General features: G+C 31.5%; 5 protein-coding genes across 9 annotated transcripts; 3 read left to right on the forward strand and 2 right to left on the reverse strand.

Annotated features, from left to right (window-relative positions):
- Positions 1-10,218: 10,218 nt before the first annotated feature.
- LOC118195644 (uncharacterized) lies at positions 10,219-11,044 on the forward strand. The gene is made up of 2 exons (XM_035366973.2): positions 10,219-10,381; positions 10,574-11,044. The coding sequence occupies exons 1-2, from the start codon at positions 10,322-10,324 to the stop codon at positions 10,982-10,984; spliced, it is 471 nt and encodes a 156-aa protein (XP_035222864.2). The 5' UTR covers positions 10,219-10,321; the 3' UTR covers positions 10,985-11,044.
- Positions 11,045-26,758: 15,714 nt separating this feature from the next.
- On the reverse strand, positions 26,759-94,301 carry LOC118198816 (zinc finger Ran-binding domain-containing protein 2-like). 2 transcript variants are annotated; one of them, XM_035370588.2, is made up of 9 exons: positions 94,093-94,301; positions 82,701-82,753; positions 73,727-73,832; positions 60,104-60,186; positions 54,418-54,494; positions 42,477-42,590; positions 38,337-38,605; positions 34,479-34,574; positions 26,759-27,137 (listed from the first exon to the last, which is right to left on the reverse strand). In XM_035370588.2, exons 1-9 carry the CDS (start codon positions 94,149-94,151, stop codon positions 27,101-27,103), a joined length of 894 nt encoding a protein of 297 aa, XP_035226479.2. In that variant the 5' UTR covers positions 94,152-94,301; the 3' UTR covers positions 26,759-27,100. The 2 variants fall into 2 exon arrangements, 1 of the variants encoding a protein (XP_035226479.2); XR_004759854.2 differs by having other exon boundaries at positions 27,116-27,137; positions 38,308-38,605.
- Positions 94,302-97,808: 3,507 nt separating this feature from the next.
- LOC118198817 (40S small subunit processome assembly factor 1) lies at positions 97,809-143,390 on the reverse strand. The gene is made up of 5 exons (XM_085810392.1): positions 143,253-143,390; positions 143,015-143,131; positions 117,784-117,966; positions 110,520-110,591; positions 97,809-97,996 (listed from the first exon to the last, which is right to left on the reverse strand). Exons 2-5 carry the CDS (start codon positions 143,078-143,080, stop codon positions 97,862-97,864), a joined length of 456 nt encoding a protein of 151 aa, XP_085666518.1. The 5' UTR covers positions 143,081-143,131; positions 143,253-143,390; the 3' UTR covers positions 97,809-97,861.
- A 66-nt stretch (positions 143,391-143,456) lies between these two features.
- LOC118183654 (putative phospholipase B-like 2) lies at positions 143,457-177,048 on the forward strand. Of its 4 annotated transcripts, none has more exons than XM_035353248.2 (12): positions 143,459-143,607; positions 144,004-144,183; positions 147,004-147,250; positions 151,304-151,398; positions 155,260-155,477; positions 162,615-162,709; positions 163,891-164,051; positions 170,045-170,137; positions 170,319-170,390; positions 170,537-170,689; positions 172,486-172,645; positions 175,794-177,048. In XM_035353248.2, the coding sequence occupies exons 1-12, from the start codon at positions 143,552-143,554 to the stop codon at positions 175,965-175,967; spliced, it is 1,704 nt and encodes a 567-aa protein (XP_035209139.1). In that variant the 5' UTR covers positions 143,459-143,551; the 3' UTR covers positions 175,968-177,048. The 4 variants fall into 4 exon arrangements, with proteins under 4 accessions (XP_035209142.1, XP_035209139.1, XP_035209141.1 ...); XM_035353250.2 differs by lacking the exon at positions 143,459-143,607 and adding an exon at positions 143,681-143,857; XM_035353249.2 differs by lacking the exon at positions 143,459-143,607 and adding an exon at positions 143,682-143,903.
- A 12,974-nt stretch (positions 177,049-190,022) lies between these two features.
- Positions 190,023-247,940, forward strand: LOC118183655 (putative phospholipase B-like 2). Its single transcript, XM_035353252.2, has 12 exons — positions 190,023-190,176; positions 190,296-190,475; positions 195,542-195,788; positions 205,998-206,092; positions 214,887-215,104; positions 217,604-217,698; positions 227,165-227,325; positions 229,626-229,718; positions 235,181-235,252; positions 237,567-237,719; positions 241,527-241,686; positions 247,156-247,940. The coding sequence occupies exons 2-12, from the start codon at positions 190,303-190,305 to the stop codon at positions 247,327-247,329; spliced, it is 1,641 nt and encodes a 546-aa protein (XP_035209143.1). The 5' UTR covers positions 190,023-190,176; positions 190,296-190,302; the 3' UTR covers positions 247,330-247,940.
- Positions 247,941-248,287: the final 347 nt, after the last annotated feature.

Raw genomic sequence — 248,287 nt, forward strand, 5'->3', positions numbered from 1 at the left:
TATCTAGAACAGCGGTCATTTCGTATGACCACAGTGCTTTCTACTTAAATTATATGCATTTTTCTATCATTTCATTTAAACGTATTGGATTGAATTAAATTACTTCGTCGATAGCGCATAAACCACAATAGAATAAATGCACTCTTTAAAATCCACTTTATTTGTTGTTAATGCCACTTTACTCTGGCGCTAGGTTCACTTAACAGCGTTACATTTTATTTATTTTATAACTAATCCTAATAGTTTCTGGTTATACTAGTACACAATCACATTAGGATTTTAACCAGTTCGTTTTGCATATGCCTTAGGCCAATTGAGCATGTAAATAAATCAAGGTGCGAACGCACCCACCCGAAGGCGAAGATACTGCGGCCGTGGAAGGGAAGTCAAGGTTTCGTGAAAACAATTAAGTTGCATGACTCATTTTATAACTATGGTCTCATCACTTAGTAAGAGGCAGTCGGCCATTAACGGTTTTTACTGATATATAATATTTAACTTTTAAATGCGTGAAGAATCGAATAAGTTGTATCCAGTGATATGGAAGTACTTGTGCACATGCTGTGCTAGAACTCAGCGATTGCTAGCAACGGAGGCTCCTGTGCCGCCGTCCGTAGAATAAGTGAACTTTGAAGAAATGAGGCGCTCGTATGTCGCTATCTGTCAGTAGAGATGAAAAGCATTTTAGTTGACTGGCGCCATCTCTTGCAGGATGTATTGTAAGGCATTTTTAAAATTTCATAAAAATTATTCTTCTGATAACCAATAGTTGGCATGAAGTAAAATGATGAAAAACACAATTTGAAGTACATTGAAACACGGTTCACAAGAGAAAAAACTATTTACACACAAAGTAATTTGATAAGCAAAACTATAAGTAAAGAAAATGAAGTAAAATCTTGTCTAAATAAGAAGAAATCGAAAATATATACATAACCACCGACTATTATGCTGAGTAGTGCGCGGCCTCTTGTGGCGTTGTTAACTCGTAACTCTTTTTGTACCGAGACTAAGTTTAGAATTTCTCCTTATGAGTGCATACACACTGCCTATTGCTTGGTTGCATTTTTCGATATGGTTTTTGAAGGTTAGTTTTTGATCGAGATAAACGCCTAAATATTTAACACATTTTTCATTTGGGATGGAGTTATTATTAATTGCGATATTGTTGAGATGTCTTCTGGAAGGGTTCTTTTGGAAATATAGTGTAGTGGATTTGCTTTCATTGATTTTAATTTTCCAAGCGTTAAATTATGGGAAGATATAGTCTATTGTATTTTGGAGGTTTTGGATGGATTTGCTGGGAATTGCAGTATCGTCTGCACAGCAGGCGATAATGGCATCTGCGAAGATCATTTATGTAGATTGTAAGAAGAAAAAGCGAAAAATTCGAGCCCTGAGGGACACCTGCTTTCATTACACTGATATTAGATAGCTCGTTCTTAATACGAACTTGAAAAGACCTGTTTTCCAAAAAACTTGAAATTAGGAGGATTAATCAGGTGGAAATTTGTTTTGGATAAGTTTGATAAGGAGGCCTGGGTGCCAAACCTTATCAAACGCTTTTTCAGTATGAATGAAGATGCCAGCAACCGTTTCTTTTTCATTAAAGGCTTCACCGATGATTTCAGTAATTCTTGTAACTTGTTGAGTGATGCTAAATCCATGACTAAATCCAAATTGATGTTCCTTAATAACATTATTGTCTTTAGCGAATTTAGTGAGCCTATTGATGACTAATCTTTCAAACAGCTGAAAGTAAACTAATGGGTGAATGGGTCTGTAATCTAAAGTTGAAGATCTATTTTCCCCAGGTTTCTTCAAGACAAGTTGAAGATCCATTTCTCTCAGATTTCTTCAAGACAAGTTAAAAATCCATTTTTCCCAGGTTTCTTCAAGACAATGATTGTTGCATGCTTCCATTGTTTAGGAACAAATCCTATACGCAGGCAAGCATTGAAGATGTAATATAGCAGGATGGCTTTTCGAGTTAAATTTTCCAGAGTTTTATTAGTAATTTGGTCATAACCGGGTGCTTTTCTTGGTTTTAATTTTCAAATTAATTCTGTAATCTCTCTAGGTGTGGTAGGCAGGTTGGTTTGATTTTTGAGACTTTCTAACTGCTGAGTCACGTGATCAATCACTGCCGAATCATTAGTGTTAACAAAATGATTGACAGTAAACTGATTTTCATATGATTTGGCAAAACATTTGCAATATCTTTTGGATTAATTAGAACTTAATTATTGTAATTAATAGGTTTTATTTCTTCTAATGGCTTTAGCAATTTTCCACACGGAGTATTTGATATGTGATAGACTGTTAACGAAGTTGTTCAACCTGTCGTCTTTATATCCTTTGATGAGTTTTTTAACTGTTCTATTAGCTTGATTGAAATTTCGTTTATCGATGGGTTCTATGATAAATTTTTCGAAGCCTGCTCTTTTCTTTAATCTTGTTAAGGGTGTACGCAGGGAGAGTAAATTTTTCTGGATGAATGACCGATTTAGATTTATTGAGTGCTTCGTGCATACTATGGGTCAATTTGTCAATTGTATCTGCGATATCTTGGGGGGAGTTTAGATTTCTATTAATAACTGCTCTTGCATAATATAATTAAAGTCTTCCCAGTTGATCTTGCTATTTACAGGTGGTAGTCCGTAGCTTAACCCGTAAAGGGTAAAACGTAGAGGAAAAGGAATCAGAGGATAAAACATTATTGGTGAAAAGAAATACGGTTGCTGGTTAATATCGGCGGTAATAAGAAAATCCAGTGTGTCTTTGCAGCCATAAGCTGAAGAGATAAAAATAGGATTATCAGGTGCATGAATGTTCATATCCTTAAATTGGCAGTAATTATAGAAGGTAATGCCGTCCGGGTAATTAGTTCTGGAGTTCCAGATGGTACTTTTGCAGTTGAAGTCTCCAGCTATTAGTGTGTTTAATTCTAAGTTAACTATTGCATCCAGGTCTTGGGTATTGAGATGTGATTGCGGAGGTTTGTATACAGAAACTATTAAAATAATTGCAGTTGTTGCAGGGTAAGATACAAGCACAAGCCTCTATGACATTAAAAGCAGGGAGAGGGTATGTGTAACTTTTGAGAGAGCCTTTCTATGACAATTTCGGTTCCACCGCCTCTGTTGTGAAGTCTGTCAGCTCTATAAATATCGTAATTAGTAATTTTTAGTTTATGTGTTACTAAAAATTCCTAATGTACGTAGGAACGTAGATGCGTTCATTAAGCATAACTACATACATAATTATTCTGCGATATAATTATTTTGCAATATTGCTCTTGAACTGAATTTTATGGTTTAAGTGCAAAGAACGCGATATTTAATAAATAAAGGTAACAGACAAAATGTTAAAAAAGCGTCCCTTTGGACGTAATTTAAAATCTGAAACCTTTCGGTTTTTTTTAAGTATTCTTAGTACATATTATGAATTTTATTACAACGAAGGATAATGAATGTTTTTTCGTTCGAATATTTTCGACAATGATTTAATTAAACTTGGTCTTTCTGCTTTAACACCATTAAAAGGAGAATATCCCTTAGCCATGTGGTGGAACGCCTCGAGGTTTCTCACTTAAGTCTAAATGAATACTCAAAATTTGTCCTTGAGAATGTCCATTCAATGGCTGGCTTTTTGGAGAAAGGTCAACAGTTCACAGAGGAACTTTTAGACCTTGTAGACATAACCTGTTGTATTCTTGTTTAAAAATTGTTGATATATCTAATAAGAAATGTCAGTTTCGTCACAGCGTAATGATTAATTCTTGAATACTTTACAACAGAACCATCTAGAATAGAGTTCCCAGCAATTATATTTTGTTTCAGAGCTTAATTTCTAAAATTAGAAGTGCCGAAGCCTTAAGGAACACCGTCAGGAAAGAGGAACAAGAATAAATAAATAGGTAAATAAAATGACTAAAATAACATTAATAATTTAAAAAAAAATTTATTTGAAATTTAAAAAAAAATATTTTTAAATGTTTTTAAAAGATTTCATATTACGCCAAAGGGGCCTTTTCTTTATTGACATACATATACACGTTTCGAGAGCACTTGGACTGATGCTCCTTTAGGCTAAAAATATTTAAAAACAGCATATCTTTAGAATTTCCAATAGACGGTCTCGCCGCTGGAGATAAAAATGTTTCTTTGCGTACAATGTTGCCATTGCTCGCTTTCAAATCATTGAGTTTGTTATTTAAAAATTCATTAAAGTTTTATAAACTATGAAATACACAATAACGCTGTTTTCTCACAATGCGAAAAACATGCATACATTCATGCAAATTCTTCATTATTTAATTTCTTTAAATATAATATAGGCGATAATATTTGGTTGCAACAATTTGAAAAGTGATTCAGACTTTTATAGTGATTCAACGCAAAATACCATTTTGAGAGAAATAGCTTTTCTGGGATAACGCTCTTTTGGGCTACTATTAATTACTAAAGTAATTAAAATTTAATAAAATACAAAGAGATAAATTAAAATTTAATTAACGATCTTTAAAATAATTTTATTATTAAAAATAAAATTTTCGAGTTCAAAATTTCTACTGAAATTGTTGTTCAGTTACACAAAAGAAGTGCCGGAGCCTTCTTTTTTAAGGCTCTGGTACATTCCGAATTGAATTATGATTTATCCCCAAAACAAAAAAGTACCGGAGCTGGTCTCCGGCGCAATTTAAGCTCTGTTTCATTTCAAGTAACTCCTTATCACCAAAAATGATTCAGAATGTGCAATAGTTCTTAATAATCACTCAGTTTCAATGGAGGTTTGACCTTGAGTCCCAACCCTCAGGTGCTAACACCCCTTCTATTTCTAAGCAAATAACGTGAAGAAATGGCAACTTTCTAATTTACATTCTTTGGATCTATGTGCATTCAATGAAACAAGTGAGTAAGCGCTTGCAACATTTAAGTGTAAACAAAATTATATTCTCTAAAAGGCCACTTTGTTGATGATTCTCGAAACTATCCCAATAATTCTGAGCATAGATAACTTATTTCTAATAAATCTAACGATTCATGCCACGATATATTAATATTTCGTTAGACCACGTATTTCAACTGTCTCCCTGTCGAACGTTTCAGCCGTGGCTCTTGAATTTTGAGCTAATTTCAAATACGAGGAAAATCAAAACTAATGGTACAAAAAGAAAACGTACCTGTAACTATTATAATGAATTTGCTTCACAAATGCAGATATGACATGATAGTTTAATTCTCGAAATTTCTATGGACATGCATACGCATGGTAGACGTCTACACGATAGTTTAATTCATGAGTTCTTGCTACGCATATGTACGGATCCATCATATTCAAACGCTTTAACTGTTGGACCCATAAAGATTATTAATTGACTTATCGTTTTGTCTTAAATTTCGAAGTAAAATAACTCCAATTCAGAGGAAAGAATAAAATAAAACGCTTTTTTTACTTAATCTTCACTCTAATAGTTATACAAGATGAGTATAGGGGGAAAACAATCCGAAATGGAGTTTGAAATGAATTTTTTAAACGGAATCTGTACGTTTATGAGGATGCTATGACAGTAGAAAATGAAAGATGAGACTTACAAATGTAAATCCAGCAAAATTTCACATTACTTTGCTTGCAATTTATAGTGACAGGCCAGTGGATCGTATTACTACAGCATTCATTTGGTCTACACATCTTTCGTGAAAGACGTGTCAAAAGTACATGATGATAGACGATTAAGAAGATGAAAAATATCAGCATATTAAAAAGTATAATGCCGGTACCAGAGCAGGAGTAACCGGTGCAACGTCACTGAGCGACAGAACTAAGTGATGGAACGTACTTTTTGCACCTTTTGCAGAGTCTCTAGAAGAGAAGTAAACGTGGCTCCACGATATGAGGATCTGCAGCTTGAGGATTTCTGCCGCTCGGCTATGCTTGTCTTGAAAGAAACTGCGAATTAATCTTGATCTGCAAAGTTCAAAATAATCCCGATGGCTTGAAAAGCTAGACAATGTTTCTTCATATTTGATTTTTGACTGAAATTATATCTGTAAACATCCGTTTATATATAAAACAAGCGGAAGTACACGATGGCAGTTAAGTGAGCTTGGAGTAATGTAACAAGTTGTCAAACAAGTGTCAATTTTAGTTGATTAAATGTGGCAAAACATTTATCGTAATTGATAAGTAATCAATAAAACAATTAAACAAAATAATTGATGATCTGTGGTCACGTTTCATCCATAATAATCGAAATTAATTGAAACAGTGGATACAAATTCAGCTTTGTATATTGTTGTTTCAAAGCAAATTAGAAATCGATGAAAATCTGTGGTTTTATTTTTATTTCCTACATAACTTTTGATATTAGAATCTTGAGTTGTTCGTTTCAGATTGAGCCCAGATTCCTTCAAAATTTTCCTGCTATTATACTGTTCTTTTCTTTTTGTATTTGCGCATGCGTATATATTATATTGATAGTGACAAGCAAAAATTTCACAAATCAAAATCAAAGAAACAGAAGATTATATTAAATTATTAGATTATTATAGATTATATTATTAGATTATTATTAAAAAATGTTGAATATTGGCAAAAGTGCAGTTTGAAGAAGTGTGTATTCACTCAGGCAGAGAAAATATAGATGCAATATAGATAAAATATGTGAATGCTAGTGCATGTGCACTCAGATGGCCTTCGCTACCGATTAATTTGGTCAGTTCCATAGACTGCCCGTAGCAAGCGATTGAACTTTTTTGGAAAAAAAAGTGGACGTCGACCTTTCCCAGCATCCAGAAAAGAATTATAGAAAGTTTGGTGACGATAGCTATAGTAGTGACTGAGTGTATCATGAACAAACAAACAGACATTCTTCTTTATATATATATATATATAGATGTATGAAAGGGTATTGCTAATCTTTCAGTAGAGCCTTGAATACTCCAATATAGCCTTGAAATTAGCTTGCTTATAGTTTCTCAAGGCTATTAGAGTTAAATCTCTTGCTCTAGCAGTTATAAATTTTGATCGCATGACTAGCAAAATACGTAGTATTTTATGTTAATAACAAATGCCAGCAGTTGTATTAAGATTTATTGTCACATTGAAATAGTTAATGAATGCAGTTTTTTAAACTTTGGAACAAATCTTATTTCACACTTTTCTTGTACAGACTGTGCAATTATGTGAGTTTAGGAGTGGTAATTTTTTTTCAATCTATATTACAGACTGATGCCATGAATATGACAGTAAAAGAATTGAAAAGACTGTCCAGAAAAGGAATGACTGAGGAAACTGATACTGAGGTAAGAAATTTATATTGTGCTATTCCGTAACATGAACAAAAAAATATGATATGACCAGCAAATGACCAATTCCATGTTAAGACGTAGAATTGGTGGAATAGCAACGAGCTTTAAGTAAACTATCAACTTCTGATTGATGGTTTTTAAGTAAAATCTAATTGGTTTATAAACCCTATGGTTCAATGTTAATTATAAACATCACTAATTTTTTAGTATTCCATTCTGTATGGGAATTTTACATTATTTAATTATTTGTAACTGTACGGGCTCATGTACACATCAGTTCCCACACTTAAAATATCCTGTCGATCGTAGTATATTCTCTGGTCATCGAATTCACAAATCAATCACCTAACAAACACAAAATTTTTGAACGCAGCATATCTATAGAATTTAACGAGCTCACAATTTATTGGTCCGTCTTATCTTTCAAGTTAAATAATACCGGTTCAAGAAAAGGTCTGGGGAAGAAAAAAAAAAAAAAAAAGAAGTTTTTATTTTAGTCAGCCACATAGATACACAGAATCCGTTATAAGTTATCAAACATGTTGTGGTTTACGACATATGTTTATTATACGATTCAAGTTCGATGAGTCACGTTGCACACACCACCCTTGTTCACATTCTTCGAGACACTACTACAGTCTGTCTACCACTAGAACTGTTTCATCGAATAGTATATGCAATTAGGGTGAACCAAATCATTTTTTTTTGACGAATGCTGGCAGCGAGAAAATGTTTATTATTCAGCTAATAGCTCTTGCAAACCTCATAACTATTTAGTAGTAAGTTCGAATGAATAACTAGAAATTTGAAAACAATTATTTGAAGAAATATTATTCAACCACGCAACTCCAATAATTAATATTAAATGCTAATAAAAATATCTAAAAGTGAAAAATTTTTAAGTAAAAATTAAAGTTTGATTTATGTGATAAAGTAAAAATATCTCCAAGAAAGAAAAAACGGTGTGCTTTTTCCGTCTATGCAAAATAGATGGGCAAATGAAAAGGTTAACATAAAATGAAAGGTTACGTTGGCAAGTGAAAAACTCTTAGGAGAAAGTAAAATATCTGATGTGGGCACCACATGACTTCATTGTAAGACCTAGGAAAGTACACACACATACATATATAATTTTTTTCTTTTTTTTTTCTGCACTTCATTTAAACTTATTTTCTGGAATTCCATTCAATCAATTCGTGTCTACGCAAAAAATAAATAATAACTCAAAACATCTTCATTAAAAATTGTAAAATACAGGAAAAAAAAAAATTAATATACCAAATACAGTAGTTAAAAACAGCTAAAAAAATAGTTTTTGCAAAATACGTATGTTAAAACCATATATGTAAATCTAAAATATACTATAAGTTGCGCGTTCAAAACATAGTTCAGTTTTGTCATTCGACCGAGTAGAACGAGAAATATAGACCCCGCCCCCCTTTTCATTTGGTGTACTTATCAAGTTTTATTTTCTGCTCTGTGTCTTCTCAAAATTATCCCGTTCAGCACAAAAAATGTCGTTGTTTTAGAAAAAAAATTTTGATTTACCTAGTTTCAGCAGAGAAAGCAGTTACTGTATCTTATGGGAAAAACAGAAACAAATGTTCAAGTAAATTTAACCTATGAGAATTCTAAAGTAAAGCCCACTTAAAGCTCTCAAATGTAAACTGTCTTTTACTACCGATAATAGGGAGAGAGCCAACAATAGCTGCCGAAAGTTTTCTCTTGAACTCAAAAAATCTAGTTGTACTTAAATGTATTAATAAATTTCCATTTTAGTGGGAGCTGATGAAAGTAGAAGTCACAGTAAATACAAAATAATAGGATAATTGTTTAGCAAAAATAAAACACTACAATCGCTATCATACAACTTAAATAATTCGAAAATGAAGTTCTTAAGTACTTAACTACAGAATTTTTATAACTATAAAATTCAGATTGAGCCAAAATTTTCACAAAGCTTTTACATCTATGATAAAAAAAGAAGAAATTTTACATCATAATGTTTAGGAATTAACTTAGGTGAAAGCTTTGTTTCTCGAGACTGCCTTCCAGCTTTCCTACAAAAAAATGTTCTTTAATAGAGTAAATAATGACTTTCTCGCAAATAGATACTACGCATAATGTCCAAAATAGTAGATCATTTGTTTTCCGATCTAGATACTATCAAGCATAAACAAGATAAAAATCTTACCTAGTCAGAAGATTTTCTTTCTTTAATCCAAGCAATCACGAGATATTTTTTATTTACTGAAGAAAATCTACTCAGAAGCCTCATTATAAAATAAAAAAATTATATTTTAATTTCATACTGCACATTACTACCTACAGTGGATCTCAAAAGTTTTCTACACTTTAAGAGTTTGCAGAAAAAGTGCTGTAGCCCGGAACTGAATTCGAATACAGAGCCCAAATAATTTTTCATACCATCTTCATGCCGCTTTTGAATAAAACCAAATTTTTTTGGTTTTAAATACTGACAAATTTTCTTTTTCTAAAACTGAAAATAAAAGGAGGCATAAATAAAACACAGCAGAAAAGTGATCTTACACCGAAACATTTTCGTAAAATAAAGGTCGCTAATACAGTAAATAAAGTAATTTCGTAAAATAAAGGTCCAATAAGGTCGTAACATTGTCAGCGTTTCATTAAAATTCTGAATACTTACGAAAATAGTCTGCTTTCATAGCTTGACCTTTTTTTTATGCTATGAGAAATATATGTTTTGTTCTACCATTTGTAAATTTTTTAATGCATGCATAATAAAACAGTTGTTTTAATACAGATGTAGCCAATTTTAACTGTCATTTTTAGCAGCATTCTATTATTTAGATAAACAACAAATACTGGCCTTGCAGTAATATTTATTATCATACTAAAATATTCAATGAATTGCAATGCTAGAACTTGAGGACAAATTCTACATCAGATTTCTCTTGTACAGCTTGTGTCATTGTGTAAGCTTAGCACTGACAAAATTGTTTCCATTTTTATTACAGACTGAGGCTATGAAAATAAAAGTTAAAAACGTGAACAAACAGTGCAGAAAATTGAATGCTGGTATTGAGGTAAGAAAATTATATTGTGCTATTCCGAAATGTCATGAAAGAGAAAGATCTTTTTATGTTGTTGTATAATTGTAAATATTGAACCAAAATATATGGAAGAAGTATAATACTCATGACTTAGATGACTTACTGTATGATTACAAAACAGTCTTGAATGCATTCCAGATGATTAATAATCGGTATTATTCTTAGGATTTGTTTAAACTGGGAAGTGAAAGGATGGCAGTGAAACAACGGTCTGCTGTCAAAAGGAAGAAGATGGAACCCTCTTCTGATTCTGAAGAGGAAGAATCTTCATCATCAGAAGATGATACGAAAGTCAAAAGGAAGAAGATAGAACCCTCTTCTGATTCTGAAGAGGAAGAATCTTCATCATCAGAAGATGATACCAAAGTCAAAAGGAAGAAGATGGAAACCTCTTCTGATTCTGAAGAGGAAGAATCTTCATCATCAAAAGATGATACCAAAGTCAAAAGGGATCGAACAAATAGTGTCAATTACATTACATTAGAATATGCCATCAATGAAAGAACTGATGCAGATGTTATTCGTTCTCATGAAGAAACTGCTGATGCCTCTGAGCAAGATTTTACAAATTCGTAGTATCTGAATTGTTAATTTTATTTATTTCTGTTTTAGACTTACCATAAAATATTCTTACTTGTCATCTAAAATGAACAGTCATAAATAAATGATTGTTTTTAAATAACTGTTGAGCACAAAAAATTTATCATTACATACGGTTATATGCGCTATGGGCTTGTGGAAATCTATTCAGATAATTACTCCAGACACTTTATTGAAATAGCAAAAATAACACCTGCATATCACTCAAGCCCGGAATTTGAGCAAATCGTCCCTAAAGCTGCGTTCAGACGGCGACGTAAATGTCAGAAGGCATAAAATGTGGGAATTCCATTCTCACCTGCGACACAGGGTCTAAGCAACACCCACTTAGAGAAGCTAAATTTGCGCATGCGTGGATTTGTGTCTACAGCTTTCCCATTCAGGTTTCGTGCATTCGCTCTGACTGGTCGACACTTATTATATTGGTGGACAGCATAAAGTTGAAAATTTCGAACTTTATGCCAAGAGCCCTAAACCAGATTTTGTGACGTAGCCCAGACTGGTTGTCTGGCAGCGCAGCTTGGCTTAAATCACTTATGCCCTTTATACCGTCGTCTGAACGTAGCTTTACACACCAGAAATATTATTGATTACGGATGTTACTCACAGTGTAAGGAACCGAAGTCTCATAAAACCACCCAGGACTGATTAACAGAAAACTCGCTGTCGAAAGCGTATTTATGTGGTATTGCCAGGACTTAAAAAGCTTCGGTGAACTGTTAAGAAAGGCAACTTTTCAACAAACTAAGTAAGCAAACAGCTTAATTATAGAACCTAGAGCTTCAACAATGCGTTTTCTTGAAATTTCTAGAAAATCACCAAGTTGATACGAATTCACAAAATGCTGCTATTTTGGCAACACAAATTATTGACAGGGACAGTTAGAAACATTTCTGCCTATATTTTGCTTTTTAATTGAGATATTTCCCCAGTTTAATCTGTGTTTGATTTAGAATCCCAAAGTTTACCCTCTTCTGTATTAGACATAAACAAGTGTACAAAATATGTAAGAAAAAATTTAATTATACAAAACTAAACTATAAAACTGCAACCTAAAATGCAAGAATTAAACAAAACAAAAAAAAAAACAAAAAAAAAAAAAAATAACAATCAATGGTATTACAGCTATGCAAATGAACAGACTCAAATACTTAAAAATTTTACAATTTCTTCCTCGTCCATAATGCCTGCACGGTACAGGTGCAAGGTGTGTCATAATGCTCTTATCAGATTTTCAGAAGAAGGAATTTTTCGGATAAACACCACTGCATTTTTTAGTTTCTTGATCACACAGAATGGCTTCTCCCAGGATATCTGTAGCTAAGGTGAGATCCCTCGACCTTTGAGGGTCTCGAACTAAACTTAGTTCTATGAGCTAGGGTGCTTCTGATAAATATTCTGCTGAATAAATTTCGTCTCGTCAAATATAATACAGATGATAATAATATTACGCTTCCCTGCTTAAACATTGAATCACTCAGTGGTAAATATGACAACTGGCCATTATTTAAGGACTTTTGTATTTCATTACTAGCCCCTATGTGGCCCTCGTCTGGCTTTTAAATGTATCGGAAAAATGCCTAAAGGGAACATCAAACATCAAATTTCAAAACTGCACAGAATTTTACTCTGCAGAACAACTTTATTAAAAAAATTCAATAAAAATGTAATTATAAGGTATTTCTCCCGCCTTCTTCACGAGCTTTCATGGTGTAGTCGTCTGCACGTAATTGAGAGGTCCGCGGTTCGATTCCCAGCGAAGGCGTTGCTAATTTTTCATCTTGCCTGCTTCCAAAAAATAACTTATGTCTTTACATTATATAAAAAAATTGCAAAGAAATAAGCAATATCCCTTAATACAAATATTAAATATGCTAATAAATAAATTAACCAAATTTCCGTTGCCTTCCCTCGACGTTCAGTATCCAAGAGAAACATTAAATTTAAAAACTGCACAGAATTATCGCCCTCATTTTTCCGAGTGGCAACAGTGATATATTAGCAACAATAGCTGTGTGCCATTGTTGCTGATATAATGAGAAAGAATTATCGATATGACGTGATTTCATCAAAAAATAATAAATAAAAATAAATCTAATTCGAATCGAGGTGCACTGGCTCTTGTCGAGATGCAACCTATGTACCAAATTTCGTAGCCCTGGGTCTATTAGTTTATGCGCAGCACGAATGAAAGACACAAACAGACAGACTCTTCCTTTTATATATAAAGATTACAAGAATTTCGTCATCTGTATAGATTAATAACTGATGAGCCAGCTTTGATAATCAAACATATCCCGGTTTCCGAATGGAGTTATTTAGAAGCTTTGGGAAAACTATTAGTTTAGCAATAAAAAAGAACTGCCTCCTCATTAATTTAAACATTCACGGAAAAAGCTAATATGAATAGCACCCATGAATGACTAGTGTTCAGGGAATTTACAGATCGCCCACTGGTGGGCTAATATCTTTGAAATTGCCAATTGTTGGAAGCTTCAGTAACTCTAATAATAATAATAATAATAAAGATAATGAAAGATTTTTCATTTGAAAAAAAAAAAATTCTTTATTTTTTTAATGTGAATTCATTAATCGAGTAGATTTTGAAAACAATTATGCCTGATACAGATTAACTGTAAGCAAGAAAGCTTGCTAAAAATACCTAAAAATGAATCACTGCTTTTTATACTTATTACGCTGACAGTCACACTATTTTATTATAATTTTTTATTTTGAATAAATTATCAAAATATGTGTTTTTAACATTTTTCATTTTACATTTATACGGACTATGTTTCCAAACAGAAAATACTATAGTTAAAAATTACTGCAAGAGACTTGGTATTAATTAAAAGTGTCATTTGATGATTATACAGGTATATCGTTAATAAAAATCGCTAATATTTCATTGTATACAAAGAGACACATTTCACATTTAGCCTCAACGACGAAATATCCAAACACGACTCTGCTCCAAAGACTTGTGGTCGCCAGGAAAGGCTTGCCAACCATTTATTTACTTCTGAGTAGTAATGAACTGTTTAAAAACTAAATTAAGTGCCGTCTAATTGATGTTTATTTAACACCCGTTTGAATTGCAACTTAAATGGACAGAAAGAAGGTGATCATTTATTATAGTATGCTACAGTTTTGACCAGCTACACGAAAAGTGATTCGACCTGGAAATGGTGTATACTTAGCCTTACTGAAAGTAAAAAAAGTCCATTGTTAGAATGCTCTTTCAAGCCTTCTTTACTTTTCCCAATATTTCTGAAATCTTCTCAACACTGGGATCATTAAGAAAAAAATATCACATTAGGAACAAGACGTCAGCAGGTATCAAACATTGACGTTTGGGAATATTTATATTTGCTTTGCCGAAAACCCCTTGAATACAGTAGCATAATAATAAAAAATTATCTTGGAATAAACCTAGTTATTTTATTTTCACAACTGAAATATGTTTTTAATCTCTATAATAACCTTAAATCTAAAACTCCATGCGTTTTGAGCTACAAGATTTGGGAGTCAATTACAGACGTAGACGCGAAAGAAAGTAACTACAGATAGGAAGCACTACCAGTTTGAGATTCATTTCTTCGCAGGAAAAAAATGCCATAAACGACTTCGCGATATTCCCGAATGTAACGGGATACAAACTGTCTTTTCTTAGAATGGCCTTTATGAAGTTAGATTGTAGTTAAACCCATTGCATTAATTTATTTCCTAAAAATCCTATGACATTTGTTTAAAGTTAGGTCGTGCCTTTCAACTCTGTGGTTTCACGGCGAGGCAAAGCTGTGTTTTGGTGAAAAATGATCTATTTTAATGAAAATACCAGCAGTTTTTGCCAAATCAGCAATTTTTCATCAAAACACAGCGGTGCCTTGGCATAAAACTCCAAAGGCGCACAACAGTTCATTTTATATTATACAGAATGCAACTTTAATCAAGATGCCGGGATGAGTATGTGAAGGTTTTTATCACGGAGGACAGTCGCCAATTTGCATTAAGGTGCCATTTGCCTTATGATGAAGCATTGTTATGAAACTGTTGGTGTGGCAAGACATGAAAACACCCCCACTTTTACGCTATGGAATAAATATAGTACCTGCTGCTTATTAAAATGACTTTGGTTCCAAACGTTTTTGAGCTTATTAAGAGGCTATAGACCTGAAGTCTGTATTCCAAGCAGTGATATCAGTCTTAAACTATTCAAGTAAAATGATGACTAACAATTGATTAATTATTCCTACTAATTAAAAGTAATACACCAATTAAACTAGTTTTAAACTTTTTATGAATTTTAGTGAAATTATATGTAAAAGTGTAGAACTTTTTCGTATAATTTAACATGAAAATCTAAAGAGGTGACGCTTTGTCGAAAAAGTAAGAGTACATGGACAAGTCCATTTAAAATTGAGTAAATAGCTACCTCGCTAAATTGGCGAGATGTCTTTAAAAGTCACTAAACTTGTCGAGCATTCGGCGACGTTTTGGTTTCCCTCTATAACTGTAATGGGTATTGCAAGCTAATAACCGTAACTAATGCTTTGTGGAACTGGAACCTTATCCAGCTCTTATATGCCTTTGAGTAATTTTGGGAAGTATTACAGATTTCTCGGCCGCCGCAAGAAAACTATATATAAGACTAGAGAGGGTTGTTTAGTTCAGCGTGAGTGTGGAGTACTGAGATATCTGTTAATGAGCTTCGCGCTTCAGATGCAATTTGCATTACTTTGTGTTTAACGTTTTTAGTAGTTTGAAGCATAATTATTGACTGTACTCTGTGCAGAGTTGTACGAGTATTTTTATGGAAAGTTCCGGAACCACTAAGTGTTCCTTTTGGCAAAATAAACTTTATCAAGCTATCAGTTCTGTGTGCATTCAATCTATTATGAAGCTGTAGGCACTCAACAATGTTTTTATCGTTACATTCTCGATGAAATTTTATCTCTTACAAACAATTATTCTATCATATTGTGCTTGTTTCATTTTGTTCAGCAACAGTTTTTCAATTGCATTCTCAATTTCGTAAAACTGCTGGTAGCTTTTCTGATCAGCACCTTTCATCTAAGAATTTTTCTTGGAATTTGCAGTGCTTTTCTAGATTCTATTATTGTTAGCATGTCATCATTTTTGTTGTCAGTTTCTGCAGTTCTTTTAATGCTTTCATAGCAAGTTTATATGCACCTTCTCTCAATACTGTTGTGAACTAACACATATTCTAAAAATGAATCATAATAACTTTCCTCACTCAATATCTGAAACATCAGCTGTTATTTGCAATTCCTCTGAGGCTGCTTTTATGTAAAAGCCACATTTCCGAAACATTTTTTAAAGAGATTCAGCTCTGCATTGACTATAATATGCATAGTCTCTAGCAGAGATATAGATTTATTTATCTCCTTTGAAGTTCTTGTGCATTTCCACAAAATTCAGTTCTCTTCATCATTTACTGAACGCCTTCAATTGTAGCTTTGAATTATTTGCATTCTGTTGTAGGATCTGATTTTTATGCTATCTTAATCAAATCTTTAATCTCCAGACCCTATCACTTTCCTTTGCACCTGCGATGTCACATGCCCTTTTTACATCCTTCTGCTATCTCACAAACAGTTCAAGTTATTTCCTGCATAGGCTTGTTTTCATGGTAATGACTGTTTTCATTGTTTTATGTTTAGCTTACGACAGGCTAATACTAGAACCAAATAAGCATTTCCACTAATATATCAGCTGAAAACTAGTTTAGCATGCTTGCTGAAAGGTAATAAGTTTACAGGCTATAAATCTGTCAAGCAGAGATCTTAGGATTTACTCTGTGAGCAATTTTGCCAGCTTTAAACTCCAGAGCTGCGAATTTACAACTACACTTGATCCTCAGCGTTTAAGAAATCAATGTCATTCACCTGATTTTAAGAAGAATAAAACATCTATTTACCATGTTTAAGGTGTTTCTCATTGTTTAAAAAAATATTATTTTGCACTGCAAGTAAAGTTCAGGAATTCTCTTCATTAATTAGGAAATGCTTATGAAATGTGAACATGCAAAAATATTGCTCATGCCACAAGATTCCTTACAAAAACAGCATTTAGAGCAGGTTTTAGTAACCTATGAACCGCAAGTCACCAAGAAGTGATCCTTTTGAGTTCCAAAAATAAAGTATAATGCATAAAAATAAATTATAAAACATAACCATGGAACAAGCACTTGAAGTATACATAAAGAATAAACCGAAAATAAATAATAACCATTTTTGTCTGATTACAAAATTGGCGTAATAAACAAGCATGTAACATAATTTCAAAAGAAAGAGTTTGAGACGCCAATCCATAATTCCAAAAACTTAACCCATTCCATTTTGTCAGCATTTGGTTCGACTTATTAAATGCGAGCATATATTTTGATACATGAAATTCATTTTTATAAAGAACAAGAGCAGCTTAACTACCGAAAATTCAGATGCTTGAATTCATCTTAAGATCATTCAGACTTAAGAATTTTGATGACTCTGGAGATGAGAACGTCAGGATATACTTTAAGTTGCTATGGATTTTAATTCGGCGAGCCCCACACACGTTTTGTTCAGCAAATTCCTTTGAAAGTTCTTTCTCAAAGACTGATATAGACAGGTCTGACATGATACCTCTGTATGTGTTCAAAGAATTATGTGGGCAAGAGTTATACACTAATATAACATAACAAAAATGCAAATAACAAAAATAAAATAATAACAAAAATGCCCATATTTGACATTTTTAGGACAGAAGAGGCCTGTGCATCAGACATTGTCTCGATGAAGAGATCCTTTTTAGTCTTTTTGCCTTGGTAACAGAGCCCACGTTTCAAGTGTAGAAAATATACTTATAGACTTATAGACGAGGAATGGTGACAGATTTTCTAGCTAACCAATGATGACAAAGAACTGAGGACATTTAACTCTATCTCGCTAACACTCGCATGGCAGAAGTGCATAATCTGTTCCAGAATGTTTCATTTCCATGTGACTGGAAGAAGAATTTAAAGTCGCCATATTATAAATAGGAAAGATTCAGCCAGACCCGCCCACCACCATGGAGTCCAACGAGGGAAAACAGATCCCCGTGTTAGAGCTAGCTGGGCCTATATGCAAACTGAAGTTCTACAACCAGCTTTCAAGAAAGCACACTGACACGGAGGTTTAGTGACCGGTCGAATGACTCCTACTGAGGCCAGCTAAATGCCTCCTTTTTGGGCTAAAGCAGCGTTTTGACTACAGTACTTCAACCCTCAACTAGCAGGATCTTCTTTTCCAATCGTACAGGTTTGCACGCACGGTAAATGCATACGGAGTTTTCTTACAACTGTTAAATAGAAACAAAAAGTTGTAACTGCACCTCTCAGTCAACTCCATAACAGGAAACCACAAAGGAGAAACATAACTGCTGGAAGTTAAGAGGAAAGGAAAAGGAAAACAGAAGAGGTCACTGGGGCTCTGCGATTGCGACACTTGATCACCAAGAAGGTAATTTCCTGAAGGGTTTTCACCCACTATGCTTGGGAATATCGGAATGGACTTCACGCATAACGTGGCCCTACCAGAAGCTAGACTCCTGACTTCTTTTGCCCATTCCACCCAGCGACACCACACCAGGACTTGGTGTGGGGGAGAGCTAGCCAAAGAAGTGTCTAGAAAGCATAAAGACAATCACACAAAATGTATACTATAGCCAAGCATTTTCTTGTTGAAAATCAGGCAATTTCTTTTCCTTTCAATTGTTGAATTTTAAAAGAATCGACGATAACTATGAATTTAATATGAAAAGACACTTTAATTGCAGATATTTTACAAAATTTAGAAACAGTACATTTATAAAATGAAAGAGCTTAGTTTCAAAACATAAAACAGAGTTCAGTTGTAGCTGGTATTACTCAAACAAGCTCCCACCTTGCAATTTGTAGGATACCTATAAATTGCAACAAAATTTATAAATCAAGTCTATTGGAAATTTTAACGTGTCGACCAGCTCTAGTGACAAAATCTGGGACTTTGGGTGATGAATCGTCATCTTCACTGGAATCTGAATCATTAGCCACAGGGCGTAGAGGCACTTCATCCCTTCGAGTATCTTGAGCAATGAATGGTAACCTTTCCGAACTTTTGATTTCTAACGGATAAAGTCTCTTGGAATGGTCTCAACTTCTCTCCATCAGCTGTTCTCACTCTGGCAACTCTTGAGTGCCCATTTCCCCAAGAAAAGACTTCAATGACGATTCCTAAAGGCCTGTTGATACGCTTGCCGTCAGTTTCTAGGAGAACGATCTCCCCAACTCTTAAAGATTCTTTTCGGTTATCTTTATGAATCAACATTGCTAAATACTCATTCCTAAATCTCATTCTTAAATCCTGCCTGAATTTTTGTACAAAACGCAATCTTATATTTTGGCTTTTACTATCGATTTCGTCTAAACCAGTTGTTTCACTGCTGGGAATACTTTGTAAGAACAAGCGGGAGTTAATGGCTTCAGACCTTCCGAATTGTCTTCAATATATGTAAGTGGCTTAGAGTTTACTGTAGCTTCGCAGTCACATAGAATAGTTTCTAACTCTTCATAGTCAAGACTTTTTCTGCCCAAAATTCTTCTTAGCATTTCTTTCAACATTCTAATCATGCGCTCCCACCATCCTCCTATTGGAAGGTTAAAATTCCATTTGAATTTCTTGTTAGTGGAAAACGACATGATCTTCTCCCAATCTAAATTTCTTAGAGCATTGCTTGAACCAATGAAGTTTGTACCGTTGCCAGTGTAGATTATATTTACTCTACCTCTTCGAGCAAAGAATCTTCTTAAAGCCATAATAAAGACTTCTGTAGACAGGACATTGACTAATTCAAGATAGACAGCCCTATAAACGGCACAGGTAAAAAGTACAACCTATGTCTTTTCGCGAGAACATAAATACAAAGGGCCTGCGAGATCAATCCCTGAGAACTGCAACAGCTTTTATTCTGTTTCTAGGAAGAGGTGCAAAAAGTGGTTCTGTAGGTTTGGCATTGAATCTTTACGTGAAACAGACATCTCCAAAGACCAGATTTCAAACTTCAATGCCCTCTCGAATGTGCTGGAAATGAGATTCGGGGAAAAGTGTGCAAAGACAGTAGCTGTCTGCAGTTGAAATCGCGCCAGCAGAAAATCACGGAAAGCCTTCAAGAACTTGCATCCGACATCGATAGGTTGGCGCATCAAGCATATCCGGACTGTCCACCTGATGTCCGAAAAAATCTGGCCTTGATGCCTTTCGTCGATGCCGTTAAGGATGCGGGTATTTAGAAAGCTCTCAAATTTGCAGATCTGAAAGACCTGAAATCTGCCTTGGTCTACGCTACGAAGTTCGAGTCGGCTCAACAAGTGACTCGAAGAGATCACCATCCTATTAGAGTGGCTCAAATAGAAGATCCAAATTTTGATATCTCGAAATTAAAAAAGGAAATAAGAGAGATTCGGGAGGCATTAAGAAGGCCTAATAAAAACAATACTGGGAAGAAAATCGTCAAGTGCTGGAACTGTGGATTGGTTGGACATCTCAGCAGGAACTGTCATGTGAATCAAGACTGGAAGACAGCTCCCGCAAAACAAAACCAGGGAAACTAAAATGTGGCAATCTCACGGGGTGGAGGTTGTCAGGCAAAGATGCAGCTCCTCTGAAAGTTCTTCAAATCTCTTCAATGAGCGGTGGAGATAACGGACTGTTCATCGAAGGATATGTGAATAAGCATTCTTGTAAAATGTAACCATCGCAAGAACAGATGTAGCTCGAGAATTAAGCGAAATGTTGCGCTGGACTCCGCCCTGTGTGACTTTGCAAACAGTGACAGGTGATAAGATTCCCATTGAAGGTAAAATTAACATCATCATTACCTTCGGGAATGAGACCTATCAGCACTTAGCTTTCGTCGCTAACATCACGGACAAATTAATACTCGGATTAGACTTTTTTCGAAAGTACGACTTTACGTTGGACTTTAAACGTAATGAAGTGCGCTCTGCAAAAGACGATATAACTGTGTTTGAAATGAAGAGTGGCCTTCCCTCAGCTCATCAAGTAACAGCAAAACAGATGTCACCATCCCTCCGATTACAGAATTATTTAGCGGGATCCATAGAAAAGAATAGCTTCAGATTTAGACTAATTGAATACCCTGAAAATAGCTTAAGAGAGGTATTAGTGGCCTCCTCATTAGTAGACTTTTCGAAAGATTTCATCCCTGTGAGAGTGGCAAATGTTAGCCACAGACCAAGAAACATCCAAAGGGGTGAAGTGCTAGCAGCATGCACTCCAGTTACTTGTGTTTATTAAGACCCACTTGAAATTCCGACTGAGAAAACTAGGAAATTAATGGAAGAACTTCTGCAGAGTGCAAATTTAACCCATGAACAAAGATGTGCGGCAGAAAAAACAAAGAATTTGAAGATCTATTTTCTAGATCATCCAGAGATGTTGGCCGCACAAAACTGACGTAATATCGAATTGATATGGAGGATCACTCTCTGATAAAGCAGCATCCCAGACGTTTACCATTCGCAAAACAGGAAGAGGTTGGAAATCTTCTGAAGGAGATGCAAGAAAATGATATCATCGAACCATCGACAAGTCCATGGGCATCTCCTATAGTTCTTATCCTGAAAAAGAGGGCTCGACAAGATTTTGTGTTGAACTACCGGAGATTAAATAATGTCACTACGAAAAACAGTTACCCTCTTCCCAGGATTGACGATACTCTAGACACCCTATCAGGACACAAGTGGTTTTCCACCCTGCACCTCAAGAGTGGATACTGGCAAGAGGAAATCATCCCGATGATAGAGAGAAAACTGCGTTCACATGACCTGTCAAGGACTCTGGCAGTTTAAAGTTATGCCTCTTAGACTCTGTAACACCTCTGCAACATTCAAATGCCTGATGGAGACAGTCTTTTGTGATCTATTTTACGAATCCTGTCTGGTCTACCTAGACGACATCATTATAGTGGGCCGTACTTTCGAGGAACATCTAGAAAATATGAGGAAGGTGTTCCAGAAATTGAGAAATGCCAACCTTAAACTGATTCCTTCGAAATCCAAGTTGTTTCGCAGTGAAGTTACCTATCTTGGGCATATCATCTCTGCCGAAGGTGTCTGCACAGATCCAGAAATGGTGTCGGCAGTTAAGGACTGGGAACGTTCTGTGGATACTCATCGATACTTCATCAAGTGTCGTCGTTATTCACTCCAAATCCACACGAACCCCGTAACGAATGTGAAGAAAGAAAATAATGCAACAATACATATACAGATTTCATCTTCCATAGAAAAAAGACAATTTCTAGCCTTACTCTTAATACTTATTAAACACGAAAAACTTATTCACAGATGTATGATGCTGAAAACTGCAGCAATACAATAATTTCTTTTCTACGAATCATTGGTTACACATTTTCAGCAAAAATTCAGAATTTGTCTAACATGTTGTCAACACTGCAATTATGTCTCATTTTTAATGGATTATATTTATTAAATTTAATCAGATTATAAGTAACGACATTGTTATTCTTTTAAAATTAGGTTCTGAGGATGAACGGAAGTGCAAGAGAATGGATTTCTCACCAAATCATATAGTACTGTTGACAGGGATGGAATAATTAATAATCAACTTCCTTCGATAGCTCCTCTGGGTTGGATACAATAAAACTTCCCTTTTAGTTCTGCCAATAATCCATACATATTATGATTCCCTTTTACCATACATAGGTTTCCATATATTTAATTTTCTTTTACAGCATGGAATCTCGTAACTTGTTCAGTTGATTCAAGTGACACACACACACACACCAAAAAAAAAAAAAAAAAAAAAAAAATGCTAATAAGTCAGCATCTGCACCCATATTAAACTCTTAAAGCATTTAGTAAAATCTCATTTTTCGTTTTGTTGAAAATGTACATGCATTTTTTCTTTTAGCTTAAAAAGCGTATCAAAATCACTAGATTTCAGTGTATAACAACGGATTAATGTGCTGTTTGTCCACATTTCCACTAAGCTTTTTAAAAATTTTAAAGTGGAGTGGTTTTTGTTTAACAAAGTAATAGAGCTTTAAATTATATCAATGCAGGAATGCGAAAAATGTGCAATTCTTCCACTGGGATTTTAAGTGCAGATCTCTTGAATATGTATAAGATTCTAAATCTTATACAGAATTCTTCTGTCGCTCTGCCCAATTATCTGGATTGTTTGCCTGTAAGTGGACAAAGGCATGCGAAAAGAAGAGAGAAAATACCTAATATAGTTTACCACTTTTGTAATATCATCAAATACTTTTTGTAGTTCATTTTGACATTAATACTTTTTTGTGAATAAAACAGTGTGTGAAAATAACAATAGTATTCCCTCCCTTAGACAAGAGTAACAGAGCCTTTTACTGAGCTAACTATGGAAGTAGCACCATCCATACAACTGCCAATACAATTCTTCCAACAAAAATTTTCTCTTCCGTTATGCAAAAGAATATTTTTGAATTTCTCCATAATTAACAAATCTTACAAATGCTAGAACATAAAGTTGGTTGGTTGAATTTGTTGACTTGTTCACTTGAATTGAAAAACTACCATTTTCCAGTTTATTACACTCAACCTCTTCAACACCACGACATATCATTAATTCATTCAATTGTTCAAAAGTGGAATATTTTCAATTTTCCTTACTGCATCTTCTCCCAATATTTTACCCATAATAATTTTATGTGCAGAGATTATCAGATTCTCACCAACTGTGTGACTTTTCCTTTTCTGTGCTATAATCTTTTGCTGCCAAGTAAGTTGCTTCCTGAGCCCTTTTACTAACTGTGGATATGTTTACAAAAGATGTATTCTGTTTATTTTGAGATTTTAACAGAGTTTTAAAATAATCAACAGTGTTCAATCTCGTTGGAGCCATAGCTATATTGAAAAGTTCCCCCCCCCCACACACAAATAAGACACAGTGAAAGAGGATATTCTGGACTACCAGTACATGTCAAGCCCACTGAAAAATAACTTTTATAGTAATGATGAAGGTCGTGACTATTTTTATAGTAATCATTCTTTTGAAATTTTGTAGAAGATTCTAAATCTCATACAGAATTTTTCTGCTCTGCAGAATTACCTGGATTGTTTGTCTTTAAGTATCGCAACATTTTACCATTCAAATCAACAGAACTAGTCGATTTCATTGACCATTCAAATCTACAGAAGCGTTAAAAAATGAGGAAAAAACCAGACAAAATACTAATAAAGCGATAAAATAAAAAATATGCACTAGTACTATGTTTAAACAACCACATGATCTTACACTTCTTTCATCCCCAATGCATACATAGTCACACTAGATTCTAGTTCGTGAAAACTGAAAAGCTGACTTTTGACTGTTTAACTGTGCTCGATTAGACTCGTGTTGTATACATAGCCTTAAAATGCCAATGTCAAGCTTAACGAAAATTTCTACAGAATAAATTTATCTCCTTTAAAATCCATTAAAAAAAATCCCCCCCCAAATGATTTGGTTATGCATGTAACAAAGAAATTCATACAACTGTTGACAACATCTGACAGCTGAGCATAACCGAAGAACAAAAGGCTTGGTCTTTTTCAAGCAACAGAACTTTCAACAAACAGATTTCTGAATTAAAAATACTTTATTAATTTAATTTGAAATTTTAAATAACCATGTCATTGAAATTGTGTTTTGCACTGAATCTCTGTTAATTCCATTTTGTAAATGGGAGAGCACATTCTCAACGTCGATTGTGAAAATACTTTTGTAAAGACTGTATCAAGGGTCTTTTTAACACCAGAAGTTTTATGGATACCTCTATATTGAGTAGAATTCTAATTTTTATTAATATATTATGATTATACATTTTTCTATTTGGTGTTGAAGAGGTTGAGTGTAATAAACTGGAAAATGGTAATTTTGATTCCAAAGACAGCACGTCAAACTTAACACTTCAAGTGAGGCAAATAGTCATCAGTGTGTAATACTTAAATCACAAGGCCCAGGGGGTATTGAATCATTTCCATCTTTAATGATGTATTTAAAAAGTGAACAACTACATAAAGTCTTATCTAATAGTTTCCCCAAAACAGAAGGAACATAAGGAAATCCCGACAGTAGTTCAATACCTATTGTTCCTTTCTTTTTTTTCCCTGAAACCAACTTCCAAAGTCTGGAAAAAGGCATTAGTGATTTTGAGAAAAGAGGTCAGATTCATTTCTGTTAACCTGTATCTCTTTGGAACTTGTTCCTCTGCACACTGTTTCGTGAGAAAGTTGTTCCCAATGATATGTACTATCAAACATGGAAATCACAAGTAATTCCAAATCTGTGCTGTCTTGGAACCACACAAGAAAATATTTGTAAAATTTGGGAAAACCCATGTCATTGAAATTGTGTTTTGCACTGAATCTCTGTTAATTCCATTTTGTAAATGGGAGAGCACATTCTCAACGTCGATTGTGAAAATACTTTTGTAAAGACTGTATCAAGGGTCTTTTTAACACCAGAAGTTTTATGGATACCTCTATATTGAGTAGAATTCTAATTTTTATTAATATATTATGATTATACATTTTTCTATTTCTTCAGGCTGTTGAAAATTAATCAAAGGCAGCATGTGGCCTACAAATTTGCCATGGATGTTGTAAACTAACAAAACTATATGAGAATAGCAATAACATATTTCTAACATTTGAAAACTCATAAATTAATTGGATAAAAATTCTTTCAGCACAGCATTTTTAGCAAAATTATAAATTAAAGAACTTTACTAAATGCCAGAAGAATATCAATAAATGACATTTACAGGGAAAAAAAATCAACATCGAATTACTCTAATTTATTTAATTTTGAATAAGGTACTTACGCCAAGTTTTGTCATACAGAAGTCAAACTTCTTGAATCTTATTTTTTATAATGAGTATAAAATTTTCTTAAATGTATGTATAGAGATCAAAGGGGTGCAAAAAATGTTAGACTTCAAAATTTATTTAATTTGTTTTTAATTTGAAAATATCAAAACATTAATATTAGTATCATTTAAAACATTTTTGTTACTGGAAGTAACTGTCTAAGTATGCAAAGGATTGAAAATAAAGGCTAGGTTAGGACTTTAGTAGACACAGAGTTATGTCATTTTTTGTTGCATTACAAAATCGAACTCCTACAATTTGCAAATGGTTACTCCATTCTTGAATTTCAAATTTTCAGATTAAAAGTCAATAAGCCCACACAATCCCAGGTGAAGCACACTCTGCAGTAATTAGCAGCAGTCCTGAAAATGTCAGATGTCCAAATTTTAAAGCAGAGGAAAAGGAGACTTATTAGGCTCATATCACATGTCTTTTGTTTCACATGAACAACTGTTTCAAACAATTTTTATGCCTGGTTTACTATTGAAAGAAAGACATGCAACTTTTTCCTTCCTTTCAAAAAAAAAAAAAAAAAAAAAAAAAACTGCAAGTTGTTTGTCAGCTATCAGCTTGTTTGTAATGAGGGAACCAGTTAACCCCAAAGCGATCTATGGTGATTGGCTGTTGTGACAAAGCAGAAAAATTGTTCCAAACAGTTGTTCTTCCAAAACAAACCAACATGTGATAGCAGCCTTATTGTGCTATACAACCTAACTATACAACCATACCTTACTGTGCTTCCACACTGTGCATACAATTATTTCAAATAACATAGACATAATAAAAACATATACTTTAAAACAATAATTTATTTTTTTTCTATTACATATGTAATCAAAGCTTCCTATCATGCAAGAAAATGGAAAATGAGTTTAAAGCATTAAAAAGAGAGAGTACTGACATCACTCACACTTAGTCTTAACAACTAATATTTATCTATTTTTCATAATTTCTGAATATGTGCTTTGACTTATAATGCTGAAAAGAAAAGGAATAAAAGGGAAGGAAAGAGGAATAATGATTAAAGGGAACGCACATGCATTTTCAGTAATGAAGAGCACTTGTCAATGCATTCATCCAGATAACTGGAACTCCATAAAACGCGGATTATTTGGCAAAGATTTACAATACTCTCATCTCTTGCGACTAACAGGAGAATATGAACTTGACCTGAATGAGAAAAAAAAAAAGGATAACTGTTAAAATATATATATGGTAAAAAAATATCTGTAAACAAAACAAAAAAAATAACACATAAGTGAACATTTTGCATTATACACGTATTGTGATTTTGAAGGGATTTATATATTTCATAATACCAAGAAAACAATTTTTAGTCCCCTTCAGAGGAAAAAATATACAGCATTTTAAAAAATCTAATATAGCCAAATAATGAAAATAGGCATCCATGTTGTGAAAATCTCCGAAAAAATGTTTCTGAGATTCCCTCCCACTTAGAAATGCAGATATTTCTTTTAACTGCACAAAGTTCTTTAATTTAAATTTTAATAGATTCATTAACATTCTTTGCAAATACACTTACATGACACGAAAAGACAGGCACAATTATATTCATATGACAAATTTTTTACAATTGGCGATATAAAACTTATTTTTTTCTTCAGGAGAAAATTATCACGCCTAAAGAATAGAGATCAGATTATCACTCAAAATACATTTAACCTGTTATTTGAAATATAAAAACCAAATTTTACAATTATTAAAAATATCACAAATTCCTTTAACCACTTGGAGATTTCCAATAGCATATTAAGTTAAGTACTTATATATTAACCCAACCAGGCCAAAATTCGCATAAATCGCCAAATTTGGCGACCCTTCTTACGGCAACCCTACGTGTTATACGTAGTTTTTCGTAAATACGAGGAGTTTGAAAATGCTGGATTTCTGCATGGAACTATTAATCACAAATATAACTTTGTGGATCCCAACACGGGTATTCACACACAACATGTAGAGCGCATGTGGGGCTCAGCCAAATGGCGCAATAAAAAACAGAGAGGAACAGCCCGTCATCATCTTGACTCATACCTTATCGAATTTATATGGCGCCAAGCTCAAGCTGTTAATGGCGAAGACGGTTTTCAATCAGTGCTAAAAGCAATAGCCAAAAGATTTCCGCCGAAAAAATAATTCTGCAACTTATTCAAATTCGAAACCGGAAAGGTTTAATTGCTATTTTATATTTTAAAACAAATAATATAAAAAACTGTATTAAAAATTATCTGTAATTAATAAATGTACATTTTCCTTCTATTCATACTTTTTTACTCAAACTTACAAATCGCGCCAACCTGGTTGCGATAATACGTAAGTACCATAAGTTATCATACAGTTGATTTAAATTTTGATAAATCATGATAATTTAATAAAAATTTAAGCCAATCATTAAAACACTTTAATGGAAAAAACTCCAGAGTAACAGAACTCCAATTACTCACCCTTTTTCAAACTATGTAAAATTAAGCTTGTTAATTTATTTATGCATTTTAAATTTTTTGTTGACTTCAATAACTAGAAAGATAATGTTACTTATTTTTAATAATTAAATTAATTTAAACGAATATGCAGGCTAGACTTCTTCAGAAAACAGTAGCCTCTAAATATTACTTGGAAAAGAAGGTATGCAGAAAAAATTAATATTATGTAATTTAAGTACTGTAAAAATGAAAAAAAAAATGTTTAGTTTTACTGTTTCTACGAAAAGAGAAATTAAATTTATTATTTTGTTCTAAATGAACATATCGGGATATCCAAAAACAATTAGAATGAAAAAAATGAAAACACAGTATGCCTCTAATCTATGTTAGCTTAAGATTTCATACGCTAATTTGTGAAGAGGCATTAATAGGAGAGGATTGGTTTCTCCTTGGCGAAGATATGCATATTTTTTAAAGGACAACTTCTGCTAAAACTGCTGCTGCTAGATAAGGCTTTAAATACAATGTTTTGAGTAAATCACAAATATACAAGTTTTTTTTTTTTTTTTTTTTTTGGGATTTCAAAATTATGACATGTCATACAAAGACTGCTGGAATATGGTATCCATAACCAAGCATAAATGAGGGAAACAATGAAGATCATTGAAAGACCATTAATCAGATTTCTAGAGGAAAAAATCTGAAAGGTTTTAGAATTTAACAGGCTTTCAAAAGGGTTTGCTAAGGTTTTTACACTCTCGTTCAGCATGCAGTCTACCAGTCTGCTGTTACACTCACTCCATTTCTTTATTTTTGGGGAGGGGGGGGGTTTAAACTTTATTATTATGTATCAATTTTTTCACACTTATACCATATACAACAGCAAAATTATACAAATATTTAAAAGCAGCATAGCAGTATATGTTTAGAATTCCTGATGCAGCGCTAAGTGTTGATATATAATTTTCTGTTTTTTTCCAGTCTTCCCTCAGTTCATCATATCAGTGTTCAGTTTTCTTAGGCTTTACAAAACTTTTGTCTGTTTATTATTATTGTTTTGTGAGTTTGCTTTAGTTATTAAATATCACATTCTTAGTGCTTATGCCATATAAAATTTGATTCAACAGCAAAATCACAAAATATTTAAAAATAGTATATTTTTAGACAGGGTTCGTACACATTTCTGCACATTAAAATTAAGTACTTTTAAGGGCTTTTAAGGACCATTAATGAAAAAAATTAAGGACCTATCAGCCAATAGAAGCTAAAAAAATTCAATTCAATCAGGTTGTATCTGAATTTCACTTTTGTAATAACATTCTAAGAATAAAATAGATCCGTAAGCAGGATGCATTCTTATTAAACATAACTTTAAAACTAATTTGAGAATGAAATCCACATTATAAAATTTATCAAATAGTATTAAATATTTTACACGTATAATAGTTGGACATATTTGAAAGAAGATTGGGGAGATTTCATTTACATTTTATTAACAGCTTTATGCTGATTTTTTCTTTTATGTCTCATTTTGCCATATACTTATTCAGTCTAGAGGTTTAGTAATTAGCAGGTAAATTTTATGTCAAATGGCAAAGGTTAAAATGAGAAATAAAATCATAATCAGTATGATCTGTAACAGAAGATTAGCTGTTGCTAGCCAAGAGAGAGACCTGTTGATCAGAAAAAAACCTGAAAGCCTGTTGTAGGTAAGGTATTTCTCCCGCATTTCTTGGCATGTCTTCGTGATGTGGTGTTCTGCACACTCGGCTCGTATTTGACAGTTCCGTGGTTTGATTCCTGGGGAAGGCTTTGCATATTTTTCATCTTCAAAAAATACCTAATGTCTCTGCAGAGACGCCCAAACTAAAAGGATGGTGGATAATGATTCTCCTCACCCAGGATTTGGCGACTGGGTTCCCTAAAACCCCAGTCGCCTTTTAAAAGGGGGTGTATATAAGGAATTTCTCCCGCCTTCTTGGTGTGGTGGTCTGCAGACTGGGCATGTATTTCAGAGGTCCGCAGTTCAATTCTCGGTGAAGGCGCTTGTTCATTTTTCATTTGTTCCTGTTTAAAAAAAAAATTCTAATGTCTCTACAAGTGTTGTACCTTCATATACAGTTTCTGGGATTCCAACTTGGTTAATCTATTTTAAGGTTCCAATAAGCCACTAATATAGCAGAGGTGATAAGTTGTTTTGTATTATTTTAAGTCTCCCTAGATGCAAAGAATAAGTTTATAATAGTTTTTACATTTTCGTACGTTATCTTGTGGCCACAGTAATGATTAATGAAAAGCAATAACTTGCTTTAATACGCATAGATAACTTTTAAAGATGAGCAGTTAGTTATAAATAATTAAATTAGGTAATTAAATACCCTCAGTCGTTATAGATTTACATGGCCATTATTAAAATCACAATCTAATAACATTTTACAGTTTAAAATACATGCAATTTATGACACTGATTCTTAAACAGTATTAGGATAATTACACATTAAAAGTTACAAAACAAAATAGTTATGTGTCGTTTTAATTCGAAGTGTTCCTAGACATTTTGGCTAATTTATATAAATTTTCTTCTCTTTAAACATATTTTCTAACAATTAGAAATCTGTTTCAGTACACAAACTAGTGTTCCCACTAGTTTCTGCATGCTTTATCTCCTAACTTGTAGTCTCTCAACAGTGTACCTAACGAGGTTTTACGTGATCTGGTAAAAGTTAAATAATCCGAAACCTCTGATAGACATGAAGCAAATTATCATTATGTCTATAGGAAACTACAGCGTCACATAAAGATTCAAATATACCTCTTATTTAAAAAGACTATGGAACATACAGGCACGTTCTTATGTTATGTTGACAAAATAAACTACAGCTTTTGGTGATGCAAGTAAACAGGAACAGCCAAATTCAAACAAAAAATGTGGACTAGTATTCAAAGACTACGCAATTTAAATTTAATCTAAGGTGACTCAGTAACTTTATTGTAGTAACAAATTCAAATATTAGCAATGATTCAAATATTAGCAAAGATGAATAATTACAAATTATCAGATGTAGCAGGAACTAAGGCAACATCCAAGTGGAGAGCAAAAACTTTCTGTCTTACAATCCAAAAATCTCAGAAAACTATCTGATTTGCATTATGGTGTGGAAACGGAAAGCTATAGTAAACGCTAAAATTCTAAACAACTGATTAATTTGCATATGTATTCAGTTTCTTTCGATATGTTTCCTCTGCACTTCAGAATTTTTGGAATTAAAGATTTCTGTTATTCTAAAAAACAAATTCATTTAGAATATAAAGGAAAAGCTGCTAATTTTATTTCTTTAGTAATATGAACATTCAGAATAAATATGAAATTCTATGTGGTAAGGATTGGTTTGAGTCGATGAGGCAGAATTTTTAGATTTTAGTGACACGCCGAGCAACAAAATCTAGAAATGGCAAAACATTTTAGAATTTAGGACAGGGAGTGGAAGCAGAATTTAGGAGAGCATTAAGCAGCAGAATTTAAGAACCACAGAGATTTCATCAGGTGGGAAAAAGCCCAGCGCCAGCCCTGTGTATGATTGATTGAGATGTATAATGTGAATCTTTTAAATTGTCAGTTTTCAATTTCTTTATTAATAAAAAAATTATTTTTTTTATAAATGACTGTCCAGGCGAAAAGATTAGAAACATTTTTGGTATTTTCAATGCCTGTGTCTAGTGAAAAGTTGAGAGGCGAAAAGATTAGAAACATTTTTGGTATTTTCGATGGCTGTGTCTAGTGAAAAGTTAAGAAAATAAAGAGAAGATAAAAAGAAAAAGACTTCTAGCATCAGAAGTACAACATTCAAACATTATATTTTCAGTGTCCTTCCAAAAATTCTTCACAATGTATGAAATTCATCATAAAATTTCTGTAAAATACATCCATTATGCGTTAATACAATGAAGATATTATTTATTTTGTCACATTTTAATGGAGCCTTCTAGAATTGTGGGTCTGTAAATCTTGCCTTCAAATCCTTCTAAACTTTCCAAGTTGCAATGTCTAAAATCCTAAAGTAAAATTAGCCCTACCAATTCTGTAATAGAAAAAAGGCCAGAAATAGTTTGAAAAAAAAATCAGTGGAAAAAAGTGTGAAATTAATTTTATAGAGAAAACTGATGCATATTCTAATAATTCTGAAACAATTACATGGGAAAACTTTTTACCATGAAAAAATTGAAAGGAAGAAATTTTTAATTATTTACATAGCTATTTTGCTTTTGCTATGAATTGTTTTGTAAACTGTGCTTAATAACATTTATTATCTTGTTTATTTTTCATATTCCAAATACAGTATAATAAACAGCCAAAACGGAAAGTAATGTCTCTTCATTATACGAGAGAAAAAAAAAAATAAATAAATGTTGTATTTTAACGTTATTTCCTAAATATAATTTCAATATACTACCATTAATTTAGTTAAATTTATCAAAGTTATAATGTTTTTTAAAAAAATCGATGAACAATTCCCAGATCTCCGAATTAAAAATTTTCTATAGAAAGTAATATTAAAATCGCCGAAATGCTGATAAGTCACTAAATTTTGAGCCGTTTTATAAAAGAATTCACATCCACAAAAGTGGAAAGTTGTTTAAGAGCTTTTCATTAGAAAAAAGTGAAAAAATTTTGAAATCCTTATGTTTCACTTCTTGCTCAGAAACTCCAAGTACCCAACCCTTTCTATTAGAAATAGGAACAAATTATAACCCATGAACTCATTCAAAAGATAATCATATTTGTCAGTGAATCGCCAAAAATATTCCTCCAAAATGGTAATTCACACTCAAAATAGCAGTTGTAAAAACAAGAGCGAAATTTCAGATGATTAAAATTAAGGACCTTCTGACGATTCTGGCCGAAATTAAGGACTTTTAAGCACCAAAAATTGATTTAAAAAAAATTAAGGCCTTTTAAGGACTCTTAAGGACCGTACGAACCCTGTTAGAATTTGCGGTAGACGGTCTTGTGCACTGGAGATAAAAATGTTTTATTTCATACATTACTGACACTGCTCACTTTGAAATTGCTGAGTTTGTTAATCAAAAATTCATTAAAGTTTTACAAAATATGAAATAGCTAATAAAATTAATTCAAAATTCGAGCTTGCAGGTGCCTATGTTCGTGTGGAGGGCTACATTATTCAAAATTAAATGGTTCTAAGTACCTTCGTTTTTTCACAATATGAGAAACATGCATACCTTCCTTCATACAGATTTCTTTAAATATAATACACAGTGATAATATCTGGTGGCAACAATTTCAAAAGTTATACGTCATTTATTGTGATTCAACACAAAATACCATTTCGAGACTAACATCCCATTCGGGGCAAATGTCACTTTTGGGCTGTGCATCTAACGAATATCAAGTGAACAACATCATGACTGTATGACACCCACACTATCCACTGCTTTCATTCAGAGTGACTTTTTCCGTTTCCACAGACAACGAAAACTCTCAAATGGATGCAATTCAACAATATGATTAAGGTGCAAGAAAATATGTCACATACTTTGAATATTTCAAGCGAAGAGTTCCAAAAACTGCTTTATGTTATAAGCAAAAAGCAAAATATTGAATAAGTACATTAGTGCTAGAGCAGAAAATTGCTTAAAAATAACTGTGTTAATTTTTGCATACCTTCTTGTATATCATACTTAGACAAATAAAAAAAAATATTTTTTAATTAGTTTGTAAAAATTATTTTATATTTTATTTTATGGGAGAAAAATATTTTACTTTTTACCTATATACACTTCAACACTTTACTGAAACAAAATGGTAAGCAAAAAAATTTTCTCTATTACTAACATGGTAAATAAGTATTTACCTATAGTAAAATGACAAGTCAATTATTAAGGTTTCTGAAGATCCTGGCAAGCACTTAAGAACAGATATTTAAAGTTTTATTGTATACAGATCCCTTAAAAAATAAGCAAGAAGACATATCTGAATTCATATATTTTATATACGAATTGTCCTCTAATGTTTTCATGAAACGGAAAAAGAACAATTAGTTGAACAAACCTCTCCCTAGATCTTGACCTTGAAGATGGACTGCGAGACCTACTACTACTGGATGATTCTTTTTTAACTCGTTTCTTAATTTCAGGAGAACCAGATCTGAAAGCAAGTATCCATTCAAAATAGTTAATGGAATAGCAATTTATTACTTTTATACTAAAATTTTATTACATCAGTAAAACACTTACTCAAAGTAATATTTTTATGTAAATTTTAAAATAAAATTATCCATTAATTGCATATAATGCAAACGACTGATACAAATTAAAATCTAATACACAATTTTCAAAACATAAAGCCAAAATAAAATAAACAAGATTAAAAAAGAGGGGGTGCCTTTAATTCCAAATTACAAAGTGTGTACTACTGAGAAAACTAGTTTTTTCTCTTTTAAATTTAAAATTTTAAAATATATGCTTATGTGAAACTAGGTTAAAAAAATAGAGAGACAGAGTAAAATATCTACTTTAATCTTCTGCATTGAAAAGAGGAAAGGTTATTGAAAACTAGCACATTATGCATGTGCTAATTTTCAATTAATAATTAGTCACCAAATTTACAACCATTTAATAAAAGAATTCACATCTCCAAAAGCAGAAAGTTGTTTGAGAGCTTTTCATTACAAAAAAAATGAAATAATTTCAAAATACGTATGTTTCATTTCTCGCTCAACTCGAGTATCCCACCATTTATACTACAAATAGGAACAAACTACAATCCGTGAATCCATTAAAAAAAAAAAAAAAAAAAAAAAAAAAAAAAAACCATATTTGTCGGTGAATCGCCAAAACTATTCCTGTAAAATGCTAATTCACATTCAAAATGGGAATAGTAAAAAAGGACAGAAATTTCAGATGATTAAAATTAAGGACCTTCTGCCGGTTTTGGCCGAAATTAAGAACCAAAAATAGATTCCAAAAAACTTAAGGACTTTTAAGGACCGTACAAACCCTGTTTAATGATGAAATTTTAGTTCAAAATAGAGAAAATAAATAATAATAAGCCATATTTATTATATCTGCTTGGCACCTAAAAATAAATATAATTTAATTAATTTAATTTAAATCAAAATTCTGAACATTTTCTAAATTTTTATTGTATAACAGTTTTCTCTTAACAGATATTGCAAGCAAAGTAATTTAAGTAAAAAAAGCAACTTTTCTGAAATCAGAAGATGGGAAATTGCTTCATGCAGTCATACTTTGACAGTAAAAGTTTAACTAACTGGCATACTCGGAAATTGCCGAATATCTGAAAATTCCAGATAGTCGAGCATAACTGGTAAAAGAGGGAGTAGATTGTAATCATTCTTTAGATTTTTCAGCTAAATAATGCTTTTCATATTTCGATATGTGCATGATATAAAAAACAGCCCAATGGAACTGAAAAATAATCTGCTTAGCAAGCACAGTGAAGCTCTTTTATCTTTGTGAAATATCGCAAACTTTATTGTGCAATACATGCGCCTTAATTCTTCCGCATGTGACATTACGCAATCAGAATCAACAGCTGCCGGTATTCAGAGAATAAATAACTAAATAAAGGAAAATGCCCCTTTGCTTCGTTCGGTTTTCACCGTGATACGGCAATATCATTAAGCAGGATGCATCACGCTCCGCGCGATATCCCTACCATACTCATATTGATTAATAAAGATTTACTAATCTGAGGTGTTTTTCATTCTAATTTTGAACAGACTGCGTTAAATTTCTGGAATAGAATCATTCTTCGCTTGGATTGGTAGACCGCAGAACTTTTAGTTCAATCCAGGTTGGAAAGTGACAAAGAAAAAAAAAAAGTCTGTTGCTTGCTTTGCTGCAAATTGTAACGATATCAATATTCGAGATTTTATGGTGAAAGGGGAGAACCCAAAAACTTCCGTACTGTATTAATGCATTCGGAAAAAAAAAACTTTTTTTTTGACTATTTGATTACTTTTACTTTATTTATGCCATTCCGAGTATTATTCCTTAGAAAACTAATCTGTGTTAAAACACACTCATTTCTGAAGTTTATCTATACTTCAGCAATTACTGCAAATATATTATCATAAATATCCATACATATGCTCATAATATAAGCATACCAATCATAATAAACTAACCACGTGGAATGAGAATGTAAATTATTAAAATCTTGACAGAAATTTAAACATGTGTAATATTGTGTTGGAGCAAAAGAATACGGAATGCGCTGGAATTTTCTACTGATTTCGCAATTCTTTGACCAATACAACGACATGCACCTGTCTGTACTCGCATGCACCAAAGGTTATGTTAATGCAGAGAAAGGGACAAAAAGCTATTTCTGGGAGTATGATTCACCATCTGATGTTCCATATAAGGAAGAAAAGTTGTTTATTTAATTTCGGCTTTGGTACAAGAAAAAAATGTGCGTTCATTAAAAAGCACTTAAAACAGAAAATAAGCACTTAAAAAAAAAGTGCTTTAGAGAAAAAGGAAACACCTATAATGGCTTTTATATTTTATTTTCAAATATAAGGATTTATAAGCCCTTATAAGCACTACGAACCCTGACGTACAGCTTGTCTCCTCTACACAGCTCATTTTCAAGTAGTATGTTTTTTGGTTTCTTTGAAGCCTTAATATTTCTTAACAGTAGAGAATTGGGAAGTAACAGACTTAATGACAAAGTTCAAGCAGCTCATGCATTAGACCAAAGCTCAGTTTTATTCCTTATGAAAATATTCCACTCAAGTGATAAAATTCAAAAGAACATGCAGAGGTACTAATCAACTAAACTAAAAAATTAAGAGTTTAAGAAAAGAATGTTTCAATCTCATTTTTTTTTAAATGGTAAAAATAAACTGACAAAAGCAATTAATTTAAAACAGCTTTTAATTAACATTTAAAAACATAATTAATTCTTAAATTCAAACAGTTAAAGAATACTTACATATAAAAAAGTATATTTTAAAACTTGCCTATTTAAAAAAAAAAAATAAGACTTCAATTAACTTTTCTACAATTGCTAACAACAAATTTTGCTAAGTAACCTTGGGGATTTTGTCCACAACAGTTGCCATGTAAGACCACTTTTGCAGAGAAAATTTGCTATATGCTTTTGTAAACATTAGCTCATTTACTATGCAAAATCAAACAGGTACAAACATTACACAATGAAAATGCATTACATTTCCTTGAAAAATAATACAAAAAAGTAATTCATATTCATGTTTGATTTTTGAAAAGTAAATAAGTATTTTTCTCTTTTCACAAACACAGTTGGCAAAAAAAGGCCGGGGGGGGGGGCAAATTCTTAAGCCATTTCTGAAAAATTACACCAGTTAGTAAAAAAGGCTTAAAAAAGGGACACAAAGACCTAAATCTTTCACTCAGTGGCACTGCTTGAATATGATTTTTAAGACATCATAACTCCTACAAACAGAGCAGTAGTGTGCTATATAATCTTACTATCCAAATGGCCTTCCTTCTCTTTTACAGACAATCTAAAAAGCTAAGTAATTTCAGACCCTACTTTTTTTTTTTCCGGAGGGGGTAGAGATAATAAACCAAGGCTGCATAAAATTCATGAAGAATTTAAGAAACAACAACAACAACAAAAAAAAAAAAAAAAAGTAAGGGCAAATAAGCTTTAAATCAAACTGGAAGGAGTGTGGTTAAATATCATGCGTTTACAACCTAAAAAAAGCTGCCATCTCTGTGTATGGTAACACTTTAAATTCAAAATTTAAGCACATTTTCTTACAAGTTATTTTTCAGCAATATCAAAATACGCTGAGAAATGTAATACAAAGAGCAAATAAACTTTATGCTTATATATAGGAAAGCAGAAGAATAATGATATTGACCTTTCAACCATTACCACCCGCCCTTTTACCTGGACCTGGAGTAATGTCTTTTATTTTTGGACTTTGGCTTTTCAGAATCGGAACTAGAATGTGAAGATTTTGAAGATCGTGATGAACTGCTAGAAGATCTTGACCTAGACTGAGATGATTCAGATCTCGAAGATGCAGAAGAATGAGATCTGGAAGGTGATTTTTTATCCTTTTTGAGAGATTCTTCATTCTCATCATCACTCCAACCAGTTAAATCATACTTTGACAGGTCACCATCATCATCATCATCTTCCTCCTCCTCTTCTTCCTGAGATAGAAATATTTCAGAAACCATTAAACAATACTCTACTTTGTATGACAGAAATAAGTAAAAAAAATAATTTTCAAGACTAGTAAGGAAAAAAAAATCTGATGTGGACACCACACAACTTCCTTGTATGGCCTATTAAATTATACGCATTTCATGTAAACTTATTTCATTGGAGCTATATTTCTCATTCAGTTAATTCAGTTCTCACTTCCCAGCAAAGCAAAAATACGTAAAAATCAAAAAATCTTCATTAAAGATTTAAAAATATAGAGAAACAGAAAACACCAAATACAGTTATAACAATTAAAAAAAATTTTTACAATTAAAATTAGAGTTTCTATGTGAAAGCAATTGATTCAGGCAGTGGGCAAGAAGACAGATTTTTCAGTGCAGAAAACTGAAAGTTTACTTTTGGTCCCACTCTGTAAAAAGACACTGAAGATGCACAAACTGACTTAATTTACTATTCTGCTATGTTTCAAATGTAAACGAATACGGCTGCTTAGCCACATTTGAACAACATTTAAATTATTCATAACTCTACAACTATTGCATAAAGATTAATTAAAGCATAAAAAGCTTAACCAGAATACAAGAACAACATAAAACCATTTTTAAAGCAAAAAATGCACAATTTACCAACATATAAGATTTAAAAAAAAAAAAAAAAAAAAACTAAGGTCACCTAACTGAGTAACAGGGTGGGTATAATATATATATATATATATATTTATTTAGTGTGGTCGATTGCAACCAAAAAGGGAGGTACACAACTACATGTTATAGGAGTCCTATAAACAAAATTTCAACGTTCTGAAGCCACTTATTTTTGAGTTATGCAGGTATATATATACATAAAACATCACGAAAAAATGTCTTCTAAATACATTTTGCAATCTGTTCTGTTTGGGGAAAAAGAGTCTTTTATTCCTTTCTTACGTACGGATGTCATGCAAAAACACTGTGAAATTACATTTGATATTGGTCAAAATGGCTTATTATCGTTGAAATATGATTTCTTTTACTTTGCACAAGGAAGTAAAAATGAAATAAATTATTATTTACTCTCTTAAAAATTTTCAGAACCTTTTACACTTTGAAAATTCAAAAGGTATAATTAGCTAAACTTTACTTTTAGAAACTATATTCAACCAATTACATATTTTTTACCTAAACTTAATTTTAATCAGCTTTCTGACACAGGAAATTAAGCATAAAGCAAAATGCGTGGATAATGAGACTTTCGATAAATTTTACTTTAGTTTTATAAAATAATTATATTTGCTACGCTTTATAACGATAGAAAATTATTATTTTACTGGTAAAGAAATTGCATAAGTAGAGACAATTTCAACGAATTTTACAACAGCCTAAACAGAGGCTCTCGAACATTTTTCAGATTGTACTCACTGGTCAACACCTAAGCTGTAATTACTTCCATTAAGTTTTTGCAGTTCGGTTTCACCCATGGGAAAAAATACACACACGAATTTGTCAAGCAACACATATGCCATTGATAATTTGTTGCTCGGATAATAACTTTCCACCACAGCTTTCAACTACATGCAACAGTAAAAATGTAAGTTTCGTTACTTTGAAGTTCAAAGGAGCAATTTGCCCTGAAGGACTATTATTTTCGTTTTGGCATTTTGCGTTGGTTCACTATAAATGTCCGATTCACTTTTCAAATTATAACCACTAAATATTATCGCCCTGTATTACAGTTAAAGAAATTAAATAATGAAGAATCTGCATAAATGTTTCTCACATTGTGATAAAACAATGGTATATAGTGTTATCAAATTTTGAATAATGTACATTTCCACCCGAATATGGGCATCTGGAAGCCCAAATTTAGAATTTGTTTTATTATCTATTTCATATTTTGTAAAACTTAAATGAATTTTCACTTAACAAACTCAAAGATTTAAAAGCGAGCAATGGCAACACTCTACGGGAAGAAAGGGGGGAGCTTTTTTTTTACCTCCTGTGCACGGAACTGATACGCTCATTTTAAAATTATTTGTGATATTGCGGTTGAACTGAATTTTATGGTTTAAGTCCGAAGAACATGATATTTAATAAATAAATAAAGCTAACACACAAAACATTACAAAAAATCATCCGTTTGGATGTTATTTAAAATCTGAAACCTTTCAGATTTAAATTTTTATTATTTATTTTTAAATCAACTTATGTAATATGCAGATCTTTTGCAATTCAAGTTTTCTGAATTACTTTGTTGTTTGTTTTCAGTTTTGATATTTACTTTAAAAATTTTACTTTTTTACTTCTTCCTCCCCAAAAAATTATTGGCAAGATTATGTTACAAAGGGAAAAAGGTTGCGAGTTTGAACTTTACCCGTAATTTCTATATATCTCTCATTTAGGATCCTGACTACGGATCAAGGAGATTTCAGGTTTCCCCACGTTATAAAGGAAGGACACACCTATTCCACTGCAGCCATATAATTGCTTTACCTAAAACTGCTTAAGCCTGTTCCTGAATACCTGAAAAGTGGCCTCTATAGCATTGCTATCAATCTGTTTGTTTAAAAATAACATTATGCCCACAGAACTCACTTCTGCCTTGGATATTTCCACATGTTTCCATAACTTTACTGCACTCTGATTTAGCGCCTTATGCCAATGAACCTCTTAATCTGTAAAATGTTTCCTATCCGCTTTTTGCTTGTGTTTTATTTATGTTTAAAAATACAAAATACCCCCAAAAATTAAAAAAATTAAAAATCAAAACTTTGTTTTCCCTTTATCCCTAAGCGGACTACTGTGCATCATGATCCTACTGTGCATCATGATAACTAGTTATGCATTTTTCCTATTTCTGCTCACTAATTAGCTATTTCTCTGATGTGAAGGTACACGGTTTTTAACCATAGGCACTCCGTAAATATAAATAACTGGCATTGGCCAGTCAGTATGTCCAGAATGCCCCCTAAGACTAGATTTTAAATTTATTGACAATTAATTTTACAAATTACTGAAGCCCATTTTAATGTACTGAAAAAACTTATACATGTATTAAATCATTTCATGTGCAACAAACTTCTGATGAATTTTACTTTCTATCCTAAACTTATCTCATTAAAAATCATTACAACCAGTTCAAATAGAAACATAATAAAACTATACAGAAAATTATCAATTTTTTTGGAGAAGAATTTATTAAAACCTAACAGAAAATTAAAATTTTTAATCCTCATTCCAGGATCATCTACATGGTTTGATGTAAATTCTCTGTAGCCTGTAATAATACAATAAAGGATAAAAAAAAAAAAAAAAAAAAAAAAAAAAAAAGGTAGTCTTTAACTGGAAATAAAAACTTGATAACAATGATGAATTCTGATGAATCATCAATCCTCTTAACATTTATTGAATCTTTTTAAACTTTTTTGTGTACTGGAAGTCTGCTATGTACCTCAGGAGGTAAGTACACCAGATTTTGAAAATCATTGATTTAAAACAGAATAGGAACTTAAATAAACATTTGTACTTGCTCTGTTATAGAGAATTCCTATAACTAAATGAAAATTCTGAATTTACTAACAAAGAATTTTCTACAGAATATACTTTGACGAATTTTAACATAGTCTAATGATAATTTATAGGGTAAAAATTATGTAAACATTTATATTTGCTTTATATAATAATTACTTCTAAAGAGAATTTTTATTACTGTTACTTAATGATGGAAAATTATAATTTAACTAGTGTTACTATAAAATTCTTACCAAATAACAATAAGCCAGTATTGTTATTTGGTAAGCAAACAAATAGTTTAGCAATAAGGTCCGATAGCATTATACAAATAAACTCACTAATAAAGTCATTTATAAATTTATTTTACCTCATCATCAATTTTGTATTTAGATACATCTTTCTCTTTTAATTTTTCTTCCTTTTCTACTTTTTTTGCAGGCTTTTCATCATTACCTCGATATTTTTTCTTCTTTCTTCCAAACTAAAAGAATAATCAAAAATAAAAGAAAAATAATAATACTACAGAATTCTTATCATATATACAGCTTTTTACCTTTACAAAATACAAAAATTACTAGGTAACACATTTACTAAGAACTAACTATAATAGTCTAGGCACAAAAATATACATATACACATAAAAAAATTATTCTATTGTGATGAAACTTTAAAAGAACTGCAAAAAGGCAAATATGAAAAGTAATTAAAATTTGATATCAATTAAACCAATTATTAAGCAAATGCAAGTCCAGAATTATTACATGCACGTACAATATACCTGCCGATATTTAACCAGGTATGGCTTGATACAAATATCAAACAGAGTGGAATTCACTGGCCAGTACTCTGTAATTATGTAATGGGCCATCAACATTAGATCGTGCTGAGAAGTATTTCCTACGAAGCCTATTAGATCGTGCTGAGAAGCCTATCTGACGTACCTGGATATCATCCTCGTCATTGGTAAAAGTTTTGAAGAGCATTTAGAAAATATTAAGAAAGTACTTCAGAAACTGAAATAAGCCAATTTAAAGTTAAGTTGTGCCAAATGTAAACTGTGATATCTGCTGAATGTGTGTTTAATATCAAGAAAAAGTGTTGGCAATTACAGACTCAGAAAATGTTCATCAGCTGAGAACTTTCCTGAGGCTTCGCACCTACTACAGGATATTTGTGAAGGACTTTTCTTTCATCAGGAGACCCTTCCAAACTGACAGAGAGCAAGCAAAGGTTCTTGTGTACAAAAGAATGTGAGGATGCATTTAATAAAGCCAAGGAGATTTTAATGTCAGTGACAATTCTCAGCTTGACAAAACATTTATTCTTGAAATGGACACAAAAAATGAGAGTATCGGTGCTGTTTTGTGTCAAATAAACAGTCAAAAACATGATATAGCAATATTGAAGCAAATGTTTATCTAAATCAAACATAATGACTGTGTCACCAGAAAAGAGCTGCTAGCCACAGTTAAAGCCGTAAAATATTTCCACCATTACCTATATTGCAGAAAATTCCTGTAAAGCACAGATCATGCATTGTTGACTTGGCTCTCAATTTAAAAAATCCTGAAGGCCAAAATAGCCAGATGAATACAGAGACCACTATCCATCATCAGAAAGGATCATCACATGGAAATGTCTATGCCCTGTCTTAGAAGACCATGCACAGAAAGCCACCAATATTGTTAAAGGATCAAAAAGAAATATGAGCTGGTTAATCTAGTTGCACACCAAGTTACAGCTTCAACATCATCTGCCCCAGACCCATGAATCAATAAAGAAGTCAGGAAAGACCAGTTGTAAGATGGCGATACTAAACCCATAACTGACCTAATGGTATCTTCCGATAAGAAACCTAATTGGCAGGATATTTCGATCTATAGTCCTATGACAAAATAATAGTGAGCTATCTGGGACTCACTCCATATTCAAAACAGTGTCATGTAATGTAAGTTCAGACTGGATGATGGAAAGGCATTCCGATTTAAGCTGATACTTTCAAGATTCCGCATGTCGTTAAAGAACCTAACAGCAGTCCAGTAGGAATTTACTTCGGAATTATGAAGTCTCTGCATAGAGTTTGAGAGCACTTCTATTGGAGTAAAGTTGATGATGTGCAAAAGTGGTGCCAATGCTTCTGCAGGTCGGAAAGGACTGAAGAAACAAGCTGACAGAAGCTGCAACTTTACAATGTAGGAATGCCTTTTGAACACATGATCTTTGACATTCTGGGATCTTCGCAATGAACTGCTGATGGCAACAAACACATCTTCATTGTCATCAACTACTTTACAAAGTGAAGTGAAGTCTGTCTTATGTCTGATCAAGAAGCTGTCATGGTAGCAGCGGTAATGATACAGTATGGGATTTCTAGGTTTAGAGTGAATCTACAGTTATACTCCAATCAAGGAAGGAAGTTTATCATGGCTGTAATTAAAGAATTCTGTGTACTCAGCACAGACAAAACCGAAACCATATCTTTTCATCCATAGTCAGACGGCATATTAGAGATGTTTAATTGAACCATCCTTAATAACTTGTCACTGATGGTTTCTAGAAACCAACATGACTGGGAATGGAAATTACCTCTGTTCTTAATGACCTACCACAGCAAGTCCACGAGACTGCGAATTATTCCACATCCCAGATACTCTTCAGTCATAACCTTTGTCTGCCTTGTGATCAGATGTATCTTCCTTGGTTGCTCTCCAGAAAGGCCTTCATCGCCTGCAGAGTACTTTCTAGATTTCCATGAACGGTTTGAAATGATGCACAGTTTTGCATGAGAGCAAGTCAACTTGACAATGGAGAAGATGGAGATGCAAAACCCGATTCAAAAGAAAGGACTTGCTTCTAAACTATAGTCACTCTGAGACTGTCCTTACATAGTCTTAAACAGGTTGAATGATGTCGTAATTCGAGTCCATATGTCATCAAATTCTAAGCCTAAAGTTGTTCATTACAACAGGCTAGTTCCTTATCATGGCCATAGTACGTAGTTCCCACAGTGTATATATTGTTAATTGTACACCAAGATTATGGTTGTATATGTGTATAAATCTGTAAATTTGTGCATTTATTTATTAATCTAGAATTTAATTTGTTGTATATTATTTATTGAAGTTATTATTTAAATACTGCACTGATTTTCGTTAGTTATAAATATGGTTTCCTAACCATGGATTAGACTGTCCAGGACGTGCAGTTCTTGGGAAGGCAGATTGTTACAAATTTTGTGTATATGTAAGTAATTTTAGTGACATTATATGCAAATTATAGTATCTCTTGTATAAGGTAATGTGAAATGCCACAAGAATGTTAAGCTCCACCGGAATAATAAGATTACAGGGGCATGTCTATTACAGGAGCCTGCTATGAGGTACTTTTCATTTTGCCATTTTAATTTAACTATTTGCTTTTTCTGTTCTAAATTGTTTATAATAATTTTTCTGGTCTGCATTTTTCCATTTAATATTTTCTTCCTTAATCATCCTGCATTGCAACAGCTCGTATCCAATCGCAGATCCAGAATTTAAACAAAGAAGTCAACTTCATACATACCACTGCTATTATCAAACAGCCCCTTTTTTCCCCCACTTCCTTTGCTGGTGCTAAGATGCATTGCTTTGCTGCTCCATTTTATAATCTGCATGAAAATATGTTATATGCTACAAAAAATGGTGGGTTGTTTATTGCACCCATTATGTGTGCACACAATCACAGTGATGTGTAAACAAGAATACGTCTGGTCAGAATTATTCATCAAGAAATAAAACTATGTCTTGCTATTTCCACCAACATCTGCAAGTGTCTTCATCTTTTATGCATTACATCTGTATGCCAGCCACATCTATAACCATTTCAACCCCAACTAAAAAATAACTGGTTTCTGCTCTCCCAGGCATCCTAAATTTATCACAATTAATATAGGTCATCTACTGAATTTTTATATGTGTATGTGTACTTAACGGTAATAGGAAAAAATATAGTACTGGGCTATTAAGGGATTAGAAGTGATTGAATATCACAGAAAACAGTTCTTAAAATATTTTTTTCTAAATCCTATGCCATACTTTGGTTTTTAGTCATTTGCTCCTGTTGAACAGACCCCTGAAATAAGTCATGTCTACCAAGCCATGACGGTGAGTTTACCACATTAATATAATGCAGATGTTTTCTCAAGTAGAAGTTCTGAGATGAAAATTCACTACTCATCCAGTAATGCTAAAGGGCTGGGAATCTATTTTAAAGCCATCTGTTTTTCAAGGAAAATCTGACAGGCATAAAGTGATTTTTTCTACCACACGATGCAGAAGTAAATGTGTTAATGTTAATCTGCGAGTCAACAAAGTTAGTAACATTTTACTTCATTTCTCCAGACAATTTTCTCAAAAGCTGAAAAAAATAAAAAAAAGCGCTTCACCATCAAAGTTACTGTAGAATTTAACAATAGCTCTGCTGTGATTAAAATATTCTGATAGTAACTCAGGTCCAGTGCCTTTAACAATATCCACATTAGGACTATCTTTATAAGCATGCAGACAATTTGCAGACAGGTATTTGTTATCAGTTGTAACAAGGTTAGCCATTTTAAGATCTACCACAGGAAATGATTCTCTTGATGATAATATGAATGTATCGGGTATATCAGGTCATGTCAGGTATGAATATAGCATGCTAATTCATAACATGGAATCAGCAGTACTGACCATACTTACTCTTATCACAGAAAAAAGCGAAAACTGTTCATTATTGTTTGAATTCACACAATCCAATATATTTCAAGCACTACAGCTGCAATACCAAAGTAAGCATCAGCACTGATGTCCAGAGTTAGTGGAGATACTGGCTATGAAGCCTCAGCCAGTCTTCTTCCAATAATGTTGTCTGACAGCGCATATTCTAGAGATGTGCGTAGGTAATTCTGAATGGCATACAGCAGGGGTTGGCAAACTATGGATCATGGGCTTGAATCTGGCACACTACTTATTCTTAATCTGGTACCAGAGATTGATACTTTTTGCATGAAAAATAAATCAAATTTATGTGCTATTATATGCCATGGCCGAGAGTTGAGTTGAAAGTTTGTGAATTACGACAGTGAGTGGTGTTACTGTTGTATTCTCTCATTTGTTGCTGTTTTTAAAAGCAGTTCCAATACATAAATGTTGTACATTGTGTGCCACACAAGCATGTGGAGTTTTGCTGTAGTGGTGCACATGGCATCATCTGTCAAGGTAATCTGCAATATTTTGTTCTTTCCATTCTATTTTATTCATTGTCTATGGGCACCATGTCACTCTCAAAATCAAATAAGAGGAGAAAAATACACCTCGAATGCCGTGCTTTTACAGCAGAATGGAGTGCCAATTATTTTGACATAGAATTAATTGCCAAAGTTTTATGTTTAATATGGAATGACATAATAGCTGCAAAAAGAGTACAAAATAAGTTGCGATTCCTAAACTAACCACTTGACATGGTATTCAAACCTCACAGAAAATGAATGATGATTAAAATTGGAAAGCTTAAACAGAACACATCAATACAACACAATTTACTCGTAAAAATAATAAATGCTAATGAAGCAGTAACTGTAGCCAGCTTACAAACAGCTCATTTATTAGCCACGAAAAAACTATTTACCAATGATGGAATTAATTACATCATGTCTGTTTGTGGCAATCGAAGAAATGTGACAAAAAAAAAAAAAAAAATAGATATGTTTCAATATGTTAGTCTTGTCGAGGATAATTGTTAGAACACTTGAGGGTATAGGAAGCCACTCAAGAGTCAATTTAGAGGCAAGGGGGGGGGGAAATTCAAATGGTTTTCATTGGCTCTTGATGAGTGAACAGGTGTTACTATTATTGACCAATTGATGGTTATTTAAGGGGTCAGTGTTGAATTTGAGGTGACTGAAGAATTAGCTTCTACGAATATTATGCTTGGAACAATTACATCTGAAGATATATTCAAGGAAGTCGAGAAAACACTAACACAATACAATTTACAATGGAATCAGTTAATATGTGTCACAACTGGTGGTGGAATCTATGTGTGGAACAGCGAAAGGATTAATTGGACAAATTTTTAAGGCTTGTAAAGATGTTAAATGTTAGAACCTTCTTGTAATTCATTGTATTATTCACCAGCAAGCTCCTTTTTAGAAACACCTCAATCTATCATGTGTTAATTAACCAGTTGCAGCAGTAGTAAACTTCACTTACTCTTGAGGACTTAACCATCAACCAGTTTCATGAATTTTTATTAAAGATTGAAGCTGAATATTCTGAGTTATGTTATACAGCCTTTGATGGCTCAACAATGGGAAAGTTTTGTTTAGATTCTTTGAATTGAGTCAGAAAACTGAAGTCAAAGGTATTTTTTAAATGAGAAAAAATTTCCACAACTTTTATTATTGTGCAGCGAATAGCTACAGAAATTAGGATTTGCGACAGTCATGGGATATCTCAACAAATTCAATTTAATATTATAGGGAAAACAAAACTCGTATATGAAATGTATTCTATCGTAAAGGCACATCATTGAAATTTGCATTGTTTATGCAAATAACATTAAACAAATTTGACCATTGTAAAAAATTTCCAATATTAGCAAAATCCCCATTCCCCCCAAAATTTGTACAGGATGTATTTTCCGAACTCAATCACAGTTACAACAGCGTTTTGTGGATCTTGATGAAAGTGCAAAAGATATTTACATGTTTCAAAATTCATTTGACTGTATAATTGAGAAGCCTGAAAGTGACTGATTTGCTAAATGAGATGATGTTAAAAATGATGTCCTTGAATAATTTTCAATTGCTAATGCAAACAGTATTGCCTGACTGGCAGGGCCGGATTAAGGGTGTCGTAGGCCCTAGGCACTCCAGCAGCGTAGGCCCCGAAATAATAAACATTTTTTAACTGAAATTGAACACTAATATTAAGTAATAATTTTGTTGTAGATATAAATCCGAAAATGTGATGATGCGGTAAAATAACATTATTTTATTTTGGGATTTTAATGTTTTTATTTTTCATAGAGCCATTTTCAATAGCCATAATTCCAGAATTGAGTTTATCTGCAACAATGCAACTTTTATATCTACCAAATTCCATGCAGAATTCCAGGGTTTTAGTACATGAACATGACAAGACATTAGCCGCCGGGAAAACCTCTCGGATGGGCACATGCGTTTGACACAGTTGGCCACGTTTCCATGCCCACTACCAAACGCTTGCGCGCGATCGAGAGGTTTTCCCTGCTGCTAAGGTCTTTTGTTTTAGTAGCTCAGTTGTGTAATAAGTTAATATGTAAACACTACGATAGAGCGTGTATGCCTGTGCTTGTATTTAATCACGCTCAACCCCAAGTCAATCTTTAGTTTAAAAACTGGAAGTTAAATTTATTATAAGTAAGGTAAGTAAAGGAAAGTTGTTTTTATACTCTACTTATTTCAACCTAGTTTTTGATTCTGGAATATTGCTTCATTCCATTATAAATAATAGAATTTTCATTTTATCACTTCTTATTAGTATCATAGTCCGCCGTAGAATGCAGCACAATGCAAGGAACTTTGAGTAGGCCTACTATGGGGTGGTTTGGCCATACTATTGTAAAAAATCTCCAGTAGCAGTCGTAGAAATAGTACAGTCCAAATCACCTTTGGAATAGCTTAATTTTAATCCATACTCGTAAATCCGGGTTTCGTTTTTACAAGTTTAAAATGCATTACTTAACAAATTTAAAATAACTTTTTAGCTTTCTGATAGCATAATAAAAGCGACGGGCGCAAACTAAAATGTATATTTAAAGGTGACGAGAAGAAGGAGAAAACAAGTTTAAATTTTAGTTTGTGCGTGCCCATCGCTTTTATTATGGTATATCAGAAAGTTAAAAAATTATTTTAAACTTTTAAGTGCAATTTATAAAAGCTTTTTTTAAATATTTTTTTTTTTAGCGAAAAATGTCTGGTGGATATAAAAGAAAACACCAAAGTGGACATGAAAAACGCAAAAAGAAAGAGAAAGTGAGTGAGTCGCTTAGTAAAATTAAAGGTTCTTTATTGAAATATGTTAACATTTCTAAGGAGACAGAAGATAATGCAGATGCGGTAGATATTTCCTCGATCGAGGTTAGACCTAAAGAAGCTGAGGCTTGTTGGGACTCGCAAGAATGTTCAACCAATAAAACTGAGAATGTCACAGAAGAGACGAGGCTGACGGGGGTTTACGAAATTTTAACGACGCTTCCAAGCAGGTGGTGCTTGAATCACTACCAACAACATCAGCCTCAAGTATTTTCAGTTCTGATCCAGCACGGTGGACAACCATAAGCGCAGATCTTATCAATTACTTCTCTCGTAATCAACCTGTGCAGAAATTGGATATAAATTTTAAGTTATACGACACTAAATTTGGCGAAATAATGAGATGTCCATCACAAGATTATTTTTTCAGAAAACTGAACAACAATGATATTATAAAAAGGGACTGGTTGATATTTTCCGAATCTACTGGCAAGTTTTTTTGTTATAAATGTATTTTGTTCAAATCGGACCTACCTGGAAATCCAAACCTGTGTAACCAATTCCTTACAGGCTTTAATGACTGGAAAAACGCACATTCGAGAATTTCAAGTCATGAAGTGTCAAAAGAACATTTTGCATCTATTTCTGCTTTAGTGAACTACCAACAAACTAGAAAAATTGATGAGACGTTTGATATTGTCAAGGAAAAAGAAAGCACATATTGGACAATGGTTTTAAGAAGAGTAGTGGAAGTAATTAAGTTTTTGGCCGAAAGGGGACTAGCGTTTAGAGGCGATAATGAAATACATGGTGATCCTAGTAATGGCAATTTTCTTGGGTGTATCGATCTCTTAGCCAAATTTGATCCGTTTCTAGAAGAACATGTAAGAAGATACGGTAATCCAGGCCGCGGAAAAGTATATCATATTTATCCTCCACAACGTATGAAGAACTAATAATTTTACTGGGGTCAAAAGTATTGGAAAAAATAGTTACAGAAATCAAAGAAGCCAAGTATTATGGAATCACTGTGGATTCTACACCTGACGTTAGCCATACGGATCAACTCTCCATAGTTATTAGATATGTCTCAAAAACTGGAGATATATATGAAAGATTTTTGATGTTTGTTAAAATAGAAAAACATGATGCCAAGTATCTTTTTGACACTCTAATTTCAGTTTTAGAAAATCAGGGAATAGACCCAAAATTTTGCAGATGTCAGTCTTATGACAATGCGGCTAATATGAGCGGAGTGTATTCGGGAGTACAAACTAGATTTAGGGAAATCAACAGCGCAGCCACTTGGGTACCATGTGGAGCTCATAGTCTTAATCTAGTTGGCACAGCGGCGGCAGAAAGCTGCTTAGAAGCAGTAAAATTTTTTGAAATTTTGCAATCGCTCTACAATTTCTTTGCAGCGTCCCCTCAAAGATGGTCTAAACTAAGGTCTTTGGGAAGTAAAATTTCTGTAAAAAGACTTTCAGAGACCAGATGGTCAGCACGTTATGAGGCTGTAAAAACATTATGTGCCCATTATGATGATATACGTGGTATTCTTAACAAATATTTCAACTAGTGAAGGTATGAAACCTACAACAGTGATTGAGGCACAAACCTTAATCCATCAAATGAATACTTTGGAGATGGTATTACTCACAGTTATTTGGGAAGATCTACTAAAACACGTCGATATTGTAAATAAATCTCTTCAAGAACCTGGCATCGAGTTTAACACGATGGTGCGACTTTACGACAGTTTAATTCAATATTTATCTCACTGCAGAACTGAGGACATGTATAATAGCTATTATCTTAAGGCAAAAGCCCTTGCACCAGATTCAGAATTTAAAGAATCCGAAACTAGAGTTCGTAAGAGAAAACGACAGTTCGATGAAGGGCCAGATGAGACTCCCTCTCGCAGTGCCAAAGATTCCTTTAAGATTAATGTTTTTTTATTGTTCTGGATGTGCTTTGTGCTGAAATGACAAAGAGACGCACTGCGTATACCAGCCTTTATGACACATTTAGTTTTCTTATGGATAATACACTGACCGAGGACATTATCAAGGTTAAGGCTCAAGCTCTGGTAAAAATGTATCTGTCTGACTTAGAAGAAAACTTTGTTGATGAGTATTTGATTTTTTCAAATTTGTACCCCAAAACCACCTCTATAACAGATCTCATCAAATTACAAATAAAGGATAAACTTGTGTCAAGTTTCCCAAATGTTAATATTGCATTGCGCATATACCTTTCGATATTGGGTTCGAATGCAGAAGGAGAAAGATCATTCTCCAAGTTGAAGCTTATAAAAAATTTTATGCGTTCAACTATGGGTCAAGAGAGAACTTCGTCACTGGGCCTTCTGTGTATTGAAAGTGATGTCGCTTGCGGCATTAATTTTGAAGATATAATACACGAATTCGCTGTGTCAAAATCCCACAAAAAGGAGTTATTTTAGGATCTACTTAGTAAACCAAACGTTTTGTATTCGTATTTTTTGTGTATTTGTATTTACATATATTATTTTGACCTTCACTATATAATAATATAAAAATGTTTATAAGTTTTTGGGGTATTTTTATTTCAATATATTTTTTTTCAAAGCCCTAAGACCTTTGGCCTTCGTAGGCCCTAGGCACGTGCCTACTGTGCCTAATTGGTAATCTGGCCCTGCTGACTGGTAGTCCAAATTGACACAGGCAGCTGAGCAATATACTTTATACATATTTTAGGGTCCACATTTTGGGTATATTTTAGACCTGTTCTGTGCATTTCACCATTTATATGTTTGTCTTCCCCAAAATAATCAAGATGATTTTTCTAGTTGTGGTGCATTTTTTTCCTTTACTTTCACAAAATGCATACATACACACACGTATAACTGTTTTTGTGGAAGTTCAAATAATACATCTAACAATTTTAAGTAAGGACCAAATTTAAAAAAAAAAAAATATTTTTTGTGCCTGCACTTTGCCAACTATTTTAATTTTTAGAGAAGAGACATTTTAGAAACTCGTTTTCATTTGTTATTAGAACTAAACATTAACAGCTCAAAAGAGAAAAAAATTAAAAAATGTAAGAATAGCTATTAAATTCATTCTCTTTAGCAAAAGACAAAGTTTGATAGTAAATAAGTCCAAACTAACACAAAGAATTGCTGTTGTAGTCAGAAGCTCCCCCAAAACTTCTTTTGCCATAATGCAACACAAAAATGTATAATTTGGAAATAAGATTATATGAAAACTATTATTTGGAGAAAAAATATTTTAAAAGTGCAGTTCTTTTAAGCACAAATAAATAAAAACAACTATAACATCCACAACACACTAAATCTCACATTAATAAAAGTAACCATAACATTAGAGGAAATATTGAAACTCACAACATGATATCCAGGAAAGTAAATTCAACTATTTTTTATATTTCTATAAAGAATACAACTGAACAAAGAAATGCCCTTATGTATTTTTAAATTATTGAACATTACAAGCCCTTAAAATTCCATTAACTAGTTTAACACCAGAAGCAAATGAAAAATCTTCACATCATTTTTATAATGCACAAAATTTCTTTTATATAATGCAAAATTAAAATAACAAAAAAAAAAAAAAAAAAAAAAAGTCACTTATTTGATGAATATTTTATCAGGTTGTCCAACCAATAAAGTGATTAGCATCGCTAACTGCTGTGCCGAAGCGCCCGGGTTCGAATCCCAGAGAAGGCATAGATGTTTATAAATGTATAGCGTTGGTGCGGCATGACGGCGAGCCGAAAGTCCTCTTGTGTGGCTTGGTGGAAGGGGAGAAGGGTAGGAGACCCTCAGATGTTCTCAATAAAAATTGGGGGTGAAAATGAGCAAAATCTCACTATCACCTGAATGGAGCTCAAGGCTGTCCAACGGCAGGTGTATTCTAGTGCTCCTCCTTGCCAGGAGGTATTTAGTGGGCTTGGGTTGACTATGTCAGACAAGTGAGCATTAGCAACAACAACAATATCAAAATATTTTATCAGACTTTCAAAACATTAGGAACAAAAAATAGTTTAACTTCTCTCAGTTTGAACAATGACTAGATAATGGAAAATATTCAAAATCCAATTTTTATTCCAAATAAATTTTTTCTATTTTTCAAAGTAACAAAAACTAACAATTTATAATAAAGCAGTATAAATTTCAACTTTTAGAGTTGTCATATGAACAAGTACAAGCTTGCCTAGTAGTGAATTAAAAATATTTCAAAAATACTTTTTTACCGGTTTAACTTAATACCTCATCATACTCTCCGTCAGATTCTACTCTTTCAATATATTCAACATTTTCTCTTTCATTGTAGCCACCACCAAGTCCTAAAATTAAAAAAAAAAAAAAAAAAAAAAGAGAGAGAGAGTATTTATAAAAAGAACTGAATTTTTAAATTATGCATATTAATTCTCAGCTTTTTGTTAACTCTTTTCTACCTTTTCAACTTAAGCATGGAAGTTAAAAGATCAAAGAGTGGAAAAGGAATTTAAACTATAAACTATGAATTTTAAAATCACGCTTTTATTCATGTTTCTCTCACCAACTCAAAATCAAATTAAAAAAGTAAAAATGGATTTTATACATAAAACAAAATACAAAAATTGTTTTTAACCCATAGCGGCAATTAATTTCGTTTTGGCATTGTGCATTGATTCACTATAAAAGGTGAATCACTATTTAAATATTTGCCACCAAATATTAGAACCTTGTATTATATTTAAAGAAATTAAACAATGAAGAATCTGCATAAATGTGTGTATGTTTTTCACTTTGTGATAAAACAATGGTACTTAGAGCCATCAAATTTTGAATAACATACACGTCTTCACCTGAATATGGGCATCTGGAAGCACAAATTTGGAATTTGTTTTATTATCTATTTCATATTTCGTAAAGCATTTATGAATATTTGATTAAGAAACTCAATGATTTCAAAACATATTTTTACCACCAGTTTTTTTTTTTTTTTTTAACCAGAAATTCTAAAGATATGCTTTTCTAAATATTTCGTGATACTGCTGTTGAATTGAATTTTATGGTTTAAGTGCAGAGGACATGATATTTAATAAATAAGGTGTAATATAAGATCTGAAGGCTTTTAGATTTTTTTTAACAGCATAATTTTTCTGTAGTCATTTTATATTATAATGTCAATTCAGTGTTCTATTATTTTATTAATTAAAATCTAGACCTGAATCTGAATTAAACAATATTTGAATACCATGGTATTTTCATTTTACTCTAAATACTGAAAATTAGTGATGGAAGATAAATATGTATAGCAAAAAAGAAATTCAATATTCAAATCAAGAAATACAACAGAAATAGAAATTCAAATTAATTAACAGTTGGTAAGTCATTTAAACTACAAATGCTTAAAATGAACACTTTTTCAGGCTCCCACTTTATAAAAAACATTAAAATGTTGTTGATACACACAAGAAGGTTTGGAGGGGAAATTATTATTAAAAATTTTAGGACAAAAATTCAAAAGAAAGCAGCTAATGTCTGAATGTTCAGGTCAGAAACAGAATTTGGGAAATTTAATTTCCATTACTGGTCTTTATTATTATTTAAAAGATTATAACTTTTTTTTTTAAATACTATCTTCTGAATAAGTTATAAAAAATACCAGGCTTTCATGTCAGTAAGTTCTTAAAATGTTTGAACAATATGTCACAGAACCATATATAGTATCTTACATACATATACACTTCTACATTTGCAGTTCTAATCAGCAGAACTCAACTATAAATACTTTTTCTTTCCATGTCTTAATGAGATGCTAGTATATACCTCATATGTACCTTCAACTATATATATTAAGAAGAATGGCTGTGTGTTTATTTGCTAATAACTCAGTCACTACTATAGCTATCTCGTCACCAAACTTTCTACAATTCTTTTCTGGGTTCTGGAAAAGGTTGACATCAACTTTTTCAAAATGAAAAAATAAACAAATAAAATAAAACAAAACAAAAAATAGAGATATTAATTAAAAATGCTTAAAACGCTAATTTTCATTTTCGTCTTCATTTTTCTGAGCGGCAACATTGCTGATATAAGCAATGTCGAGGAACATTAATTATTAGTTTATTTTTGGCAACCCAAATGGGCAAGTCCATATATCATATGGGTATATATACCATATGAGTCTATGATTATATAGTGAGTTGTGGTACATGCATTGAATATTACTTTGTTTCTTTGTCATTTTTTATACACTACAATGACACATTATATTCCATATGACCTGCAATATGCTATTATACAAATTTTCAAATGATGTCATGAGTAAAATAATACATTACTCTCAATCTAACTTAACTGGCATTGGGTACTTCAGAGATGCCAGTATACACCTTCTCTCCCTTGTGTATTTTCATTCAAGCCTTTTCAGAACATGATTTATAAATTTCTTAGTTACAGTAACAATGTAAAATATATGCTAGGGAATAGAACTAACATCACAAAGACAAGGGTTAAAGGTTTCCTCCACAAACTTTATTCTTTGTTGCATTGATATTATTATTTGAAATTTATTAATTATGAATTTCAATTTATGGTTTTTGTGAAATATTAGTTCTAAATTTCTTACTTTATGTCTTTAATGATAATTTTTCTGCAGCTTTATGCACAAAAATCTAAATTTTCACAAAGACCAAAAATTGAAATTCATAAGTAATAAATTTCAAATAATCCTATAAATGCAATAAACAATTTAAAAAATGTTAAAACCAAAACTTTTTAAAAAAGCAATACCCCAGTTAAAAAAATCAATGAAATTTAAAGAAAAACAAACATAATAGAAAAATTCAATCAACTTCAATGCCACTTCGTCAGGAGGAGGAACATTGAAATTTCTCTTCCATAAAAATTCTTGCTTTTCTGTATTCAAAATTAACCAATGAACCATTTCAATGTATTTTAATTATAATAGTTTACCCAAAAAATTCTGGCCCCTTCCCCAAAGCAAGGAAAAAAAAAAAAAGTAAATTCTAATTAGCATCTTGTACCTTAAACAGAGAGAATTCTATTAAAAGAATTTAAAACATAAGTGAAATAATAAAACACTTCAGTGATAAATTCAAATGAAATTTTACCTTTAAACAAATAGCACATAATCAAAAGAATTTGTGTTAAATACAGGGTGACACATCAGATGGCTAGATAAGATAACGAAAAAGCAATATCTGATATGTTGATCTGATAATTCTAAACATCTGTTGCAAAATTAGAACTTAATGAAGTATACCTTCAATATGGCTGTAATGAAAGTCACGTATTTGAACTCCACTAACTCGCACACTCCCTAATATAATCGCTGTTGGTGTCAAAATCGTCAGTTCTTAGATTTGAGATCATTCATAGACCAATAATATCATGACAAATGACAGACTATCACGCTTGGTAATTGTTCAGTATGATGGCAGGTAAAACATTATATTAAGATGGCATTCAATTTTATAGCATCTAATATACACTGGTGTGCAAAAATTAAGGACGAGACGGTTTTTTCAATATAACTTTGTACAAAAGCTTTCCAAATCAACGCACTTAATACCGTAAGATCCCCAATACGTAAGGACATGAGTAATGTAAGCAACACTTACTAAAAGAGAAATCAGAGGGATAAAAAGAAGCTTTATTGAAAAAGTAGCACGGAGCGCAATGCGACTGAAGGCCGAAACATCCCTGTGATGGGTGTCCAGCAAGAAACATCCGGTCTTTAATAGGGGATATGATCTCCCCTGACTGCTAGGCAGGTTTCACAGCGTCTGCCCATGCTGAGAATGAGGGTGTCAATGAGTTGTTGAGACATTGCTGCCCATTCGTCTTGCAGCGCCAATCGAAGCTCCGGAATTGTTACTGGTGGTACGGTACAAGCTTGCCAAGCGTCTGCCTAGAAAATCCCCTACATGCTCGATGGGATTGAGATCCGGAGATCGTGCCGGCCAATCCATACGTTCAATATCCTCACTCTCTAAGAGCTGTTCGGCAGCTACTGTGCGATGACATGGTGCATTGTCGTCCATGAAAAGGAATTGCGGACCCATAGAGCCTCTAAAAAGACGCACATATGGAAGAAGAATCTCGTTACATTAACGGTTCCCGTTGACTGAACCTGCGTCGAAGATGTGAAGGTCTGTACGACTACCAAGCATGATGCCTCCCCAAACGAGAACACCGCCACCTCCATACCTGTCCCGTTCAATGATGTTTGAGGGATGATTGCGGCTTCCCCACTCTCTCCAGATGAGTATGCGATGAGAATCGCTACTCAGACTGAATCTGCTCTCATCTGCAAAGAGTACTCATCCCCATTCATTGTCTCTCCAATTTCGGTGTTCCCGGCACCACAGAGAACGCTTTTTCCGATGGGCAGGTGTTAGAGGTACACACCATACAGGGCGTCGTGCAAACAGACCATCACCGTGCAGTCTTCTGGCCACGGTAAAACGCGATATCGGTCGTCCAGTCGCCTGTGTCGTGTGTCTAGCGATTTCTCCCGCCTGTTTTTTCTGGTCTGTAAGGCAATATACCGGTCATCTGCGGGTGTGGTTCCTCATAGATGACAACTACTAAACCCCCGGATAGCTGTTCCTGTAGTTTGAAATTGTCTCCAAAGTCATGAAACGATGCTGTGAGCAATTCCGAACTTTGCAGCCACACTTGTCACACTGCGGCCTTCCTCCAACTTCCCAATGATTCAACCTTGGGTAAAAGCATCCAGATGTCGTCTAACAGATTGATTATTCGCCTTTCTCGCTGAGGCAGCAACTCGGTATGATTTTAACTGCTATACGGCGTGCAATCTCTTTGCCAGAAATACTGATCTTACACCGACAACATGCTTTATACTACTCAGACACTCCCCCATTACGTCTACCTGCATATCTGCGCATGTGCTACCGTACATCACCTTACTTAATCCCCTAACTGGTTTTTCAGTCCGCTCTGCCTCTTCGTTCAGCTGATATGCTAATTTTTCGACTTCGTCCTTAATTTTTGCACATCAGTGTATATTTGATGACTGTTAAGTTCCAAATTAAAGCACAATTAATTGGAAAAGACAGTCTATTGCAAACTGGCATGCAAGTGGTCCTGTTGGTGAGCCTCTGTAGCCACAGGCTTCAATAGTTTTATGTTAGGGAAATCCTGAACAAGGGAAGGCAGGCATGCTATCCATGGCACAGCAGAAACTAGTGAACAACTGAAGCTGACAAAATCGAATTTGTAAAAGAGTTCCAAAAGTGCATCAACTGTCAAGATGAAGCTGCACAGTTTATTACTATCACATGGTTGGTGTCTCCCATCCCAGTAATATTCCATAGTCTGTCATCACCAGGTTTGTGACTTGTCATGTTCTCTGGAGCCTACTGCTTTCATACCCACACCAGTGACAAGGTATTATGTCACATAGACGCTGCAATTTCATTATACGAATATTTTCTAACAGGTTAATAGTTTCATCATATGCCATATAAATGGTTTATATTAAACTCTTTATCATGAAGAAGCATGTTGATTCCTCATGAAGTATTTACCACATCTAGATAACAAAAACTTTACTTTTTAACATTCCACTACAACCCTCTGCTAACATGACAGTTCAGAGAAAGCTGCTCAACTTAGGCATGCATTATCATTCTGAAATTCTTTCTCATCAACTGTATATTACACTCTGCTTTCCCTTTTCTATACATTTCAGTGTATTCACCCGATTCCTTCATGGTGTTGCAATTTTTACAAATTCCTTCATGGTGTTGCAATTTTTACAAACAGGAATGTGTAACATTATTGTAAAAATGCATAATGTTGTTTAATTGATGTAGACTTCATTACACTAAATCCAATGAACACATATAAACTAAAAATATTCTAAATGGAAGAATGATTTTAAAATTCTGAACATTATTTTATAAATGCTAACCTGTTCTTTCTTCCACTTCACCAAATTTTGGAGCATTGCACATGTTGCATTGTTGTCTCCTGGCCCAGTTTACATTACCACACCTGAATAGGACAGATTTGGAATTTATTTACCAAAAATTTTATAACTATCAAATTTCACAAATAATTTATACCACAGAATTTCATAATAGCAAAACTAAATAAAAAAAGAAAAATGAGAATCAACATGTTAAATTAGAAATTATTAAGAAAATTAAAAAATGAAGTGAATATTTTAATAGAAAATTTAAAGCTACAGTTTCTTCTAAATTGTTATAAAAAGAGGTGTTAGAATGTTCTTGTGAAGAAAACGGGCCTATCTCAATTTACCCTAAAAATCAATGACTTGCAATCTATGGTAATATAAAGGGACACCCCCCCCCAAAAAAAAACTCTGAAGTATTTGTATTTTTACTTAACAAATTAGCAAAACATAAAGTATATCCATTTGTAGAAAATATTTGGTAGTAAGCAATCCAGTGATGCAAAACTATGTCTTGAATAATTCAGTCTTTTATTTATTTATCATATTGTTATAAAATGCCCAGCCGCAGTAAGACAGGTTCCCATAAAGTGGGTTTAGGATTAAAATAGCAAGGGAAGGCAGAGTTGCCATGTTTGGCAACAAAATTGGTGATATGCCATAAAGCTACATAAAGCCTGCCTGTACCAACGACTTCATATAACAGGTAGATGGCTCCCCCACAGAGAATTCGTCTGCTAGGCTGTCTCCAACATATACCACGCGACTTATGGTCTTGGCGCTCTTGGGGCGTAATAGCTTAGGCTGTTCATTGCCAATTTGGCACGCTTTTGATATGGCAGGTAGTGTTTTTTATTTCCGTTTGATGGCAGTTGGCAAACATAGACCTCGAATTAGGTTATTTGATTTTTTACAATTATTTTTACATATAACTTAAGCCCTTTTTTCCTGAATATTTTATCTATATTTTTAATAATCGCTTTAAATTATTTGCGCCATTATTTAAGATGTTTAGGTTAAATAGTTTTAGGAAGAAAATCTAAAATAAATAATAAAAAATTGAGATGGAAACTTTAATTTTGAATAACATTTAAAAATTAATTGCACTACTGCTATAATATTTGAGAAGGTAAAAAAATCTCGTTTATTTTTAATGCATTGCATTCTAAAGAGAAAAAGAAAATCACATTGTAATATGTGTATTTAAGCAATTGATAAAATATATACTTACAGACTGTTGACTTTCAGCTGGAACTATAAACTATTACTGTCCAAACTTATAATATAGTTTATGATACAAAAAGATAAATTATACTGAAAATCACCTACTCAAACTGGTAGTCAAGTATATTCCAAATTTCCCATTTTTGATTTGTGAATAAGTAATGAACTTTTTAAAACAAAAACACACAATTTGACCGAAATATAGAAACTAAAAATTTTTATATACTACATGAATAACGTTATGAAATACAATATATATGGCTCTGATATGGAAAATTTGACTTATGAAACTTTTTTTTTTGGAGATGGTATAAATTTAAAAAAAAAAAATTAGCTTGTAAAACCATGGAAATCTTTATAGATATATAAAGAATATATGTGATATTTACTTTAAAAAAATTAATACATAAAACAGAGTAAATAAAATACAAACTACAAATTAAAAATACATGCTTTTATTTTAACAAATAAAGTGCTTAAATAAAACTGACTGTTTCACAGAAAAGAAAAAAAAAAACTTTTCTGAATAGAAAGTGAAAACTAATAAAGATATAATGATGAAAGCCTCATTCAAACCTGCAGAAGTTCACTCAGATATAGTTTTGATGATTTTTTTGACAAACTATACATATATATATATACTGTTTGTATGCAACAAAAAGTGAAGGCTTATTTTTTAATTTAACTCCTACTGCAAATCTTAATACACACTTAATTCTCATTATAAATTAAAGAAAATTCTGTAGTTATGATACATTTATGTTGCTAAAAATAGTTTTAAATGAAAAGGTTTTTAAAAATATCTTAAATTAAACAAATATTACTATGAAAGCAAAAACTCTGCAATCAAATATTGAGGTGATTAAGTTATAAATAGGTGGCACTTTTAAGTATAGGCAATTTGTTGACATTACGAGTTAATACCATTTTATTCCTTTTACTTATAATGCTTGGTAAGTTTGAATTCTCTGCCACTTTATTCCTGCTTTACCAGATCATTCTTATACATATTAGCTTAAATTTAAAAAAATGAGGATTTATTCATGCATTATTAGCTAAGATACACTAGTATACAAATTTTCAGTTCATTTATAGATTTTGAATTAGCTTTTTTTTTTTTTTTTTTTTTTTTAACAAAGTAAACATATCGCACAATCTTATCTCAATAATTTAATAATAATAGCTTTTTTTCTTTTTTCTTTTTTTATCGCAGGCAGTACTTGTTCACAAAACCAAAACACGTGCGACTTGGTGAAAAAAGGCTAGCGCCAATTGGTGCAGCTTTCTATTTCAATGGAATACACGGAAAATAAACATAAAATTCAATTATTTGTAAAAGGCGATTCCAGTAAATAATGTCACAGTATTTAATACATTTTGATGCTATTAAAACATGCTGAAAATGTCATATACAGCAGCAATTTTCTTATACAATATATCGTGGAGAGTCTCAAGAGTACGTTGCGTTCCGAGAACGATTGAACTGAGTTGGGAGCTGTACTCTAGTGCTTTGCCTTGAAGCTGTCTTCACCGTTATAGCCTAACTGGCTACAGTGCTGATTCTTTCAGGGTGTTTGCTGTAGTTTTTTGTGACTGTAAACATGCTTTCGGAGCTGTCCTGAGTAACACTTGCTACGACATTGTGTTTTCATTCTTCATCAAATGTTGTAAGTCACTCTAAATCCACAAACCCATAGAAATGCAATAATACCATACTAGTTTTGATGTAGTGTTTGTTAATTTACAATGAATTAAGAGATATTTTCCTTACTATTTGGCTTTCCTAATTTAAATATAAAATTTCATGTTCTGAATTGTTCATTTTTGGGGAAAAAAAACAACTCTTAATACTATTGCAACTGCTTACTTTAAAACTGTCTCAGACATTAAACTTAAATCCACACAGCAAAATCAGGGTAAAATTTTAATCTTAAATTTTTTTAAATATTTCCCCCTTTTTTTTAATTTATTTATTTTTTATCTTTAACATTAACATTCACTTAGGCTGTAATTTTTGGAGGGGCTAATTTTACATAACAAATGTTACAGTAAAATGTTAGGATAGTCTATATTTTAGGGTACTCCTTGGATTATTGCCAAGTTGTTTCATTTATAGTAACCTGAATATTTTACGGTGTATGTTTTGTAAACTCTATCATGACGTGATTGGTTGTACTGTATGACTGCACGGAGTTTGACTGTTGCCATAATATTTCTGAGGGCTTATTTCTGTGTTGAATGTTGGTTAGGAAGTACATTGCTTATTTTGTGCTTTACACCATAAAATGTTTGCAGATGGTAAGACTAAGTTGATGTTTTTGTACGATTTGGAATGAATGGGAAAGAAAGCATTGTTGACTGGACAGAAAAAAATAAACTTTGCTGGATTTAATTCAACGGAATAGCTTACCTGGAACAACAATTATATCCAACCGCTGGAAGTCATACAACTGTCTTTCTGATAATGGCTTCGTTCAACTCTCAGTAAATCATGCAGTGACATTTAAGGATCTGGAAACCGGAGCTCATATCAACACTATCGAAGGTACGTAGAGTGTAATAAAAAGGGGTTTTCGAAAGAAATGCCACCGACAGATATTTTTGATTCTCACTTTTTTGTAAATTTATGTGACGATGGCATTATACAAATTCTAGTTATGATAATTTTCAACAGTTTTTGAATGTTGTTAAAGAATTCCATGTGATATACACCGAAATTTCTAAATAAGGTAAGTCGATATTTCCTTTTTGTATTGCACAGAGCAGATAACATATATTTTTATGTTAGTTCCTTTTTTTTATTTATTTAAAATGCAATGCAAGATTATAATTATTTTTATGTTTTATTGTACTATGTTTTGGACACTATTTTACTTGGAAGGGAGTTGCACGTAAACAGAAATGGCGCCAAAAAAAATTTCCAATTTTCGTCAAGGGGGAACTTAATACACTTTTCCCAAATATCAATAAGAAATATATATTATTTTTAAATGATTCATTTTGTTACAATGATCACTAACACATATTTAAAATACATAAAATTAAAGTTCTTGCGTGGGCTTAATTTTTCAAGAATTTTTAACTTCCAAATAATAAAAACAAAAACTTCTCAAGTGATAAAAAAGTCTACACTCATCAACAGGGTTCGTACACATTTCTGCACACGGAAATTAAGTACTTTTAAGGACTTTTAAGGACCATTAATGAAAAAAATTAAGGACCTATGAGCATATGGGAACTGATTAAATTCAATTAAAAATATTATTCTATGCCTGAATTTCACTTTTTTAATACCACCCTAAAAATAAAAAAAGATCCCTAAGTAATATGCATTATTACCAAACGTAAATTAATTAACATAATTATTAATTTGAGAATAAAATAAACATCATGCAGTTTATCAAGTAGCATTAAATATTTTACACTTATAATATGTTGGACATATTTGAAAGAAAACAAGTGACATTTATGTTTTACTAATAGCTTTATGTTGATTTTTTTATGTCTCATTTTGTCACATACCAGGGTTGCCACTCAAACAGGAGAATGAAATTCCCTGACTTTTCCAGGTTTTCCAGGTGTGTTTCAAGAAAATTCCAGTCTATCCGCGTAATGTACGTTGGCTGTGCTAAGAGGTAAATTAATTATGGTATTACTTGTATTGTGTAGCAAATTCACTTAATTATTCAATAAATCCCAGAGGACATTTATTCTTAATTATTCTTGGTATACTTTGTTTGATAATTTTGTTTAGTTTTCCACTTAAGAAACTTAATAAAATTTAAGATATATATATTGGATAACAAATGTATGTTTTATTTAATTATTACTCATGATCATCACCAGTTCATCACGAGGCTAATCCGGTCCTTACAAATCACAATGCAATGCTAAATAGTTAGGTTAGATTTTAAGTAAATTTAATTTGCGTGAGGTATGTTCTTAAAAGGCACCTTAACACTTGAAAACACAAATATAATTAAAATAGTTGTTGTTTTCTTCACTGAAGATTGAGATTAGAATCTTCCCAATCTGGAATAAAATAGGGCTTTTTTTGCAGACATTCTGCAGCTAAACGAAAGAAAGAAATCTATATTAATAAATTGAGCTATTTTATATTCATTTCGCAGCATACATAAGGAAAAAATATGTGCATTAAATTTCGTGATGGTATGTCATCATACTGCTATAATTAATTTCAGGATTATGCCAGAGAAAATTTCCCGAAATTTGGAAATATTATTTACTAATAATAAATAAATTTAGAGGGAAGAAGCAACATTAAATGATATGAATAACATAAAAATAATTACTTAAAAATTGAATTAGAATAATCAACGATATTTTAGCGAATATAGTTATATTACATGGCTAGCCTAGATGACTGACTGATACTATTTTTTTATTTTACTGCAAAATGGCAAGGTATTTATTAAAAAGAAAAAAAAAAAAAGGTTTAAAAAGATTTTGCGGTAAAATTCTAGTATACGGTAAGGCTTTAGCACGATTTTGAAAATTGTCGCCAAGACCAAAATGACCCATTTACTGCGCATCAAGATGTTGCCAAATCCCATTATTATTCTAACCAAAGAACGTCTATGTAAAGAAGAAAAGGTTCTTTACAAGTAAAATGCTATTACGCCGCTAGAATGCGGAGGGAAAATTTGCCAAGGGATTTGGCGACGGAACCTGGCGGCCAGAATTTCCCTCTCCGCGATGTGTACAGGAAATTGAGAAACACGTGTTAAGAAGAAACGCTCTTTGACAAAAAGAAAACTACGAAAATCCGTTTTTAAATTATTGCGAAAAATCCAAGAAGAAACGTTTTATGAAAGGACGTTTCTTCTTGGATTTTTCGCAATAATTTTAAAAACGGATTTTCGTAGTTTTTTTTTTTCCCCCTGAAAATAACTAATCCATGAATTAATTTACTTGCGCCAAAAATTATTTTCTTTTCCTTTAGAGTTTAACCACTTGCGCTAAGACTAAACTTCACGGTTGCGGTGCCGTGCGCTACAATATAACAAGCCGTAAAGTGTCTCATTTACGCCGCTCCGCATCTGCGAGTGCAATCCAGAGCTGTAACTCGAGAAATAAACAATCTCGTTGTTAGGCGACGTGTGCACCACGTTATTTTCATTTTTGCGATAAATGCTTATCGACGTGGTGTTCACGTCGCTCGAGGTTTGAGACAAAAGCATCTTGATGTGTGTGGCACGTCTTTTTAGCGCAAGCGGTTAAAGAAATTTTAAACGATATTCATTTTATGAACTCTTGATAACGTGACCTTCGAACTTCGACACCGGTTTCGAGCTTTGGCGACAGATATATCAGACATGCACAGCTGTTTTCCCTCTATGATGGAACGGAGCCACAGCCACGTCTGTTGCAGAGAGGTTTTCCTTCTTTACAATACATATTCTTTGATTCTAACCTCCATGGTACCGTATACTAGGATTAAACCCATTTTGTTTTATACGAGAACAGGTACTTTTAGTTCATGCACTGCACATGCGATTCTCGAAAATATTGGAAACCAAAAGTTGCGGGAAAGTTGCTTTGCCTTTCTAAAAGACAATCAAATTGGAATTGCGAAAATTGGCTCTATGCCAGCTACCCGAATGACACTCACGTGATACATAATTCGCCAAAAAAGTTACCTCTTCCGACGTCGGCGCAAAAATCGCTTTTTTTGGCGGGATCGTTGTATGAACTTCCCTGACTTTTCCCTGAATATTTTGGTCAATTTTCGAATTCCCTGACTTTTCCCGGTTCTCCCGGTTTTCCAGGTAGCGTGGCAACCCTGACATACTTGGTCAGTCTAGAGCAGAGGTTCTCAACCGGTGGTACGCAAGAAAAAATAGGTGGTACACAAAGAAGCAAAGTATTTTTAACTATTTATTTCAAAAATTAAAACCCCAACATCCTGATTGAGTTTTTTCTCTAACACTCGTAAATTTATGCGATCTGAGCGTTGTTCAAAAATGGTGGTGGTAGTAGTACTTTGGTGGTACCACAGGTTTTCAATTTTTATTCAGATGGTACATGTGAGTTAAAAGTCACGTGAGTTTACTACTTGTCTAGAGGTTTAGTAAATAGCAGGTAGATTTTATGTCAAACGGCATAGGATAAAATGAGAAGTATAATAATCAGCATCATTCATAACAAAAGACTGAATGCTATCACCGCTGTTGCTTGTCTAGAGAGAGACCTGCTGATTAGAACAAACCTGAAAGGCATGATGTAGGCATGGTTGGCAAGTGTTGAAAGTTAGTCAAGCTCTGATGCAGTTAGTGTCGTAGCTTCATGTAGATTTCTAGGTTTTGTAACCCAGTTAATATACTTTCAGATTCCAATAAGCCATTAATGCACCAGAGGTGATAAGTTGTTTTGTATTAACTCTCACTAGATGCAAAGAATAAGCTTTACTTGAATTTCTACATTTTTGTGTTTTATCTTCTGACCACAGTGAGTATTAATGATAGGCAATAACTTGCTTTAGTATGTAGAGATAATTTTTAAGGGTAAGCAGTTACATATAAATAAATAAATTAGGTAAATAGGTAACCATAGTCATTATGGATTTACATGGCTACTATTAATTTTTTTTAACAATATTTATTAAAAAAGCTCTATTAAAATCAAAATCTAATAAAATTTCACATTTGAAAATACATGTTATTTATAACACTGATTCTTAAACAATATTAGAATAATTAAGACATAATAACACGCCGAATAAATACTAATTCAGAAGTCAAACAACAAAAATCAGCGTTATACCTACAAAATTTTCACAGGACTAGTTTCGATGGTTTTACCGAACCATCATCTTCAGCTGCAAAACCGCAAATGAACAAGATAGGAAATAATGATTAGATAAGATAAGAAAGCCTGGACAAGAATAAGCAAGTGGTGCCATCTGTTGGCGAAACCAGAACTAAAACATAATTTCTCTAAAAGCCGAAGGCAAATTTGGATTGGAATTAGGATCGTTAACTAGAACAGAAAGATTTTTATGAATGTGAAATGCCTCTAGAAAATCCAGTTCTCCAATGGAAGATGTTTTTTGAATAATTTTGGCAGCAGAAAAATTGAAAGTGCGATTTTCGGACCAACAATGTTCAGCAACAGAAGACCTCTGTGTTTCCTTTTTTCTAACATATGCCTCATGTTCTTTGATGCGAAATTTTAAGGCTCTCTTAGTTTGGCCAATGTAAATTAAACCACACTGGCAAGGAATCCTATAAGTACCACAGGAATTCATATCCGGAATGGGGTCCTTGAGTATAGAAGTTTGAATTTTATTGATGGGAGAAAAAACAACCCGAAAGTTAAATTTCTGCAAAATATGTGCAACTTTATAGCTAACTCTCCCATCAATAAAATTCCAACTTCTATACTCAAGGACCCCATTCCGGATATGAATTCCTGTGGTACTTATAGGATTCCTTGCCAGTGTGGTTTAATTTACATTGGCCAAACTAAGAGAGCCTTAAAATTTCGCATCAAAGAACATGAGGCATATGTTAGAAAAAAGGAAACACAGAGGTCTTCTGTTGCTCAACATTGTTGGTCCGAAAATCGCACTTTCAATTTTTCTGCTGCCAAAATTATTCAAAAAACATCTTCCATTGGAGAACTGGATTTTCTAGAGGCATTTCACATTCATAAAAATCTTTCTGTTCTAGTTAACGATCCTAATTCCAATCCAAATTTGCCTTCGGCTTTTAGAGAAATTATGTTTTAGTTCTGGTTTTGCCAACAGATGGCGCCACTTGCTTATTCTTGTCCAGGCTTTCTTATCTTATCTAATCATTATTTCCTATCTTGTTCATTTGCGGTTTTGCAACTGAAGATGATGGTTCGGTAAAACCATCGAAACTAGTCCTGTGAAATAGGTATAACGCTGATTTTTGTTGTTTGACTTCTGAATTAGTATTTATTCGGCGTGTTATTGTGTCTTAATTATAGAAGCCCCAAACAGGCTTACATTTTGCTTTCTTTTTTGCACGTGGTGTGGCCGCCATTTTGTGATTGTAGGAGTTTCGGTGAGTACATTTTTGCAATTTTCAAGTTATGTTTATGTTTTGTACATTTGGATATTGTGCTTTGCTTGTCTGATTTCATGCATTTTGCTTACAAACGTTTTGTTTTCTATTCATTTCAGTGAGGGATTTTTCTGCTGTTTTGTGTGTACTTTATTATTGCTCAGTTAATTTAGTTTGATTTTCTGCATTGTTTATCATGCCTTCATCCGTTAATCGTTTCACTAAACTACGCCTGAAACGGCAAAAATTCCTGAATCATTTTGACTTTTTACTTAAATGTAAATGTAAAAAATTGATCCCCAATTTTATTCAAATCAAATCTAATCAAAAACTTTCGAGTCGTGTTTCAAGAATTCTGTTAAATTGCAAGCTTGCCTTACTTCGGTCCGTGATAAGGGATACACACGTCAACAATTGTCCAAAGTTGAACATGAACTCTATAAGCTTCATCTGGAACTCGCTAAATCATATCCAAAATTCACTGGCCTTGAGCAAAAGTCTTGGTCTAGAACGGAGAATGCAGTTAACCGTCATAAAAACACCCTTGCAGTTAAATTCGAAAAACTTCTTTTACAGTCTTCCAGTTGTAGTAGTTCAAAAAATCTTCCCATTGTAAACATCAAGCCAATAGTTAATATTTCTAATGTTAGTCTTTCAGAAGAACAAGAGAGAATTCTAAAATATAATTTTAACTTCTCACAAACCTGTAAACACTCGATTCCAAAGATTTTGGCTCCTATCGAAAAAGCTTTCAAGTTCAGTAAAGTTTCAGATTCACAGAAAGAAATGATTAGGTATCTTATCGCTCATAATGTGAAATTCAATAATAAACCTTTGAAACCAAATCTAACTGCGAGAGAAAGAGCTACAATGTGCGAAATTCATTCTAACCCGGATATTATCATTTCAAAGGGCCGACAAAGGTGGCCAGATAGTCGTCATGGATAAGAACACTTACATCGATGGTGTCACTAAACTCTTAAACGAAGGACCATATAATCCGATCCCTAAAGATCCTTCACCTTCGGACTTATCCAAAATAAAAACTGCGGTCAAATCTTCGCAAATCATTTCAAGCAACTTAAAACATTCGCTTATCCCATCTGTTGCGAATTGTGCCAGATTATATGCTCTTCCCAAAATTCATAACAGTGGTATTCCTTTCCGCCCTATTGTATCAAATTTAGGTACTGGCTCGTATCCTTTAGCTAAATATTTAGTTTCTAGATTTTCCACTCTATTAGACAATAACATTTACACCATAAAAAATTCAATAGAGTTTGTAAAAAAGGTTAAAAACATTTCTCCTAGTAATTTACTCATGGTTTCTTTTGATGTAAAATCATTATTCACCAATGTCCCAGTGGAGGGTGCATTAAGATGTCTAGAAACCAGACTTCGCGAATTTCATTTCTCTTGCATCGAAATTGATGAGCTAATTTCTCTCACTCAACTCTGTTTGAAACAAACACATTTTGTTTTCCAAAATAAATATTACAAGCAAACTGAGGGATAGGCCATGGAAAGTCCCCTCAGTCCCATCCTGGCTGATATCTACATGCATTATTATGAATCAAAATTGTTTGAAACTTTAAACTTCCCGGCATGGTTCCGCTACGTAGACGATACTTTTACCCTGTTTGAAGGTAATAAAGATGATTTAAATAAAGTTCTTTCAACAATGAATTCTATTGACCCTGCTATTCAGTTCACTTTTGAACTTGAGACTTGCAATTCTCTTCCGTTTCTCGACATTCTGGTCACACGTAACACATCCAACTTCAGTACTACAGTTTACCGTAAACCTTCATCGGTTTGCCTTCCACCACACTTTAAATCATGTCATCCGACTAAACAAAAGTTAGCTTCATTTTATTCCTATGTTTTCCGTGCTCTTCAAGTTTGCTCCTCCAAACTAGCCCTTGATGAAGAACTAAATTATTTAAAAGCAATAGCTATTGACAGGGGCTTTTCACCCAACATTATTAATCAAGCAGTTAAAAAATTCTCATCTCAACACACTAAAAGCCACACTCTTATTTTAGGAGATTATAAAAATTCTGTTGTCATTCCTTTCTTTCCATCAATTAGCTATAAAGTTGCACATATTTTGCAGAAATTTAACTTTCGGGTTGTTTTTTCTCCCATCAATAAAATTCAAACTTCTATACTCAAGGACCCCATTCCGGATATGAATTCCTGGGGTATTTATAGGATTCCTTGCCAGTGTGGTTTAATTTACATTGGCCAAACTAAGAGAGCCTTAAAATTTCGCGTCAAAGAACATGAGGCATATGTTAGAAAAAAGGAAACACAGAGGTCTTCTGTTGCTCAACGTTGTTGGTCCGAAAATCACACTTTCAATTTTTCTGCTGCCAAAATTATTCAAAAAATATCTTCCATTGGAGAACTGGATTTTCTAGAGGCATTTCACATTCATAAAAATATTTCTGTTCTAGTTAATGATCCTAATTCCAATCCAAATTTGCCTTCGGCTTTTAGAGAAATTATGTTTTAGTTCTGATTTCGCCAACAGATGGCGCCACTTGCTTATTCTTGCCCAGGCTTTCTTATCTTATCTAATCATTATTTCCTATCTTGTTCATTTGCGGTTTTGCAGCTGAAGATGATGGTTCGGTAAAACCATCGAAACTAGTCCTGTGAAAATTTTGTAGGTATAACGCTGATTTTTGTTGTTTGACTTCTGAATTAATATTAGAATAATTACACATTAAAGGCTACAAAACATTTATGTTTTGTAACAACAACACTCAACAAAATATTTATCCATCATTTTAATTTGAAGCCTTCCCAAACATTTTGACTAGTTTATACCGATTTCCTTCTCTTTAAGCATCTTTTCTAACAATAATTAGAGATTTGTCTCAATATGCAAACCAATGCTATTGCTAGTTTCTGCGTGCTTTATCTCCTAATTTGTCAACCTTTCATAAATTGTATGATGCATTAAAACATAATAGATGGAGCTTTTAAATTGTAAGTTTTCAATTTCTTTATTAATAAAAAAATCCCTTTCTATAATGTCTGCCCAAGTAATACGATTAGAAGCAGTTTTGATATTTTCCATGCTTGTGTCTAGTGAAAAGTAGAGAAAATAAAGAGAAGATAAACATGTTAAGAAAAAGATTCTAGTATCAGGAGTAAAACACTCAAATATTATGTTTTCATTGTTCTTCCTGACGTTCTCCAAAAAGTAAGAAATTCATCGCAAACATTCTGTAAAATACATCCATTATGCGTTGATACCATGAAGACATTTTTCACTTTGTCACATATTTCTCGAATCTTCTAGAACCGTGGGTCTATAAATCTTGCCTTCAAATCCTTCTAAATTTTCCAAGCTGCAATGTCAAAAATACTAAAGAAAAATTATCCAAACCAATTCTGTAACAGCAAAAAGCCAGTAATATTTTGGAAAAAAAGGGAGGCGAAAAGCGTAAAATTACTTTTATAGATAAAACTGATGCATATTCTGAGAATTTTAAATATTCTGAAACAATTAATTACATGGGAAAAATGCTTACTATGAAAAAATTAAAAAGAAGATATTTTTAATTAATTACATAGCTAATTTTGCTTTTGCTAAGAGTTGTTTCGTAAATTGTGCTTTATAGCATTATACCTTGTTTATTTTTCAGATTCAAAACATTGTATAATAAGTTGCCAAAATGAAACTTTATAATATGACAGCGGAAAATAAAAATGTTCTATTTTAATGTTATTTTTTAAATATAATTCCAATATATTACCATTATTTTAATGAAATTTATCAAAATTATGATGTTTTTAAAAAAAATCATCGAAAAATTCTGATTTTGGAATTAAAAATTTTCTACAGAAACTGGTCTTAAAATCGCCAAAATGTTGACAAGTCACCAAATTCAGAACCGTTTAATAAAAGAATTCACATTCCCAAAAGCGAAAATTGTTTAAGAGCTCTTTATTACAAAAAATGAATTTCGAAATGCTTATGCTTCACTTCTTGCTTAGAAACTCGAGTATCCCGTCATTTATACTAAAAATAAAAACAAATTAAAACCCATAAACCTATTCAAAAGATAACAAATAAATGTCAGTGAATCGCCAAAAATATTCCTCCAAAATGCTAATTCACACTCAAAATGGCAGTCGTAAAAACAGACAGAAATTTCAGATGATTAAAATTAAGGACCTTCTACTGATTTTGGACAAAATGAAGGACTTTTAAGGACCAAAAATCGATTCCAAAAAATTTAAGGACTTTTAAGGACTCTTAAGGATGGTACGAACCCTGATCAAATATCACTTTTAAATACAGTAATTAATTTAAAAAAATCATACATACCTTCCGCACTGCCAGTCATCAGCACTAAACAAGCCTCTGCTTTTCTCAGCTGCTGCTTTTCCAATTTCGTGCCCAAGTTTCTTCCTTTGTGGTATTGCAGTTTTTTCTAGGAAAGATAAAATACAAGTACACTTAATAATACAAAGTCTGAGACTTGGAACTGTCAGAACTTCGGTGATTCTGTCAATTCCTAGATTTTAGAGCATCAGTTTAAATACAGTAAGAGGAGGTGTAGAAATTATAAAATTAAGAATATTCTATAGTAATAAACATATTCTTTAAAATTAAGAATATGTTTATTACTATTTCTTTAAGAAAGAGTTATTTTGCATAAACAAAGTTTTTATACTGAAACACCACCGCATTAAATTAAACTGTACAAAGATGGCAACATTTTTTGAATTTATAAATATACTATATATATTAGCTGGTCCTTTAATTAAATGATGGGTGAAGCATAGCTAAATAAAATCAGTTATATCATTTTCATTAACCCTTTCTTCTCATATATCATTAATCAGAAAATTTTGCTTTTAACTCATAATATCTGAAAACCTTCTGATTCGCAACTTTCATCAGAATCATGAAACTTGGAAACTGGATATAAATTGTGCTAAATACTTGCGAACTTGTCCTCTTAACCCTTTGTGGTGCACTACTCTTTAAAGTCGGTATTTCAACAAGAAAAGTTGTATGCAGTCTATCTAGGCCTGAAGGAGTATACAAATAAAATTTTGTAAAAATTGCACTTACTGTTTCAATTCTGTGGGTGTTCCATGAGGTGGAAAACTGTGCCACCAGAGTTCTTAAAAGTGCGACTAAGCGAGCATTGCAGTAAAGCATGGAAATGAGTAGAAGCTTTTGTATAGTAATGAAAAAACTCTGTATTATAGCTGTATACATGGTTTTCTGGATATACACAACTTTCTTGAATATATATGGATAAATGAGATAAATATATGTATATAGACAAGTCCTATATGCAAAAATATTTACAAATTTTTTGATTTCATAGCTTCGTGAAATTTTCAAAGCATGTCACATCTTTTTGATAGAAGCATAAACCAACTTTGCAGGGTTTGAACAAAAAACTTGTTTTGTGCGGCTTCTGTTCCGTGCAACAATATGTTTAGAATTCCAAGTAAAAAGAAAGAAAAAGAAACTCTTTCCGGAGAGGAAAGAGTTTGTTTTCCTGCCATTTATGGAAAATTAATAATAAAAAAATAACTGCAATTAATATTAACAATAAAAAAATAAGCTATAAGATATACATACACAAAAAATATCTACACAATTATTGTAAATAAACGGGAATGAGACTAAAAAGCGATAGCAAAATAATTCGCGCAGCTTCCCTAAGTAAAGATGACTCAAGCTACTGATAAAATTCCCGCCTGAAAACTACTCAAAAAAAAAAATGTCAAGATGCCCATATTTAGGACTTTCATAGCACAAACCACACCTCACACCTCAAGACTGCTTTGTTTGAATTCATTCCCCCAACAACATAAATAGAAAACATATACAACAGATGTTTTTTCCTAAGACAGATGTTCTGATGCGTAATAGCATGAGGTCACTAAAGGCGCAGTGTTCTCGCTAATGGAACACCCCATTTTATTCAATGATTCTGCGCATGCTTTTTGTACGAAAAATGTAAAAAAATATATAACAAATAATATACACAACCACAAAATTATATGGAATTTTTTTTTCAAACAAATTTTTTTTTGTGTCACAAAAAAATATAGAAAATTACTAGAAAAAACGTGGATTTTAATAACACATCATAAATGAAAATTCTGGGTCTCCTTGTGACATGCTGTCATCGAATATTTAAAAAGAGACGTTTGAAGTATATTATAAAGGCATTTTTATCCATTTATGATTGAATTTAACTGTTTCAGAAGAAATTCAATTTGGGTGTTCCATGTAATGGAACACTAAGCAACAAAGTTTTAAGACAATACAGATCACACATCTAATTTTATATTAAAATATTTCTAGAATTATTGGATCATCTTACTGTGCTGTATTGGTTTTTAAAAAGCTAATTTATATCTGCATTTCAGTTACCACTAAATTCCGATATCCATTGGCTGATTTACACATGTAGAGTTTCAATGCAAAAGTAAAATGGAGAAGTTATTTACTAAAACTGTCAGTTAGATAAGATATATAATAATAGATAGATTAAAATAATGAACTGCTTCAAATTAAAAAGTCAAAGAAGAGCACAATTTCCTACGTTAACTGAAATTAAGTTTCTCTCTTCTTCACTGCTACGCATTAAAAAAAAACAAAAAAAAAACACTGAAATGTTTCAGATTTTAAATTACGTCCAAAGGGGCGTTTTTTAACATTTTGTGTGTTACCTTTCTTTATTAAATATCATGTTCCTCGCACTTAAACCATAAGATCCAGTGCAACAGCAATATCGCAAAATAGTTTTAAAACGAGCATATCTTTAGAATTTCCGATACAGAGACTCACGCGCTGGAGATAAAAATGTTTTTTCTGCACAACGTTGCCATTGCTCGCTTTGAAATCCTTGAGTTTGTTAATCAAAAATTCGTCAAAGTTTTAAAAAATAGGAAATCGATCATAAAATAAATTTCAAATTTCAAATTTGGTCTTCCACATGCTCATATTCGTTGGAGGATTACGTTATTCAAAATTCGATGACTCTATGTACCGTTGTTTTATCACAATACGAGAAATATACATACATTTATGCAGATTTTTCATTATTTAATTTCTTCAAATATAATGCAGGACTCTAACATTTTGTGGCAACAGTTTGAAAAGTGAACCGACATTTATGAGTCCGACGCAAAATGCCAAAACGAAACTAATAGTCCTTTCCTTCGGGTCGGGATTCAAATCCCTTTGGACTAAAAAAAAAAAAAAAAGTAGCATGTCTTGGTTCTTCACTTATTATTTAGGTTCAATGGAAAAAATGCTAACCCTACCAACAACCACTAAAAGGCTAAAAGTGTGGTCGAGGCTAACATCAATCAATGTACTGTGATGCGCCACGGTATGATAGCCTAGGCAGTAAGTGTTCGAAAGAGACATACAGGTATCTCAGTTAGTCAGAAGAAAAGTCGCTCTTATCTCTCTTCCTTTTTCTGAGAAACGCGCAAAAATTTTTAAAGGAAATTTTTTTGCTTGCAGTATGGATATTGATTGGGGAATATAAATTTTGGACTTTGTACTGTATACGAACGTATACCACAAATGAAAATTTAAAAAAGTTTTTATGGTTTAAAGGCTCGTGCTGAAAAAATATATAGCAAAACTTGTTTTCGTATGTGGTAGGGACAATGGAAACTTTACAGATCTTGGCAAACACTTTGCAGCGGCAGCGCCAAACAGACGACACAGACTCAAAAACTCTAGAGAAAACCTCTAATTGGTGAAAGAGGAAACAAACACAGTAAACCTGTTTGGCAACCCAATGGGCTGACAGGATGAGACGAGTTTTCTCCGACAGTTCAGAGTAATGACATCAGTCTGTGTAATTATTTTCAGTCTCGTGCCTTCAACGTGATATGTAAACTTCGGCACCCATGTCTGTGTTGGGACTGTACTCTTTCTTAAGCCTTTATTATGTGTCTATGTTACTTCTCGTTATTAAATCTCATTCTTAATGATATATGACTATCTCAATTACAATTGCTGCTTTTCTAAGTACTGTTATCTATACTTTTGTAGGCACGTGTTACTCGCGCTTACCTCAACTTCTACAGAGTCTCCAAATTTTGACAGATTATAAAGGTGTCATGGAATGCGAACGAAATAAGAATTAAGCATGGATTTTTTTTTAAAAATCTAACTGTAATCAGCTAATATATGTTAATTACATATTAGAACAAGGCATACGTTCAATTTTATTATGGGATAGCAATTTCTCTTTCGAGTTTAAACACTGAACAGCTAAAATCTATTCTCATAGCCATGTATGTCTGTAGAATAGCAAATCAATGAGATAAAATTTGAAATTTGATGATTTGGTTAAACGTTTTAAAGATTATTGCCATGACAAAGTGCATTAAATCATTAGAATTCAGTTATATAATGTGATAAAATTATACAGTACTAAGTCCGTAATCCGGACTCATCAGGACTTCAGCGATTCCAGATTAGGGGTTTTTCAGGATTATACATCATCAATTTAAATCTGGTAAGATGGCATGCAGAAATTATACAACTAAAAATATGAAACCGTAACTTAAAAAATAAACAGCAATTATGATTTAAAGGGTATCAAAATTTACAAAAGGAAAAGCTTAATATTTGTTTACTTTATTAAACATTTCTTTCAATGCAAGTTGTTTAAGTTGCTTCGTTTTTTGTGCTGATACTTTCTCTTTAATTCTATAAACAGACATAATTTCTTGTTCAGTTACAAAGTTCCACTGTTCAAGTCCTGTGATTGCTGTGTCGAGAATACCGACTAACTTGTCAATCGAAATTGTTCGTTTTTAATAACCTCTCTGTCACTTTCTTCACTATCGGAAAAGCGCATAGGTAAATGCTTTACGCTCGCATTAAACGTGCATGCGTAAATGCATTGCGCGCATGCATAAATTTGTGGCTTTGAGGTCCGGATTATAGATCATTCCGGATAATGGACGTCCGGATTACAGACTTTGTACTGTATAATACCAAAATCAACAATTATATAATATTAAACAAGAAATCTGCTTGTTTACAGATTTTCACATGAAGATGTAAAATAAACTAAGAAACTTGTATGAAAATTATTTAAGAATGGCTGAACGAATTCATTAAATATACTTTTCCTAACGAATGCATGATATATATGTAGTGGATTTAAACAATAAAGGTAGTATAATAATAGTCACTGCAATTTCATTTACAAGTGAAGGTACATATATATCAAACATGAATTTTTACTGAAATTCAACAGCTGTGGTGGGCAATTATATTTTAGCTTATTTGTATTGGTGTGCAAGTATTTAATATTGTAAAAATATTTTTATATACATGTTAATAATTTGTATTTTAATGATATATATTATATACTTAAAATATGTATCTAATCACTCTTTCAAAACTGAATCATAATTTTATGCAGATACACTAGATTGCTACGGTAGCCAAACTCAATAATTACTACTATAGGTATGCTTATTTATACAAGCGGTTTGCAAATTGCAGTAAATGAATAACAAAATACCAGAAGGAGCAGCAAATGGCTAAATAATAAATTTAATTTTGGCTCATAATAGTTATAGTCAATGGTAAACATACGTATATAATTAAGATATTTCCAATCCATGGTGTAACATAGTCTCAATTCATATTTAACATATTCTCAATTCATAGTTCAATGTATCCATAATTTATGGTTAAACATATTCTTGATTCATGGTTCAACGTATTGTCAATTCATAGTTCAACATATTACCAAATAACAGATCAATGTTTCACCATCTTTTGGTTGCTACTTTTTCAATACCATGATTTGGCGAAACCTTTGACCAATTCAATTTTTAATAGTATACAAACCTGTATATAATCAGAAATATAAAACACCAAGACTATAATTTTTATTGCCTAAACCACTTTTCCAGATAAAAAGATCATTAATCAATTAAAACTAGAATATTAGTTAAATAAACATTTAACTGCATTACAATATAATAGCACACTGAGCAGCATGACTTTTTGGATCTGCTCATGAAGATCAATATTTAAACTGCTTTTATTAGCTAAATTTTTACAATTACTTTAATCTCTATTTTCATAAACTTTCATTTATTAAGATGATATTTATATTATTAAAGGAAGTACGAAAACAGAATATTTTGAATTATTATCTAATACATATCAAGTTAAAAAACATTTCATGGGGATTCTCAGATAATAGGCAGTTGGCGAGGTTCCTGAAATCACGTTCGCCAACTTGGGTAATAGGTGCCAAACAGTAGGGATTGCCATATCCTCTGAAGGAATTTTTTTAAGCCAAAAGGGAAATGGCATCGAAAGAAGCTTTCCAAAAATTCCCTTGTCAGCCCAATATCAGGGAAAAATTGCATAAAGCAAAGTGTAGCGTAATGCATTGAGAAGGTAAACTATACACATAGAACAAATTGTAAACCATTAATTATTGTTGTGAATAAGTAAATCTACATAATTTTTTTTCAGCTTAATATTTCAGATTATGATATATCTAACTCCAGCATTATTAACTTTCATACTTCTCTTTTTTAATTCTTACCATTAATTTGAACAATTATCCGTAATAATGCTTATATATGTTTGAAAACATGTTCTTTATATAAATGCAGTAATGATCACGAAAATGCAATATATATCACATAGTTAAAGATGAAAGTTTAAAAAAATAAAATATGCATGTATTTCCACTGCACTATTACATCCTTGAAATGCATTCCAGGTTATTCAGTCATCATCTAGTTCGGTTTATATTGGACATACCAGATTCTTTTATGCACATAATTTTGCTTAACAATAACCTTATTAAATTAAGAGGATTAATTTAATTTTTTTTCCCTTGTTCAAGTGTGAAAACAGTTTTCATGTGGGTAAACAAAGAAACGTAATCCTGAATGTCATAACCGCAGGGAAACGAGATTTGTAACAAGCGTTTCTATGGCTTTTCACAATGTTATGCAATTGCTTAAATTTCAGAAAGAGACCAATCAAATACAACAGTGTAATGTTAATTGAATTTGTTTGTATTTATTCCATGAAAAGTTAAATCATAAAATAATTTTGTGCAATTTGAACTCTGCCTATAACCAGTGGTTTCAAACTGGTGGCCCCCGAATCAATTTTATATGATCAGCGAATGAATTTCAGATTTCTATGTTATACTTATTTGAAGTTTGAGTTCACCTTACATTCATTACTATTAAACATGAACATGACTAACGTGTCAGAAAAATCTATAAATATAAACATTACTCAAAGATTTGAAGATACACATTAATTAACTTTTATTCTTTTTTCGTGGAAAAATAAATAAACTTCTGCTCATGTTTTGGCTAATCGTTCAGATTTTTTACTGATATACCCAACTTTTAATACACAAAATCCTCTATATAAAGAAATCATTGAAATATGCTTGACGTAGAAAAATAGCAGAATAATGTTTGTTTAATATTTTATACTAACTTATTAGTATTTCAAAGTCTGATTATCATTTTATTGCATTTTTAATAATTATTTTTAAATATAAATTTGATTATGAGGGGTTAAAAAACTGCTTTTAAGATACATGGTGTCTTTCAGTGGCCTAAGGTCGTTTTGGAGTCAAGCCCCAGCTGATGGGTTTCCCTCTCTTTAAGCAAATATACAAGATGCAACACACACACACACACACACACACACACAAAAAAAAAAAAAAAGAGAGAGATACAGGTCTAATAAATCATTGCACTTACAGAATCAGTTCTCCGTGATATTATCACCTTCAAAGTAGTTCCCTTCAGCATTCACATATTTCTGCATTCAGTATTGCCATTGCTGGTAACAGATGTGGAACGAGGTTTTTAGAAGGCTTTCAGGAGATTTTCTGTTTTTTCCTGAACCTCTTCAGCTGATGTAAAATGAGTTCTCTTTATGTAAGATTTAATTTTAGGAAATTAAAAAAAAAAAAAAAAAATTGCATGGAGCCACATTAAGTGAATAAGGAGGATGCTCCATCACAGTAATATTTTTGCTGGTCAGAAACTGCTTGACAGATATGGCTGTGTGTGCGGGAGCACTGTTTTGGTACAACAGCATTCATCACTCCACAATTATGGCCTTTTTTTTTTCTAATTTTTTCACAAAGTCTTTTTAGTACTTCAATGTAGTAGTATTGATTAACAGTCTGACCACTAGGAACTCATTCAATCATGATGAACGTGCTGGATGCCTCTCTGGGTGCCCAGCATGTTCATCATCTTCCACACTCTCCCTTCCCCCTGAAACCGCTTATGCGATTCAAACACACATGCATGAGACAAAGTTTCATCTCCATAAGCCTCGGTTAACATTTTTAATTTGTCAATGGCTGATTTCACAAGTTTCACAAGTAACTTGATGTTGATTCGCTGTTCGGTTTTTACAATAGACATTTTCCCAGCAGAATGCAGTTCCACATGTTCACTCAATGATGCAGTACTCCCCACTGGCATGGTCAAGTCAAAACTGGCTGCATGGATAGAGGAGGTATGTGGCATGACATCACCAAAACAGTTGTTGCCAACTCCGCTCTGTTTTCAAAGCTACACACTTAGTCTTTTTTTTTTTTTTTTTGTGTGTGTGTGTATCACACCTCGTATATATTCGGTATTAGGAGTAGAATTAAATCATTTAGAAATTAATTACTATTTGTTATGGCCAGACTCCCATATATTTAACTATTAAGTAGATAATTAAAAAAATTCATTCTAATTAGAAATTATCTGGAAATATGGAGCGATAAGTTAAAAAAAGAGCATATTTTATTCTATAAAAATATGCTCTTATATGCTTATTCTAAAAAAATAAAATTATTTTATTCTGATTAGAAGTGTAGTTAATTTATTTAAGTCTATAATTAAAAATTTTAAACACTTTTTAATTAATTTATTTAGAAATGTAAGTCATAAGTATGGAAAAGGAGCATATTTTGTAATTTTCTTGTATAAAAATAAAATTATCTTATTCTAATTACAGGTGTAATTAATTTATTTAGAAAATAATTAAACAGCAAATTCAAAACATCTACTAACAAAGTCATGTGATCAGCACAAAGATTTATCTGCAAAGTCACGACACCCAACGCAATGTAACTACATATAAAAAGAAAATATCCTTTTCCCTTAGTTAACATCTGAGCTAGCAACCTAAACATTCTTCCCACTGTTTGGCGCCATTTCAGGAACCTTGCCAAGTGCCTGTTATCTGAGTATCCCAGTTTTCACATCATGCATAAAAAGATTTAACTTACCTTTGCCACATCGATTGCATGTAGTTCTACGTGCAAAATTCACATTGCTACACCTATTAAAAAAAAAAAAAAAAAAAAAAAAAAGGAAACAAACTTAAAAAACAATCTAATGAAATGAACAATTTACATCCTCATGCATATTTATATTTTCCATCTGAAGACAGGGATAAAGGACATTTCATAACTTAGTGTTTAGTTTGTAACATGTTATGACACAGTACAAATGAATTTTATTTTTTAATGGTTAGAAATCAAATGCACAGCATTAGTTAAAAAATGTCAACACTGATAATGAATTTTGACTTTCATGAAGTTCAGATGACAGAATATATATCACTAACCACACATAGAGTATACACGACAATCCAAAAGTAAACACTCATTTACTCAAAAAATATCACAGCAGCAGGATGTGGTTTTCGTAGAAACACATGGGATTTGAAATACTTTTTCATTATGCATCAGTCAAATATTCTGGCATGTTTGTGCGCATGTGTACACACACACAGTACCTTTCCATCAATAAGGTTCATACATGTACATACCCATACAAGAAAATGCACAGCATAGGCACAATGGAAAAGTACCTAAATAAAGAAGATTTTATCGCAAGTTAGAATTCTAGTACTTATGCATTAGCACAACCACCTTGATTATTTTTTACAGATGCAAAGTTACTTACTGGGTGCAAGTTGATGCTTTTTACAACTTCTTTAAGAAAAAAATTCCGAAACTAAAATATATTTATTATAAACTGGCAAATATTATCAACTATAAAAAGAAAACACACTTTAGGAATTTCATATACAAATTTGAATTATTAAATAAGGATTATACGATGCATTAAATAAATAATACACTGCTCAACATTGAAAATACAACACCAAAAAGGAATGATCAGAAAGTGATGAAATTTGGACAAAAGACAGAGGCAGCAATAAGTGATCTTTATTTCAAAATGATAGTCAGAATACAGAGCGAGAACGGCGTCGGCTCAGTAGGATGTACGACCACCGCGGACAGTGATGCACGAAGAAACACATCTAGGTATAGAGTCAATAAGAGTGTGGATGGTGTCTTGAGGGAAGGCTCTCCATTCCCTTTCAACCATTCGCCACAGTTCGTCTTCTGAATGAGGCAGGGGCAGAGTATGCAAATGGCATCCAATCCCATCCCACACATGTTCGATTGGTGACAGGTCAGGAGAACATGGTGGCCAGGGAAGCATCTGTATACCTTGCACAGCATGTTGGCAGATGCGAGCACTTTGTGGTCAGGCGTTATCCTGCTGAAAAATTGCATTAGGCAGCCCCTGAAGGTAGGGGATTGCCACCGGCCGCAGAACATTATCCAAGTATTGTTGGGCCGTCATAGTGCCCTGACTACGAACTAGAGGTGACCTGGAATCGTAGGCAATAGCGCCCCAAACCATTATGCCCCGTTGTCGCGCGGTGGGGCATTCCACAGTTACTGCCGGATTAGATCTGTCAACACCACACACGTATGCGGCGACTGTCACTGGATAAACAGAAGCGTGACTCATCTGAGAACACAATGTTTCACCATTCTCTCATCCACATTGCTCCAGTCCGGCACCATTCTAAACGTTGGTGTCTATGCTGTGGGGTCAATGGCAGTCTTCTTGACGGATGCCGTGAGTGCAGGCCACGTTCAACCAATCGACAGGAAATGGTTCTGGTCGACACAGGAACGTCAAGGGTATCTTGCACATGCTGCAGAATTGTGGTTCAAGTGACTTGCGGGACCGCCACACCTTGTCGGCGGTTGCGTCGATCCACGTGTGCTGACGTGACTCTGGCTGCACCTGCACCCCTCCTTCTTCCCACCATGTTTGCCACAGCCAATGCACTGGGCTCGCATCCATGTGGGTTTCAGCTGCGATTTGACATAAGGACCAACCCGCCCTTCTCAGTCCGATCACCATACCTCTCGTAAAATCGTCTATCTGCTGGAAGTGCCTTCGTTGACGGCGGCCTGGCATTCTCTCCTATTACACGTATCCTCCGGGATAAAAACCAACTTTCTTTGATAATTCGACTGGCAGAAATAACAACACGAATATCGCCCATTCTGTACGTTCCTTGGTGTTGCAAAAACAAATCTTTTTGTTCTCCATGTACACAGAGATTTGTTTTTGCTTAAGAAAAAATTGAGAGAGTTGTGTAAACGTGCACAACCTCAGCATTATATCTACCAAAAGCATCTCATGGTTCCTTTTAGCAGTTAGCCTATATTTTAGGGTGTCCCTTGAATTATCGCCAAGTTGTTATTTCATTTATGGTAACGTGAGTAGTTGATTGTTATGGAAACCCTATTCTGACATGATTGTGGTTAATGTAATTGATGGAAAAATATTTGTTGGATGTTAGTTAGGAAGTGTGTTGCGTACTGTGTGCTTTGCATCGTAAAATGGCTGCTGGTAGTAAACTGAGTCTTTAGTGGTATAGAACAAGAAAGCGGAAGATTGAGTCACTTTTTTGGAAGTGGTTGAGGACAGAAGAAAAGAAACTTTGTTGGATGTAAATCAAGGGAATTAGTGTCCTATTTGTATGAAGGAAATGCTTATGGTCAAATGTCAAGATTGTTCAGAATGGGTTTGTCGCAAGAAAAGTTCAAATGCTCACCACATAAAGTGCTCCATCAAAAAGGGAACATGGTTTGACAAAAGTTTTAGGATGCTGTTAAGGAATTGTGTGTGCCAAAGACTGAAGACACAGAAATGTCTAAGTAAGGTAAGTGGATATTTCTTTTGTGTACATATATTTTGTGTTCCTTTGTAGATATAATAAGATGTATTTCCTGCTTTATGTTATTTCATCGTTTGATTTAAAATGTAGTTTATCGAGATTATATATTTTTTTGCTTGACTCTAGTGTATAATTGGGTGCTCCTTCGACTTTTACGTGAAAATAGATTGATGTGTACAAGTCAAGTCAATGCACAATGCAAGTTTGTGCAATTCTCTGATGTTTTTCCAAGTGAAAATAGATTGATGAGTAGATGGACACCGAGTTCATGTAATTATTTGATTTGCTATTTTGTCATCTTGTCTTGCTATTCAATTTCCAAAAATCACCAAGGAAAACCCTTATATATATTTTCACCCCTTTAGCTATTATGCGTAAAAAACTACTCTTAGAGAGATGTTACTGCAGTTTTTTACAATGCTAGAAATTCCATAAGCTTATATTTTAAAATTGAGTTCAAGGTGAAAAATGTAACATTTTGTATATAAAAACATCTGGAACTAGGAATACAAAAAGAATACATAAGAAAATGGTGAACTGATTGATCGATGCATTGTTAAAAGGCAGCTGCGAAAGCTTGGCACTTGGAAAATTTGGCGAGTTTTAATATAGTAGTTGTAAAAACATGCAAAGTATCCAACTCTGAGAATTAGGTGATGCTTCTGCTGTGTCAGAAGTTCCTACAATGGCTCAGCACAGTTTGTACACCATTCTGCATAGTATTGTGTCACATACAACATCCATCCTCATGAATAAGGGCTGGCATATGGAACATTTGTAATCTTACATGTGTCGCAAACTTCTGATAAGCACCACCTACTGATGAGAAATGTAAACTATTCTGCCAATAAAGATTTTCATTATTAAAATGATTAAATTTTTTTAAACAGAACTTTTTATGTGCATTTCACTGAAAAATGCATCGTCTTAATATCTTTCAAATTATTGAGTTTTCACCATCCAAAAGTAAATTTTGCATTCACTGTGTACATAAGGCTGTGTTCAGACAGGGGCATAAAGGGCATAAGTGGTTAAAGCTGAGCTGCATTGCCAAGGCAACCAGTCTGTGCTACATCACATAATCTGGTTTAAGGTTCGTGGCACAAGGTTCCAAGCTTTCAACTTTACGCCGAGTTTGGGATAAGCGTCAACAAACCAGAGCGAAGCAAAAACGAGGCGGCTTTCTTTAGACGATTTCGCTGTCACATTGAAGGTAACATTTTTTTTTTTTTAAATATAGAGTACATTGTATGCGAATGAGTTGTAATCATATCCGAACGAAATAATGAATTGATCTTGCAAGAAATCTATGATGATGACATACATTTTTAATAAGTTTGCACAATAAATTGAAAAATATGGATGAAACTCGTAAAGCGAAAATTAAGCTCAGGATTATGCACGATGTGTATGATCCTGTGGATGATTGATCTCATCCATTATTTTTCATTTTATCATGAAAATTCTTTAAAAAATGCCATGCTTACAAAAATTTTATTTTTTCTGTGTAAATTATTATTACTTTCTTTCTGTTTATTATTTTTTTATAAATTATTACTATCATTTTCTTCCTGTTTATTTTTGTACTTAAGAATAAATTTATTGAAAAAGCTGGAAATATTGTATTTCTATTTGCTTCAAATGCTGATTTTCTTTCCAAACAAACCTCATGAATTAATTTTACTAAAACACCAAATCAATATAAAAAATCTGCTGCTTTTTTTTACAGTTAAAATATTACTTTAAAGAAAAAGAAAAAATTATTTTTACTTATTTAAGAATAGTCAATTCAATGGTGCAAGTAATAAAAGATGTTCTTTTGAGAAAACGCTCTTATGAATTCCAAGAAGGAAAAAATGAAGTGAGATATCCTTAAAACAACAGTCTAGACAGTTTTGTCTCCTGCGGATGTTCTGTTCTGTTTTTTAATTACGTTCTCCATGAAAGGAATTTACTTTTAATGAAACTGAACAGCAAACATAATTCATAACATGAACTATAATTTAATGAATACTATTTGTTATTATTATCCACTCTTTATTACTATCATTTGAATGGAATTTTGATAATTAAATTTATGCAATTTCTCTGGTAGAAATTCCTGGATAACATGAATGTTTATAATTTTGTTGTATATGAAGACTTGGGTACCTAAGATTTGTCAATGTGAAATTACTTTTGAGATATTGTTTGTAAATAGAAATGTCAGCATATGTTGAAATTAAACTCTTTATGGTGCTTTAATATGGCATGTCTGTCAGTGAGTGAACAATTGTCATAATCTGTCAGCAAATGAAAAATCATTAAAAATAGTTACTTCTGACAACAGACGTGGATGAAACTTGCATTTCTGACATCTCACAGCAGAGCAGAGTTTAATTTGAATTACTCATATGATGTAAACATACCAGTCTATAGAATTATCCACAAAAATTCCTGAAAGTTAGTGTTTACTATGTACTGTAGTCTCTCGAGTGCATACCCCTTTTTTTTCCAGAAAAATCATATGAAATTATGAGGTGCGGCTTATACATGCATATTATTAATAGATGTATACAAATAGCTGGCAACTCAGCAAATGCATTTAATGAGAGCATAAAATACATTGTTGCGTGAACGTTTAATAGTAATGTACAGTCAGAAGTCGTTAATCCGGACTCGTCGGGACTTCGGCGATTCCGGATTATAGATCATCAGTTTAAATCTGGTAAGATGGCATGCAGAAATTATAAAATTAAAAATATGAAACCGTAATTAATGAAATAAAGAACAATTATGATCTAAAGGGTATCAAAATTTACAAAAAAAAAAGCTTAACATTTATTTGTTTACTTTATTAATAAACATTTCTTTCAATGTAAGTTGTTTAATTTGCTTTCTTTTTTATGTGATAATACTTTCTCCTTAATTCTATAAACAAACATAATTTCTTGTTCAGTTACAAAGTTCCACTGTTCAAGTCCTATAATTGCTGTGTCGAGAATACCGACTAATTTGTCAATCGAAATTTTTTCGTTTTCAATAACATCTGTGTCACTTTCTTCGCTATCGGAAGCGAATTTTAATGACGAGGAATTTGATTTAAATCATATCAAAGACGGAGTACATCGAGATAAAATACTACATTTAGTAAGGAATTATAAGCCAAATAAAATAAAAACATCTGCCCTGAAGAAAAGAATAGTGCTGACAGATCAACTTCCAATTCATCGCGTGCCGAGGCGTCCCCTCTCCCCCGCCGCAGAGCAGCGTGAAATTGATAAACAGATTTCGGAATGGTTAAATAAACACAGGATATGCCTTTATCCATTTTTTGCAGCAATTCCACTGTTTGTTTAATGGACTTCGAAACATACTTTCGCTTTGTAGATCTTTTACATATTAGTAAATATATATCAGAAATTCTATTTCACATAATCGAAAGTTCAAGCTTACTTTTATAAAATTGCTCTAACAGTCTGCAAAAAATAATAAGCCGGATCCAATTCGAAGATTAAGGAACAACGCAATCTGCAACATTAACTGAATTAGACAATTTTTACCTTATACCGTCCGTTATACGTTAAACACGCATTCGTAAACATATTTTGCGCATGTGCAGACCTATATTCGCAGAAAGTTTGTAGCTTTGATGTCCAGATTATAGATCATTCCGGATTATGGTTGTCCGAATTAACGACTTTTGACTGTACTAGTTGTGGTTGCTGGTCATGGTGACCAGTTGTGGGATACTAGTACTAGTGATAATTGATACTGGTAGCGCAGCCAACTACTGTAGTGATAGATAGTCACAGTGAATAAGTCACAGAAACATGTTCCTTTTGATTGAAAATTTAAAAAATAATAATGTTAAGTACTGTTTTCCACTTAACTGCTTTCACACCTGCTAAATGGAAAAATATTATATACAGGCTATCTGTCAATTATCCTCAAAATTTTTTTTTAACTAGGCATATTTAGAATATCGTATTTTTCCTAAGAGAAATTATATATAAAAATTGAAGAATGTTTTATATATATAAGTATGCACATGCATGTTTATAGTATAGAGAGTACTACAGTACAACGCACAAATATTTCATACTGCTTTGCACAGAAATATGTGCCAAGTATTGGTCTTTCCAAAAAAATATCTCTTGACCATTTTGTTCTTTTTCTTTTTTTACCTTCTTCCATTGCCTCTTGGCTTATAAGAAGAGCAGATAAAAGAGTTGTTGAATTAGTAAAACTTTGCGGTGAGCTGAAAAGCCATTACACAAAATAATGAAAACAAGAAGAACGAGCACGGGAAATCAATCGAGCTGGAAAACAGCGCAAGAAAGGTGTAGATACATCCTCGCATGCACAAATTTAGCTTCTCTTATTGGCCACAGCTTAGACCCAGTCTCTGAACGGAACTCCCATATTTTATGCCCTTATTGTTGGCTTTAGTTTTCCACATGCAAATTTTGATCGGAGGTCAATCGGCGGTAAGCTAATGTGGTTGCCGCTGATTGCTCGATGATGTCAAGATCAGCGGGTTGGCCGAGTATTATATATATGTACGCCGGTATCGGCGAATGTCTTGTTCTCTTGTGTGATTATCAGTTAGCATTATGCTAGTTTTTCTTTCACTTAATGATTTTAAATGTAAAGGCTACAGTGTTAGCTTATTTTATTTTATTTACGGAATGAAGCATGAATTTTATTTAGATTAGTCTTAGCTTTAATTAAAGGAAGCAAAATATGCTTTGCCTTTATCATCACCACTGCCAACACTTATGACTATGCCTCTATGCTGCCGTCTGAACGCAGCTTTACAGTACAGTTAGAATTTCATAAACCTATTACATACAGATTTTGGGGCTAGACTGGAGATTACGGTTCAGTCGCCAAGTGAAGCGAAATTGCGCCAAATCTGATAACCTCTTGGCTTAAATACAAATCAATGCTTTCCGATCATTTATTGCTTATTACAATTTCTTAAATTTCGCGATAAAACGCTTTACTCCATTTTGCTACTGTCTTAAAAATGGTACAGTACAAAGTCCGTAATCCGGAATGATCTATAATCCGGACCTCAAAGCCACAAATTTTACACATGTGCGTAGAGAATGCACATACATTATGTGTGTATGCTTTACTCATGTGCACGTTGAAAGAAATGTTTAATGAAGTAAACAAATAAATATTAAGCTTTTTTTTTGTAAAATTTGATATCCTTTAGATCATAATTGCTTTTTCTTTCATAAATTACGGTTACATATTTTTAATACAGTGAAAAGTCGTTAATACGGACTCGTCTCGACGATTCCGGATTATAGATCATCAATTTAAATCTGGTAAGATGGTATGCAGTGGTCACTTTCTTCACTATCGGAAGCAAATTATAATGACGAGGAATTTGATTTAAATCATATCAAAGACGGAATACATCGAGATGAAATACTACATTTAGTAAGGAACTATAAACCAAATAAAATGAAAACATCTGCCCTGAAGATAAGGATAGTGCTGACAACTATCCTTATCTTCAACTTCCAATTCATTGCGCTGTTCCCCCCTCATCCCCGGCCGCAGAGCAGCGTGAAATTGATAAACATTTTTCGGAATGGTTAGGTCATTTTTTGCAGCAATTCCACTTTGGTTTAATGGACTTCGAAACATACTTTCGCTTTGTAGATCCTTTACATATTAGTAAATACATATCGGAAATTCTATTTGACATTATCAAAAGTTCAAGCTTACTTTTATAAAATTGCTCTAACAGTCTTAAAAAAATAATAAGCCGGATCCAATTCGAAGTAAACGCGCATGTGTAAACGTATTTTGCACATGCGCACACGCATATTCGAAGCAGTAAAGGTCGTGTTTGTAGCTTTGAGGTCCGGATTATAGATCATTCCGGATTATGGGTGTCTGAATTAACGACTTTTGACTGTAGTATAATATCTGCAGGCCATCTTACCAGATTTAAATTGATGATCCCAGATTACTGACTTTGTACTGTATATGATATTATGAAAACTTTTAATGCTGTTGATCCTATATAAAATACATAGTTACAGTCAAAAGTCATTAATTCGGACACCCATAATCCGGACCTCAAAGCTCAAAACTTTCTGCGCATGTGCCGCACAAGCGCATAGGCGTTTGCGCGTGCGCGCAAGACCTCTTACGTCTGCGCATATGCATGTGCGCAAGCGCAGAATACGTTTTCGCATGCGCGTTTTATGTATAACGGGCGGTATAAGCTAAAATTATCCAATTATCTATTTCAGTTAATGTTGATGATTGCGTTGTTCCTTAATTTTTGAATTGGATCCGGCTTATTATTTTTTGCAGACAGTAAGAGCAATACTATAAAAGTAAACTTGAACTTTCGATTATGTCAAATAGAATTTCTGATTCTGGAGCTCCCAAAGAATCATACAAAATGAAAGTATGTTTCGATGTCCATCAAACAAAAAGTGGAATTGCTGCAAAAAATGGATAAAGACATGAAGAATGTGACAGAGAGGTTAGTGAAAACGAAAAAATTTCGATTGACAAGTTAGTCGGTATTCTCGGCACAGCAACTACGGGACTTGAACAGCGGAACTGTGTAACTGAACAAGAAATTATGTCTGTTTGTAGAATTAAAGAGAAAGTATTATCACATAAAACAAAGCAACTTAAACAACTTACATTGAAAGAAATGTTTAATAAAGTAAACAAATAAATATTAAGCTTTTTTTTTTTTTTTTTTTTTTTTTGTAAATTTTGATACTCTTTAGATCATAATTGTTCTTTATTTCATAAATTACGGTTTCATATTTTTAATTTTATAATTTCTGAATGCCATCTTACGAGATTTAAACTGATGATCTATAATCCGGAATCGCAGGAGTCCTGACGAGTCCAGATTAACGACTTTTGACTGTATTAACTTTTAAATACTGTGGTTAAAGTGCAGAATTGCCTGCTTATTTGTTTGGCGCTTTTTACAAGAGTAAGAATAATTGGATTTTTGTCAATTTTCTTTGACTTTTTGAGTGAAAATAAGTTGATGTGTACGTGGATAAAGGAAGTGTACATTGGCATTTTTGGGCAATTCTGGGATTTTTTTTAAAGTGGAAATAGGTCAATGTGTACATGGACACCGAGTACGTTCAATTCTTAAAAACGTGCAAAGCAGTGGGCGATTTTGCACTTTCCCCTTCTTCATTGATTTACTTGAAGTCCTGTTTTAGATATTTTTGCATGTTTACAGGTTGTTTAAATATTTTTGCATGTTTACAGCATTATTTCAAATTTGCAATCATCTGATATGGCGATATGGTTTTCTAAAACGTGCGAAAACAACCAATTTGGCAATTTTTTGAAAATGCGCTAAACTGGACCGTAATATCCAGTTTTACTTATTTTGGTACAAAAAAGGAAAAAGGATTATTTAATACTGTTATAAAATTGATAAGAATCCAGTTGCATGCAACAGACAGATGTTCAAACTTTGGATATCTTCCAGCCATTTGAAATTTCTTTCCGAACATGATTAAATCATATTCAAATTTGCATAAAGTTATGTAAATATTGACTCTTTTGAGGCCTGCACTATTTTATTATTTGATTAAACAAATTAAAGCTCTGAATAGGAAATCTGCATTTCTTCAGTTTGCTCTCATTACAGTGAAACAGTAAAGTATTAATTTAGAAGTCAAACAACAAAAAAACCTGTGAATATTTGAAAAATATTATGCTGATTTTTGTCGTTTGACTTTTAAATTAATATTTGTTTGGCACATTATTGTAACTTTATAACAGTAAAATAGTCAAGTAAGTGATAGTTTACAAATTAAAATTCAAGGCCCTTCCAACAAGTGAAAATAACATGCAGAGCTCCTTCTTCTTCTGATTTGAAACAATAAGCTGAATTTAATGCTACTTTAATTGATAGTAATAATTACAGAAATGAAATCATATTCAGTTACTATCACTTACTAAACCACTTTCTATTTTTATTTGTCACTCTACTCAAAAGCATTAATTTGAACCCAAAAAAAAAAAAAATTAACAAAACAGATCACGGCTCTAGTGTAGAATTGGTCCCATACATCCATCCAGATCCCAATGAAACAGCAGAAATGAATGACTATATGTTATCATTACAATAATTATCAACAAAATTACAATTATTTCTAACGATAGTTTCACATCAACATAAAATAATTACACTAAGCTATTAGATCTAAATTTCCAAATTTATGATTACAGCGATTACATGAGTAATGTTAAACACAGTTGAAAATATTTTTTAGTCAATCGACCACATAAATTTTAAACACTAATTATAAAATTACTTGCTGAAAATTTATCGTTTATATAAAACTAACAAATTAATGTTACAATTTTTCTGTTGCAATTAAGCCTTCGATGCGGTATTTTTTACTGTGAGAAAAGCACCAAAATTCAAAACATTCAAATACCACAGCAAATCGTTTTATTCAAACGCGTAAAGAAACGCTTCAATTTGAAAGTAACTATATGATTTTGGGCTTAAAATTCTAAACCGTTTTGTGATTACCACGATATAAATAATTATTAAGAAAGCCGCGTTTTAGTCTAAAGTATTGCCAATTTATCTCTAAATTACAAAAAGCACATACTGTGTATCGGAACAAATCCAGTCTCCTTCATTCATCTTAAATTTTCCTACAGAGGACATGCAAAATCAGAAATATATTTAATTTGATTATTAGCGATGAAGTTCTCTAAATTAAATATAAAAAACACGCCTAAGAAAATTCGATTCATAGAAGTATCACTGTTCCCAAACCCAAATATTAGCCTAAATTTTCTTCCCCGAGAGCTTATGTTGCCAAATTTCAGATGCAGAAAACCAAATCAAAAAATGTTTTAACTACAAATTTGTACTAGTGCATGAATTAATTTAATTTTTAAATACCTGGAACTGATTTCAAGAATTAAAAAAATTGGAAATTAGATGAATGAAATTAATTTTACTAAAAACAAATAACTTCCAGATTTTACATTACGTCCAAAAAGGCGTTTTTTTAACTTTTTGTGTGCTACTTTATTTATTAAATACCAATGTTCTTCGCCCTTTAACGACAAAATTCAATTCACCAGCAGTATCACAAAATATTTAAAAAAAGCATATCTTTAGAATTTACGATACACGAATCTGTTATCTGACGCAGAACGCACTTCTGCGCCGTTTGCAGTGTCTTCATTATTAATACGAAAAGAGTTAGCCCAAGCAGGACATGCATAACATAATATTGGACGAAAGATGGATTTGTAAATGAGTAGCTTATTGTTAACAGATAGAACGCTGTTTTGATACCTGCTCGAAACTTCTTAATAATAGATGTAATGCGTGGGGTCCATGTGAGAGAATTACTGAGGATCACCCCGAGATAAGGGACCTGCTTGGCCCAGGGAATTGACGTACCATAAAATTTTAGATTTTCCTTCAATATTTTTTTTCTTTTTAGCCAACAGGAAGGCTTCGGTCTTGTCCACATTTACTAATACCTTCCATTTTTCCAGCCAAGTCCTAAGTGTTTGGATGTGTTCTTGTAAGCGTTGGAAGACTGGACTGACAAATGCACTTTGTGTCAGGATCGCTGTATCATCTGCTTACATTGCGAGCGTGGTGTTGGGTATAGTGGAAATGTCGTATATGTAAATATTGAAGAGGGTAGGACCAAGAAGAGATCCATGTGGTACGGCTGCAAGAATCGCACGGCTGGTGGAATATGTACCAGATACATAAATGACGAAGTGTCTACCTATCAGATAGGATTTAATTATGTTTGTGATGTAATCAAGAAACGTCATATTCTGCATTTTGCATATTAATGCACCCGGGTATATACAGTCGAAAGCCTTAGCAATATCCAGGAAGATTACGCCGCTGATTTTCTTGGTCTGGAGGTCGGGTTTCAGCTACCATCTCCACCACGGTGAAATTGGTTTGTTGTGGAAAGGCTTTTTTCTGAAACCGAACTGGTATGGAATAATATTTTCATCCAATGGAGAGTTTATTCTTCTGAGCAGGATAGCGTCGACGATCTTGTTGAGGGATGAAAATAAACTGATTGGTCTGTGGGACTCTGGAGCTGCAGCAGGCTTCTTGGGTTTGAGGATTGGAGTGATGATAGCCAGTTTCCAAGTATTGCCTCTCGAGGATAATATTGATGATTTTCATGAATACAAATACCATCTTTGTTGCGAAGTTCTTTATCATTGTATTAGTAATTTTTATCTGCTTGATGTATCTAAAGACCTCCGACGGTAAGACTGGCACAATGTTGTCCGCATAGATTTGGAGTATACGTGAATTGAAAGTTAAAAACCAAGCATTCTGTTGTTTGTGTGAAACTGAGATTCCAAGTGCTGGGCTAAAAGTTCTGCTTTCTCAGTATCAGTGTAGTGGATGCTTTGGGACCTTTTAAGGGCGGAATTTTATTGTGCCACCTCGTATAACTTCTTATTGCTTTACATAGCGATTTATCGTCAGTGGAGAGCGAGTTAAGGTAGTTCGTCTAGTCGAGTTGTGCTTGTTTATTTGTATGCAAACGGACAACATACAAGTAAACACAGAAAAATAAATGTACACTTTGTTGGGAAGAAAAACAAGAGAGAAAGGGACAGTTCTATATCTCGCGTTCTACTGGACCAATTGTCGAAATTTAATTTACGTTTTCCATGTGTCGAAAACGCGTCTTAGAGTATCTATTAGGCTTATTTATAGCATTGTTCCAACATAGATATTTTAGCAATAAATCAGACCTTTCTGAAATAACATACCAACATTTTTCCATATTTCGATTCTGTGACTCAAATTATGCCTAAATATTAAATTTTACCATTTTTGGTGAGAAATTAAAAAATTTATCTCGGCTCATTTTATTTCAGTTTGCGCCAAGAATAATTCCCTTGGGAACTTCTTAATTTATAGCAACCTATTTTCCTTTCCTTTCTTTCATTGCACACGAGCGGAAAAAAAGGCCATTGTTCATACTTTCTAATAATTTTAACAAAGTGCATAAACCACATTTGGTGTTATTATCGCTTACAACAAATTTCAAAATGCGCCAATATGTAAATTAATGTATATCTTGAGAAATTTTGAATAAAAAACTATTTTTTTTCCAGGTATGCTTAAAAGTATATCTATTTTAAGATGATGGTAAAAATTCCATAGGTTATAATTCAAAATTGTTTCTGAAAATTTTATAAAAATTATTAAAAAATACAAATCATAAAAAACAGGTGAATTTTATTTGGAATGAACCTAAATTTCGAAATGTGAAAGGAAAAATCATAAGTTTAATAAAAAAAATAGACATTAATAAATATATATCAAATTCAGTTAACATGGAGGAACTAAAAGTTTGAGAGTTAATTTTTTTTTTAAACTAGTCTTACGATTTTTACAAAACTTGGCACTCTGGCATAATCAAGTCGTAGAATCGAAATATGGGAAAAAAAATTAGTATGTTATCTCAGAAAAAGTCCGATTTTGTCCGACAATGCTGTAAATCAAATATATAACCAGAGTTGTGACACGGAAAACGAAAGTTAAATTTCAATAGTTGGTCCAAAAGACTGGAAAATATAGAATTGTCCCAATTTTTTTTTTTTTTTTTTTTTTTGTGCAAGGTGTACCTAAAATTCAAAAAAAGTTCAAGTTTTGAAGAGGCGATTAATAAATTATAGTTGCACTGAAGCAAAATAGCAAAGGATTTTAAAGCAAAATTTTCAATGGCAATCAGAACATATAAACTTTTGGATTTCAAAGAACTTTCAAAATAATCTTTATCTTAAGGCGTTGATTACATAATCAAGCTTTAGTTGGGGATACTGAAGATCAGTGAAATATTTATTTAGAAGCAAGCGTAAAGGTGGTAATCGGACAAATATTATAACTGCTTCGATATTGAAAGAGAAAAACTTGTCGCTCAAAAGGTCTAAATACTGGCAAAATTCACCAAAGCCAAATTCATGACTATTAACTGACAATATTTTCAGAGTTACTAAATTCATAAAAAGTTTACAGCATCAAATCCATTTCCAGCACATAAGATGGTAAAAGGATTCTAAATTTAAACAAAATTGGTTAATCTTTAGTTGAAGGTAGAAGTGATTTCGGTGAATGACGTTTTCTCTTCCAATATTGATTCAAGTTAACATATTTCATTGAACATCGCCTTTAAAACTGTGAACAATTAAATAATTTGCTAAATGTGATAAAGTTTATATGGCTTTTAACCGAAAATTTAAATTAATGTCATATATCTTAAATTCTTATTATTTTGTCCATATAAAGCAACACGAATAATTACAAATAATGTTTTTTACAAAATGCTAATACAAGAATTTATTTACAAATATTACAAAATATTATTATTTTATTAAATTATTTGGTTGCTTTTTATCCTTTTTTCCTTGTTTTGAAGCTTGCAACAGTTGTTTTTTATACTTTTTGAGGTTCCTCTTTTTCCTAGGTTTTGTAGTTTGCAAATGATGTTTCGCTTCATTCTAGAAAAAAAAAAAAAAAATGTAAAAAAGTATTTAATATAAAACACATAATGTTGTTTATACTTTCATAAAACAAATTAAATCAATTTAAAATGAATTACTAAAGTTTTCATTAGCGAATATATGAGTAAAAAAGCTCTTGGAAGAAGTGGGAAAATTTTTATTATGCACCCAACTTATGACGACAGTCAAGCATGGGTGAATATTCAATAACTTTAGTTAAAATTTGCTCAAAAATACTTAAAGTATCATAAAAAAAAAGAAATTCCTTTCAGTTTTCATGCTATTCATCATGAAGATATTAAGATAATACCATTTTTACCAGGAACTGTGGAGTCGGAATCAGAGCTGGAGTCGCTAAAAACAGGTCCACTTCAACTCCCGTTTTTGTTGGACAGTTTGAATTTGAAATGAAATTAAAATGAATTGAAAAACATTCATGACAGCCTGAATTATTATTTTTATTTATGAACTGTATACATTAATAAATAGTTATTTTCTATTTTTATTGACATATTAATAAATAAATATAAGGGTGGAGGATGGATATGGTAATTTGCCATCAGTGATTAAACAGATTCATTTAGTTACAAATCTCATTGGTAAATTTAGGTAAGCAGAAGAATTCTGAAAATTGAAGCGAGCAGGAGAAGGAGCAATTATTGATCAAGCAACGTATAAAATCTATCTTGAAAAGTTAAAAGAAGTAGCCCTAACAGTAACAGCTCTTCCTCCTACTCAAATTAGTGTGGAAAGACTCTTCGCAGCTCTGAAATTTATCAAATCAGATCTATGACCCTCCAACAAAGAAGATCTTGCCAAAGCTATACTGTTTCTTAGAAATAACTAATGCCAGTTTTTCCATTTCATAATAAATGCTAATTAATATAAATAATTTCCTATGCCATCATTTTTTTTTTTTTTTTTGCATCATCTATTACTTCTTTTATATTAAAAAAACTGTAACCCATAGGTATATATATATATATATATATGAGGGAGTCAGAGTCTTTAAAATTCCAGGAGTCGGAGTCAGTCATTTTCCTTACCGACTCCATAACCCTGGTTTTTACTACAATTTTCTCCCTTTTCTGTTTCATTTAACTGCAGAAAATTACAAGGTGTGTATCATTTATAACAAAAGGGGGAACAGATTTGCCAAATGCACAGCATTGACACCTTTGTTTTCTCAAACTAATTAGGGTTAAAATGCATAATGTAGTGCACTTAGCATTCAAGAAAGGGAAACAATGTAAAAAAGTACCTTTTTGACAAAATCACAGCAAAAATAAGAAATACAACCAAACAAAAATATAAAATATTAATTCAATTTTCTTAAATGGGCTGTCATAAGAAACAAAACTCTCTAAAACATCGCATGGTTACCAATCAAGACTAACAATTGTCAAATTTGTTGGGCAAGGCATCTGGCAGATCTGCGGGAAGGGATAAAGGAAGAACACATGAAATGAAAATGAGATATTGTTGGATGCGTATGGGTTTGTACTGAATTGAATGCCCACAGAAACGATGAAAACTTGATAAAATTTATTTAACCAAAAGAAACACTTCCCACTCGTGGAACTTTTTACGAAAATACTCATAAAGCTCTCCTCGATGTGACAGAGCAGAATCTGTAGCTACACTTAAACTACTAAGAATGTTAAACAAAGTGCATCTAAACAGGCTCATACGGTGATATCTCAATATTCCAAAGTTGACTATGAACTGAAAAACTGATGCTCTTCCCAGTCTCATATGGTTTTTCCCCGGCTGCTGTGAAATCTTTAGTATCTTTCACTTCTCAAAATTACTGGAAAAATACAGGCAAATATAATTACAATTACAGTTATACAAGGACCAGACCAAAACATCACCAAATTTGGCAACAAAAATTAGATACCTAGCAAATATCTAACTTTTGCTGGCGATATCTAGCAAATTTAGTTGGGTAGCCATTTATCTCCATGTTATATAGACTTGCCCCTGTAATTTTATTTTCCTGACATAGTTTCGTTTCAAGAATGTCATGTTATATTATACAAAGAATGCTACAATTTCACATGTAATTTGACTGAAATTATTTACACACATATAAAATTCGTAGCAATTTCAATTAGATGTATTCATAGAATTATCAAACTTATTTTTTAATACCATTTTTTTTGAATTTTTGGGTTATTTTTTAACATTCACTTTGTATATTAGCTATCCAACCCTTGAATTAGCCCCTGTAATCTTATTTTCCCGACAGAGCTTCGTCTATTTTAAGCACTTCATGTTAAAATTATACAAAATGTTACTATAATTTCACTAAAATTCTTTACATATATGCAAAATTCATAACACTGCCCCCTTCCTAATAACTGCACATCCCAGGCATATGAGACAGTATGCCATATTCACATCTAAGGAAAATCAATGCAATACTAAAACTATAATTCAGCAAAGAACATAAATCAAATACTAAATAAATAAATAAATGCATTAATTTACAAATTTATATATAAATGAAATGGCTCTTGGTAAGCAGTTATCCTGTTGTAATAAACGATTTTTGGTTTAGAATTTGATGACTTATGGATGCGAACTACAACGTCGTTCAGCCTATTTAGGACACCATCCCAGGGCGACTGTAGTCCTTTCCGTGAAATCGGATTCCATAACCACATCTTATCACCTTCACTGAATCAAGGTATTGTAGCTCTCTTGTAAGGGGCCTTCAGATTCTCTGTTGCAAAGCTGACTCGCTCTCGTGCAAAATTTTCCATCAACTTCAAAAAGTGCCTGAAGGTCTTGAATATACTCATCAGGCGATGAAGCTGAATCCAGAGGTCTACCAAATGCAAAAAAGCAGACGAAGTTCATGACCGAAGAGCATTTGGGATGGGGAATAGCCGGCAGTCTCGTGAACAGCACTGCCATTGGCCAGTAAGAACAGAAGTAGCTTCTGGTCCCAAGCCTCTTGATTTCTGGAAACCATCAGCGAGAGATTATTAAGGACGGTTTGATTAAACATCTCTACAATGCCGACTGGCTGCGGATGTAAAGGCCTCATTTGGGATTTGTCTGAGTACTTCACCAAGTTCTTTATTTACGCTTGAAATAAAATTTCATCCTTGATCGGAATATAACTGAAGTCAAGAAGAAATGGTTTGTCGAGCTGAGAATACGTCACAATTGTCACAGATGTTAATGCTCCTTTCAAGTTGTTAAATGCATCCTCACGTTCTATAGTCCACACGAACTTTAGCTTGTTGTCTGTCAGTTAGTGAATGAGTCTTGCGATGGATGAAAAGTCCTTTACAAATCTCCTGCAGTAGGTGCAAAAACCTCAGGAAACTTCTCGGCTGACAAACATTTTCGCAGCATCTCCAATCTTTAACTGCTGACACTTTTCCTGAATAGGTACACACACCATTGGCAGAGATGACATGTCTGAGGTAAGCCACTTCCTGTCTGAACAAGTTAGGTTTAGCAGGACTCAACTAACTTGACTTCCTTCAGTTTCTGAGCCTTTTCCTAATGTTTTCTAAATGCTCTTCAAAACTCTTCCTGATGATAATAATGTCATCAGATAGATCACATGGATCGTAGAAATGACATCTCAGCACGGTCTCCACTAAGTGTTGTAATGTTACCGCCACATTACATCATCAAACAGCATCACCTTGAACTGCCAAAGTCCTTAGCCCAAGAACTTGCTGAAGGCTCGATAATGTTGCTTTCTTGTTTGTCCTTTAGATGTTTTCTATTGAAGTCGTCTGTATATTAGGAAAACAGCAGAAGTTATCAACAACGTTCTAAAAAGGCAGGTGAACTTATGCATTTTGATCCTTGTGGGCCTATGGAAAAAGAATCTATAGGTGGTTCTCGCTATTATATATGTTTTACAAATGATTTCTCAAAGTACAGAAAAGTTTATTTTCTTAAACATAAGTCAAAAACTGTTGCCAAGTTTGAAGAATTTTGTAAATTTTTTCAAAATCAAACAGAGAAAACAATCAAGGCAGTTTTAGTGACAGTGGGCTGGAGAATGTAAACAAGGACTTAAAGAATATTTTGCAAAGAAAGGGAGCAAGTTTTGTTGCAGCAACCCCTATATCGCCCAGAAAATGGGACAGCTGAAAGAACAAATAGAACACTTGTTGATTTAGCTAGCTCAATCATAATTGCTAAATCTTTGCAAAAGTCATTGTGGGCTGAATTGGTTAATACTGCTGCAACGAGGAGCAATATTATTCAAACAGACAATGCTGTAAACTTGCACAAATAATAAAACATTTTAGATTCTAAAATAACAACATAAGGTTTTTTGAAATAACATGCCGAATTTGTTCCATATGTCAAAATTTTGAGCTTACATTTTTTGCACTAATTTTAAATTAACTCTTCAAAGTTAATTGAATCTGCCATATAGTTAATAATATAGCTTTTTTTTATAAACTTGATTTATTATTTCATAAATTGAAATTTAGGTTTTAAATCCAAATAAAATTCAGTCATTTAAGTTATTAAAAATTAAAACCTATAAAAATTTACAGACTATCTTAAAGTAGATGTTTTTTAAGGCATAGTTTCAAAAAATTGTAATTCTTTATTAAAAAATTCCAGAGATATATGTAAATAAAAATATTAAAAATTTTTGGAAATTATTTCAAATTAATGCAAGATTAAAAATGATAATTATGCCAAATGTATGCATGCTATGCTCTTTTCATTTGGATTTATTTTCAACAAAATTTAAAACTAAAAATCAATTTGAGCAAAATATTTTAAATATTGAATTGCCTTTGAGAGCATTCACTGCATTTTAGTTTTAGTTCTTGCTTATAATGTATAGCAGTGGTAATCAAACTATGGGTTGCAACCCGTAATGGGGTGACAAAAATTTATTGTAGGGTTGCATGGTGGATAAAAATCCTAAAAAATCTTAACTGATAATATATAACTAAGACTATCAACTATACTAACTACTGACACTCTGATTAGTATCACAAAATTACTTTTTTGGGTTGTCTGCATTTTTATGGAGTTTCACTGTCAATAAGGTTTGAATAATACTGATATAATATATAGTATTATGGTAATGTCATAACTTTAAAGATAGGAAATAAAATTTTCTTAAATATGAGCTTAAAATTAAAAAAATATGAATATGCTAAATTTTACCAAATGTTCTTTCACTTTCCTGCTATAGTGAAGGAAAATATATGTCATTTTCATGTTCTTATTGTTATAAATCTACTGAAAATTAGCAGTTGCCAATAACTATAATGTTATCACCTAACTTAGTTAACACTACTAACTTAAAACTTGTAATAAAAACTTGAACATTTTCTGTATACTGCTGTAAACTTTTGATTTCATTTTGATTTTTATGCATTTTTATAATGTATTGTATTCATTTAAAATCAGCATAATTATTTTACATATACCACTCTAAACTTCTGATTTTATTTTAAATTTTATACATTTTTATTATGTCATGTATTGTATTCTTTTCTTGTATTTTATGTAATAATTTGTGTATTTTTGCATACTGAATTTGTGGCTGCATATCGTATTTGTCTTTAATCCTTGTAAAAAGTTATAGATTTTGTAATTCTGAACTGAACAACATTAAAACTGGCAAAGCAGCTTAGTTAGAAGCCAAGGTATAGACATAAAGTCTTGTGATGCGTCTTGACAAACAATTTCTGTCACTAAAGGAGTGAGTTTGGGAAAGTTAAAAAAAGCCTTTTTGAAGCCCTACGAGCAGCTTTCCTGGAAGCATCCAGAAGTCTCGCAACTTTATATAAATAGTTACAAATGAGCCATGAAAGTCGGTTTCAAAAACTTAGTTCAAAGAGTTAGCTAAGCAAATTATGAATTTAGAACTGCATTTTAGAGTTTACTTAATAAGTTGAACCAATAACCTGCAATATTTCTTGTGTGGTAAGAATAATTTTATCCTTATAGTCCTGAGCTACTTCCTGTTACTTACTGCAATTTGTTGATATTTCTTTTTTATCATCTTATTAAATTTTCTTTGAAACAGACTCACTTTGATTTAAAAAACAATTACTAGAATTAAAAATGAAGGATCAGTTAAAGGAATCGGACTTATCCTTACTAATATTTACTAATACTACTTTGAAACAGAAACTTTTTAATGTGTTCACCACACCTTAGCATTTTTTATAGCCTGATTAACAAATATCTTAATTACGAATTATTCATTTATGTATTAAGAATGGAGAATTTATCTCTCATTACATCTGTATGCTGAACTGTGAAATCAACTAAACTGATTCTGTGATTTAGTTGCAGAATGCTTCCTGGCCCAGCATCAGCAGAGTTGACAAAACAGTATATATTAGGTTATAGTTCTTAGTGACTGAATGAGCTGCATTCATGAGACTTCTATGGGCCGCACCATACGTAAAATAAATTAAGTTTTTTTTAGGCAGCACTTGACAAGCATAATCTTATCAGATTTCACATAATTAATAAACTACTACTTCTCTAACCCCCAAAATTGTTTCTCTAACTTTAATCTAGAATCCTATATACACTCTTTAGCAAAAAATCGAAGCACTTTTTGCGATCATGCCGAAATTTGGTATGCATAAACATCTTGATCGAAAATGCAAATGATCAAAGTTTCAAGGCAAATGAACAGGATCAAAGTTTCAAGGAATGGGTGGTCATACCATCACCTGCAGTGTACAGACACTGCTTGCAAAGATGTTGGCAGCAATAGTTGCTACAAGGAAATTGCCGACGAAATTAAGGCTCTGGAAGACCAAGGATCACAAATGCAAGTCAAGATAATACGATTGTTCGCCAGGCCCAAACCGCCCCAACGGTATCACTGTAGACTATTCAGCCCTATATACCTCCCGTGGTACCGTCCACCATCTCACGGTGCTTGTCTGAGGTGGAGTTATGCTCATAGAGGCCTTTAAGACATTTGCCTTTAACACCACAACATCGCCGAAATCGTCTGGAGTGGTGTCGCAGCTGATCATCATGGCTACCATCGTATAATGTCCTGCGATGAATCCCGCTTCACTCTTGAAGCAGATGACCACAGGGCCAGCGGATGCTTTTCATTGCGATGACAATGTTCCAATTATCAATCAATGTACAGGCGGCAAAATCTGTAGTATGGTTCTAAATCCAGAAAATACTGCTACTGACAGTGAAGAAAGTGACAAAGAGGTTACTGAAGACGAAAAAATTTTGATTGACAAGTTATTTGGAATTCTTAACACAGCGATTACAGAACTTGCACAATGAAACTTTATAACTGAATAAGAAATCATGTCTTTCTACAGAATTAAATAGAAAATATTAGCACAAAAATGCAACTTGTAGAATTTACATTGAAAGAAATGTTTAATAAAGTAAACAAATAAATATTAAGCTTTTTTTTTGGTAAATTTTGTTAACCTTTAGATCATACATGCCTCATTATTTCATAAATCACGATTTCATATTTTTAATTTTAAAATTTCTACATGCCATCCTACAAGTTTTAAACTGATGATCTATTTTCCAGAAAAATACGAAATCCAGAATCACTAAAGTCCCGAGGAGTCTGGATCTCAGACTTTGTACTGTAGTGCAGAAAACATTTGCTTAATATTAAAAATTATAAATTAAAAAAAAAAAAAAAAAAAAAAAAAAAAAAAAAAAAAAAAACCCTAAAATCTGCATTTGGAGAAAAACAAATTTAGGAATATAGTTTTCCAAATATGCTTACAGTTATTAATACAATACAAATGAAATTTAATGTCGTCCAGAAGGTATAGTGGTTATGGGAGCCTACTATGGTACCAAAGGGCCCGGGTTCGAATCCCGAAGATATGGATGTTTGTAAACATCCATGTCTTCAGTATGGTGTAGCATAGTGGCACTCTAAATATGCGTCGAGCTGAAAGTCTTCTTGTGTGGATTGGTTGGAGTGGAGAGGGATGGGAGACCCCCGGATTCTCCCTGGGGGTGCTCTTCCTCAAAACTGGGCATGAGAAAAAATGTCCAACCTGCCTTCAGAATAGGCTCTGGCAAACATAGTTCCATGTAATATGGACAAGACAACAACAATAAATGAAATTTAATAAATGAAGTACTGACAGTAAAAGTCTGACATTCAACTAACTGTAATATTTTAAATATTTTTAGATTAAAAATTACATAAAGGCATTATAAAATACATATATAAGACTACTACTCAAATCTTACTTATAAAATCTAACATGTGAATACAATCTCACAGTTCTCTTTCAGAATATATTGTTAACCCTTTTCCAACCATTCAAACATCATATTATTCTAAAAATTTGTTCTTGGAACTAGACATTCATTTCCCTTGAAACATTTTCTACAGTTAAAAAGTATTGCTAGATGTGTCACCAAAAATAATCATATCAACTGCATAATGCTATTATGTACTCAATTAAATTCTGGATTAGCTAGTTCAGTTTTTGCAGAGATGGATATAAGATTAATCCTCTCGCTGCATAATTTTTTAAATCAAAACAGGTTCAACAATTGCATATTTTTTTAATTACGTATTTTAAATTTACATATATTTGAGAATTAAAATATACAAAAATTTTTTGCATAAGAGTTTTTTTTTCCCTCCCCAATATAGAATTAGAGGTCATAGAAAAAGGTTGTCAGAAAACTGAAATTGAAGAACAATCATATAAAAGCAAAATTTTGAAAATTAATCTTGGTCAAATTCTGATTTATTTTATGAATTACAAAGGTAAAACATAATATATATATATATACTAATGAAAATATGCAAAATACTTACAAAAATTTATTAGAAATGAAGTTTACTATGATTAACTTGTAAGTTTAGTATGAAACAAGGCTTGAGTCAAAATCCTACTTTGCAATATTTGCACCAAATTTGCATTTCTTTTTAAATTTTTGGGCAGTTTTAGTTATTATTTTTTTTTATAAAGCAACAAATAGCACACTGCCTACTAGGTTCATTCTTGATGAGATTTGGGGGTACATGGCTGGCAAAATGTCAAGCACTAGTCTCATGGGATTGAGAGTTGAACTACAGACATCTTGGAGCTTTGAAAAGAGCGCAGAGAATGGAGCAAAACATGCTTGAATATTTTGCAGAAATATGGACAACTAAAACCATCTGGTAACTCCAGATCTGAATAAACAATTAAATGTCACAGAAAAACCAAAAGGAAACCATGAACAGGAAGAGTGGGTTGCACAGTTAAATAGATGGAAAAAATGCATCCCTGTGGAAATCGCAGGTTGCACAAATTTTGCTACTTCTACATTGCCTGTGGAAATTGCTGGATATGCGATAAGAAGGTTAATTGCATTTATTTATTTTTCTTTGAATTTTGAAAAAAGTAATTAAAATTCAAGATTTTCTTTTTATGAAAGAGAATGCACATTCAAAGCTACAGGATTAAACCTTCCAAAATGTATGGTTTTGTTCATTTTTGTCTATTTGAGGAATTTAAGTTTGACACAATGATAAAGAATTCTTACACTTCCTAGCATGAAGTGTAGATGGGCATGATATGTTACTTTATTTTAAAATGGATAAATAATGGCAATGGAATATGAAAAATTATGATAAACAATTAAAGTTTTTTAAATGATATATCCATAATTTCTATTTATTGATTACAGTCAAAAGTCATTAATTCGGACACCCATAATCCGGAATGATCTATAATCCGGACCTCAAAGCTACAAACTTTCTGTGCATGCGTCGCATCCACGCATGCACACAGGCGTTTACAAGAGCGTGCAAGACCTTTACGGCTGCGAATATGTTTGTGCGCATGCGCGTTTAATGTGTAACGGAGTAATAAGCTAAGCTAAAATTATCTAATTCAGTTAATGTTGCAGATAGCGTTGTTCCTTAATCTTCAAATTGGATCCGGCTTATTATTTTTTGCAGACTGTTAGAGCAATTTCATAAAAGTAAGCTTGAACTTTTGATTATGTCAAATAGAATTTCCGATATATATTTACTTATATGTAATTTGTATCTACAAAGCGAAAGTATGTTTTGAAATCCGAAATCTGTTTATCAATTTCACGCCGTGGATTGGAAGTTGATCTGTTAGCACTATCCTTATCTTCAGGGCAGATGTTTTTAATTTATTTGGTTTATAATTCCTTACTAAGTGTAGTATTTCATCTCGATGTACTCCGTCTTTGATATGATTTAAATCAAGTTCCTCATCATTATAATTCGCTTCCGATAGTGCAGAAAGTGACCCAGAGGTTATTGAAAACGAAAACATTTCGATTGACAAATTAGTCGGTATTCTTAACACAGCAATTATAGGATTTGAACAGCGGAACTTTGTAACTAAACAAGAAATTATGTCTGTTTAATAGAATTAAAGAGAAAGTATTATCACATGAAACGAAGCAACTTACATTGAAGGAAATGTTTAATAAAGTAAACAAATAAATATTAAGCTTTTTCTTTTTGTAAATTTTGATACCCTTTAGATCATAATTGTTCTTTATTTCATAAATTACGGTTTCATATTTTTAATTTAGTAATTTCTGCATGCTATCTTACCAGATTTAAACTGATGATCTATAATCCGGAATCGCCGAAGTACCGACGAGTCCGGATTAACGACTTTTGACTGTATTATCTAACTAAATAAAGGGTTGTGTGTCCCCCCCTTCAAGCCTCTGATAGCACAGCTGGCCCAAGTTTTAAGGAATCTTCACCAACTTTCAGGGTCAAAAGGATTTTATTACTGGTTTAGAGGCTTTACTAATTAATATTGTTGAGTTTCTATGGGTTCGTAGATTTGGAGCAATTAATAACACTTGATGAAGAATGAAAACACAATTTATTAGCCAGTATTACTCAGGACAGCTCCTAAAACACGTTTACAGTCATAAAAAAAAAAAAAAAAAAAAAAAAAAAAAAAAAAACTACGATAAACACACTAAAACAAACAGCAACACAGCTTTCAGGCTATAATGGTGAAGACAGCTTCACGGCAAAGCACTAGAGCTTCCGACTCCTGACTCAGTTCGATCGTTCCCAAAACTCAATGTACTCTGAAGACTCCATGCTAAAACTTGCGATAAACTGACGAGACACCTTGCCACTAGACTGCTACTCCGCGTACAAGCAATGTTTACATAGCTTTTGGCCTGCCTTCAAAAACATTCTGTGCCAAACCAGTAAGAATTCATTCTTGAATGTTCTCCATCTGTCTATGGCCTATCACCGATTTCGTCGGCAAATCTGGCAACCCTAAACCTGCCTTGCGGGGAAGCTATCTTACTGCAGCTGGACATTTTAAAACAATATATTTAAGCCCTGTGAAAATATGCCAGCTTCTATGTCTAGAATGCACTTTTCTTCAAAATGCTATGCGTGCTTTTGATAACAAAGTAACTTAAGTTTTATAATTTTAGACCGGAAATTTTATATACCATTCATCTAGTTTTTCTAGCTTGAATTGCATTTTTTATACATCTGGAGTTTTCAGGTATTTGGCCACCTTGAATTTTCATGCATTGGCATTTCTGAGCATCACAGATAATCAAGTTTTTACTTTTGAACTCTTGAACATTAAGATTTGTTTTCTAAACATAATTTGACATTAAATATTTGAAAACAGTTGCAATATTTTTTTGATAAATCACAATCTTTTCAAAAAAGGGTAGTATTATTTGTAGAGTTAAAAGATATATACACTAAACATGAACATTATTTCCAGATAATTAAGAGTATGATACTCAGGGCAACCATAAAAAATATTGGTAATCAAAGGGCACTGAAATTGCAACAATCACTTTTTTTAACGAATACTTTTATTGAATGCTGATAAAACAAATCTGTTCCAAATTCCAAATTAAAATATTAATTTTTTTCAGGTTAGCATTCAAAAGATTTAAATAACTAAAAAAGCCAAAGTTTAGACTTTTTGAATCTCAACTCTCTCTCAAGATTCATGAGATTTCAGAATTCAAATGTCCCATCTGTAATTTTTATTTGCAAGGAAAAGCAAATAAAGAGGCTTCAAAGGATATATTCATATTATATTATGAACTGAATTTGAGGTAAAATTAGTTGCATTCAATAGTTAAATTCTCTCACCAAATAGTTTGCAGAATACATTAACAATAATAACTATCCAGTACATTAGCATTAAAATCAGTTAAAATCCCAAATGATCTTGAACTACTATTCAATTAAAAAAATGCTCAGGTCTAAAATAATAATAATAATAATAATAATAATAAAAGTACAATATAGCAAGAATACAAACAAATATGAAGAGAAGAAAGAATAACAATTAAGCAACTATTTCTGATTTATGTTATATGATTAATAATGGCATAATCCAATAAATGGAAAATAAAAAAGTTCTTGTTATGAAAGACAGCAAAAAGTAAAATATAAATAAATAAAAATGCAGAACAGTGTTAAAAATTATTACAATGGAATTAATTATTATTTGATTAGGTTGATTGGCAATATTGGGAAAAACAAAATTACCTTTTTCCTTTCCTTTTCTTCCAATTTTTCTTGCATGAGAACTTTATAATTTGTATATTCCTTTTTAGGAGGCTGAAATAATCACAAACATTATCATGTAACAAAAAACATTTATATTGATAAAGCACTATAATTTCAAAATATTAATTTGAGCAACGTTCAGTCACCCATAAGATTGAAAACTTCCTCAGTATTTTCTACTTAAATAATTTCCAATATTTTGAGTTAATTTTTTTTTATTTAAGAAAAATCTTCTTTGCGCATTAAAATAATTAAATATTACAATAAGTACTTATCCTTTATAACTTACTAGTAAAAATGTGAGGATTTAATAAGCATTCATAACTTCATGCCCTCATTAGTAGCATATATTATTAAAGTTATTAAAGTATGTATTATTAAAGTTAGTAAATTGTTGAAGAAGTTTTCAATGAAAACCTGTTTCTTACTACATGGATATCTGAAACAAAACAAAAGAAATAAAAGAAATTAAAAATATAATACAATTTTTAAAACAACAACAACAAAAAAAAAAAAAAAAAAATTCTTTTCATGGAAATCTTGAAAAAAATTATTTTCTAGTTTTATAACAGCCTTTTTTTTTTTTTTTTTATAAAATTTACATTTAATTAAATATTTTATATGCTTGCAGATTAAAAAAATTCATATAATTCTATTGAGCAGTTTACTAATACAATAAATGATACTACTTGAATCTTGATATTTGTTAGCACGTGTGTGAACTACTATTATGCAGCAATACAGAACGTTATACAGTACAAAGTCCGTAATTCGGACTTGTCGGGACTTCGTCGATTCCGGATTAAGGGTTTTTCCGGATTATAGATCATCAATTTAAATTTGGTAAGATGGCATGCAGAAATTATACAATTAAAAATATGAAATTGTAATTTATGCAATAAAGAGCAATTAAAAAGGGTATCAAAATTTACACACAAAAAAAGCTTAATATTTATTTGCTTACTTTATTACACATTTCTTTCAATGTAAGCTGTTTAAGTTTCTTCGTTTTTTGTGCTAATACTTTCTCTTTAATTCTATAAACAGACATAATTTCTTGTTCAGTTACAGAGTTCAACAGTTCAAGTCCTGTAATTGCTGAGTCGAGAATACCGACTAACTTGTCAATCGAAATTTTTTCGTTTTCAATAACCTCTCTGTCACTTTCTTCCCTATCAGAAGCAGTATTTTCTGGATCTAGAACCACACTACAGATTTTGCCGTCCGTTAATTGATTGGGGCATTGTCGTCGCAATGAAAAACTTTTGTTATGTCATCTTCATTTATTACCGCTTCCCCATATTTCTTTACAAAATCCACTTTTTGTTTGATGAACATCGAAACATGCTTTTGCTTTGTAGGTCCTTTGGCAGCTCCAGAACTGGCAACTCTTTTTGACTTAATCGAAAGTTAAAGCTTAATTTTTAGAAAATTGCTCTAACAGTCTGAAAAAAAAAATAAGCCGGATCCAATTAGAAGATTAAGGAACAGCGCAATTTGCAACATTAACTGAAATGCCTTAGAATCAGTAAAGATAGTTTTAGCCTAGCTTATACCGTCCGTTATACATTAAACGCGCATGCCTAAGCATACAAAAAAAAAAAAAGTTTGTGGTTTTGAGGATAATGGACATCCGGATTACGGACTTTGTACTGTATATCATTTTATTTTTAAAAGATGAAGAACTTGATTTTTACCAAAGAATTTTCGAGTCTGTAATCTAGTACAATAAAGGCTTTAGTACACAAGTACATATTGCTAAGTACTTGTGGGTATGTAATTTAGTACTGCTACTTTAAAAGTATCATTTGTAAATAAAAATTTATATTATTCAGAAAAATTGAACTTGCTCTTACAGTAATTAGAGTTATGAAATCAGAATAAAGTTTAACTTTATGTCATCTAAAATTACTGTCTGTTTTTAATACAAAGCAATTCTTCATTTCAGTAAAATGAGTTAAAATTTGTAATCAATTTTAACATTGTATTTCTTTTGTAATTCTTAACCAGAAAATACTTTCATTAAGAGGTTATCACATCTAGCGATGGTCCCTGCTAGACGGGACTTTTCTGTGAAACGAGATTCTGGTAGCACTGGTTTAAACAGGAAGATTCCTAAAAAGAAGAGCCCCACTGGAAGGGAAGTCCCGCTTAGCTACGGAAATGATGTAACGCCTATGCGGGATTTTTTGAAACTTCGCCGAAAATGTTTCGGCTGCAGCTCTGTTCTGCGTAGAAATCAACCAAACAGATGAAAGTTCTGCTTCTGAAGGATCACATGAACCCAATCTGAGCGACTGTTTGCCATTCAAGTCTTTGAAGTACATGAAAATGGTAACCTAGTTATGTGGGTTTCCTGGAAATGTGAGGGTTCTGAGAATTGTCCCTTTCAACATCAAGTCCTTCGTAGCCGAAACATAATGTGATTGGGACTTTAAATATTTATTCACAGCCTTAGAAACATCCATGTAATTCATATACTATTATTTATTTAAACATCTTTTTGAAATTCTTTAATATTTACATTTTAATTGAAATTTAATGTGTAAAAATCATAACAAAAACTTATGTATTACCTCATCGATTATGAAACTGCTGTCAAAGAGTGCCTCCCAAAAAGTGTGATTTAGTGCCAGTTATGGATAAGTGTACATAACAACTGTGCTTTCATTTGATGTAACCTAACTGATTCGCAATGAGCTACAATTTCCTTTTACGAGTCAGGATATAAATTAACTGTTATTGGTGTATTTGTTTCCTTGCATTTTGGTGGGAAAAAAATAAAAGATTAAAATTTGGGGCTTGACTTTTACAGAACAGTCAACTGTGGATTATTATTTTTAAAGTCATGTGATGCTACCTTAAAAAAAGTGTGCATTAATAAATACAATATGGATAGCTGAATACAGAAACACAGAGGCCATTCACACATTTTTTAGACGATTTTGCTGTGCTATAAAAAATTGTCTGTTGGAAAATTAATTTTTTTACTGCATATTTCTGAAAGCATAAATTATCATCTGCTACTTTATCAGGTTCAGTGTTTCTCCTTACTTGCTTTGGGAACATTAAATGACCTGACTCGGAACAGGGAGCTTACTAAAGCTATGTTCAATAAATGTGGGAAGTAGACAAGATACACAGGAAGAGTATACGAAACCCTTTATTTTTCTCTCTTTACAATGATTTCTGGACTTCAGAATACAGAGACCAACCACTTGTGGTCTGAATGTAAGAATATAAAAATATTAACTAAATTCTAACTAAACTAACTGATTAATAAACAAGTGTCTACTTGAAGATTGGCTGTATATTAACAGAAAACTGTTAACACTACGATACGTTTAAAATTATCAAGAGGATTAAACCTCTGGCCTTGAAGGCAACCAGCAACCGAGTAAAACTGCTATGACAAGCGGCCTGCTTCTAATCTCTCCTTCCTCTCTCTTGCTTGGCAAAAAGCCACAACTTAAGTACTTGGCGTTCGCAAGACAAATTTGCATAAATAAGTTAAAGCTTTTAATTCTGGCCGGAAGTAGAAAATAAGAAGTGATAGTAAAGATTTAAAATAAAATAAACATTAGTAAAACTTAAGATCCTTACAACTTGACAGTTTTGTTTTCATGCAAAATGACACTTTTAAAGAAGCAATGGATGGAAGGCTACATTTGTGCTGTTTCTGAAGAAAATTGTCCCCATTTAGCTATTAAAAAGCTCTTTGAAAGCAAAGAGCTTTTCAATATCAATAATATCTTTCAATAACCATGGATTTTCAATATCTAAAGTTATGATAAGTAATATTGTAAACAAGAAAGGGAAAGAAATGTTAAAGTTTGGCTTCATGTGGTAATTCCAAGTAACTGCTCCAAATACATATCCAAGAAAAAAAATTGAATGATTTGATTGTTGCGAAGGTAAGATCTTTAATGTTAAAAGAAAATCTGCTAAGTAAAATGACAGTTGCAAAATCATAAAAATGCTCAGTGTCAATTGTAAACAAGGTGATTAATGCTGATTTGAATCTTGGAAAGGCAAAAAGACATAATGTGCATCGTCTTTCTCCATGACATACAGCCGAATGCAGAACGTGCTGCAGAATTCTTTGTGAAAAACATTTATCTGAATAAAAATGAAAAAAAATATTTTCATTATAAATGAATATTGGGTGCATTTAAATGATTGCAATAAAAAAAGATCCACTTATTATCATCAAATAGGAGAAAAATACCTTAAAACATAGTTCAAGGAATCTAAAGACTTTTTCAAAGGGATTTATGACTTAAGACACTTAAATATACCGAGCTATTGCACTACGCAATGCTACCGGTTCTTGAAATAAAGCCCGAAGGCACATGACATAATAATTTCCAGACATGCGAGGATCTCTGAAGAGAAGTCAAAATAGGTTGGAGCACGACGGGCTACGAACTATGCAGGTGGAGCAAAGCAGGATATCATGAAAAGTCACCATAATGTGGTGCCATCTAACCACGCTAGGAGAAACTAGGACAGACATCTTTCCAAAAAGGGATTTATGAATGTTGCTGGTTTTTCATATAACAGCAAAATAAAATAAAAAGAATGGTGAAAAACTTTACCCGAATGTTGACCTATAACCCTATTTGGATTCTGAAAAGGAGTTCAAGAGGAATGGTATAAAATACATCTCCGATACTAAAAAAGGCCTTATTGTTTTTGAAATTACAGTGTAGAAAGAGAGTGATGAATTAGGGTTATCAAATAGAACATTTAAAAACAAAAATTTTAGGTAAAATGTTTCTGTAAATACAGTACAAAGTCCATAATCTGGACTCATTGGGACTTCGGCGATTCCGGATTAGGGTTTTCCGGATTATAGGTCATCAATTTAAATCTGGTAAGATGGCATGCAGATATTATACAATTTAAAATATGAAACTGTAATTTATGAAAAAGAGCAATTATGATCTAAAGGATATCAAAATTAACAAAAAAAAAAAAAAAAAAAAAAGCTCAATATTTATTTGTTTACGTTATTAAACATTTCTTTGAATGTAAGTTGTTTAAGTCTTTTGTGCTAATACTTTCTCTTTAATTCTATAAACAGACATAATTTCTTGTTCCGCTACAAAGTTCCAATGTTCAAGTCCTGTAATTGCTGGTTCGAGAATACAAACTAACTTGTCAATCAACATTTTTTTGTTTTCAATAACCTTTCTGTCACTTTCTTTACTATCCGAAGCGGTATTTTCTAGATCTAGAACCATACTACAGATTTCGCCATCTGTTAATTGATTGATGATTGGGGCATTGTCGTCGAAATGAAAAACTTCTGTTATATCATCTTCATTTACAGTCAAAAGTCGTTAATGCGGACTCGTCGGGACTTCGGCGATTCCGGATTATAGATCATCAGTTTAAATCTGGTAAGATGGCATGCAGAAATTACAAAATTAAAAATATGAAACCGTAATTTATGAAATAAAGAACAATTATGATCTAAAGGGTATCAAAATTTACAAAAAGAAAAAGCTTAATATTTATTTGTTTACTTTATTAAACATTTCCTTCAATGTAAGTTGCTTCGTTTCATGTGATAATACTTTCTCTTTAATTCTATTAAACAGACATAACTTCTTGTTTAGTTACAAAGTTCCGCTGTTCAAGTCCTATAATTGCTGTGTTGAGAATACCGACTAATTTGTCAATCGAAATGTTTTCGTTTTCAATAACCTCTGGGTCACTTTCTTCACTATCCGAAGCGAATTATAATGACGAGGAACTTGATTTAAATCATATCAAAGACCGAGTATATCGAGATGAAATACTACACTTAGTACGGAATTATAAACCAAATAAAATAAAAACATCTGCTCCGAAGATAAGGATAGTGCTAACAGATCAACTTCCAATCCGCAGCGTGAAATTGATAAACAGATTTCGGATTTCAAAACATACTTTCGCTTTGTAGATACAAATTACATATTAGTAAATATATATCGGAAATTCTATTTGACATAATCTTTCTAATCTATCATAATCTAATAATGACGTTTATGCCCCCCCCTCTGCCGCAGAGCAGCGTGAAATTGATAAACAGATTTCGGATTTCAAAACATACTTTCGCTTTGTAGTAAATATATATCGGAAATTCTATTTGACATAATCAAAAGTTCAAGGTAACTTTTATAAAATTGCTCTAACAGTCAGAAAAAAATAATAAGCCGGATCCAATTCGAAGATTAAGGAACAACGCAATTTGCAACATTAACTGAATTACATAACTTTAGCTTAGCGTATAACTCCATTACACATTAAACGCGCATGCGCACAAACATATTCGCAGCTGTAAGGGTCTTATGCGCTCTCGTAAACGCCTGTGCGCATGCGTGAACGCGACACATGCGCAGAAAGTTTGTAGCTTTAAGGTCCGGATTATAGATCATTCCGGATTATGGGTGTCCGAATTAACGACTTTTGACTGTATTAGCGCTTCTCCACATTTCTTTACAAAATCCAATAACTGGAAAATTTCACCTTTAGTTTGCGATGTTAGCCTAGCTTATACGGTCCGCTATACATTAAACGCGCATGCGCAAATGCATTACAGGCATGCTTAAAGCATACGAAAAAGTTTGTGGCTTTGAGGTCCGGATTGTAGATCATTCTGGATTATGGACTTTGTACTGTACAACGAAAATTACCTAAAAAAAAAAAAAAAAAAAAAAAAAAAAAAAAAAAAAAAAAAAATGTGTGATCAGCCTCTGCATGGCCAACAAAACAGTAACTGACTGGAACAATTATCTGCATGGAAGTTTGTACTCATAGCATTCTAAACAGAACTTCCAGTAAAATTAGAAAACAACAAAAGCCTTTTTATGAAATATGTCAAATACAGACTGTTTATAAATAATGAGGTTTTAGTTCCTTCAGAATTCCAAAAGAATGATTGGTGCAACTCTGGCAGTATCTTAACCAACTTTCATGGTTGATGGAATAATACATAAGAACTTTATAGTACAACAGTGTTTCAGCTTGTCTTTTTACACAATTAATATTAATCATTTCTAAAAAATCATATCCATTTTAGTTTATTTTTAAAAAGAAAATAATGCTTGGTTATTAAATTAAAGTTTGTAAGAAATTTTATTTTCTTACATTAAGAAATATTTAACAAAAGAAATACAACATACACACATAATAAAAGCAGAAGAGACAGAAAAACTGCCACTGATTAACTAAATTAAGTACTCAAACTACATACTTTAGCACCAAGTCTAATAGCCATGGCCACTTTAGATTTTATTTGCTTTTCTTTCTCAAATCCACTCAAGGCAAATCTCATTACTTCATAACGAGCTTTCGTATAATTGAATAACTTGGGTTTATTCGATGATTCTCCAGACAGCTGAGGTTCTTCAGCTGGCACTTCATTTCTGGTTTTATCCTAAAAATAAAATAAAATTAAAAAATAAATAAATAAATAAATAAATAAATAAATTTAGATATGAAAAAGATACATTCCTTGTGTATTGGATTAAGGAATAATTCCTGCACATTTTTGTTCAACTTGATTGTAAACATAAAAATTACTTCCAATCAATCAATAATTTATCTCTGTCACTGTTGAAAACTTCCTCTCATCGCGCAATAAGCTTTTTGATGCCTTGGTGACAGAAATTACCTAGTTTTGACTCATAGAATTCAATCACCAAAACTTTCAATTCCATGTCACTATTGAATGATACATCCTGTAAGCACTTGAAGCCAACTGAAAGACTCAAAAATCTGATTGCATCAAATAGATAGAATGTGCAGGATGAAACAAGAAGGCAGCACTTTTCAACTTTTCATACTGGCAAATTTGGCAATGTGAGGATGGCTATTGTCATGTTGCAGAAAGCCATTTCACGTACTGAGTTTTTCACCCTCCCCCCGTTGTCGTTTGTTTGCTGAAATGCTTAGTTGAGTTAATACAGTGAATTAATGCACACTGATTTCTTGGTTGCATTCAAACAGTTCACAGTCTTATTTTGTTTTGCTCACAGAGTTGTTTCTTTGCTTGCCTAAGCCAGAGGTTGGCAAATAGCGGCCTGCTAACAGTTTTGTAGCCTGCCAAGAGAGAAAAAACCGCCTCGAACTGAGATTACCTTCCTGTGCGCAACTGAAGATACATATCGTATTTTCCACTAGAACAGCCACATCAATACATACACACAGTATAGACATGATGTGCAATGCTTTTCAAGTTAATTTGACTAATTTCAATTTTGTCTTTGCAACAATAAACATATAAATTCCCAACTTTAATGAAACCATGAACCATCTGGAAACAAGTAAAATCAGTGATGAATGTTGTGTGTTTAATGAAGAATGTACAAACAAATATTTCTTCCATAATACTAGGAATAAAGCAGTGTGTTTACTGATTGAAAAAATTACATGAAATGATAGCAGCGTTTAAGGAGTACAGACTGAACTGAAATGACACCATGAAATATTAAATGAATTGAATAAAACTGCCACTATTTTATTTAATTTATGTTTATTGATTTCTATGATACAGCTTACACCTTTTCTGAAATATGAAGTTGACTAATGAATGCAATCATTTAAAAAAGTGCAGCCCTCTGCTAGCCCCCGCTTCCACAAATTGGCCCCTGAGCACAAACACTTGCCCTTCCCTGGGCTAAGCCAATCTTATTGATGCTTCATTTTGACATAAATGCATCATTTTTCATCACCAGTGACAATGCAGTAAAAAAAAAAACATTGTTTGTGTTCATGTATTGAATGATGTTGAGTGAGCAAACTGGTAACGATCGTGGACTATTAAATCACTGATTTTTATTGTCTTCACTTAAAGTGCCAAGTTTCTGGACTTTCCCCACTGAATGAAAGAGTTTCACTATAGTATTTTGTCACAATCCATCTGTTTTGCCAATTCTTCAGTCATCTGACATGGATTTTTGCAAAATAATTCAATCGCTCTTCATCAAACCGAAGCGGTCAATTGGTATTCTGCCCTCGAGATCAAAATATGAAAACCAACAGCATCATTCCTTCTCCATATACAGCTCAAATCTCATGACAGCTTTGGTGGTCTTAACAGCTTTGGTGGTCTATTCATCCTAACCTCAGACAACAAGCTGGCTGCATAGTTAGCATTTTTATTTTTCCCATGTGCAAAACATGAGCTAATTTGTTTTAAAAAGTCTTTCATGAGAATACTTTCCTTGGACCTCCTTTGTGTACTTTGCATATTCAAATAAACTAACATTCTGCTTTTAAGATCTGAAAGATATAAAAATCAATAAAATTAAAAAATTAATACCACAATTTCTGAAGAGTAAACAATTAAAAAAAAATTTGCTTCTGCACTGTATTTTTGCACGAATTTTTAACTTTGTAAAGAGTGCTCATGAAGTACTCCTCAGTCTAATTAAATATATATATACTTTGAAAGCTTTCATGCATGATGTGTAATATCATTACACGAGAATTATTATACTGTTATGCTTATGGAAGACTTTGATCTAGAAAAAATAGGTTAGATTCTGTTTTCATTACTTGGCAAAGATGTATAGGTCCTTATGTATTATCGCAACCACCTCAGTAGAAGTCGTCAAATATTCAGATTGGACCAAATTCTGACAACCACATGCATAACAATTCTTCAGGCAACTATTCAATTTAGCCACACTGCCATTTTCATATGCCTTCTTTTTCTTGTATTCCAAGTTCCAACAATTTTTTATTAACAAATTGTGATATTTTTTTGCCTGAAACTCAACCTTAAAATCTATGCCTGTGGAATTTGCTACCAACTGAAGAAACTGCTGTAAAATTTCTGCAGGAATACAGTATTTTGCTGCAAAATCACTACAGAGAACAATTGCATAAAACTTGTAAATGTGATAGCCAGGAAAGTTCCGCCAGATCAAAAGAAAGAAAAATAAGCTTGTAAGTGATTTTGGGGTTAAATACCTTATTAGAATGTAAAATATATATGTAATGAGTAAATTTTTGCAACTGAATTGAATCATGATTTATGTCATCTTTCTTTTCATCTGTAAAATCACCAAACTGCATGAGTGTCGTTGCTCTAACATGCAAGTACCAAAGTGTAACTATGAAACTGAAAAAGCGGTATACAAAATGCAAACAGAACAATTTTAGGTACACAGTTAACAGAAGATTGCTATGCTTACATATAGTTGTAATAACTAGTCAGCTATTTATTGGCAAATTATCATCAATGGAAATGTATGGAAGTTATTATTAGTAAATTAATGCTAACAGAAATTAAACACCAGGCGACCAGTTAATATACAAATACCACTTTTTTTTGTAATAAACACTGATAAATTATAAAACTTAAACAAATTATTAATATTTAAATAAGAAATTTTTAAATAAGGTTAAGTCCATAATTCCTTTTTGAAGTGCATAGATAAGATAACATGTATTTCCATTTTTATGTTATTATTTTTGTTTCAATTAAAATACAGTTTATTGAGATTATTTATTTTTGTTTTAACTGTTTTATTGCATTTTTGTTGCCATTTTATTGGGGAGGATATTAGACGTAAACAGGAATGGCGCCAAAAAATCGCCAAGGGGTGCCCTGAAATATATTTTTACCACAAATGTTTCTGCAAAGCATTAGACCATTGGTTATCAACGGGGGCAGTAAGAGGATGCTGAGAGGCGGAGAGCTTGTTTTGGGCGGTAGGGGGCAGTGGGTTTGTTCTAGACGATATGGGGGGGGGGGCGATGAGCATGATTTGGCATTCGAACTTAATTTTAAAACTCCCAAAAAATTTATTAAATTAATTAGTTATCCAGTTTACACCATTTATACCGTCAATAAAACAAACTTATGCAACTGCTTTTCCGCGATCCCTAACAGCACAGTGCACACAACAGCTATTTCCATGTCCCATTAATTGCAGCACATGCGGTGAGCGTCCTTACTGTTAACATGCATCCGGTTTGTGAAGGAAGAAAAAATTATTCAAGAGATGCTTTTTGCAAACAGCTTGATTTCAGATCCTAAAAGCGAATCTACTTTTAATATAGGAGAACTCCAATTATCCGAATCAACTGAGACCGGATCCCATTCAGAAAATCAAAAATTAGGATAATTGGATTTTTTTCTAGGAAAGGGTCTATGTACATTTAAATTAATTACCGTATGCTGAAAATGGGAGAAAAACTATGTTTTAAAGAAAAAGAGGTTTTCATTAATTAAAATGAAAAGATCATACTTTTATGTACATGTTATATAGTGTACTGTACACAGGGTTCATAGCCACATTTTAGTTAAAAAAATAAGCACCTATAAGCACATTTTAAGAACAAAAATAAGCACCTGTCTAATGACATTATACACAACTGCATAACCTTAAAAATTAGACTCATAATTTAAAATATGAGAAATGCAGTATTTATTAAGAGAGAATAAGCATTACCTCAACCATGGAAAATAATTACTTTTTTTTTTCCTTTAAATTTTAAATAACAGTTCAATTTACAGAACTAGTTTACAATGAGAGAAAAAAAAAAAAAAAAAAAAAACTATGCAAAACTAAACTATATTACAAGATTTAATGATGAAATTTCAGTTCAAAATAGAGAAAATAAATAATAATAAGGCATATTTATCGTATTTGCTTGGAACCTAATAATAAATACAATTTATTTTTCCACTCATATTAATATTTAAATAATTTAAATCTAAATTCTGAACATTTTCTAAATTTTCATTGTATACAAGTTTTCCCTTAACAGATATTGCAAGCAAAGTAATTTAAGTAAAAAAGAGGAACCAGATATTGCAAGCAAAGTAATTTAAGTAAAAAAGAGGAACATTTCTGAAATCAGAAGACAGAAATTTGCTTCATGCAGTCATTCTTTAACAGTAAAAGCTTAACTACCCGCATACTTGGAAATTGGCGAATATTTGGACAGTCGAGCGGAACTTGAAAAAGAGGAGCGGAGGGAGGGGGATAGACTGTAGCCATTCTTTAGATTTTCCCGCTAAATAAATGCTTTTGACATTTCAATATGTGCATCATATAAAAATAAACCAATGGAACTGAAAAATATTCTGCTTAGCAAGCACAGTAAAGCTCTTTTAAGTGTTCATAAAGAAATCTCGGACAGAACATCAAAATTAATTATCTCTACAAAATATCGCAAACATTATTGCGCAATACTTGTGCCGTAATTCTTCCCTATGTGATATTACACAATCAGAATCAACAGCTGCCAGTATTGGGAGAATAAAGAACTAAATACGAGTAAGTGGGTGTTTTTCATTCTAATTTTCAACAGACGGCGTTAAATTTCCGGAATAGAAACATTCTTCGCTTGGGTTGGTAGACCGCAGAACTTTTAGTCCTATTCAATCCAGATTGAAAAGTGACAAAAAAAAAAAAAAAAAAAAAAAAAAAAAAAAAAAAAAGTCCGTTGCTTGTTTTGCAGCGAACTTGTAACAGTTTCAATATTCGAGATTTTGCGGAGAAGGGGAGAACCTCCCAATCTTCGTACTATATAATGTATTGGCCAAAAAAATGAAATTATTTTGACTATTCGATTACTTTTCCTTTATTTATTTAAGCCATTCCGAATATTATTCCTAAAAAGTTAATCTGTGTTAAAACACAACCATTTTTGGAAGTTTACTATGCTTCAGCAGTTACTGCAACTATGTTATTATAAACATTCATACGTATACTCATAATATAAGCATAATGATCATAATAAACACAAATATGAACTGATCAAGCGGAACGAGAATGCAAATTATTAAGATCTGGATAGAAATTCAAACATGTGTAGTATTTGGGTGGGAGGAAAAGAATGCCGAATGTACCGAAATTTTCTACTGCTTTCGCAATTCTTTGACCAATAGAACGACGGGCACCTGTCTGTACTCTTCGTGCACACCAAAGGTTATGTTAATGCAGAGAAAGGGGGAAAAGCTGTTTCCGGGAGTATGATTCACTCTCTGACATTCCATATTAGGAAGAAAAGTTGTTTATTTCGTTTCGGCTTTGGTACGGGAAAAATAACGCGCTCATTAAAAAAAAAAAAAAAAAAAGCACTAAATAAGGGCTTTAAAGAAAAAGTAAGCACTTATAAGGGCTTTTATATTTTATTTTCAAATATAAGGACTTATAAGCATTTATAAGGACCGCTACGAACCCTGGTACAGTACTTACAAGTGCTGAAAGTCATGCTGAATATCTGGGTCAGTGTAAGCTGTTTAACCCTTTGAAGGGCACCGGTATATAATATATACCAGTTGTTTGTCAATTTTTTAATGTCCGAAAAAATGCTAATTTTTCTACACCCAAAAGCTATAATCGTAAGTGTCTAGTGTTTGCTTTTGATTCTAAATGGCAACATCACCCTATGAATGCTCAGTATTTTTCAGTTATGAAATTAATATACCTCGTCCCAAGGTATCATGTTGGAAGACTAATAAATTCTATTAGAGGAAAAGAAAAAATTCAAAATCTGCAAATACATGATGTACACATGCTGAATCTTACATATTTACTTCATTTCAGTCAGAAGTGATAATTAACAAAAGATTATTTATATGATTTTAAAACCGGTATATAATATATACCGGCGCCCACACTGAGGGTACCACGCCAATAGATGGCAGCACCAGTCTTCTCCTTTTCTACTTTGCGACACGACAGAATTTCTTTATTATTATAACAGTTTATGGTGTATTAATTTTTCATGTTTAATTTATAAGTCGTTTAGGATTAAATAGTATGTTCATGAAGGAATGAGGAGTTTACTGACCCTGTGCTAGGACTGAATACAAGTATAACAGTTTCATTTATTCTTTGTGTACTCAGCTCAAGTTTCATGAGTCTGCGTTTAGTTAAAAATTTTATTTCAGCATTTATCCCTTTCCCAAGAGAAAGACTCATCGATTTCAAAATTGCCATCTGGGGTCAAAACTTTACACAATTGTGGGGGTTAAATGTGGCATGCTAGCCCCTGAAAGACACCCATTGCTTCGTGTTCTCCAAAATCCTAAAATGCCAGGAAAATGAAAAGAGGTGATTGACAACCAATTTGTCATTCGGGAGTCACGCCTTCTTCCCTTTGTGAGGTGTGATAAGATCATACAAAGGGAAAGCTCGCATAAAATGGAAATGTACTTAAGTTCTATCTCATAGTGTAATCACAAAAACTGCTGGTTTGAAGGAATGCTTTTATTCTTTAGGGAAATTCTTTTTAATTTTTTGTTAATTTCAGATGAAAGACTAGAGAAATTTGCCCTCTGGTTGCTACAAATAGGTTGTTTCCAAAATAAATTTTCACAGTTGTCGAAAGGAGGAAAAATATTTCTAAGGCCCGTTTTAGATGCCAAAATGTTTAGATGCCACGTTTATCCAAAAGTTGAAAAGGAGCCCCTAGGAAGCCAAAGGGGTTAAAAATTGGAATAAGAGCCAAATAGCTTTGAGGTGTATCAAATAATAATATTGTTTAACAGCGTTTCTTCCTGAACAAAAAGATATATTACAACCTATATTTACAAAAAATAAAAAAGGGACGCTTACGGTCCTCAATCATCTAAAGTGTGTACGCGTGGAAGGGGGGGATTCTTCATATCATAGTATGAAGCATGGATTTTTTCCACATATCATCTAAAGCATAAAATACAACTTCAAAAATGCAGCATACTTTCTCAGCTGAGTCATAGCGTTTCATTCTTCAATTTTTTAAATTTTCGGCTGAGTTACATCTGCTTGTAATATTATACTAGTTCAGTTACAGCATGATACGATTTATGCATGCAGTGTTATATATATATTATAAAATAATAATATTGAATTTAAATCATTTTGAAAAGCTTTTTACCCATATTTTACGTAAGTATGTTCAGCTGGGTTGCATCCTCAAAGTGCATAAAAACATAAATTTTATTTTAAAAATTTCAAATTTCTACCGAAATTTTAAAACTTTTTGTCTTCAGACTTACATAACTATATTCAAGCACTCATCACTACAGAAGCACATAAAAAGTATGCAAAATTAATTTAAAAAACAAAAATTAGCAGTTGGCAGCTACCTGGAAAAAAATGTCTTAGAGGGGCGCCGGTATAAAATATATACCGGCTCTTAAAATTCAGGATTTTGCTGTAGATTTTTTTTAAGTCTCAATTCTGTGTCCTTAGGGTCCATAAGTTGTAGTTCATGCAAAATTTTACTACAATTTAAATTATTTTATATACCGCCTCTCAAAGGGTTAACGAACACCGTACAATGCAAGCTGTTTAATGGACACTTAAAATTTCTTACTGTTACTTGCTTTAAAGTAGGAGTCTTCAACACATCATGCCTGAGGGCCACATCAATAAATTCACAAAGACCACGGGCCACATATGTCTATCAAAAATAGTGTAGTCTGAAAATTGATATAAAAAAGGGAGGTTTGTTTTGCAAGACTGCGTTTGATTCTACGCGAAGAGACAGACAGGGGTGTTTGTGGGACCCCAAAAAATCCCATGAAACTTTTACGGACTTACTACTGACATTTTGGAGTTTCGAGAAAGGGGGGGAGAGAAATGAAAAATTACAATTATGAAGTATTGAATGACCTAATTATAAAAGTTCAATGAATTACTTTTTTTGCAAAATTAATAACCATAAATTTTCAAACATATAAACTACTACATTTTATGTAAATATTTTAAATTACCTAAATTAATTCTTTAAAAAAATTATCTAATTTCTGCTGCTATTTTATTTTCTGATGTTTGTGGGCTTGTTTTTCTTTTGTGGTGAACTTTATAATTGCAGGAAGGTTGACTTTTATTTTCCTCATTTACAGTTGAAGAAATTTTCCTCGAGAACTGCACATGCAGAGGTAGAAGCAGTTTGCTTTTCTGCTAATGTAGAAGGTTTTTCAGAGACTTTTATAGGTGACTCATCTGAAATACATGTTTTTAAGTCCTCTTGATATGTTTTCCAACTTCTGTTCATATTCAGTAAGAGATCTTTGTGAATTGGATCAGTCATTGGATTTTTTGAGCCATATTTTTCACATGAGGTTTCTTTAGAAGCCATTAAATCATATTTAATAGTCTGCACTGCATCTAGGGAATCAATCTTAAGAGAGGTTCTATAGTCAGTGACAAGTGTATCCATTAAATTGAATGCACTTGCCACTAATGGGCCATGGAAGCAGCTAAGGCAGGCTTTGACCAATTTAGCCAATGTAAGATACTTAGCCAATGTAGGATTTGTGATATCATCTTTTCAATTAAAAACTTTAGACCAATATTTATCAATTGTACACTTGACTTGATTTCCACTTTCATCAGATGTGTAGAGCATTTCTTTGGTGATATCAATATCACTCTGGTATAACCTTATTTCAGCTTCTACTTTTGACTTTTCATTATCACTAAAAATATGGGACATAAAAGATGATAATTTTTCAAAAGCTAATATTGCACTGGTTTTATCTCTTAGCTCTGGATCTAATGCTGTAAAACTAATTAGATATGAATTTTTAAGGGGTAATTTCTGTTTCATATGCTGTGCTGTATTAGTATAAGCTTTCATCAGAGAAATTTGGAATTCTTTTGCTATTGGATGATTTTTTGATAATTTCTTCTTGAGAGTGGAAGCTTCTGCACCAGTAAATATTACTTTGCTAGGTAGATGGAATTCTGGATTTCTGACATCAACCTTTAATAAATCATTATAAGATGTGCACTCTATATTTTCTGGCTTCTTAAAACAAGAGAAAAAATTTGCCATCAATTTATAAATACTGGAATGTATTAAATGAAGCATTGGTTTTTTTGTTTCAAATAATTTAATATATGTGTTGAACTCTGGTAATACTGCTGAATATAATGCCATATGCAATAAAGTTTTGTTTTGCATAACAAATAACCCATTTAGTATTCTTTTTTTCCGAGCTAAAGCATCCTTTGTGAGTTGTTGGGAATGCAAGCAAGAATAAACCCCTTCAACAATTTTTTTCTGAGCTGCAGAAATATTTCTTTTATTGTATACAGTTTCAACATAAGAAAAATAATCCCCTTTATCAGTTTTATCCAAGTAGTAAAAATAAAATGCAATAAGAGCATCCCACAGATCTTTGATTCTTTCTAAAACACATATAATATACATACACTATGGTCTGGTCTCTTCAAGGGCTTAAGTTTTTTTATGGCAAGGGATTCACAGATTTTGAAAAAATTTTCTCTTTTACTGCAGCTTTTCATATCAAAATAGATGTCATCAAACAAATCTTCTAAGTATCTATCAAAACATGAAGCAAATTTTCTTGCACAGTTATTAGCTGTGTGACATGTGTCACCATCAATATCTAATAAGTGAGGTGCTCTGTTTGATCATAGTCTGGTTTCAACACCCTTTTTTTTTTCCACGCATGGTGTTACATGAGTGCATTAATACACTAATTAAGTTTGCCCATGGAATATTATTATCTTCAATAGTATTAACAACTGCTTTAAAAACAGCTTCTGAAATGCAAGATTCCATCTTTAGAGATGCAAAATGATGAACTACAACTTCATTCTGATTGTTGTCATAAAACTGCACCAATATTGCCAGTATACTTTCTTGAGCATTGCTAGTACTTTCATCCAAATTTAGAGAAAATGGAGTCTCCTTTAAAGTTTTAATGATATTTTCCTTAATAGTTTTTGCGAGCCCATATTTCATCTTATAACATGCAGTAGTCCTGGACATTTCCAATGAGTTTAGTGCTGTCTGATCGCGGCTCAACTGTTTGCAGAGTTCAATTAAATTGGGAGTTACATTGAAAGAAAGAGAATTCTCGGCAATAAACAAAGTTATTAATACCTCTTAGTGTGCTTTTCTTGTCACTATATATAATGGCCGAGCATCAGTCTCCAGTGAGTCATCAGTATTTTTTGAATTAGCATAATTACTTAAAGTCATTGAATGTCTAATGCACTTTGAATATTTTATGTGCGTCACAGTTTTAGAATGATTTGTGAAAGCCTTGAATCCTTCCCTACCATACTTCAGCAGTGAGTTACAAAAAACACAATATGCTTGTCCAGCAACATTTATTTTCTTGCACCATGTGCCGATGGTATCCCCATTACCATCTCTCCGTTCAATCCAATTCCACCTAAATGCATTCCGGACACCTTCTTCTAATTGTATAATATCACTGTTTATATCGAGAAATTTCATAGTGAAATTCTCTTGCGTACATAAATAAAAAAATATTTCAATAAATGAAACGAAAAATTTACACGTGCATCAATAAATGAAACGAAAATTTTACACAGCAGAGAAAAAAAAGTTGAGAAGCAATCAATGACAAATAGCTAATACGGTGAAAAATCCCCCTTCTCTACTTATTGGCGCCATGCCAGGAGAGATAAGACCTTTGAACCCAGAGTCACGTAATTGCACATCTGGTCCAACGAAGTCTCTCCCTTTTTTTTCTGCCGTGCCTACTTGCCGAAAAGAATCCAGAAGAGAATGTCCGAGAACCGGGGGGAATGAGTCATAACTCGCAATAAGGAAAGAACAAAAAAGAAGTTTTCCCCCCTTTTCACGCATTATCACTGCCTTTGGAGAAAAAAAGGAAAAGTTTTCACCACACACACTGACCTTGCGTTTTCTGCTTTCAAAGCAAACAAAATTATTCAGATCAAAATAAATAATTCATTATTATTCCTACTTCCTTTTGAACGACGATCGCCGGAATTTCCGGGAATCGAAGTTAAAAATCCTCGGAATTCCGGGGTTTCCCCGGAGCACAAACACCCCTGGACAGAGCTACAGAATTGTATATATGGTACAAAGTCCATAATCCGGACTCATCAGCGATTTCGGATTAGGGGTTTTTCCGGATTATAGATCATCAATTTAAATCTGGTAAGATGGCATGCAGAAATTATGCGATTAAAAATATGAAACTGTAATTTATGAAATAAAGAGCAATTATGATCTAAAGGGTATCAAAATTTACCAAAAAAAAAAAGTTTAATATTTGTTACTTTATTAAACATTTCTTTCTATGTAAGTTGTTTAAGTTTGTTTTTTGTGTGAATACTTTCTCTTTAATTCTATAAACAGACATAATTTCTTGTTCTGCTACAAAGTTCCACTGTTCAAATCCTGCAATTGCTGTGTCGAGAATACCGACTAACTTGTCAATCAAAAGTTTTTCGTTTTCAATAACCTCGCTATCGGAAGCAGTATTTTCTGGATCTAGAACCATACTACAGATTTCGTCGTCTGTTAATTGATTGATAATTGGGGCATTGTCGTCGCAATGAAAGACTTCCGTTATATCATCTTCATTTATTACCACTTCTCCACATTTCTTTACAAAATCCAATAACTGGAAAATTTCACCTTTATTTTGCAATGTCTGAAAACCTTCAAATTCGCAGCTATCAGCTTCATCGTCCTCACCATGAAACATGGTAACTGGCCATAAATTATGCCAAGTATTTTTTAACATACCTGGAGACACATCCTCCCATGATCTTGTGATGCTCCACATAGCAGATTTTATGCTAAAAAATTTCAAACAGTCTTGAATAGTCTTGCCATTGTTCAAGAAATTTAACATAGATTTTCAAAATGCTACTTTATATTTGCATTTCAGTGCGTGCACTGTTCCCATATTCATAGGCTGAATGATAGACGTACAATTTGGAGGGAAGAATAATATGGATACAATATCTTCCACTAAAACTTTAAGTGAAGTATGCACCGAACAGTTATCAACAATCAGGACTATTTCTGAGTCATCAGGTAAACCAACCGAATTCGAATGTCGCCGAGCCTCGGGTATAAAATTATATCCCAACCAATCATTCATCAATGCTTGTGTCGTCCATGCTCTTTTATTTGCGCAATATATAACAGGGAAAATCGTTACTCCTTTAAATGCTCGAGGTTGTGCATGCTTTTTGATTACGAAAAGTTTGCAGTGTGTTCCTGCAGCATTTGCGAACGTTAAAATTGTTAGTTTGGCTTTGGAATCTTTGACATCTGTTGGAGCCTTTTCTGTAGACGTTGCCAAGGTATTCCACAGTACATATTGCCAGAAAACACCAGTTTTATCAGCATTGTAAATTTGTTCTGGAGATAATTGTTCACTAGTAATGAGTTCAATGAATTCATCTGCAAATCGTTCAGAAGCTTCAGTATCAGCTGAAGCATTTTCACCTGAAATTTTTAATTGTCTTATACCATGGCAATTTTAAAATTTCTTTAACCAACCTGTCGAATAAGTGCACTCAGTGTTTAAGTTCCTTTGTTCAGGAAATATTTCGGCTTGAGCCATTAACATTGAACCCGTTAATGGCACACCCTCGCTGCAAAGCTGTCTGACCCATTCAATCATCACTTTGAGCATAGCAAACACGTTTTCTGTTATTCATTGCATGTGGGGTGTCGGCAGACTAAAAAAATTCAAAAAGTTCCTTTTTCTTTTTGCTTATGTCATATACAGTTGACTTTCCAATGTCATACTCCTCACATAATTTTGAGACGGATACGCCTTTATCCATTTTTTGCAGCAATTCCATTTTTTGTTTGATGGACATCGAAACATGCTTTCGCTTTGTAGATCCTCTGGCAGCAGCAGAATTGGAAACTCTTTTTGACATAATTGAAAGGTTCAAGCTTAATTTTTATAAAATTGCTCTAACAGTCTGCAAAAAATAATAAGCCGGATCCAATTAGAAGATTTAGGAACAGTGCAATCTGCAACATTAACTGAAATGCCTTACAATCAGTAAAGATAATTTTAGCTTAGCTTATATTGTCCGTTATACATTAAATACGCATGCGTAAAACATACCAAAAAAAAAAAAAAGTCTGTGGCTTCGAGGTCCGGATTATTAATCATTCCGGATAATGGACGTCCGAATTACGGTCCCAAAAAGTCAAATGGAAATCGAATTAAAAGGTTTTGCAACATTTTTTAACTAAAAAATATATATCTGACTAAAAATATAAAGCTGATTGTACAGAACAATGTTACAAAATGTATTTACAATAAAAAAAAAGAAAAAACTTACATTACTGGTGGGAAATGGAAGTTACTTTTGTTTCAATGTGAAATTTGACATTGTTTTTGCTTGATTAAAGCTTCAATATCTGGTTTAATCTGTGTTGTTGCAATTCATAAAATTTCCTCTAAATGTCTGTCTGTCAGCAGTGTTCTTGTTTTTGATTTTAGGACTTTCATTTTACTAAAAAAGCTGTTGATATATGTAGGTACTACCAAAGATAGAAGACATGAAGAATGCATGTTTACGAATTTCTGGATCCTTTTCCTCAGTTATGTACTTAATAAAGATAATTTAATCAATAAAAATAATGAAATAAATTAATGTAGGATTAAATAAATAAAAAACATGAAAATCAATTAATATATGTTTTTCAAGAAACTTGCATTTTACTGCAGAGTCAAATTGCAAATCTATAAATTCTAATTGAAGTTGAGGTGGAACTCTTCTAACATCTACTAGAAATGCTAAGGAGAACATTCTGATAAAAATTTGCTTTTGAAATCCTCTTTCAAATTTGAAAATGCATTGCACAGTCAAAAGTCGTTAATTCGGACACCCATAATCCGGAATGATCTACAATCCGGACCTCAATGCTACAAACTTTCTGCGCATGCGTCGCGTTGAGGCATATGCGCATAGGTGTTTACGCGTGCACGTAAGACCTTTATGGCTGCGAATATGCATGTGCGCATGCGCATAATACGTTTACGCATGCACGTTTAATGTGTAACGGACGATATAAGCCAAGCTAAAATTATCTAATTCAGTTAATGTTGCAGATTGCGTTGTTCCTTAATCTTCAAATTGGATCCGGCTTATTTTATTATTTTTATTTATTTAATTATTTATTTAATTATTTTTTGCAGACTGTTAGAACAATTTTATAAAAATTAAGCTTGAACTTTCGATTGTGTCAAACAGAGTTTCCAATTCTGGAGCTGCCAAAGGATCTACAAAGCGATAAGATGTTTTGATTTCCATCAAACAAAAAGTGGAATTGCTGCAAAAATGGATAAAGGAATATCCTTTGATTATCTTATCATTCCGAAATATGTTTTATCAATTTCACGCTGCTCTGTGGAGTAGGGTGGGGGCCACGCGGCGCGTAATGATTTGGAAGTTGATCTGTAAGCACTATCCTTATCTTCAGGGCAGATGTTTTTAATTTATTCGGCTTATAATTGCTTACTAAATGTGGTATTTCCTCTCGATGTACTCCGTCTTTGATATGATTTAAATCAAATGCCTCGTCATTATAATTCGCTTCCGATAGCGAAGAAAGTGACCCAGAGGTTATTGAAAATGAAAACATTTCGATTGACAAATTAGTCGGTATTCTCAACACAGCAATTATAGGACTTGAACAGCGGAACTTTGTAACTAAACAAGAAATTATGTCTGTTTCATAGAATTAAAGAGAAAGTATTATCACATGAAACGAAGCAACTTGCATTGAAGGAAATGTTTAATAAAGTAAACAAATAAATGTTAAGCTTTTTCTTTTTGTAAATTTTGATACTCTTTAGATCATAATTGTTCTTTATTTCATAAATTATGGTTTCATATTTTTAATTTTATAATTTCTGCATGCCATCTTACCATATTTAACCTGATGATCTATAGTCCGGAAAAATCGATAATCCGGAATCGCCGAAGTCCTGACGAGTCCGGATTAACGACTTTTGATTGTTCATAATTATTTAAGTTCCATATTGTAGAGTTCTTCACACGCTCCATCAATTTTGGAAATTGAGTGGAATCCTTATTTAGAAATTGACTTTTCCCAAGAATTAATTTTGTCTCAAAAGCTTTCACAAAGCAATAAAGTAAGCGGTAGTTCAAATCATTGAGATGACCTGTAATATTGACAAGAAATGCAAAACCATTTCTCATCACTGAACTCGTGAATAGATTTCCCTTTAAATTCCATGAATTGTTGAACTTTGTTCTTAAAAAAAAAAAAAAAAAAACAGGCGCTGACGCATCTTTCCTCGGCTCAGCCAGCGTATTTCAGCATAATACACATCACCATATTCAGCTTCTAAATCACTCAAGAACTGTTGAAATTGCCTGTGATTAAGTCCTTTAGACTGAATGAAATTACCACTTTTAACAACAACATTCATCACATATTCAATATTTGAGAAGGACTTCTTGCACAAAATTTCTTGATGGATGATGCAGTGGAAAGTTATCATAGTATTATTTCCACTTTACATCAGATTTGAGTAATGTTGTCACTTCTATTTTCTCTCCACTCATAGATTTAGCACCATCCCTGGTTATAGCAGATATATGACTGAACTCACATTTATCCAAAGTTTGTGTCAGACTCGAATACAAATCTGTTCCTTTAATTGCAATGACACTGGCTAATTCCTCTACTAATTGTGAAATCTCTATCAACGTCACAAATAAAAATGGTTACTTCTGCAGTATCTGCTGATTAATCCATCACTTCAGAATAAAACTTAAATTTTTTTGCATTTACTGAATATATCTGTTGCGAGATCCTCTATGCATCTTGCTACTGTCACACCAGACAAGCTAATATTCGATATGACTTGAGCCTGTGATGGACAAAGCATATCAATTGCACCCTGAAGACATTCTTTTACAAATTCACCATCAGCTAAGGTTTTTCCACACTTAGCAATTTTTTCTGCTATCATGTATCTATTTTCAGATTATTTTTCAGTACACTATTTTCAGATTCTTTACTTGCTGTGGTGAAGAAAGACTGCTGAAAATTTAGTTTTGATTTTAATTCACTCACCTTATCACTTTGAAAATGACCTTCCAATGCAGAATATTTCTCACTGTGGTTAGTATCATAATGTCTCTTAGTGTTGCATTCCTTCATCACAGCTATAATGTCATTGCAAATAAGGCAAACTGCCTTACCCTTATGCACAACAAAAATATAACGATCTGATCACTTTTCTTGAAAAAGTCATACTTTTCTTTCAACTTTTCTTTTCTTTTTGTTTGTTTGTTATCACGGCTTGCCTTTGTGTAATCATTCAAAGACCATAAACACTTCTAAATTTTAGAATGTGAAATGAGCGTGAGTAAATCAGCTTAAAATCAACTGCAGAAAATCTGCTTATTACCAAATCAAAAAGGATGTTTACGATCGCCGTTCCCTTTCACAATTGATTGCAGCATTAAGAGAAATAGAATTATGTTAATTTATTTCCCCTTCCCTCTATAGTAGCGGCACTCTCAAGATAACTTTTGGCAAAGTATTGACGAAAGATTGACATCTGTTGCAAAACCTGTTAGAGATAAGAATCTATCCCTTTTTACGGTCTTGAGATTTTATGCGCAGTCAAATTTTTTATTTTTAAAATTAGATAAGATAAAGCGAAATGTTTGAAAAATTCATTATTTTCAGGAAATTTTATCTCAAATATTATCAGATCATATCAATAAAATATTTTAAATATCAAGAATGAGAGGGGAAAAAAAGTTCCTTTTATGACAAAAAGCTGACAAGGCAATTTTTCTTGAAATCAAAATTTTTAAAATTCTTCAATTTTTCTTCAAATTCAAATGTGGGGCCACTAAAATGCCTTCAGCAGGCCAAGGGTTGAAGACCCCTACTTTAAAGGATGAAGAACCCAGCTCCCGAGCTAAGATCTTAGCTTTTTCACAAAGAATCGGACCTGAAAATGGATTTCCCATAGAACGTTCCTGCAAAAAACTATTTGAAAATGACATCTTCTAAGTTTTTGTTTGTTGCTGCCTTCATTGATTTTCTGGAAAAACTTTGTTTTCAAGCAGTGACAAGCAATTTTAAACTGTAGGTTTGCTCCTTTTAATGTCTGAAATTGTTGATTGTCCAATACTATGTTTCCATTTTAATTCTTAAATTCTGAAAGCAATTTGGATAATCAGCGATTCAGATAGTTGGAGTTCAGATAATTAGAGTTGTACTATACAGTCAAATATTATTTTAAAGAGAAAATTATTCCTCTTGTGAAACATTAGGTCTCCTGCCAACAATGGAGCTCTTGCAATGGTGGGTCCCCATTGTGTGTTTATTGCTTTTTTGAAGAAAGAGGTACCAAGTATTTTAGCTGTTCACTGCATTATTTATAGACAGCATTCAGTTGCAAAAAACCTCAGCGACTGTTTGCATCAGTCGTTACAATATGTCATCCCTGCTATGAACAAAATTCACAGTAATGCTGTCAGCGATTGATTATTCGGACAGCTGTGTAAGGACAACAATGAAGAATTCAATTACTTGCTTTTACACACCGAGGTTTGCTGGCCTTTCAAAGGTGCCTGCCTCAGTAGGTTCTGGAATCCTTTCAACTCTGTACTTGATTTCCTCAAAGAGAAAGATGTAGCTCTGAAAGATAGATTGCAACAATTTAAGATTGATGTTGCTCACATGACCGATTTATTCGAAAAATTGAATGGAATTTATTTGCACTTTCAAAGCGAAGAGTTCAATTTGTTCAACACAAAATCCATTATTTTTGCCTTCCTAAAAACACCCACTTCGTAGAAGCAGAATTTTGGAAGCAAGAACTCAGTAGAAGAAATTTGTAGAAGCAATGAACTCAGCCAGTTTCTGATCTTGCAAGATCTGCATAAAAGGAATAAAATTGTGTTCGATGAAACACAAGTTTACTGTCAACACCTTGAGTCTTTGCACAAGGACTTTTCTGAATGTTATGAGGATATTTTGACCCTGGAAATCTCTCAAGGGATCATGAACCCTTTTAAGAATATTGAAAATGCAGAGGTTCAGATTCAGGATGAACTAGTCGAACTTTCAACTGATGAAACTTTGAAAGCCAACTTTCAGAATGTTGATTGTCTCGCAGAATTTTGGCTTCAAAGCCTCTACCCAGGATTGTGGGCTATTGTCAAAAATTTTTTGCTTTCTCTTCCTCCTACCTTGTTGAGCGAGGATTCAGTGGTGTGACTGATCTAATTACAAAAACAGAAGTTGACACCAAATTGTGAAAAGAGGGGACTTGTGCCTTCATCTCTTTAAAAATATTGAACCGAATGTTCAGAAACTGGTTCTAAAACATCAGGCACAAACACCCCACTGATCATACTTGGTTTATTCATTGATATTACTCATTTAGTGTATTTTTTCTGTTCTTTTTTTAATTATTTAATTAAAAATCTTTTAAACCTGAAACAGCATTTAAGAATTTTTAACTCAAAGGGCATTATTCCAATTTCAAATAGGCATTCTGCATTGATTCACTTTCCAAACTGTTGCCACCAAATATTATCGCCATGTATTATATTTAAAAAAGATAAATAATGAAGAATCTGCATGAATGCATGAATGTTTCTTGCACTGTGAAGAAACAACGGTACCTAGAGCCATCAAATTTTGAATAATGTGGTCCTTTAACCGAACATGGGCACTTGGAAGCCCAAATTTTGAATTTATTTTATTACCTGTTTAAACTTTTGTTAAACTTTAAGGAATTTTTTATTAAAACAATGATTTTAAAGCAAGCAATGGCAACACTGTATGAAAAAAAAATATCTCCAGCGCATGAGACTGTGTATCGGAAATTCTAAAGATATATCACTTTTAAATATTTTGTGATATTGCTATTGAATACAATTTTATGTGCACTGAGAACATGATAATTAAAATAAAGGTAACACACAAAATGTTAAAAAAAATGCCCTTTTGAAAATAATATAAAAATCTGAAGGCTTTCAGATTTTTTTTTTTTTTCTATTAGTCATTTCAGTTTTAACCAAATGAATGTGGGCAAAACTATCAAATTAAACAAACAAATTTGGTCTACTGAAAAAATTTCTTAAATTTTTTGCCTTTTGTAATTCAGTAACCCCCCTTTGCCATACCCTAAATTACAGGATTTTCACAAGGGGTAGTTGAAACATTTTTCGCTCTTTAGGAAGCGGCAGCTTGAAAAGGTTGAGTATCACTGCTTTAGACTTTTTTACAGAATAACTTTTTGGGTGTTCCGAACAACATTATTTTACCTGCATGCAAATTCTCCATGCTATTTATAAATAAATAATGCAGGTTTATAATTTGCATGCAGGTCTTTGTCAGATCTTTTGTTACATAAGCTGTTGCAGTCTTGTAACAATTTTGTATGTAATTTTCTTAAAAGTGTATTTTTCTTATTTTATCATTTTGTTGTGCTCAGTTCAGTATTTACATATAACCACTTTAGTAGAAATTGCCAAACTCTAGCAACCACACACATAACAGTTCTTTACGTAACCATATCCATACCAAATTGCACAATTTAATCTGCAAATTCACTGAATCACCTTTATTTCTGTTAAAAATTGATAAACTGCATCAAGGTGGTTGCACTAATATGTGAGTACGTTGATTTCTAATGTTGCATATTGTACTTTCTACATAGAATATAATTTATTATGTTCATTGAATTTCTCTGAATTGTATTCATTTTTTATCTAATTTAAAGTGTACCTTTTAATTATTTGTATTCCATATATAAAATTTCTAGGATAAAAATTTATTTCAGGGTACCCTTTGGAGAAAATGGTGAAAGCTTAATATTTATTTGTTTACTTTATTAAACATTTTCTTTCTATGTAAGTTGTTTAAGATGCTTCCAAAAATATTCAAAAAATTCCTTTTCCTTGTGTCATATATAGTGGACTTTCCAATGCCATACTTCTTGCATAATTTTGAGACAGATAGGCTTTATCCATTTTTTGCAGCAATTCCACACTTTGTTTAATGGACATTGAAACATGGGGTAGAGTAGACTTTAAGGTACCCCTTGTATTGTGGCGAAGTTATTGTTTGATTTATCGCCAAGTTGTTTCATTTATGGTAGCCTGAGTAGTTGAATGTTATGGACACCCTATTGTGACATAATCGGGAGCATGATTCTGGGAAATTTTGAATCAATGGACTCTTTTTGACATAATCAAAAGTTCAAGCTTAATTTTTATAAAATTGTTTTAACAGTCAGCAAAAAATAATAAGCCGCATCCAATTATAAGACTAAGGAAAAGCGCAATCTGCAACATTAACTGAAATGCCTCAGAATATTTTAGCCTAGCTTATACCGTTCATTATACATTAACCCGTATTATCCCCGGAGGTGAAAAAGTTGAACATAACTGGGGATGTGTGGTCTCAGAGACCGCACATTATAATAAATTTTTAAAAATCGTCTAATTAAAATATCATCATGATATTTCACTTAGATGTTCTTTGAACATTTTACTCTGGAAAGAAAATATGTTTTTACACTTTAAAAAAAGTTAAAAGTGAAATGAAATTTTTCCCAGAAAATTTCCCCATAGCCTTAAATTTTTCGATGAAAATCATATGCTGCGCTAAATTCTATAAAACTAAAAATAAGAATGCATCTATTTTGAATTAACTATTTTATCTATATTATTTAATATTTAAAGCAAATTTTAACCAGAGAAAATTTTATGTAGCACAATACAGAAAAATTTTGACAGAACTTGAAATATCAGTATCTCACTGATTATCTGATAGTAAACAATTTAGTTTTCGTCTTCTTTAGCACATCCATTGCATAACTTTTGCGTGCATTCCAAACAGAGTCTTCGCAAGATAAACATAAATGTACTGTCTTTCTTTTCTTGCTTGGGGGGCTCAGACGACATGTTTTCCTTGATTTTAATTTTGCTTCTTTTCTACACTGCTCCACATCCTTAGACTCAGCTTCTTTTCCTAAAATCCACTTTATCGTCAGGCGCAATTCTCGATTTATTCTTGGATTTTTCACTCTCTTGTGTAGTAGTGGTTGGACTAATTCTCTTGCTAATTCTTTCAAAAACACCATTCTGGTCATAACAGGGTTTTGGTTATAACCTTGGTGCAAAATGTATGCGTTTACTCTACTCATATCTACTAACCAGTAGAAAAGAGCCATAGGCCAACGCGTTGTTCTCCTACTACAGGAATGGACAGAACATTTTTCATATAAAGCATCAACACCACCTTTGGTTCTGTTATAAAAAACAATTATTTCAGGTTTCTGTGTTTCCGAGTCTTTTTCTATCGAATGACGACATCAAAACCACTGCTTGCCTTTTCTTTGGAACAAGTGAAATCAAGGTTATGTTCTTAGTAAATCCATACAATGTTGAATTCTCTTTTCTTGATTTAGTTCATGGAAGAAAATCTCTCGGAATTTCTTTTTTATTTTTTTTTTAACAGTTCCAACGTCAGTCCATTTTTCAACAATTCTGTGGTAAGTTCTATGGAAGAAAACCAATTGTCTGCTGTTACATTCCAGTTCGTATTAAAAATTGGTTTGCTCAAACGCAGAACAGCTTGACTTGGTTTGTTGAATTTTTCCAACTCTCTTCTACGCTAATTTTATCAGTCTTTTCCACAATAAAGATAAGCATTGTAAGAATAATTATTCCGGGCATCAGTCAAACACATAACTTTTAATCCATATTTCACAGGCTTTTGGGGCATATACATTTTAAAGCGACACTTTCCTCTGAATCCAACAAGCATTTCAGCAATGCAGATGCAAGTGCCTAATGTGTACACTTTCTGGGAGTTATAAATGAATAAATTCATCACTTCAGAAATAAGTGCTGCCGGATCAGATTTCTTTCGTTCTTCCCTATCATCTGGATTATCAAATCGCAAATTTGAAAGTAAAAATTTAAAACGTTTCATTGACGTAACTGCACGAAAAATATTGCGGCCAGTTCCATCCGTGGCAAATACACATTCAATATCTTCATGATTCGATTTGAAGACTGATGTGTAAATAAGTATACCCAAAAGAGCTCTCAGTTCATCAACACAGGTATAGTCAATTTCACCTTTAATCGGACCACATATATTTTTTATTTTTCTTTCAATTTTTAGATTTGTCCATTTCACAATTATGTTTAAAATTTCGTCAGTAAAATATAGTTGCCATACATTTTTTGGATCTGAATTATCAATTTTTCCATAAGGTCTTAGTCCAGAAAGTCTTACGATATAGTGAGCTGGCCTTCTAACTTCTCGATTTGGTTCAACGGATGACCATTTGAACCGATTTTTTCCATAGTAGTATTTTACGGAATTAATTGTTTCTAGATCAGAGAAATCATTGCTGTCTGCAGAAAATTCAGAGTCTGTTGAGAGGGCACTTTCGCAGAAATTTTCTTCATAGTCATCTTCATCTTTAAAATCACTTCCAACTTCGTCTAGAATTTTTTTCAGTTCTTCTGCATAACGCAGATCAGAAGGATAAATGAATCTCCGCGGACCTAACTTCAGAGCCATGTGTTCACTGCTGCCGAAAATTGTAACACTGAGAGGGAGTTGAGGTCTCACAGACCGCTCTAGAAGAATTTCAACAGATACACTTGCCAAAGCATTACGATAGGAAGGGGTCAGAAAGAAGATCACGAAACGTGAAGCTAGGGGAAGAATCCATTCAATTGGACAAAGCATGCAATAAGGGTGATGGGAGGAACATGTGGCGCGGTCCTTCAGACCGCACATCCCCTGTTACGGGTTAAACACACATGTGTAAATGCATATGCGCATAAAGTTTGTAGCTTTGAGGTCCGGGTTATAGATCATTCCGGATTATGGACGTCCAGATTTCAGACTTTATACGGTATATATGACAAAAGAATAAGGAACTTTTTTAATTTTTGTGGAAGCATCTTAAACAACTTACATTGAAAGAAATGTTGGGTTTTCATCCGTAGAGAACCCGTTGGCGCCGTTGCATTTTTACTCACTAAGCTCGCGGTTCATTGACGATGAGCCGAGCCGTAAACGTGATTTTTAGTGCATGTAAATTCATATTAGCAGACAAAACAATATATTAAGCATATGGTAGAAAAAATTCACAGATAATAAGCATGTAGATGTAAAAATAACCGGTTAAACATGTTATACGAAAATAAATTTGTATTAAATTCAAGTTAGCACAGAAGCATTTATAACAGAAATAAAAATTCATTTAAAAAACATAAATTAGTATTAATATACTGAAATTAACTGGTTAAATGTGATATACGAAAAAAAATTGTCTTAAATTACAGTTAACTCAGAAAACAATATATTCCTTACACCAGCAGTGGTTTGCTAATTTTGATGACTATGGCGATGCATCAAACTATTCTGTCATCTTATATAATAAGTAATATTTTTTGTTTCAATTTTATCATCTATTTATGTCACACCTGCCATCCTCTGAAAGGTTATTGTTAGAAAAGCATTAACAATATATTATCTTGTTAAAATTTTACGTCGTAAAAATTGATTTATTCTCATGATTTTAGAGGACAATAATAAAAATAAAAGAATTACTTAATTATTTAAAATGCACATGCACAGTTTTGCGGCCTACGAAAACAAATTATTTTAGAGGTTGGAAACCTCATGGTTCTGCTGTTAATAATTAAGAACACAACGAGAACAGCTGTGTTACAAATTAGCATTCACCCCTCCCGCCGTATTTTCTTCCTTTCATCCCGAACCGAGAACCAGCATCTATCTACGAAAATATTTCTATCTAATCGTTGTTAAAAAATTCAGAAAAAATAATAACAAATAAGAGAAGAATAATATAAATCTGTGTTTAATCCTATTATCCGGTGCACACGGGATTTGGCTACTTTTGGCGACTTTATGATGAGCAGTAAAAACGGGACATATACGATGAGTAGTTAATGGGTCATTCAAAGAAAATATACAGTTAAACACAGTATATGCTATGTATATAGTATATATACTATGTGTGTATATACATATACTATGTGTGTAAAGTATATATATATAGACGTTATTTGGATCATTTTTGGTGTTGGCGATAATGTTCAAAGTCGCGCCAAGGCTGCACCGTATACTAGGATTTTACCTAAATCTGCAAATGCAAACAACGATAGTGATATTTCAACAAAATTTGAACTCAAGAGGAATAGTTGCAAACTCCGAACAAAGATAAATACTTTGGGTTACCAGGTTTAACTATTCTCGCCAAAGTTGGCGATGTTTACATTTACCGGGTTCTCTGCGGAAGTGCTTCCGAAATGTTTAATAAAGTAAACAAATAAATATTAAGCCTTTTTTTTTTTTTTTTTTTTGTAAATTTTGATGCCTTTTAGATCATAATTTTTCATAAATTACGATATCATATTTTTAATTGTATAATATCTGCACGCCATCTCACTAGATTTAAATTGATGATATATAGTCCGGAAAAATCACTAATCCTTAATTGCCAAAGTCCCGACGAGTCCGGATTACGGACTTTGTACTGTAATATCAATAAACTGCATTTTAAATCAAACAAGAAAATAACATAAGAATGAAAATACATGCTATGTAATCTACACAATACAAAACGAAATAAAATTTTCACAATGCAATAATTTCTTTTAAATTTTAAAATTACTTACAGATTTTTTTCCGCAAAATCTTTCATTGAAACACACAACTTCACATCGACCTATGGGGGCAGCCATCTTTATTATTTATACTGTGCTTCTTCAATGACGGAAGTCGAAAATCTTTTTCTTTGAAAAAATATAATAATGAGATTAACAGTAAAGTAAAGAAACATATTAAATAAACCTAATGATAGAGTATAATGTTTTTCAGGTGTAATTCTTGTAATAACAAAAGTTTTAATTTTACATTATCTGTTTTTGAGTTGTCTGGGCCCCAGACGAATTCCTCAAGCGTTTTGATGCTTTGTTTAATATGCTTATTAATTTATTTGACAAAAGGTATTATTCAGAATGAGGATTTTTTTGCTCTAGGAAGGAAGTGATGGAGTATTTATCTATTTGCAACGAATGGCATCAGCTTTGTATGGGTTTGTAGTGACGTCATGCTAAGTAAATGTTGACAAATACAAGGCGTTAGAAGCGGGAGTTTTAATGGCTTTCACTTTCACATCTTTCACTTAATTGGGAAATTTGTAAGTTTGAAGAATGAAAGATGAAGTGTCAACTTCGAGATTTCGAAACGTTCTTGTGCCCTTAAGTTGGTAATTCTATTGTATTTTTAACTGTAGATTATTTTCTTTCTGTCATTGAAGCTAATTATCAAAGGATTACTTTCTATTTAAGTGTTTGTCACGTGCAGTTGCTGATAAAAACGTTGCCAGGTCGTTATTTGACTGCTTTTGTTTTATATTATCAGCTTGATTGCATAAGGTTAGGAATATACAGGGTCAAACTGTAGTTTCTAATTCTTGATAACAGAGGAGTTAGTCCTGAATCAAAGTCTTCAGAGTGGTAATTCTTTTGTATTTTTCCTCTTCAGACCAGTTTTATTTTTAAGGTAATGTTTGCACTGAGTGTCAAAAGGTTACTGCCGAGTTTTTCAATCAAAACTTTCTTTTTATTGCGTATTTTTGTAAGTTGCAAAAATTTTTTTCCAGGTTTATTATGATATTTTATTGGATCTTCATGTATATTTTCATCTTTGTTGCTGATTGTTGTAGTGGAAAAAATGCATCTGTTACATATGACCAACAGACAGGAAAATTTCTGATTCATGACTTTATTGCTAATAACTCTGTTTCGTATGGAACATATGTGGATGAAATTTTCGTTACTGGGTTTGTAGACAAAATTTATTATACTTTTAAATGTAATTTGAGTTAAGGCCATATTTCTAAAATAAGATGCTAAATCTGTCTTAGAAAATAACAGGTAAATGTAATAAGAGATAACAAATTAAGATATAAATAATAATAATAGGTAATTAATAGCAATAAATTTTAAATATAATAAAATTTGGTACTTTTCTGTTATGCATTTGTTACACTTTTTGGCCCCTATGAAAGCAAAGCCAGGTCCCAACAACACACAGTCGGGAGGAGACTGTGTGTAAACAATAATAAACACACACATATATTATTACAATAGTACTGCCATAATGCATGGCAGTTGCATAACGGAAAAGTATCTAAAAATGAATGATTAAAATCTGAATAAAGCAGAAAAATTATCCATTTGCATATATTACTAGATTTATCTGCCTGTTATCTCAAGAATGCATTTATGAACTCTTATGTCATATTTACAATTCCACATGTGTTTTAAAACATTTCTACTTAAATACAATAAAATAACTTTTGGCAATTAAGGCATATTTTATGAAATGGAATATTTTAGTATTTTATGCATTTTTGGATTCGAAAAGACACATATTTAACCTACCACTTTTAAAATAAAACTAATTAAGCTTGTTATTGAATCTTAGTGATTTTTAATTAGAAACTTTCTTTCAGCTACCTGTTAAATTTTTATGTTATATAGCTCTATCTTACATTAAATAATTCACCTTTAAATGTTATCTAAGAAGTATAAGTTTTAATGTTTTTTGGAACAAATTATGATTTCTGTCAAAAATGAAGCAGGAGCTCTGACTGAATTTAGGCACTAGTTGAATGATTTATCAGAAACTCTTGAACCTAGGCTTCTTAAATTCAACTATTTACTAACACATGTAAAATTTAGGCAGTGTGATTGTGGTGAAGTGATTTGACTTAAGTTCTTGAAAGTGAGAACAGAAAATTATCATTAACATTTTGTCAATCCTAGAGAGCATATAGCATCTTCAATCTAAACCTGTATCCATTATGGTCTGATTATACCTGATCTGTTGTGTTTCTAGCCATGTCTCACACACTTTCCATTTTTCATTGTTCTATGTGTTGGTTTTAATCAGCCTTTTAGCCTTTCTTTGCTTGATGTCCAAATCATTGCCATTCCTGGATATTTGGGGGATAGCATTATGAATGCATGCCCAACCTGAGAACATCTTTTGTATCTAATTTTAGATACTGTAGATTTTGTCGTTTTTGCATGCAATTTAGCATCAAAAACCATTGTATAACCAGAAATCGTTAGAATTCTGAGGAGATCAATTATTCAAAAAGAATTTAGTAAATGTTTTGTATTTCTGAGGCAAAAAATATGCTCTAGTAATTAGTCTACCTATAGGATTTGTTCTAGTAGTTTTTGTAGAATGTTTAATATTGCTCTTTGATTTGATCGTTCATGAAAATATATTCTGTTAATTTATTAATAGTGATATCTGAAAGTCAGAGCAGTTTTTAAACCGCATGAGTAGTATACAGACTTTATTCCCCCAGGAATAAGTTATGAAAATAATAAATTGGTTAATTGAAAACTTATGTTTTGTGCACATAAACATTAATTTGATTATATATGTTTGAAATACAGTGCTCCATTATAGAAATTTTAATACAAAGAAAAGTAAACTTATGTGAGAGAAAAGCATGCCATTGTTAAACTCCGGCTTAAGCTCTGTTAGATAGATATTAGTTTTACAGAAGCACTTTGTGCATTTTAAGAGATTGATATGAAGTCCCTCAAATTCCATAGTTTTTTTTTAAATTTTTTTTTTATTTTTTTACAATGAATATAAAAATTTCTGAAGTATAACCATTGGGTTGAAGGATTATACAAAATGCTGTTTTGTAATTGTTAGGATTTTTTATTTTAAATTCTGTTTTGTAATTGTTAGGATTTTTTTATTTTAAGATGTTAAAATATGAATATTTGCATTATTTAAAACATTTTTGGGTGAGATTTGGTTAGGTTATTTGAATATGACAAAGCATATCAGAGTCCTGAAGTGAAGCAGTGTCTTTGTGGAGGATTAAGAGTTGTATTTACTGGGTTGTATTCACATTACACATACGAAAAATTAATCATTCAGCTAGACCATTTTTCTAGGTTTGAACCCAGGCAATGTGTTTTGAATTATGTTAGATAAGAGTAGATTTTTTTTTGTAGATATTTCTTTGAAAATTGAAAAATATATGAATAAGAGAGTATTGAAATAGCTTTTTTAACACCCTCAGCATCATAGATGTAAAATTCCATTCAAAAGGGTGGCTTTCTTATTTATTACACATGAAAATTTCTGCCGGCTTTAATATATTTGATTTTGGGTTGATTGTATATTGGAAGAAAAGGAAACAAGGTACAAATTGAGATAGTCTTTTTTTAATTATGATCAAAAGCATACCATTTATTCATGACATTTTGAGGAACTTTAAAATTTCAGGGCAAAATCCGTAACACTCAGAGGGTTAAATGATTTCTAAAACATGTAGGATATTATTAAGGGCACTTGAGTTTTAGACTCTCACTGTTGATTTGAAAACTCAAACAAATAGGCATATTTCATACTACTAAAATATAAAGTATTCTTTGCTGATTATTAAGAATATTTGGTTAATGAGGTTCTAAAATTCTGAATGTCCAGAATGCTGTAGAACTCTCAAAGTTTATTGAGAAAAATTTGCATGAAATTTCATTTTTATAGTATCTCATGACATAATTAAACAATATTCATAGAGTTTGAGGCTAAGCTTTTTTCTTTTTTAAAATTTTATTTTTAGATGGTCATACTTGGAAGTGAAGACTAGTGATTTATTCCCTGATCCAATACAAGCTTACAGTGCTGGCCTTGTTGAAGGATTTCTGACTTCAGATTTACTTAAAAAACATTGGAATAATTTGGCTTCTGATTATTGCAATGAAACAGAAGTATATTGCCAAAGTCTATCATCATTTCTACAGAAAAATTTAAAGTTTTTAAATGAAAACATAAAACTTAGAAGACATAATGATTCATATTGGCATCAGGTAACTATTTTCAAGTAGCATAAAATTGCACATAATTAAACATGTGTTGTTTGTAGATTTTAATTGAAAAGAAAGAGATTATGATGACTGAAATATTAATAATGCTAAAATGAGGATAAAACATTTGTAAAGACCTTATTTTATAGTAACCAATTACAATACAAAGTCCGAAATCCGGACTCGTCAGGACTTTGGCGATTCCAGATTTGTGATTTTTCTGGATAATAATAGATCATCAGTTTAAATCTAGTAAAATGGCATGTAGAAATTATAAAATTAAAAATAGGAAATCATGATTTATGAAATAATGAAGTATTTATGATCTAAAGAGTATCAAAATTTACAAAAAAAAAAAAAAAAAAAAAAAAAAAAAGGCTTAATATTTATTTGTTTACCTTATTAAACATTTCTTTCAATGTAGTTTGTTTTAAGTTGCCTGTAACTGCTGTTTCGAGAATTGACTAACTTGTCAGTCGAAATTTTCTCGTTTTGAGTAATTTCTCTGTCACTTTCTTCATTATCGGTAGCGGTATTTTCTGGATTTAGAACCATACTACAGATTTCGCCATTCATGATATAAAAACTTCTTTATATCATCTTCATTTATTGCCGCTTCTCCACATTTCTTTACAAAATCCATTAATTGGAAAATTTCACCATTGTTTTGCAGTATCCAAAAACCTTTGAAATTAGCGGCTATCATCATCAAATTTAGCTATCACTATACATATTTGGCTATGCACCATGAGCTTGGCAACTAACGACAAGTTGTTCCGTTAAATTTTATCTTCCTTCTATCGCATATTGAGATAGTTAAGCCTGAATTGTATTAGTTTAGTTATTTATTATTCTTATATCTATTTCTTGCACATGCTTAAGGCTTATCAGAGTTCTGAATAAATAAATTCGCACATATACTTAAGCCTTATTGAGGGCTGGCATTAGATATCTTACCGCCTGATGCAGTCTCTGTGGGTTCTAAATTCTGCGACACAGTGCGGCCATACGAGCCCTGGCGCTAGTTCTGGGTTTATGTGATTAACTAATCAGTTATTCTTATTTCAAATAGCCCTAAATGTAATCTTTGGATCTATGAGTATCATCAACAAAATCTATTTTTAGCATATGGAAAGAAATTTTTGGTAAATTTTTTCTCGTCAACATTTTTAGCACATTTAACTTGTATTTGTAATCATCCCCAAGCGCAATATCAGCATAAAAGGTTACCGTACTCCTTTATTATTCAATTATTAACATAAAAAATTGTTTAGGCATCGCTACATGAGTCATTATTCAAGTGGTCATGTTTTGATAAACATGCAGTGATGAAAGGAAAGTATAATAAATAATTTTTGCCAGGTTGTCGTCAGATAAACTATGTATCTATGTTGAATGTTTTGGTTTGAGATGTGTGCCAAAGCAGATACACAGCAACAGAGCTAAATTACTGATTGTACAAATTTATGCTAAAATGAATGTTTCTTCAATAACAAGGTATTTTATTTAGTATCGAAGTTAAATTAAGAATTGGGACTCTTCAGATGTTTTATAAGGCGTGGAGGGGGAATCAAATGTGCATGTGTAAAGCCTACAAGAAAAACTTTGCTGGTGGTTTTGACATCTGGACAACTTTCCTTTCCCTTCTGATTTCAGTTTCCTGCCGGAATGTAAATTTTAATGATGTAGTATGCAAAATCTAAGTGTATTAGGAAGCGGTATTTAAGCTGTGGTTTCAAGACTTTGTGAGGAGTAGTAGCGGAGTTAGTTCCGTTAGTTTATGCTGCATATTTGAATTAGCTGTCTTGTTGGTATTAGACATCCCTCAGCTTTTATTGATATTCTAGGCTTGGCTTTGCTGTGTGTGGCCGATTTAGCAGTTTAGGTAACTAAGGTGCCGTTTGTTAACCATCCTAATTTATTACAATTTTACATTTTTTATTTTGGTACTTTTCTGTTTTTCCAGTGCAAATCTCGCCAAGCAGACTTTATTGGCAACAACATACAATATACACATAAAATATATTAAAATAATGCTAGTTCTAAGAATTTAAGGCATAAACATTTTAATATCATTTAAAATTTTGTAAAAAGCCAATAAATAAGGACAATAAATTTGTAAAAAGACATTGATTTAAGAATGGAATGATTTATAAATGGAAAAACTGACAAAGACTAAAGAAAAACACTGCTTTTGGCCTAGTTGATTCCAAGAAATGCAATGTTGAGCCTCATTCAATGTTGTTTAAAGCCATTGAAGGGACTCTCCAGGGTTCACTTTCGTTGTAACTTTTCCACTCCTGTAAATAAGAAAGATTATACAGTACAAAGTCCGTAATCCGGACTCGTCGGGACTTCAGCGATTCTGGATTAGGAGATTTTCCAAATTATAGATCATCAATTTAAATCTAGTAAGATGGCATGCAGAAATTATACAATTAAAAATATCAAACTGTAATTTATGAAATAAAGAGCAATTATGATCTAAAGGTTATCAAATTTTACAAAATAAAAAGCTTAATATTTATTTGTTTACTTTATTAAACATTTCTTTCAATGTGCACATGCATAAAGCATACATTACACATAGTCGAAATTAGAATATTGCAACCAAAAAACTATTTGATGTGTATTTGTGATATTTATAATGACAAGGAAATTGATTTAAATCATATCAAAGACGGAGTACATCGAGATGAAATACTAGATTTAGTAAGGAATTATAAGCCAAATATAATAAAAATATTTGCCCTGAAGATGAGGATAGTGCTGACAGATCAACTTCCAATTCATTGCGCGCTGCGACATTTCCCGCAGAGCAGCGTGAAATTGATAAACAGATTTCGGAATGGTTAGAGAAATAAATTATTAAGCCAAGCTGTTCTGATTATGCAAGTAATATCGTGCTAAGTAGAAAAAAATGCAGTTCATTTAGACTGTGTCTTGACTTAAACGACACTTAAAACCTGGTGAATCCCTTTCCGAATATTTAATTGCCATGCGTGAAATAGCCAGTCACGGTTCTGTTGATAATTCATCAATTCTTGATTATGTAATCAATGTGATACCGGATCAGAGTAGTAACAAAATTATTTTGTATGGGTGTAAAACTATTTCTGAATTCAAAGAGAAATTAAAAATTTATCAGAAAATCAGAGTTCCAGATACGAAGAACAAGGGTTATTCAAGTACTAACACACAAAATAAAGTATGCATTATACCCAATAAGAGTAAAGAACCAAGGTGTTATGACTATGGAAGTATAGGGCGCGTAATGTATGTCCATTCTTATGCGTAAAGTATACAAAAAAGAAAAGTTTGTAGCTTTGAGGTCCGGATTATAGATCATTCCGGATAATGGACGTCCGCATTACGGACTTTGTACTGTATTACTGACCACCTTAGACAGTTGGCCTTGGGGGCAATAGACAATATCCCCAAAAATACTATCAAGATCTTCACAGACGGCAGCAAAATTGCTGACTATGCAGGTAGCGGTATGTATATTGAGACACTCCGAGGAAAAATGACACTCCGTCAACATAATCCAGATCACTGTTCAGTTTTCAGAAATAAACTGATAGCAATCAATTTAGGACTCGAGGCTATACTGTCTGAGAATAATTTTGAAGATCTATGGATCGTATCTGATAGCCGAAGCTCCCTCCAACCTCTTAGTAATTGGGTTTATGGTGATAAGACCAGTATCTCTGCCCCACAAAGACTACACATAATTTCTTCTCATCAATTATATCTATTTTCAGAAGATCCCATTCCATGTGGATCTATCTTTATGGCAACAAAATTAGTTATTAGTTTTCGCTTTCAGTGTTTCATTATTATATGTTTTAATGTGGTTATGAGGAACTATTTCATTAATTTTTATTTAATGTTTCAGAGCTCTCGCATTTACTATTAGTTATAATATATTCTGCATTCTCTTTAAATTGGCTACTGTATGTTTGACGTAGTTAAAAAATCTCAAAGTTTTAAGTCTTATACAAAAAGTAAAGAATGGATATTAATTTTATAATTAATATTTTATTTCTGAATTAGGTTGCTCTAACATTAGAGCAGTTGCATGGATTAGAAGATGGGTACAAGAATATTACCAGTAAGCCATCTACAGAAGTAGATGTTCTAGGCCTTTTGTAAGTGTATAAAATACATATTTTGAAATCTTTTTCCAATATAAAAAAGTGTGCAGTTACAATTGATTTTAAAAAATCAAAATATTTCAAACCCTATAGTTACTATATGTATGAAAAAAAGAACAAATATGTCTTTAATAAACTTAGCTAGTGTAATTCCACAAATCCAGAGAGGGATAAAGATAACGAACTTGTGTTTATTGCTTTCAAATTGCTTAGTATTTTAATCAATAACAGAATAAATTTGGAAAAAAATATCTTGCCTTTCGCCAAATGGCAACAAACTGGTATGTGGAAGATAAAACTATTTTATATCGAGCAGTGGCAATGCACTTCTTTTAAATCACTAAGTTCTTTTATTGAATCTGAAAGACGAATATCTTGCACTTTGTCAAAGGCAATATGTTTTTATAAATAACTGAGTTTTCTGATTAAATTTGAAATGTAAATATCTTATGCTTTGCAGAAGGGCAACACATTGCTTTTTAGCTGCCAAGTTTGTTAATCAAGAATTCATTAAATTTGGAAAAAATATGAAATAAATCAAAAACATATTCAAAATTTGGGCCTCAAGGTGCAAATGTTCAGGTGGAGAACTATGTATATTCAAAATTTGGTGGCTTACAGTGCTGCTATTTTTCCACAATGCTAGGAACATACATGTGTACATACAGATTATTCATTATTTAATGATAGAGGCAACATAAATAAAAAAAAATTGAAAAGCATTTATTTTTAAATAAGCCAATTAAAATCTTATAGAAGGTGATACATTTTAATGATTATGTTTCTAAAACTATGTATTTGCAGAAGGAAAAAAAATAGTAAATGTATTCTAAATTATTATTATTATTCATATTAGTATTCAATTATGATTTTACATTCAGTTACTAGTAATCATTTAAATATTTGACACATAGAAGGTTTCTGCATCTGTACTTTGTAGATCACATGTATCCCAAAATTTTTATATACAGAAAAATTAGAAATATCCATGTACAGTGCAGAATCCAAAATCTGGACATAACAGTAACTGGAATGATCTGTTATCATCTCAGTTATTGGATGTCATTCATATTATCATTCCTCCCATAATTTTTTTAAAGACATTTTCTTTTTTTTTTCCCCCACACAGTGTAGGAATGGACCATATATAACTAGAAAAGTAAGTATGCCTAAACCGATCTCTCTTCCAATTAGCTGAGATTTCTTTTGCCACCAAACATCATTATCTGTAGTAGTATTGTTATAAGGTTGAATTTGTTTTGTTCCTGGGCAAGCCCATTGTTATAGATGGAGGGTGGTCATAATGTAGTGGCTCTTGGGAGTATATATATTATATAATTTTCCTTAATATGAGAGAGAATAATATCAATAATATTATTTCGGTAATATTTTTCCTTTTTTGAGAGGCAATCTGATGCTATCATACATTTGCTATCATATGAAACATTTATTATTAGAAAATCTTCTGATACAAAAAGCAGAGATTGCAAATTCAATTATATATTCCTCCTTTCGTATACTGGCTTATATAATGCACTGCTATATGACATTTTGCTGATAAAAAAATCTTTCAGCTATCAAAAGTCTTTTTAATCACATTTATTACCATTCATTAGTATATCTATGTAAGTAATAATAAAAGTCTTAATACTCCTCATTCATTCAAAGTTAATATATTGATTTTACAAAATGGTGAGGAATAAGATATGCAATAAATAGAGGCTATTATCTAAAAAATTCATTTATGCACTCTTATATCATACTTAAGGAATTGGTGAGACCACAATTGACCACATTCATATCAGAATGATATTATTACCTCTGTTAAGAATGAGCCAAAATAATTAATATCAAGAAAGAATGCATGTAATTTCTTATTAGCAAATCTTTGACTCATAGCTCAATAATTGTTTTCTGAGTCATTTCTCAAGCTGCAGTGTATTTATAGTCATGCATGATGAAAGCAAAAAATAATAAACAATGATTCATCAAGTTGATGTTAGCAATTAAGAACTGGCATTAGTTTAGTTTGGAAACAGAAAATAAGAACTGGGATTCTCCATGTTTTATTATGAAAAAATATCAAATGTACAAGGGCAAGTTCATATTTTGGACTTTTTACTGTATTATCATATTGACATACTCTAGATAGTGAAACAGCTTTCTTTAAAGAATTTCTTATAATTATGTATTATTTTAACAATTTTTTTTCATTTCTGTCTTAGTACTGGGTATTATATAATAAATCAAGGTTGAAATAGTATCAAAAAGGATGCTTGTTTTTTTGTTTTTGATCTTATTACAATTGGTCACATTGATTTCAAAGTTTATAGTACAGTGTGTATGTGCAAATATTCCTTCTCCGAGACATCATAAATCTTGAGGGATCATATTAAATTAAAATGATTGTGAATCAGAAAATCAAATTTTGAGTTTATAAATATAACTAAAAGTTACTGAAAGTATTGCTGAATATCTGCCTCAAATAGAATTGGCAGGCTAATCGGTAACTAAATGTATTAATAAATAGTTACTATTTTTCAAAGTAAACCAAGCAAAATTTACTGCCTCAAATTTTCATTTTACTTTGATTTTAAAGATCTTTTTTATTTTATTATAAAATAGTTACTTAAATTGTTTTGGAAAATTAAGTAAAGTAATTTGTTATTTCTTAATTCATACATTTATTATTTTATTTATACATTTATTATGTATAAAGAATTCTAAAGATATGCTCTTTTTAAATTATTTTGTGATATTGCTGTTGAATTGAATTTTATAGTTTAAGTGCGAAGAATATGATATTTAATAAATAAAGGTAACACACAAAACATAAAAAAAAAAAAAAAAAAAAAAAAAAAAAAAAGCCCCTTTGGGCAAAATAGGAAATCTGAAAGCCTTCAGATTTTTTAAAAATCATATGCAATTCTTTGTTAGATATTACTTAATTTGAACTTTACCCCCCTCGGAGAGATAGTAGTCCTCCAAGTAAAACTTTGATGCCTGTTTTTTTTTTCCTGTGTTAGCTCTTTTTACTATCTTAGCCAATTAGAACTATTGATGATTAATGTATAATCTTTCCATCAAGGGCACTAACACTTCGCTGGATTGGCTAATCAGGATCTGTTTTTTTAATGTATTGGGTCACAGTCTCCAAAACAGTAAACTCTAACCCCTTCAGGGAATTTTGAAGTAGGTCGAAGAGATGAATATCTGAAGGGGAAGTTTTGGTAAATGGTTGGGAGGTAACACATAATATCCCACTCATATTCAATAAATCTCTGACATCAAAGTACGAGGTTGAGCATTTTCATAATAGAAGACAACGTATCAAAGATAGGTCAGTTCTGGACACCTTGCTTTAGTTTCTGTTTCTAAAACTGCCATTTGAGAGCAATATTTTTCTGAATTTATTACCTGATTTGGTAGCAAATAATTGCTGTGTAGTTCCACTGTACACAAAGCATTATTATTTTTTTTTTTAGATGCAGCCCCTTTTTCAATGTTATTAAAGGATTTTTTTTTTTTTTTTGGCTTATCCCATGATCTTTTTCTATTAACATTATTGTATGGAATCCACTTCTCGTCTCCAGTAGTTAGCCGTTTTAAAAATGGAGATTCTTTATTTTATTTCAAAATCTAAGTTTTCCAAGTGTGAATATATGTACTTTATTAAAGTTTGTTCATCTAAGTTTATTTAGAGGGATTTTTTATCTGGATTAGGCAATTTTATTATAATTGGTTTATGTTAAAAAAATTATTGGATTTGACACATGAGAAATTTCAAAATATATGCTTTAGTACTGATTTTTGTTTAGAATTTTTATCTATTTAATTGCTTTTTTTCATTTATAGATTACTTAATATCAGAGGTGATTTAGGAGATATAGAAGCTGTTCTTAAAAAAAATAATAGCAAAAAAGTGCTCACTGGTGCATCATGCTCAGCATTAGTGAAAGTTCTTCCAAATAACAGAGAATTGTATGTTGCCCATGATACCTGGTCTGGTTATAATACTATGCTGCGTATTTTAAAAAAGTATATTTTCAACTTCCATGCTACCATGAATAAAGGTATGGATATATTACTTTAAAGTTCAAATATACTGCTGTATGTTATAGATAATAAAATTTCGGTACTTTTCCATTTTGCTGGCGCAGACGATAAATTCGCCAATAATCGTACAACCGATGCCAAACAGAATATCCCACTGGTAACCTTTTACTCCTTATTTTCAAAACAAGCCACAGCCATTTCTTATCAGATTGATTGTTTCTTTCAATACTGGCATACAATTTACATGGAATTTTTACCAGATAGTTCAATTTTATGCCTTAAGGCCATTCACGGGCAGTAATTTGCTCACCTGATGGCCAAAATATAGAAAAGGCAACGTCAAGGACTTCTATTGAATGGAAAGAGAGTGATAGTGCGCAATAGCGCGCTTTTACTCTGCATCAGATAAAAAGAATGTCTGGAACAACAAAATCGAGATGGTAGACTGGGATATTTCACTTATCCGCCATCAGTTGGCGAAGAAAGATGTAATGAATGAAAATAGATGAGAATGCATTAGCGAAGCTTAGCACTGCGGTTTTACATAATTTCTGAGTAAGCTATTCGTACAAATTGAAATAATTCCTGCATTTAAACTTGAATTCTAAATTAAAATTTAACTTAATACATACCTGCCAACTTTTACGAATTTTTTGTAATTTTTACAAAAATGCGTTTGTCTTTACGATTTTACGATCGTAATCCATTTTTTACCTTTTTCAAGTGTTTTTAGTGATTTTTGTCGAAATTTTAGAATTTTTCGTGAATTCAGTGATTTTTGCCAATTGCATCGTGTTTTACCGCCAACTACCGACTACTTCGAATCCAGTAACCTGCGGTTTCTCCCAACTCGCCGCTTGACCAGCCAATCCAATGCACTGAACTTGTTTCTCCCACTCTTTTCTTTGTGAGCGCCAGATTATTTTTTTCGCGTTCGCTTCAGCAGCAAGGAAATTACTCAGCGAGCATGGATTGTCGCATTCTGTTTTTTTTGTTTGTTTGCATGTGCTACGAATTTTCTTAATACGCCGTTGTTACGAAATGAGTTAAAAAAAACCGTATTTTCAATATTTTTGGCCTGCTTACAAAGCGGAATTTCCAACAATTAAAGAATCCTTCAAAGGAAATAACTATGCATTTTGCAACGTGTGCGTGTGTGACTTCATAATAAGTCACGGTGGAAGAAGCGACATTGTGAAGCATGTTAAGTCTAAAAAGCATGAAGTTAATGCTTCGGCTTCGACAACGTCAAAGAAAGTGGATGATTTTTTTTCAAATTCGGCTACGAATTCGGATGCTGATGTCATTTTGGCAGAGTGTTTTTTTACTGCATTCCTCATCAAACATAACGTGCCGCTAAGCGCTTCCGATCACGCCAGTCAACTTTTCAGACGGATGTTTCCCGACTCCAATATTGCTCAGAAATACGCTTGTGCTCACACGAAAACATCTTCTATTGTGAACGAAATTGCTTACGATGCACAAAGTAAAACGATAGCTGCACTCCAGAATTCAGCATTTTCCGTGTCAATCGATGGCAGGTGGTTAAATCTTCCCTGCTTATCCAAATTCTTAATGATCTTTTTAAAGAACTTTATACTAAGTTTGTAAAACCGTCCATTGTGAAAAACAGTGTGTTGGTTCGTGTTGCCTATAATAGTTTGGCAAATCAAAAGGATAACAATGATCTTATAATTGGAAATCAAACCAGGGAACTTGTAAATTCTTTGAAAGATCATGAGAAAAAAGAATTTTTTCAATGTGTTAGAAAGTACTTTTCCTCAGCCTGTGATTACATTGTAAGGAAGTTTCCTTTGCAAAATGAAGTTCTTTTAAATGCTGAATTTGCAAATTTGAAACAAATTGAAAATTCATCTTTTGAAAAGATTCGTTTTTTTTTTTTTTATTGATAAATTTCCATTTTTGTTAACAATTAAAGAAAATGAATGCCATAATGATGCTTTGTATGAACTGCAGAACCAATTTTTTGCTGCACAGTTTGAAGACTTTGCCAGTTCTGGAGAAGATAGACTTGATGTCCTCGTTGGTACCTTAAAAAGAATAAAAAGAGCTGATGGAACACCAAAATATGATAGACTAGCAAGAGTTTTATGTGCTATTCTCGTAATTCCGCACAGTAATGCTGAGTGCGAGAGAGTCTTCAGTGTTGTGAAGAAAAACAAAACTATGTTTCGTTCTTCAATTTCACCAAAAACTCTAGAAAACATTTTAATTGCTAAATGTTATGAGGAAACTAATTGTTTCCAAAGAATTTTTGGCTAAAGCCAAAAAATGCTCTCTAAATTCATTGCAATAATTTTTTTGTGTAACATTAAGTTCTTGTTTTATGTTTCCTAATAAATTTTTTAGTTACTACTTAATTGAGATTTACTAATGTAAGTACAATTTTCTTTTTTCTATTTGTATAAATTGTTATTTTTTTAATATCAAAGCATGATATTAATTCTTCGTGTTCTTCTGAATTTTGGAGAAATCTTCTGAATTTTTATCTTTAGAGGTTGGCAGGTATGCTTAATATTAATGTAGATAATTACTGAGAGAATTAGATTTTTGTAGCGTGGTTTACGTGATATGAATCGGCAAATCAGGATGTTGTACCATGAAAGCATAGTAAATTCTTAAATTAATGTCTTTTACAAATTTATTGTTTTTATTGGCTTTTTTACAAAATTTGAAACAACATTAAAATGTTTATACCCCAAACAGGCTTATTTTTTGCTTTCTTTTTTGCACGTGGTGTGGCCGCCATTTTGTGATTGCATGAGTTTCGGTAAGTACTTTTTTGCAATTTTCAAGTTATGTTTATGTTTTGTATATTTGGATATAGTGCTTTTCTTGTCTGATTTCATGCATTTTGCTTACAAACGTTTTGTTTTCTATTTATTTCAGTGAGGGATTTTTCTGCTGTTTTGTGTGTGCTTTATTATTGCTTAGTTAATTTAGTTTGATTTTCTGCATTGTTTATCATGCCTTCATCCGTTAATCGTTTCACTAAACTACGCCTGAAACGGCAAAAATTCCTGAATCATCTTGACTTTTTACTTAAATGTAAATGTAAAAAATTGATCCCCAATTTTATTCAAATCAAATCTAATCAAATCAAGAATTCTGTTAAATTGCAAGCTTGCCTTACTTCGGTCCGTGATAAGGGATACACACGTCAACAATTGTCCAAAGTTGAACATGAACTCTATAAGCTTCATCTGGAACTCGCTAAATCATATCCAAAATTCACTGGCCTTGAGCAAAAGTCTTGATCTAGAACGGAGAATGCAGTTAACCGTCATAAAAACACCCTTGCAGTTAAATTCGAAAAACTTCTTTTACAGTCTTCCAGTTGAAGTAGTTCAAAAAATCTTCCCATTGTAAACATCAAGCCAATAGTTAATATTTCTAATGTTAGTCTTTCAGAAGAACAAGAGAGAATTCTAAAATATAATTTTAACTTCTCACAAACCTGTAAATCACATCCAACTTCAGTACTACGGTTTACCGTAAACCTTCATGGGTTTGCCTTCCACCACACTTTAAATCATGTCATTCGACTAAACAAAAGTTAGCTTCATTTTATTCCTATGTTTTCTGTGCTCTTCAAGTTTGCTCCTCCAAACTGGCCCTTGATGAAGAACTAAATTATTTCAAAGCAATAGCTATTGACAGGGGCTTTTCACCCAACATTATTAATCAAGCAGTTAAAAAATTCTCATCTCAACACACTAAAAGGCACACTCTTGTTTTAGGAGATTATAAAAATTCTGTTGTCATTTCCTTCTTTCCATCAATTAGCTATAAAGTTGCACATATTTTGCAGAAATTTAACTTTTGGGTTGTTTATTCTCCCATCAATAAAATTCCGAGCTCCATACTCAAGGACCCCATTCTGGATATGAATTCCTGGGGTATTTATAGAATTCCTTGCCAGTGTGGTTTAATTTACATTGGCCAAACTAAGAGAGCCTTGAAATTTCACGTCAAGGAACATGAGGCATATGTTAGAAAAAAGGAAACACAGAAGTCTTCTGTTGCTCAACATTGTTGGTCCGAAAATCACACTTTCAATTTTTCTGCTACCAAAATTATTCAAAAAACATCTTCCATTAGAGAACTGGATTTTCTAGAGGCATTTCACATTCATAAAAATCTTTCTGTTCTAGTTAACGATTCTAATTCCAATCCAAATTTGCCTTCGGCCTTTAAAGAAATTATGTTTTACTTCTGGTTTCACCAACAGATGGCACCACTTGCTTATTCTTTTCCAGGCTGTCTTATCTAATCATTATTTTCTATCTTGTTCATTTGCGATTTTGCAGCTGAGGATGGTGGTTCGGTAAAACCATCGAAACTAGTCCTGTGAAAATTTTGTAAATACAACGCTGATTTTTATTGTTTGACTTCTGAATTAATGTTTCTACCTTCAAAATAAAAAATTCTTAGAACTAACATTTGTTAACATTTTTTATATGTATACTGTGTGCTGTCGCCAATAAAGTCTGCTTGGCGAGATTTGCGCCGGCGAAATGGAAAAGTACCAAAATTTTTTACCAAATGGTAATATTTTGTAATTGCATTTCATTGCTAAAGTAGTGACAGTGTATAAAATTAACGAAGCCAAGATAATCTATAAAGGTGTATCAATGAATGAGTGAAAAATTCAGTGATATCTGTAATATCATTATTTAAAAAGGTATAGCTTTTTTATATATATATGTGTATTTTAACATTATGTAAAAAATAATGCTCAATTTTCTTTGTACGTGTAATTTTGATCAGTTAACTGTTTAACTTCTGTTGACTTACAAGTTATCTGCTTAGCAATAGCTCTTGTGTGAGTTTCCATGATATATTAAATAATAATAATAATAAAATAAAAATAATAATAATAAAAAAACTTACCTGAATTGTTTATCAGCATGAAGTGCCTCTGGATACACTGGTAACTGAGAAGTGTTACAGGAGATTTTTGAAGACTGAATTGAACATATCTGATGAAAGTACTCAAAGTTGTTTCCATTATGCCATCATAATTCCTGCTATCATATTTTGAACAGTCCAATTTCACACTGTTCATGACAAATAAATAAATAAATGTCTATATCTATCTGTAATATCTTTGTCAAAAAATGTATAAATAAATAAATAAATGTGTACAGCATTAGCATTTTGTATGCAGCCATGGTTTAGCTCAATATGCCTTCCCCCCCAAGAAGAAGAAGGGGAATTTCCTCATTTGAAACTAGAATTCAGAGACTAATTTTTTGACTCAACAATGGTTGTTGAGTTTTGAAAAAAGTTTTGAATGGAGCCTATTAGCTATCAACAGTTTTGAAAAAAGTAGATGCAGTTTTAAAGATGATGTCAAAAATGATTCATTTTTATTCTTTTCTGACTTGACCTTATAAATTTTGTTTTCCATTCAGAGTAGAAAATTTCTCCCTTTTCTAAATCTCTTTGGCGCTATAAGACAAGGACAGTCAATTTTTGACTTACTAAGGGAATGCTGGGGACAATGACCATAGTTAATTCAGTTGCATGTCATCTGAGGGCAGTTAAATAACACATGAAAGAGAAATAATCTATTATATTTAACAGGAAAAATACTATAAAAAATCTTTTTATGCAGTTAATCTGGAGAATGAGCCTATTTACTTATGTGAATTAAATCAGTATTCAATAAAAAAATGACATGCTGTAAATAATAGAAGAATAAGCATAATTTGAAATGAAAAAGCTGAGTTGTAAATGTTGAAAAATTAAATGGCATATATGGTTAAAATAAAGTTAAAAATGAGATAAAATACTCTAGGTTGACATGCTGGAACCATGTTTAAATCTAATGAAGGTAAAGGAGGTTTTGCAGATAACTATGTACTTCATCAATGATCTTGATCAAGCTATACATTCCAGCTCCAGCCTGATGTCTGAAATTAGAGTTATAAATGGCATTATAGAAGTTTAATGGTTATACACTTGATTTATTTTTAGAATTGACCAATTAACTTTTAACAATATTTGTATATTCGGAATTGCATACATTTAAATTAGGTAATACTGTGGATAAAAACAACTTCCAAATACTATGACAACATCTGCTATCACTACTGTTATCCTATGCACTTTTTATCCTTAAGCATGTTAGCCCAGAAGAACTATTACTCTCAAAATAGCATTTTGTATTGAATCACTTTTCAAACTGTTGCTACCAATTATTATCACCCTGTATTTTAAAGAAATTAAATAATGAAGAATCTTGCATGCATGTATGTATGTGTCTTGCACTGTGAAAAACAACGGTACCTAGAGTCATCAAATTTTGAACAACGTAGTCCTCCACCTGTACATGGGTATGGGGAGGCCTGAATTTTAAATTTGTTTTATTATTCATTTCATATTTTATAAAACTTTAACAAATTTTTGATTAAAAATCTCAGTGGTTTCAAAGTGAGCAGTGGGAGCACTGTATGGAATAAAACATTTTTATCTGCAGTGTGTGAGATTATCTATCAGAAATTTTAAAGATATGCTTTTTTTAAATATTTTTAGCCCAAATGCTCTAGAAATGTGTATTTGTGTGTAAATGAAAAAAAAATCCATTTGGGCATAATATAAAAACTAGAAGCTTTCAATTATTTTATTATTATCTATAGACAGTTTTGTTTTATGCATATATGTTATAGTACTAATTTTTCATAACTCAACAATAGACATAGGCTAAATAATCAGGAGTTGACTGTATAGACATTCAAGGTCTTCTTAAATTCCACTTTTTACAATTTATATAAAACTAGTGCTAGGTTCAGAACTGTAAAAAAAAAAAAAAAAAAAAAAAAAAAAAAAAAAAAAAAAAAATTACACTAGAATTTCATATTTAGTTTGGAGATTAATTATCAAAATAAAGGAAGATGTAAAGTAAGTCTTTAATAAATAAATCTGAGCATCAGTTTCATATTTTGCTTTAACAATCTGATCTCCCTTAAAAAATTGCATAATTACATTTTTTTACTTGTACATTCTACAATTAACACCTTTATTCTATTATCCATTTTGATAGCTTTATGAGCCATTCTTTGTTTTTAAATTTTCAATGATGTGCAATTTTTTCTCTTTTTTTTTTTTTTTTTTTTTTTTTTTTTTAGATTCTCCTGTTATTCCTGGTCATACATGCACTTTCTCATCTTATCCTGGGCTCATATTTTCTTTAGATGATTTTTATCTTATTTCATCTGGTCTTGTAAGTATCATCTGAGTGTAACAAACTGATTTAAATCTGTTTCATATCAAATTCTCAAATCAGCCTGAAACAGTAAGGATATTAAGATGTTTAACTTTATTCCAATACTTAAGATAAATTTAAAAAAAAGTAGTATTTAGATCAAAAAGTATTATTGCTGTGTATTATAGGCACGGCCAAACTGAGGCTTATGATTAGCATGGAGCATTTTGATCTCTTAAGATAGTAATAGCAAACACATTGACAAAATGTTGTGCCGATCGCACACCTCAAATCTTAATGTAAATTGGATCAATAAATAGGTGCAATCAATACATATTAATTATAACTTTTACTTTAAAGAAAAAAGATATGTTCGATATCAAGTTCTCATCAAGTGAATCACATAATTGAATGATTTAAGACTAAGTTTGATCTCTGTGTATTGTTTATTTTTGTTGTGTTGAAAATCTGAATTATTTTATTTATGCAAAATTGGTAAATTGATAGTTTAGTTTAAAATATTTGTTTCATCCTGAGTTGCAGCTTTTTCACAATGTGAGCTATTTTATGTCACTTGTTTAGTTTCCAGAAGATTATGCACAAGTTAAAAATAAATAAAAAGTAATAGTTTTTTTACAAGTTGTTGTCTTATTTTTCATTTGAATGAAAAACTTTTTGTATAAGTGTACAAATCACTATGTGTTCTTTTGTTTCCAATTTAATCATACTAAAATTATAAAACTGAAGAAAGTGCATTTGTTTTCTATCTAGAATACATTTTCAGTGTATTATGCATAAATTTTAAATTTTTATAGTATGCTAACATGAAATTTGGCCACCCCTGTTATAGTACAAAAAGAGAAAATAGATAATAATGATGAAATTGTAGGATTTAAAATAATTGTATATATAATTTAATTTTCATATTTATTTATTTATTTATTTATTATTATTTTTTTTAATACATAACCTGCCATCCTTTGTGCAGCTTAGAGAATTTTGCAGATTACAGGGCATGTCTTCCTGAGTTCTGTTTTTGCTTTCCCATTTCTAATTTTTACATAAAGTCTGATTGTTTGCACACAAATGATTTTTTTTTTAAAACTGCATTTTTAGGTTTGAAGTCATTACAATCTTAAAAAGAGTTAAATTTTAAAGAATTAGAATTATGTAATAACTAATAATATTGAATGTTTTAGGTTACTCTAGAAACTACAATTAAGAATAGGAATGAAAGTTTATATAAACTTATTACTCCAGAAGGAATAGTGTTAGAATGGCAAAGGAATATCATTGCCAACCGATTAGCAGAAGATGGTAAAAAGTGGACAAAAATATTTGAAAAGATGAACAGTGGCACGTCAGTATGCTTCTAACTATAACAAATTTCCTTTTGCATTTGAAAATGTTTTTTTGTTTTGGTTTTAAAGTAATATTTTATTCCATAATATGTGAATAAAAATGTGCCAGTTTAAAATTATGCAAAACTCTACAAACAATTTTTTTAAGCTTTATCAATGATATATCAAGAAAATACAGTAGCACTGTGTAAAATGAACATAATCCATTCAACGATGGCTAAAAACTTCAATCCATTCAATGATGGCTAAAAACTACTATGATTAATATATTAAATTTGTTCTGGAGCTTAGTCCAAAACAACATAAAAATATTTTACAAAATATGAAAAACACTGTTAATATTTAAAATGCTAAAAATTTACTGATATTAATATATTAGTTATTTATTTATTTATTTTATTAGCAATGAAAAAATATTTGCATATATTTATGTATGTGCACAGTATCACAATTTTTTATTTCAATTTAATCTGAGTCTTCAACTGCTGGTAGAAGTCTCTGTTTCCTTGATCTTCTTTTTAAATTTGTACAAGAAGATCAAGGATAATTTGCTTTGCATTCTTGGGAGTCTGTGTTTCAAAAGTTGTTTAAATTGGTCTTTCCCTTCCTCAGAATGGTTCTAAGTAATGAATGGCATTCTCAATGAACAGGCAAGCCGTTCTGTTTACCACAGTTTATTGAGATGCCATTGCTTGAATAAGATTTCTGCCACTTCTAAATATTTTTTTTTTTAAAAAGCAATCCAGAATTAGTCTAATTTTTAGTTCTTCATAAACTTCTTAAGTTGTTATTGGCCTGAATCCTTTATTTGCTCTTCATCAGAAATCTCCCTCTAGGCATCCTATGTTTGTGGTCAGAGAGAGCATGCAGTCCTACATTGGTAATATAACACAGAAAAATATTATTTTTCCACTGCCATTTTATTTTTCCACTGCCTGCATTTTATCTGCAACCCCCCTTTTTTAAAATTTATATTCCATTAAAACAAGGTAATATAAATTTAATTCCACATTCAATGTGTGACAAAATTTGCATGCCGAGTGCAGGACATTTTTTTGTCTTCGTTAACATGTTCATTGTGCTAGGCATCACTCCATCAGAGCAGCAGCTTTCCAGTAATTACGTTTATCAGCAAGAGAAAATAGTTAATCAAAAGAAATCAATTGTCAAAGAAAAGAAAAAAAAAATCTAAGAATAAAGAAAATCCGTTCTTTTGTTTTGCATAGCACATTGATCAAATGACTTGAAAAGAAAGACAAAAAACTAAATTTCTCCCATTCAAATAAAAATATTAGTTTTCAATAAACTATAGCGTTAAAACTAAATTTACTGAATATTGTTAAAATTTCAAAGAAAGAAAGAGAGGTTCATTTTAAAACTAAACTTAGTGGCAGGATTTATTTTGCCACTAAGTTAAACTTAGATTTTTAAACTTAGATTAGAAACTTATTTTGCCACTACTTAAACTGTTAGTATTCTTGACAAATTAGATATTTTTTTATTTATCTTTTTTTGCTATTTTAAAATGGAAGCATAGGAAGCTAATTTTGAATTTTTCTTAATTTTAAATTTTACTTATTGTTTTCTGGTAGGGTGGTAATTTTATTGCAATGTGAATTTCCCTAATTAAAACAAATTTAACAGAATTTTCTACATTTTGTATATATCAAATTCATTCAAATTGTACCCTAAATGTTGAACCCTTGAATTTCATTTTTTCCCCTTATTGTAGGAGATAATATCATTTAAATTACATAAAATAGATCTGCATTTTCTGTGCATTGCTGGTAAACAGTTTTGATACTATTCACTGGTACTGGTTGGTAATGAGCAACTCCCCCCCTTTTTTTTTCTTTTCTAAATTTAAAAACAGGTTACTTACTGAAAAAAGTCTGCATTATATGAGATATTAAGATGACACCTTTTATATGGAAATCTTGTTCTCATATAATGACATTGAGTGCATTGCTAGAATCTCACTGGTTTATATATTGTTAACACCTGATCAAAACTATGAATTTGTATCTTTTGCTATTTACATTAATTTTTTCAGTTATTTTCCAGAATTCATTATTATGTTAAAAGAAACAAGTTCATAAGCATAAAATTTCTATGACATAAATATACAACAATTATAGAGGAGAAATCAACTCATTTTTTCTTAGAACCAAATGTCTGCCAAACTTTAGAGTGTATGAAAACCTTTGAAACAGTATTTTTACAGGTTCATGTTCTTGGCATAAAGCTAACTAAATGTAAATTTCAATTACTTAAACTTGGAACATATAATTCTTATTTAGATATGCTATTTTATTAGTTATTTGAGCTACTGCTTTATACCTGATCTGAAAAGTTTTGCTATTTTTTTTATGATAAATACAGTAGTATAAAAACATAGAAAAATTTCATGGAAACACATAAGTACCATTTTGTTCTATGACTTTTTTCCATCTCTACAGCAGCTAGAAAATTCCTTTTTTAAAAAAAGTCATTAGATTTTGTCAAACAAAATTTCAATAACTTTTTATGAATGTCTCCAAAAAAAAAAAAAAAAAAAAAAAAATTAATTCCAGTCCATTCAAAGAATTTTGAAGTGATCTGAAAAGATTAAAATCCAAGGCAAGGTCTAGTGAATATGGGGGAAGACACAAAACATCCCAGCCATATTCAATAGTTCAGGCTATTGTCCGACATTCAGGCATCGCCATTAAGGAAGACAACACCTCAATAATTGGGCATTTCTGAGTTTTTTTTTTTTTTTTTTAATTTCTGCTTTTAAAATTGCCATCTTGGAAGAGTACTTTTCTGAGTTTATAGCCTGACTTAGTGACGACGACAAAAAAAAAAAAAAAAAAAAAAAAAAAAAAAAAAAAAAGACTAAGTATACGATTTTTCTGACTGTACAAAAGGTCTGTCCCTCTCTCGATATTACTAAGGGAGGTTCTTTTGGTGTACCCCATGACCTTTTCTTGTAACATTATTGCATAGTACCCACTTCTCATCTTCAGTAATGATCCATTAAAAAAAAAAAAAAAAAAAAAAAAAAAAAAGCTTAATTTTTTTCAGCAAATAATCACTTGCTGAAACTCAAATGAGCATATTCTGCTCTTTTAATATATGGGGAACCCATACATCAAAGCAACTTAATACCAAATCTTTCTAAAATGCTGTATTTTGTCATGTGCTGTATTTTTTTTAAATGCTTAGTCTGATAGTTCCTGAACTGTATAGAGTGTATCTTCAATGATAGCTTCGATGATGCTTTCAATGATGAGTTCACATCGAGAACATCACAATAGAAAAATTAGAAATGTGTGATCTTACATTGGAGAGGGGGGAAGAAAGTTAAAAAAAAAAAAAAAAGGAAAGGTGGCCCTGGATGTATGTTCAAATGCATATAAAGATACTCAAACAAATGTTTTCTGTCCAGAGTTGGCAATGAGTTTGTTCATGCTCCCAGAGTTACTAATGGGTTCACTGTGTTTCATTGGGGATGTGGATAATCAGAAGGTAACATAAATTTTGTATTTGCTATTCATTATAACTGATATAAATTAGCATACATAAAAAAATTATCGAGGCTTATGCTTAACCCCTTAACAGTTTAATTTTTTTCATGAATTTGATCCAAAAATGTCACATTATTTTATTGCATATTTTTGTTCATTTTACATTTTTTAGCTGGAAAATGTTATTTAAAATAATATTTATAATTATTTTAAGCATTTATAACAACTTTTTTACAGGACATAAAATAATAATGTTTTCCCTGGAAGTTGTCTTTTCTCTCTCGTGGTTGCCTCACAGGGAAGTTAAATTTACAGTTGTGCATATAAAAAAGTACAATTACTACGCAATTATTTCCGATTACAATTACTACATAATTATTTTTAATTACAAATTCTACAACTAGATTTACTTACTCTGTTTTTTAAAGATCTGATTTAGTGTGATATATCTTGAAACAGGGCGAGAGACATAGTCCAAAGTCACAAGTCCGGACAAAAATACCTACACCTAGTCTCTTTTCTAATTCTTTTGCCGTTGTCATTTTTTTTTTTTAGTGAACACACATAGCACTGTCTTGCAGGTCTTAGTTTTTTGTCTGTAGGTGGAATCACCTCTAAAAAATGTTTCTCTGGTTAAACTTAGTGGAATTGGTAAATTTCCAGGTTGACCTTTTCTTTGTTCTACTGCTGCATATCTTTCAATTAATCAGTCGATAATATCTAATCAAAACCGTAAATTTGTATCTTTACTGCCATGCTTCTTGTATAACACATAAGCATTCCATAAACTGATGCCTAGGAGATGAAAAAATATTTTTGTATAGTATTTCTTGCCCCTTTTTTTTATCACAGGCTAAGTATTTAGGTTCTGGTCCTTTCGATCTACCCCACCCATTGTGTTGTTGTACTCCATAACTACCTTTGGTTTTCGTTTTATATCATTTTTGTACGTGGGTACTTCAACCATTTCTGGATTATGTACTGTAGATATGAGACACGGCTTTTTTGTCCATCCATTTCCTAATACACACTTTCCCTCTCTGCTACGTGACCATATGCCCTTTTTGAAGATTTTCATTCAACATTCATGTAAAAAACTTCCACTACTTCCAGATTCATTTGCAGATATTTCAGATTCTGCTTCCGAATCACAAAAAATTAGGAACTTCCTTTCTCTGAGGTTTTAATGTTCCATACATATCTGTGCAGCAAATAATCAGGACATCTGCTATTTCAGGCGATGAATGAAAGTTATCTGTTGTCAGACAGTATACTTTATGTAAAAGTGATTGCATTAGTGTCATTACAACTTGAGACGATTTGCTCAAATATTTGTAACTGTCATCAAATACAGTTCCTTTTCCCGTGTAAATTAACATAGACCATACATATCCAGTCTTTGATTCACAAAGCATGTATGTTTTTATTCCAAACTGCGATCATTTTGGTGGGATATATTGTTTCCAACTTAGTCTTCCTTTGTATAACATAAGACTCTCATCTATGGTGACATCTCGTTCAGGGGTAACGACTTCTTGGAACCTGGTTTTCAAATGCTTTAGCACGAGCCAGATTTTAACTAATTTTGGGCACTCATAAGAATTTGTCAAATTTTTCATTATCTGAAAAATGTAAATAACTCTGAATTAACTGGAAACGACGATATGACATCACATTGTGAAAAAACGATGTAAATGTAGAATGCTTCTTGCTCCAATACTGCTCAACTACTGGCTTTTTTATAATACCTTGAAGAATAATCAAAGCAAAAAATACCTGTATTTCATCTTTCGAGGTTAGTTCCCATTTTTTCTTCTAGAATGGCTACTAAATGCACTATTTTGCATATCTATTTCCAAAAAAAAATCAGGTCTAGCAAATAATCATCCATGAAAGCCTCGTAAAACTGAAGTTTACTGGTAGCTACATCAATATTCAAGTTAATTTTTGAATTTCCAATGAAAGCAAATCTTGGAGGTGGATTATTAGAATTAATTTTAAAAAACTGCCTTGCTTGTCTGAGACCATCTGTACTACTCTCAGAGTCACTAGTGTCGCAGTCATCTAGAAAACTTCCACTACCTCCAGATTCATTTGCAGATATTTCAGATTCTGCTTCCAAATCACAAGAAATTAGCTCCATATGTTCTGAATCATCCATTATTTTATGATAAAGATAATTTACACTACTTGTATATAAAAAAAGTGATCAAATAATGTGTAAAATACATACTAAAAGATAAACACTCAAAGACAAAAACTCGCGTTGTAACTCAAAATTTATGAAAACCACATGCTTTTAGACCAAACAGAATACACTTCACAAACTAACATTTTGTGGACAACTTCCGCCATCTATATGACTAATTTGACATTAAAAATAGAAAAAATACTGGGTTAAACAAACTTTAATAATATATATTTACTTTTCTGAGTGCATTAAGTTAATGTACATAACTATTGAGTTGATTTATATGTTTTAGGTATAATAATCATTGGATGATAGTAGACTATAAAAAGTTCCTGCCTGGAAAGCCTCTTGAAGATGGATTGTTGTGGGTGTTAGAACAGCTACCGTATGTAAAATTAAAAAAAATAAATAAATAAATATTCTCATTTAACTCTCTTAACTGTGTTTTTAATTTCTCTACAAAATTAGATTCAGAGATTATAACCGAACAGCCCATGTGTTATTAATTTATTTGCCATTTGTTTTGCTTTTATTGGTGAAATAAATTGATTAAACCTTTTTTTTAGTGGTTATATTCATAGTAAGGATGTGACAAAAATTTTGAAAGAGGAACGCTATTGGGCATCATATAACATTCCGTAAGAATTATTTTCAAATTGAATTTTATTGCATAATTTTAAAGTAATTTATATTGAAAGCCTCTCCAGTTTCTGGAAGCATTTTGAAGATGATTATGAGAATTTCCTGCATTTGACTTTTTTATTTATTTGTAAATGCTTTTTAGCTATTTTTCAGATATCTACAATTTAAGTGGAAGCTATATCAATCAACTGAAATATGGCGATTCTGTTTCATATGAAAAAGCTCCACGTGCTTTGATATTCAGACGAGATCAGGGAAAAGTTTCTGATGTATCAAGTATGACCAAACTTATGAGGTAAATTCTGAAATGCATTTAAAAATTTTCATCAATTCAATTTTTTTATTATCATTTTAATTGTTTACTCCTGTATGTGAATTTTAATTACTGAAACTTTCAATTAAAAGCAATTTTTGATAAACTGTTGCATAACTTGAAATGTGATGAAAATAATTTCATAAGACCTGGTTAAGCAGTAAACTGATTAAGATGATACAAAGTTGTTTTCTGAATTTTTCACATTTTTTTCAATGCATGGTTGTGAATTAATTTCTGATGCCTTTTATTTGTGCAAAAAGTCCTGTTTCCTTAACTTTTTAGGAAATTATTTATAAATAAATGTTACTTATTGATTAGAAAAGTCTCTTCAAGTCCCTATTTTTATAGAACCAAAATGTATTTTACTCACCATGACCTTTAATTAAAAATTATAATAATATTACAAAAACAGTATTCCAGTAGAATGTGAAACATTTTCTGCTTATTAATTTCATTTGTATATTTATTTAAAAATTGCATTATCAAGAGGAATAAAAAAAATTTTAATCATATTTTCATTAATTACCGGCTAATATGGATGATAAAGGTCTTCTTTGAGTATCTGCACCACTGCCACCAAAAAGTTGCAGATTTGCTGCTGATTTTGGAAAGAAATTTGAAAACTGAACAATCATTTTAAAAATAGCAGCACACTAAGAATTCCACACAAAGGCAATTAATCAATAAATTTAAAAAGCAAGAAATATCAGTTGTAATACACTTACCTATTTTAAAAATCATTCTTTTTTGTACTGTTGTTCTCCCCATGTATAAAGGGATTTTTAACCCAAATGGCGTTAGCCAAGAATGTATGTATGTTTCTCGCATTGTGATAAAACAACGGTACCTGGAGCCATCCAGTTTTGAATAATGTAATCTTCCACTGAATATACACATCTAGAAGCCTGAGTTTGGAATTTGAAATTTGTTTTATTATCGATTTCATATTTTGCAACACTTTAATGAATTTTTGATTAACAAACTCAATTATTTGAAAGTGAGCTATAGCAATACTGTACGGGGGGGGGGGGCATTTTTATCTCCAGCTTGTGAGAGTGTGGATCTGAAATTCTAAAGATATGCAGAAATATAATAACATAAACCAAACCATTTACTTGCATCACACTAAATACATATTTGAACCACAAGAAGCTCAGTTATCTATTAGCTATGTTGGCTCCAAAATTTTGTTAAAACACATACCAGTATTAATGTTTTGTAATGAACAGATATTTTAATTTATAATTCATTATTATATTTTACATCTTTTAAAATATGAATTATTTTTATTATATTTGGAAAAGTAAAATAAACGTTATTCACATAAAATTTAATCTTATCTTGATGAGTTCTGCAATGTGACCATTATTCATTCTGTGATTAGCATTGCCTGAATAAACATGCAATGAAACTATATAGTTTGTGATTTTTCTAATTACTACTGTATTGTGTTATATGTCCATTTAATCAACCTTTTTAATATCCTTTTACATGTTGTTTTAATGTCCATATTAACAGTGTTCCATAAATAATGATAAGTTTTACCATATCAAATTTTAGTAATTCTGGATATCAAGTTGTTCTTGAATGTATAAAATTACCTACATTCAAAATCAATGAAGCTATATTAATACTAAATGGATGGGGAAAAGACTTCAATGAATTTAAACGAACTTAATTGCTTGTATTTGCATGGTTAATGCCTTCCAGTAATACAAATATACTTTATAGTTAATTATATAATGGAAATTTTAAATGCATAATTTGCATTGCAGATACAATGACTATAAAAACGATCCTTTGTCACGTTGCAATTGTACACCTCCCTATAGTGCACAAAATGCTATTTCTGCTCGTTGTGATCTGAATCCTGCTAATGGAACCTATCCATATGCTGCTTTAGGACATAGACAGCATGGAGGTTTAGACATGAAGGTAAGAAGCCAAAAATTTATTAGATAAACATTGAAATATTTGCTTCAAATCTTCTAGACTATTTTTTATTTTTATTTTTTATTTTTTATTTTATTTTTTATTTATTTTTTTTTTTTGTGTATGTGTGTGTGTTCATGTGATTATATACTATTTTTTTTAAATAAGGTATCACATGAAATAGGTTATGTTTGAAAAATGTGAATTTTCATGATGAAGGGAAAAAGTATATTTTTATGAAGTAAACTGCTGACAAGCAGTAAGCTGCTGCTATTTACTGCTTAAAAATGTGTAAGGAATTTGTTTCCACCAAGGGAAATGGAAACCTGTGATCGACTGAAGTTTGAAATTTTAAAAGAAACTATTGAATGAGAGTAGGAACAGGAAGCCCATTTAAAAAAAAACTGCACAAATTTAGTGGGATGGCTCAAATTTTGATAAAAAGAAGTGAGTTATACTAGAATGAAAAATAAGCAAAGTTAGCAAAAAAAAATAAGTTAATAGTAATTATGCTAATAGTTGACAAGAAAATAAACACTGACATTTACAGCATTACTTTAAACACCAAGACATAGTTCTTTCTCAGTCTGAGCTGAAAATGGTATGTTTTAGTTAGAGATTTACTTAAGACTCTTATTCAGCAGTTTGTCATATGCATTCTTTATTTTCATATAATAGCTAAAACTAATATATTATCAAAGCACTAAGTATTTCTCAAAGTCAGAATTTTGATGGTTTGTGTTAAATACAAAAGTTTCACTATATGTGTATATTGATAGTAAGTTATAATGTTCCAATCAGTGTCATTTTTGTGGATAACAGTTTTCATAAATTTCCAAATTCACATAAAGAACCAAAAAAGGCTGGGGAAAGATACTGTATTTTCATTTTCACATGACGTGGAATTTTCTTTCATTACTAAAACAACACATTCCATAGTTGTTAAAGGAAAAATATTCGTTACTCATCCTAATTAATGAATAACAGCTGTGTTCTTAAAACTGCTTCATCATTTACCAAAACTATTAAAACTAATTGGCTCATTTGCATACCAAGTAGCATCTTAATGCTGATAATGCATTATTAAATCATTGATGAAAAGATTTTGCAGGCGAAATACAAACTTTTAAAGAAAATATCATTATTCTACAACAACAATATGAGTCTTTGATTAAGAATGTAATTTTGGAATAACAGGAATAATAGTTCTAGTTTGAATTTGCATAAAATTCCAATTTTAGTGTCATGTTTATGTCATGTATCATTCTTCACTTTGATTAATGAGTATAATTATGACAGAAAATGATGATTATAAGCTCTATAGAACATGCCTATTTTTTGCTTGATGATTTTATGATGTAAATAGTTTTTGCTGGAAAAAAAATTGCCTGTAACAAATGTAATAATGGTATAGTTATTACAAGTTTTGGGGCTCTACACCTTCCGTTTTCCACTGAGAAGGTGGTTTAAATATGATATTTAACTATAGTAACTTAGATCCAGATTGCCAAATCTTTCCTCTGAAGACAACCTCCACGAATTACGAGTCAAACTATATAGATTATCTTCATAGAAAAATTCCATAGCACTTCTTTATTATTTAATTGGTAGTTATCTCTTTGTGGTTTGTTGAATTTATATAAAGGTTTCATTTCTGCAGGACTTCACAGGAGAAACTGGTTAAATATTTACTTTATACCCAAGAAAATGCACAGAAACTCCATTTTGCTATTTCATTGAATCATTTGAAATTAAATTCAAGCCAAACTATAACTGATCTATGATTTTTAACTTCTTTGACATAATAAAATACAGCCATACATAAAGCTATAATACTATATCAGATTTAAGATACAATAACATGCCGAATAAATATTATTTTAGAAGTCAAACATCAAAAATCAGCATTATATTTTCAAATTTTCACAGGACTAGTTTCGATGGCTTTACTGAACCATCATCCTCAGCTGCAAAAGTGCATTAACGCTGATTTTTGTTGTTTGACTTCTAAATTAATGTATCAGATTTGTTGAATATTAGCTTTTATTAAAAGTACAACATATAAGTTATTTATTTATTTATTTATTTATTTTTTTTTTTTGAGTAAAATTTTATATATTTATTTCTAATTTATCTTTAGAAGCAGATACAATTCATAGGAATATTATCACAATAATTAACATAAAAAAATTAATGTATAGGAAGTGTTTAAATACAATTAGGTTTATGTGAAACATGTATCCATTCGACATGCAGAATGCTGTAAATCTCTGACGTAATTCTTATTAACATAACTTTAAAAGTTTCACCACAAAAGGTAATTAACATACAGTTCTGTGATTTTATTCTGAGGCTAGGGCAAAATTATGCATAAAATATGGTGAAGTTTGAGTGGAGAGGAAATTAATTTTATTATTTCATGTATAGATAAAGTAAAAGATTGAATGAAAACATGCAATATTTCAGACTAAAAATTATTTCTTATCTCTTGTAAGACTCTTAGAATTCATCATAAGAACACATAGCTAAAATTATATGCAATTCTTATTTTTCCTTTTGTTGTAAATCAAAATGCTTTAATTTATTTATGTCGGTATAAAATTAAGGTACTTGCTAGTTATCTGGTGTCTGCTAATATATGACCAAAAATACTACCCATGACTTTGATTCTTGTAAGCATTAAACAATCCTGGAAGCTGTTCTAAATTCTTCTACAAAGATAGATTTTTAATTTTTTCTTGCTAATATTATCTCTCTCCTTTTTTTTTTATTTGTGTGTGTGAGGGGGGGGGAGGGGCAGGGCCTTAAAATAAGATGGGGATGAAATTTTTTTAAATTTCAATTTCGACTTTGATTCTAAGACCGGCAGCAATATGCAAACAATGGAATGGGTGTGGATATCAGCAAAATGGAGGGATAAACTGCGATGTGGTAGAGTTTGTTATCACTTCAGTTCATATGAAGGCAGAATTGACATAAGTTATTTTTTAAAATTCACATAAGTTTTTTTTTTAAAGGTTTCATCACTAGTTGATTTATGTGATGAAATGTAGTAGTAGCAGTAGATTTTTATGTGTGTGGGCATCAGAAAACCAATAAATAGAAAAAATTAATTTTTTCCTTAAAGTAACTAATAATATTTTCTTCCAAGCTAACAACATTTGATCTGTTCAAAAACCTGGAATTTGTGGCAATTGGAGGGCCTACATATGATCCTCTACCTCCGTTTCAATGGAGCAAATCAGATTTTGATAAAGAAGTGAAACATGAAGGCCATCCTGATCTGTGGAAATTCAAGCCTATAATACATAAATGGATTAACTGAGCTGTTTTTAAGTTTGTGATATGTGCTATAATTTTATATAAATTAAATTTGTGTAAAGAATACCATTTTAACAGATAAATTATTATAATGAAATAAATGTATTATTTACATTAATATTTTCATAGTATAAAGTTGTTAAACATTTTAGTGTAAGTCATTTTTATAGATTTAAAAAAAATAAAAATGTGTTTGAAATATGATACAACAGCAAATTTTGTTTTTCTGCCTGATTAAATATTCTATATGTAACTGGATTAGCATTTATTATGTGAACAAATTTACACTCATTTGTATTACGAAAATCTTAACATATAGGAACTGCTGAAAATTTATGTGTTTACAATGAAACTTTTATGCATTAAAATGATGAACTAATAATTCAATTAGATATGTATTCATTTTTTAATCTTTAATTAATGCTAGCATAATAATAGTACACTCAATGAGAAGAGATACTGAAAGTAAACAGAAGCATATGGAATTCAGTGATATCAGTAATATCATAGAACAAATAAGTCTAAAACAGATGGTTATTCTTTTATCTTTGGAATTTGAATGCTTTTTATATTTTAAAATTATGATGTCATACAACTATTTATTAGTTACAATTATATCATTAAAGTAGAAGAAGAAAAATATCATTGCTTAATGTTTACTATTTTTAATATATAGCACTTGGCATTTCACTAATGGAAAATGAATAAAATAAATACTTGATATTATATGCACTTGAGTGGTTGAATAAGTTTTTGGCCTTTATGCATATTTTAGATTGATTTTCTCTTGTTAAAGTAACTAAAGGCAAAATTATATAAATATCAATATAGTATATATATTTCAAAATCGTCAGTTTAGCAGAAAAGTGGTATACTTTTTCTTTATTTTGTCTTTCTTTGTGTTTTTACTTTCTGTTGTTCTTTTTAATAAGTGAACCTTAAAAATATTTTCTGTGGGGAACAATTTTGCGTAGTTCTTATTGCCAAATTTTTTAATTCTTCCAAAATATCAATCAGTTTATGATTATTTTGTTCAATCTATAAATTTGTATCTTATGACAAGTAATAAAATGTATTATTTTTGAGATTTTGTATTATTTTAATTGCACTGAATAATAATACTTAATAATGTGCATGTCTACTCAGTTTGACAGAAAACAAGTGAGGACTGCATGAAATTATTACAGAAGGATTGTAATTTTATGAGACTTGTTATCAAATTATTACAGAACGATTGTAATTTTATGAGACTTGTTATCAAGAAAGAAACGAGAAACTTTAAACTTGCGAAAAAAAAATCTGAACCTTCCACAGAGTGAATTGTGAATTCGTTGATCAAGTTTTTTTTAGCCTCTTTATATATTTATATAATTCATGTTAATGTATTGAAAATTCCTTTTAATCTGTTAATTAGAGACACGTTGCAATCTACAATTCTGCTCTTATGACATCTTTTAATAAAAATATATGCAATTTAAATTTTTGTATAGAGCCCTCTAAGCATAGTTTCATTACTATTAGTAAATTGACCTTTACCCTGTTAAAAATCTTTTACAGAAAGAGGGGAAATTTTATCTCTTTATTCCCTCTTTCTGTAAAAGATTAAATTATATAAATATTTTAAATTATAAAATTTCAAATTTTATCTTTTATGTGATTGGACATTTGACACACATTTCTGTATAAATATTTTAAATTATAAAATTTCAAATTTTATCTTTTATGTGATTGGACATTTGACACACATTTCTGTATAAATATTTATTATATTATTTCTGTATAAGTATTATACAGGAATATTTATTTGGCACAAAAAGTGTGTTTTAGAACTTTAAGAATATAACATGCCTATCTCTCTTCTGTGAGATAATGTACAGTTAAAAAAAAAAAATGAATTGAAGAAATCTTGAATAATTCTGATCACATAAGCATAAATTTACAGTTTTTCCTATGGGGCCTAAATACATGTTTTTAAACTTTTTTATTAAAAGATTTCACATTTCTTTGCTTTAAAATAATAACAATTTTCATTAATTTTAATCCATCATAGAATAATAAAATCATACAATAAACATCATTAAGTTTATTTTAAATATATAACTGATTCAAATTATTATAAAAATAGGTACAGAAGTAAGTACCTTAGTGGTGAGATATACTATATTTTCTAGCATACAAGACTATATGGCATAATCTAAATAATTATTAATATTCAATGTATATTTTTAAATTGAAACCAAGTTTTTACAGCTATCTATTTTAAGAAATATGTTTCTTGCAGTTTTTCAAAACAACTTACAAATTTGTAATGACTTTGGGAGCTGTTCATTTCTTTGCTTTAAAATAATAACAATTTTCATTAATTTAATCCATCATATAATAATAAAATCATACAATAAACATTAAGTTTATTTTAAATATATAACTGATTTAAATTATTATAAAAAAAGGTACAGAAGTACTTTAGTGATGAGATATACTATAGTTTCTAGCATACAAGACTATATGGCATTATCTAAATAATTATTAATATTCAGTGTATATTTGATGCTGAGTGTGCAGCATCTAGTAAATTGGATAAGAATAAAGAACTTGTTCAGAAGTTAAAAGAGGGGAAAAAGAAATAGTAAAATATACTGAATTTTTGACTGAATTCAGTTAAATTTTTTAAGAGTCCTTGTTATTTGTTGTTCTGTAGAGGGGGGGAAAAAGATACAATGATGCAACGACTGCAGATGTTAGAAATAAGAAAAATGTATTTTTAAATTTTACATGATAATGATTAACTGTAAATTTGTGCCTATAATTTAAAAATAAGTCAACAAATAAATTATAATAATAAATATTTTTGGCTCCACATACTAATTTTTTTTTTAATATTTCACAAAGGGCTTGCACATTGTATGTGGCTAGAAATGAAATGAAAGAAAATTTGTTGTGTAACTTTTTTTAATTTGCAAGTGGCTTCTTTATTACTCTCCAAAGATACTTAGCATCACTGTACCGTTGTTGGAAGATTTTAATTGTATTGCTACCTAACAGTATTGAAAGGAAACACATATTCAAGCATTCTATCATGGAATAATGTGTCAAAGTTAGCATATGATTAAAAGAAAAATAATTACACAAAATACATTGAAATCTGAAAACTTATTCAGTGTATTAAAAGTATTCAGTGTCTTAAAGAGTTTATTAATTAAACTCTAAAAAAAGGGAAAATAAAAATCATAAGATACTTGAAAAATCTAAACCAAGCAGTTATGATAGGCCTATTAGTTTATAGTTTACTCAAGTTGTGAAACATAGTACTATGTTAAACACTAATATAAAATTATATATTTAAAAAATTGTACCAAATGAAAAAGCCAAATGATAAATTAAAGCCACGTGTAAACATGTATTTAAAACTGTACTTATGTGTTATCCCCATTCTCAGCTATCTCCTTTATTGAAGAGCTGCTAAATATCTTGTTTCTTTTAACATTTTATGATTTTTCCTTTTAGCACTTAATCTTTTGTAAGTCTAGTTGTAGCTTTGGATAAACATTTCCATTTCCTCTTCATCCACATCTCGAGAATGAGCAGCTTTTGTTTTTGAGTTAAGGCTGATTTTCCCTGGTTTTTAGTTTGCGAAGATCATCATCTTATCTTTTTCTGTGAGCTAGATTTAATAAATATTTATAATTACACAGATATTATGCTACAGTCCTTCCTGTAATACGTGCAATAGTTCTTCATTGTGCTGGCATGAGTTTTACCAAATGAAGTAACTTTTCTTCTTCATTACATATCCGCTCAGTTTTTTTTTTTTTTTTTCTTTTCTTTTCTTTTTTATTTTCTTTTATTTATTTATTTATTTATTTTTTTTTTTGAATACTTGAATCCAGCCATTCATACCATCTAGCTGCAGATGTTAGTTTTTGATTCTTGGCTCTTTTGTCGTAACAATTAAGCAATTTTTGAAACATATAATTATTACCTGTTTTAAGAATGTGTCTTATTGACATACCTGTAATTAAAATACTTTAAATTGCATTACTTTATTCACCGTACTATGTTACGCATTGAACTATGTCTGCATATATCAATTGTCCTCAAGAAATGAGTCATGCTTTTTTGTGCCTCATACAAATCAGTTTTCATTTTGTGTTCTTACTTTACATGCAATGACAGTGTGCTCCAATGTAATTGATGGCATACCATATAGATGTGTACTATTAAGTATACACACCATGACACACTTTGTAGTGTCTTCTTAACAAATGAACAATTTAAAGAGTTTGTTTGTACAAACATTCATATCATGCTCTAGTGTTGCAGATGATTTACTGACTAGATGTGTTCTTTCAAATAGGTATACTATGACATTTTATGATGCAACTTTTTAATAAGTGAACATTTCAATGTGAATCTTTGTGAGTACATTCACAATCTGATGGTGTGCTATATTGCACTAGTCATATTTGATGAGAACTTTCATTATGTGATAGTGTGCCAAGTTACTCATGATGCTACACCTTTTTGTTTATGTCTACTTTAATGATGTATCCAGTGCCACTTTTTGGCCGAAAGGGCATTAGCACAGAAGCAGACCCAGATTTAGACTTGATAAGGCCCTAAGCTATTTGAGATATAGGGCCCTTTATAAGTCTGTTATACTCTATATTTATACTATAATTTACTTTTGGGGGGCCCTAAAACAAATTCAGAAAACAAGCCCCTACAAGAGCAACTATTGAAATCTTGGTAAACAAATTCAAGTGAACTGATGATGTTAAAGATGAAGACCATTCTGGGAGACCTTTGATAATGCCACAAATTGAGCAAAGCGTATAAGAAGCGATTATGCATAGCCCGTAGGCATCTACATGAAGACTCAGCTAAGAACTCGGTATTTTGTATACTACAGTTTGGAAAATTCTACGCTGTCATTTAACCCTTTGACATGCGGTGGTTGCGCCTTGAAACCACCAATTTTCGAATTTTTTTTCTTCTCTTCCTTCACTTCTGAAATTTTTGAGTGAAAATCAATTGATTACTGATTATTTACCTCTAAATAACACAAAATGACTACAGAATCATACATGTTTTAGGTCTTAGTACTTCAAATTGGATGCCTTTTAAAATTCGTTTTCAATGAGACAAAATAACTTCCGTTTATTAATATAAACAACTTTAAATTTCAAAAGTTATTCATCGCACATCATGATTTCTATTATAAACAGTAACAAATAGCAATAATTCAACTGCATATATAAAAAAAAAACCTCTATATGTATGGCATTTGCTTTGTGGTTTCATGGTGCAACTACTGCCCCACTAGAGCATTGTGTCACAATGTTCTAGAGGCTCAGTGGTCGCGCCTTGAAACCACTGCTCTTCACAATGGCGTTTGCTTGCTTCTCAAAAAGGAATGTTTATTTTTACCCGGGTATAGATAAGGGGTTTTGAAATCACAGAGTTATTTTATTACTAAACAATATATGCACCTGCCCAGTAAAAAGGTGTTTCTTTTCCAGAGACTTTTGTCTGACCTTAACACACTTGCTCCCCAAGCTAGTATTGTGATTTTATAAATTATTTCCTGTGGTTTAAATTTAATGTAAATATACTTTGCTGTAATTAAAAATAGAAATCGCATAAAATTTTATTTAAATTAAAAATATTTTCTGAATATTTTGAGACGAAATACGAAAAATAAGTATGAATGGGAAATGAATGATCCGTACCAAAGCCAAAAAGACCAAGCCTCCCCCCTTCATTAACATAAAAAAACCACAAATTTCATGTGCCAGATGAAAAGAAACAAAATAACGATAGACATATACCAGTGAAATTTAGATCCAACCAGTGTACATTTTGTAGCACAAGGAAGAAACGTCATAGAAGAAGATACATGTGCGAAACGTGCAATGTGGGTCTATGCATGTACCGAAAAGACAATACATGCTTTGAACAGTGTCACAAAAAATATTTGTTCTTTGAAATTTAAAAAAAAAAAAAAAAAAAAAAAACACTGAGTCTTTTTTTTTATCCTTATTTTACTGAGTTTTAATAAGCCAAATGTCCTTATTATGTTCGTACTTATACTTTCACTGCTATGGAAAAATTACATAAATGTTTATTTTTTAATTTTTTCTGATGATTTAGTTTGTAAAATAATGTAAAAAATATATATATTATGCAATTCTTACATGCATTTAAAAAAAAAATTCGTAAATTTCGTCATTTATTGGAAATGCACACGGAAAAAGTAAGTTTTTTTCCCTGCTACCTAAGTAAGTTTCAAAGTCCTAGACACGCTCTGGTTTCACAGTGCGACCACCACCCACAAAACAATGGGCAAGAGTAGATTTTTTTAATTCATATATTATTTGTCTCTAGGATCATAATATTCAATTTCTAGAATTTTTAGTTAAAACAATTATAAAAATAATATCGCACGTGTCAAAGCGTTAAACAAGGATGCCTACCACATTCAAACTGTGCATAAGCTTGAAGGTGAGAACTATGCAGCTCGGCAAATCCATGTGTTATGATTTGTTTGAAGCTGTACAGAATGAGTACTTAATGGAAAATGCTCTCTTTAGCGACAAAGCCACATTCCATCTCAGTGGCCATGTTAATATAGGCATAAATGAGGGCTGATAAACAACTAAACATGTTATATGAATCTCAGGGAGACACATCTAAAGTTAATATATGGATTGGAATAACCAAGCTCTGCCGACCTTTCATGTTTGCAAAAAGGACCATCACTGGAGAAATTTATCTCGATATGTTGTAACAGTATCTTGAGCCACAGTTAGTTTCAGATGGCATTATTGACAATGTTGTCTAACTACAGGATGGAGCACCTCCCCATTTTGCCATTATTGTGAGTTATTATCTCAATGAAACTTTTCCTGATAGGTGGATCGGTCTTGGCTTTCAGTGGCTTTGGGTTCCACGATCACCAGACTTGACTTCCCTTGACATTTTCGTATGGGGTCTTGTCAAGTCCAAAGTGTACTGAGTGAATACTGGCAGCACTGAAGAATTAAAACAGTGAATTATGACTGCAGCAGCTGAAATTACACCAATAACTTTACATAAGGTGTTCTGGAGTGTAGTGATTGGTGACAACCGTGCCTAGATACCAGGGAGGGCCACATTGATTTGTACTAATTTAGTGTTCTATTATGTTGTATTTTCATGTAAATAACTTATATTTCAGAATAAAGCCTATTTAAGCAAAAATGTATACAGACTTTATAAACACCCTGTATTAGATAGCATTGTTCTAATATAGGTATTTTGACACGAAATCGGACTTTTTCTGAAGCGACATGCTAATTTTTTCCATATTTTGATTCTATGACTCAAATTATGCCTAGATATTAAACTTTGTAATTTTTGGTGAGAAATTTCACCCTTTCAGCGTTATTGATGGAAAATTTCGTACAGAAGATTGGCTTTCGTAATTATTACACATGAAATTTTCTGCCAGCTATTGATGTACTTGATTTATTCATGACATTTTGAGGAATTTTGAAATTTCAGGGCTAAACCCATAATGCTCAGAGGGTTAAAAATTTATGTTGCCACATTTTTTTCATTTTGCACAAAGAATAATTCACTTTACGAACTTCTTAATTTATATACTATATTCTATTTTCTTTGGTCATCTTTCATACTTTCAAATAACTTTAGCAAAGTGCATAAACCGCATTTGGCATTATTATTGCTTATAACAAATTTCAAAATGTGACAATATGTAAATTTACATATATCTTAAATTTTGAATTAAAAACTCTACTTTTTTTTCAGGTACGCCTTAGAAATATACCTAATTTAACAAGTTGACGTTGGCCTGACCCACCGTTGTCTGTTCCGTGGGGCGGCATGACCCACCGGTAGGCCATGCTTGATAGTTCCGTGGGGCGACATGACTCAGTAATGGGTCACGCTTGTATATGAAAAAATACATAGTACAAAATTTTATTTTAATTATTCAACAGTATACATTAACATTTCAACATTATAATCAAACATTCAATACAAAGCAAATAACTTAAAATGTAACTAAATATACTTAAATATAATTAATTTCTTCTATGCAATTTTTTAAAATAGGGTAAACAAAGTGCCGGCTTGCCCTTATAATTATTGCAATATATTGCTACTTTCTTTGCTCTATTCGTGGCATACTGAGTACCTTTTAGGCTTGTTAAGTGTTTATAGTATTCTTTGCATCACTTTCTTGTTTTTCCTCATGGATCCTTCATACGAATTTGAAAAATGTTTTTTCTTTTTGTTATTATAATTTTAAATTTTACTAGGTGGATTCACAAAATGGACGGACCGCTAATTCAAGCGCCACCACATGAACAATGAATATCTGCGCTGCCATCAATGTGTTAAAATGATGGTAAAAATTTTATAGGTTATAATTCAATTTTTTTTGAAAAATTTATACAAATTTTAAAAAAATCATAAAAAATGGGTAAATTTTATTTGGTATGAACCTAAATTTTGAAATGTGAAAGGAAGAATCGAACAAGTTTAATAAAAAAGAGATATTAATAAATAAATATATATAGCAATATTAATAAATAAATATATAGAGAGATATTAATAACATAGAGGAGCTAAAATTTTGAGAGCTAATTTTTTAGAAACTACTCGTGTGATTTTTACAAAACTTGGTACTTTGGCATGATTTGAATTGTAGAATAAAAAAATGGAAAAAAAATTGGCATGTCATTTCAGAAAAATTCCAATTTTGTGTCAAAATACCTATGTTAGAACAATGATGTATATAAATCTAAGTTATATCCTATTAAGACATGGAAAACTTAAAGTTAAATTTCGACAATCATTCTCGTGGAATGGGAGATATACAGGGTGTATCAGTACAGCGGTGACAAACTTTCAGGCGAGACAGAGCACGGGAAATCATATAGCAATGCACTGTCAGAAACGGTTTCCTGGCGATGTAGTGGCAACACAAAAGTCAAGAAAGAAAGGGCAAAAGAAATCATGTTTATTATTAGAAGTACAACAAAAACAAAGAAAAAACAACATAAAGATACAGCGATCATCATCAAACGTGTTCAAAATTACAACCTGGAGCATGATGCAGGAACCATACATCTTCCAATCATTACACAGATGTTCCGTGTACCAGAAAAGTGAGGCCCGCATTCCAGTCCGTTGTTGTAATTTCGAACACCTTCTTTAAAGATGCCATTGTTTGTTTTTGTTCTTATTTGTAGGTTTCTGCTGAACTAAACATAATAAAAATTGTTCTGCCTGATTGTTTGCATTCTTCCTTTTTTCATTTTGGGTCATCACTACCGTGCCAGGAAAGCGTTTCCGACCATCTAGGTGTACTCTATCTCTCCTGAAATTTTGTCACCCCTGTACTGATACATTCTGTAGAACTGCCCCTCTTTTTATTTATTTATTTATTTTTTCCCAAGGTGCACTCCTTACATTTGCTATGTGATAGGCATTATGTGATGTTATATAGATATTATAAACTGTAGTCTAGATATTATAATTTATATAGATTTATTATAGTCTATATATATAGATATAGATATTATAAATTGTAGTCTAGATACTGTCTAGATATTATAAATTGTAGTTAAAATGATTTGCATTCAGTTGTAAACCATTTCAAAAACAGATGATTTCTAATGCAAACAAATGTTCACGTTCCCCTTGACACGCTCAATTTGCGTTCAGTTGTAAACCATTTCAAAAACAGATTATTGCTAATGCAAACAAATGCTTATGTTCTCCCTGACAAGCTCAATTTGTGTTCAGCTGAAAATTCAGTTTAAAATACAGTGTAGGAATAAAATCAGGCAAAATTTTAAACTCTTTACGCAAAAGGATATTTAGCATAGGAATTTGGGTAAACATACCAGATGAGATGTACTACGCACAACTCGTTAGTTGGTTTCGTCTCATTTAATTTTTCAATGTTTGCAAGTTTCTAGGTAATTCATATCTAAATATAGTTAAATGCATAATAAGCAACAATTGTATGAATTAAAAATATTTAAATATTCTTAAGTACCATGATAATTTAATTAAACAATGATAACTGCAGGGGTGTAGCTAGAGGGGGGCAAGAGGCAGCATCTGTCCCCGGGCGCAGAATCCAAAGGGTGGCAAACTGATGGTACGCCATTTTAGAATTAAATGTTTTCCATCCTTGGCAAGCAGTAGGGGGCACGAAATCTTCAGTTGTCCCTGGGCGCTGAAAACCCTAGCTACGACTCTGGATAACTGCATGTATGATATCAGTGTATATGGACTATTTGAATGCCGTGGCAACTTCACCCTATTGGCTAGTACACTTACGCAAGCAACCAATAAACTGTCGGCGACAAACAGATACTTAAGCCGCATATAATAAAGATATCAAACAAAAGCTCAAATCCATGAATGCAGGAGTTATATATAGTGATAGGATGAACAGTTTTTAATAACTGTGTTATTGCCTAAATAAGCATTAAAAACTGAAATTAAAAGTCTATTACTTTTCACTACTATTAAAATTTTGTTCAACACAGAAAGAGTTTTTTTTAATGAACTCACATAATATGATCTTGGATTTGTGTCCCGTCTGAATTTCTTATTATACATTAAAAAAATATTAAAGCTTTATAATAAGTTGTTAAATTATTTAAAACTGCTTGATCAGACAGGTAGCTATATCAACCAGATCTTATTAATAAGAAAAAAATTCTTAATCTGAGGCATAGAAAAATGAAGAAGAATAAAAGTCGTCATGATTTTTTTTTACTTACTTATAACTGTCATTTAGGTCACTGGTATTTTTAGGAAAGCAGTCACAATTTTTTATTTATTTATTTATAACTGTTTAAAATGCTATCTTATTACTTTGATGATATGAAAAGTTTAACAAATGTTCTCATTTCCTTTCAAAAATGAAATAAAATAAAATATGTTCTTTAACCAGCTTTTAAAGTGTTAACTTTGTTTGAAAGAAAAAAATCTAGCACTCTTAAACTTGTTTAAAAAAATACATGCCAAACAAAATACAAGAGTTATACTGTTTTTAAATTTATGATTTTTTCAGCTCCTGCTACGTTTTCAAAAGTAAGCACACATTACATATAATCTGAGGGAAGAATTTACAATATTCAAAACTATTTTTCTAATATAAAAATTATTTTTCGTTTGGCGGGTAAAGTGCAGAATTGCCCACTTATTTGTTTGGCGCTTTTTACAAGAGTAAGGAGAATTTGATTTTTGTCAATTTTATTTGACTTTTTAAGTGAAAATAGGTCGAAGTGTACATGGAAAAAGTCAAGGGCCATTTTTGTGGAATTCTGGGATTTTTTTTTTTGTTAAAAGTTTATAATTGAGTGCCCCCGCCAAGATCGGCGCCAGGAAGGCACAATTTCAAGATGGCCGTTACACAAAACCAAAATAAGAAGCCAAAGAATTGCACAAACTCTGTGTCCATGTACACATTGATCTATTTTCACTTAAAATAAATCCTAGAATTGCACAAACTAGGCATTCCGCACTGCCTTAAATTTGTCCATGTACACATCAATCTATTTTCATTTAAATAAAATCAGGTAGCTAAAACAAAGTTAAAACTACAGTGTCTCAAAAAAGTGATCAAATAAATTTAAAAAACATGTAAAATATTTTGTGGGTGTGTTTCATACTTAAATTTAGTAACAATTATTACATAACATACATTTTCTCAAAATATTAAAATATTAATTTAATAAAAATACAATTGTTTAGAACGGAGCAGAAAATGGCTCACTTAAGTGATGGGACACTTACTTTTCCATCAAATATTTATCCAAAAACTTTACTTTTAAAAGGTTTTAATATTTTGTTGGATTTCCTTTTATTTTTAAAACATGATTTAATCTTTTTGGGATGGATTCGACTAATTTCTGAAGTGATTTTACCCCATTCTTCTTGAAGCACCGATTTTAATTGTTATTTTGAAGAAATGGTGTGTTTGCGAATTCTTGATTCCAATTCTTGCCAAATATTCTCTATGGGATTTAATTGTGGAGATTGTGAGGGTGTTTTTATTATTTCAGGACAGTTATACAGCAGCCAGAGTCTAACGTTCAAAGCAGTGTGCTTGGGGTCATTGTCCTGGTAGAATTTAAAATCGTTATGAAGGTTCAATTTTCGTGCTGAAGATTTCAAATTTTGTTTTAAAATGTCAATATACTTGTACTGATCCATTATACTGTCAATAAAAACAAGATTACTAACTGCAGCGGATGACATACACCCCCATACCATAACTCCTCCTCCACCATGTTTTACTGATGGCACCAAGTTCTGTTTGCGAAATTCTTCCCTGGGTTTTCTCCACACCAAGATTCTACTGTCAGAACCAAATATATTAAATTTACTCTCATCAGCAAATATAACTTCATTCCAGTAATCAGAATTCTTATTTATGTTGGATTTTGCGAAAGCCAGTCTGAGTTTTCTATTCTTTTCACTTACGAAGAATTTTTTCCTGGCTGCTCTACCATGATATCCAGTAGATCGAATTACTCTTCTAATAGTCTCAGAATTAACAATTACTCCATATAATGCTTGTAAATCAGCAGCAACTTTAGGAGCACTCATTCTTGGATTTTTTTTAAATATTTCGAACGATAATTTGCTTTATTCCATTGGATAGCTTTGATGGTCGGCCAGGTCTTCTTTTATCCTGAATCATATGATTCTTTTTATATCGTTTAATGATATTGAAAACTGTTGTATGACTGAAGTTAACTGTTTCAGTAGTTTCTCTAATAGATTTTCCTCGTTCAATATGCAAATTAATAACTAATTTTCGAATTCCAGGCAAAGTTTCTTTTCATTTAGCATTCATGGCTGCACAGAGCTTAAAAACACAAAAATTCCAAAAAAAAAACAGGAGAGAAATACTGCAGACGATTTTATAAATTATTGGCAAATTGCTTTTGAGTAAAAATAAATACCCCAAAAGATATTTTTATTGCTTACTTCAGACGATTTTTGTTGCATAGTACATAGTGTCGCATCACTTAAGTGAGCCATTTTCTGCTCCGTTCTAAACAATTGTATTTTTATTAAATTAATATTTTAATATTTTGAGAAAATGTATGTTATGTAATGTTGTTACTAAATTTAAATATGAAACACACCCACAAAAAATTTTACATGTTTTTTAAATTTATCTTATTGCAGTTTCCTTTTGTAAAGCACAAGTGTCCCGTCACTTTTTTGAGACACTGTATAATGGTAACCAGAAGTGAGGTTTCACCGCCAAAATTAAAAAAAAAAAAAAAAAAAAAAAAAAAAAAATGTCGCTAATCGAAGGGGCACACAATTCTACATTAGAGCCGTTTTTTCAAGTGAAAATAGGTCGATGTGTACATGGAAACTGAGTATGTGAAATTCTTAAAAACGCGCCAAGCAATATTAGCTTATAATAGCGATTCTGCACTTTCCCCATCTGCTCTTGTTTATGTTTACTTTTTGGCTTCTACAGTACTAATTATTCTTATCCCTAAATACTATTTCACTGAAAAAGTTTCAGAATCTTTCACAATATATGATTAAAAAAGATTACGTTCATAACAATAAAAAAATCATTTAAAAAAAATTTACACATTTAACATGAACAAAGGATTCTCAAAGAAGCAGACGACATCGGACAGATGGATGCAATAACTTCCCTTCATTTTATACAAAATTTATTAACATAGAAAAATAATTTTGAGTGAAAAAAGTGTTGTGTTATTTAAGATATTTAATTATAATAATTACTATAAAATTATGTTCTTAAAAAGTGAAGTGATATATTTCAGAATTTTCTTTTGCTAAATACGGCCGCTCTCAAGTCAAAGTTCATTCCTATTTTATTTCTCGTATCCTATGTAGGTAATTTTATCCATTTATGTGGAGAAAAGATAAAGTTGAGATTCTTTTTCTATTAAGGTAACAATAATATATAGTTTAAAATTTTCGCTTATTAATATCTCAAATTGATTTTTTTCATAAGATGGCATCATTCACATGGAATTTAATAGTCACGTGTAATTGTTGATAAATCGTTGTCAAATAGGGATGTTTAACCGCTTTCGCTATCACTTGTTGACCTGATGGAAGAATTTCGTAGAGTAAAGGTTCAAAGCTGAATTTCTGCATACTGTAACGCCATCCTTAAAGTGGTATTCTATAACAAATTTCTGTTTCTGAGAGAAAAGTTATCGCTGATATTAGTAATAAAAAAACTTCTGTATAGTTTTGAGTATTGACATTTTTTCATTTTTTGTTCTCATTTCTTTAGGTTCATAATGATATTTTACTGGATTCCCGTGTGTTCCTTGTTTTTTGTTGTTGATGCCAGTAATTTGAAAAATGCGTCTGTTACATTCGACAAACAGACAGGAAAATTTGTGATTCACGACTTCATTGCTGAGAACTCAGTTGCATACGGCACCTTTTTGGACGAAATTTTTACGACTGGGTGTGTAGAAACATTTTTATTATTTTGTGATTAATGTCTGAAAATCAGAGTCTTTTGAAAAGACTTAATTTTAAAAATTTGAATGCAAAAGAAAGGTACTACAAATGTGTATTTTTAAATAAAAATACACATTTTTACACAGTACAATACACAGTATAAATATACTGTTAGCTTTTATTTTATATACAGACACAGATTAATTATATGAATCATTATATGGTGCAGGTTAATTATATTCGTCTCGGCTGCATTAAAGAAATTTTAATATAAATATGTATGTTAAAACTTGTTTAAGGATTTACTGGTTATGAATTTTAATGGTTAATTATGAAAAGAATTTGATGGTTGTTTAGAGAGAAAAGTCTTATGGATAATTTTTCAGATTTTAAAAGTTGCCTTTTTTTAATGTATGTGTGTGCATAGATTTGTTGACACTTTGGTGAATGTATATGGTAAGTAGTATAATTTTTCCTACATAAAATGTGTACCAAATGAAGCAAACTAAATTTCACATCATTGGATCCATATTGAAGAGGAAGAATTCTGATTGCATAAAATGTTAAATCCTTAATGACTAGGAAACTTGGCAGTTGAGGTGGATTCAATTAATTTTTTATTTAAATTGACATTTATGGTCACAATTCACTTGGCACTCTAATCGTGCCTATTTCCAGAACATTTACATTTCTGATACTGTTTTGACAGGAAGAGAGCACAGTGAAATTGCATCCCCAAGTAGCACACAGAGAGAAGATAAAGTGTGCAGTTATCCAATATGGAAGCTCGCCAAGAGGAAGTTTTTGGTTTGGGTTAGAAAAGTTTCAGTTTTCGAAATTTTGAGTTTAGGTTCTGAATCGGTTATGTTATAGCATTGCATAAGCCATGCAAGATGGATTAATCTGGAAATGACACAGTCCAGAAATGTTATTAATTTTTTTAGAATAAAGAGGAAATACCATAATTAAAAACAAAGAATTAAGAGGCTATTCTTAAATCATAAAGCAGATTTACATAATTTTTATCTTGCATGTATATATAAGAGTATATATACTATATATACTCTTATATATACATGCAAGATAATCAGTGCTGAGCATGTATAATTTAGTATAGGGCCAAAAATTAGGAAAACGTTAAATTGGGAAAAACTGAATCATATTGTACAGTAGCTATTTGACCTCCATAGTCTATGAATATGAAAAAGGCTGACTTGGCTAAACTTATTATATAAGATGCAGTTAATGGCCACTAGATGTGACTGGAGGTTTTTCAAAAAGGGAATATATACATATATAATTTTAATTTATAGTAATTGCTTAAGTATCTTTTTTATTTGGTTATTTCCTCTTTCTATTCTAAAAAATAAAATGCCAATGATAAATCTTTCTGATGACTCTCATCTCAAAATTAATAGCTAGTAAGATTTTTATATAATGCAGATGGTGCTCATATTTACGTAATATCAAAAGTAAAACCAAAATCTTTTAGCCAGTGATGTTTTAAATGGAATTTATGAAACAGTACTGAGAAATAAAGTAAAAAGGCTAATCTTTGGAATATGGTAATGGGTAGTTTGGCGACATTTTGGTAAGGCAATAAAGGTTACTAGCGGTAATTTCTTTACTTCATAGAAATAAGTAAAAAAAAAAAAGTTTTTTGTAAACTAAGCTTCCACTTAAAACTGATAAAATCATCAATCAATTAAAAGGAGAAAACTAGTTTATTGTGAATTGTAATGAGAGCAAGAGATTATCTAATTAAAAAAAAAAAAAACTCATCTACACTGTTAGTTTATGAGAAATAAAAACGTGAGGCGTTCGTACTTGATAAGTTTATAAAAACAATGGCTTATTCTTTTTGCAGTGCCATTCGATTAATCGATTTCATTTTTAGTCGCCCATCCTTTGATTATTCGTGAGAAAAACTGTAGATAAATTTCGTGAAGTGAATTATTTAATTCTTTATATTCCCATTAAATTATAAGAATTTTTTTCTTTAGTTAATGATTTTATGAATTTTAACCAAATGTTTTACTTTATAATTTTTTTTTTTTTTTTTATTTCTAACCTTTTAGTCTCAATAACACCTTATCAGTCAAATTAATCGATTTAAGAATATAAATAGTGTTTATACGGTTTTAAAACGATTTCGATAAAGAATTCAAAAAGTAGATATTTTGGAGTGAACGTTTCTAGCAACAGTTTATTATTTGAAATGAAAAATATCGCCTGCTACTTTTAATTTTAAATAAAAGCTTTATAAAATTGTTCGTTATTTTTTTTATTTTCAACCTTTTACTCTTAATAACACCTTATGAATCAAATTATTCAATTAAAAATCACAGTGTTTACACATTTTTAGAAGAATTTTGATAGAGAATTTAAAAAATATGTTTCTGGCAATAGCTTATTCTTTAAAATGAGAAATATTGTCTGCTACATTTAAATTTATTCTTCTTTCGCAACGTCATCTATAAACAAGCTCTGAATTGAAGGAACTGGTTATTTGAATATTTTGTTTTAAGTTCAGGTTATTAAAAATATTTTCACATATATATTTTTTAAGAATAGTCAGTTTTGACTTACACAGTTAAAGAACAATATCGAAAATGGAGTTTATTCAGCAACAAAGAAGCTGGTGAATTCTAGAACTTGTTAAAACAAACAGTCCGCAAGCAGCTTTATGAAGGAAAACCTGCCAAACGGATGGATAGGATGACCTGCTAGTCTCAATGTTCAGCATTTTTGCAAGTGTCTACCACAGCCAGTGATTTTTATCTTTGCTGCACTAACCTACAACTTTGAAGGACCTACAGGACAACATCTGCGTAGCAGCCAGTTGCATCACACCGGTTGTGTAGTTTTCTGACATTTTTTTAAACGAAAACAGACCACTGTGATAGACACGAAGAAAGGAATAGAGGAAAAAATTGCAGAATGATTCTGATAAAACTGTAAGTGTTTTATTTACTGTGCTACTCTTCTGTTATCAGGACTGGATTCAGACATGTATGTATGAATGTATGTGTTCGTGTATGCATGTACAGTGACTTCCAAAAGTGTTCATACACTTACGATTTTCATTGAAATAGGGCTCTATCCATTAATTAAAAGTAAACTTTCTAAATGAGATTTTAATAATAAGATCTATAATCTATTCATAACAAAATTACACGAAATATTTGGCTAATCTTTGGAATATGGTAACAGGTAGTTTGGCGACATTTTGATAAGGCGATAAAGGTTACTAGCTAGGACTTTAGCAGTGTACATTGATAAAGTCAAAAGTATGTGCAATGCCATTTTTGCACTTCTGGGATTTTTTTTAAGTGAAAATAGGTCGACGTGTACATGGATACCGTGTATGTGCAATTCTTAAAAACGCGGCAAGCAGTGGGCGATTCTGCACTTTCTCCCAATTTCGCACCTAATCTTCGTCATGATTAAGCACTTTTGTTCCATAAAAGTTCTAGCATAAGCGTAATTCAGCTAGCAGATTGTTGGAAAAAAATGTTGAGGGGGGGGAAATGCCTTTACTTCGTGGAAACAAAATGGCGTCCCCCCCAAAAAAAAACTAGCAGGTTGCTGTAGCAGGGTTGGTTGCCAAAGTTTCGCCAAAAAATTGCCAAGTTACCATAATCCGAAGATTAACCAGCAAAATTAGTTCTTAGTCATGTATCAAATATATTATCGTCTTAATCTAATATCAGTAGCATGAGCTTATTCTTCACATGCCTGCCTGCTTCTGTTCAATTATCATTAGTCTGGTGCTTTCTTTTCATCAGAGGGAATTCTGTAAATATCTAAAACGTACTCTTGTGCTTGTTGAATTGTGGGTACATTCTCTGCAGTGTTTAGAGTATCACATTTTATTTTATTACAGTGACCGTGAACCACATGTGGCCCATGAAGTAATTTTTTTTGGGGGGGCATGAACATATATATCAGTTGTGTTATAAATATAGTGTTGCAAAGATTTTAAGATTTTAGTTAATTGAAGTCATTTACATTATTTTCATTATGATTGAAAAACAACATGAATAACATACTAGAAAAATCTCTAAATGGAGGTAAGTTATAGTGTGATATAAATCTTATTAAAGGCTTAAGATACAGATTCTGTTAACTTTTATTCCTGTTTGTCAAAAAAAGTTCAGAATTCATAAGAAAAGAATCTGATTGACAGATGAGCATATACAGTCCATGATGAAGATAATTTTGAGTAAAATCTCTCCTAGCTTCAAACTTTATCAATGTCAAAACAAGTAACAAATATGTCCGCATGTAGTAAGTTTATAATAATAAGAAAATAAGTTTAAATATAAGATAGATAAATTTATAAATTAAGAAAATAAGTAGAAATAAAGTTTATAATAATATACATACAAACATATGTATTTTTATGTATGCATCAAAGAAAAATTTACTAAAGAAGAGAAGGAGACTAAATTGTCATTTATTCTCAAGTTTTGCCATGCTTGGGAAGTTTTTCCTGAAAATGTAGAAAATTTTCATAATTTGTTTATTTTTAGTTAAATGTTTTTTAGTTTTTAGTTTAAATAATTAGTAAATTATTTAATAATTAATTAAGCATATTAGAATTATCTGAGATAAATATCACTCTAAGAATGTTATATTTAGCTTCCAACATTATTTGAATTACAAAGGGACAAAAATGTAATGCAGGTACTAAACTTTTAATTTCAGATAGAAAATAAATATAAATTTGAATTTTTTTCTGTGAAAAGTATTGTTTATGTAGATTTTCATGAATATTTAGTAAGAGAAATTTAAAAAAAAATTTAAAACATGTTTTATTTTGTTAATAATTTTTTGTTTCCTTAAAAAGAATTCTGGCCCATCAATCAGGTCCCACCTGTGACCCACATGTTATTTGAATTTGGGATTACTGTTTTCTTATACTTTGATCAAAATGACCTGGAAACATTTTACAACTGCTTCATCATTGTATAAACAATGCAACTCTATTATCATAACCTCCAAATTTTATATGCAAAATTAAGTATTGATATTCATGCAAGAATATTTATCTTTGTATTTTTTTAGGTGGTCATATTTGGAAGTGAAGACTAATGATTTATTCTCAGATCCAATGCAGGCCTACAGTGCTGGCCTTGTTGAAGGATTTCTAACTTCTGATTTACTTCGAAAGCATTGGAATAATTTAGCTGCTGATTATTGCAAGGGAGAAGAGTCTTACTGTAAACGCCTAGGATCATTTCTGCAGAAAAATTTAGATTTTATAAACAGTAATGTAAAAACTAGAAGACAGTATAATGTATATTGGCATCAAGTAAGTGTTTGTAAGGATTATTTTAGTTAAAATATGTATTTTTAATTAAAGCTGAAAATAAGCTGTGGATGTGGTCTAACAATGTGAAAAAATCTATAAAGCTGTTAAAAAGATAAGAAATATGTGCTGAAAAGCAAATGGAAATTACAATTTGAAAAGAAACTTGGTATTACTATCTTATCTCATTATGTCAAATTCTTTGCTAATTTTATCTTCAGTTTTCTTTTTGATTATTGACCAGACATCTTAGATTCTATGAATAGCCTCACATTTCACTGCAGTGTTGTGTTTCAGGTTATGTCCTTAAAAATGTCATTCTTTAAATTTTCCCAAAATTTGTAAAGTACTTTCAGATTATCTGCACACTCACTCGAAAGTCACAAACTCACTGGTCACTTCAGAGAGCATCTGCGAAATCATTGCTGACTAATTTTTGGGTAAGCTAATGTGCAAAAGGCAATAGCCATTTTCAGAATGTTATTGCACTAAGAATTTCATGCAAGAGCAGTCAATCAATAAAATTTAAAAAGCAAAAAACATGAGTAATAAAACTTTTTTTTTTTTTGTGTGTGTGTGTGCTGTCATTCTTCCCATATGCACAGTGGTGTGCTTCCACTAAAAGAAAAAAAAAAAAAAAAACACTGAATTGCTAAAACTCATCATCCTTACAACTTTAGAATTGTGCGCTAGTGAAAATGTGTGCTATGTGCATATTTGAGATGAGCTGTCACATGAATACTTTTTGGTGTCAGTGTAGGCTACTATATAACTATTTTGGGAATATGGTGCTTTACGTAATGGCTGTTTTTTTTTTTTATGACTTTTTCATAGTGATCTGTAGGTAGGTAATACGAGTACCTTTTGTAAATATCATTGACATGAATTTTGTTGATTTCTGTATGGTCATAAAGATATAGATATTTTATAAAATAAGAAATATAGTCAGTTATGAAAGAATTGTGCTCTCTAGATACACATTTTAGTAAGTTTGTAAGGCAAACAAAAAGTTTTATTTTCTAAACAGTTTCTTTATTTTTATTCCAGCTGCATTTCGTTCTTGGAAAATGGATGCTCATTAATTATATCATCTGAACCATTTTGCTTATAAACAAATAAATCGAGGAAGATTTTTCCTATAATAAGAGTAATCAGGTTTCTTTCAAACTGAATATTAGTAACTGTGCTGACTAGGGACAGTGGTAGCAAACAGGATTTAAGTTGTAAATATAGTGATTAACTTGCCATGATTGCCCTCTAAGAAAGTGGATATTGCATATTTCTGAATATAAGCTAATCATGTATAAGAATATGTTTCTTCTTCAAAAAATTACCCAAAATTTAAAACCTGTACATGAGTTGACCTGGAAAAAAAAAAATTCTCGCCACATTCAAACATGTCACCACGAGTGTAAAAGTACTGTCAAGCAGGCAAAGCGAGTGAAATATTTTCCAATCAAATAGCTGTTAAGTGCCAGATGCCAATACAATAGTTTTAACTCTGAAAAGCAGAAATTTTTAAAATGGTAGATTTAGTAATGGGTCAATGGGTAAAAGATACATGGGTGGAGATTCCATCTGGTTTGGTTTGATATATTTGGCAAAGCACATAAGGGCTGTTTACCTAAGGGAAGGCATGCTTTCATAGATAATTTTCTGTGAGAAACTAGGTTGCATCCATATTACACTTGGGGAAAATACGAAATTCCCATGCAGTCAGCCCATTTGCCTGGAATCAAACTACCAGTGTTCATCAACTTTGCCGCTTGTCCACTGGTGGGCCTAAAGATTCCATTTGAAATATACTTCATTCTTTTAAAAAGTGCTGCATCAGTAAATGTATGGATGGCAGGGAGGATGATTTTGTGTACGAAGAGGATATAATTTCCCGTCGTTAAGTATTGAAAGTGATGATATACATTTAGACATCTCAATGAATGAAAGTGAATTTTCAGAATTATTTGGAAACTTGAATTCTGGGATGGACTTTGAAGGATTTAAAGAGGTTGTATGCACATTTTTTAGATAGTTTTCATTGTATTTACAGAAATATTTTAATTAAAATATTTGTGTTTTTAATGTTCCATTTGATAACTTATTTTTCGCTATCTTTCTATACAGTAATTTCCAAGACAAAGCTTTGTTTAGTAGCAAAAGAGATATTTTATCCCATTCCTCTTGAACAGCTTTCCAAAGTTCAAGGAGGGTTGTTGGTCAATGTCTGACGATTCACTTTTTAAAAGTCTAAAAGTGCAAAAATGTATGGATGATACATCAGAAGATTTAGTAGGGATATGTGTGCCTTGATACACATTTCTTGTTTCATTTTTTCCAGAAATTTTTATGTTCAGCTGCTTGCTTTGTCTTTATGCAGTTCTATTCATTGATGGCACTGTGAGTAATCTTAAGGTATTTCATATTTGAAAATTGGGTATAAAATATGTTTCTGGTTGTTCCTGTTAATTGGGTATAAAATATGTGAGGTTGACCTTAACAGTTTTGTGCACTCTCTTTGATTTTTTGTTTGTCATTATATCAAAAACCAGCAACAATCATAAATCCCTGTGAAAAACTTTGTATAGATTTTTTAAACCATGTTCTGAGATTTTTGTCTTCTCTTTGATGGTAATAAACGTATCTCTTCTTATTCTGGTTATTTAAATATACCCAAGATTCATATATTATGACAACATTTTTCCATTTTTGTCTGAATAATTTTCCAATTTGTACATTACCTTTTTTTGCCTTTTTAAGATTCAAATCAGCATTAATCACTTTGCAGTTGACACTGAGCATTTTAATGATTATGCAACTGTTTCCCAATTTTGACTTTGTAGGTTTTCTTTTAACATTAAAGTTTTTACCTCTGTTACATTCGAAACATTCTGTTTCTTTCTTGGATAAGTATTTGGAACAATTTTTCTCCTTGAAGCCAAACTTTGACATTTTCCCCCTTTCTTATTGACAATATTATCTATTGCTGCTTTAGATACTGAAAAATCATGCCTTTCACAACATTTTTTAATAACTGATAATAAATATGAATAATAATAAATAAGAATTTTAATAATAAATACAAATAATTTAATAATTAAGATTAATTTTAATAACTAATAATAAATAAGAATAATTTTAATAATAAATACAAATAATTTTCTTTGGAAAGAGTGTTGGCTCTGACTCCAAATTAATCTTTATAATTAGAACTCCATTTCATCAAATATCCACATTTTAATCCACATTTTCAATCAAAGTTTATCCACATTTTAAGTTAATCCACATTTTCAATCAAAATAATGTTTATTTTCGTTTTTAGAAAAAATGTAAACAACTGTTTAGAACAACATCAATAATCTTTTTGTTGCTAATCCAAGAATAGCAAAATTGAATAATCTTTTTGTTGCCATTCTCAAAACAACAAAAAATAAATAAAAGATTAATCAGTATTTAAAGTTTCTACATAAGTTCAAGCCACAACAGTACTCCCTTGTCAGTAACTAAGTTATGGTAGAGCATATTATTATCTTTAAAACACACTTTTTACAATACATGTAAATGCTAATCCTGAAATCCCACAGGAGTTTTATTGTCCGTTCTGTATGCGACTGTTTCGCAGGAAACTTGTTAATTTTAGAAGGTAAGTGTGTCGGAGGTCTGACAGGTTGTCTTATTGACATTGTTGGGTGTTTTGTAGTAATGTCTGGTGTTTGCAAGGAATATGCAGGCTTTAGTCTATCAATAGACACTATAACATCTTTGCGATTAAGTTTTTGGACATATTTATCGAATACTGTTCTTCTGCCCAGTTTGTTCCATAGTTTTCTTTTAGCTGCTTGACAAAAATATCAGGTGGTATAGAAGTTGGGCTATCATGAAAGAATTCTCCATGTAATTGTATATTTTGTCCATAAACCATTTGAGCTATGGTATATGCAGAGTCTTCTTGCAAAGCTGTGCATAAGCCAATAAGAACAGTTGGAGTGTTTCACTCCAGGTTAGGCTATTGTGTGCCATAAATGTGATCTTGAGAGATCTATGGAGGCACTCAACCTTCCCATTTGCTTGGGGTTGGTAGACCATTGTATGTTGCAATTTTATTCCACACATTTTTGATAGGTTGTTGAACAACTCTGAACTAAACTGTGCTCCACGAACTGTGACTGGACAACATGGCGTCCCAAATCTTGAAATGCAATTAAAATAAAGGGCTTTAGCAACTGTGTCTGCTGAAATGTTGTGGTGACAAGTTATGCCAGTTAGAGTACCGATCAGTGCAAGTGAGACAGTAAATATTCCCATTTGATGGTGGTAGGGGTCCAATAAGATCAATATGCACGTCACAAAATCTTTCTGATGGCAGTTGAAACTCACCAAAACTTTATTTTGTGTATTGATCAATTTTACTTTTTTGCCAAGCCATGCAAGATCGAGTCCAAAGCTGCACATCTTTACGGATACTTGGCCAAATATATTTAGACGATAAGAGCTTTACAGATGACTCAATGCCAGGATAGGCTGCGTTATGTATTTGATGAAATATTTTCTTGCGATAACTGTTAGGGATATTTTGTCTGATATTATTCGTTGAAGTTTCACACCACAAAGACTTCCTGAAAGGCAGCAGATACTGCTTGAAGTTCAGGGAAATTGCCGATGTGTTCAAATTTTGCAATTCTTTATCCATAATTTGTTCATCTGCAATTTTATCATAGTCGATCAAAGAAATTTCTTCAATTCTAGATAAAGTATTTGTAAAGATATTGTCTTGCCCTTCTATGTGCTGTATTTCAGTTGAAAATTGAGAAATGTATTGTAAATGTCTAAGTTGACGAAGTGAGGCTTTTTCTGGCTTTTGTGTAAATGCAAATATTATGGGTTTATGATTTGTGAATATTTTAAATGTTCTTCCTTCTAGTAAAAATTTGAAATGTTTGATGGAGAGGTAAGTGAGTGAGAGATTATGGCGCAAAACCAAAGATGATTATAGCACACCAAACACGAGATGGGATGATTATAACTGATGAAATTAAAATACAATAAATAAAAACACGCTGGAGAGGTAAATTCCTAGTAACTCTCTATTGTAAGTACTGTAATGCTTTTGTGCTTTGTTTATTTTTTTGGTATAAAATGCAATAGGTTTCCATCCGTTTTCTTCAAACTGTTGAAGTACCGCTCCAATCTCTGAGTCTGAAGCATCTGTATATAATGATAGAGGTAGTTCATGATTCAGGAATGATAAGAGTATTGTATTGACTAAATCATCTTTGCATCGCTGAAATTGTTCCTTAGCTTCATCTGTCCACTGAATTTTCCGTTTATCTTTTTTCTGGGCTCCTTTAAGGTAGTCGTGTAGGATAAATTGGTTTTTTGATGCATTTTTTAAATATCGTCGATAAAAATTAATAAAGCCTAAGATTGTTCTGAGTTTGTGAATAGTTGTTGGAAGTTTGTAATTAACAGTAGTTTGGAGTACTCTGGTAAAGGTCATGATCGTTGAAGAGTAATTAAATAACCCAAGAATTCTATTTCTTGTGTGCCAAAGATGGATTTGGAAATATTAATGTGGAGTCCATAGGCATTTAATCTTTCAAACACTAGCTTCTGTGTTGTCCGTCACTAGCAAATGCTATCAGAATGTCATCTAAGTATGGACTAACTATTGACCATGTGTTATAATATGATGTTGAACAATATGTTTTAAACATGATAAGAATAAATTTGGTTTGCATAAGTCTGTTTTAAAAGAGTATTAAATTTTGTTCAATGGTGTACTGTAACAATATCACTATTTTCACTGATGGAAGCAACTTCAGTTACTTTTAGTTGAGTTACTCCATCAATCAGTTTCTTGCCATGTAAATCATTTATTAATTTAAATTTGTTTAGGAAATCAGCTCCTTAAATTCCTTTATTAATTTCGGCCACTATAAATGGAAAGTGGAATTCATGCCTAAGTCCCAAATCAAGTGTTAAGATTTTTATACCATATGTTTCGATTTCGGTACCATTCACTGCATACAACTCAAAATCCGCAGATTATTTGTCTTGTGCTAATGCAGATAAAATACTATCATCTGCATCACTATCCACTAAGAAACACACTTTTGATTTTTTATCTCTGATAAATAGGTGAAATTGGCGACACTCTGGAACATTATCTGGCAGTAGAGCTTGCTGCCTCTTCTACTGCACACTGTCGTTTCCCTGTTTGGATGATCTATTAGTTGACCAACTGCACGATTGAGTACATTTATCCTGATGACATTTGGTACCAAAACGGAAATGATAAAAACAATATTTTCCTTTAGCATTAAATCTTTTCTTAGAAGTACTGTGAGATCGTCTGCGGGATGGAGAGTTGTTCCTAAATCGTGGTTTCAATATATGATGAACAGTCATTTCGGCAATTCGTTGTTCAAGGGATTGAATTTTTATTAAGAGTTCCATATTCAAGCAATTACTAGCTGTTGATACACCCCAAATCTCTTTAGAAGGCATCATAGCTGAAATTTTATCAGCCATGATTGCTAACTTGGGTAATTCGTCACTAACAAGTATTATATTGCACATAAAATCTGGCAATTTCTCTAACCATAATGTTTTAATTAAATTTTTGGACACATCCGATATTGCAACAGATTTTAATTTTTGTAATAATTGACTGCGTTTCAAGTTGCCTAAATCGATTCCTCTAAGCAGTTTTTTAATTCGAGTACTTTCACTTTTCTTAAATAAATCCAGAAGCCTTGTTTTGGATTCTGTATATTTAGTAGCGGAATTACTTGTTACAATATCCCAGATATTCTCAACATATTTGTATCCTAACTGTGATACTAAATAGTTAAATTTTGTTTCTTCCGAAACAATTCTATTTATCTTAAACTTTTGCCTCAATTTGAAAAAACAATATTTCTGGGCAATCCAACCAAAATGGAGGAATTTTGACACTTATCTTACAGAGTTCCTGTGCAGGATCTGTGACAGTTTTATTGTCTTCAGATATATTCACTCAAAACTCCAAGTCACCAGTTATTGGCTTTGACTCCAAATTAATCTTTATAATTAGAACTCTGTTTCATCAAATAATGTTAATCCACATTTTAAATCAAAATAATCTTTATTATCGTTTTTAGAAAAATGTAAACAACTGTTTAGAACAATATCAATAATCTTTTTGTTGCCATTCTCAAAACAACAAAAAACAAATAAAACAATATTAATCAGTATTTAAAGTTTCTACATAAGTTCAAGCCACAAGAAGAGCACAAACATAACCTTCCATCTATTGCTTCTTTAAAAGCATTGCTTTGCTTGACAAATTGTCAATTGTCAAAACAAAATTGTCAGATGGCAGATGATAATTTATCCTTTTAAAAACTCCCTTTTTTTTAATAGCAAAACAAATCATCTAAAAAATGTGTGAACAGACTTTGCATGATTTTTTCTTTTTACATAAAGGTTGCATTTAAAACAAAGTAATTTTCGTTTTCTTTTAAATTTTATTGTGTTAATTATTTATGATATTTTATTGTTATTTCTGATGTATGTTTTGGTACTTTTCCGCTAGCCGGGAGCAAATTTTGCTAACATCAGATTTTTTGTTTTCGTGACAAGGCAACAAACCAGCAATAAAATCTATCTATCTATATATATATATATATATAAAAAAAAACTCATTTAATTTAAAATTAATTTTTTTAATAATAACTATAAACTAAAGCAATAAAGGTCTATATCTGATTATTTATTGCTAGTGCCCAGTTAACAGAAGATCCATATATAAGCTGACCTTTGTGATTTAGCTTTAGAAAAAGTTCCAAAAATTCCTGGCTTATACACAGTTGAGAATGAAAACAAACTTTGTTGCTGTGCATCACCATTAATCATATTCTCAGTATTGCCACCTATTCAAAATTGCTGACCCAAACATTTTATAAGTGAGATATTTAGGAGGGGGGGAAATTAAAATTTATATTGAGAAAAAATAAATATTTTATTATTATATATTATTATTATGGTGTTTATTATTTTATCTTATTTATAATTAATTTAAAATTTAATAAACTGCTTTACCTGCTTTTGCTTTATAAAAAAATTTCAATAGTAAAAAACTAAATTATCATAGCTGAGAAAAAGGTTTTTGCAGCAGCAAAAATTAACGAATTTTACCTCTTTAATTGTTTATTTTCTGTAATTTATATACTTATAATATATAAAATAGTATATATGCATATTTAGAAGTTGTTTACTTACTGTGAGAAGTTAAAATAGAAATTAAAAACTTATAAACTAAAGAATAAGTTAAAAAAGAAATTAAAAACTTATAAACTAGAACTGTCCAATTCTATTTCCAATATCTGCAAGTTAGAAATTCAAAATTACATTTTCTGTCATTCCCGGCTTCTTTTGTTAGGTATAAGTTTAGATTGGGGAGTGAATCTATATTTATTTTCTGTTGAAATAAAATACTTACAAGTATTTTTACAGATTTATTTTATTTCGTCAAAATTTCTCAGTTTTTCTAAAAACACAGACAAATTCATAGTTAAACTGAACCACAAATCTAAAAATTGTCTTATCTGGGTGAACACCAGCTATGGAGCATATTTCCAAGTTTAGTGCAACAGTGCATATTCGTTAAGATGACTGATTTGTATATTGGTGTATTTGGTCCACCTTGTATGTTTTAAAGTGATTAATTTATAGTCTTTCAACTGAAAATTCTGGAAAATTTTTTTATCTGTGATTGATGGGAGGGGACATAATAAAAAATATTTATTTTTTAATAATAGTAACTAAAGAGTCGGAAGGAGATCTGTGATGGGAAAACTACTGAACTAAACTATGTGATGTTAACGTTCTTTGTAAAATGTATTTAAAAAATATTCCATGTGATATTTAAGCTGGTTCATTATTATTTCAGCACAATCACTATGATTTAAACTAAGGTAAATTTGAGGTAATCATCTAGTATGTGATCTACCATTTTCATTTATTTATTAGATGGCAGTGCTAAAATTGGTTCTTGTTGTAGTCATTTCTCTTTCATGCCATTTTGTTGCACCTTCAGATTTAAAAATATAATTTTAGAGGCACCATCTAAAAAAGAAATAATTAAAAGTAGTAGATCATTATATACATGATTAACTTACTTGGGAGTGGTATTAATGCGTTATTGCAACAACCTTAGCAGAAATTGCCAGACTTTCAGAATGTGACAAACTCTGGCAACCATGCATCTAACCATTCTTCAGGTGATCATGTGTATAGCAATCCATCAGTCAAACAACATTGCTGTTATGTGTTCTTTTTGTTACATTCTGAGTTCTAATAGTTTTTATAAACAAATGCTGCTATTTCCCCTCTTAGTTGTAAAATATACACTTGTGGAATTTGCCAGCAGTGGAAGTAACCATGGAAACATTTCTGTAGGAATACAGAATTTTGCCCCAAAATCACTAAAGGGAACAATGAAATGTATTTGATAGATAGCCAGCACTGCTGAAGTTTGCGCAAGCTGAGTCTGCAATTCTGTGATGTTTTTTAAAGCGAAAACACATTGCTGTGTATTTGGGGAGAAGAATAGTGTCAAAAAATTACAGAAAGACTTGGTGTTTCTTTTAATCTATCGCATAATCCTTGTTTAATAATTAAGATTTTTAAATTGCTAAAGTGTGCTTTCTTTTTTTATATTGATAATGTTGTTTGCCATCTTGTGATAAATATTGAGAGTTTGGAAATTTTTTTAAAGAAAAGTCACAGGAACCACCAACTTACACCAGATAAGTAACTTTCACCTTTTCAATTGTAAAAAAACCCCAGATTGGGCCAAGGTGGTTGCGTTAATACTCAAGTACCATGGCATCTTAACATTGATAATGTTTGTTGAAACTAATTTAGATATCATTGTAAATGAGATTATTTATTAAAGCATAAGTTGCTTTGTTAAATGGTAAATTTAATAAGCAGAAACTCTTATTACATATTTATATTTGTCAGACCTTAATGCTTAAGCATTATTAATTTTGATTTAGAATAGTATAATTTTTCATATTTCTCTTATTTATAATCAGCAGTAATTTTTCTTATGTTGCATCATTTCTTTACACTTTTGCCTTCTTCCTTTTTTTGATATATTTCAGAAAATATAGTAGGACTACTTTTTTAACTCAAAATTGCATGTTATTTTATTTTCTAAATTTTGTTTAGGTAGCTTTAACTTTAGAGCAGCTGCATGGCTTAGAAGATGGGTTCAAGAATATAACCAGTGAGCCATCTACTGAAGTAGATGTTTTAGGTTTCTTGTAAGTAAAGTGTATGTAATATATGATTTTAAACTTATTATTTATGATTAAAAAGAAAAGAATAAAACTAAATTAATTCAATTTAAATTGAGCTTGATATTGCATTAATTATACTAATAAGACTAATGTTATTGTACTGAAATGGTTTTACCTTTGGTTGGCAAATTTGTTATGCTGGTGATTTTTTTTTTTTTTTTTTTAATTTTCAGATGCATGGAAAATATTTAAATTCTCAGCTAGTTTTATTCAGTATTCAGCTGATTTTAAATGTACAAAAACATGACAGATTTTGTCAGGAAAATAAAATACTATTGTTAGACGACTTGATTTTCTCTTGATAATACAAAGAGTCTGAAAATAATAATACAGCTCTTCCCATTTTTTATTTTATCACAGTGTATTATTTTATTTAAATTATTTTTTCAAGCATTTCTTTGTAGCTTAATATCATTTCAATATACAGAGCCATTATATTTAACTTAAAAAGTTTTTAATGAAATTATAATGAATAAAATTTTGTTCCCTCTGCTTGCTCATGTATTTTGCCTGTTTAGTTTTAATTTAAACTTGATCAGTATTATATATGTATTATGTTTGTAATCTCAACTGTGGTTGTGGTTACAATAATTTTTAGTAATTCAAAATGGCAACAAAGATACAGAATCAAGCTGAAAGTATAAAAATATTACAAACATTAAAAAAAAAAAAAAAAGATTATAGTTAAAAATATGCATAAGCAAATGAATGTAAGGAAATGAAAATAAATTGGCATTTTGGTTTAAAACCATTACACCATCAACAATGTAGTTGTTTGGTAAATCTGCTTTATTGTTGATTTATTGGTCACTATCAGATAAAAGTCTGGTAATGAGAATGCCTCCATCATTACTGATAGATTAAAAGCATTTTGGCAAAAAATAGACATATCAGCTATTTTATGTGATTTTCTAAAGATTATTTCAGTAGACATAATTGTGCAAGAGAAAATCATTGTTTCACTCAATCTTTTTTGTGACTAACTTATCAGTAATGATTTCTTCTTTTATTTATTTATTCTATTTGATTATTCTGGAATTCTTTTGAAAGAAAGATACCTTTGTCCAAAAGTTTCAGTGGCAGAAAATCATTTCCTATTAAAAAAAACTGCTTATCTAATGCACTTCTATATAAGGTACTACTGATTTAAAATCTAATAGTTGTCTATTCACTTAGTTAAATAATATAACAATTTATCATTCAATAACTGCTTTTATATGAATTCATATCTGGATTAGTGAAATAAAGTGTGTAAAGAAACCTAATAAGTAGGAAATTCACTCATTTAATAAAGTTATGCAAGACATCATATATGTTTAATGCAATTACCTGAAATTTTTCTTACAAAGAATTTTTTTATTTTAAAATTAGGATTACTTTTAAAATTCTTAAATATTTATAATTTGCATACAGGTCTGTGGCTATTAATTCAGCAAAAGGTACACCTCACACAAAAAATAAAAGGGAGGCAGTTCTATATCTCCCGTTCTACTGGACTGATTGTTGAAATTTAACTTGTGTTTTCCATGTCTCAAGAATGCAACCTAGGATACATGTTAGATTTCTATATAGCATTGTTCTAACATACATATTTTGTCACAAAATCGGACTTTTTCTGAAATAACGTACCAATAGTTTTCCATGTTTTGATTCTATGACTCAAATTATGTCAAAAATGCCAAGTTTTATAAAAATCATAAGAGCAGTTTTTAAAAAATTAGCTCCTCCATGTTAAATGACTTTGGTATATATTTATTAATCTGTCTTTTTTTTTTTTTATTAAACTTATTTAATTCCTCCTTTCTCATTTAGGAATTTAGGTTCATTCCAAATAAAATTCGCCCATTTTTTATGATTTATTTTTAAAATTTGTATTTTATTCTTGCTGCAAACTGAAATTTTTACATTTCTCACCAAAAGTTGCAAAATTTAATATCTAGGCATAATTTGAGTTGTAGAATCAATATGTGGAAAAAAAATGGGTAAGTTATTTCGGTAAAAGTCAATTTTGTGTCAAAACACCTATGTTAGAATACTGCTATATATGAATGTAATATATATATCCTAAGTCACACTTTCGAAAAATGGAAAAGGCAAGTTAAATTTTGATGATCAGTCCAGTAAAAAAAGATATATAGAACTTTCCCCCCTTTTTGTTTGGTTACAAAGTGTACATGCTGAATAATTAAGACATAAGGGATGCCTACACAACCACATTAAACTGTTTAGTCTGTTTCATCTGAAACTATAAATAACTATAATACATTTGCTTATAATGTAGTATAAACAAATACATACATATGGATAAAATATATTTTAATTTAACAAACATTCTCTATTTGTAAAAAGCAAATTTAAAGTTAATTAAATTTTAAATGCAATTGAATTACAAATAAATTATTAATTATTGCTGTGAATTTAAGATATGTTTTAGTTATATTTTCTAAGTGACCATATTTTTGTTACAAAAATTAGTCTTTGAAATGGCACAAATATGACAAAGAGAGAGAATAAAAAATATATTATGTTATAAACATATAGAGCTCTGTACTGTGTTATTTGACTGCAACAAAGCACACAAGAGCTACCTGTATTACAGAAGGGATGCCTTTATACAGAATTTTCCAAGGGCTTATGTATTCATTATACACACATAAAAATTTAACGTTTATCTGATTAAATTGTGGTCTTTCGATGACTTGTCATAAAATTAGTCATATTCCACGACACGTTTATGTGCCAATTAATCATAGCTTCTAACCTTTATGGGGAACAAAAAAACTCTTCTTCTTGTCTTCTAAACTCTCAATCTAGATTTCTTTTGACCACATGCTATTCATTACAGGAGATAGCAAAATCAGTAGGAATGATATTTCCTGGAAGATAAAATATAAACTCTACAATATCACAAAAGTTTTAATGGTGTAAGCATCTTTTGTTGATTTTAAAAGCAGTGTCTAGTCATGTATCTGATACAGGAATTTCCCTGCATCCATCTGCTTAAAAATTACAGATTTTATGAGGGTCCATTGATTCCCCCCCCCCAAAAAAAGCATAAATGTTTCATCCCGGTGGTCATGATATTTTTTTTTTAAATTTCCAATGGCTAGGCAAAAAGTTACGAAGAACTAAAATCTTACAAACAGAGGTTACAAACAATAAAATTAAGAACAAAAAAATCGAAGTCCTTGCCTAAGAAGTGCTCTTGCCATCCAGTATCTCGACTCCTCTGTAAGACCACGAAGAACCCCACATCGAAGCAGGTGGTCCCTGTCCATTTCTTCTCCAGAATCACAAAGTGGGCAAATAGGATTGCTTGAAATGCCTATGGGGTGCAGGTGGGCAGCAAGGCAATCTTGTCCTGTAGACAGAAAGTCGCAATTGCATTGCATCTTGGACTATCAGAAATAAGAGAAGGACTTATAGTTCTTTATAGTTCTCCAACTTTTTAAGGCTGTACAAGTCTGAAGATCTCGTAAAATATTAAATATATATAAACTTTTTAAAAGCAGTTTAGTCCTCCAATAAGAAATGGCTGTATTAAGATGTTTTAATAAGTTGGAACTATTTTTGGAAGGAAGTCCGCTTGTTAATTGCTCCAAAGGCCACAATGGCCAGGCACCCACTGGAGAATTATTTGTTTCCCTTTAAAGTGAGAGTTCATAGGAATTCTTGACATTTCAGGTGTTAATGGGTTTTCAACAGAGTTAATTGATTACATGAGTTAATTGCTGCATGAGAATTAGAAAAAAATGACCTTTGCAAACTTGGTGATGAATAATAATTGCTTTAGGGTTATACTGATGGCTGCTACTTCACCATCAAAGGAGGTACAATGTATTCTGCAGGGGTGTTAAAAGAAAAGATTCGAAAACACATCAGCCCCAACTTTAACTTTTTACACGAGACGTGTTGTTCTGCTAAATTTTGTTTTGCTTTTATCGCTTGCTGACATAGTTAAGCCTGAATTATATTAATTTAATTATACATTAAACTTGGGCCTATTTCCTGCACATGTTTATCTGAATCTTGAATAAAATCCCTCATCTACTCGAGGCTTATCCAGGCTGGCACTAGACATTTTGTGGCATGGTGCAGTCTCTGCACAATCTAAATTCTGTTGCCAAGCACCTCCGTAAATTCTAAAAAATTTGCCATCCCAGTGCCTTCTCTAAATTCTAAAGATTTACGATTTCTTAATTTTGCTGCTCAGTGCTTTTCTAAATTCTAAACATTTTGTAACCCTGTGAGGCCACACTAGCTCTGCTGCCAATCCTGGGATTATCTGAATAATGAATCAGTTATTCTTAATTCAGACAGCACTAAGTATAATCTCTTAGCTTATGAGTATCATTTATAAAATCTGTTTTTGCATATGGAAAGAAATTTTTGTTGAATATCTCCCCATCACCACATTTAACATTTCGCAATGCAGTTAGCTGAAGTCCGAATTCATTGCCAAGCTTAAAGGATATGGTATTTTTTAAAAGTCAGTAACTAATATTTAAAACAAAATGTCCAGACATTGCTGCGTGAGTCATTCCTCAAGCTGCCATATGTTGATAGTTATGTGATGATGAAAGCAAAGAGTAATAAATAATAATTCATTAGATTGGCGTCAGGAATATAAATGATCCAGTAGGTGTAAATTCAATGATGATTTGATATAGAATGTTTCAGTTTGAGATCTATAACAAGCAAAAAGGTGGCTTCAGAGCCAAATTACTGATCATACACATTTATGCTAATATATGATTATTTCTTCAGTATCGAAGTATTTTGTTTAATGACAAAGTGAAATTAAGAATCAGGACTCTTCACGTTTTATGATGAAAAAAGGTCAAATGCACATATATAAAGCACACAAAGAAATTTCTAAGAAAAAAAGGGTTGCTTCTAGTCTGGAGGTTGAGATTTTAGATCATTCTGGATATTGGACATCTGGGTTTCAAATTTTGAACTTTATATGTTTGAGATGCAGGTATTTTATCTCTTGCAAATGGCAATCACAGTTTCAGATAGGGATTTTGAAGTATTTCTTGCAATATAGCAGATTTTTTTTTTTTTTTTTTTGCGGGGGGGGGGGGGGGGGGAAGGAAGAAAATAAAATAAAACTTCTCAAACATGTTCTGACTTTTGATATATAATTTCAGTTTATGAAAAATAATTTATGACTAATTAGTAATCAACCATATTTTCAGCTTTTATTCAAATTAAAATAAATGTGACACATTTACCAAAATTTGGGATGGGTAGGAAATATTTTAAAGAATGGTCTTTTTTAAAGCATTGAAGCCAAAAAATTGTATGGTATGATTGTTATTGATTTGCCTGTCAAAACATTAGACAAGTATAATGATAAATATAATTGTTATCAATTGGTATTTAAAGATAATGTCATATCTTTATTGCAACTTTGAAACATTTTTTGCAGTTTTAATTTAACAGATACTTGCGAATTAAATTACTGTACGCATCTTTTATATTTAAAATATAAACTGTGCTTTTCTTATTCTTGGTTTAAAAACATATTACGCATTTGTTCTTTAACAAGCTTTATTTTTTTTTATCAACTTTTCATCATGCGTGTATTAACTGATGTTGTGATTTGGAATAATTCAGTTCCAGGGCTACTGTTGGGCCATAAACCTTTTAAAGACCATTCCCACTAGGGTTTATCTGAGCTAACGGAGACAGCTGATATAGCCAACCCATCTCCAAAACCAGTTTTTTCCCCATAGGGCAGCATGTTGAAAAATCTGAACTGCAGGCATAACGGAGCTAGTCGACACATGGAACTAATTCTGTTAGCTCAGATTAAACCCCAGTGGGAACGACTATTTACATTACTGTTAGATAATTTATCAAGATAGCCAAAATTTAAAAGTTCAGGCAGTACTATATGATTTCCATTTTATATGTATATCTAGCATCCTGATTCCCTTGGTTATTCATAGATGCTCTCTCATTAAAAGTGTTGATAAATTTCACATTATTTTTATTAATAATTAGTAAAAAGGTTTCCAACAGTTGAGGAATTCCATTATATACAAATTGACAGATTTTTATCCAGAAAAATAGGTTAAAATGTGAATGCTTTAATTCTGGGCTTCGAGTTAAATTTATATTTTTTCAAATCATTTTAGTCTTAAGTGTCACACTTTTGGTTGGGTTACAAAATTTTAAGATTCATGTCTTAAAATTTTTTAAAATTTTACAAATTCATGTCTGAATTACTATAAGGATCATTACTGCTGTAAATTAACATATTAATAAATAAATCTGAACTGAAAATTGCTTTCATCTCTATCAAATCTGTTTCTTCATTCGACTCAATCAATAATATTCTATATTAGCTAATTGAAAAAGAAGCATGCCAATATAAAATAATAATAATAATAAAAGCAATCTTAAATTAACTTTTCTTTAAAATCTGTGTCAATTTAAGGTAGCTTTTTTTGCCTATTTTTGAATTCTCTATTCCATTTCTTTCTCACGATCCCATCTTTTTTCAGGGCCCACCAGCGGCTAAGCGACAGAGCTGCCAAACACTGATAGTTTGACCTGGGTTCAAATGTGTGTGGACAGGCTGGCTGCATGGGTGTTTTCATGATGTTCCCCATGTTTAACATGAACACAAGCCAATTTACTTTAGAAAGTCCTCCGCAGTCATCCCTTTCCTAAGGCAGATAGCCCTTATGTGCTCTGCCATAATCAAATAAATCAAACTAACCCATCTTTTTTCATTTGAGTTATATTTTTCCTAAACTATATAGATAACTGCACATTCATTATTCGTGCAATCTGAAAACTGAGAAATTTCAGAACATAAAAAATTACATTTGTAGCAGGTGGTTTTCGAGTAACCGAATCATTCTTATGACAAAAGAGTTAAGAAAGTATGATACTTAAACAGTAATGGTAACTCACCTTCTCCACCCAGTTACACTACCCGTTAGAGATATATGCAACTGACAATTGCATCATGTTCATCTCATTAAAATTTAAGATGTTTCTTTTTGATTTTGATAGTTTATTTATTCCATTACAAAAATATCTTACAGAATTCTATAAAAAAAATCCAGTGTTCTTTAGAAGGTTGAGTCCTTAGAATTATAATTCAATTTTCTGTGAACTGGATCAAGGATGTTCAATAGGTTTCTATAAAATTTTAGATAAAGCTTCTGTATAGTTATGCATAGAGATTCTATAGAGATATGTATGTATATTCTGTAAAGATTCATACAAAGACTGGCCCACTAGTGGACAAGTGGTAAAGTTGCTGAACACTGGTAGTTCGGTCCAAGGTTTGAATTTCGTGAACGGGCTGGCTGCATGGAATTTTTTGTGGTTTTTCCCATGTGTATATAAGCCAGTTCCTTTAAAAGATCCTCCATGAAGGTATTCCTCTTCTTAGGCAGATAGCCCTTGAGGCTTTGCCATAATCACATAAACCAAACCATACAGAGATTGTATAAAAATGTTACAGAATTTTTTAAGGTTCCACCTATAAAAATCTAATATATTGCATATAGAATCAACTAATAGAATTCTACCAAAAATATCACATCCAGTTTTAAAAAAATAAGCCATAATTCTAAAAAACTCTAAACAAATTTCTGTAATTTTCTGCAAAAGGTCCTATACAAGCTGTTGAGTATTTAAAAGCTCTATAAAATCAATGGAATTTTATTTGGAAGTAAAAAGAATAAATTAAATTTTCTTTTTGCAATAGAATTTTTTAACCTTGTCAAAATTTTGAATTGAATCTATGGCATGGGTGGAGGGAGGAAATAAAAACTTTCAGAACAAATGATAATTTTTTTCAAAAATTTTAATATTTAAAAAAAAATTTAAATAAAAATATATGTATTTTAAATAATAATAAAGTTTAATTAAACTTAAGAAACCATTACTCTTATCAGGAGTACATATACAATAATTAAAAGCATTAATTTCAGGAATTAAAATTTTATAATGCACAGCATAAATTTAATGTAATTAATTGTATATTTAAATTGATTTTACGCTTTTACTGTGCAAAATGTTGTATAAATTCAGAAAGAAAAAATAAAAATAAATCAGAGACTAAAAGGCAAAAATTTCCATTCAAAATTTATTCATTGCTTATGAATAAAGCTTTTATTTTTGCACTTCTATATTTCATACACTAACCAGAAACTGAAAATTTGTTCTGATTACATGTTGAAAACTTTGCATATCTCTAAAGAATGCCATTCTGTAAAGACCATATAAAATTTCAGTATGATTTTGCAAAGCAACATTTAAGAATTTTATTCAATGAAAGCTTAATAAATATATTTTTATTTATTTTTATTTTTATAGAGAAACACTTTTAAAGAGAATTACCTATTAAGTTGCATAGTAATTTTTATAGAGCTCTATTTAGCCTTTATACAAAATTTTTGTAAACGTTTTTATAAACTTCTTTCATAGCAGGAATTACCAAATCTAAACTTTCTTTGTCAGTTTGGGAATTCTCAGCTTAATCAATAACTTTATATGTCCACATATTTTCTTAAATAGGATTAGTCTTTTTTTGTTATGTTGATGCAATAGTATCTAGCTGATGCAATAGTATATGTCATAAACTTCAAACTGTATTAAGTTATCATTTATATTATCTGTTTATGTTAAATTATTGTATTTAAATAGTCATAAACTTTAGACTGTATTAATTATATACATTAAGTTATCATTCTTAAATTTTTTCATTGAATTTCTTATTCCATTTTAGATTACTTAATATCATGGGTGATTTAGAAGATTTAGAAGTTGTTCTTAAAAAGAACAATTTGAAAAAGGTGCTTGGGAGTGGATCTTGCTCAGGTTTAGTGAAGGTTCTTCCAAATAATGAAAACCTATATGTTGCCCAAGATACCTGGTCTGGCTATAATTCTATGCTGCGCATTTTAAAAAAGTATAGTTTCAGCTTCCATACTGCTATGAATGAAGGTATGTATAAATATTGTACATTCTAAGTTCAAACATATGTTGGAATATTATAGATGGAAAGAATTGTGAATAATTTATTTGAATTTATTTATACTTGTTGAAGTGACCATATATATAAAATCATTACAGTTTAAATACCATGTTTACTCATGAATTTTCTCCCTTTTCCTACTAATTTTATCGCTTCCAAACAGAGAGGAGAAAGATATGTGGTGTATGCTATTTCTGAAGAGAGGGGGCTTAAATGAAAAACGTGGCACATTATAAAGCACACATAAATGCACACTAATATTATATTCTATATAAAAGATCATTCAGACTGTATGGAAACAATTTTCTATTTAAATTTCTTCATTGGTATTTTGACATAAAGGTTTGGCATTTTCAAATCATCTGCTACTGTTTTACTTTGATTGGAATGCAAAATAAGAGATTTATTTTGAAAATAACTCTAAAATTGATAGATGGTCCAAAGGTTATGTAAATGCACTTTCTGAAAAATATTCATACCAACAAATTGCAAAGTTGTGTAAAAATTGAAGTTATTGCATTTCAAAGGAAGATATTTTTCATATATTAAATTTGAAAATGAAAAAGTGTCTAGCTGGAAATAAAAAAGTAAAAATATCAGCAAAACTGCATCTTAAGACTGTTTGAATCGAGGCAAATATCAAGAAAGTGAAGTTTCTGATCTTGAAAAAACCCACCAATTCAAATCATCCATTGCATCAGTTTTGTGGCTTTGTAAATAAAATCATTTGTAAAGATTTGAAATTCTTTTTAACTTTAAATCTTTACAAATGATTTTATGTTTAAACCTAAATTTGGGTTTGAAAAAGCATTTTGCAGAAAGGAAACCAAATTATAGAAAACTGCACGAAAAACACATAGCTGCTGATAAATGAAAATTTATAGTAACACTCCATGATGTATTTAAGTGAGCATAATAAAGAAAAAGATCAATCTTCTGTTGCTCAACTAATGAAAGTGACCATACAAAATGGCTTTATCAGTATTCAGAAAAGTTTCTATAGGAATTCACAATAGCTGCAGGATTTGGTTGCAGTGGTAAATAAAAATTCAGAAAAGTCTGAAGCAAAGCTAAAATTAATTCACTGTACTATCAGCACAATATTTTGAAACCAATTTTTGGAAATGACCATTAACAACTATTACCAATTATTTTACAAATTACAAATATAATATTATTGTCAATACATAGAATACCAATAATTTATGATAGTAATACCAACATATTACCAATTAATATCAGTATTAATATAATACCAGTGTAATGTAATATCAAAATAAAACCAATATAATACCAATATTAATACCAATGTATTACCAGTTATAATATTAATACAATTACATATGATAAATATACATTATTACTAGATATTTTTTTTATAACCACTAGGCTCTAGTATCACATCTAAGTCAACTGCTTCTTCTTTAGAAAAGAAAGAATTAGAAACAGAAATAAAATGTATCCCATGTAATGAAATACCTATAATACCAATGATGTTTCGAGCCTTAGAAAAATGGCATCTAAGAACACTGAATGGACTTGGAAAATGACCCAAAAAGAGATAGTAGCATGATGGTGTTAGGAAAAAGTTTACTTTCATAGAAAATTTGATATAGAGTCAAAAATCAAGGTTATCAAATAAAAGCAAATTGCCGCAAGAAATATATCCTTTATGCATAAAAATTATCAAAATGATTTCCATAAAGTGTACAAGACCTTTTGTTTTTCAAAGAATTTATCAATTTCAAGAATATTCTTTTTACTTTGAATAATGCTTTTGTATCTGTGCCTGTATTTTAAATTGTTATCATAAACCAGAAGTTTCTAAATCATATGCTGGAAAACTAGGTGGGGGGGGGGAATACTTAAGGTGGAAAAATCATACTCACATGAGTAAAATATGGCACTTAAATCAAAAGATAAATAAAATCTAGTTACATGAGTTGAATCTTGAGGATTATGTAAATAAAACCAGAGAGTTAGTTAGAAATAGTCAGTTTTTTTTAAATAGCAAGAGGTCTCAGGAAAAAAAAATCAATAAAAAATAGTTATCTATAATATAGATAAATGGTATTCATGTTTTATTGATTTGATAATTAATATTAACTCCTTTATTCTACTTAAAACATTATTCTAGATTTAAAATAAATACTTTCAATCTAGACCAGTGCATTGTAAAATTATCATACTTGATATAAGTAAATAACTTAATCAAGCATTCTTTCTAAAATTATACCAGATGTTGAAAAACATCTTCTGTAATTAAAAAAAATAATAGTTGTATGATGGAGTAACAAGTAATGGACTTTATAACAGTTCCATGCCTGAGGCCCTCATCAACCTAAATTTGTGTATCTTGCATGTCATAAAATCTAGGACAGTTTTGTTTATTTATTTTTGCTTTTATAATGATATTTTGAATCATTCTATATTTAAACTACATTGCGACTGTATTTTGCTTTTCTTAGGCTCTCCAGTAATTCCTGGTCATACAAGCACATTCTCTTCTCAGCCTGGTCTTATATTTTCTCAAGATGATTTTTATCTGATATCATCTGGGCTTGTAGGTACTTTTATAGTATAATTGTCTCAAACTTCATATAAAAGACTGCATAATAAGCATTTTATTATTTTGTTACCTTTTCTAGTATTATTAATTTGTTTCAGGCACTTCTTATCAAAAGTCTATTAAATGAATTTAGTGCAAAAATAAACTTCTTATTATTTCATGTTAGGATTATAAATGTAAGATTACCCTCAATAAGAACATAGTAGAGCACAACTTAAACATAACTAATTAATTTATTTTACTAATATGAAATAAAATGAATGAAAAGATGAATTAGGTAAAGTGAATAAGCTGGTAACCTCACAATTAAAGTAAGTCCAAACAGGATTCGATTCATGTAATGGATATTTCTCACACATTATCTATCAGTCTCTAACAGTTCTACAGGCTCGTCTGCCCTCATATGGCTAGCATGATGTAAGCATTTCAGCTTGGCTACAGTGAACATGATATTTTAAAGAAATCTATCAGTCTCTAACAGTTCTACAGGCTCGTCTGCCCTCATATGGCTAGCTTGATGTAAGCATTTCAGCTTGGCTACAGGGAACTTGAGATTTTAAAGAAACACGTCTGGTTTCCCACCAACTCTTGGAGGATCTGCATTCCATCTGCTTGCTTCTGTTGTATTCCACGTCTTGAAGCTATCTGCGCTGTGCTAAGCTGCGATGACATCACGCCTTGCTGGGTAGAAGTAGAGGGAGTTGAAGAATCTACCTCCACATAAATAATAAATACATTTATTGAAAATAAATAGTATAAAACTGAATACAAACAGCATATAGCAAAGAATAAATTTTCAATAACACAGAAAGGACTAAATTAACTCTCAGAGTAACAATACCTTATTATATATTAGCTTATAATTTAAGATGTTTTGCATTCTTATTTTCATTAATAATATAAATGCCATCGTGATGAATGTAAGTTTATGAAAACAGAAACTAAACTAGATAAATGTACATATTTAGCTAATAAATGCTGTTTAAATACAGGTTTTTATGACAGATCCAAAAGCCCAGGCCACTCGGAAGATTAATGATCATGCAATTTTAAACATACAAAATATAGATTTGTTTTGAAATATATGTATTATAAAAAATAAACTGTTTTATCTTTATGATATATTTAAATTATTAAAAATATTGCTTTAAATTGGAAGAGAACTTGTAAATGTTTTTAAAATAGTTTTGAAAGTAATTTTTTATGGCTGGAAATCTTATATCGAGTTCTTCATATTTGTCATAAAAGAATTCATATAACATGATGTAGATTGTATATGATATTTAAAATAATCTTGGACTTGAAATATGAAATTAAGATCATATAATTTAAGGCCTGTCAACGGCTAAGTGGTTAAAACTATTGAACATTGTTAGTTCAACCTGGATTTAAATCCTGGCAATTGAACTACATGGGTGGTTTGTGGTTTTCTCTATGCATAATATGTAAGCCAGTTTGCATAGAAGGCCCTCCATGAAGACATCTGTCTATATCAGCAGATGTTCATCATAGGATTTGCCATATCCCACTAACCAAATCAAACCAAGTACCTGAAAATTCTAGAGAAACCATTTGACCTAATTCTCTCTCTCTCTCTCTCTCTCTCTCAAAAAAAAAAAAAAAAAAAAAAAAAGCACCTATCTTATTGTATTTTTGGCAGACATGATTCTGCAGTTGCTTTGCAAAAATTTTCTTGGCCCTTATCCTGGTTCCTTATACTTCAGTTCATGAAAAAATGAAAATAGTTAACATGTTTATGGATAAAATATAAATTTTAAAGCAGTCGAATATCTTTATAGCCAAGAACTGAACACAAGATGCTAACACATGAACTTGAGACAGCAGAAAAAGAGAGGTTGCCATGTAAGAGGCCATTAAGATTACCATTTTAGAAGATTTAATATTGATTGCCTCAAAGATGCACAAGTATCTTAATCTATTATTAAGAAACCTATCATTTTATATTTTCTTATCAGAATACAGTTTAGTGAGATTGTTCAGTATCATTTGGCAGTCACTGAACATAATTTGACATCAATGTTGCATACATGTGACAGGCTACCCCACATTTTTTTTTTTTTTTTTTTTACTTGCTGCACAATTAGAATAACATGTTTGTCATGAAATTATTTTTACTTGCTGTGCAATTAGAATAACATGTTTGTCATGAAATTAATTTTATTTCTCAGTTCAAAAACTATAATGTATTCAGCTATATCTTTGGCTATGCAACTTTGTGCTTTGCATGTGTGTCCCTAACTAGAGAGCTGGATGTTCTTTCTTTTGCTTCTGAACAACTGTGTTCAGAAGAGAAAGCTTAACTGAAAGGTCTGATTCAACAAATATTTCCTGTGGTTACATGCCCCCTTCCATATAAGAAGTTTCCCATTTTGTGTTTCACTTCATAATTTGAAAATTCTAAAAAGTTCACACACATAAATTGAAACCTCTGATGCCCACTCTCCTGCAACTGGGTGATGGAACAGGTGTGCATTTTTGTTTTGAAATGTCTAAGAATTTTATCAGCCTTATAAAATATTAAAATGCATGTTCCCAAAAAAGGAAGACATTTAGTGTTTAAACCAGGGATTCCCAACCATTTTTTTCCATCGACCTCTTTTAAAAGATTATTTCGGTCATCAATCGCCTTATATTTTCCCCTATGACATACAACATATTCAGATTAGAAATAATTGCACATAAATAACTTAAAGATAACAATTGGATTGAGTGAATAGGAACAAAAGTTTTGAAATTATTAGACTGTTTTATTATTTTTTCATTATTATTATTTTTAATTTTACAAATATAAACAAGTTTTCAATCATGAAAATCCAGATTCTAATTGGCCAAAAGTTTAATCTTAGTGATGACTGCACGTGATATATTGATGCAATGCTTAATATTTGTCATAAAATTGTATAACTAAATTCTTTAACCATCTTGCTTACAAATATCAATTCAACCTGTTTCTTGATTTTCGTAAGTTACTGACTTGACTAAAGCTTGCTTCCACTAGATAAGAAGAAGTAAAAAATGTTGGTTCAGTTAAACAACTTTAATTTTAGGGTGTTTTTTGTGAATGACTTTTAAATTCCAAAACCTAGCATACCCTTGTTTTTTTGAATAAGACTTATGTTTGTACAATAAAACGTTATATAAATTAATAATTAATTATCAGTTTTTATTAATACATATTTATACTCAGTGGAATCTTGATTACACTGATTGATTGTCGATTCATGCTTGGTTATAAACCCCTTGATTATCATCATACCCCCTTTAAAATTTTGTCGACCCTCATGGGGTGAATACTGACCCCATTGGGAAATTCCTGTTTCAACTGAATTCTAGTCACCACTTACAGATCATAAAGGCATGTTAAAAATGCCCTAAAAGTTTGAAATAAAATTTTGGAATATGGCAATGAAACACAAATTTGTGTAGTGTTTATAATTTGCTTTTTCTGAAGCTGTCTAGTTTGCTTGTCCAACTATATTAAGCAGTATTCAGGTACTCTACATCTGACATCCATTCCCTTGATAAAATTGTCCAGCAAGCTTCTCTTTGTGTATGAACCTTGTGTTTATGTTTTTTTGTTTGTCATAGAGAAATCGCAGAATTAGTCCTTGAGTTACTTGCTTCTTCAATTTATTAGTACTCTTACATTCTCTCTTTAAAAAGGGTTCACTACCTTTCTTGTGCTAGAGATATTCATTATCAGGAAAGTAACATTCACCCCAACGACTGCTCTAATAGAACTACTATACTGAAAACTACATTCAAAGAGCTTTATTAAAACATTTCCCATGAAACTCCATTTAGTGTATATTATTATTATCAACTTCATATTGGAAACAGTTTTGTCCTTTTATACATAGTATAACTGTAGCATAATAAATAACAAACACTAAACAAAAGCTTTACCATGCTTTAAACTTTTTTCTTGTGATTTACTTAAGAGACCTTAGTTTGCAGTTTCATCTTAATAGATTTGCAGAGATTATGTTGGATTAAGCTATCATTAAGCAGTTGTGATTAGATGAATTTATAGGTATTTTTTTTTTATAGTTTCTTATGCTATTTCAGAAATGTAGTTTTATAACCAAAACTACCATAAACAAGACTCATTTGGCCATTTTAAATAGTTTTAATTAACAAAACACAATTAAGATAAAACATTACAATTAAAGGCATTATAATTACACATTTAAATTACACAGTAAATCTCGAGAAACAACATCTCGGGGAAACAGCATGCTTAGTTCATGACTCCCATACATTGACTGAAGGTTATTATCTTTTTTTGGCTGGTGTTTCTTCCGGCAGCCACTACGTAGCGCTCATTGAGCCGTGGGGTTACAGACTCTCCCTCTGGCTCGTATGCCGTCTCAGCAAAGAGCCAGAAATATGTTGGTTTGGTCTGCCTTGTCTCCTATACTGTATCACCTGGTTCGTAAGATGTCAATGACCATAATATATTTTTGTGCTTTTCATGCTCTGCATTAAATCGGGATGATTCATCAGCAACATAGAATCTGGATGATTCCCTTCAAGCTTCATTGAATCAGGATGATTCATGGTAAAGCATAGATTTAGGATGATACTTTCCAAACTTCACTGAATCAGGATGATTCATTCAAAACTTCATAGAATCAAGATGATTCTCTGCATACTTCATTGAATTGGGTCAAACTTCATTGAATCAGGATGATTCATTCAAACATATCTAAATCGGGATGATTCACTTCAAACTTCATTGAATCGGGATGATTTGTCTCACAACACAGAATCAGGATGATTCTCTTCATACTTTCATTGAATCGGAATGATTCACTTAAAACTGCATAGAATCAGGATGACTCTTTTCAAACTTCATTGAATCGGGATGATTCATTCAACAGCACAGAATCAGGATGATTCTCTTCAAACCTTCACTGAATCGGGATGATTCATTCAATAGTATTGAATCAGAATGATTCTAGAAAAGTTCACTACATGGAGTTGGATCTCCCCCTGGTTCGAAGCAGTTCTCTTGAATTTGTGCAATAACCGATTTAGTTGAGTACGCCATTTTGTATGCAGATGTTTAACTTCGTCACTTTGAAGATTCATTCAAGTAGATGTTTCAAAACTTTAACTTAATTGGAAATTTATGAATTTTTTTTTTCTATCGAGTCAAATCATTTTCAAATTATCTAAAACGGGCAGACCCAGTACTGTGGCTAACACTTGCACATCCTTTTCTCTGGTTAGTTCCAAAAATTTCAAAATTTCATGTTATCGTACTTTCAATGTCCGTTGAAAAGTTCAATATTTGTTTAAAGAAAAATTATATGTTAAGAAATTTTATGAATTTCTTAATTATCCTTAACAATTACATAATATTTGAAGAACACCATCGAACAAAATCATTAATCTGAGATTACTTCGAAAATGAAACTAACATTTAACAAGCATTATTACACTTGCTAATGGACAATAAAATGCATAAATTTAGTAAATATAAAAATCCCAAATATAGAATTTAACTTTGATAAATCTTCTATTAGTTATTGCCGTGATGTCTACAAAATCCTAAATGCTCTAAGAAATTAATTTTGACTGTAGTTCTCTTTGTAAAACACAATCAGATAAATACGTTGTTCTCATATATTATAAAATAATAATTTATAATTTTTATAAACACACAATTCGAAAATGTAACAAATATTAGAATGCCTTTTCAGAATAACGGCAACTAAATTCAAAAGAAGTATTCTAGTAATGTTTGCAAAAAAACAAAACATTAGTGGCACAGTTTAAATAATATACTAGATAAAACCCTTTTCACTTTTTAATCATTTCTATTCTCAAAGAGGAAAAAAAAATATCTGTTAATATTTATTCATAAAATAAAACAAAACACACAACTCATTCATAAATAGTGACACGTTAGTATCAAATATAAATTCTAAAAGTGCAATATATCTAAAAGGAAATACCTAGAGCTTATACATACGTTATATATGATTCTATTTCGTTTTTAACGACACATTTTATTCCATATTTAATATTATAGATTATTAAAGTATTAACAACGTTATAGTTAGAATTTTATATTGCTTATTAAGTGAAAATCTGTTATCTGATTATTAAGTTAATTGCTTATCTGTTATCTTTGGGTGAAGATGAAACCATGCAATGTCCAAAATAACCTTCAAGTGAAGATGAAACTATGCAATGTCTAAAATAACCTTCAAGTGAAGATAAAACCGCTACTTTATGCAATTTCCAAAATAATCTTAGTGTGAGGACTTCGCTGGTGGAAGTAATACCTAAAACCTGGAAAAGAATATGAGTCGATGTCCTGGAGTCTTGAACGTGGTTTTTTCTTAACTGGATAAATCATTCAAGCCCTTCGTTGAGTAGCCAAGTATAACCCAAACAACCATAAACAAAACACTCACTTGGGCCTTTTTAAATAGTTTTAATTAACAAAACACAATTAACACATTTAAGTTACAAAGAAATCTCGGGGAAACGGCATGTTTAGTTCATGACTCCCGTACATCGACTGAAGGCTATTATCTTTTCTTGGCTGGTGTTTCTTTCGACAACTACTAGGTGGCACTCATTGAGCTGTGGGATTATAGTTTGCCATTTCAAAACACATTGTTAAAATTTTTCTGATGGTTATTTAGGACAAAATATTCAAAAGGACAGATGCATCTGGCAAATCCATACAAGCTTCTAGTGATGATTTAAAAATCTGTATAAGTTTGTCAAAAGATTTATCACAACATATTCATGACAAAATTGATTTACATCACCATTATTAAATCTGTACCAAAAGGAAATGTAGCAATATGTTTAGTTTGCTTTTAAACATTGATATAAATTAAATTAAATTCACATAAATAACAATATTTCAGAAACACCACTTCATTTTTCAATATTTCTTGATTTACTATATTATAGAATCAGTTTCATTTCTACAAAGTTAATTTAGCAATAAAGCATGCCATAAATTTTTTTGGTTTATAGTACAGTCAAAAGTCTTTAATCCGTACGTCCATAATCCAGAATGATCTATAATCCGGACCTCAAAGCTACAAACTTTCTGCGCATGCGTAATGCGCATAATACCTTTACGCATGCGCATATGTGTTTATGTTCCTTGAGTTTAACCAAAAATTTGTTAAAGTTTTACAAAATGTGAAATAGATAATAAAATAAATTCCAAATTAGGGCTTCCAGATGTCCATATTTGCTGGTGGATTACGTTATTTAAAATTTGATGGCTCTAGGTAACGTTGTTTTATCACAATGTGAGAAACATACATACATTTATGCAGATTCTTCATTATTTAATTTCTTTAAATGCACAAAATACGTTTACGCATGCGCAAAATACGTTTATGCATGCATGTTTAATGTATAACGGACGGTTTAAGCTAAGCTAAAATTATCTAATTATCTATTTAATGTTGCAGTTAATGTTTAAACAATGAAGATTATGCAGCATAGTACATTTTTCAAGAAACTATTAGTTTAGATGAATATGTAACACATAAAATGGACTACAGCAATGGTCACAAACTGGTGGCCTGCCAGTTGCATTAGGCTCCCAAAGTAGTTTTATGTAGCCCACAAATACATTTCAATTATTAATTAATAAGAACCCGATTGGCCAATGAACATCTACAACCCATAATAAAGGTAATATGTTGAATAATAATTAAATTAACATTATGCCTAAAGGGTTTTTTTAATGTTTTGTGTATTACTTTTATTTATTAAATATCATGTTCTTTGCACTTAAACCATAAAATTCAGTTCAAGAGCAATATCACAAAATAATTTTAAATTGAGCATATCTTTAGAATTTCCGATACACAGTCTCGCACACTGGAGATAAAAATTTTTTTCCTGTACAATATTGCCATTGCTCGCTTTGAAATCCTTGAGTTTAACCAAAAATTTGTTAAAGTTTTACAAAATGTGAAATAGATAATAAAATAAATTCCAAATTAGGGCTTCCAGATGTCCATATTTGCTGGAGGATTACGTTATTTAAAATTTGATGGCTCTAGGTAACGTTGTTTTATCACAATTCGAGAAACATACATACATTTATGCAGATTCTTCATTATTTAATTTCTTTAAATTTAATACAGAGTTGTAATAGTTGGTGACAACAGTTTGAAAAGTGAATTGAGGCAAAGTGCCAAAACGAAATTAATAGCTCTTCTGGGCTAACGCTCTTTGGGCTAATAATATTTTTGCGAGTCTACAAACTTTATCAGAAATAGAATGCCATCCAGTGTCAAGTTGTAGTAAAAAATAGGAAAGTTTATAGTTTTCATGCAAACATTATAGTTTATAATTTTCATGCATTTTTATTGACATGTCAAAAAAGTTTAATGCATAACAGAAAGGTACTATATTGTCATTATTTATTTTCAAGTTTTGTCCCACTTAGAAAGCTTTCTCTGAGAGCTTAGAAAGTTTGTTTATTTGTATATGTATAAATATTTAATATCAAATAAAAAGTATTTAAATGATTTAAAATAAATATCAAAATATCAATGTGATATATTAATATATAGCTGTCAATATGTTTGAGTTACAAAGTTGTGATGAACAAATATGTCTTTTAAGTACCAAACCTTGGATTTCAGATGGACAATAAATACAAAGTCAAAGTTCTTCCCTTTACATTATTATTTATAAATTGTTTTGATAAATTGATATTGTTTAATAATTTGAGATTCTTTTTCATAAGTAAGGCAAATTTAAAATATTTTTTATTTTCCTTAAAAAAACTGGCCTATCATTTGTTTTTACATTTTGCATTTGGTCTGCATATAATTTGAGTTTGAGACTTCTGGTCCAAAGCACGAGGGAAATAGATTCCCTATAAATATTAAGAGAATTTTTTTTTATTATAGTTTAAATAGAAATGATTTCTGTGTTGTGGCAAAAGCAAATACTATTAACAAAAAATAAATAAGTAAATTTTTTTTTTTTTTTTTTGCTAGCATTACATTAAATATGTATATATGGACTGCAAAGAAAAATTAATTCAGTTATCTAGATATTTCAAATATTCATTTAGACTGTGGTCCTTTCAGTTATTTAATACTTCAAATGTCTTGTTACCACAATGCTCTTATACCTTGATTTCAGTTGTAACTAAGTTGAATTAAATCCATAAACAAAGATATTCTTCTCTATTGCCTTTTTGTGATGACTATGTTACTAATTATTGTATTATAAAAACCTTGTTCAGTTTTGTAAAGATGTCTAACTTGGGACACTAATAGTCGACTTCCTAATATATTGCGGCATTTAAGCTATATATTTTTATCTAAAATTTTGTGTTTAGTCTAGTTTAAATTTTAACTGTAGTTATTGTGTTGTTAAGAATTCAATATGAAAGTGTTAACTTGATGTAATAATTAATTGAATGCTTTAGGTTGCAATAGAAACTACTATTGGAAATAGCAATACAAGTTTGTATGACTTTGTTACTCCAGAAGGAGCAATTTTAGAATGGCAAAGGAACATTATTGCCAACAGATTGGCAAAGGATGGAAGGCAGTGGGCAAATTTATTTGAAATCATGAATAGTGGCACGTTAGTATGGTTTTTGTTATTGGATCTGCATGGATTTTTTTGTTCATGTAATCAATATTAAACTCAGTTTTGCTAGTTCATATTTTTTATAAATTTAATTTTTTCAAAATATTAATTTTATTTATATTATCTTTTGATGAATTATGTAAGGTGAATATTTAAGCACAAAACTAATAATAAAATTTAAAAATCTCAAATTACGTAAATAATAATATAAGTAGTGTATTATAACTTTCAGCACTCCGAGACTTATTTTTAAGGGTATACTAGCAGTGACCTTAAGAATTCTAATCCACAAACTTTACTGCTAATGTAAAATATATTCTTTAAGAAGTGTTGTCATTTTTTGTAATATAGTACTTTTTAATCATGGCCGATCAGCTACTAAAATGTTGAAACCATTGAACATTTGATAGTTTCTTTCTGGATTTTATTTCAGTGATGCATTGATAAGGGAGCCAATTGATTAACAAAGATTTAGAAACATTAAAAATTAGAATAAAATAAATAAATAAATAAAAAAGGCAGGGAAGAAAAAAAAATTGCATATAGTCATAATCTGTGAAAAAATAGTGACTCAAATTTACTTATACCTACATTTTTCTTATGCTATAGAGCTAACAGTAACTAATGAGTTTCAGCCTTGGAGGGGGCAAGGACTTTCCAATCAGAATTTAAAATTTGACTTATCATAAGGGTTGATTGGTTGATTACATAGACAAAGCAATGGATAGTTAGTTATCTAAAGGAAGAAATGTCTTTGGACTACTTAGTTATAATTTATATTACACGCGAGGAAAACCATGTAACTAGTCTGTTTATTAGTATATGAACGTGGGCGTCGATCATATGATGTTTTCGTTGTCTAAGCGTACAATTATAAAAGATGTTAATAATTTGAAAGGAAGACAGTAAATCCTGATAAATGAACATACATCTATATCTTCATTATCTTAAAATTAATTCTGGATACTCAAGAGTAAAAATATAATCTAAATTAATGCGTTATGAGTATTTATTCAGAAAAAAATTAAGGAAGAGTTTTCAATGCAATCTTTTTTCTCTGTCTATTTTTGTCTTTTTTGCTAGAAACTGTTATTATGATTTGAATTCCCACCTCTAATTTGAAAGTTCTTTGATAGTCATTTGGTATAAATTGTTTTATTGAAACTTAGATACAATTGATATCTTATGATATGAGGTTTTTCTGTAAGTAAAAATTAATATAAGTAAAAAAAAAAAAAAAAATCCAGAAGCTTTCCAATTTTATGTGACACTCAAAGGGGAATTTTTTTCATTTACATACTTACACATTTCAAGAGCATTTGAGCTAATTTCTCTTTGGACTTCAAAATATTGAAAAAACTGTGTATAAGATATTTTCTTCCTCTTTTTAGCCTGCCATTGTGTTGTAATGATATCGCACTCAGCATGTATTCGAGATGTCCGGATTCGAGTCTCGGCAAGGGCATTGCTCATTTCTCATGTCTCCTGCTTTAAAAGAATATAATGACTCAGAATTAAATGGTTATTTGTTTATTCTTCATACAACAGGATATCTTTAGAATTTCTGATAGACAGTCTTGTACACTGGAGCTGAAAATATTTTATTTCGTGCAGTGTAAAATATGAAATAAATAATGAAACAAATTCAAAATTCAGGCTTCCAGGCGTCCATATTCGGGTGGTGGACTACATTATTTAAAATTTGTGTGCTCTAGGTACCTTTTTTTTTGGCAGTGCAAGAAACATAGATATATTCATAAAGATTCTTATTAATTCATGCAGATTTAATTTCTTTAATACAGGGTGATAATACTTGGTGAAAACAGTTTGAAAAGTGATTCAACGCTTTTTAGTGATTCGATGGAAAATGCTATTTTAAGATTTATAGCCTTTCTAGGCTAACACCTGTTTAGGCTAAAAGATCATTCATAGTCTTTTTTTAACTGTCATACTGCTTTATTTTGTGTAATTCCAAATAAGAAGGTAGCAAATGCAATTTTATTTTTTGAAGAAAGCTTTAAGAAATGTTTTGAAAAATTTAAATAAGGCAAGAGAAATTTTTTACGCTTTTATTCATTAGTATTATTTGAAGCAGTCTGTTCTTAAATATTGTTGCAATTTCAGGTCACGGAAATGTATATTTGCAATTCATTATTATTAATATCATAAGCTCTTTCAAAATGTTTAAAAGATTGATAAGGCCTATTTTACAGAAATGTATTAGTTTAATACATAGTTAATTTCTTGTATATTAATTAGTATATTTGACTGTTCATTATATTTGTATGTTTTAGGTATAATAATCAGTGGATGATTGTAGATTATAAAAAATTCATGCCTGGAAAGCCTCTTCAAGATGGACTGTTGTGGGTGCTGGAACAGTTACCGTATGTCATATTTTCTCAGAACATAATTTGTAAAAATGGTGCTATAATTTTTACTTTTTCATAAAATCAAATTGGGATAAAATGTAAAAGGAATTATATATTTATATACAAAGCTCCTCTCTATATTACTGAGTTTTTGAAAAACATATTTTTGTCATTGTACATTATTGTAAAATTCTAAACTGAATTACTTGATTAAGCTTTCCAATATAAGATATTTGCTGATATGTAAAATTTAAAATTATATTATGGATCAGTTTATTGTCATTTTTATTCTTTCCAGTTTAATACAAAACCGTACAAATGGAAATGTCATATTTGAATTTAACTTGCATTCAATGCAGAACTTCTACGAAAGAGCACTGTAATCCAAATATTCTTACATAACAGTCTTATTGCATTTATTTTCCCACCTGTTGATCATATAAATATCCAGTTACAAAAAATATTTTAAAGAAAACAAATATTCATTTTTTGGCATTTTAAGTTTTAAAAAGTCAATTTTTTTAAAAGTCAGGAAACCTAAATATTTATATGACCTCCCTGCTACCTATAGTTTTATATTGTAAAAGTTTACATTCACTTGAAATTGCTGATTTCTGTGTGATGAAAATTAATCAATGTACAGTCAAAAGTCTTTAATCCGGACTCGTCTGAACTTCGGCGATTCCGGATTATCGATTTTTCCGGATTATAGATCATCAGTTTAAATCTGGTAAGATGGCATGCAGAAATTATAAAATTAAAAATATGAAACCGTAATTTATAAAATAATGAGCAATTATGATGTAAAGGGTATCAAAATTTACAAAAAAAGAAGCTTAATATTTATTTGTTTACTTTATTAAACATTTCTTTCAACGCGCGCATGCGTAAAGCATACCTTACGCATAGCCGAAATTAGAAAATTGCAACCAGAAAACTGTTTGATTTGTATTCGTGATATTTATAATGACGAGGAATTTGATTTAAATCATATCAAAGATGGAGTACATCGAGATTAAATACTACATTTAGTAAGGAATTATAAGCCGAATAAAAAAAAAAATCTGCCCTGAAGATAATGATAGTGCTGACAGATCAACTTCCAGTTCATTGCGCACTGCGACGTCCCCCCCAGCACAGAGCAGCGTGAAATTGATAAACAGATTTCGGAACAGTTAGATAAACAAAGGATATGCCTTTATCCATTTTTTGTAGCAATTCGTTTTTTGTTTGATGGACATCGAAACATACTTTCGTTTTCTAGATCCTTTGGGAGCTCCAGCATCGGAAATTCTATTTGACATAATCGAAAGTTCAAGCTTACTTTTATAAAATTGCTCTTACAGTCTGCAAAAAATAATAAGCCGGATCCATTTCGAAGATTAAGGAACAACGCAATCATCAATTTTAACTGAAATAGATAATTAGATAATTTTAGCTTATACTGTCCGTTATACATTAAATGTGCACGTGAAAACGTATTCTATGCTTGTGCAGACGCATATGCGCAGTTGTAAATTTCTTGCTCTCACGCGTAAAATGCCTATGCGCATGCGTCAATGCGGCGCATGCGCAGAAAGATTTTAGCTTTGAGGTCTGGATTATAGATCATTCCGGATTATGGGTGTCCGAATTAACGACTTTTGACTGTATTTAATTTTTAAGTTTGAGTTGTATTCTGGGAAGATGTAAAAATTAAAAAGTGAAATGGCCACAGTTTTTCATAACTAAATATGAATACCAGATCAGAAAAAAATCTGCATTAATAGTATAATTGATTAGCAAACTGTAATAAAAAATGTCCCGCCACTGGCCGAGTAGTCAAGACCTTCGAATACGAGTTACCTAGTTTGGGTTCAATCCCAGGGAAGTGGCCTGGCAGCAAGTTTGTTTTCGTGGCTTTCTTTGTGTGCAATATGAATACAAGCCAGTTTCCCTCAACCTTACCTAAAACTTGTTATGAAAAGTTTTGATCAGTATAAATTTGTATATATAAGAAACAGATCTTGTGTCAAGAGTTTTATAGAAATTTTATTCTAGAAAACTATGATGGGTTTCAATATCAGCACAAATACAGCTTGTTAGCATTATTTCCACAAGTGAAAAATATGAATGATTTTTATGATTATTACATTATGATTTCAGTGCAGTAAAACTGCATGAGAATATTAGTAACATTTTTAGCTTTTGGAAACTTCTAAATTACTTGCATGAAATTCTTTTAGCATATCATATGTAATGAATCGTAAATTAAAGACTGTTGCACACTAGTAAATCCCAAAAGAATATCGCTGAATGAATTAGAGAGGAAGCCAAAAAAAAAAAAAAAAAAAGATCACAAAAATCACAGATTTTTAAATGAAATTTTCGTGGTTAATTTTTTTATGGGAGTCAAACTGTTTTTTGTAATGAGTAGACATTTTTTCAAAACTTAACAGTAGGGGCTAAGAAACTGTACTAAAACTTTTATAAAATTTTAATAATTTTTATAAAACTGATTTTTAAATTTAAAAATGCCATAACATGGTATTTTCTAAAAAATCTAAAATATTTATTTTTGTAACTGGAAGTATATATGTGGTCAAAAGTTATAAAGATAAAAGCTGTGAAAGGACATGTGTGTACATGCTATATATTGCAGGATTATTATAAATATTCAAACTAAGTTTTCCTATTTTGCACTTTTTTCTCCACGTAAAGAAGTTAAAATGTTTAGAAGGCGGTATAAGTTGGATGACTGTCAGTTGAAAGATTTGTATATAGTGTAATTACTCAATTGTATATATTGTAAAAAGCTAATTGTCTTCAGACATATACTGTTACTATACTGTTACTAAAAAAATGGGCCTATTTCCTGCCTTTAGACTGTCTACTAGCTCTTGGATAGCGAAAATGCCTTTTTCCTTTCTTAAATTCTTAATCATTGCGACACGACAATTAGCCAGAAATTAATTAATTTCCATTCACTAGTATTTTTAAAAAAATCTTAACAGACGGTCTCTCTCAGATAAGAACTCCACAAAATACATCCCTCAAGAATTCCAAGTCCCACCCACTACCATAAATTTCTTCACCCAAGTCTTGCCGACTGATATAATTCAAAGCCCCTACTGCCGCTAAGAATTTTCGGACACCCTACACTTCTGAGTCAGACACGAAGAGAACACACTGCCAACTCCCCCACTAGAAAGAATGTAAGTTACTTAATACCTTTCTGGCCTTTATATCTTCATGTACATTCACTGATCTTATTTATATTATTTTCTATTTTATTTTTATATTATTTTTATGTTCTCTTTGATTTGTTTTTGCAAAGTTTGCATTATTTATCTTTTTTATAATCTTCTATGTTTATTTCAACTTTACTTTGATTTCGATTTCATAATGACAATTTCCAATGTTTAATTTCTACAAATAATATAGTACTCAAATACATAAAGATGATAGTGTCGGGGACGATTACTCGAGTTTTACAAGATTTCTCTACAGTAATTGATTTTTACTCCAAATTGAATTGACTAAAATGCTTCATGAGAATCAGTTCTTTGAGTAACAACTATTCGCGGAAATATTTGGCCTGACTAGAATTGCAGGTTTGGCTTTAATTTATAACTCGAGTAAAGACGAAACACTTTCATATTTACGTATTTCTATCAATTATTGATCATTGAACGGGAGTTGGTTTGTTCCCCTTGAAAAGTCAACTAATTTCCGATCAATGACAATAATTACATGTTTTAATTTTTACTTTTACAATTGTAATATTATTCTTCGTGATGATTTAACTCCAGTCCCCGTTAAAACATTATTAACATTTTGCTTTCAAATTACTTCAAAACATCTTTCAAAATATAACTTACCAGTATGGATGCACACTTTTAAAATAATTCTACTTTAATTAAACTTAGGAGATAATATAATCAATTAATCAATACGGTTTAGGAAATAAATTATTATATATATATATATATATATATATATATTATAATATTTGATATATTTCTTAGTAACAATTCTGTCATTTAGGATTCAAACAATTGCAAGAAATAATTTATAATTTCCTACATATGTTATTGAAGTTATTAATGTGATCTTTGTTAATTTCCTCTGCTATTTCTTGATTTATTCAATCTAAATTAGAACACTACTTGACCTGTATTTAAAATCTTCAACAATTGTATGTATTTGGTACAAAATTGTTGGAACTCGTAGAATGTACAAATGAATTTCATACGTGTAGGTAAATGAAGAAATATTCTTTATATATGTAATAAATAACCTTTAAACATATGCATAGTCAGATTTAATCTATGAATTAATAGTAAATAAATAGTATATTCTGAAGGCAGATAATTTCCATATAGTTAAAGAGCAAATTAATCTATTTAATTTCTATTTTATAGTATCTCTTAATGCTGTTGATTCTGTTAAAAGATATTTTGTCTTATACAGAAAGTTAACACATATACAGTCAAAAGTCTTTAATCCGGACCTCAAAGCTACAAACTTTCTGCACATGCGCATATGCATTTACGCATACGCATAATACGTTTACACATGTTCGTTTAATGTATAACGGACGGTATAAGCTAAGCTAAAATTATCTAATTACCTATTTCAGTTAATGTTGCAGATCGCGTTGTTCCTTAATTTTCTAATTGGATCCGGCTTATTATTTTTTGCAGACTGTTACAGCAATTTTATAAAAGTAAGCTTGAACTTTCGATTATGTCAAAAAGAATTTCCGATTCTGGAGCTGCCAAATGATCTACAAAGCGAAAGCATGTTTTGATGTCCATCAAACAAAAAGTGGAATTGCTGCAAAAAATGGATAAAGGCGTATCCTTTGTTTCTCTAACCATCCCGAAATCTGTTTATCAATTTCACGCTGCTCTGCCAGGGAAAGGGACGTCGTGGTGCGCAATTAACTGGAAGTTGATTTGTCAGCACTATCCTTATCTTCAGGGCAGATATTTTTATTTTATTCGGCTTATAATTCCTTGCTAAATGCAGTATTTCATCTCGATGTACTCCGTCTTTGATATGATTTAAATCAAATTCCCCGTCATTATAAATATCACGAATACACATCAAATAGTTTTCTGGTTGAAATTTTTTAATTTCGACTATGCGTAATGTATGCTTTATGCATGCGCGCGTTGAAGGAAATGTTTAATAAAGTAAACAAATAAGTATTAAGCTTTTTTTTCTAAATTTTGATACCCTTTAGTTCATAATTGCTCTTTATATCATAAATTACGGTTTCATATTTTTAATTTTATAATTTCTGCATGCCATCTTACCAGATTTAATGTTGATCTATAATCCAGAAAAACCGATAATCCGGAATCGCCGAAGTCCCGGCGAGTCCGGATTAAAGATGTTTGACTGTATAATGTATTTTACATTTATGAAATTTTCTGAAACCATTTGCTGCATTTCTGTTATAGAAAAAATTGATTGAAATTCTTTTCCAGTGGCTATACACATAGTGAAGATGTGACAAAACTTTTGAGAGATCAAGGCTATTTCCCGTCATATAATGTTGCGTAAGGATTGTTTTGATTTCAGTTTATTAAGTAATTTAGCAAATCTTAATTTTTTTTTTTTTTTTTTTTTTTTTTTAAAGTTGTGTATTTGCCAGCACTCACAATAACTACTAACAATTCATCAGCATCTTTTGGTGAGCAAATATACTTTGGATGTCAGGAGCTCTATTAAATACGTTGCTTGATGTCCGATGGATATTGCCTGGCAGTCACATCAAGGAGATTGTTATTTTCTGAAATTTTCCTCTGCCTGCATATGAACTGTACTAAATAAAAAGCCAAATAACTTCTCTTAACGTAGTTCCCACTCCTTATTCTGTCTTGTTATTGGTAGTTGTTCATACATTTTCTGTCACATACAGTTTCATTTTATAAGAATTTGAACAATAGTAGTATTTTGGCAAAATATCATGTGCATGGAAATATATTGCTTACAGTACATTTCATAGCATATCTAATGCAGACGTGCTGCAAAATGCGGTAAAAATGAACATCAATGATATATTGTTCAAGAACTTTCAATTGGAAAAAGATTTGTTGAGAAAAAAGATATAACGCAGATATGCATTTCCTCTAATTGGTTTGAAGTCAATGTTGAAATGGGGGGGGACGTTCTCATTTCAGCCCCCTCCAAAAAATAAGATAAACAAAAAGGATAAATTACATCTTGTACAGAGCTTGAAACAGTACTTGCATGTTAATGAAGGAAATGCCAAAGTTCATGCACACACACACACACACACACACACACACACAAATAATAATAATAATAATAATAATAGTGGTTGCCGACTTTCGCACCATAACACAAATTCATTGCTTTTTCAACTGTATAATGTTGTTAAGTTTTAGGAATGCATATAAGTTGTAGTTTAGAGAAAAGAAGAAAAGAGTGTTTTTGAAATTATAGTTTGATCATGGGTCTATGGGATTTACCAAACAATGATGATTATGCTATTAGTTTCTTACAACTGTGTAATATATTACTGAGTAACAATCAGTATTCTAATTTGCAAATTCCAGAGTTCGTAACCAAAATATTGAGCGGGTATGGGGTTTTTCAAAATAGCAAAACAGGAAACATAGGAGTACAGCAAAGCAGAATTCATGTGGCAGCAGAAATTTGTGTCTTAGTCAATCTTTTGATGCTGTTTTAGAAGTGACTGCCAAAAATTTCCATTGAAAATAATTTTAAAAATACTAAAGGGTTCGGATTTTAAGAATTACCCCAAAAGGTCCTTTTAAAATTTAATATTATTTATCAGTAGAGATTGTCAGTAGATGTGGTCCAGTTGGAGTAGCAAAATATTTTATAGGATATTAGATGAATATACATTTAGATTAACATAGGAACATTATACAAGGTGAAACAGAATTTTTCCCTGATTACATATGCTCGTAAGACACAAAATATGACACATAGACAAATACTTTTTATCTTGAATTGCATGTTACATATTCAAGTTTTTGTGTGCACAATTAATGAATTTCTATGTGTGATCATTTTGTTGTCCAAAGGGTATGTAGGTGACATTTCAATTCCATCCATGTGTTGGTCAACATTACATGAGGCATGGATGTTATGATTTCAGTAATTCAAAGTAACACTAATTATGTATGCCAAAACTTGAATATGTTACATGAAATTCAAGATAACTAGTATTTCTCTATATGTTATATTTTGTGCCTTATGAATATTTGTTATCAGGCAAAGAATTTTGGGACACCCTGTATATCTTCAGTATATTTAAAATGTGAAAAATTATGTAATGTAATTCTATAAAAATAGTTAACATTTTAAATTAGATATACAGTGAATTAAATGCATTTTTATTTAAATCAGATTAAAAACAAAAAACTGCATTTATCGCTTTCAAATAGTTTAGTTTGTTAATTAGTAACATGAATTTTTTAATTAGCAACATGAAAAAATAATCTGACATTTTTCTGAATGGCAGCATACTCAAATGAAAAATGAAGCATAAAAATCACATTTTGAGAATAATAATCCTTTTGGATTTGGAAAAAAAAAAAAAAAAAAAAAAAAAAAAAAAAACTAAATGTATCACATTTCTGCCAAAATTAGCCAATCCTCCTCTGTTAACATATAGGAACCCTTGAAACAGCTTTCTGGGTTATCCCAAAATAAGAAAGCATAGTCATGTGTAGTGCTGGAGGTGTAATAGCTAATGTCCTTTTTAAATCCCATTCCTTTTAATTTTTAAAGTAATTCCCCATTTAAAAATATTTTACACATAATTGCAGTGATCTTTTACGTCTAGTTAAGTGATTTATTTGCATATGCTTTCTTCAGCTATTTTCCAGATGTCTTCAATTTAAGTGGAGCCCAAATCAATGCCCAGAAATATGGAGACTGGTTTACATATGATAAATGCCCTCGTGCCATGATATTCAGAAGAGATCAAGGAAAAGTTTCTGATGTACCAAGCATGATCAAATTGATGAGGTTAGTTTCCACTCGCATGCTTTAAATTTTTTGGCTCAAAATTTTTGCCTCTACAAATTTCAGATGATTTTTAATAAACTGTAATATAATTGGAAATTATATGATTAAATTATTCATAGTACCAACTAATGTATTAACAAATAAAAATGTCAAAGCAATAGTTAATTTATCCCTATTTGATACATAATAAACTGTCCATATAAATATTTTCAGTCGGTCTGGTTGAAGTGTTTTTATTCGAAAAGCTGTATTCCCTTAATGTGTTGTTACTTAGTAATATATTCTGTTTACATATATGTAAAATAATTTTCTCAAACTTGTGTAAGTATTATTATTCAGCAATGAAATATAATTTTGTTTTCATATTTCAAATAAGATTTTTTTTAATCATACGATACATTGGTATTCCCTTGATTATTTTTATTTAGTGTATTCAATTTATATTTAAATTTTTGTATTAGTATTTCATCCATTTTATTTTCTCTTGCATTTATTATTTGAAACATATTTTATGCAGATTCTCCATTAAACTATCCAGACATGGCAGGCTTTCTCACACTTACCATGAGATTTTACCTTACTTCTGTTATTTACATTTCTACTCATTGTAGGTCTATTTACTGCTGATGTGTTCGATTTTTTTGAAATCCAGTTCTTTTGTTCGCTCTTCATCTCCTTCGTTTTCCCAATATCCCTCTTGGGAACTGTGGCAAAACTCATCCATGTGAGGTTAGGGTTCTACATGGTAACCGAGTAAGACACATCACACTCTAGCATCACATGTTCAACTCGGTTATCATGGGATATTGATTCAATATCCACAAGTTATTGTAATGTTAATATTACTATGTAGTCTTATTGGAATGTGGGTTTCTTGTGAAGAAATAATATTATACAGTAGTTTATCCATTATTACTTTTCATTTGTTCTTACTGTAGCTGTGCTATTCAGGAATTAAATTACTTGCATAATTTCTTCTCTCGATTTTCAAGCTATAAATTTAGTTTAAAAAAATGGAGGGAATACATGAGAAAATATGGTATTAATATTTTAAACTATAATGTATCTTTACCTAGTTAATAAAAATATATTTTTAACAATTTCATTTGATTATAAATGCAACATAGTCCAAATCTATGTATTTTTCACAAGGTATAGTCATTGGTATCATCGTACATTATAATGAAGCATTATCATTTTTTATGGTCAAAATTGAAAGGGACTTTGATTTTTCTTTATTTAATAAACATGAACAAAAACAAGCTTTTTATTTCAACTTAAACTTCTCTGCTGCATCTACTGATTGCAGAATTGTCCAAAATATTTGTAGGGAGACCCAAATGTTAGGATAAGTGTTTTGTGAAGCATGGGTGTGAAAGCAGAAGGCAATTTTTTTACCCTCCCTTTTTTTTTTCTTCATTCCAGATATAAAATTCTGTAAGTTACAGACTTCTGTAGTGTTCTTTTCAGCACTGACATCAGACTGATGTCTGCTTACTGTTACAATGCACTGCTCACTGTTACAATGCACTGCTCACTGTTACAATGCACTGCTCACTTGCTTTGAAAAGGAAGCTGCACATTTTTGTTATTTTTCATTCATAAGCTGTTCTATTTTTCAAGTCATGTAGAAATAAATGCCCAGTTTATGCTTACCATGTTGATTTGCACAGCTTCTTGGTTCGCTAATAAAAATGCTTGATCGGTAAGTGAATTTAAGAAATTTTTTGTGGATTTGTTGGAGCTTTTTAATTGACATTCTTTCCTCAAAGTCATAATTTTGTATACAGGTCCAATGCTGATGTTTTTGCCAAGTATTTGACTTCAAGTATAATACTATTTTAGTCTACTTCTGTAATGAACCAATAAATGTTCTCCAGAAAGATTTCGTATGGGGATTTTACAAAATTGCCTCCATTTGTAGCCTCTGAGTTGGCTTTGGTCTTAGAGCTACTATTTGTGGACATTCCAGTGAGCTAATGGCTACTATGAAAGTGCCATTGATGTCTGGCTCAGCATATGGTGTTCAAAGCAATATAAAATAACCAAAGGGCAGCAGTGGCGAAGATGTAAGATCTAGTTTCCTTGGCTTAGCATAAACTGCTACTAGACTTACTTGAAAGTCTGCTAGCAACTTATTGCTAAGACTAGAAGATGAATGCAGTTGGGAAGGATGTAAAATACCCTTTAATTGAACTCAGTTATTTATAGACGGCACATTCTTTATGCTTATAAATCCACCACCCACTTGTGGCAATAAACTAAAGATAATAGTAAACTAAACTAAATTAAAAGATGAGCTCGTAGTTCAAAACTACACAAATTAATTTTAAAAAAAATCTGAAAGCTTTCAGATTGTACATTACACCCAAACGGGCGTTTTTTAATGTTTTGTGTGTTACCTTTATTTATTAAATATCACGTTCTTTGCACTTAAACCATAAAATTCAATTCAACAGCAGTATTGCAAAATAATTTTTAAATGAGCAAAGCTTTAGAATTTCCACGATACACAGTCTCGCACACATGAGATATAAAAATGTTTTGACCCCCTAAGGTGTTGCCGTTGCTTGCTTTAAAATCATTGAGTTTTTTAATCAAAAATTCATTAAAGTGTTACAAAATATGAAATCGATAATAAAAGAAATTTCAAATTCCAAATTTAATGGAAGATTTCACTATTCAAAATTTGATGGCTCTACGTAATGTTTTATCCCAATGCCAGAAACATACATATATTTATGGAGATTCTTCATTGTTTAATTTCTTTAAATATGCAGTCTATAATATTTGATTTGATGGAAACAATCTGAAAAATGAATCGACATTTATAGTGAACCAATGCAAAATGCCAAAACGGAATTAATAGTCCTTCAAGGAAAATTGCCCCTTTGGATTAATAGTGTAGCAGGCTGACTCAGAAACCTACACTTGTGGCACAATATTAAACTTTGGCAGTAAGAATGCAAAGCTGAAATTCAGATTTCAAACAGCTGGTAGAAACAACATGTGCACTCAGTAGCAAAACACGTATTGACTAACCTTATTGCTACTTCAGTTTGAATGTACTCTCATTCACCTTAACTCATTTTCATCTTGGTGAGGAAATGTGAGAGAAACAAGAGATGTCAGAAAAGGCTAAAAAATGAAAATAGCTGTTTGTGAAAATAATATACACCTCAAAAGATAACACTCAGACTCAATATCAGTATCCTAAGGCATGCCAGCTAGCTACAGAATGGCTCATACTACAGACCTTAAGTACAGAAACCGTCATTCTACTGCGGTGTCCTTATTGACTTGTGCGTACTGAGCAATGCAGTTTGCTTGATTCTGTAAACAGCAAAACTGAACCTCCATGAAGTAGAGCAAAGTTGTATGATCTGATATTTCTTACAAACACTAATAGGAGGTACTGATAATGTGAAGCTATAAGTCCATCCTGCCAAAGAGGTTCTTTCCAAGGTGGGTAATGGCTCTGCGACAATGTTTGGAGTGTTAATTAGACATATCAAGTATCATAATACTATGAGAAAGTGTTAATTGATCACCTATATGTCTAGTAATGTCAGTTCTGTTTTAAGCAATACTCATCTGTGCTTCAAATCATCCATTACTTCTCAAAATCTCCAAATTTTACCATATTAAATGTATCTGAGATGTAGTTTAACTTTTTAGGAAGAAATTCTCTATATGAATTCTACTTTTTATGTATGCATGAATGACACTGCACAACAGTGAGAAAATGATTATTATTTGTAGTTAGTTTATTTAATGAAAATTTCAAATATGTGGTTTACATTACAGATACAATGATTATACAAATGATCCTTTATCTCGTTGCAACTGTACACCTCCTTATAGTGCAGAAAATGCCATTTCTGCTCGCTGTGATCTCAATCCCATTAATGGAACTTATCCATTTGCTGCTTTAGGCCACAGACAGCATGGAGGTACAGATATGAAGGTAAACAGTCTAATGTCCATTAAAACAAATTTGATATGAAGGTTGCAAAACCAAAATTATTTTTGAAACATGTACAAATTGAAGAAGTATTTATATTATTTTGTATAATAGTATATCTTTGTTATTGTGAATAAGAAATAAATTAAATATGAAAAAGTGTGATCGTAGAACTAAAACAGTTACTCAAATTTATTATTAATTTAACATTTAAGAGGAAAAAAATGAAGTATTAGGTACCAAAATTAAACCAGTGTTATAAATGTTGTGTTGTACTATTACATAATAGTATTGCTGTTATAAAAACTAAGTGTGATTTCAGCTATGGAATTGCCTTTTTACTTTCTTGTACAAAGTAAAAAGGAAGTATTGTAACCGCCAAAAATTTCAGGCATCATATTTCAATGAAAATAAAATACCCATTTTCACTGCTATCAAATGCAATTTAACAATGTTTTTGCATGACATCTGTACGTAAGAACAGAATAAAGGACTCTTTTCCCCCCAAAAAAATATAAAACTGATTTAAGATGAATTCTGAAGCTAATTTTTTGTGGCGTTTGTGCATATAGACATATCTCGTATAACTCAAAAATGAGTATATTTTGTTCATAGGACTGCTATAACATGTAGACATGTGTCTCATATTTTGGTTTCAATCGACCACTCCAAAAGTATATAAATATAGGCATATATTGTTACGCTTTTCTTTTCTGACACCAGTTGTTACATTATTTTCTTCCTTCATGTTCCTATGGATTTGCAGTGAATAACAATGACAGCACTTGATGGAATATCGTAACACTCTTTATTTAGCCAATATTAATCAGGACAGCTCCAAAATCACATTTACAGTCATCGAATTATTATAAACACGCTGACACATTCAGCGACACAGCTTTTTTTTATGTCAGGCAGGTGAAGACAGCTTCACTGCAAAGCACCTGACTCTACTTGGTCGTTTTTGGAACTCCACGTACTCTCGAGACTCTCCACGCTACAACTCGTGATGCACTCGATGACACACAGAGCACAGCTCCCAACTCTTTCAGTTGTTTCCGGCTCTTGACACACTCTCTCAACGATGCACTAAGACTCTTTCAGTGCACTCGCTGGCCGGCTGTCAACTCGATCGTCTCTGGACGGACTAACTAGATGTGAGAGACACACACACACTGCAGACCAGCAGGGTTTATATAGCTTTTGGCTTGTGTTCGAGAGCATTCTGGGCTAAACCGGTAAGTATTCGTTCCAGAAGGTTCTTCATCCATCCATGGCACGTCGCCAAATGTGGCACCCTGCCTTTTCTGCTGTTTTATGGCAACCCTAAAACTGCTTTGCGAGGAAACCATCTTATCGTGCCTGTGCATTTCCTAACAATATATATATCCACTCTGTTACTCGGCTCAGTGATCTCGGTTTATTTATTCTTATATGTTTGTAAATTGTACATTTTTTGCTTTAAAAATGATTGAATTATGTTGTTCTTATCTTCCGGTTAAGGTTTTAATGCTTTTAGTAAATATCTGCGTGCAATATTTGTAGAATTATCAACAATTTAAAAGTTGTTTAAGTGCAGCTAAGCCTAATTATTTTTCCCATGGTCCTCGTGTTTATTTGCATTTGAAACTTAGCAGTATAGTGGATTTGTTGCCAATCTAGAGAAACTAAGCTTCGCAGCAACAAAGATAACACCTTCTTTTGTTATTGCGAATTAAATCATACTCAATCCATTCTAGAATTTGTTCAAGGAAATAAGTGTTTAAGATTTAGATATGAGTTTTTGTGTATTTTTGCCTTGTCACAAAATGAGAACTGAACTAATTGAATGAGAAATACTGAATCGTCTGTGAATTTTTTTTTTTTTTTATTTGCTTAATTTCTTTTATACATTGTTTTAGATTTATTATTGTATTTGAATAGAACATGGAGCAATGATTAGATAATTCTTCAAATGATATAAATTTTGTGCATTCTGAGTTATAATATGAATGAAATATAACGCCGTTAATTAAACCACAGCCAGAGTGTTGCTGTGGTAAACAAATATAGTGACTTTTAAAGAGTGCATTTATTCTATTGTGGTTTATGTGCTATCAACGAAGTAGATTTAAGATCCAATAAATTTAATTGAAATGCAAGAAAAAACGCATATAATTTAATATTCCGTACAAGGAAGTCATGTAGTGTACACATCAGATTTTTTGATTGTTCACACAGTTATTATAGATGAGCTTTTGCCTTGTATAATTAAAATATAGGAGCAAGCAAAGTTATATATTTTTTATTCAGAGGATTAAGCAGAGAACTGGCTGAATGTTAGAGTCATGTGAAGTATACTGAAGCCATTAAAATTGCTATATCAAGAAGGATTGCAGTTTGAAGATTCATATTTATTTTACAAATGCATTTTCATGGTAAGATAAAATGATTAAAACTTTAGGGTAGATATGAGGTACAGGATGTGCAGAAGTCAGTACCCTCAGCATCTGCTTCTGGTAACAATAATAGCTTCTGTATGGCTAGTAACAAAGCCAGACGCACATAGTAATCTTTCAGTCCTTGGAGTTTAAATAATATGCCAGAGTAATAAATACTGGCTAGCAGGTATTGTTCATACCACTACAATATATGAATGTACTGTCAGAAATCTGGAATCATGGTTGGCAGGTATTCTTTGTGTCAGTTCGATGGATGAATGTACTGTTAGAAATCGGGAAAACATGGTTGGCAGGTATTGTTCATGCCAGTACAATAGATGAATATACTGTCAGAAATCTGAAAAACATACTGGCAAAAGTAACAGTCAAATATTTTGTTTACTAAGGAAAAGTAGGGTATTGGAAGCAACACTGTATTGTCCTGCTGAAAAGTAAGATGACAGTAAGGTGATAATGATAAGGTGAAGTAAGGTGATATGGCATAGCTACAGGTATTAAAGCTTCAGGCTGCTCGAAGTACCAGATATGCAAATTAGATGTGGATGCGATTTGTACTCAATGGTATTCCATAAGTATTTAAAAGTCCAGGTGTTGGGGTAGTATGGAGGAAGAATGCAAGCTTCTAGCATTCACATCTCTTGATCCTTCACACATGCATACGGCTATCATATTGTTGATGCATTCATGTGCCATGTTGAGCATTATAAATGCTCAACAAAAATTTTAAAAATGAATAACCAAATACAATGCACTGCTTGGAGAGTATCATTACTCTTGTCATGAAAAACCAATCATCTGCATATCCCAACATGATCTACATTTCATGCACATTTCATTTTCTTTTACTTAGAAATTAGGAGGCAGCAAATTTAATGGCAAGTGAGTTAGTTACATAGTATATAAATTTCTAGAAAGAAAACAAGTGCAACATAATCAAGGATTTATGCAAGAAGTAAAGATTAAGCAGCTAAACTCTGAAATTTAAAGTTTTAAGTTTCTAGAATCAAAAGGAATCGAAAATAATTAAAAATATTTATATTATACACTTTCATTTGGGGAGGTAGGTTGTTAATTTTAAATATTAGCATTTGTTATATATTGGGAGGTTAGTTGCAATTTTTAAGCTATAGATTCCAGACAAAACAGCATTCATTTATTTCTTGTCTATCTTCTAAAAAAAAAAAAAAAAAATTATAATGAAAAAGTTGCTAATATTCATTTATGAAAACATAAAAGAATTTGCATTGAATGTACAAAAAAGTTTTTACACACAGCAAGACCAGGATCATTCTGTAGTAATAAATGTATGCAAATCATTCAATATTCATCACAAAAGGCAATTTTCAAGATAATTTTTATGTACTTCTGTCATTTTCATCCTGAAATAGAACTATATGTAATAAGTGTGAAATTCATTGGCAGAATGATGTTAGATTCTTCAAATTACATTATATATATAAAAAATATTTTTGATGTACAAATGAAGTGAAAGACTGAATAAAAATTTTAACTGGGTTACAAACTTCAAACGATTATTCTCTAGCTAGATATGAAATATATGGTGTTAAAAAAATCCTTTGTTAATTGAAGCCCACCAACAGCGAAGCAGTCAAGTCACTGAACTCTGGTAGTTCGAATCCCACAAACAGGCTGGCTGCGTGGTCGTTTTCCCCATATGTAATGTGTATACGAGCCATCCGACTTTGCCATAATCAAATAAACCAAATCATTAACTGGAATAATAACGTAAATATTTATAAAAATTATCAGCTACCTCCTTTAAAAATCTCCCCCCCCCCAGAGAAAAAAAATCAAAAGGCTAAGTTCAGCGAATGCAGCTCCCATGGCATCTTCCAATCTGGCTATCAAGCAGTGTCATCCAAGAAAGAGTGTATTATCCTGCTATAATGTGCAGGGACACCATCCTGTTGGTTCTCCAATGGCAGTTGTAGAATGGCATAAATTTCCAGCATATCTAGATATGTGATTAAGATCACCATAGATTCCATAATGAAGAATGTTTCAATTACACTAGTCTTTATCAAGCAGCCACATTGGAACTTAAATGATGACATGCAGGTTATCATTCCCCCCAGACTTCAAATTTTCATAAAATATGGTCTTATCTATAAAGGTTATCTTCATCAGGTATATCATTATCAGAATGCTTGAATATAAGCCCTGCTAACTGTTTCTGATGGTCGCAATCATTAGGTTGAAGAGCATGAAGCTTCTGAAGTTTAAGAGTTACCACAGTTACAAGCATTTTGTGTGATGCCATGAACTGTGGATTTTGGGGTGTGCAGCTGTCTTGCTGCCCTACGAATGGGTTTCTTCAGAATTCCTAAACAAATTGATTCTACAGAATTGATGTTAACTTGGGTGATATATAGTTTCAGTGGCTTTTTTCATTTTCATTCAGCTCTTCCTATTAGCCTGAGTTTTATTGTGAGTGGGAACAGCTGTACCATATTCTGTCCCAATGCAACCTTGAACATACACGGCCTTCCCTACTCAAATGCTGACAACCATAGTCCTCACCCTTTTTTCCTCTAAGAGTGTGCATTGGCACTCTGCTGTAGTTTTTCTGGGAAACAAAATTATCTGAGTTCTTCCAGCAGCGTAAACCAAGCCCACAAGGACATTAATTTTGGATATAGGTGGTGTTCTTTTTTATAATTTTTTTACCATACATCTTGTATATATATTATGAAGCACAAAATATTGCTTTAAAATCACTTAATAAATTAAGCAAATGTTATGGCATGTCAAATAACAGCACTTACGAGAACTAGCAGCTTGCCTGGCTTCAATAATTAACAAATTCTTTGGTAGCATAATGTAAGGTAATAAAAGGGTAATATTTATCCCTTTTTAATATTAAAAACATACTGTACTTCCAGGAATATTTTTTACTGCATGTTTTGAGATATTTTGAAGTTCATAAAAGTATGTAACCATACAGTGTTGTTTTTAGTGATTTCATTTATGCTCATAAGTTTTTAAATTAATTAATTGTATTTTTTTCAAGTTAACAACATTTGATCTGTTTCAAAATATGGAATTTGTGGCATTTGGAGGCCCCACATACGATCCCTTACCACCATTTCAGTGGAGCAAATCAGATTTTGACAAAGTGGTGAAGCATGATGGCCATCCTGATCTGTGGAAGTTCAAACCTATAATACATAAATGGATTAATTGAGCTAAGTTTAAACTTGTGATATTGTGAGAAGTGATTTGTTGCATATGAAATTGATATAAGAAATGTTGTTGTTTTATAACAAAAATAAATTATGATACTGAAAATGTAAGTACAGGTAAATTTAACTGCATTTTTTTGTGCTATAAATCCTTAAATTTTTTTAATGTAAAGTCATTTCTATATAGAAAACTAGAAAAGTGATTTGCTGCATTACTTAACTGAAAGTTCTTCAGCCTTAAAAAGCAATGATACAGGCAGCTTTATTAATATTTATTGTATAGAACAACTTTATTATATATTTTTATCAACCAAAAATTGTGGTTAAAATAATTTTTTTTTATAATAAATGCTCTGAAATGTATATTTTTAAAGGCATGATATTTTTATCTAAATGCTGGTTAATGACTGAATTTTTGTATTGCATTAGGAATTTACAATGTGAAAAATGTCACAAGAACAACACATTTATGCAATTTCATTGCTCAATGGATACTTTTCCTTCCAAAGTATTTTTAATCAGTTCCTGATTTGTACATATAATTATTTTTATAATTTTCACCCATTTATGTGCATGGACAATGCTGGCTTATAATAAAATTTATTAGAATGTTTTTGAATTTATTTATAATTATTTTAATAATATAATTCTTTACTGTGAATTTACAATTACTAGTTAACATCTTAAGAGAAGTGTGTGTGTTAGCTTGAATTTTACTAATATTATATGACGATTATAATATTATAAGAATATTTAACATGGAAAACAAAACATCATCACGGGGAGGGGGGATTTCTTTCTTTTCCTTTTAAATGTAATTTTAAATGTAATCCTTTCGTGCTACCTTTTATATAATCCAATACATCAAAAAAATCCAAACACAAATATATATATATATATACCAAGTGCTATCTACCTTGAAGTCTGTATTGCAATGTAAGTGCTGATCCCAACGCAATT

This window comes from Stegodyphus dumicola, chromosome 2, assembly GCF_044657685.1.
Source record: "Stegodyphus dumicola isolate Sdum_Otavi_A_Nest chromosome 2, ASM4465768v1".
Classification (NCBI taxonomy): domain Eukaryota; kingdom Metazoa; phylum Arthropoda; class Arachnida; order Araneae; family Eresidae; genus Stegodyphus; species Stegodyphus dumicola.

Coding starts and splice junctions, on each gene's coding strand:
- LOC118195644 (XM_035366973.2), top strand. CDS start 10,322: ATGAAAATAAAAGTTAAAAACGTGAACAAACAGTGCAGAAAATTGAAT. Junction 10,382..10,573: donor AATTGAATGCTGGTATTGAG/GTAAGAAAATTA, acceptor TATTATTCTTAG/GATTTGTTTAAACTGGGAAG.
- LOC118198816 (XM_035370588.2), bottom strand. CDS start 94,151: ATGTCCTCTGTAGGAAAATTTAAGATGAATGAAGGAGACTGGATTTGT. Junction 42,591..54,417: donor CTGACGGAGAGTATGATGAG/GTATTAAGTTAA, acceptor TTATTCTTTTAG/TTTGGAAGAAAGAAGAAAAA. Junction 27,138..34,478: donor AGGTCAAGATCTAGGGAGAG/GTTTGTTCAACT, acceptor TTTCTCATTCAG/GTCAAGTTCATATTCTCCTG.
- LOC118198817 (XM_085810392.1), bottom strand. CDS start 143,080: ATGGCTGCCCCCATAGGTCGATGTGAAGTTGTGTGTTTCAATGAAAGA. Junction 110,592..117,783: donor CTATTAGACTTGGTGCTAAA/GTATGTAGTTTG, acceptor TGATTATTTCAG/CCTCCTAAAAAGGAATATAC. Junction 97,997..110,519: donor AAGAAAAGGAAAGGAAAAAG/GTAATTTTGTTT, acceptor TTTTTTTTCTAG/AATGAAGCGAAACATCATTT.
- LOC118183654 (XM_035353248.2), top strand. CDS start 143,552: ATGAAAGATGAAGTGTCAACTTCGAGATTTCGAAACGTTCTTGTGCCC. Junction 144,184..147,003: donor GATGAAATTTTCGTTACTGG/GTTTGTAGACAA, acceptor TTTTATTTTTAG/ATGGTCATACTTGGAAGTGA. Junction 170,690..172,485: donor AGTATGACCAAACTTATGAG/GTAAATTCTGAA, acceptor TTTGCATTGCAG/ATACAATGACTATAAAAACG.
- LOC118183655 (XM_035353252.2), top strand. CDS start 190,303: ATGATATTTTACTGGATTCCCGTGTGTTCCTTGTTTTTTGTTGTTGAT. Junction 195,789..205,997: donor ATAATGTATATTGGCATCAA/GTAAGTGTTTGT, acceptor AATTTTGTTTAG/GTAGCTTTAACTTTAGAGCA. Junction 229,719..235,180: donor TGGGTGCTGGAACAGTTACC/GTATGTCATATT, acceptor ATTCTTTTCCAG/TGGCTATACACATAGTGAAG.